The 288,358-nt window shown below is 37.1% G+C and overlaps 73 non-coding genes across 73 annotated transcripts; all 73 read left to right on the plus strand.

Annotated features, from left to right (window-relative positions):
* Positions 1–3,663: 3,663 nt before the first annotated feature.
* Positions 3,664–3,746, plus strand: TRNAL-UAG (transfer RNA leucine (anticodon UAG)). Its single transcript has one exon. It is a non-coding gene; the product is annotated as a tRNA-Leu (tRNA).
* Positions 3,747–5,648: 1,902 nt separating this feature from the next.
* On the plus strand, positions 5,649–5,731 carry TRNAL-UAG (transfer RNA leucine (anticodon UAG)). Its single transcript has one exon. It is a non-coding gene; the product is annotated as a tRNA-Leu (tRNA).
* Positions 5,732–6,565: 834 nt separating this feature from the next.
* TRNAF-GAA (transfer RNA phenylalanine (anticodon GAA)) lies at positions 6,566–6,638 on the plus strand. The gene has a single exon. It is a non-coding gene; the product is annotated as a tRNA-Phe (tRNA).
* Positions 6,639–7,633: 995 nt separating this feature from the next.
* Positions 7,634–7,716, plus strand: TRNAL-CAG (transfer RNA leucine (anticodon CAG)). Its single transcript has one exon. It is a non-coding gene; the product is annotated as a tRNA-Leu (tRNA).
* Positions 7,717–8,550: 834 nt separating this feature from the next.
* Positions 8,551–8,623, plus strand: TRNAF-GAA (transfer RNA phenylalanine (anticodon GAA)). The gene has a single exon. It is a non-coding gene; the product is annotated as a tRNA-Phe (tRNA).
* Positions 8,624–9,618: 995 nt separating this feature from the next.
* On the plus strand, positions 9,619–9,701 carry TRNAL-CAG (transfer RNA leucine (anticodon CAG)). The gene has a single exon. It is a non-coding gene; the product is annotated as a tRNA-Leu (tRNA).
* Positions 9,702–11,591: 1,890 nt separating this feature from the next.
* Positions 11,592–11,674, plus strand: TRNAL-CAG (transfer RNA leucine (anticodon CAG)). The gene has a single exon. It is a non-coding gene; the product is annotated as a tRNA-Leu (tRNA).
* A 7,985-nt stretch (positions 11,675–19,659) lies between these two features.
* TRNAL-CAG (transfer RNA leucine (anticodon CAG)) lies at positions 19,660–19,742 on the plus strand. The gene has a single exon. It is a non-coding gene; the product is annotated as a tRNA-Leu (tRNA).
* A 1,891-nt stretch (positions 19,743–21,633) lies between these two features.
* Positions 21,634–21,716, plus strand: TRNAL-CAG (transfer RNA leucine (anticodon CAG)). The gene has a single exon. It is a non-coding gene; the product is annotated as a tRNA-Leu (tRNA).
* Positions 21,717–23,619: 1,903 nt separating this feature from the next.
* Positions 23,620–23,702, plus strand: TRNAR-GCG (transfer RNA arginine (anticodon GCG)). Its single transcript is given in 2 exon segments — positions 23,620–23,663; positions 23,668–23,702. It is a non-coding gene; the product is annotated as a tRNA-Arg (tRNA).
* An 835-nt stretch (positions 23,703–24,537) lies between these two features.
* On the plus strand, positions 24,538–24,610 carry TRNAF-GAA (transfer RNA phenylalanine (anticodon GAA)). Its single transcript has one exon. It is a non-coding gene; the product is annotated as a tRNA-Phe (tRNA).
* A 4,615-nt stretch (positions 24,611–29,225) lies between these two features.
* Positions 29,226–29,308, plus strand: TRNAL-UAG (transfer RNA leucine (anticodon UAG)). Its single transcript has one exon. It is a non-coding gene; the product is annotated as a tRNA-Leu (tRNA).
* Positions 29,309–30,142: 834 nt separating this feature from the next.
* TRNAF-GAA (transfer RNA phenylalanine (anticodon GAA)) lies at positions 30,143–30,215 on the plus strand. Its single transcript has one exon. It is a non-coding gene; the product is annotated as a tRNA-Phe (tRNA).
* Positions 30,216–35,197: 4,982 nt separating this feature from the next.
* TRNAL-CAG (transfer RNA leucine (anticodon CAG)) lies at positions 35,198–35,280 on the plus strand. The gene has a single exon. It is a non-coding gene; the product is annotated as a tRNA-Leu (tRNA).
* A 1,922-nt stretch (positions 35,281–37,202) lies between these two features.
* Positions 37,203–37,285, plus strand: TRNAL-CAG (transfer RNA leucine (anticodon CAG)). Its single transcript has one exon. It is a non-coding gene; the product is annotated as a tRNA-Leu (tRNA).
* A 1,922-nt stretch (positions 37,286–39,207) lies between these two features.
* TRNAL-CAG (transfer RNA leucine (anticodon CAG)) lies at positions 39,208–39,290 on the plus strand. Its single transcript has one exon. It is a non-coding gene; the product is annotated as a tRNA-Leu (tRNA).
* A 1,891-nt stretch (positions 39,291–41,181) lies between these two features.
* TRNAL-CAG (transfer RNA leucine (anticodon CAG)) lies at positions 41,182–41,264 on the plus strand. The gene has a single exon. It is a non-coding gene; the product is annotated as a tRNA-Leu (tRNA).
* Positions 41,265–43,155: 1,891 nt separating this feature from the next.
* Positions 43,156–43,238, plus strand: TRNAL-CAG (transfer RNA leucine (anticodon CAG)). The gene has a single exon. It is a non-coding gene; the product is annotated as a tRNA-Leu (tRNA).
* Positions 43,239–66,474: 23,236 nt separating this feature from the next.
* TRNAF-GAA (transfer RNA phenylalanine (anticodon GAA)) lies at positions 66,475–66,547 on the plus strand. The gene has a single exon. It is a non-coding gene; the product is annotated as a tRNA-Phe (tRNA).
* Positions 66,548–67,542: 995 nt separating this feature from the next.
* On the plus strand, positions 67,543–67,625 carry TRNAL-CAG (transfer RNA leucine (anticodon CAG)). The gene has a single exon. It is a non-coding gene; the product is annotated as a tRNA-Leu (tRNA).
* A 1,931-nt stretch (positions 67,626–69,556) lies between these two features.
* Positions 69,557–69,639, plus strand: TRNAL-CAG (transfer RNA leucine (anticodon CAG)). Its single transcript has one exon. It is a non-coding gene; the product is annotated as a tRNA-Leu (tRNA).
* Positions 69,640–72,507: 2,868 nt separating this feature from the next.
* Positions 72,508–72,580, plus strand: TRNAF-GAA (transfer RNA phenylalanine (anticodon GAA)). Its single transcript has one exon. It is a non-coding gene; the product is annotated as a tRNA-Phe (tRNA).
* A 995-nt stretch (positions 72,581–73,575) lies between these two features.
* On the plus strand, positions 73,576–73,658 carry TRNAL-CAG (transfer RNA leucine (anticodon CAG)). Its single transcript has one exon. It is a non-coding gene; the product is annotated as a tRNA-Leu (tRNA).
* Positions 73,659–82,542: 8,884 nt separating this feature from the next.
* Positions 82,543–82,615, plus strand: TRNAF-GAA (transfer RNA phenylalanine (anticodon GAA)). Its single transcript has one exon. It is a non-coding gene; the product is annotated as a tRNA-Phe (tRNA).
* An 18,305-nt stretch (positions 82,616–100,920) lies between these two features.
* On the plus strand, positions 100,921–100,993 carry TRNAF-GAA (transfer RNA phenylalanine (anticodon GAA)). Its single transcript has one exon. It is a non-coding gene; the product is annotated as a tRNA-Phe (tRNA).
* Positions 100,994–102,943: 1,950 nt separating this feature from the next.
* TRNAF-GAA (transfer RNA phenylalanine (anticodon GAA)) lies at positions 102,944–103,016 on the plus strand. The gene has a single exon. It is a non-coding gene; the product is annotated as a tRNA-Phe (tRNA).
* Positions 103,017–104,011: 995 nt separating this feature from the next.
* On the plus strand, positions 104,012–104,094 carry TRNAL-CAG (transfer RNA leucine (anticodon CAG)). The gene has a single exon. It is a non-coding gene; the product is annotated as a tRNA-Leu (tRNA).
* An 867-nt stretch (positions 104,095–104,961) lies between these two features.
* Positions 104,962–105,034, plus strand: TRNAF-GAA (transfer RNA phenylalanine (anticodon GAA)). Its single transcript has one exon. It is a non-coding gene; the product is annotated as a tRNA-Phe (tRNA).
* A 1,945-nt stretch (positions 105,035–106,979) lies between these two features.
* On the plus strand, positions 106,980–107,052 carry TRNAF-GAA (transfer RNA phenylalanine (anticodon GAA)). The gene has a single exon. It is a non-coding gene; the product is annotated as a tRNA-Phe (tRNA).
* Positions 107,053–108,997: 1,945 nt separating this feature from the next.
* TRNAF-GAA (transfer RNA phenylalanine (anticodon GAA)) lies at positions 108,998–109,070 on the plus strand. Its single transcript has one exon. It is a non-coding gene; the product is annotated as a tRNA-Phe (tRNA).
* Positions 109,071–111,015: 1,945 nt separating this feature from the next.
* On the plus strand, positions 111,016–111,088 carry TRNAF-GAA (transfer RNA phenylalanine (anticodon GAA)). The gene has a single exon. It is a non-coding gene; the product is annotated as a tRNA-Phe (tRNA).
* A 995-nt stretch (positions 111,089–112,083) lies between these two features.
* Positions 112,084–112,166, plus strand: TRNAL-CAG (transfer RNA leucine (anticodon CAG)). Its single transcript has one exon. It is a non-coding gene; the product is annotated as a tRNA-Leu (tRNA).
* An 867-nt stretch (positions 112,167–113,033) lies between these two features.
* On the plus strand, positions 113,034–113,106 carry TRNAF-GAA (transfer RNA phenylalanine (anticodon GAA)). The gene has a single exon. It is a non-coding gene; the product is annotated as a tRNA-Phe (tRNA).
* Positions 113,107–115,051: 1,945 nt separating this feature from the next.
* Positions 115,052–115,124, plus strand: TRNAF-GAA (transfer RNA phenylalanine (anticodon GAA)). Its single transcript has one exon. It is a non-coding gene; the product is annotated as a tRNA-Phe (tRNA).
* A 4,042-nt stretch (positions 115,125–119,166) lies between these two features.
* On the plus strand, positions 119,167–119,239 carry TRNAF-GAA (transfer RNA phenylalanine (anticodon GAA)). Its single transcript has one exon. It is a non-coding gene; the product is annotated as a tRNA-Phe (tRNA).
* An 18,288-nt stretch (positions 119,240–137,527) lies between these two features.
* On the plus strand, positions 137,528–137,600 carry TRNAF-GAA (transfer RNA phenylalanine (anticodon GAA)). The gene has a single exon. It is a non-coding gene; the product is annotated as a tRNA-Phe (tRNA).
* A 1,945-nt stretch (positions 137,601–139,545) lies between these two features.
* Positions 139,546–139,618, plus strand: TRNAF-GAA (transfer RNA phenylalanine (anticodon GAA)). Its single transcript has one exon. It is a non-coding gene; the product is annotated as a tRNA-Phe (tRNA).
* Positions 139,619–142,619: 3,001 nt separating this feature from the next.
* Positions 142,620–142,702, plus strand: TRNAL-GAG (transfer RNA leucine (anticodon GAG)). The gene has a single exon. It is a non-coding gene; the product is annotated as a tRNA-Leu (tRNA).
* A 2,884-nt stretch (positions 142,703–145,586) lies between these two features.
* On the plus strand, positions 145,587–145,659 carry TRNAF-GAA (transfer RNA phenylalanine (anticodon GAA)). The gene has a single exon. It is a non-coding gene; the product is annotated as a tRNA-Phe (tRNA).
* Positions 145,660–146,654: 995 nt separating this feature from the next.
* On the plus strand, positions 146,655–146,737 carry TRNAL-CAG (transfer RNA leucine (anticodon CAG)). Its single transcript has one exon. It is a non-coding gene; the product is annotated as a tRNA-Leu (tRNA).
* Positions 146,738–147,604: 867 nt separating this feature from the next.
* On the plus strand, positions 147,605–147,677 carry TRNAF-GAA (transfer RNA phenylalanine (anticodon GAA)). Its single transcript has one exon. It is a non-coding gene; the product is annotated as a tRNA-Phe (tRNA).
* Positions 147,678–148,672: 995 nt separating this feature from the next.
* On the plus strand, positions 148,673–148,755 carry TRNAL-CAG (transfer RNA leucine (anticodon CAG)). Its single transcript has one exon. It is a non-coding gene; the product is annotated as a tRNA-Leu (tRNA).
* Positions 148,756–149,622: 867 nt separating this feature from the next.
* TRNAF-GAA (transfer RNA phenylalanine (anticodon GAA)) lies at positions 149,623–149,695 on the plus strand. The gene has a single exon. It is a non-coding gene; the product is annotated as a tRNA-Phe (tRNA).
* Positions 149,696–156,788: 7,093 nt separating this feature from the next.
* On the plus strand, positions 156,789–156,871 carry TRNAL-CAG (transfer RNA leucine (anticodon CAG)). Its single transcript has one exon. It is a non-coding gene; the product is annotated as a tRNA-Leu (tRNA).
* Positions 156,872–157,726: 855 nt separating this feature from the next.
* TRNAF-GAA (transfer RNA phenylalanine (anticodon GAA)) lies at positions 157,727–157,799 on the plus strand. Its single transcript has one exon. It is a non-coding gene; the product is annotated as a tRNA-Phe (tRNA).
* Positions 157,800–162,775: 4,976 nt separating this feature from the next.
* On the plus strand, positions 162,776–162,858 carry TRNAL-CAG (transfer RNA leucine (anticodon CAG)). The gene has a single exon. It is a non-coding gene; the product is annotated as a tRNA-Leu (tRNA).
* Positions 162,859–163,713: 855 nt separating this feature from the next.
* Positions 163,714–163,786, plus strand: TRNAF-GAA (transfer RNA phenylalanine (anticodon GAA)). The gene has a single exon. It is a non-coding gene; the product is annotated as a tRNA-Phe (tRNA).
* Positions 163,787–164,781: 995 nt separating this feature from the next.
* TRNAL-CAG (transfer RNA leucine (anticodon CAG)) lies at positions 164,782–164,864 on the plus strand. The gene has a single exon. It is a non-coding gene; the product is annotated as a tRNA-Leu (tRNA).
* A 5,036-nt stretch (positions 164,865–169,900) lies between these two features.
* On the plus strand, positions 169,901–169,973 carry TRNAF-GAA (transfer RNA phenylalanine (anticodon GAA)). Its single transcript has one exon. It is a non-coding gene; the product is annotated as a tRNA-Phe (tRNA).
* Positions 169,974–171,919: 1,946 nt separating this feature from the next.
* Positions 171,920–171,992, plus strand: TRNAF-GAA (transfer RNA phenylalanine (anticodon GAA)). Its single transcript has one exon. It is a non-coding gene; the product is annotated as a tRNA-Phe (tRNA).
* A 1,939-nt stretch (positions 171,993–173,931) lies between these two features.
* On the plus strand, positions 173,932–174,004 carry TRNAS-GGA (transfer RNA serine (anticodon GGA)). Its single transcript has one exon. It is a non-coding gene; the product is annotated as a tRNA-Ser (tRNA).
* A 3,000-nt stretch (positions 174,005–177,004) lies between these two features.
* Positions 177,005–177,087, plus strand: TRNAL-CAG (transfer RNA leucine (anticodon CAG)). Its single transcript has one exon. It is a non-coding gene; the product is annotated as a tRNA-Leu (tRNA).
* An 867-nt stretch (positions 177,088–177,954) lies between these two features.
* Positions 177,955–178,027, plus strand: TRNAF-GAA (transfer RNA phenylalanine (anticodon GAA)). Its single transcript has one exon. It is a non-coding gene; the product is annotated as a tRNA-Phe (tRNA).
* Positions 178,028–186,092: 8,065 nt separating this feature from the next.
* Positions 186,093–186,165, plus strand: TRNAF-GAA (transfer RNA phenylalanine (anticodon GAA)). The gene has a single exon. It is a non-coding gene; the product is annotated as a tRNA-Phe (tRNA).
* A 3,001-nt stretch (positions 186,166–189,166) lies between these two features.
* Positions 189,167–189,249, plus strand: TRNAL-CAG (transfer RNA leucine (anticodon CAG)). Its single transcript has one exon. It is a non-coding gene; the product is annotated as a tRNA-Leu (tRNA).
* An 866-nt stretch (positions 189,250–190,115) lies between these two features.
* On the plus strand, positions 190,116–190,188 carry TRNAF-GAA (transfer RNA phenylalanine (anticodon GAA)). The gene has a single exon. It is a non-coding gene; the product is annotated as a tRNA-Phe (tRNA).
* A 4,502-nt stretch (positions 190,189–194,690) lies between these two features.
* Positions 194,691–194,773, plus strand: TRNAL-CAG (transfer RNA leucine (anticodon CAG)). Its single transcript has one exon. It is a non-coding gene; the product is annotated as a tRNA-Leu (tRNA).
* Positions 194,774–195,639: 866 nt separating this feature from the next.
* Positions 195,640–195,712, plus strand: TRNAF-GAA (transfer RNA phenylalanine (anticodon GAA)). The gene has a single exon. It is a non-coding gene; the product is annotated as a tRNA-Phe (tRNA).
* Positions 195,713–198,811: 3,099 nt separating this feature from the next.
* On the plus strand, positions 198,812–198,894 carry TRNAL-CAG (transfer RNA leucine (anticodon CAG)). Its single transcript has one exon. It is a non-coding gene; the product is annotated as a tRNA-Leu (tRNA).
* An 866-nt stretch (positions 198,895–199,760) lies between these two features.
* Positions 199,761–199,833, plus strand: TRNAF-GAA (transfer RNA phenylalanine (anticodon GAA)). Its single transcript has one exon. It is a non-coding gene; the product is annotated as a tRNA-Phe (tRNA).
* A 3,099-nt stretch (positions 199,834–202,932) lies between these two features.
* On the plus strand, positions 202,933–203,015 carry TRNAL-CAG (transfer RNA leucine (anticodon CAG)). Its single transcript has one exon. It is a non-coding gene; the product is annotated as a tRNA-Leu (tRNA).
* A 1,923-nt stretch (positions 203,016–204,938) lies between these two features.
* On the plus strand, positions 204,939–205,021 carry TRNAL-CAG (transfer RNA leucine (anticodon CAG)). The gene has a single exon. It is a non-coding gene; the product is annotated as a tRNA-Leu (tRNA).
* An 866-nt stretch (positions 205,022–205,887) lies between these two features.
* Positions 205,888–205,960, plus strand: TRNAF-GAA (transfer RNA phenylalanine (anticodon GAA)). Its single transcript has one exon. It is a non-coding gene; the product is annotated as a tRNA-Phe (tRNA).
* Positions 205,961–209,059: 3,099 nt separating this feature from the next.
* On the plus strand, positions 209,060–209,142 carry TRNAL-CAG (transfer RNA leucine (anticodon CAG)). The gene has a single exon. It is a non-coding gene; the product is annotated as a tRNA-Leu (tRNA).
* A 2,850-nt stretch (positions 209,143–211,992) lies between these two features.
* Positions 211,993–212,065, plus strand: TRNAF-GAA (transfer RNA phenylalanine (anticodon GAA)). Its single transcript has one exon. It is a non-coding gene; the product is annotated as a tRNA-Phe (tRNA).
* Positions 212,066–216,106: 4,041 nt separating this feature from the next.
* TRNAF-GAA (transfer RNA phenylalanine (anticodon GAA)) lies at positions 216,107–216,179 on the plus strand. The gene has a single exon. It is a non-coding gene; the product is annotated as a tRNA-Phe (tRNA).
* An 8,031-nt stretch (positions 216,180–224,210) lies between these two features.
* Positions 224,211–224,283, plus strand: TRNAF-GAA (transfer RNA phenylalanine (anticodon GAA)). Its single transcript has one exon. It is a non-coding gene; the product is annotated as a tRNA-Phe (tRNA).
* A 7,839-nt stretch (positions 224,284–232,122) lies between these two features.
* Positions 232,123–232,195, plus strand: TRNAF-GAA (transfer RNA phenylalanine (anticodon GAA)). The gene has a single exon. It is a non-coding gene; the product is annotated as a tRNA-Phe (tRNA).
* An 8,175-nt stretch (positions 232,196–240,370) lies between these two features.
* Positions 240,371–240,443, plus strand: TRNAF-GAA (transfer RNA phenylalanine (anticodon GAA)). Its single transcript has one exon. It is a non-coding gene; the product is annotated as a tRNA-Phe (tRNA).
* Positions 240,444–247,676: 7,233 nt separating this feature from the next.
* Positions 247,677–247,759, plus strand: TRNAL-CAG (transfer RNA leucine (anticodon CAG)). Its single transcript has one exon. It is a non-coding gene; the product is annotated as a tRNA-Leu (tRNA).
* Positions 247,760–265,730: 17,971 nt separating this feature from the next.
* On the plus strand, positions 265,731–265,803 carry TRNAF-GAA (transfer RNA phenylalanine (anticodon GAA)). The gene has a single exon. It is a non-coding gene; the product is annotated as a tRNA-Phe (tRNA).
* A 923-nt stretch (positions 265,804–266,726) lies between these two features.
* TRNAF-GAA (transfer RNA phenylalanine (anticodon GAA)) lies at positions 266,727–266,799 on the plus strand. The gene has a single exon. It is a non-coding gene; the product is annotated as a tRNA-Phe (tRNA).
* Positions 266,800–278,723: 11,924 nt separating this feature from the next.
* Positions 278,724–278,796, plus strand: TRNAF-GAA (transfer RNA phenylalanine (anticodon GAA)). Its single transcript has one exon. It is a non-coding gene; the product is annotated as a tRNA-Phe (tRNA).
* The last annotated feature ends 9,562 nt before the right edge of the window (positions 278,797–288,358 follow it).

Below are 288,358 nucleotides of genomic sequence, written 5' to 3' on the forward strand. Positions count from 1 at the left end.
CCACTTCGTTTTACAATATATATGGATGACCTCTTCCCCTGACTGAAGACAGCCAAGCCAATACTGCTCTTCTACACATGCAACCTTTTTATAATTATTTCAAGACTTTCCAAGAAGGTAATCAGTGTGTTTTATATACTAAATTGCAATCACATTTTCACAGCTCTAGGACTGCCAGGCTATACCGAACTGTTTTGTCTGTTTGTCATGAAGAAGCCTGACCATGTAAATGGAGTCCTAACACAGCTTCACGGAGGAAGACAATGCCCTCCTGGCTTCTACTCTCCAAGACTTGACCAAGTGGCTCGTGGAGTCCCAACTTGCATGAGAACCGTGTTTGCAACCCACCTGTGCTGGACAAAGCTTCTGATATTTTTATGGGTCACCAGTTGAAGATCCTGGCCCAAAGCACCTGTCTGCAATGCCCTACTCTGCTCCCGGACGTCACCATCTCCAGATGTGCTGTCCATAATTCAGCTACTCTTCTACCTCTGCCAAAGGGGGAGGAAGATGGAGGATGAAAACCACATCTCTGACACATTAGTGGAAGAGGTAGTCGACTCTGAAATGGCTGAACGCGATTGTCTTGCTGTCATGAGGCAAGAGAACACCTGGAAGATCCTGACCTGATGCTCATTGTGGATAGACCAAGGTATGCAGACCAAGAAGGCCGTTCGCACACTGGTATAGCAGTAGCCACAGAAGTAACTTGCTGCCAGCAAAACCACTGCCTATATCCAAAAGGACTGCAGGCCTTGACAGAAGCATACGAGAGGTCCACTCAACATGAAGCTATCAAGATCAATCTGGAGAGAAAGAGACTTCATCACGGCTAACGGAACGCCGGTCAGACACCACAAAGCCATGCAAGAATTAATGGAGTCCTTGTTGATGCCAGGAAGAGTTGCGGTGGTAAAAGTAAAAGCACACACACTGGAGACACTTCAAGGGAAGCAGTGGGCAACAGGCTAGCTGAAGTAACAGCAAAAGAAGCAGCAGTAATACCGGTTGACACGGAAACAGAGGAAAAGGAATAACACTCCAGAAACAAGTATCCAAGGAAGAAAAGAAGAAATGGACCTAAGATGAAGTTATACAGGATGAAATACACCTAAGGATGAACAAGGAAAATTTAAGGCCTCGAACAAAACTTTACATACTTGATGCTATACAGGAAACAGGGGTCATAGCATAAGAGTTTAGTCTTTCCCTTGGGTCACATACACGCACAAGTATAATTGCCTATATGTAGACTAAGTTTAAAAACATGTGACTAAAATGCATTTTCGAGTCTTTTCATCCATCCCAGATCCTGAGGACATAGGAGCCCACCAGATCCTGCCCGGTGACTGAGTCCTCATCACCAAGAGGTTCAACAGACGTACCCTTGAACCTAGAGATGACAGCCTGTTCCAAGTCCTGTCAACTATCGCAGCAGTCCATGGGTCCTCGCTTCCCACTGCAAGGAGATGCCGGATCCAGAGTCCAGTAGCGGCTGCCACTCTTCATCCATCTGGCACTTATCCTTCTCCTAGCTCAAGGGGTAGTCAATCACCAAGGGGTAGTCACTCATGAGAAGGGCATACTGACTTTCTGGTATAATGTCTCCACCCCAAGAGTAACATATCAATTTGACTACTGTCTCACAATAAGAATGTCCAGGCCCCATGGCACAGTTTCATATCAGGTTTAATACACAATTCATCTGTGTCACTACTGCTGAAATAGGGGAAGGTTCAAACTGGGAGGATTAGTCTCTTGTTGGGTGGCACACTGGTGAAAGTGACTGGAGACATCAACCAGCCCAGGCCCTACAGCGAAGGGACAAATGGGGAATAAGCCTATTAAGTCGCATGACCCTGTCCAAAGCCCATTTTAAGGGTCAGAGTGGCCTTCCAGATTCAATACTCCCTGTCACTGCCACTCACTGCCCCAAGGAGGGATGCATAGTTCTGTACCTTACTATTGACAACCCTTCAGAGTATGAGCAAGGGTTATATGTACTAGGCTCAAGTACTAAACTTGGGAGGGAAAATGGTGACACAAAAGGTAAATTTTGGCTAAGAAGCATAGATACCAGTGGGGGCACACAGGGAGCACCTGACAAATTCAAAGTCGAGAACGAGACAATAGTTGTGTTTAAACCCACCATCCCCGCAAATAAGAATGCAAAGCGGATAAACTATTTATACAATAATCAACAACGGTTTATAAAATACACTGGGGATGCCATGAAGGCAATTATTGACCCATTAAGTTTGCAAAAGTTATTTTATGTCCTTTGATCATATTTTCTTTAATTCTATGCTGCATAGTGCCATGCCTTAAGAAAATGATGATGAAAACTATGGAAACCACAGTGATGACCATGCATGCCGATTTTGAAGATCCCCTGTATGAAAGATGTCCCAATGAAAACATGCAAGCACCACCTCCGGAATATGCCTGCTTGAAGCAAGCCAATGAGGGAAAGTCCAGGATCTGACTTCCTCCTGTGCAAAGTCCGTTAGGAGGGGGTCCATCTACTAGAGATGGGTCGTCTCGTATATACGGTGAAGATTAGTTAGTTAGGTTCCAGCAATGTTGAGATAGGTAGGCTGGGAGGACAGATCGATAGGTTCGACGAGATTAGGATTTTGATTTTGCATATCTCCAAAGGAGGGACTGTTAAGGGAAGAATATATGGCACATGAATATATACAAGAATCAAAACTGTATCACTATATGGACGCTTTGCTGGATATTGGGATCATGTTGCTTTAAGATACTTCTGATTTTCTTATATTTTCTTATATTTTCTTAGAGTTGTTTCTGTATGGTATCATTCACCTAAGCTTCACCAAATATTGAATAAACTGGGTGGACCAGGGTAAGCCAAGCTAGAAAACAATACTTGTGTATATAAGTATTGTTTAGCAATGTGGGAGCAGTAAACGGTAACCCAGAAGTGTACATAATGATTGTGTAGCGACCTGAGAAAAGCAAATAGTAACTGGAAATATGTCCATGATGTAACTGATGATGTAGCTCAAATTCTGTTATAAAAGCTGTACACGTTTGATTAAAGACAGAGAAGAATCATACTGACACGATACCCTCTTGTCTTGTGTATTCTTTCCTCGAGTATACGTATACCTTGTGCCAAAGCTACAATTCGGCCACAGACAATTAAGACGGGTCGCACCTTAGTGTGACAGAATAATCACTTGCAATGCTGGATGGTTCAGAGTGAAAACACCTATAGGCTGACAATAGTAATTGCAGGTGTTGATTAACTCATTGTGCAAAATAATTTCTAAAATGTGGTCACTTTGGGAGGTTTTCTGCTGTTTTAGTACTCTGCAAATTTCATCTGCAAGGTATTCCTGCAAAATCTGCATTGCAAAACCCAAATAGGGCTCTTCCTTTCAAAGCCCTGCTGTGTGGCCAAACAGTAGCTTCTGAAGAAATGTGGTGCATCACCGCATTTGTGAGAAATCTAACATTTCTAATATCCAAACAAAATAAATGGAGGTTTAAAAATTAATGCAGACGAAAAGTACGCATATAAAAAATGTTATTTATTGACTTTTTTGGGGTGGTGTGACAAGTTTTTAATCACAAGGAATGGTAACATTTCTGCTGACTAGCATGGAAGGAGTTAAGTTCCAATTGCATATCGAAGTCAAGATGGCAGAGTGGTCTAAGGCGCTGCGCTTAGGTTGCAGTTTCCCCTGGAGGCGTGGGTTCAAATCCCACTTCTGACATCAACATTTAATTTCAAGAAACTTTATCTTCATGTAATGTGGTTTTGAAAAATTTCCTGAGAGTCTTTGGAGTGAATCTGAATTTGTCCTCTCAAAAAAGAACTCTAGGAACATCAAACAGATTTTTGTGCATATGTCTGTTGTTCTTTTGGCACTAGAAAAATCCTTTGGACAGTCAATGAGGAGGGACTATTTCACCTCTTTGTGTTCTCTGTCCCTATTAGGGTAGGGAATCAACCTTCTACAGTGCTGTCATGAAATATATCTAGAAACGGATTTGCTGGTAAGTCTACTTTCATAGTTTTCACCTCATACATCAATAGACCATAACGATATTTAATAAACAAAAACTTAACAAGTAGGTAATCATAGTTTAAAAAATGTGAAATGCCCATGTCATTCTGACATGTTTCAGCACATTTTGGGACAAATGGTCTCACTTTTAACAATCAATAAAATATTTTCTCTAAATTTTTGTCTCTTTTTTGCTCCAATTGTTTGCATCTCATAAAAAATAAAACTTGATGTAACATTATGCATGCAAATTGTGTTTTATGTGCGACCATGACCTATTCTAGAAGCACAGGGTCAGAATTATACTGGTGCATGGAGACAAACTGAAAATGTAAAAATTCAATGGCAAAATTGCTGTCTTTTTCTACTCATTCACAAATAGTTAATGAATGTTATTAAATATGTACAGCAAAATGGAAGGCGTTTCAAATAGAAATCATGCTTCAAAAAACAGTCAAATGAAAAATTATAATATATCCCTCCAGGTGTGACACTTGACATTTGCAGAGTGTCAAACCGCCCAGAAAATGTATAGATATGGCCGAAATAGCTCAGTTGGGAGAGCGTTAGACTGAAGATCTAAAGGTCCCTAGTCCAATCCCGGGTTTCGGCAAAATGCTTTTTCTTCACCGTTTACATTTTAAGGAGATATTAAACAAAGCACATGGACTGATCATGATCAAAAGGCCTAAAAATCTTAACTATCTACAGAAAACAAAATGTTAAAAATTTGAGAAACGGTAACTTTTTCCTTTTGAACACATGAATGTTTTTTAGTAATTTTTCCTCTATTTTGTTTTATTTCAGATTGACTTAGCCGTAAGAGGATTAAAAGGTAACCTGATAGCTGAAACAGACAGCACTTATCAGACACTAGCTGAATGATTATAGTCAGCTTGTTTGACTTTGAAACACTGAGGCATTACTGAGACAAATGTCCTTAAAAAATATGCTGTGGACAAAGTCAAAAAGGCAAAAAACACAAGCTCCACACAGGTCCGTCATCTTTAATTTGAAATATAGGAGGTTTCTACTTTAATGGTGAGACAAAGCATCTACATATTTGACATTGCTCCAGTGAGTAGAGCCCACTTAAAAATGTATGGGTTGCTTGTCTCTGCAAGCAAAAGCTGGGCACTAAACTGGCATACTTGCAATGCTGGATGGTTCAGAGTGAAAACACCTATAGGCTGACAATAGTAATTGCAGGTGTTGATTAACTCATTGTGCAAAATAATTTCTAAAATGTGGTCACTTTGGGAGGTTTTCTGCTGTTTTGGTACTCTGCAAATTTCATCTGCAAGGTATTCCTGCAAAATCTGCATTGCAAAACCCAAATAGGGCTCTTCCTTTCAAAGCCCTGCTGTGTGGCCAAACAGTAGTTTCTGAAGAAATGTGGTGCATCACCGCATTTGTGAGAAATCTAACATTTCTAATATCCAAACAAAATAAATGGAGGTTTAAAAATTAATGCAGACGAAAAGTACGCATATAAAAAATGTTATTTATTGACTTTTTTGGGGTGGTGTGACAAGTTTTTAATCACAAGGAATGGTAACATTTCTGCTGACTAGCATGGAAGGAGTTAAGTTCCAATTGCATATCGAAGTCAAGATGGCAGAGTGGTCTAAGGCGCTGCGCTTAGGTTGCAGTTTCCCCTGGAGGCGTGGGTTCAAATCCCACTTCTGACATCAACATTTAATTTCAAGAAACTTTATCTTCATGTAATGTGGTTTTGAAAAATTTCCTGAGAGTCTTTGGAGTGAATCTGAATTTGTCCTCTCAAAAAAGAACTCTAGGAACATCAAACAGATTTTTGTGCATATGTCTGTTGTTCTTTTGGCACTAGAAAAATCCTTTGGACAGTCAATGAGGAGGGACTATTTCACCTCTTTGTGTTCTCTGTCCCTATTAGGGTAGGGAATCAACCTTCTACAGTGCTGTCATGAAATATATCTAGAAACGGATTTGCTGGTAAGTCTACTTTCATAGTTTTCACCTCATACATCAATAGACCATAACGATATTTAATAAACAAAAACTTAACAAGTAGGTAATCATAGTTTAAAAAATGTGAAATGCCCATGTCATTCTGACATGTTTCAGCACATTTTGGGACAAATGGTCTCACTTTTAACAATCAATAAAATATTTTCTCTAAATTTTTGTCTCTTTTTTGCTCCAATTGTTTGCATCTCATAAAAAATAAAACTTGATGTAACATTATGCATGCAAATTGTGTTTTATGTGCGACCATGACCTATTCTAGAAGCACAGGGTCAGAATTATACTGGTGCATGGAGACAAACTGAAAATGTAAAAATTCAATGGCAAAATTGCTGTCTTTTTCTACTCATTCACAAATAGTTAATGAATGTTATTAAATATGTACAGCAAAATGGAAGGCGTTTCAAATAGAAATCATGCTTCAAAAAACAGTCAAATGAAAAATTATAATATATCCCTCCAGGTGTGACACTTGACATTTGCAGAGTGTCAAACCCCCCAGAAAATGTATAGATATGGCCGAAATAGCTCAGTTGGGAGAGCGTTAGACTGAAGATCTAAAGGTCCCTGGTCCAATCCCGGGTTTCGGCAAAATGCTTTTTCTTCACCGTTTACATTTTAAGGAGATATTAAACAAAGCACATGGACTGATCATGATCAAAAGGCCTAAAAATCTTAACTATCTACAGAAAACAAAATGTTAAAAATTTGAGAAACGGTAACTTTTTCCTTTTGAACACATGAATGTTTTTTAGTAATTTTTCCTCTATTTTGTTTTATTTCAGATTGACTTAGCTGTAAGAGGATTAAAAGGTAACCTGATAGCTGAAACAGACAGCACTTATCAGACACTAGCTGAATGATTATAGTCAGCTTGTTTGACTTTGAAACACTGAGGCATTACTGAGACAAATGTCCTTAAAAAATATGCTGTGGACAAAGTCAAAAAGGCAAAAAACACAAGCTCCACACAGGTCCGTCATCTTTAATTTGAAATATAGGAGGTTTCTACTTTAATGGTGAGACAAAGCATCTACATATTTGACATTGCTCCAGTGAGTAGAGCCCACTTAAAAATGTATGGGTTGCTTGTCTCTGCAAGCAAAAGCTGGGCACTAAACTGGCATACTTGCAATGCTGGATGGTTCAGAGTGAAAACACCTATAGGCTGACAATAGTAATTGCAGGTGTTGATTAACTCATTGTGCAAAATAATTTCTAAAATGTGGTCACTTTGGGAGGTTTTCTGCTGTTTTGGTACTCTGCAAATTTCATCTGCAAGGTATTCCTGCAAAATCTGCATTGCAAAACCCAAATAGGGCTCTTCCTTTCAAAGCCCTGCTGTGTGGCCAAACAGTAGTTTCTGAAGAAATGTGGTGCATCACCGCATTTGTGAGAAATCTAACATTTCTAATATCCAAACAAAATAAATGGAGGTTTAAAAATTAATGCAGACGAAAAGTACGCATATAAAAAATGTTATTTATTGACTTTTTTGGGGTGGTGTGACAAGTTTTTAATCACAAGGAATGGTAACATTTCTGCTGACTAGCATGGAAGGAGTTAAGTTCCAATTGCATATCGAAGTCAGGATGGCCGAGCGGTCTAAGGCGCTGCGTTCAGGTCGCAGTCTCCCCTGGAGGCGTGGGTTCAAATCCCACTTCTGACATCAACATTTAATTTCAAGAAACTTTATCTTCATGTAATGTGGTTTTGAAAAATTTCCTGAGAGTCTTTGGAGTGAATCTGAATTTGTCCTCTCAAAAAAGAACTCTAGGAACATCAAACAGATTTTTGTGCATATGTCTGTTGTTCTTTTGGCACTAGAAAAATCCTTTGGACAGTCAATGAGGAGGGACTATTTCACCTCTTTGTGTTCTCTGTCCCTATTAGGGTAGGGAATCAACCTTCTACAGTGCTGTCATGAAATATATCTAGAAACGGATTTGCTGGTAAGTCTACTTTCATAGTTTTCACCTCATACATCAATAGACCATAACGATATTTAATAAACAAAAACTTAACAAGTAGGTAATCATAGTTTAAAAAATGTGAAATGCCCATGTCATTCTGACATGTTTCAGCACATTTTGGGACAAATGGTCTCACTTTTAACAATCAATAAAATATTTTCTCTAAATTTTTGTCTCTTTTTTGCTCCAATTGTTTGCATCTCATAAAAAATAAAACTTGATGTAACATTATGCATGCAAATTGTGTTTTATGTGCGACCATGACCTATTCTAGAAGCACAGGGTCAGAATTATACTGGTGCATGGAGACAAACTGAAAATGTAAAAATTCAATGGCAAAATTGCTGTCTTTTTCTACTCATTCACAAATAGTTAATGAATGTTATTAAATATGTACAGCAAAATGGAAGGCGTTTCAAATAGAAATCATGCTTCAAAAAACAGTCAAATGAAAAATTATAATATATCCCTCCAGGTGTGACACTTGACATTTGCAGAGTGTCAAACCCCCCAGAAAATGTATAGATATGGCCGAAATAGCTCAGTTGGGAGAGCGTTAGACTGAAGATCTAAAGGTCCCTGGTCCAATCCCGGGTTTCGGCAAAATGCTTTTTCTTCACCGTTTACATTTTAAGGAGATATTAAACAAAGCACATGGACTGATCATGATCAAAAGGCCTAAAAATCTTAACTATCTACAGAAAACAAAATGTTAAAAATTTGAGAAACGGTAACTTTTTCCTTTTGAACACATGAATGTTTTTTAGTAATTTTTCCTCTATTTTGTTTTATTTCAGATTGACTTAGCTGTAAGAGGATTAAAAGGTAACCTGATAGCTGAAACAGACAGCACTTATCAGACACTAGCTGAATGATTATAGTCAGCTTGTTTGACTTTGAAACACTGAGGCATTACTGAGACAAATGTCCTTAAAAAATATGCTGTGGACAAAGTCAAAAAGGCAAAAAACACAAGCTCCACACAGGTCCGTCATCTTTAATTTGAAATATAGGAGGTTTCTACTTTAATGGTGAGACAAAGCATCTACATATTTGACATTGCTCCAGTGAGTAGAGCCCACTTAAAAATGTATGGGTTGCTTGTCTCTGCAAGCAAAAGCTGGGCACTAAACTGGCATACTTGCAATGCTGGATGGTTCAGAGTGAAAACACCTATAGGCTGACAATAGTAATTGCAGGTGTTGATTAACTCATTGTGCAAAATAATTTCTAAAATGTGGTCACTTTGGGAGGTTTTCTGCTGTTTTGGTACTCTGCAAATTTCATCTGCAAGGTATTCCTGCAAAATCTGCATTGCAAAACCCAAATAGGGCTCTTCCTTTCAAAGCCCTGCTGTGTGGCCAAACAGTAGTTTCTGAAGAAATGTGGTGCATCACCGCATTTGTGAGAAATCTAACATTTCTAATATCCAAACAAAATAAATGGAGGTTTAAAAATTAATGCAGACGAAAAGTACGCATATAAAAAATGTTATTTATTGACTTTTTTGGGGTGGTGTGACAAGTTTTTAATCACAAGGAATGGTAACATTTCTGCTGACTAGCATGGAAGGAGTTAAGTTCCAATTGCATATCGAAGTCAGGATGGCCGAGCGGTCTAAGGCGCTGCGTTCAGGTCGCAGTCTCCCCTGGAGGCGTGGGTTCAAATCCCACTTCTGACATCAACATTTAATTTCAAGAAACTTTATCTTCATGTAATGTGGTTTTGAAAAATTTCCTGAGAGTCTTTGGAGTGAATCTGAATTTGTCCTCTCAAAAAAGAACTCTAGGAACATCAAACAGATTTTTGTGCATATGTCTGTTGTTCTTTTGGCACTAGAAAAATCCTTTGGACAGTCAATGAGAAGGGACTATTTCACCTCTTTGTGTTCTCTGTCCCTATTAGGGTAGGGAATCAACCTTCTACAGTGCTGTCATGAAATATATCTAGAAACGGATTTGCTGGTAAGTCTACTTTCATAGTTTTCACCTCATACATCAATAGACCATAACGATATTTAATAAACAAAAACTTAACAAGTAGGTAATCATAGTTTAAAAAATGTGAAATGCCCATGTCATTCTGACATGTTTCAGCACATTTTGGGACAAATGGTCTCACTTTTAACAATCAATAAAATATTTTCTCTAAATTTTTGTCTCTTTTTTGCTCCAATTGTTTGCATCTCATAAAAAATAAAACTTGATGTAACATTATGCATGCAAATTGTGTTTTATGTGCGACCATGACCTATTCTAGAAGCACAGGGTCAGAATTATACTGGTGCATGGAGACAAACTGAAAATGTAAAAATTCAATGGCAAAATTGCTGTCTTTTTCTACTCATTCACAAATAGTTAATGAATGTTATTAAATATGTACAGCAAAATGGAAGGCGTTTCAAATAGAAATCATGCTTCAAAAAACAGTCAAATGAAAAATTATAATATATCCCTCCAGGTGTGACACTTGACATTTGCAGAGTGTCAAACCCCCCAGAAAATGTATAGAAATGGCCGAAATAGCTCAGTTGGGAGAGCGTTAGACTGAAGATCTCAAGGTCCCGGGTTTCGGCAAAATGCTTTTTCTTCACCATTTACATTTTAAGGAGATATTAAACAAAGCACATGGACTGATCATGATCAAAAGGCCTAAAAATCTTAACTATCTACAGAAAACAAAATGTTAAAAATTTGAGAAACGGTAACTTTTTCCTTTTGAACACATGAATGTTTTTTAGTAATTTTTCCTCTATTTTGTTTTATTTCAGATTGACTTAGCTGTAAGAGGATTAAAAGGTAACCTGATAGCTGAAACAGACAGCACTTATCAGACACTAGCTGAATGATTATAGTCAGCTTGTTTGACTTTGAAACACTGAGGCATTACTGAGACAAATGTCCTTAAAAAATATGCTGTGGACAACGTCAAAAAGTCAAAAAACACAAGCTCCACACAGGTCCGTCATCTTTAATTTGAAATATAGGAGGTTTCTACTTTAATGGTGAGACAAAGCATCTACATATTTGACATTGCTCCAGTGAGTAGAGCCCACTTAAAAATGTATGGGTTGCTTGCCTCTGCAAGCAAAAGCTGGGCACTAAACTGGCATACTTGCAATGCTGGATGGTTCAGAGTGAAAACACCTATAGGCTGACAATAGTAATTGCAGGTGTTGATTAACTCATTGTGCAAAATAATTTCTAAAATGTGGTCACTTTGGGAGGTTTTCTGCTGTTTTGGTACTCTGCAAATTTCATCTGCAAGGTATTCCTGCAAAATCTGCATTGCAAAACCCAAATAGGGCTCTTCCTTTCAAAGCCCTGCTGTGTGGCCAAACAGTAGTTTCTGGAGAAATGTGGTGCATCACCGTATTTGTGAGAAATCTAACATTTCTAATATCCAAACAAAATAAATGGAGGTTTAAAAATTAATGCAGATGAAAAGTACGCATATAAAAAATGTTATTTATTGACTTTTTTGAGGTGGTGTGACAAGTTTGTAATCACAAGGAATGGTAACATTTCTGCTGACTAGCATGGAAGGAGTTAAGTTCCAATTTCATATCGAAGTCAGGATGGCCGAGCGGTCAAAGGCGCTGCGTTCAGGTCGCAGTCTCCCCTGGAGGCGTGGGTTCAAATCCCACTTCTGACATCAACATTTAATTTCAAGAAACTTTATCTTCATTTATTGATTAGATGAGGTCAAACAAAACTTAGTAATGTGGTTTTGAAAAATTTCCTGAGAGTCTTTGGAGTGAATCTGAATTTGTCCTCTCAAAAAAGAACTCTAGGAACATCAAACACATTTTTTGTGCATATGTCTGTTGTTCTTTTGGCACTAGAAAAATCCTTTGGACAGTCAATGAGGAGGGACTATTTCACCTCTTTGTGTTCTCTGTCCCTATTAGGGTAGGGAATCAACCTTCTACAGTGCTGTCATGAAATATATCTAGAAACGGATTTGCTGGTAAGTCTACTTTCATAGTTTTCACCTCATACATCAATAGACCATAACGATACTTAATAAACAAAAACTTAACAAGTAGGTAATCATAGTTTAAAAAATGTGAAATGCCCATGTCATTCTGACATGTTTCAGCACATTTTGGGACAAATGGTCTCACTTTTAACAATCAATAAAATATTTTCTCTAAATTTTTGTCTCTTTTTTGCTCCAATTGTTTGCATCTCATAAAAAATAAAACTTGATGTAACATTATGCATGCAAATTGTGTTTTATGTGCGACCATGACCTATTCTAGAAGCACAGGGTCAGAATTATACTGGTGCATGGAGACAAACTGAAAATGTAAAAATTCAATGGCAAAATTGCTGTCTTTTTCTACTCATTCACAAATAGTCAATGAATGTTATTAAATATGTACAGCAAAATGGAAGGCGTTTCAAATAGAAATCATGCTTCAAAAAACAGTCAAATGAAAAATTATAATATATCCCTCCAGGTGTGACACTTGACATTTGCAGAGTGTCAAACCCCCCAGAAAATGTATAGATATGGCAGAAATAGCTCAGTTGGGAGAGCGTTAGACTGAAGATCTAAAGGTCCCTAGTCCAATCCCGGGTTTCGGCAAAATGCTTTTTCTTCACCGTTTACATTTTAAGGAGATATTAAACAAAGCACATGGACTGATCATGATCAAAAGGCCTAAAAATCTTAACTATCTACAGAAAACAAAATGTTAAAAATTTGAGAAACGGTAACTTTTTCCTTTTGAACACATGAATGTTTTTTAGTAATTTTTCCTCTATTTTGTTTTATTTCAGATTGACTTAGCTGTAAGAGGATTAAAAGGTAACCTGATAGCTGAAACAGACAGCACTTATCAGACACTAGCTGAATGATTATAGTCAGCTTGTTTGACTTTGAAACACTGAGGCATTACTGAGACAAATGTCCTTAAAAAATATGCTGTGGACAAAGTCAAAAAGGCAAAAAACACAAGCTCCACACAGGTCCGTCATCTTTAATTTGAAATATAGGAGGTTTCTACTTTAATGGTGAGACAAAGCATCTACATATTTGACATTGCTCCAGTGAGTAGAGCCCACTTAAAAATGTATGGGTTGCTTGTCTCTGCAAGCAAAAGCTGGGCACTAAACTGGCATACTTGCAATGCTGGATGGTTCAGAGTGAAAACACCTATAGGCTGACAATAGTAATTGCAGGTGTTGATTAACTCATTGTGCAAAATAATTTCTAAAATGTGGTCACTTTGGGAGGTTTTCTGCTGTTTTGGTACTCTGCAAATTTCATCTGCAAGGTATTCCTGCAAAATCTGCATTGCAAAACCCAAATAGGGCTCTTCCTTTCAAAGCCCTGCTGTGTGGCCAAACAGTAGTTTCTGAAGAAATGTGGTGCATCACCGCATTTGTGAGAAATCTAACATTTCTAATATCCAAACAAAATAAATGGAGGTTTAAAAATTAATGCAGACGAAAAGTACGCATATAAAAAATGTTATTTATTGACTTTTTTGGGGTGGTGTGACAAGTTTGTAATCACAAGGAATGGTAACATTTCTGCTGACTAGCATGGAAGGAGTTAAGTTCCAATTGCATATCAAAGTCAGGATGGCCGAGCGGTCTAAGGCGCAGCGTTCAGGTCGCAGTCTCCCATGGAGGCGTGGGTTCTAATCCCACTTCTGACATCAACATTTAATTTCAAGAAACTTTATCTTCATTTATTGATTAGATGAGGTCAAACAAAACTTAGTAATGTGGTTTTGAAAAATTTCCTGAGAGTCTTTGGAGTGAATCTGAATTTGTCCTCTCAAAAAAGAACTCTAGGAACATCAAACACATTTTTTGTGCATATGTCTGTTGTTCTTTTGGCACTAGAAAAATCCTTTGGACAGTCAACGAGGAGGGACTATTTCACCTCTTTGTGTTCTCTGTCCCTATTAGGGTAGGGAATCAACCTTCTACAGTGCTGTCATGAAATATATCTAGAAACGGATTTGCTGGTAAGTCTACTTTCATAGTTTTCACCTCATACATCAATAGACCATAACGATACTTAATAAACAAAAACTTAACAAGTAGGTAATCATAGTTTAAAAAATGTGAAATGCCCATGTCATTCTGACATGTTTCAGCACATTTTGGGACAAATGGTCTCACTTTTAACAATCAATAAAATATTTTCTCTAAATTTTTGTCTCTTTTTTGCTCCAATTGTTTGCATCTCATAAAAAATAAAACTTGATGTAACATTATGCATGCAAATTGTGTTTTATGTGCGACCATGACCTATTCTAGAAGCACAGGGTCAGAATTATACTGGTGCATGGAGACAAACTGAAAATGTAAAAATTCAATGGCAAAATTGCTGTCTTTTTCTACTCATTCACAAATAGTCAATGAATGTTATTAAATATGTACAGCAAAATGGAAGGCGTTTCAAATAGAAATCATGCTTCAAAAAACAGTCAAATGAAAAATTATAATATATCCCTCCAGGTGTGACACTTGACATTTGCAGAGTGTCAAACCCCCCAGAAAATGTATAGATATGGCCGAAATAGCTCAGTTGGGAGAGCGTTAGACTGAAGATCTAAAGGTCCCTAGTCCAATCCCGGGTTTCGGCAAAATGCTTTTTCTTCACCGTTTACATTTTAAGGAGATATTAAACAAAGCACATGGACTGATCATGATCAAAAGGCCTAAAAATCTTAACTATCTACAGAAAACAAAATGTTAAAAATTTGAGAAACGGTAACTTTTTCCTTTTGAACACATGAATGTTTTTTAGTAATTTTTCCTCTATTTTGTTTTATTTCAGATTGACTTAGCTGTAAGAGGATTAAAAGGTAACCTGATAGCTGAAACAGACAGCACTTATCAGACACTAGCTGAATGATTATAGTCAGCTTGTTTGACTTTGAAACACTGAGGCATTACTGAGACAAATGTCCTTAAAAAATATGCTGTGGACAAAGTCAAAAAGGCAAAAAACACAAGCTCCACACAGGTCCGTCATCTTTAATTTGAAATATAGGAGGTTTCTACTTTAATGGTGAGACAAAGCATCTACATATTTGACATTGCTCCAGTGAGTAGAGCCCACTTAAAAATGTATGGGTTGCTTGCCTCTGCAAGCAAAAGCTGGGCACTAAACTGGCATACTTGCAATGCTGGATGGTTCAGAGTGAAAACACCTATAGGCTGACAATAGTAATTGCAGGTGTTGATTAACTCATTGTGCAAAATAATTTCTAAAATGTGGTCACTTTGGGAGGTTTTCTGCTGTTTTGGTACTCTGCAAATTTCATCTGCAAGGTATTCCTGCAAAATCTGCATTGCAAAACCCAAATAGGGCTCTTCCTTTCAAAGCCCTGCTGTGTGGCCAAACAGTAGTTTCTGAAGAAATGTGGTGCATCACCGTATTTGTGAGAAATCTAACATTTCTAATATCCAAACAAAATAAATGGAGGTTTAAAAATTAATGCAGACGAAAAGTACGCATATAAAAAATGTTATTTATTGACTTTTTTGGGGTGGTGTGACAAGTTTGTAATCACAAGGAATGGTAACATTTCTGCTGACTAGCATGGAAGGAGTTACGTTCCAATTGCATATCGAAGTCAGGATGGCCGAGCGGTCTAAAGCGCAGCGTTCAGGTCGCAGTCTCCCCTGGAGGCGTGGGTTCAAATCCCACTTCTGACATCAACATTTAATTTCAAGAAACTTTATCTTCATTTATTGATTAGATGAGGTCAAACAAAACTTAGTAATGTGGTTTTGAAAAATTTCCTGAGAGTCTTTGGAGTGAATCTGAATTTGTCCTCTCAAAAAAGAACTCTAGGAACATCAAACAGATTTTTTGTGCATATGTCTGTTGTTCTTTTGGCACTAGAAAAATCCTTTGGACAGTCAATGAGGAGGGACTATTTCACCTCTTTTTGTTCTCTGTCCCTATTAGGGTAGGGAATCAACCTTCTACAGTGCTGTCATGAAATATATCTAGAAACGGATTTGCTGGTAAGTCTACTTTCATAGTTTTCACCTCATACATCAATAGACCATAACGATACTTAATAAACAAAAACTTAACAAGTTGGTAATCATAGTTTAAAAAATGTGAAATGCCCATGTCATTCTGACATGTTTCAGCACATTTTGGGACAAATGGTCTCACTTTTAACAATCAATAAAATATTTTCTCTAAATTTTTGTCTCTTTTTTGCTCCAATTGTTTGCATCTCATAAAAAATAAAACTTGATGTAACATTATGCATGCAAATTGTGTTTTATGTGTGACCATGACCTATTCTAGAAGCACAGGGTCAGAATTATACTGTTGCATGGAGACAAACTGAAAATGTAAAAATTCAATGGCAAAATTGCTGTCTTTTTCTACTCATTCACAAATAGTAAATGAATGTTATTAAATATGTACAGCAAAATGGAAGGCGTTTCAAATAGAAATCATGCTTCAAAAAACAGTCAAATGAAAAATTATAATATATCCCTCCAGGTGTGACACTTGACATTTGCAGAGTGTCAAACCCCCCAGAAAACGTATAGATATGGCTGAAATAGCTCAGTTGGGAGAGCGTTAGACTGAAGATCTAAAGGTCCCTGGTCCAATCCCGGGTTTCGGCAAAATGCTTTTTCTTCACCGTTTACATTTTAAGGAGATATTAAACAAAGCACATGGACTGATCATGATCAAAAGGCCTAAAAATCTTAACTATCTACAGAAAACAAAATGTTAAAAATTTGAGAAACGGTAACTTTTTCCTTTTGAACACATGAATGTTTTTTAGTAATTTTTCCTCTATTTTGTTTTATTTCAGATTGACTTAGCTGTAAGAGGATTAAAAGGTAACCTGATAGCTGAAACAGACAGCACTTATCAGACACTAGCTGAATGATTATAGTCAGCTTGTTTGACTTTGAAACACTGAGGCATTACTGAGACAAATGTCCTTAAAAAATATGCTGTGGACAACGTCAAAAAGGCAAAAAACACAAGCTCCACACAGGTCCGTCATCTTTAATTTGAAATATAGGAGGTTTCTACTTTAATGGTGAGACAAAGCATCTATATATTTGACATTGCTCCAGTGAGTAGAGCCCACTTAAAAATGTATGGGTTGCTTGCCTCTGCAAGCAAAAGCTGGGCACTAAACTGGCATACTTGCAATGCTGGATGGTTCAGAGTGAAAACACCTATAGGCTGACAATAGTAATTGCAGGTGTTGATTAACTCATTGTGCAAAATAATTTCTAAAATGTGGTCACTTTGGGAGGTTTTCTGCTGTTTTGGTACTCTGCAAATTTCATCTGCAAGGTATTCCTGCAAAATCTGCATTGCAAAACCCAAATAGGGCTCTTCCTTTCAAAGCCCTGCTGTGTGGCCAAACAGTAGTTTCTGAAGAAATGTGGTGCATCACCGTATTTGTGAGAAATCTAACATTTCTAATATCCAAACAAAATAAATGGAGGTTTAAAAATTAATGCAGACGAAAAGTACGCATATAAAAAATGTTATTTATTGACTTTTTTGGGGTGGTGTGACAAGTTTGTAATCACAAGGAATGGTAACATTTCTGCTGACTAGCATGGAAGGAGTTACGTTCCAATTGCATATCGAAGTCAGGATGGCCGAGCGGTCTAAAGCGCAGCGTTCAGGTCGCAGTCTCCCCTGGAGGCGTGGGTTCAAATCCCACTTCTGACATCAACATTTAATTTCAAGAAACTTTATCTTCATTTATTGATTAGATGAGGTCAAACAAAACTTAGTAATGTGGTTTTGAAAAATTTCCTGAGAGTCTTTGGAGTGAATCTGAATTTGTCCTCTCAAAAAAGAACTCTAGGAACATCAAACAGATTTTTTGTGCATATGTCTGTTGTTCTTTTGGCACTAGAAAAATCCTTTGGACAGTCAATGAGGAGGGACTATTTCACCTCTTTTTGTTCTCTGTCCCTATTAGGGTAGGGAATCAACCTTCTACAGTGCTGTCATGAAATATATCTAGAAACGGATTTGCTGGTAAGTCTACTTTCATAGTTTTCACCTCATACATCAATAGACCATAACGATACTTAATAAACAAAAACTTAACAAGTTGGTAATCATAGTTTAAAAAATGTGAAATGCCCATGTCATTCTGACATGTTTCAGCACATTTTGGGACAAATGGTCTCACTTTTAACAATCAATAAAATATTTTCTCTAAATTTTTGTCTCTTTTTTGCTCCAATTGTTTGCATCTCATAAAAAATAAAACTTGATGTAACATTATGCATGCAAATTGTGTTTTATGTGTGACCATGACCTATTCTAGAAGCACAGGGTCAGAATTATACTGTTGCATGGAGACAAACTGAAAATGTAAAAATTCAATGGCAAAATTGCTGTCTTTTTCTACTCATTCACAAATAGTAAATGAATGTTATTAAATATGTACAGCAAAATGGAAGGCGTTTCAAATAGAAATCATGCTTCAAAAAACAGTCAAATGAAAAATTATAATATATCCCTCCAGGTGTGACACTTGACATTTGCAGAGTGTCAAACCCCCCAGAAAACGTATAGATATGGCTGAAATAGCTCAGTTGGGAGAGCGTTAGACTGAAGATCTAAAGGTCCCTGGTCCAATCCCGGGTTTCGGCAAAATGCTTTTTCTTCACCGTTTACATTTTAAGGAGATATTAAACAAAGCACATGGACTGATCATGATCAAAAGGCCTAAAAATCTTAACTATCTACAGAAAACAAAATGTTAAAAATTTGAGAAACGGTAACTTTTTCCTTTTGAACACATGAATGTTTTTTAGTAATTTTTCCTCTATTTTGTTTTATTTCAGATTGACTTAGCTGTAAGAGGATTAAAAGGTAACCTGATAGCTGAAACAGACAGCACTTATCAGACACTAGCTGAATGATTATAGTCAGCTTGTTTGACTTTGAAACACTGAGGCATTACTGAGACAAATGTCCTTAAAAAATATGCTGTGGACAACGTCAAAAAGGCAAAAAACACAAGCTCCACACAGGTCCGTCATCTTTAATTTGAAATATAGGAGGTTTCTACTTTAATGGTGAGACAAAGCATCTATATATTTGACATTGCTCCAGTGAGTAGAGCCCACTTAAAAATGTATGGGTTGCTTGCCTCTGCAAGCAAAAGCTGGGCACTAAACTGGCATACTTGCAATGCTGGATGGTTCAGAGTGAAAACACCTATAGGCTGACAATAGTAATTGCAGGTGTTGATTAACTCATTGTGCAAAATAATTTCTAAAATGTGGTCACTTTGGGAGGTTTTCTGCTGTTTTGGTACTCTGCAAATTTCATCTGCAAGGTATTCCTGCAAAATCTGCATTGCAAAACCCAAATAGGGATCTTCCTTTCAAAGCCCTGCTGTGTGGCCAAACAGTAGTTTCTGAAGAAATGTGGTGCATCACCGTATTTGTGAGAAATCTAACATTTCTAATATCCAAACAAAATAAATGGAGGTTTAAAAATTAATGCAGACGAAAAGTACGCATATAAAAAATGTTATTTATTGACTTTTTTGAGGTGGTGTGACAAGTTTGTAATCACAAGGAATGGTAACATTTCTGCTGACTAGCATGGAAGGAGTTAAGTTCCAATTGCATATCGAAGTCAGGATGGCCGAGCGGTCTAAGGCGCTGCGTTCAGGTCGCAGTCTCCCCTGGAGGCGTGGGTTCAAATCACACTTCTGACATCAACATTTAATTTCAAGTAACTTTATCTTCATGTAATGTGGTTTTGAAAAATTTCCTGAGAGTCTTTGGAGTGAATCTGAATTTGTCCTCTCAAAAAAGAACTCTAGGAACATCAAACAGATTTTTTGTGCATATGTCTGTTGTTCTTTTGGCACTAGAAAAATCCTTTGGACAGTCAATGAGGAGGGACTATTTCACCTCTTTGTGTTTTCTGTCCCTATTAGGGTAGGGAATCAACCTTCTACAGTGCTGTCATGAAATATATCTAGAAACGGATTTGCTGGTAAGTCTACTTTCATAGTTTTCACCTCATACATCAATAGACCATAACGATACTTAATAAACAAAAACTTAACAAGTTTGTAATCATAGTTTAAAAAATGTGAAATGCCCATGTCATTCTGACATGTTTCAGCACATTTTGGGACAAATGGTCTCACTTTTAACAATCAATAAAATATTTTCTCTAAATTTTTGTCTCTTTTTTGCTCCAATTGTTTGCATCTCATAAAAAATAAAACTTGATGTAACATTATGCATGCAAATTGTGTTTTATGTGCGACCATGACCTATTCTAGAAGCACAGGGTCAGAATTATACTGGTGCATGGAGACAAACTGAAAATGTAAAAATTCAATGGCAAAATTGCTGTCTTTTTCTACTCATTCACAAATAGTTAATGAATGTTATTAAATATGTACAGCAAAATGGAAGGCGTTTCAAATAGAAATCATGCTTCAAAAAACAGTCAAATGAAAAATTATAATATATCCCTCCAGGTGTGACACTTGACATTTGCAGAGTGTCAAACCCCCCAGAAAATGTATAGATATGGCCGAAATAGCTCAGTTGGGAGAGCGTTAGACTGAAGATCTAAAGGTCCCGGGTTTCGGCAAAATGCTTTTTCTTCACCATTTACATTTTAAGGAGATATTAAACAAAGCACATGGACTGATCATGATCAAAAGGCCTAAAAATCTTAACTATCTACAGAAAACAAAATGTTAAAAATTTGAGAAACGGTAACTTTTTCCTTTTGAACACATGAATGTTTTTTAGTAATTTTTCCTCTATTTTGTTTTATTTCAGATTGACTTAGCTGTAAGAGGATTAAAAGGTAACCTGATAGCTGAAACAGACAGCACTTATCAGACACTAGCTGAATGATTATAGTCAGCTTGTTTGACTTTGAAACACTGAGGCATTACTGAGACAAATGTCCTTAAAAAATATGCTGTGGACAAAGTCAAAAAGGCAAAAAACACAAGCTCCACACAGGTCCGTCATCTTTAATTTGAAATATAGGAGGTTTCTACTTTAATGGTGAGACATAGCATCTACATATTTGACATTGCTCCAGTGAGTAGAGCCCACTTAAAAATGTATGGGTTGCTTGCCTCTGCAAGCAAAAGCTGGGCACTAAACTGGCATACTTGCAATGCTGGATGGTTCAGAGTGAAAACACCTATAGGCTGACAATAGTAATTGCAGGTGTTGATTAACTCATTGTGCAAAATAATTTCTAAAATGTGGTCACTTTGGGAGGTTTTCTGCTATTTTGGTACTCTGCAAATTTCATCTGCAAGGTATTCCTGCAAAATCTGCATTGCAAAACCCAAATAGGGCTCTTCCTTTCAAAGCCCTGCTGTGTGGCCAAACAGTAGTTTCTGAAGAAATGTGGTGCATCACCGTATTTGTGAGAAATCTAACATTTCTAATATCCAAACAAAATAAATGGAGGTTTAAAAATTAATGCAGACGAAAAGTACGCATATAAAAAATGTTATTTATTGACTTTTTTGGGGTGGTGTGACAAGTTTGTAATCACAAGGAATGGTAACATTTCTGCTGACTAGCATGGAAGGAGTTAAGTTCCAATTTCATATCGAAGTCAGGATGGCCGAGCGGTCTAAGGCGCTGCGTTCAGGTCGCAGTCTCCCCTGGAGGCGTGGGTTCAAATCCCACTTCTGACATCAACATTTAATTTCAAGTAACTTTATCTTCATGTAATGTGGTTTTGAAAAATTTCCTGAGAGTCTTTGGAGTGAATCTGAATTTGTCCTCTCAAAAAAGAACTCTAGGAACATCAAACAGATTTTTTGTGCATATGTCTGTTGTTCTTTTGGCACTAGAAAAATCCTTTGGACAGTCAATGAGGAGGGACTATTTCACCTCTTTGTGTTCTCTGTCCCTATTAGGGTAGGGAATCAACCTTCTACAGTGCTGTCATGAAATATATCTAGAAACGGATTTGCTGGTAAGTCTACTTTCATAGTTTTCACCTCATACATCAATAGACCATAACGATACTTAATAAACAAAAACTTAACAAGTAGGTAATCATAGTTTAAAAAATGTGAAATGCCCATGTCATTCTGACATGTTTCAGCACATTTTGGGACAAATGGTCTCACTTTTAACAATCAATAAAATATTTTCTCTAAATTTTTGTTTCTTTTTTGCTCCAATTGTTTGCATCTCATAAAAAATAAAACTTGATGTAACATTATGCATGCAAATTGTGTTTTATGTGCGACCATGACCTATTCTAGAAGCACAGGGTCAGAATTATACTGGTGCATGGAGACAAACTGAAAATGTAAAAATTCAATGGCAAAATTGCTGTCTTTTTCTACTCATTCACAAATAGTCAATGAATGTTATTAAATATGTACAGCAAAATGGAAGGCGTTTCAAATAGAAAACATGCTTCAAAAAACAGTCAAATGAAAAATTATAATATATCCCTCCAGGTGTGACACTTGACATTTGCAGAGTGTCAAACCCCCCAGAAAACGTATAGATATGGCCGAAATAGCTCAGTTGGGAGAGCGTTAGACTGAAGATCTAAAGGTCCCTAGTCCAATCCCGGGTTTCGGCAAAATGCTTTTTCTTCACCGTTTACATTTTAAGGAGATATTAAACAAAGCACATGGACTGATCATGATCAAAAGGCCTAAAAATCTTAACTATCTACAGAAAACAAAATGTTAAAAATTTGAGAAACGGTAACTTTTTCCTTTTGAACACATGAATGTTTTTTAGTAATTTTTCCTCTATTTTGTTTTATTTCAGATTGACTTAGCTGTAAGAGGATTAAAAGGTAACCTGATAGCTGAAACAGACAGCACTTATCAGACACTAGCTGAATGATTATAGTCAGCTTGTTTGACTTTGAAACACTGAGGCATTACTGAGACAAATGTCCTTAAAAAATATGCTGTGGACAAAGTCAAAAAGGCAAAAAACACAAGCTCCACACAGGTCCGTCATCTTTAATTTGAAATATAGGAGGTTTCTACTTTAATGGTGAGACAAAGCATCTACATATTTGACATTGCTCCAGTGAGTAGAGCCCACTTAAAAATGTATGGGTTGCTTGTCTCTGCAAGCAAAAGCTGGGCACTAAACTGGCATACTTGCAATGCTGGATGGTTCAGAGTGAAAACACCTATAGGCTGACAATAGTAATTGCAGGTGTTGATTAACTCATTGTGCAAAATAATTTCTAAAATGTGGTCACTTTGGGAGGTTTTCTGCTGTTTTGGTACTCTGCAAATTTCATCTGCAAGGTATTCCTGCAAAATCTGCATTGCAAAACCCAAATAGGGCTCTTCCTTTCAAAGCCCTGCTGTGTGGCCAAACAGTAGTTTCTGAAGAAATGTGGTGCATCACCGCATTTGTGAGAAATCTAACATTTCTAATATCCAAACAAAATAAATGGAGGTTTAAAAATTAATGCAGACGAAAAGTACGCATATAAAAAATGTTATTTATTGACTTTTTTGGGGTGGTGTGACAAGTTTGTAATCACAAGGAATGGTAACATTTCTGCTGACTAGCATGGAAGGAGTTAAGTTCCAATTGCATATCAAAGTCAGGATGGCCGAGCGGTCTAAGGCGCAGCGTTCAGGTTGCGGTTTCCCCTGGAGGCGTGGGTTCAAATCCCACTTCTGACATCAACATTTAATTTCAAGAAACTTTATCTTCATGTAATGTGGTTTTGAAAAATTTCCTGAGAGTCTTTGGAGTGAATCTGAATTTGTCCTCTCAAAAAAGAACTCTAGGAACATCAAACAGATTTTTTGTGCATATGTCTGTTGTTCTTTTGGCACTAGAAAAATCCTTTGGACAGTCAATGAGGAGGGACTATTTCACCTCTTTGTGTTCTCTGTCCCTATTAGGGTAGGGAATCAACCTTCTACAGTGCTGTCATGAAATATATCTAGAAACGGATTTGCTGGTAAGTCTACTTTCATAGTTTTCACCTCATACATCAATAGACCATAACGATATTTAATAAACAAAAACTTAACAAGTAGGTAATCATAGTTTAAAAAATGTGAAATGCCCATGTCATTCTGACATGTTTCAGCACATTTTGGGACAAATGGTCTCACTTTTAACAATCAATAAAATATTTTCTCTAAATTTTTGTCTCTTTTTTGCTCCAATTGTTTGCATCTCATAAAAAATAAAACTTGATGTAACATTATGCATGCAAATTGTGTTTTATGTGCGACCATGACCTATTCTAGAAGCACAGGGTCAGAATTATACTGGTGCATGGAGACAAACTGAAAATGTAAAAATTCAATGGCAAAATTGCTGTCTTTTTCTACTCATTCACAAATAGTTAATGAATGTTATTAAATATGTACAGCAAAATGGAAGGCGTTTCAAATAGAAATCATGCTTCAAAAAACAGTCAAATGAAAAATTATAATATATCCCTCCAGGTGTGACACTTGACATTTGCAGAGTGTCAAACCCCCCAGAAAATGTATAGATATGGCCGAAATAGCTCAGTTGGGAGAGCGTTAGACTGAAGATCTAAAGGTCCCTGGTCCAATCCCGGGTTTCGGCAAAATGCTTTTTCTTCACCGTTTACATTTTAAGGAGATATTAAACAAAGCACATGGACTGATCATGATCAAAAGGCCTAAAAATCTTAACTATCTACAGAAAACAAAATGTTAAAAATTTGAGAAACGGTAACTTTTTCCTTTTGAACACATGAATGTTTTTTAGTAATTTTTCCTCTATTTTGTTTTATTTCAGATTGACTTAGCTGTAAGAGGATTAAAAGGTAACCTGATAGCTGAAACAGACAGCACTTATCAGACACTAGCTGAATGATTATAGTCAGCTTGTTTGACTTTGAAACACTGAGGCATTACTGAGACAAATGTCCTTAAAAAATATGCTGTGGACAAAGTCAAAAAGGCAAAAAACACAAGCTCCACACAGGTCCGTCATCTTTAATTTGAAATATAGGAGGTTTCTACTTTAATGGTGAGACAAAGCATCTACATATTTGACATTGCTCCAGTGAGTAGAGCCCACTTAAAAATGTATGGGTTGCTTGTCTCTGCAAGCAAAAGCTGGGCACTAAACTGGCATACTTGCAATGCTGGATGGTTCAGAGTGAAAACACCTATAGGCTGACAATAGTAATTGCAGGTGTTGATTAACTCATTGTGCAAAATAATTTCTAAAATGTGGTCACTTTGGGAGGTTTTCTGCTGTTTTGGTACTCTGCAAATTTCATCTGCAAGGTATTCCTGCAAAATCTGCATTGCAAAACCCAAATAGGGCTCTTCCTTTCAAAGCCCTGCTGTGTGGCCAAACAGTAGTTTCTGAAGAAATGTGGTGCATCACCGCATTTGTGAGAAATCTAACATTTCTAATATCCAAACAAAATAAATGGAGGTTTAAAAATTAATGCAGACGAAAAGTACGCATATAAAAAATGTTATTTATTGACTTTTTTGGGGTGGTGTGACAAGTTTTTAATCACAAGGAATGGTAACATTTCTGCTGACTAGCATGGAAGGAGTTAAGTTCCAATTGCATATCGAAGTCAAGATGGCAGAGTGGTCTAAGGCGCTGCGTTTAGGTTGCAGTTTCCCCTGGAGGCGTGAGTTCAAATCCCACTTCTGACATCAACATTTAATTTCAAGAAACTTTATCTTCATGTAATGTGGTTTTGAAAAATTTCCTGAGAGTCTTTGGAGTGAATCTGAATTTGTCCTCTCAAAAAAGAACTCTAGGAACATCAAACAGATTTTTTGTGCATATGTCTGTTGTTCTTTTGGCACTAGAAAAATCCTTTGGACAGTCAATGAGGAGGGACTATTTCACCTCTTTGTGTTCTCTGTCCCTATTAGGGTAGGGAATCAACCTTCTACAGTGCTGTCATGAAATATATCTAGAAACGGATTTGCTGGTAAGTCTACTTTCATAGTTTTCACCTCACACATCAATAGACCATAACGATATTTAATAAACAAAAACTTAACAAGTAGGTAATCATAGTTTAAAAAATGTGAAATGCCCATGTCATTCTGACATGTTTCAGCACATTTTGGGACAAATGGTCTCACTTTTAACAATCAATAAAATATTTTCTCTAAATTTTTGTCTCTTTTTTGCTCCAATTGTTTGCATCTCATAAAAAATAAAACTTGATGTAACATTATGCATGCGAATTGTGTTTTATGTGCGACCATGACCTATTCTAGAAGCACAGGGTCAGAATTATACTGGTGCATGGAGACAAACTGAAAATGTAAAAATTCAATGGCAAAATTGCTGTCTTTTTCTACTCATTCACAAATAGTTAATGAATGTTATTAAATATGTACAGCAAAATGGAAGGCGTTTCAAATAGAAATCATGCTTCAAAAAACAGTCAAATGAAAAATTATAATATATCCCTCCAGGTGTGACACTTGACATTTGCAGAGTGTCAAACCCCCGAGAAAATGTATAGATATGGCAGAAATAACTCAGTTGGGAGAGCGTTAGACTGAAGATCTAAAGGTCCCTGGTCCAATCCCGGGTTTCGGCAAAATCCTTTTTCTTCACCGTTTACATTTTAAGGAGATATTAAACAAAGCACATGGACTGATCATGATCAAAAGGCCTAAAAATCTTAACTATCTACAGAAAACAAAATGTTAAAAATTTGAGAAACGGTAACTTTTTCCTTTTGAACACATGAATGTTTTTTAGTAATTTTTCCTCTATTTTGTTTTATTTCAGATTGACTTAGCTGTAAGAGGATTAAAAGGTAACCTGATAGCTGAAACAGACAGCACTTATCAGACACTAGCTGAATGATTATAGTCAGCTTGTTTGACTTTGAAACACTGAGGCATTACTGAGACAAATGTCCTTAAAAAATATGCTGTGGACAAAGTCAAAAAGGCAAAAAACACAAGCTCCACACAGGTCCGTCATCTTTAATTTGAAATATAGGAGGTTTCTACTTTAATGGTGAGACAAAGTATCTACATATTTGACATTGCTCCAGTGAGTAGAGCCCACTTAAAAATGTATGGGTTGCTTGTCTCTGCAAGCAAAAGGTGGGCACTAAACTGGCATACTTGCAATGCTGGATGGTTCAGAGTGAAAACACCTATAGGCTGACAATAGTAATTGCAGGTGTTGATTAACTCATTGTGCAAAATAATTTCTAAAATGTGGTCACTTTGGGAGGTTTTCTGCTGTTTTGGTACTCTGCAAATTTCATCTGCAAGGTATTCCTGCAAAATCTGCATTGCAAAACCCAAATAGGGCTCTTCCTTTCAAAGCCCTGCTGTGTGGCCAAACAGTAGTTTCTGAAGAAATGTGGTGCATCACCGCATTTGTGAGAAATCTAACATTTCTAATATCCAAACAAAATAAATGGAGGTTTAAAAATTAATGCAGACGAAAAGTACGCATATAAAAAATGTTATTTATTGACTTTTTTGGGGTGGTGTGACAAGTTTTTAATCACAAGGAATGGTAACATTTCTGCTGACTAGCATGGAAGGAGTTAAGTTCGATATTTTTCCTCTATTTTGTTTTATTTCAGATTGACTTAGCTGTAAGAGGATTAAAAGGTAACCTGATAGCTGAAACAGACAGCACTTATCAGACACTAGCTGAATGATTATAGTCAACTTGTTTGACTTTGAAACACTGAGGCATTACTGAGACAAATGTCCTTAAAAAATATGCTGTGGACAAAGTCAAAAAGGCAAAAAACACAAGCTCCACACAGGTCCGTCATCTTTAATTTGAAATATAGGAGGTTTCTACTTTAATGGTGAGACAAAGCATCTACATATTTGACATTGCTCCAGTGAGTAGAGCCCACTTAAAAATGTATGGGTTGCTTGTCTCTGCAAGCAAAAGCTGGGCACTAAACTGGCATACTTGCAATGCTGGATGGTTCAGAGTGAAAACACCTATAGGCTGACAATAGTAATTGCAGGTGTTGATTAACTCATTGTGCAAAATAATTTCTAAAATGTGGTCACTTTGGGAGGTTTTCTGCTGTTTTGGTACTCTGCAAATTTCATCTGCAAGGTATTCCTGCAAAATCTGCATTGCAAAACCCAAATAGGGCTCTTCCTTTCAAAGCCCTGCTGTGTGGCCAAACAGTAGTTTCTGAAGAAATGTGGTGCATCACCGCATTTGTGAGAAATCTAACATTTCTAATATCCAAACAAAATAAATGGAGGTTTAAAAATTAATGCAGACGAAAAGTACGCATATAAAAAATGTTATTTATTGACTTTTTTGGGGTGGTGTGACAAGTTTTTAATCACAAGGAATGGTAACATTTCTGCTGACTAGCATGGAAGGAGTTAAGTTCGATATTTTTCCTCTATTTTGTTTTATTTCAGATTTACTTAGCTGTAAGAGGATTAAAAGGTAACCTGATAGCTGAAACAGACAGCACTTATCAGACACTAGCTGAATGATTATAGTCAGCTTGTTTGACTTTGAAACACTGAGGCATTACTGAGACAAATGTCCTTAAAAAATATGCTGTGGACAAAGTCAAAAAGGCAAAAAACACAAGCTCCACACAGGTCCGTCATCTTTAATTTGAAATATAGGAGGTTTCTACTTTAATGGTGAGACAAAGCATCTACATATTTGACATTGCTCCAGTGAGTAGAGCCCACTTAAAAATGTATGGGTTGCTTGTCTCTGCAAGCAAAAGCTGGGCACTAAACTGGCATACTTGCAATGCTGGATGGTTCAGAGTGAAAACACCTATAGGCTGACAATAGTAATTGCAGGTGTTGATTAACTCATTGTGCAAAATAATTTCTAAAATGTGGTCACTTTGGGAGGTTTTCTGCTGTTTTGGTACTCTGCAAATTTCATCTGCAAGGTATTCCTGCAAAATCTGCATTGCAAAACCCAAATAGGGCTCTTCCTTTCAAAGCCCTGCTGTGTGGCCAAACAGTAGTTTCTGAAGAAATGTGGTGCATCACCGCATTTGTGAGAAATCTAACATTTCTAATATCCAAACAAAATAAATGGAGGTTTAAAAATTAATGCAGACGAAAAGTACGCATATAAAAAATGTTATTTATTGACTTTTTTGGGGTGGTGTGACAAGTTTTTAATCACAAGGAATGGTAACATTTCTGCTGACTAGCATGGAAGGAGTTAAGTTCCACTTGCATATCGAAGTCAAGATGGCAGAGTGGTCTAAGGCGCTGCGTTTAGGTTGCAGTTTCCCCTGGAGGCGTGGGTTCAAATCCCACTTCTGACATCAACATTTAATTTCAAGAAACTTTATCTTCATGTAATGTGTTTTTGAAAAATTTCCTGAGAGTCTTTGGAGTGAATCTGAATTTGTCCTCTCAAAAAAGAACTCTAGGAACATCAAACAGATTTTTGTGCATATGTCTGTTGTTCTTTTGGCACTAGAAAAATCATTTGGACAGTCAATGAGGAGGGACTATTTCACCTCTTTGTGTTCTCTGTCCCTATTAGGGTAGGGAATCAACCTTCTACAGTGCTGTCATGAAATATATCTAGAAACGGATTTGCTGGTAAGTCTACTTTCATAGTTTTCACCTCATACATCAATAGACCATAACGATATTTAATAAACAAAAACTTAACAAGTAGGTAATCATAGTTTAAAAAATGTGAAATGCCCATGTCATTCTGACATGTTTCAGCACATTTTGGGACAAATGGTCTCACTTTTAACAATCAATAAAATATTTTCTCTAAATTTTTGTCTCTTTTTTGCTCCAATTGTTTGCATCTCATAAAAAATAAAACTTGATGTAACATTATGCATGCAAATTGTGTTTTATGTGCGACCATGACCTATTCTAGAAGCACAGGGTCAGAATTATACTGGTGCATGGAGACAAACTGAAAATGTAAAAATTCAATGGCAAAATTGCTGTCTTTTTCTACTCATTCACAAATAGTTAATGAATGTTATTAAATATGTACAGCAAAATGGAAGGCGTTTCAAATAGAAATCATGCTTCAAAAAACAGTCAAATGAAAAATTATAATATATCCCTCCAGGTGTGACACTTGACATTTGCAGAGTGTCAAACCCCCCAGAAACTGTATAGATATGGCCGAAATAGCTCAGTTGGGAGAGCGTTAGACTGAAGATCTAAAGGTCCCTGGTCCAATCCCGGGTTTCGGCAAAATCCTTTTTCTTCACCGTTTACATTTTAAGGAGATATTAAACAAAGCACATGGACTGATCATGATCAAAAGGCCTAAAAATCTTAACTATCTACAGAAAACAAAATGTTAAAAATTTGAGAAACGGTAACTTTTTCCTTTTGAACACATGAATGTTTTTTAGTAATTTTTCCTCTATTTTGTTTTATTTCAGATTTACTTAGCTGTAAGAGGATTAAAAGGTAACCTGATAGCTGAAACAGACAGCACTTATCAGACACTAGCTGAATGATTATAGTCAGCTTGTTTGACTTTGAAACACTGAGGCATTACTGAGACAAATGTCCTTAAAAAATATGCTGTGGACAAAGTCAAAAAGGCAAAAAACACAAGCTCCACACAGGTCCGTCATCTTTAATTTGAAATATAGGAGGTTTCTACTTTAATGGTGAGACAAAGCATCTACATATTTGACATTGCTCCAGTGAGTAGAGCCCACTTAAAAATGTATGGGTTGCTTGTCTCTGCAAGCAAAAGCTGGGCACTAAACTGGCATACTTGCAATGCTGGATGGTTCAGAGTGAAAACACCTATAGGCTGACAATAGTAATTGCAGGTGTTGATTAACTCATTGTGCAAAATAATTTCTAAAATGTGGTCACTTTGGGAGGTTTTCTGCTGTTTTGGTACTCTGCAAATTTCATCTGCAAGGTATTCCTGCAAAATCTGCATTGCAAAACCCAAATAGGGCTCTTCCTTTCAAAGCCCTGCTGTGTGGCCAAACAGTAGTTTCTGAAGAAATGTGGTGCATCACCGCATTTGTGAGAAATCTAACATTTCTAATATCCAAACAAAATAAATGGAGGTTTAAAAATTAATGCAGACGAAAAGTACGCATATAAAAAATGTTATTTATTGACTTTTTTGGGGTGGTGTGACAAGTTTTTAATCACAAGGAATGGTAACATTTCTGCTGACTAGCATGGAAGGAGTTAAGTTCCAATTGCATATCGAAGTCAAGATGGCAGAGTGGTCTAAGGCGCTGCGTTTAGGTTGCAGTTTCCCCTGGAGGCGTGGTTTCAAATCCCACTTCTGACATCAACATTTAATTTCAAGAAACTTTATCTTCATGTAATGTGGTTTTGAAAAATTTCCTGAGAGTCTTTGGAGTGAATCTGAATTTGTCCTCTCAAAAAAGAACTCTAGGAACATCAAACAGATTTTTTGTGCATATGTCTGTTGTTCTTTTGGCACTAGAAAAATCCTTTGGACAGTCAATGAGGAGGGACTATTTCACCTCTTTGTGTTCTCTGTCCCTATTAGGGTAGGGAATCAACCTTCTACAGTGCTGTCATGAAATATATCTAGAAACGGATTTGCTGGTAAGTCTACTTTCATAGTTTTCACCTCACACATCAATAGACCATAACGATATTTAATAAACAAAAACTTAACAAGTAGGTAATCATAGTTTAAAAAATGTGAAATGCCCATGTCATTCTGACATGTTTCAGCACATTTTGGGACAAATGGTCTCACTTTTAACAATCAATAAAATATTTTCTCTAAATTTTTGTCTCTTTTTTGCTCCAATTGTTTGCATCTCATAAAAAATAAAACTTGATGTAACATTATGCATGCAAATTGTGTTTTATGTGCGACCATGACCTATTCTAGAAGCACAGGGTCAGAATTATACTGGTGCATGGAGACAAACTGAAAATGTAAAAATTCAATGGCAAAATTGCTGTCTTTTTCTACTCATTCACAAATAGTTAATGAATGTTATTAAATATGTACAGCAAAATGGAAGGCGTTTCAAATAGAAATCATGCTTCAAAAAACAGTCAAATGAAAAATTATAATATATCCCTCCAGGTGTGACACTTGACATTTGCAGAGTGTCAAACCCCCCCAGAAAATGTATAGATATGGCCGAAATAGCTCAGTTGGGAGAGCGTTAGACTGAAGATCTAAAGGTCCCTAGTCCAATCCCGGGTTTCGGCAAAATGCTTTTTCTTCACCGTTTACATTTTAAGGAGATATTAAACAAAGCACATGGACTGATCATGATCAAAAGGCCTAAAAATCTTAACTATCTACAGAAAACAAAATGTTAAAAATTTGAGAAACGGTAACTTTTTCCTTTTGAACACATGAATGTTTTTTAGTAATTTTTCCTCTATTTTGTTTTATTTCAGATTGACTTAGCTGTAAGAGGATTAAAAGGTAACCTGATAGCTGAAACAGACAGCACTTATCAGACACTAGCTGAATGATTATAGTCAGCTTGTTTGACTTTGAAACACTGAGGCATTACTGAGACAAATGTCCTTAAAAAATAGCTGTGGACAAAGTCAAAAAGGCAAAAAACACAAGCTCCACACAGGTCCGTCATCTTTAATTTGAAATATAGGAGGTTTCTACTTTAATGGTGAGACAAAGCATCTACATATTTGACATTGCTCCAGTGAGTAGAGCCCACTTAAAAATGTATGGGTTGCTTGCCTCTGAAAGCAAAAGCTGGGCACTAAACTGGCATACTTGCAATGCTGGATGGTTCAGAGTGAAAACACCTATAGGCTGACAATAGTAATTGCAGGTGTTGATTAACTCATTGTGCAAAATAATTTCTAAAATGTGGTCACTTTGGGAGGTTTTCTGCTGTTTTGGTACTCTGCAAATTTCATCTGCAAGGTATTCCTGCAAAATCTGCATTGCAAAACCCAAATAGGGCTCTTCCTTTCAAAGCCCTGCTGTGTGGCCAAACAGTAGTTTCTGAAGAAATGTGGTGCATCACCGTATTTGTGAGAAATCTAACATTTCTAATATCCAAACAAAATAAATGGAGGTTTAAAAATTAATGCAGACGAAAAGTACGCATATAAAAAATGTTATTTATTGACTTTTTTGGGGTGGTGTGACAAGTTTGTAATCACAAGGAATGGTAACATTTCTGCTGACTAGCATGGAAGGAGTTAAGTTCCAATTGCATATCCAAGTCAGGATGGCCGAGCGGTCTAAGGCGCAGCGTTCAGGTCGCAGTCTCGCAGGCGTGGGTTCAAATCCCACTTCTGACATCAACATTTAATTTCAAGAAACTTTATCTTCATTTATTGATTAGATGAGGTCAAACAAAACTTAGTAATGTGGTTTTGAAAAATTTCCTGAGAGTCTTTGGAGTGAATCTGAATTTGTCCTCTCAAAAAACAACTCTAGGAACATCAAACAGATTTTTTGTGCATATGTCTGTTGTTCTTTTGGCACTAGAAAAATCCTTTGGACAGTCAATGAGGAGGGACTATTTCACCTCTTTGTGTTCTCTGTCCCTATTAGGGTAGGGAATCAACCTTCTACAGTGCTGTCATGAAATATATCTAGAAACGGATTTGCTGGTAAGTCTACTTTCATAGTTTTCACCTCATACATCAATAGACCATAACGATACTTAATAAACAAAAACTTAACAAGTAGGTAATCATAGTTTAAAAAATGTGAAATGCCCATGTCATTCTGACATGTTTCAGCACATTTTGGGACAAATGGTCTCACTTTTAACAATCAATAAAATATTTTCTCTAAATTTTTGTCTCTTTTTTGCTCCAATTGTTTGCATCTCATAAAAAATAAAACTTGATGTAACATTATGCATGCAAATTGTGTTTTATGTGCGACCATGACCTATTCTAGAAGCACAGGGTCAGAATTATACTGGTGCGTGGAGACAAACTGAAAATGTAAAAATTCAATGGCAAAATTGCTGTCTTTTTCTACTCATTCACAAATAGTTAATGAATGTTATTAAATATGTACAGCAAAATGGAAGGCGTTTCAAATAGAAATCATGCTTCAAAAAACAGTCAAATGAAAAATTATAATATATCCCTCCAGGTGTGACACTTGACATTTGCAGAGTGTCAAACCCCCCTGAAAATGTATAGATATGGCCGAAATAGCTCAGTTGGGAGAGCGTTAGACTGAAGATCTAAAGGTCCCTGGTTTCGGCAAAATGCTTTTTCTTCACCATTTACATTTTAAGGAGATATTAAACAAAGCACATGGACTGATCATGATCAAAAGGCCTAAAAATCTTAACTATCTACAGAAAACAAAATGTTAAAAATTTGAGAAACGGTAACTTTTTCCTTTTGAACACATGAATGTTTTTTAGTAATTTTTCCTCTATTTTGTTTTATTTCAGATTGACTTAGCTGTAAGAGGATTAAAAGGTAACCTGATAGCTGAAACAGACAGCACTTATCAGACACTAGCTGAATGATTATAGTCAGCTTGTTTGACTTTGAAACACTGAGGCATTACTGAGACAAATGTCCTTAAAAAATATGCTGTGGACAAAGTCAAAAAGGCAAAAAACACAAGCTCCACACAGGTCCGTCATCTTTAATTTGAAATATAGGAGGTTTCTACTTTAATGGTGAGACAAAGCATCTACATATTTGACATTGCTCCAGTGAGTAGAGCCCACTTAAAAATGTATGGGTTGCTTGCCTCTGCAAGCAAAAGCTGGGCACTAAACTGGCATACTTGCAATGCTGGATGGTTCAGAGTGAAAACACCTATAGGCTGACAATAGTAATTGCAGGTGTTGATTAACTCATTGTGCAAAATAATTTCTAAAATGTGGTCACTTTGGGAGGTTTTCTGCTGTTTTGGTACTCTGCAAATTTCATCTGCAAGGTATTCCTGCAAAATCTGCATTGCAAAACCCAAATAGGGCTCTTCCTTTCAAAGTCCTGCTGTGTGGCCAAACAGTAGTTTCTGAAGAAATGTGGTGCATCACCGTATTTGTGAGAAATCTAACATTTCTAATATCCAAACAAAATAAATGGAGGTTTAAAAATTAATGCAGACGAAAAATACGCATATAAAAAATGTTATTTATTGACTTTTTTGGGGTGGTGTGACAAGTTTGTAATCACAAGGAATGGTAACATTTCTGCTGACTAGCATGGAAGGAGTTAAGTTCTAATTGCATATCGAAGTCAGGATGGCCGAGCGGTCTAAGGCGCTGCGTTCAGGTCGCAGTCTCCCCTGGAGGCGTGGGTTCAAATCCCACTTCTGACATCAACATTTAATTTCAAGAAACTTTATCTTCATTTATTGATTAGATGAGGTCAAACAAAACTTAGTAATGTGGTTTTGAAAAATTTCCTGAGAGTCTTTGGAGTGAATCTGAATTTGTCCTCTCAAAAAACAACTCTAGGAACATCAAACAGATTTTTTGTGCATATGTCTGTTGTTCTTTTGGCACTAGAAAAATCCTTTGGACAGTCAATGAGGAGGGACTATTTCACCTCTTTGTGTTCTCTGTCCCTATTAGGGTAGGGAATCAACCTTCTACAGTGCTGTCATGAAATATATCTAGAAACGGATTTGCTGGTAAGTCTACTTTCATAGTTTTCACCTCATACATCAATAGACCATAACGATACTTAATAAACAAAAACTTAACAAGTAGGTAATCATAGTTTAAAAAATGTGAAATGCCCATGTCATTCTGACATGTTTCAGCACATTTTGGGACAAATGGTCTCACTTTTAACAATCAATAAAATATTTTCTCTAAATTTTTGTCTCTTTTTTGCTCCAATTGTTTGCATCTCATAAAAAATAAAACTTGATGTAACATTATGCATGCAAATTGTGTTTTATGTGCGACCATGACCTATTCTAGAAGCACAGGGTCAGAATTATACTGGTGCGTGGAGACAAACTGAAAATGTAAAAATTCAATGGCAAAATTGCTGTCTTTTTCTACTCATTCACAAATAGTTAATGAATGTTATTAAATATGTACAGCAAAATGGAAGGCGTTTCAAATAGAAATCATGCTTCAAAAAACAGTCAAATGAAAAATTATAATATATCCCTCCAGGTGTGACACTTGACATTTGCAGAGTGTCAAACCCCCCTGAAAATGTATAGATATGGCCGAAATAGCTCAGTTGGGAGAGCGTTAGACTGAAGATCTAAAGGTCCCTGGTTTCGGCAAAATGCTTTTTCTTCACCATTTACATTTTAAGGAGATATTAAACAAAGCACATGGACTGATCATGATCAAAAGGCCTAAAAATCTTAACTATCTACAGAAAACAAAATGTTAAAAATTTGAGAAACGGTAACTTTTTCCTTTTGAACACATGAATGTTTTTTAGTAATTTTTCCTCTATTTTGTTTTATTTCAGATTGACTTAGCTGTAAGAGGATTAAAAGGTAACCTGATAGCTGAAACAGACAGCACTTATCAGACACTAGCTGAATGATTATAGTCAGCTTGTTTGACTTTGAAACACTGAGGCATTACTGAGACAAATGTCCTTAAAAAATATGCTGTGGACAAAGTCAAAAAGGCAAAAAACACAAGCTCCACACAGGTCCGTCATCTTTAATTTGAAATATAGGAGGTTTCTACTTTAATGGTGAGACAAAGCATCTACATATTTGACATTGCTCCAGTGAGTAGAGCCCACTTAAAAATGTATGGGTTGCTTGCCTCTGCAAGCAAAAGCTGGGCACTAAACTGGCATACTTGCAATGCTGGATGGTTCAGAGTGAAAACACCTATAGGCTGACAATAGTAATTGCAGGTGTTGATTAACTCATTGTGCAAAATAATTTCTAAAATGTGGTCACTTTGGGAGGTTTTCTGCTGTTTTGGTACTCTGCAAATTTCATCTGCAAGGTATTCCTGCAAAATCTGCATTGCAAAACCCAAATAGGGCTCTTCCTTTCAAAGTCCTGCTGTGTGGCCAAACAGTAGTTTCTGAAGAAATGTGGTGCATCACCGTATTTGTGAGAAATCTAACATTTCTAATATCCAAACAAAATAAATGGAGGTTTAAAAATTAATGCAGACGAAAAATACGCATATAAAAAATGTTATTTATTGACTTTTTTGGGGTGGTGTGACAAGTTTGTAATCACAAGGAATGGTAACATTTCTGCTGACTAGCATGGAAGGAGTTAAGTTCTAATTGCATATCGAAGTCAGGATGGCCGAGCGGTCTAAGGCGCTGCGTTCAGGTCGCAGTCTCCCCTGGAGGCGTGGGTTCAAATCCCACTTCTGACATCAACATTTAATTTCAAGAAACTTTATCTTCATTTATTGATTAGATGAGGTCAAACAAAACTTAGTAATGTGGTTTTGAAAAATTTCCTGAGAGTCTTTGGAGTGAATCTGAATTTGTCCTCTCAAAAAACAACTCTAGGAACATCAAACAGATTTTTTGTGCATATGTCTGTTGTTCTTTTGGCACTAGAAAAATCCTTTGGACAGTCAATGAGGAGGGACTATTTCACCTCTTTGTGTTCTCTGTCCCTATTAGGGTAGGGAATCAACCTTCTACAGTGCTGTCATGAAATATATCTAGAAACGGATTTGCTGGTAAGTCTACTTTCATAGTTTTCACCTCATACATCAATAGACCATAACGATACTTAATAAACAAAAACTTAACAAGTAGGTAATCATAGTTTAAAAAATGTGAAATGCCCATGTCATTCTGACATGTTTCAGCACATTTTGGGACAAATGGTCTCACTTTTAACAATCAATAAAATATTTTCTCTAAATTTTTGTCTCTTTTTTGCTCCAATTGTTTGCATCTCATAAAAAATAAAACTTGATGTAACATTATGCATGCAAATTGTGTTTTATGTGCGACCATGACCTATTCTAGAAGCACAGGGTCAGAATTATACTGGTGCATGGAGACAAACTGAAAATGTAAAAATTCAATGGCAAAATTGCTGTCTTTTTCTACTCATTCACAAATAGTTAATGAATGTTATTAAATATGTACAGCAAAATGGAAGGCGTTTCAAATAGAAATCATGCTTCAAAAAACAGTCAAATGAAAAATTATAATATATCCCTCCAGGTGTGACACTTGACATTTGCAGAGTGTCAAACCCCCCTGAAAATGTATAGATATGGCCGAAATAGCTCAGTTGGGAGAGCGTTAGACTGAAGATCTAAAGGTCCCTGGTTTCGGCAAAATGCTTTTTCTTCACCATTTACATTTTAAGGAGATATTAAACAAAGCACATGGACTGATCATGATCAAAAGGCCTAAAAATCTTAACTATCTACAGAAAACAAAATGTTAAAAATTTGAGAAACGGTAACTTTTTCCTTTTGAACACATGAATGTTTTTTAGTAATTTTTCCTCTATTTTGTTTTATTTCAGATTGACTTAGCTGTAAGAGGATTAAAAGGTAACCTGATAGCTGAAACAGACAGCACTTATCAGACACTAGCTGAATGATTATAGTCAGCTTGTTTGACTTTGAAACACTGAGGCATTACTGAGACAAATGTCCTTAAAAAATATGCTGTGGACAAAGTCAAAAAGGCAAAAAACACAAGCTCCACACAGGTCCGTCATCTTTAATTTGAAATATAGGAGGTTTCTACTTTAATGGTGAGACAAAGCATCTACATATTTGACATTGCTCCAGTGAGTAGAGCCCACTTAAAAATGTATGGGTTGCTTGTCTCTGCAAGCAAAAGCTGGGCACTAAACTGGCATACTTGCAATGCTGGATGGTTCAGAGTGAAAACACCTATAGGCTGACAATAGTAATTGCAGGTGTTGATTAACTCATTGTGCAAAATAATTTCTAAAATGTGGTCACTTTGGGAGGTTTTCTGCTGTTTTGGTACTCTGCAAATTTCATCTGCAAGGTATTCCTGCAAAATCTGCATTGCAAAACCCAAATAGGGCTCTTCCTTTCAAAGCCCTGCTGTGTGGCCAAACAGTAGTTTCTGAAGAAATGTGGTGCATCACCGTATTTGTGAGAAATCTAACATTTCTAATATCCAAACAAAATAAATGGAGGTTTAAAAATTAATGCAGACGAAAAGTACGCATATAAAAAATGTTATTTATTGACTTTTTTGGGGTGGTGTGACAAGTTTGTAATCACAAGGAATGGTAACATTTCTGCTGACTAGCATGGAAGGAGTTAAGTTCTAATTGCATATCGAAGTCAGGATGGCCGAGCGGTCTAAGGCGCTGCGTTCAGGTCGCAGTCTCCCCTGGAGGCGTGGGTTCAAATCCCACTTGTGACATCAACATTTAATTTCAAGTAACTTTATCTTCATGTAATGTGGTTTTGAAAAATTTCCTGAGAGTCTTTGGAGTGAATCTGAATTTGTCCTCTCAAAAAAGAACTCTAGGAACATCAAACAGATTTTTTGTGCATATGTCTGTTGTTCTTTTGGCACTAGAAAAATCCTTTGGACAGTCAATGAGGAGGGACTATTTCACCTCTTTGTGTTCTCTGTCCCTATTAGGGTAGGGAATCAACCTTCTACAGTGCTGTCATGAAATATATCTAGAAACGGATTTGCTGGTAAGTCTACTTTCATAGTTTTCACCTCATACATCAATAGACCATAACGATACTTAATAAACAAAAACTTAACAAGTAGGTAATCATAGTTTAAAAAATGTGAAATGCCCATGTCATTCTGACATGTTTCAGCACATTTTGGGACAAATGGTCTCACTTTTAACAATCAATAAAATATTTTCTCTAAATTTTTGTCTCTTTTTTGCTCCAATTGTTTGCATCTCATAAAAAATAAAACTTGATGTAACATTATGCATGCAAATTGTGTTTTATGTGTGACCATGACCTATTCTAGAAGCACAGGGTCAGAATTATACTGGTGCATGGAGACAAACTGAAAATGTAAAAATTCAATGGCAAAATTGCTGTCTTTTTCTACTCATTCACAAATAGTTAATGAATGTTATTAAATATGTACAGCAAAATGGAAGGCGTTTCAAATAGAAATCATGCTTCAAAAAACAGTCAAATGAAAAATTATAATATATCCCTCCAGGTGTGACACTTGACATTTGCAGAGTGTCAAACCCCCCAGAAAATGTATAGATATGGCTGAAATAGCTCAGTTGGGAGAGCGTTAGACTGAAGATCTAAAGGTCCCGGGTTTCGGCAAAATGCTTTTTCTTCACCGTTTACATTTTAAGGAGATATTAAACAAAGCACATGGACTGATCATGATCAAAAGGCCTAAAAATCTTAACTATCTACAGAAAACAAAATGTTAAAAATTTGAGAAACGGTAACTTTTTCCTTTTGAACACATGAATGTTTTTTAGTAATTTTTCCTCTATTTTGTTTTATTTCAGATTGACTTAGCTGTAAGAGGATTAAAAGATAACCTGATAGCTGAAACAGACAGCACTTATCAGACACTAGCTGAATGATTATAGTCAGCTTGTTTGACTTTGAAACACTGAGGCATTACTGAGACAAATGTCCTTAAAAAATATGCTGTGGACAAAGTCAAAAAGGCAAAAAACACAAGCTCCACACAGGTCCGTCATCTTTAATTTGAAATATAGGAGGTTTCTACTTTAATGGTGAGACAAAGCATCTACATATTTGACATTGCTCCAGTGAGTAGAGCCCACTTAAAAATGTATGGGTTGCTTGTCTCTGCAAGCAAAAGCTGGGCACTAAACTGGCATACTTGCAATGCTGGATGGTTCAGAGTGAAAACACCTATAGGCTGACAATAGTAATTGCAGGTGTTGATTAACTCATTGTGCAAAATAATTTCTAAAATGTGGTCACTTTGGGAGGTTTTCTGCTGTTTTGGTACTCTGCAAATTTCATCTGCAAGGTATTCCTGCAAAATCTGCATTGCAAAACCCAAATAGGGCTCTTCCTTTCAAAGCCCTGCTGTGTGGCCAAACAGTAGTTTCTGAAGAAATGTGGTGCATCACCGTATTTGTGAGAAATCTAACATTTCTAATATCCAAACAAAATAAATGGAGGTTTAAAAATTAATGCAGACGAAAAGTACGCATATAAAAAATGTTATTTATTGACTTTTTTGGGGTGGTGTGACAAGTTTGTAATCACAAGGAATGGTAACATTTCTGCTGACTAGCATGGAAGGAGTTAAGTTCTAATTGCATATCGAAGTCAGGATGGCCGAGCGGTCTAAGGCGCTGCGTTCAGGTCGCAGTCTCCCCTGGAGGCGTGGGTTCAAATCCCACTTCTGACATCAACGTTTAATTTCAAGTAACTTTATCTTCATGTAATGTGGTTTTGAAAAATTTCCTGAGAGTCTTTGGAGTGAATCTGAATTTGTCCTCTCAAAAAAGAACTCTAGGAACATCAAACAGATTTTTTGTGCATATGTCTGTTGTTCTTTTGGCACTAGAAAAATCCTTTGGACAGTCAATGAGGAGGGACTATTTCACCTCTTTGTGTTCTCTGTCCCTATTAGGGTAGGGAATCAACCTTCTACAGTGCTGTCATGAAATATATCTAGAAACGGATTTGCTGGTAAGTCTACTTTCATAGTTTTCACCTCATACATCAATAGACCATAACGATACTTAATAAACAAAAACTTAACAAGTAGGTAATCATAGTTTAAAAAATGTGAAATGCCCATGTCATTCTGACATGTTTCAGCACATTTTGGGACAAATGGTCTCACTTTTAACAATCAATAAAATATTTTCTCTAAATTTTTGTCTCTTTTTTGCTCCAATTGTTTGCATCTCATAAAAAATAAAACTTGATGTAACATTATGCATGCAAATTGTGTTTTATGTGTGACCATGACCTATTCTAGAAGCACAGGGTCAGAATTATACTGGTGCATGGAGACAAACTGAAAATGTAAAAATTCAATGGCAAAATTGCTGTCTTTTTCTACTCATTCACAAATAGTTAATGAATGTTATTAAATATGTACAGCAAAATGGAAGGCGTTTCAAATAGAAATCATGCTTCAAAAAACAGTCAAATGAAAAATTATAATATATCCCTCCAGGTGTGACACTTGACATTTGCAGAGTGTCAAACCCCCCAGAAAATGTATAGATATGGCTGAAATAGCTCAGTTGGGAGAGCGTTAGACTGAAGATCTAAAGGTCCCGGGTTTCGGCAAAATGCTTTTTCTTCACCGTTTACATTTTAAGGAGATATTAAACAAAGCACATGGACTGATCATGATCAAAAGGCCTAAAAATCTTAACTATCTACAGAAAACAAAATGTTAAAAATTTGAGAAACGGTAACTTTTTCCTTTTGAACACATGAATGTTTTTTAGTAATTTTTCCTCTATTTTGTTTTATTTCAGATTGACTTAGCTGTAAGAGGATTAAAAGATAACCTGATAGCTGAAACAGACAGCACTTATCAGACACTAGCTGAATGATTATAGTCAGCTTGTTTGACTTTGAAACACTGAGGCATTACTGAGACAAATGTCCTTAAAAAATATGCTGTGGACAAAGTCAAAAAGGCAAAAAACACAAGCTCCACACAGGTCCGTCATCTTTAATTTGAAATATAGGAGGTTTCTACTTTAATGGTGAGACAAAGCATCTACATATTTGACATTGCTCCAGTGAGTAGAGCCCACTTAAAAATGTATGGGTTGCTTGTCTCTGCAAGCAAAAGCTGGGCACTAAACTGGCATACTTGCAATGCTGGATGGTTCAGAGTGAAAACACCTATAGGCTGACAATAGTAATTGCAGGTGTTGATTAACTCATTGTGCAAAATAATTTCTAAAATGTGGTCACTTTGGGAGGTTTTCTGCTGTTTTGGTACTCTGCAAATTTCATCTGCAAGGTATTCCTGCAAAATCTGCATTGCAAAACCCAAATAGGGCTCTTCCTTTCAAAGCCCTGCTGTGTGGCCAAACAGTAGTTTCTGAAGAAATGTGGTGCATCACCGTATTTGTGAGAAATCTAACATTTCTAATATCCAAACAAAATAAATGGAGGTTTAAAAATTAATGCAGACGAAAAGTACGCATATAAAAAATGTTATTTATTGACTTTTTTGGGGTGGTGTGACAAGTTTGTAATCACAAGGAATGGTAACATTTCTGCTGACTAGCATGGAAGGAGTTAAGTTCTAATTGCATATCGAAGTCAGGATGGCCGAGCGGTCTAAGGCGCTGCGTTCAGGTCGCAGTCTCCCCTGGAGGCGTGGGTTCAAATCCCACTTCTGACATCAACATTTAATTTCAAGAAAGTTTATCTTCATTTATTGATTAGATGAGGTCAAACAAAACTTAGTAATGTGGTTTTGAAAAATTTCCTGAGAGTCTTTGGAGTGAATCTGAATTTGTCCTCTCAAAAAAGAACTCTAGGAACATCAAACAGATTTTTTGTGCATATGTCTGTTGTTCTTTTGGCACTAGAAAAATCCTTTGGACAGTCAATGAGGAGGGACTATTTCACCTCTTTGTGTTCTCTGTCCCTATTAGGGTAGGGAATCAACCTTCTACAGTGCTGTCATGAAATATATCTAGAAACGGATTTGCTGGTAAGTCTACTTTCATAGTTTTCACCTCATACATCAATAGACCATAACGATACTTAATAAACAAAAACTTAACAAGTAGGTAATCATAGTTTAAAAAATGTGAAATGCCCATGTCATTCTGACATGTTTCAGCACATTTTGTGACAAATGGTCTCACTTTTAACAATCAATAAAATATTTTCTCTAAATTTTTGTCTCTTTTTTGCTCCAATTGTTTGCATCTCATAAAAAATAAAACTTGATGTAACATTATGCATGCAAATTGTGTTTTATGTGTGACCATGACCTATTCTAGAAGCACAGGGTCAGAATTATACTGGTGCATGGAGACAAACTGAAAATGTAAAAATTCAATGGCAAAATTGCTGTCTTTTTCTACTCATTCACAAATAGTTAATGAATGTTATTAAATATGTACAGCAAAATGGAAGGCGTTTCAAATAGAAATCATGCTTCAAAAAACAGTCAAATGAAAAATTATAATATATCCCTCCAGGTGTGACACTTGACATTTGCAGAGTGTCAAACCCCCCAGAAAATGTATAGATATGGCTGAAATAGCTCAGTTGGGAGAGCATTAGACTGAAGATCTAAAGGTCCCTGGTCCAATCCCGGGTTTCGGCAAAATGCTTTTTCTTCACCGTTTACATTTTAAGGAGATATTAAACAAAGCACATGGACTGATCATGATCAAAAGGCCTAAAAATCTTAACTATCTACAGAAAACAAAATGTTAAAAATTTGAGAAACGGTAACTTTTTCCTTTTGAACACATGAATGTTTTTTAGTAATTTTTCCTCTATTTTGTTTTATTTCAGATTGACTTAGCTGTAAGAGGATTAAAAGATAACCTGATAGCTGAAACAGACAGCACTTATCAGACACTAGCTGAATGATTATAGTCAGCTTGTTTGACTTTGAAACACTGAGGCATTACTGAGACAAATGTCCTTAAAAAATATGCTGTGGACAAAGTCAAAAAGGCAAAAAACACAAGCTCCACACAGGTCCGTCATCTTTAATTTGAAATATAGGAGGTTTCTACTTTAATGGTGAGACAAAGCATCTACATATTTGACATTGCTCCAGTGAGTAGAGCCCACTTAAAAATGTATGGGTTGCTTGTCTCTGCAAGCAAAAGCTGGGCACTAAACTGGCATACTTGCAATGCTGGATGGTTCAGAGTGAAAACACCTATAGGCTGACAATAGTAATTGCAGGTGTTGATTAACTCATTGTGCAAAATAATTTCTAAAATGTGGTCACTTTGGGAGGTTTTCTGCTGTTTTGGTACTCTGCAAATTTCATCTGCAAGGTATTCCTGCAAAATCTGCATTGCAAAACCCAAATAGGGCTCTTCCTTTCAAAGCCCTGCTGTGTGGCCAAACAGTAGTTTCTGAAGAAATGTGGTGCATCACCGTATTTGTGAGAAATCTAACATTTCTAATATCCAAACAAAATAAATGGAGGTTTAAAAATTAATGCAGACGAAAAGTACGCATATAAAAAATGTTATTTATTGACTTTTTTGGGGTGGTGTGACAAGTTTGTAATCACAAGGAATGGTAACATTTCTGCTGACTAGCATGGAAGGAGTTAAGTTCTAATTGCATATCGAAGTCAGGATGGCCGAGCGGTCTAAGGCGCTGCGTTCAGGTCGCAGTCTCCCCTGGAGGCGTGGGTTCAAATCCCACTTCTCACATTAACATTTAATTTCAAGTAACTTTATCTTCATGTAATGTGGTTTTGAAAAATTTCCTGAGAGTCTTTGGAGTGAATCTGAATTTGTCCTCTCAAAAAAGAACTCTAGGAACATCAAACAGATTTTTTGTGCATATGTCTGTTGTTCTTTTGGCACTAGAAAAATCCTTTGGACAGTCAATGAGGAGGGACTATTTCACCTCTTTGTGTTCTCTGTCCCTATTAGGGTAGGGAATCAACCTTCTACAGTGCTGTCATGAAATATATCTAGAAACGGATTTGCTGGTAAGTCTACTTTCATAGTTTTCACCTCATACATCAATAGACCATAACGATACTTAATAAACAAAAACTTAACAAGTTGGTAATCATAGTTTAAAAAATGTGAAATGCCCATGTCATTCTGACATGTTTCAGCACATTTTGGGACAAATGGTCTCACTTTTAACAATCAATAAAATATTTTCTCTAAATTTTTGTCTCTTTTTTGCTCCAATTGTTTGCATCTCATAAAAAATAAAACTTGATGCAACATTATGCATGCAAATTGTGTTTTATGTGCGACCATGACCTATTCTAGAAGCACAGGGTCAGAATTATACTGGTGCATGGAGACAAACTGAAAATGTAAAAATTCAATGGCAAAATTGCTGTCTTTTTCTACTCATTCACAAATAGTTAATGAATGTTATTAAATATGTACAGCAAAATGGAAGGCGTTTCAAATAGAAATCATGCTTCAAAAAACAGTCAAATGAAAAATTATAATATATCCCTCCAGGTGTGACACTTGATATTTGCAGAGTGTCAAACCCCCCAGAAAATGTATAGCTATGGCCGAAATAGCTCAGTTGGGAGAGCGTTAGACTGAATATCTAAAGGTCCCGTGTTTCGGCAAAATGCTTTTTCTTCACTATTTACATTTTAAGGAGATATTAAACAAAGCACATGGACTGATCATGATCAAAAGGCCTAAAAATCTTAACTATCTACAGAAAACAAAATGTTAAAAATTTGAGAAACGGTAACTTTTTCCTTTTGAACACATGAATGTTTTTTAGTAATTTTTCCTCTATTTTGTTTTATTTCAGATTGACTTAGCTGTAAGAGGATTAAAAGGTAACCTGATAGCTGAAACAGACAGCACTTATCAGACACTAGCTGAATGATTATAGTCAGCTTGTTTGACTTTGAAACACTGAGGCATTACTGAGACAAATGTCCTTAAAAAATATGCTGTGGACAAAGTCAAAAAGGCAAAAAACACAAGCTCCACACAGGTCCGTCATCTTTAATTTGAAATATAGGAGGTTTCTACTTTAATGGTGAGACAAAGCATCTACATATTTGACATTGCTCCAGTGAGTAGAGCCCACTTAAAAATGTATGGGTTGCTTGCCTCTGCAAGCAAAAGCTGGGCACTAAACTGGCATACTTGCAATGCTGGATGGTTCAGAGTGAAAACACCTATAGGCTGACAATAGTAATTGCAGGTGTTGATTAACTCATTGTGCAAAATAATTTCTAAAATGTGGTCACTTTGGGAGGTTTTCTGCTGTTTTGGTACTCTGCAAATTTCATCTGCAAGGTATTCCTGCAAAATCTGCATTGCAAAACCCAAATAGGGCTCTTCCTTTCAAAGCCCTGCTGTGTGGCCAAACAGTAGTTTCTGAAGAAATGTGGTGCATCACCGCATTTGTGAGAAATCTAACATTTCTAATATCCAAACAAAATAAATGGAGGTTTAAAAATTAATGCAGACGAAAAGTACGCATATAAAAAATGTTATTTATTGACTTTTTTTGGGGTGGTGTGAAAAGTTTTTAATCACAAGGAATGGTAACATTTCTGCTGACTAGCATGGAAGGAGTTAAGTTCCAATTGCATATCGAAGGACGATACCAGATGATCACAGCCGCAACAAAATCTCCCCCCAGGACGGACGTCTTTCCAGCGGGACGAGACTGCAGCTCGAGACCTGGTGAGAAAATATATCATCTTACCTAACCTTCTGTATTCACGTCCGGCTGGGAGGAGATAGTTGGCTGTCTTCTCTGAACCCTTAAACTGACCACGTTTGAAAGTCCTGAGCCTATGGACCCGGTCAGGTATATAATTCCTTAATTGTCTGTGTGTATTATCCGGTCTAACCAATTCGGAGGGTGTATCTAGAATCCATCTAGTATCTGATAAAAACTATTTCATACTGCACTAGGGCTACTAGAAGCATACAGAGCAGAGTGCAAAGGGGCTGTTTCCACTGAGTTATCACCCTGGTTCCGACCTTAGACGGTCGAAGAAGTTATATATATATATCAGATATATACATATAGGTGCTCACGTCCGGCCATACGCCCACGGTATAAACTGGGCCCGGTGACGTGAATGACACGGTATATACATTTTTAAGGAAAGAGGTGATTACTAATTTTTCCCCCTCTGCTGAAATATCAACCACCTATCTAGAAGTGATTACCACTATTTACTATACCTAAAGTGACAAAAAGCCCAGCCCTAGTTGCCTTGGTAACAAAAGAACAGTGAAAGGGATAAGGAATACATTCATAATAGTTTTTTTTTATGTTTGAAGTATTGATGCATTGTTGTGACACGCCTGTCCGCAGCTCTCATATTGAATATACTGCCATACTGGTTAGACTGCTATTTCAGCTGCATTTCCTGAATGCAAAGTGTTTAATAATCACGCTACATTATCTGTATTCAGTCCGGAGGATATAAAATATAAAATGTAATAAGTTGTTTTATAGTATACACACAGTAACCCTTCAAGCATATTTATAATTACGGTAATCTAAAAGTTTAATTGTCTGCCTTATCTGCTTTGCCTCTCTGCTTTGCTGTTTTGGTTGTTTGCATACGTGATTGTTACCTCAGCCAGCCTGAAAAGGAAAAAAATATAGATAGGGAGACGTACTGAGCAAATTCTCTGTCACTCTGGTTCCGGTCCTGCTCTCGGCTTGACCGATGATCGCAGAAGTCTGAACTGTGTCTCTCCCAGTGGGCAAGTGGGAGTAGGGGCTTGATTACTCTCAGTGATTTTCCAACCTCTAAGTGGTTGGTAACTTCTTGCGGGTTTCCCACCGGACATCATCTGGCTAAGATGATGGTGTTTTAGCTGCAGCATAGGTTCATAAGTTATATGGGTGGAAGGGTAATTTCAATTACCGTGTTGATGTGACTGAGTGATTGCTCTCTCCCTGAAAAGTATGGTTTGCCCAGGTGTAGATTTTTCACCTCTACAAATCAGGCTGGCATATGGATAGGTAAATTGCGAATTGTTTTGGTGTCAAGGATTCGCAGTATTTGATGTCAGTACCAGTTTTAAATTCATTGTCTTTTGTCTTTTGTAGTGTGTATAATTTGCAGGAGGCGTACTAGCATGTGGTTAAAATTTTTGAATGCATTCTATGTGTGTATACATATATATGTTGTGAAATTAGAGAATTGGATAAACTGGTTTTGTTCTGCATACTATAATTATAAGGTTAGTTGGTTCAGGTAGAAAGAGAATTACTTGAATGGTAATTGCTTGATTTGTACAGATATCTCTGTGAGATCCGAGGTCTATTGTTACTTTTTAGTTATTGTTTTACTAATGTCACTACATTTCTCTATGAGATGGTTTTCTTTGAAAGGTTTTAGAGCGAAAGTTTTGAGGAAACAGAAATTTTAACAATTTATAAGGTATTTTTATACTACGCAGTTTCTGGATACACAAGATTTGTGAAATACTCTGGTGTTAGTTGTTGGTTAATTCCCTATATTACTGTGTTCAAGATAGCTAGACATCACTATGTTCACTGAAGACCCCTTTACTCGGACATAAGGAGTACATACAGCTTTTACAGTCACATATCCAACTGTTCATAACCCCGTGAGAATTTGTTTCAAGACGCCCACATACATATGTTTTTCAGATATACTCAGAATTCAGATGATAGAATGGGTGGGAGCAGTCAGTCAATATCTATAAGACAGATATGACCCATAGTGGAGTGAGAAAGAAAATGTATGTTAAGAAACCCTCTGATCACGAGGGGAGGAGCATTAGATAAGAAGGGATAGAAGAATGTGTTAATGAGTGGAGAGCAGCGTCCCAGCCTCAGGTATTATGAGGTGTTACAGGACCCTGAAGCATTTTATAAGATGGCAGAGGAAGTTAGGAAAAAAGGCATGAGGAGAGGAATATAACAAGATTGCTGAATTTTGTGCAAAACAAATATTTACACAGGAAGATGTCAGTTGCAATATCTGCATTACATTCATTTATACATCTATATACATTCCCGATGACTGGACGTGTGCCAGCTGTCAAACGCAGAATGCAGAATATCGTGAGACTTGTTCTGACTGTCAGATGACCAACCCAAAGAGCCGTACCTTCTTTCCAACTATTTATATAGACGGCACGTCTTGTGCTACATCCTGTCCAGCATCCATTATAGTTTTATTAATTAATGTAATTTATGAAAAGAATAATGAAGAAAAAGATGAATATGACATGGAGGTATATAAGTAAACAGAACCGGAGGAGACAGGAAATAAATAGCTCAGACTGATAATCTACAGTATTTATCGTTATATGGTGAGGGGACATAATTATCATCATCATCTTTTAAGCCTCAAAGCTCATACTTTTATACACAATCTACTACATGCAAGGACTCCTGGAAATGCCAGGAGACAGATACCCTAGTAAACAGCTCGCCCCCCCCCACAAAAATACAGTAGAGAAACAACATCTCTCACCCAGACAGAGGTTGAGGATACTCCTCTCAAATTCCTGGTGGGTCCCGATGCAATCAGAAGATTGATCAGGGACATTGATCTACTTGCTGAAGAAGTATGTAGTCTTTTTTTTTTTTTTTTTTTTTTACAGGACACATCTGTAGATCATGTGGGCGTTGAACTAATGGCACTGATCCCAGACTCAATATTGGCAGGCTGAAAATCCAGTTTGTAAAGGTGGGGCCGAAGCCAGTAGCCCTGCTGCCAAGGAAATTGCAATATTCATCCTATTTCACCCTCCATTTCATAATTTGCAATTATTTCTATGAAGTTATGGATAATACATGACTTATGTGCTGTCAATGAAGTTATAGTACTGAACACATCTATGGTACCAAATCCACACACTATGTTTTTTTTTATCAATTCTATTTATTTTTCTATGGTTTACGGTGATTGACCTGGCCAATGCTTTCTTCAGTTTATTTCTACATGCTGCAAGCCAGTACCTGTTTGTTTTCACATGAGGGCCAGCAATATATTTGGACTATGATGCCTCAAGGGGCACAGTATAGCCTCTCTATGTTCACCCGAGCCATGACCACGGTCCTGGAGCCCTGGAAGAGGATACATCCCACAGCCACTTCGTTTTACAATATATATGGATGACCTCTTCCCCTGACTGAAGACAGCCAAGCCAATACTGCTCTTCTACACATGCAACCTTTTTATAATTATTTCAAGACTTTCCAAGAAGGTAATCAGTGTGTTTTATATACTAAATTGCAATCACATTTTCACAGCTCTAGGACTGCCAGGCTATACCGAACTGTTTTGTCTGTTTGTCATGAAGAAGCCTGACCATGTAAATGGAGTCCTAACACAGCTTCACGGAGGAAGACAATGCCCTCCTGGCTTCTACTCTCCAAGACTTGACCAAGTGGCTCGTGGAGTCCCAACTTGCATGAGAACCGTGTTTGCAACCCACCTGTGCTGGACAAAGCTTCTGATATTTTTATGGGTCACCAGTTGAAGATCCTGGCCCAAAGCACCTGTCTGCAATGCCCTACTCTGCTCCCGGACGTCACCATCTCCAGATGTGCTGTCCATAATTCAGCTACTCTTCTACCTCTGCCAAAGGGGGGAGGAAGATGGAGGATGAAAACCACATCTCTGACACATTAGTGGAAGAGGTAGTCGACTCTGAAATGGCTGAACGCGATTGTCTTGCTGTCATGAGGCAAGAGAACACCTGGAAGATCCTGACCTGATGCTCATTGTGGATAGACCAAGGTATGCAGACCAAGAAGGCCGTTCGCACACTGGTATAGCAGTAGCCACAGAAGTAACTTGCTGCCAGCAAAACCACTGCCTATATCCAAAAGGACTGCAGGCCTTGACAGAAGCATACGAGAGGTCCACTCAACATGAAGCTATCAAGATCAATCTGGAGAGAAAGAGACTTCATCACGGCTAACGGAACGCCGGTCAGACACCACAAAGCCATGCAAGAATTAATGGAGTCCTTGTTGATGCCAGGAAGAGTTGCGGTGGTAAAAGTAAAAGCACACACACTGGAGACACTTCAAGGGAAGCAGTGGGCAACAGGCTAGCTGAAGTAACAGCAAAAGAAGCAGCAGTAATACCGGTTGACACGGAAACAGAGGAAAAGGAATAACACTCCAGAAACAAGTATCCAAGGAAGAAAAGAAGAAATGGACCTAAGATGAAGTTATACAGGATGAAATACACCTAAGGATGAACAAGGAAAATTTAAGGCCTCGAACAAAACTTTACATACTTGATGCTATACAGGAAACAGGGGTCATAGCATAAGAGTTTAGTCTTTCCCTTGGGTCACATACACGCACAAGTATAATTGCCTATATGTAGACTAAGTTTAAAAACATGTGACTAAAATGCATTTTCGAGTCTTTTCATCCATCCCAGATCCTGAGGACATAGGAGCCCACCAGATCCTGCCCGGTGACTGAGTCCTCATCACCAAGAGGTTCAACAGACGTACCCTTGAACCTAGAGATGACAGCCTGTTCCAAGTCCTGTCAACTATCGCAGCAGTCCATGGGTCCTCGCTTCCCACTGCAAGGAGATGCCGGATCCAGAGTCCAGTAGCGGCTGCCACTCTTCATCCATCTGGCACTTATCCTTCTCCTAGCTCAAGGGGTAGTCAATCACCAAGGGGTAGTCACTCATGAGAAGGGCATACTGACTTTCTGGTATAATGTCTCCACCCCAAGAGTAACATATCAATTTGACTACTGTCTCACAATAAGAATGTCCAGGCCCCATGGCACAGTTTCATATCAGGTTTAATACACAATTCATCTGTGTCACTACTGCTGAAATAGGGGAAGGTTCAAACTGGGAGGATTAGTCTCTTGTTGGGTGGCACACTGGTGAAAGTGACTGGAGACATCAACCAGCCCAGGCCCTACAGCGAAGGGACAAATGGGGAATAAGCCTATTAAGTCGCATGACCCTGTCCAAAGCCCATTTTAAGGGTCAGAGTGGCCTTCCAGATTCAATACTCCCTGTCACTGCCACTCACTGCCCCAAGGAGGGATGCATAGTTCTGTACCTTACTATTGACAACCCTTCAGAGTATGAGCAAGGGTTATATGTACTAGGCTCAAGTACTAAACTTGGGAGGGAAAATGGTGACACAAAAGGTAAATTTTGGCTAAGAAGCATAGATACCAGTGGGGGCACACAGGGAGCACCTGACAAATTCAAAGTCGAGAACGAGACAATAGTTGTGTTTAAACCCACCATCCCCGCAAATAAGAATGCAAAGCGGATAAACTATTTATACAATAATCAACAACGGTTTATAAAATACACTGGGGATGCCATGAAGGCAATTATTGACCCATTAAGTTTGCAAAAGTTATTTTATGTCCTTTGATCATATTTTCTTTAATTCTATGCTGCATAGTGCCATGCCTTAAGAAAATGATGATGAAAACTATGGAAACCACAGTGATGACCATGCATGCCGATTTTGAAGATCCCCTGTATGAAAGATGTCCCAATGAAAACATGCAAGCACCACCTCCGGAATATGCCTGCTTGAAGCAAGCCAATGAGGGAAAGTCCAGGATCTGACTTCCTCCTGTGCAAAGTCCGTTAGGAGGGGGTCCATCTACTAGAGATGGGTCGTCTCGTATATACGGTGAAGATTAGTTAGTTAGGTTCCAGCAATGTTGAGATAGGTAGGCTGGGAGGACAGATCGATAGGTTCGACGAGATTAGGATTTTGATTTTGCATATCTCCAAAGGAGGGACTGTTAAGGGAAGAATATATGGCACATGAATATATACAAGAATCAAAACTGTATCACTATATGGACGCTTTGCTGGATATTGGGATCATGTTGCTTTAAGATACTTCTGATTTTCTTATATTTTCTTATATTTTCTTAGAGTTGTTTCTGTATGGTATCATTCACCTAAGCTTCACCAAATATTGAATAAACTGGGTGGACCAGGGTAAGCCAAGCTAGAAAACAATACTTGTGTATATAAGTATTGTTTAGCAATGTGGGAGCAGTAAACGGTAACCCAGAAGTGTACATAATGATTGTGTAGCGACCTGAGAAAAGCAAATAGTAACTGGAAATATGTCCATGATGTAACTGATGATGTAGCTCAAATTCTGTTATAAAAGCTGTACACGTTTGATTAAAGACAGAGAAGAATCATACTGACACGATACCCTCTTGTCTTGTGTATTCTTTCCTCGAGTATACGTATACCTTGTGCCAAAGCTACAATTCGGCCACAGACAATTAAGACGGGTCGCACCTTAGTGTGACAGAATCATCACTTGCAATGCTGGATGGTTCAGAGTGAAAACACCTATAGGCTGACAATAGTAATTGCAGGTGTTGATTAACTCATTGTGCAAAATAATTTCTAAAATGTGGTCACTTTGGGAGGTTTTCTGCTGTTTTGGTACTCTGCAAATTTCATCTGCAAGGTATTCCTGCAAAATCTGCATTGCAAAACCCAAATAGGGCTCTTCCTTTCAAAGCCCTGCTGTGTGGCCAAACAGTAGTTTCTGAAGAAATGTGGTGCATCACCGCATTTGTGAGAAATCTAACATTTCTAATATCCAAACAAAATAAATGGAGGTTTAAAAATTAATGCAGACGAAAAGTACGCATATAAAAAATGTTATTTATTGACTTTTTTGGGGTGGTGTGACAAGTTTTTAATCACAAGGAATGGTAACATTTCTGCTGACTAGCATGGAAGGAGTTAAGTTCCAATTGCATATTGAAGCGGTCTAAGGCGAGCGGTCTAATACCGAGCGGTCTAAGCCGCTGCGTTCAGGTCGCAGTCTCCCCTGGAGGCGTGGGTTCAAATCCCACTTCTGACATCAACATTTAATTTCAAGAAACTTTATCTTCATTTATTGATTAGATGAGGTCAAACAAAACTTAGTAATGTGGTTTTGAAAAATTTCCTGAGAGTCTTTGGAGTGAATCTGAATTTGTCCTCTCAAAAAAGAACTCTAGGAACATCAAACAGATTTTTTGTGCATATGTCTGTTGTTCTTTTGGCACTAGAAAAATCCTTTGGACAGTCAATGAGGAGGGACTATTTCACCTCTTTGTGTTCTCTGTCCCTATTAGGGTAGGGAATCAACCTTCTACAGTGCTGTCATGAAATATATCTAGAAACGGATTTGCTGGTAAGTCTACTTTCATAGTTTTCACCTCATACATCAATAGACCATAACGATACTTAATAAACAAAAACTTAACAAGTAGGTAATCATAGTTTAAAAAATGTGAAATGCCCATGTCATTCTGACATGTTTCAGCACATTTTGGGACAAATGGTCTCACTTTTAACAATCAATAAAATATTTTCTCTAAATTTTTGTCTCTTTTTTGCTCCAATTGTTTGCATCTCATAAAAAATAAAACTTAATGTAACATTATGCATGCAAATTGTGTTTTATGTGCGACCATGACCTATTCTAGAAGCACAGGGTCAGAATTATACTGGTGCATGGAGACAAACTGAAAATGTAAAAATTCAATGGCAAAATTGCTGTCTTTTTCTACTCATTCACAAATAGTTAATGAATGTTATTAAATATGTACAGCAAAATGGAAGGCGTTTCAAATAGAAATCATGCTTCAAAAAACAGTCAAATGAAAAATTATAATATATCCCTCCAGGTGTGACACTTGACATTTGCAGAGTGTCAAACCCCCCAGAAAATGTATAGATATGGCCGAAATAGCTCATTTGGGAGAGCGTTAGACTGAAGATCTAAAGGTCCCTGGTCCAATCCCGGGTTTCGGCAAAATGCTTTTTCTTCACCGTTTACATTTTAAGGAGATATTAAACAAAGCACATGGACTGATCATGATCAAAAGGCCTAAAAATCTTAACTATCTACAGAAAACAAAATGTTAAAAATTTGAGAAACGGTAACTTTTTCCTTTTGAACACATGAATGTTTTTTAGTAATTTTTCCTCTATTTTGTTTTATTTCAGATTGACTTAGCTGTAAGAGGATTAAAAGGTAACCTGATAGCTGAAACAGACAGCACTTATCAGACACTAGCTGAATGATTATAGTCAGCTTGTTTGACTTTGAAACACTGAGGCATTACTGAGACAAATGTCCTTAAAAAATATGCTGTGGACAAAGTCAAAAAGGCAAAAAACACAAGCTGAACACAGGTCCGTCATCTTTAATTTGAAATATAGGAGGTTTCTACTTTAATGGTGAGACAAAGCATCTACATATTTGACATTGCTCCAGTGAGTAGAGCCCACTTAAAAATGTATGGGTTGCTTGTCTCTGCAAGCAAAAGCTGGGCACTAAACTGGCATACTTGCAATGCTGGATGGTTCAGAGTGAAAACACCTATAGGCTGACAATAGTAATTGCAGGTGTTGATTAACTCATTGTGCAAAATAATTTCTAAAATGTGATCACTTTGGGAGGTTTTCTGCTGTTTTGGTACTCTGCAAATTTCATCTGCAAGGTATTCCTGCAAAATCTGCATTGCAAAACCCAAATAGGGCTCTTCCTTTCAAAGCCCTGCTGTGTGGCCAAACAGTAGTTTCTGAAGAAATGTGGTGCATCACCGCATTTGTGAGAAATCTAACATTTCTAATATCCAAACAAAATAAATGGAGGTTTAAAAATTAATGCAGACGAAAAGTACGCATATAAAAAATGTTATTTATTGACTTTTTTGGGGTGGTGTGAAAAGTTTTTAATCACAAGGAATGGTAACATTTCTGCTGACTAGCATGGAAGGAGTTAAGTTCCAATTGCATATCGAAGGACGATACCAGATGATCACAGCCGCAACAAAATCTCCCCCCAGGACGGACGTCTTTCCAGCGGGACGAGACTGCAGCTCGAGACCTGGTGAGAAAATATATCATCTTACCTAACCTTCTGTATTCACGTCCGGCTGGGAGGAGATAGTTGGCTGTCTTCTCTGAACCCTTAAACTGACCACGTTTGAAAGTCCTGAGCCTACGGACCCGGTCAGGTATATAATTCCTTAATTGTCTGTGTGTATTATCCGGTCTAACCAATTCGGAGGGTGTATCTAGAATCCATCTAGTATCTGATAAAAACTATTTCATACTGCACTAGGGCTACTAGAAGCATACAGAGCAGAGTGCAAAGGGGCTGTTTCCACTGAGTTATCACCCTGGTTCCGACCTTAGACGGTCGAAGAAGTTATATATATATATCAGATATATACATATAGGTGCTCACGTCCGGCCATACGCCCACGGTATAAACTGGGCCCGGTGACGTGAATGACACGGTATATACATTTTTAAGGAAAGAGGTGATTACTAATTTTTCCCCCTCTGCTGAAATATCAACCACCTATCTAGAAGTGATTACCACTATTTACTATACCTAAAGTGACAAAAAGCCCAGCCCTAGTTGCCTTGGTAACAAAAGAACAGTGAAAGGGATAAGGAATACATTCATAATAGTTTTTTTTTATGTTTGAAGTATTGATGCATTGTTGTGACACGCCTGTCCGCAGCTCTCATATTGAATATACTGCCATACTGGTTAGACTGCTATTTCAGCTGCATTTCCTGAATGCAAAGTGTTTAATAATCACGCTACATTATCTGTATTCAGTCCGGAGGATATAAAATATAAAATGTAATAAGTTGTTTTATAGTATACACACAGTAACCCTTCAAGCATATTTATAATTACGGTAATCTAAAAGTTTAATTGTCTGCCTTATCTGCTTTGCCTCTCTGCTTTGCTGTTTTGGTTGTTTGCATACGTGATTGTTACCTCAGCCAGCCTGAAAAGGAAAAAAATATAGATAGGGAGACGTACTGAGCAAATTCTCTGTCACTCTGGTTCCGGTCCTGCTCTCGGCTTGACCGATGATCGCAGAAGTCTGAACTGTGTCTCTCCCAGTGGGCAAGTGGGAGTAGGGGCTTGATTACTCTCAGTGATTTTCCAACCTCTAAGTGGTTGGTAACTTCTTGCGGGTTTCCCACCGGACATCATCTGGCTAAGATGATGGTGTTTTAGCTGCAGCATAGGTTCATAAGTTATATGGGTGGAAGGGTAATTTCAATTACCGTGTTGATGTGACTGAGTGATTGCTCTCTCCCTGAAAAGTATGGTTTGCCCAGGTGTAGATTTTTCACCTCTACAAATCAGGCTGGCATATGGATAGGTAAATTGCGAATTGTTTTGGTGTCAAGGATTCGCAGTATTTGATGTCAGTACCAGTTTTAAATTCATTGTCTTTTGTCTTTTGTAGTGTGTATAATTTGCAGGAGGCGTACTAGCATGTGGTTAAAATTTTTGAATGCATTCTATGTGTGTATACATATATATGTTGTGAAATTAGAGAATTGGATAAACTGGTTTTGTTCTGCATACTATAATTATAAGGTTAGTTGGTTCAGGTAGAAAGAGAATTACTTGAATGGTAATTGCTTGATTTGTACAGATATCTCTGTGAGATCCGAGGTCTATTGTTACTTTTTAGTTATTGTTTTACTAATGTCACTACATTTCTCTATGAGATGGTTTTCTTTGAAAGGTTTTAGAGCGAAAGTTTTGAGGAAACAGAAATTTTAACAATTTATAAGGTATTTTTATACTACGCAGTTTCTGGATACACAAGATTTGTGAAATACTCTGGTGTTAGTTGTTGGTTAATTCCCTATATTACTGTGTTCAAGATAGCTAGACATCACTATGTTCACTGAAGACCCCTTTACTCGGACATAAGGAGTACATACAGCTTTTACAGTCACATATCCAACTGTTCATAACCCCGTGAGAATTTGTTTCAAGATGCCCACATACATATGTTTTTCAGATATACTCAGAATTCAGATGATAGAATGGGTGGGAGCAGTCAGTCAATATCTATAAGACAGATATGACCCATAGTGGAGTGAGAAAGAAAATGTACGTTAAGAAACCCTCTGATCACGAGGGGAGGAGCATTAGATAAGAAGGGATAGAAGAATGTGTTAATGAGTGGAGAGCAGCGTCCCAGCCTCAGGTATTATGAGGTGTTACAGGACCCTGAAGCATTTTATAAGATGGCAGAGGAAGTTAGGAAAAAAGGCATGAGGAGAGGAATATAACAAGATTGCTGAATTTTGTGCAAAACAAATATTTACACAGGAAGATGTCAGTTGCAATATCTGCATTACATTCATTTATACATCTATATACATTCCCGATGACTGGACGTGTGCCAGCTGTCAAACGCAGAATGCAGAATATCGTGAGACTTGTTCTGACTGTCAGATGACCAACCCAAAGAGCCGTACCTTCTTTCCAACTATTTATATAGACGGCACGTCTTGTGCTACATCCTGTCCAGCATCCATTATAGTTTTATTAATTAATGTAATTTATGAAAAGAATAATGAAGAAAAAGATGAATATGACATGGAGGTATATAAGTAAACAGAACCGGAGGAGACAGGAAATAAATAGCTCAGACTGATAATCTACAGTATTTATCGTTATATGGTGAGGGGACATAATTATCATCATCATCTTTTAAGCCTCAAAGCTCATACTTTTATACACAATCTACTACATGCAAGGACTCCTGGAAATGCCAGGAGACAGATACCCTAGTAAACAGCTCGCCCCCCCCACAAAAATACAGTAGAGAAACAACATCTCTCACCCAGACAGAGGTTGAGGATACTCCTCTCAAATTCCTGGTGGGTCCCGATGCAATCAGAAGATTGATCAGGGACATTGATCTACTTGCTGAAGAAGTATGTAGTCTTTTTTTTTTTTTTTTTTTTTACAGGACACATCTGTAGATCATGTGGGCGTTGAACTAATGGCACTGATCCCAGACTCAATATTGGCAGGCTGAAAATCCAGTTTGTAAAGGTGGGGCCGAAGCCAGTAGCCCTGCTGCCAAGGAAATTGCAATATTCATCCTATTTCACCCTCCATTTCATAATTTGCAATTATTTCTATGAAGTTATGGATAATACATGACTTATGTGCTGTCAATGAAGTTATAGTACTGAACACATCTATGGTACCAAATCCACACACTATGTTTTTTTTTATCAATTCTATTTATTTTTCTATGGTTTACGGTGATTGACCTGGCCAATGCTTTCTTCAGTTTATTTCTACATGCTGCAAGCCAGTACCTGTTTGTTTTCACATGAGGGCCAGCAATATATTTGGATTATGATGCCTCAAGGGGCACAGTATAGCCTCTCTATGTTCACCCGAGCCATGACCACGGTCCTGGAGCCCTGGAAGAGGATACATCCCACAGCCACTTCGTTTTACAATATATATGGATGACCTCTTCCCCTGACTGAAGACAGCCAAGCCAATACTGCTCTTCTACACATGCAACCTTTTTATAATTATTTCAAGACTTTCCAAGAAGGTAATCAGTGTGTTTTATATACTAAATTGCAATCACATTTTCACAGCTCTAGGACTGCCAGGCTATACCGAACTGTTTTGTCTGTTTGTCATGAAGAAGCCTGACCATGTAAATGGAGTCCTAACACAGCTTCACGGAGGAAGACAATGCCCTCCTGGCTTCTACTCTCCAAGACTTGACCAAGTGGCTCGTGGAGTCCCAACTTGCATGAGAACCGTGTTTGCAACCCACCTGTGCTGGACAAAGCTTCTGATATTTTTATGGGTCACCAGTTGAAGATCCTGGCCCAAAGCACCTGTCTGCAATGCCCTACTCTGCTCCCGGACGTCACCATCTCCAGATGTGCTGTCCATAATTCAGCTACTCTTCTACCTCTGCCAAAGGGGGGAGGAAGATGGAGGATGAAAACCACATCTCTGACACATTAGTGGAAGAGGTAGTCGACTCTGAAATGGCTGAACGCGATTGTCTTGCTGTCATGAGGCAAGAGAACACCTGGAAGATCCTGACCTGATGCTCATTGTGGATAGACCAAGGTATGCAGACCAAGAAGGCCGTTCGCACACTGGTATAGCAGTAGCCACAGAAGTAACTTGCTGCCAGCAAAACCACTGCCTATATCCAAAAGGACTGCAGGCCTTGACAGAAGCATACGAGAGGTCCACTCAACATGAAGCTATCAAGATCAATCTGGAGAGAAAGAGACTTCATCACGGCTAACGGAACGCCGGTCAGACACCACAAAGCCATGCAAGAATTAATGGAGTCCTTGTTGATGCCAGGAAGAGTTGCGGTGGTAAAAGTAAAAGCACACACACTGGAGACACTTCAAGGGAAGCAGTGGGCAACAGGCTAGCTGAAGTAACAGCAAAAGAAGCAGCAGTAATACCGGTTGACACGGAAACAGAGGAAAAGGAATAACACTCCAGAAACAAGTATCCAAGGAAGAAAAGAAGAAATGGACCTAAGATGAAGTTATACAGGATGAAATACACCTAAGGATGAACAAGGAAAATTTAAGGCCTCGAACAAAACTTTACATACTTGATGCTATACAGGAAACAGGGGTCATAGCATAAGAGTTTAGTCTTTCCCTTGGGTCACATACACGCACAAGTATAATTGCCTATATGTAGACTAAGTTTAAAAACATGTGACTAAAATGCATTTTCGAGTCTTTTCATCCATCCCAGATCCTGAGGACATAGGAGCCCACCAGATCCTGCCCGGTGACTGAGTCCTCATCACCAAGAGGTTCAACAGACGTACCCTTGAACCTAGAGATGACAGCCTGTTCCAAGTCCTGTCAACTATCGCAGCAGTCCATGGGTCCTCGCTTCCCACTGCAAGGAGATGCCGGATCCAGAGTCCAGTAGCGGCTGCCACTCTTCATCCATCTGGCACTTATCCTTCTCCTAGCTCAAGGGGTAGTCAATCACCAAGGGGTAGTCACTCATGAGAAGGGCATACTGACTTTCTGGTATAATGTCTCCACCCCAAGAGTAACATATCAATTTGACTACTGTCTCACAATAAGAATGTCCAGGCCCCATGGCACAGTTTCATATCAGGTTTAATACACAATTCATCTGTGTCACTACTGCTGAAATAGGGGAAGGTTCGAACTGGGAGGATTAGTCTCTTGTTGGGTGGCACACTGGTGAAAGTGACTGGAGACATCAACCAGCCCAGGCCCTACAGCGAAGGGACAAATGGGGAATAAGCCTATTAAGTCGCATGACCCTGTCCAAAGCCCATTTTAAGGGTCAGAGTGGCCTTCCAGATTCAATACTCCCTGTCACTGCCACTCACTGCCCCAAGGAGGGATGCATAGTTCTGTACCTTACTATTGACAACCCTTCAGAGTATGAGCAAGGGTTATATGTACTAGGCTCAAGTACTAAACTTGGGAGGGAAAATGGTGACACAAAAGGTAAATTTTGGCTAAGAAGCATAGATACCAGTGGGGGCACACAGGGAGCACCTGACAAATTCAAAGTCGAGAACGAGACAATAGTTGTGTTTAAACCCACCATCCCCGCAAATAAGAATGCAAAGCGGATAAACTATTTATACAATAATCAACAACGGTTTATAAAATACACTGGGGATGCCATGAAGGCAATTATTGACCCATTAAGTTTGCAAAAGTTATTTTATGTCCTTTGATCATATTTTCTTTAATTCTATGCTGCATAGTGCCATGCCTTAAGAAAATGATGATGAAAACTATGGAAACCACAGTGATGACCATGCATGCCGATTTTGAAGATCCCCTGTATGAAAGATGTCCCAATGAAAACATGCAAGCACCACCTCCGGAATATGCCTGCTTGAAGCAAGCCAATGAGGGAAAGTCCAGGATCTGACTTCCTCCTGTGCAAAGTCCGTTAGGAGGGGGTCCATCTACTAGAGATGGGTCGTCTCGTATATACGGTGAAGATTAGTTAGTTAGGTTCCAGCAATGTTGAGATAGGTAGGCTGGGAGGACAGATCGATAGGTTCGACGAGATTAGGATTTTGATTTTGCATATCTCCAAAGGAGGGACTGTTAAGGGAAGAATATATGGCACATGAATATATACAAGAATCAAAACTGTATCACTATATGGACGCTTTGCTGGATATTGGGATCATGTTGCTTTAAGATACTTCTGATTTTCTTATATTTTCTTATATTTTCTTAGAGTTGTTTCTGTATGGTATCATTCACCTAAGCTTCACCAAATATTGAATAAACTGGGTGGACCAGGGTAAGCCAAGCTAGAAAACAATACTTGTGTATATAAGTATTGTTTAGCAATGTGGGAGCAGTAAACGGTAACCCAGAAGTGTACATAATGATTGTGTAGCGACCTGAGAAAAGCAAATAGTAACTGGAAATATGTCCATGATGTAACTGATGATGTAGCTCAAATTCTGTTATAAAAGCTGTACACGTTTGATTAAAGACAGAGAAGAATCATACTGACACGATACCCTCTTGTCTTGTGTATTCTTTCCTCGAGTATACGTATACCTTGTGCCAAAGCTACAATTCGGCCACAGACAATTAAGACGGGTCGCACCTTAGTGTGACAGAATCATCACTTGCAATGCTGGATGGTTCAGAGTGAAAACACCTATAGGCTGACAATAGTAATTGCAGGTGTTGATTAACTCATTGTGCAAAATAATTTCTAAAATGTGGTCACTTTGGGAGGTTTTCTGCTGTTTTGGTACTCTGCAAATTTCATCTGCAAGGTATTCCTGCAAAATCTGCATTGCAAAACCCAAATAGGGCTCTTCCTTTCAAAGCCCTGCTGTGTGGCCAAACAGTAGTTTCTGAAGAAATGTGGTGCATCACCGCATTTGTGAGAAATCTAACATTTCTAATATCCAAACAAAATAAATGGAGGTTTAAAAATTAATGCAGACGAAAAGTACGCATATAAAAAATGTTATTTATTGACTTTTTTGGGGTGGTGTGACAAGTTTTTAATCACAAGGAATGGTAACATTTCTGCTGACTAGCATGGAAGGAGTGAAGTTCCAATTGCATATCGAAGCGGTCTAAGGCAAGCGGTCTAAGGCGAGCGGTCTAATACCGAGCGGTCTAAGGTGCTGCGTTCAGGTCGCAGTCTCCCCTCGAGGCGTGGGTTCAAATCCCACTTATGACATTTAATTTCAAGAAACTTTATCTTCATTTATTGATTAGATGAGGTCAAACAAAACTTAGTAATGTGGTTTTGAAAAATTTCCTGAGAGTCTTTGGAGTGAATCTGAATTTGTCCTCTCAAAAAAGAACTCTAGGAACATCAAACAGATTTTTTGTGCATATGTCTGTTGTTCTTTTGGCACTAGAAAAATCCTTTGGACAGTCAATGAGGAGGGACTATTTCACCTCTTTGTGTTCTCTGTCCCTATTAGGGTAGGGAATCAACCTTCTACAGTGCTGTCATGAAATATATCTAGAAACGGATTTGCTGGTAAGTCTACTTTCATAGTTTTCACCTCATACATCAATAGACCATAACGATACTTAATAAACAAAAACTTAACAAGTAGGTAATCATAGTTTAAAAAATGTGAAATGCCCATGTCATTCTGACATGTTTCAGCACATTTTGGGACAAATGGTCTCACTTTTAACAATCAATAAAATATTTTCTCTAAATTTTTGTCTCTTTTTTGCTCCAATTGTTTGCATCTCATAAAAAATAAAACTTGATGTAACATTATGCATGCAAATTGTGTTTTATGTGCGACCATGACCTATTCTAGAAGCACAGGGTCAGAATTATACTGGTGCATGGAGACAAACTGAAAATGTAAAAATTCAATGGCAAAATTGCTGTCTTTTTCTACTCATTCACAAATAGTTAATGAATGTTATTAAATATGTACAGCAAAATGGAAGGCGTTTCAAATAGAAATCATGCTTCAAAAACAGTCAAATGAAAAATTATAATATATCCCTCCAGGTGTGACACTTGACATTTGCAGAGTGTCAAACCCCCCAGAAAATGTATAGATATGGCCGAAATAGCTCAGTTGGGAGAGCGTTAGACTGAAGATCTAAAGGTCCCGGGTTTCGGCAAAATGCTTTTTCTTCACCGTTTACATTTTAAGGAGATATTAAACAAAGCACATGGACTGATCATGATCAAAAGGCCTAAAAATCTTAACTATCTACAGAAAACAAAATGTTAAAAATTTGAGAAACGGTAACTTTTTCCTTTTGAACACATGAATGTTTTTTAGTAATTTTTCCTCTATTTTGTTTTATTTCAGATTGACTTAGCTGTAAGAGGATTAAAAGGTAACCTGTTAGCTGAAACAGACAGCACTTATCAGACACTAGCTGAATGATTATAGTCAGCTTGTTTGACTTTGAAACACTGAGGCATTACTGAGACAAATGTCCTTAAAAAATATGCTGTGGACAAAGTCAAAAAGGCAAAAAACACAAGCTCCACACAGGTCCGTCATCTTTAATTTGAAATATAGGAGGTTTCTACTTTAATGGTGAGACAAAGCATCTACATATTTGACATTGCTCCAGTGAGTAGAGCCCACTTAAAAATGTATGGGTTGCTTGTCTCTGCAAGCAAAAGCTGGGCACTAAACTGGCGTACTTGCAATGCTGGATGGTTCAGAGTGAAAACACCTATAGGCTGACAATAGTAATTGCAGGTGTTGATTAACTCATTGTGCAAAATAATTTCTAAAATGTGGTCACTTTGGGAGGTTTTCTGCTGTTTTGGTACTCTGCAAATTTCATCTGCAAGGTATTCCTGCAAAATCTGCATTGCAAAACCCAAATAGGGCTCTTCCTTTCAAAGCCCTGCTGTGTGGCCAAACAGTAGTTTCTGAAGAAATGTGGTGCATCACCGCATTTGTGAGAAATCTAACATTTCTAATATCCAAACAAAATAAATGGAGGTTTAAAAATTAATGCAGACGAAAAGTACGCATATAAAAAATGTTATTTATTGACTTTTTTGGGGTGGTGTGACAAGTTTTTAATCACAAGGGATGGTAACATTTCTGCTGACTAGCATGGAAGGAGTTAAGTTCCAATTGCATATCGAAGTCAGGTTGGCCGTGCGGTCTAAGGCGCTGCGTTCAGTTCGCAGTCTTCCCTGGAGGCGTGGGTTCAAATCCCACTTCTGACATCAACATTTAATTTCAAGAAACTTTATCTTCATTTATTGATTAGATGAGGTCAAACAAAACTTAGTAATGTGGTTTTGAAAAATTTCCTGAGAGTCTTTGGAGTGAATCTGAATTTGTCCTCTCAAAAAAGAACTCTAGGAACATCAAACAGGTTTTTTTGTGCATATGTCTGTTGTTCTTTTGGCACTAGAAAAAGCCTTTGGACAGTCAATGAGGAGGGACTATTTCACCTCTTTGTGTTCTCTGTCCCTATTAGGGTAGGGAATCAACCTTCTAAAGTGCTGTCATGAAATATATCTAGAAACGGATTTGCTGGTAAGTCTACTTTCATAGTTTTCACCTCATACATCAATAGACCATAACGATACTTAATTAACAAACACTTAACAAGTAGGTAATCATAGTTTAAAAAATGTGAAATGCCCATGTCCTTCTGACATGTTTCAGCACATTTTGGGACAAATGGTCTCACTTTTAACAATCAATAAAATATTTTCTCTAAATTTTTGTCTCTTTTTTGCTCCAATTGTTTGCATCTCATAAAAAATAAAACTTGATGTAACATTATGCATGCAAATTGTGTTTTATGTGCGACCATGACCTATTCTAGAAGCACAGGGTCAGAATTATACTGGTGCATGGAGACAAACTGAAAATGTAAAAATTCAATGGCAAAATTGCTGTCTTTTTCTACTCATTCACAAATAGTTAATGAATGTTATTAAATATGTACAGCAAAATGGAAGGCGTTTCAAATAGAAATCATGCTTCAAAAAACAGTCAAATGAAAAATTATAATATATCCCTCCAGGTGTGACACTTGACATTTGCAGAGTGTCAAACCCCCCAGAAAATGTATAGATATGGCCGAAATAGCTCAGTTGGGAGAGCGTTAGACTGAAGATCTAAAGGTCCCTGGTCCAATCCCGGGTTTCGGCAAAATGCTTTTTCTTCACCGTTTACATTTTAAGGAGTTATTAAACAAAGCACATGGACTGATCATGATCAAAAGGCCTAAAAATCTTAACTATCTACAGAAAACAAAATGTTAAAAATTTGAGAAACGGTAACTTTTTCCTTTTGAACACATGAATGTTTTTTAGTAATTTTTCCTCTATTTTGTTTTATTTCAGATTGACTTAGCTGTAAGAGGATTAAAAGGTAACCTGATAGCTGAAACAGACAGCACTTATCAGACACTAGCTGAATGATTATAGTCAGCTTGTTTGACTTTGAAACACTGAGGCATTACTGAGACAAATGTCCTTAAAAAATATGCTGTGGACAAAGTCAAAAAGGCAAAAAACACAAGCTCCACACAGGTCCATCATCTTTAATTTGAAATATAGGAGGTTTCTACTTTAATGGTGAGACAAAGCATCTACATATTTGACATTGCTCCAGTGAGTAGAGCCCACTTAAAAATGTATGGGTTGCTTGTCTCTGCAAGCAAAAGCTGGGCACTAAACTGGCATACTTGCAATGCTGGATGGTTCAGAGTGAAAACACCTATAGGCTGACAATAGTAATTGCAGGTGTTGATTAACTCATTGTGCAAAATAATTTCTAAAATGTGGTCACTTTGGGAGGTTTTCTGCTGTTTTGGTACTCTGCAAATTTCATCTGCAAGGTATTCCTGCAAAATCTGCATTGCAAAACCCAAATAGGGCTCTTCCTTTCAAAGCCCTGCTGTGTGGCCAAACAGTAGTTTCTGAAGAAATGTGGTGCATCACCGCATTTGTGAGAAATCTAACATTTCTAATATCCAAACAAAATAAATGGAGGTTTAAAAATTAATGCAGACGAAAAGTACGCATATAAAAAATGTTATTTATTGACTTTTTTGGGGTGGTGTGACAAGTTTTTAATCACAAGGGATGGTAACATTTCTGCTGACTAGCATGGAAGGAGTTAAGTTCCAATTGCATATCGAAGTCAGGATGGCCGAGCGGTCTAAGGCGCTGCGTTCAGTTCGCAGTCTTCCCTGGAGGCGTGGGTTCAAATCCCACTTCTGACATCAACATTTAATTTCAAGAAACTTTATCTTCATTGATTAGATGAGGTCAAACAAAACTTAGTAATGTGGTTTTGAAAAATTTCCTGAGAGTCTTTGGAGTGAATCTGAATTTGTCCTCTCAAAAAAGAACTCTAGGAACATCAAACAGGTTTTTTTGTGCATATGTCTGTTGTTCTTTTGGCACTAGAAAATGCCTTTGGACAGTCAATGAGGAGGGACTATTTCACCTCTTTGTGTTCTCTGTCCCTATTAGGGTAGGGAATCAACCTTCTAAAGTGCTGTCATGAAATATATCTAGAAACGGATTTGCTGGTAAGTCTACTTTCATAGTTTTCACCTCATACATCAATAGACCATAACGATACTTAATTAACAAAAACTTAACAAGTAGGTAATCATAGTTTAAAAAATGTGAAATGCCCATGTCCTTCTGACATGTTTCAGCACATTTTGGGACAAATGGTCTCACTTTTAACAATCAATAAAATATTTTCTCTAAATTTTTGTCTCTTTTTTGCTCCAATTGTTTGCATCTCATAAAAAATAAAACTTGATGTAACATTATGCATGCAAATTGTGTTTTATGTGCGACCATGACCTATTCTAGAAGCACAGGGTCAGAATTATACTGGTGCATGGAGACAAACTGAAAATGTAAAAATTCAATGGCAAAATTGCTGTCTTTTTCGACTCATTCACAAATAGTTAATGAATGTTATTAAATATGTACAGCAAAATGGAAGGCGTTTCAAATAGAAATCATGCTTCAAAAAACAGTCAAATGAAAAATTATAATATATCCCTCCAGGTGTGACACTTGACATTTGCAGAGTGTCAAACCCCCCAGAAAATGTATAGATATGGCTGAAATATCTCAGTTGGGAGAGCGTTAGACTGAAGATCTAAAGGTCCCTGGTCCAATCCCGGGTTTCGGCAAAATGCTTTTTCTTCACCGTTTACATTTTAAGGAGATATTAAACAAAGCACATGGACTGATCATGATCAAAAGGCCTAAAAATCTTAACTATCTACAGAAAACAAAATGTTAAAAATTTGAGAAACAGTAACTTTTTCCTTTTGAACACATGAATGTTTTTTAGTAATTTTTCCTCTATTTTGTTTTATTTCAGATTGACTTAGCTGTAAGAGGATTAAAAGGTAACCTGATAGCTGAAACAGACAGCACTTATCAGACACTAGCTGAATGATTATAGTCAGCTTGTTTGACTTTGAAACACTGAGGCATTACTGAGACAAATGTCCTTAAAAAATATGCTGTGGACAAAGTCAAAAAGGCAAAAAACACAAGCTCCACACAGGTCCGTCATCTTTAATTTGAAATATAGGAGGTTTCTACTTTAATGGTGAGACAAAGCATCTACATATTTGACATTGCTCCAGTGAGTAGAGCCCACTTAAAAATGTATGGGTTGCTTGTCTCTGCAAGCAAAAGCTGGGCACTAAACTGGCATACTTGCAATGCTGGATGGTTCAGAGTGAAAACACCTATAGGCTGACAATAGTAATTGCAGGTGTTGATTAACTCATTGTGCAAAATAATTTCTAAAATGTGGTCACTTTGGGAGGTTTTCTGCTGTTTTGGTACTCTGCAAATTTCATCTGCAAGGTATTCCTGCAAAATCTGCATTGCAAAACCCAAATAGGGCTCTTCCTTTCAAAGCCCTGCTGTGTGGCCAAACAGTAGTTTCTGAAGAAATGTGGTGCATCACCGCATTTGTGAGAAATCTAACATTTCTAATATCCAAACAAAATAAATGGAGGTTTAAAAATTAATGCAGACGAAAAGTACGCATATAAAAAATGTTATTTATTGACTTTTTTGGGGTGGTGTGACAAGTTTTTAATCACAAGGGATGGTAACATTTCTGCTGACTAGCATGGAAGGAGTTAAGTTCCAATTGCATATCGAAGTCAGGATGGCCGAGCGGTCTAAGGCGCTGCGTTCAGTTCGCAGTCTTCCCTGGAGGCGTGGGTTCAAATCCCACTTCTGACATCAACATTTAATTTCAAGAAACTTTATCTTCATTTATTGATTAGATGAGGTCAAACAAAACTTAGTAATGTGGTTTTGAAAAATTTCCTGAGAGTCTTTGGAGTGAATCTGAATTTGTCCTCTCAACATCAAACAGGTTTTTTTGTGCATATGTCTGTTGTTCTTTTGGCACTAGAAAATGCCTTTGGACAGTCAATGAGGAGGGACTATTTCACCTCTTTGTGTTCTCTGTCCCTATTAGGGTAGGGAATCAACCTTCTAAAGTGCTGTCATGAAATATATCTAGAAACGGATTTGCTGGTAAGTCTACTTTCATAGTTTTCACCTCATACATCAATAGACCATAACGATACTTAATTAACAAAAACTTAACAAGTAGGTAATCATAGTTTAAAAAATGTGAAATGCCCATGTCCTTCTGACATGTTTCAGCACATTTTGGGACAAATGGTCTCACTTTTAACAATCAATAAAATATTTTCTCTAAATTTTTGTCTCTTTTTTGCTCCAATTGTTTGCATCTCATAAAAAATAAAACTTGATGTAACATTATGCATGCAAATTGTGTTTTATGTGCGACCATGACCTATTCTAGAAGCACAGGGTCAGAATTATACTGGTGCATGGAGACAAACTGAAAATGTAAAAATTCAATGGCAAAATTGCTGTCTTTTTCGACTCATTCACAAATAGTTAATGAATGTTATTAAATATGTACAGCAAAATGGAAGGCGTTTCAAATAGAAATCATGCTTCAAAAAACAGTCAAATGAAAAATTATAATATATCCCTCCAGGTGTGACACTTGACATTTGCAGAGTGTCAAACCCCCCAGAAAATGTATAGATATGGCCGAAATATCTCAGTTGGGAGAGCGTTAGACTGAAGATCTAAAGGTCCCTGGTCCAATCCCGGGTTTCGGCAAAATGCTTTTTCTTCACCGTTTACATTTTAAGGAGATATTAAACAAAGCACATGGACTGATCATGATCAAAAGGCCTAAAAATCTTAACTATCTACAGAAAACAAAATGTTAAAAATTTGAGAAACAGTAACTTTTTCCTTTTGAACACATGAATGTTTTTTAGTAATTTTTCCTCTATTTTGTTTTATTTCAGATTGACTTAGCTGTAAGAGGATTAAAAGGTAACCTGATAGCTGAAACAGACAGCACTTATCAGACACTAGCTGAATGATTATAGTCAGCTTGTTTGACTTTGAAACACTGAGGCATTACTGAGACAAATGTCCTTAAAAAATATGCTGTGGACAAAGTCAAAAAGGCAAAAAACACAAGCTCCACACAGGTCCGTCATCTTTAATTTGAAATATAGGAGGTTTCTACTTTAATGGTGAGACAAAGCATCTACATATTTGACATTGCTCCAGTGAGTAGAGCCCACTTAAAAATGTATGGGTTGCTTGTCTCTGCAAGCAAAAGCTGGGCACTAAACTGGCATACTTGCAATGCTGGATGGTTCAGAGTGAAAACACCTATAGGCTGACAATAGTAATTGCAGGTGTTGATTAACTCATTGTGCAAAATAATTTCTAAAATGTGGTCACTTTGGGAGGTTTTCTGCTGTTTTGGTACTCTGCAAATTTCATCTGCAAGGTATTCCTGCAAAATCTGCATTGCAAAACCCAAATAGGGCTCTTCCTTTCAAAGCCCTGCTGTGTGGCCAAACAGTAGTTTCTGAAGAAATGTGGTGCATCACCGCATTTGTGAGAAATCTAACATTTCTAATATCCAAACAAAATAAATGGAGGTTTAAAAATTAATGCAGACGAAAAGTACGCATATAAAAAATGTTATTTATTGACTTTTTTGGGGTGGTGTGACAAGTTTTTAATCACAAGGAATGGTAACATTTCTGCTGACTAGCATGGAAGGAGTTAAGTTCCAATTGCATATCGAAGTCAGGTTGGCCGAGCGGTCTAAGGCGCTGCGTTCAGTTCGCAGTCTTCCCTGGAGGCGTGGGTTCAAATCCCACTTCTGACATCAACATTTAATTTCAAGAAACTTTATCTTCATTTATTGATTAGATGAGGTCAAACAAAACTTAGTAATGTGGTTTTGAAAAATTTCCTGAGAGTCTTTGGAGTGAATCTGAATTTGTCCTCTCAAAAAAGAACTCTAGGAACATCAAACAGGTTTTTTGTGCATATGTCTGTTGTTCTTTTGGCACTAGAAAAATCCTTTGGACAGTCAATGAGGAGGGACTATTTCACCTCTTTGTGTTCTCTGTCCCTATTAGGGTAGGGAATCAACCTTCTAAAGTGCTGTCATGAAATATATCTAGAAACGGATTTGCTGGTAAGTCTACTTTCATAGTTTTCACCTCATACATCAATAGACCATAACGATACTTAATTAACAAAAACTTAACAAGTAGGTAATCATAGTTTAAAAAATGTGAAATGCCCATGTCCTTCTGACATGTTTCAGCACATTTTGGGACAAATGGTCTCACTTTTAACAATCAATAAAATATTTTCTCTAAATTTTTGTCTCTTTTTTGCTCCAATTGTTTGCATCTCATAAAAAATAAAACTTGATGTAACATTATGCATGCAAATTGTGTTTTATGTGCGACCATGACCTATTCTAGAAGCACAGGGTCAGAATTATACTGGTGCATGGAGACAAACTGAAAATGTAAAAATTCAATGGCAAAATTGCTGTCTTTTTCTACTCATTCACAAATAGTTAATGAATGTTATTAAATATGTACAGCAAAATGGAAGGCGTTTCAAATAGAAATCATGCTTCAAAAAACAGTCAAATGAAAAATTATAATATATCCCTCCAGGTGTGACACTTGACATTTGCAGAGTGTCAACCCCCACAGAAAATGTATAGATATGGCCGAAATAGCTCAGTTGGGAGAGCGTTAGACTGAAGATCTAAAGGTCCCTGGTCCAATCCCGGGTTTCGGCAAAATGCTTTTTCTTCACCGTTTACATTTTAAGGAGATATTAAACAAAGCACATGGACTGATCATGATCAAAAGGCCTAAAAATCTTAACTATCTACAGAAAACAAAATGTTACAAATTTGAGAAACGGTAACTTTTTCCTTTTGAACACATGAATGTTTTTTAGTAATTTTTCCTCTATTTTGTTTTATTTCAGATTGACTTAGCTGTAAGAGGATTAAAAGGTAACCTGATAGCTGAAACAGACAGCACTTATCAGACACTAGCTGAATGATTATAGTCAGCTTGTTTGACTTTGAAACACTGAGGCATTACTGAGACAAATGTCCTTAAAAAATATGCTGTGGACAAAGTCAAAAAGGCAAAAAACACAAGCTCCACACAGGTCCGTCATCTTTAATTTGAAATATAGGAGGTTTCTACTTTAATGGTGAGACAAAGCATCTACATATTTGACATTGCTCCAGTGAGTAGAGCCCACTTAAAAATGTATGGGTTGCTTGTCTCTGCAAGCAAAAGCTGGGCACTAAACTGGCATACTTGCAATGCTGGATGGTTCAGAGTGAAAACACCTATAGGCTGACAATAGTAATTGCAGGTGTTGATTAACTCATTGTGCAAAATAATTTCTAAAATGTGGTCACTTTGGGAGGTTTTCTGCTGTTTTGGTACTCTGCAAATTTCATCTGCAAGGTATTCCTGCAAAATCTGCATTGCAAAACCCAAATAGGGCTCTTCCTTTCAAAGCCCTGCTGTGTGGCCAAACAGTAGTTTCTGAAGAAATGTGGTGCATCACCGCATTTGTGAGAAATCTAACATTTCTAATATCCAAACAAAATAAATGGAGGTTTAAAAATTAATGCAGACGAAAAGTACGCATATAAAAAATGTTATTTATTGACTTTTTTGGGGTGGTGTGACAAGTTTTTAATCACAAGGGATGGTAACATTTCTGCTGACTAGCATGGAAGGAGTTAAGTTCCAATTGCATATCGAAGTCAGGATGGCCGAGCGGTCTAAGGCGCTGCGTTCAGGTCGCAGTCTTCCCTGGAGGCGTGGGTTCAAATCCCACTTCTGACATCAACATTTAATTTCAAGAAACTTTATCTTCATTTATTGATTAGATGAGGTCAAACAAAACTTAGTAATGTGGTTTTGAAAAATTTCCTGAGAGTCTTTGGAGTGAATCTGAATTTGTCCTCTCAAAAAAGAACTCTAGGAACATCAAACAGGTTTTTTTGTGCATATGTCTGTTGTTCTTTTGGCACTAGAAAAATCCTTTGGACAGTCAATGAGGAGGGACTATTTCACCTCTTTGTGTTCTCTGTCCCTATTAGGGTAGGGAATCAACCTTCTACAGTGCTGTCATGAAATATATCTAGAAACGGATTTGCTGGTAAGTCTACTTTCATAGTTTTCACCTCATACATCAATAGACCATAACGATACTTAATTAACAAAAACTTAACAAGTAGGTAATCATAGTTTAAAAAATGTGAAATGCCCATGTCCTTCTGACATGTTTCAGCACATTTTGGGACAAATGGTCTCACTTTTAACAATCAATAAAATATTTTCTCTAAATTTTTGTCTCTTTTTTGCTCCAATTGTTTGCATCTCATAAAAAATAAAACTTGATGTAACATTATGCATGCAAATTGTGTTTTATGTGCGACCATGACCTATTCTAGAAGCACAGGGTCAGAATTATACTGGTGCATGGAGACAAACTGAAAATGTAAAAATTCAATGGCAAAATTGCTGTCTTTTTCTACTCATTCACAAATAGTTAATGAATGTTATTAAATATGTACAGCAAAATGGAAGGCGTTTCAAATAGAAATCATGCTTCAAAAAACAGTCAAATGAAAAATTATAATATATCCCTCCAGGTGTGACACTTGACATTTGCAGAGTGTCAACCCCCCCAGAAAATGTATAGATATGGCCGAAATAGCTCAGTTGGGAGAGCGTTAGACTGAAGATCTAAAGGTCCCTGGTCCAATCCCGGGTTTCGGTAAAATGCTTTTTCTTCACCGTTTACATTTTAAGGAGATATTAAACAAAGCACATGGACTGATCATGATCAAAAGGCCTAAAAATCTTAACTATCTACAGAAAACAAAATGTTAAAAATTTGAGAAACGGTAACTTTTTCCTTTTGAACACATGAATGTTTTTTAGTAATTTTTCCTCTATTTTGTTTTATTTCAGATTGACTTAGCTGTAAGAGGATTAAAAGGTAACCTGATAGCTGAAACAGACAGCACTTATCAGACACTAGCTGAATGATTATAGTCAGCTTGTTTGACTTTGAAACACTGAGGCATTACTGAGACAAATGTCCTTAAAAAATATGCTGTGGACAAAGTCAAAAAGGCAAAAAACACAAGCTCCACACAGGTCCGTCATCTTTAATTTGAAATATAGGAGGTTTCTACTTTAATGGTGAGACAAAGCATCTACATATTTGACATTGCTCCAGTGAGTAGAGCCCACTTAAAAATGTATGGGTTGCTTGTCTCTGCAAGCAAAAGCTGGGCACTAAACTGGCATACTTGCAATGCTGGATGGTTCAGAGTGAAAACACCTATAGGCTGACAATAGTAATTGCAGGTGTTGATTAACTCATTGTGCAAAATAATTTCTAAAATGTGGTCACTTTGGGAGGTTTTCTGCTGTTTTGGTACTCTGCAAATTTCATCTGCAAGGTATTCCTGCAAAATCTGCATTGCAAAACCCAAATAGGGCTCTTCCTTTCAAAGCCCTGCTGTGTGGCCAAACAGTAGTTTCTGAAGAAATGTGGTGCATCACTGCATTTGTGAGAAATCTAACATTTCTAATATCCAAACAAAATAAATGGAGGTTTAAAAATTAATGCAGACGAAAAGTACGCATATAAAAAATGTTATTTATTGACTTTTTTGGGGTGGTGTGACAAGTTTTTAATCACAAGGGATGGTAACATTTCTGCTGACTAGCATGGAAGGAGTTAAGTTCCAATTGCATATCGAAGTCAGGATGGCCGAGCGTTCTAAGGCCCTGTGTTCAGATCGCAGTCTTCCCTGGAGGCGTGGGTTTAAATCCCACTTCTGACATCAACATTTAATTTCAAGAAACTTTATCTTCATTTATTGATTAGATGAGGTCAAACAAAACTTAGTAATGTGGTTTTGAAAAATTTCCTGAGAGTCTTTGGAGTGAATCTGAATTTGTCCTCTCAAAAAAGAACTCTAGGAACATCAAACAGGTTTTTTTGTGCATATGTCTGTTGTTCTTTTGGCACTAGAAAAATCCTTTGGACAGTCAATGAGGAGGGACTATTTCACCTCTTTGTGTTCTCTGTCCCTATTAGGGTAGGGAATCAACCTTCTACAGTGCTGTCATGAAATATATCTAGAAACGGATTTGCTGGTAAGTCTACTTTCATAGTTTTCACCTCATACATCAATAGACCATAACGATACTTAATTAACAAAAACTTAACAAGTAGGTAATCATAGTTTAAAAAATGTGAAATGCCCATGTCCTTCTGACATGTTTCAGTATATTTTGGGACAAATGGTCTCACTTTTAACAATCAATAAAATATTTTCACTAAATTTTTGTCTCTTTTTTGCTCCAATTGTTTGCATCTCATAAAAAATAAAACTTGATGTAACATTATGCATGCAAATTGTGTTTAATGTGCGACCATGACCTATTCTAGAAGCACAGGGTCAGAATTATACTGGTGCATGGAGACAAACTGAAAATGTAAAAATTCAATGGCAAAATTGCTGTCTTTTTCTACTCATTCACAAATAGTTAATGAATGTTATTAAATATGTACAGCAAAATGGAAGGCGTTTCAAATAGAAATCATGCTTCAAAAAACAGTCAAATGAAAAATTATAATATATCCCTCCAGGTGTGACACTTGACATTTGCAGAGTGTCAAACCCCCCAGAAAATGTATAGATATGGCCGAAATAGCTCAGTTGGGAGAGCGTTAGACTGAATATCTAAAGGTCCCTGGTCCAATCCCGTGTTTCGGCAAAATGCTTTTTCTTCACCGTTTACATTTTAAGGAGATATTAAACAAAGCACATGGACTGATCATGATCAAAAGGCCTAAAAATCTTAACTATCTACAGAAAACAAAATGTTAAAAATTTGAGAAACGGTAACTTTTTCCTTTTGAACACATGAATGTTTTTTAGTAATTTTTCCTCTATTTTGTTTTATTTCAGATTGACTTAGCTGTAAGAGGATTAAAAGGTAACCTGATAGCTGAAACAGACAGCACTTATCAGACACTAGCTGAATGATTATAGTCAGCTTGTTTGACTTTGAAACACTGAGGCATTACTGAGACAAATGTCCTTAAAAAATATGCTGTGGACAAAGTCAAAAAGGCAAAAAACACAAGCTCCACACAGGTCCGTCATCTTTAATTTGAAATATAGGAGGTTTCTACTTTAATGGTGAGACAAAGCATCTACATATTTGACATTGCTCCAGTGAGTAGAGCCCACTTAAAAATGTATGGGTTGCTTGTCTCTGCAAGCAAAAGCTGGGCACTAAACTGGCATACTTGCAATGCTGGATGGTTCAGAGTGAAAACACCTATAGGCTGACAATAGTAATTGCAGGTGTTGATTAACTCATTGTGCAAAATAATTTCTAAAATGTGGTCACTTTGGGAGGTTTTCTGCTGTTTTGGTACTCTGCAAATTTCATCGGCAAGGTATTCCTGCAAAATCTGCATTGCAAAACCCAAATAGGGCTCTTCCTTTCAAAGCCCTGCTGTGTGGCCAAACAGTAGTTTCTGAAGAAATGTGGTGCATCACCGCATTTGTGAGAAATCTAACATTTCTAATATCCAAACAAAATAAATGGAGGTTTAAAAATTAATGCAGACGAAAAGTACGCATATAAAAAATGTTATTTATTGACTTTTTTGGGGTGGTGTGACAAGTTTTTAATCACAAGGGATGGTAACATTTCTGCTGACTAGCATGGAAGGAGTTAAGTTCCAATTGCATATCGAAGTCAGGATGGCCGAGCGGTCTAAGGCGCTGCGTTCAGGTCGCAGTCGTCCCTGGACTTCTGACATCAACATTTATTTTCAAGAAACTTTATCTTCATTTATTGATTAGATGAGGTCAAACAAAACTTAGTAATGTGGTTTTGAAAAATTTCCTGAGAGTCTTTGGAGTGAATCTGAATTTGTCCTCTCAAAAAAGAACTCTAGGAACATCAAACAGGTTTTTTTGTGCATATGTCTGTTGTTCTTTTGGCACTAGAAAAATCCTTTGGACAGTCAATGAGGAGGGACTATTTCACCTCTTTGTGTTCTCTGTCCCTATTAGGGTAGGGAATCAACCTTCTACAGTGCTGTCATGAAATATATCTAGAAACGGATTTGCTGGTAAGTCTACTTTCATAGTTTTCACCTCATACATCAATAGACCATAACGATACTTAATTAACAAAAACTTAACAAGTAGGTAATCATAGTTTAAAAAATGTGAAATGCCCATGTCCTTCTGACATGTTTCAGCACATTTTGGGACAAATGGTCTCACTTTTAACAATCAATAAAATATTTTCTCTAAATTTTTGTCTCTTTTTTGCTCCAATTGTTTGCATCTCATAAAAAATAAAACTTGATGTAACATTATGCATGCAAATTGTGTTTTATGTGCGACCATGACCTATTCTAGAAGCACAGGGTCAGAATTATACTGGTGCATGGAGACAAACTGAAAATGTAAAAATTCAATGGCAAAATTGCTGTCTTTTTCTACTCATTCACAAATAGTTAATGAATGTTATTAAATATGTACAGCAAAATGGAAGGCGTTTCAAATAGAAATCATGCTTCAAAAAACAGTCAAATGAAAATTTATAATATATCCCTCCAGGTGTGACACTTGACATTTGCAGAGTGTCAAACCCCCCAGAAAATGTATAGATATGGCCGAAATAGCTCAGTTGGGAGAGCGTTAGACTGAAGATCTAAAGATCCCGTGTTTCGGCAAAATGCTTTTTCTTCACCGTTTACATTTTAAGGAGATATTAAACAAAGCACATGGACTGATCATGATCAAAAGGCCTAAAAATCTTAACTATCTACAGAAAACAAAATGTTAAAAATTTGAGAAACGGTAACTTTTTCCTTTTGAACACATGAATGTTTTTTAGTAATTTTTCCTCTATTTTGTTTTATTTCAGATTGACTTAGCTGTAAGAGGATTAAAAGGTAACCTGATAGCTGAAACAGACAGCACTTATCAGACACTAGCTGAATGATTATAGTCAGCTTGTTTGACTTTGAAACACTGAGGCATTACTGAGACAAATGTCCTTAAAAAATATGCTGTGGACAAAGTCAAAAAGGCAAAAAACACAAGCTCCACACAGGTCCGTCATCTTTAATTTGAAATATAGGAGGTTTCTACTTTAATGGTGAGACAAAGCATCTACATATTTGATATTGCTCCAGTGAGTAGAGCCCACTTAAAAATGTATGGGTTGCTTGTCTCTGCAAGCAAAAGCTGGGCACTAAACTGGCATACTTGCAATGCTGGATGGTTCAGAGTGAAAACACCTATAGGCTGACAATAGTAATTGCAGGTGTTGATTAACTCATTGTGCAAAATTATTTCTAAAATGTGGTCACTTTGGGAGGTTTTCTGCTGTTTTGGTACTCTGCAAATTTCATCTGCAAGGTATTCCTGCAAAATCTGCATTGCAAAACCCAAATAGGGCTCTTCCTTTCAAAGCCCTGCTGTGTGGCCAAACAGTAGTTTCTGAAGAAATGTGGTGCATCACCGCATTTGTGAGAAATCTAACATTTCTAATATCCAAACAAAATAAATGGAGGTTTAAAAATTAATGCAGACGAAAAGTACGCATATAAAAAATGTTATTTATTGACTTTTTTGGGGTGGTGTGACAAGTTTTTAATCACAAGGAATGGTAACATTTCTGCTGACTAGCATGGAAGGAGTTAAGTTCCAATTGCATATCGAAGTCAGGATGGCCGAGCGGTCTAAGGCGCTGCGTGTCTCCGCTGGAGGAGTGGGTTCAAATCCCACTTCTGACATCAACTTTTAATTTCAAGGAACTTTATCTTCATTTATTGATTAGATGAGGTCAAACAAAACTTAGTAATGTGGTTTTGAAAAATTTCCTGAGAGTCTTTGGAGTGAATCTGAATTTGTCCTCTCAAAAAAGAACTCTAGGAACATCAAACAGATTTTTTGTGCATATGTCTGTTGTTCTTTTGGCACTAGAAAAATCCTTTGGACAGTCAATGAGGAGGGACTATTTTACCTCTTTGTGTTCTCTGTCCCTATTAGGTTAGGGAATCAACCTTCTACAGTGCTGTCATGAAATATATCTAGAAACGGATTTGCTGGTAAGTCTACTTTCATAGTTTTCACCTCATACATCAATAGACCATAACGATACTTAATAAACAAAAACTTAACAAGTAGGTAATCATAGTTTAAAAAATGTGAAATGCCCATGTCCTTCTGACATGTTTCAGCACATTTTGGGACAAATGGTCTCACTTTTAACAATCAATAAACCATTTTCTCTAAATTTTTGTCTCTTTTTTGCTCCAATTGTTTGCATCTCATAAAAAATAAAACTTGATGTAACATTATGCATGCAAATTGTGTTTTATGGCGACCATGACCTATTCTAGAAGCACAGGGTCAGAATTATACTGGTGCATGGAGACAAACTGAAAATGTAAAAATTCAATGGCAAAATTGCTGTCTTTTTCTACTCATTCACAAATAGTTAATGAATGTTATTAAATATGTACAGCAAAATGGAAGGCGTTTCAAATAGAAATCATGCTTCAAAAAACAGTCAAATGAAAAATTATAATATATCCCTCCAGGTGTGACACTTGACATTTGCAGAGTGTCAAACCCCCCAAAAAATGTATAGATATGGCCGAAATAGCTCAGTTGTGAGAGCGTTAGACTGAAGATCTAAAGGTCCCGGGTTTCGGCAAAATGCTTTTTCTTCACCGTTTACATTTTAAGGAGATATTAAACAAAGCACATGGACTGATCATGATCAAAAGGCCTAAAAATCTTAACTATCTACAGAAAACAAAATGTTAAAAATTTGAGAAACGGTAACTTTTTCCTTTTGAACACATGAATGTTTTTTAGTAATTTTTCCTCTATTTTGTTTTATTTCAGATTGACTTAGCTGTAAGAGGATTAAAAGGTAACCTGATAGCTGAAACAGACAGCACTTATCAGACACTAGCTGAATGATTATAGTCAGCTTGTTTGACTTTGAAACACTGAGGCATTACTGAGACAAATGTCCTTAAAAAATATGCTGTGGACAAAGTCAAAAAGGCAAAAAACACAAGCTCCACACAGGTCCGTCATCTTTAATTTGAAATATAGGAGGTTTCTACTTTAATGGTGAGACAAAGCATCTACATATTTGACATTGCTCCAGTGAGTAGAGCCCACTTAAAAATGTATGGGTTGCTTGCCTCTGCAAGCAAAAGCTGGGCACTAAACTGGCATACTTGCAATGCTGGATGGTTCAGAGTGAAAACACCTATAGGCTGACAATAGTAATTGCAGGTGTTGATTAACTCATTGTGCAAAATAATTTCTAAAATGTGGTCACTTTGGGAGGTTTTCTGCTGTTTTGGTACTCTGCAAATTTCATCTGCAAGGTATTCCTGCAAAATCTGCATTGCAAAACCCAAATAGGGCTCTTCCTTTCAAAGCCCTGCTGTGTGGCCAAACAGTAGTTTCTGAAGAAATGTGGTGCATCACCGCATTTGTGAGAAATCTAACATTTCTAATATCCAAACAATATAAATGGAGGTTTAAAAATTAATGCAGACGAAAAGTACGCATATAAAAAATGTTATTTATTGACTTTTTTGGGGTGGTGTGACAAGTTTTTAATCACAAGGAATGGTAACATTTCTGCTGACTAGCATGGAAGGAGTTAAGTTCCAATTGCATATCGAAGTCAGGATGGCCGAGCGGTCTAAGGCGCTGCGTTCAGGTCGCAGTCTTCCCTGGAGGCGTGGGTGCAAATCCCACTTCTGACATCAACATTTAATTTCAAGAAACTTTATCTTCATTTATTGATTAGATGAGGTCAAACAAAGCTTAGTAATGTGGTTTTGAAAAATTTCCAGAGAGTCTTTGGAGTGAATCTGAATTTGTCCTCTCAAAAAAGAACTCTAGGAACATCAAACAGGTTTTTTTGTGCATATGTCTGTTGTTCTTTTGGCACTAGAAAAATCCTTTGGACAGTCAATGAGGAGGGACTATTTCACCTCTTTGTGTTCTCTGTCCCTATTAGGGTAGGGAATCAACCTTCTAAAGTGCTGTCATGAAATATATCTAGAAACGGATTTGCTGGTAAGTCTACTTTCATAGTTTTCACCTCATACATCAATAGACCATAACGATACTTAATTAACAAAAACTTAACAAGTAGGTAATCATAGTTTAAAAAATGTGAAATGCCCATGTCCTTCTGACATGTTTCAGCACATTTTGGGACAAATGGTCTCACTTTTAACAATCAATAAAATATTTTCTCTAAATTTTTGTCTCTTTTTTGCTCCAATTGTTTGCATCTCATAAAAAATAAAACTTGATGTAACAGTATGCATGCAAATTGTGTTTTATGTGCGACCATGACCTATTCTAGAAGCACAGGGTCAGAATTATACTGGTGCATGGAGACAAACTGAAAATGTAAAAATTCAATGGCAAAATTGCTGTCTTTTTCTACTCATTCACAAATAGTTAATGAATGTTATTAAATATGTACAGCAAAATGGAAGGCGTTTCAAATAGAAATCATGCTTCAAAAAACAGTCAAATGAAAAATTATAATATATCCCTCCAGGTGTGACACTTGACATTTGCAGAGTGTCAAACCCCCCAGAAAATGTATAGATATGGCCGAAATAGCTCAGTTGGGAGAGCGTTAGACTGAAGATCTAAAGGTCCCTGGTCCAATCCCAGGTTTCGGCAAAATGCTTTTTCTTCACCGTTTACATTTTAAGGAGATATTAAACAAAGCACATGGACTGATCATGATCAAAAGGCCTAAAAATCTTAACTATCTACAGAAAACAAAATGTTAAAAATTTGAGAAACGGTAACTTTTTCCTTTTGAACACATGAATGTTTTTTAGTAATTTTTCCTCTATTTTGTTTTATTTCAGATTGACTTAGCTGTAAGAGGATTAAAAGGTAACCTGATAGCTGAAACAGACAGCACTTATCAGACACTAGCTGAATGATTATAGTCAGCTTGTTTGACTTTGAAACACTGAGGCATTACTGAGACAAATGTCCTTAAAAAATATGCTGTGGACAAAGTCAAAAAGGCAAAAAACACAAGCTCCACACAGGTCCGTCATCTTTAATTTGAAATATAGGAGGTTTCTACTTTAATGGTGAGACAAAGCATCTACATATTTGACATTGCTCCAGTGAGTAGAGCCCACTTAAAAATGTATGGGTTGCTTGCCTCTGCAAGCAAAAGCTGGGCACTAAACTGGCATACTTGCAATGCTGGATGGTTCAGAGTGAAAACACCTATAGGCTGACAATAGTAATTGCAGGTGTTGATTAACTCATTGTGCAAAATAATTTCTAAAATGTGGTCACTTTGGGAGGTTTTCTGCTGTTTTGGTACTCTGCAAATTTCATCTGCAAGGTATTCCTGCAAAATCTGCATTGCAAAACCCAAATAGGGCTCTTCCTTTCAAAGCCCTGCTGTGTGGCCAAACAGTAGTTTCTGAAGAAATGTGGTGCATCACCGCATTTGTGAGAAATCTAACATTTCTAATATCCAAACAAAATAAATGGAGGTTTAAAAATTAATGCAGACGAAAAGTACGCATATAAAAAATGTTATTTATTGACTTTTTTGGGGTGGTGTGAAAAGTTTTTAATCACAAGGAATGGTAACATTTCTGCTGACTAGCATGGAAGGAGTTAAGTTCCAATTGCATATCGAAGGACGATACCAGATGATCACAGCCGCAACAAAATCTCCCCCCAGGACGGACGTCTTTCCAGCGGGACGAGACTGCAGCTCGAGACCTGGTGAGAAAATATATCATCTTACCTAACCTTCTGTATTCACGTCCGGCTGGGAGGAGATAGTTGGCTGTCTTCTCTGAACCCTTAAACTGACCACGTTTGAAAGTCCTGAGCCTATGGACCCGGTCAGGTATATAATTCCTTAATTGTCTGTGTGTATTATCCGGTCTAACCAATTCGGAGGGTGTATCTAGAATCCATCTAGTATCTGATAAAAACTATTTCATACTGCACTAGGGCTACTAGAAGCATACAGAGCAGAGTGCAAAGGGGCTGTTTCCACTGAGTTATCACCCTGGTTCCGACCTTAGACGGTCGAAGAAGTTATATATATATATCAGATATATACATATAGGTGCTCACGTCCGGCCATACGCCCACGGTATAAACTGGGCCCGGTGACGTGAATGACACGGTATATACATTTTTAAGGAAAGAGGTGATTACTAATTTTTCCCCCTCTGCTGAAATATCAACCACCTATCTAGAAGTGATTACCACTATTTACTATACCTAAAGTGACAAAAAGCCCAGCCCTAGTTGCCTTGGTAACAAAAGAACAGTGAAAGGGATAAGGAATACATTCATAATAGTTTTTTTTTATGTTTGAAGTATTGATGCATTGTTGTGACACGCCTGTCCGCAGCTCTCATATTGAATATACTGCCATACTGGTTAGACTGCTATTTCAGCTGCATTTCCTGAATGCAAAGTGTTTAATAATCACGCTACATTATCTGTATTCAGTCCGGAGGATATAAAATATAAAATGTAATAAGTTGTTTTATAGTATACACACAGTAACCCTTCAAGCATATTTATAATTACGGTAATCTAAAAGTTTAATTGTCTGCCTTATCTGCTTTGCCTCTCTGCTTTGCTGTTTTGGTTGTTTGCATACGTGATTGTTACCTCAGCCAGCCTGAAAAGGAAAAAAATATAGATAGGGAGACGTACTGAGCAAATTCTCTGTCACTCTGGTTCCGGTCCTGCTCTCGGCTTGACCGATGATCGCAGAAGTCTGAACTGTGTCTCTCCCAGTGGGCAAGTGGGAGTAGGGGCTTGATTACTCTCAGTGATTTTCCAACCTCTAAGTGGTTGGTAACTTCTTGCGGGTTTCCCACCGGACATCATCTGGCTAAGATGATGGTGTTTTAGCTGCAGCATAGGTTCATAAGTTATATGGGTGGAAGGGTAATTTCAATTACCGTGTTGATGTGACTGAGTGATTGCTCTCTCCCTGAAAAGTATGGTTTGCCCAGGTGTAGATTTTTCACCTCTACAAATCAGGCTGGCATATGGATAGGTAAATTGCGAATTGTTTTGGTGTCAAGGATTCGCAGTATTTGATGTCAGTACCAGTTTTAAATTCATTGTCTTTTGTCTTTTGTAGTGTGTATAATTTGCAGGAGGCGTACTAGCATGTGGTTAAAATTTTTGAATGCATTCTATGTGTGTATACATATATATGTTGTGAAATTAGAGAATTGGATAAACTGGTTTTGTTCTGCATACTATAATTATAAGGTTAGTTGGTTCAGGTAGAAAGAGAATTACTTGAATGGTAATTGCTTGATTTGTACAGATATCTCTGTGAGATCCGAGGTCTATTGTTACTTTTTAGTTATTGTTTTACTAATGTCACTACATTTCTCTATGAGATGGTTTTCTTTGAAAGGTTTTAGAGCGAAAGTTTTGAGGAAACAGAAATTTTAACAATTTATAAGGTATTTTTATACTACGCAGTTTCTGGATACACAAGATTTGTGAAATACTCTGGTGTTAGTTGTTGGTTAATTCCCTATATTACTGTGTTCAAGATAGCTAGACATCACTATGTTCACTGAAGACCCCTTTACTCGGACATAAGGAGTACATACAGCTTTTACAGTCACATATCCAACTGTTCATAACCCCGTGAGAATTTGTTTCAAGACGCCCACATACATATGTTTTTCAGATATACTCAGAATTCAGATGATAGAATGGGTGGGAGCAGTCAGTCAATATCTATAAGACAGATATGACCCATAGTGGAGTGAGAAAGAAAATGTACGTTAAGAAACCCTCTGATCACGAGGGGAGGAGCATTAGATAAGAAGGGATAGAAGAATGTGTTAATGAGTGGAGAGCAGCGTCCCAGCCTCAGGTATTATGAGGTGTTACAGGACCCTGAAGCATTTTATAAGATGGCAGAGGAAGTTAGGAAAAAAGGCATGAGGAGAGGAATATAACAAGATTGCTGAATTTTGTGCAAAACAAATATTTACACAGGAAGATGTCAGTTGCAATATCTGCATTACATTCATTTATACATCTATATACATTCCCGATGACTGGACGTGTGCCAGCTGTCAAACGCAGAATGCAGAATATCGTGAGACTTGTTCTGACTGTCAGATGACCAACCCAAAGAGCCGTACCTTCTTTCCAACTATTTATATAGACGGCACGTCTTGTGCTACATCCTGTCCAGCATCCATTATAGTTTTATTAATTAATGTAATTTATGAAAAGAATAATGAAGAAAAAGATGAATATGACATGGAGGTATATAAGTAAACAGAACCGGAGGAGACAGGAAATAAATAGCTCAGACTGATAATCTACAGTATTTATCGTTATATGGTGAGGGGACATAATTATCATCATCATCTTTTAAGCCTCAAAGCTCATACTTTTATACACAATCTACTACATGCAAGGACTCCTGGAAATGCCAGGAGACAGATACCCTAGTAAACAGCTCGCCCCCCCCACAAAAATACAGTAGAGAAACAACATCTCTCACCCAGACAGAGGTTGAGGATACTCCTCTCAAATTCCTGGTGGGTCCCGATGCAATCAGAAGATTGATCAGGGACATTGATCTACTTGCTGAAGAAGTATGTAGTCTTTTTTTTTTTACAGGACACATCTGTAGATCATGTGGGCGTTGAACTAATGGCACTGATCCCAGACTCAATATTGGCAGGCTGAAAATCCAGTTTGTAAAGGTGGGGCCGAAGCCAGTAGCCCTGCTGCCAAGGAAATTGCAATATTCATCCTATTTCACCCTCCATTTCATAATTTGCAATTATTTCTATGAAGTTATGGATAATACATGACTTATGTGCTGTCAATGAAGTTATAGTACTGAACACATCTATGGTACCAAATCCACACACTATGTTTTTTTTTATCAATTCTATTTATTTTTCTATGGTTTACGGTGATTGACCTGGCCAATGCTTTCTTCAGTTTATTTCTACATGCTGCAAGCCAGTACCTGTTTGTTTTCACATGAGGGCCAGCAATATATTTGGACTATGATGCCTCAAGGGGCACAGTATAGCCTCTCTATGTTCACCCGAGCCATGACCACGGTCCTGGAGCCCTGGAAGAGGATACATCCCACAGCCACTTCGTTTTACAATATATATGGATGACCTCTTCCCCTGACTGAAGACAGCCAAGCCAATACTGCTCTTCTACACATGCAACCTTTTTATAATTATTTCAAGACTTTCCAAGAAGGTAATCAGTGTGTTTTATATACTAAATTGCAATCACATTTTCACAGCTCTAGGACTGCCAGGCTATACCGAACTGTTTTGTCTGTTTGTCATGAAGAAGCCTGACCATGTAAATGGAGTCCTAACACAGCTTCACGGAGGAAGACAATGCCCTCCTGGCTTCTACTCTCCAAGACTTGACCAAGTGGCTCGTGGAGTCCCAACTTGCATGAGAACCGTGTTTGCAACCCACCTGTGCTGGACAAAGCTTCTGATATTTTTATGGGTCACCAGTTGAAGATCCTGGCCCAAAGCACCTGTCTGCAATGCCCTACTCTGCTCCCGGACGTCACCATCTCCAGATGTGCTGTCCATAATTCAGCTACTCTTCTACCTCTGCCAAAGGGGGGAGGAAGATGGAGGATGAAAACCACATCTCTGACACATTAGTGGAAGAGGTAGTCGACTCTGAAATGGCTGAACGCGATTGTCTTGCTGTCATGAGGCAAGAGAACACCTGGAAGATCCTGACCTGATGCTCATTGTGGATAGACCAAGGTATGCAGACCAAGAAGGCCGTTCGCACACTGGTATAGCAGTAGCCACAGAAGTAACTTGCTGCCAGCAAAACCACTGCCTATATCCAAAAGGACTGCAGGCCTTGACAGAAGCATACGAGAGGTCCACTCAACATGAAGCTATCAAGATCAATCTGGAGAGAAAGAGACTTCATCACGGCTAACGGAACGCCGGTCAGACACCACAAAGCCATGCAAGAATTAATGGAGTCCTTGTTGATGCCAGGAAGAGTTGCGGTGGTAAAAGTAAAAGCACACACACTGGAGACACTTCAAGGGAAGCAGTGGGCAACAGGCTAGCTGAAGTAACAGCAAAAGAAGCAGCAGTAATACCGGTTGACACGGAAACAGAGGAAAAGGAATAACACTCCAGAAACAAGTATCCAAGGAAGAAAAGAAGAAATGGACCTAAGATGAAGTTATACAGGATGAAATACACCTAAGGATGAACAAGGAAAATTTAAGGCCTCGAACAAAACTTTACATACTTGATGCTATACAGGAAACAGGGGTCATAGCATAAGAGTTTAGTCTTTCCCTTGGGTCACATACACGCACAAGTATAATTGCCTATATGTAGACTAAGTTTAAAAACATGTGACTAAAATGCATTTTCGAGTCTTTTCATCCATCCCAGATCCTGAGGACATAGGAGCCCACCAGATCCTGCCCGGTGACTGAGTCCTCATCACCAAGAGGTTCAACAGACGTACCCTTGAACCTAGAGATGACAGCCTGTTCCAAGTCCTGTCAACTATCGCAGCAGTCCATGGGTCCTCGCTTCCCACTGCAAGGAGATGCCGGATCCAGAGTCCAGTAGCGGCTGCCACTCTTCATCCATCTGGCACTTATCCTTCTCCTAGCTCAAGGGGTAGTCAATCACCAAGGGGTAGTCACTCATGAGAAGGGCATACTGACTTTCTGGTATAATGTCTCCACCCCAAGAGTAACATATCAATTTGACTACTGTCTCACAATAAGAATGTCCAGGCCCCATGGCACAGTTTCATATCAGGTTTAATACACAATTCATCTGTGTCACTACTGCTGAAATAGGGGAAGGTTCAAACTGGGAGGATTAGTCTCTTGTTGGGTGGCACACTGGTGAAAGTGACTGGAGACATCAACCAGCCCAGGCCCTACAGCGAAGGGACAAATGGGGAATAAGCCTATTAAGTCGCATGACCCTGTCCAAAGCCCATTTTAAGGGTCAGAGTGGCCTTCCAGATTCAATACTCCCTGTCACTGCCACTCACTGCCCCAAGGAGGGATGCATAGTTCTGTACCTTACTATTGACAACCCTTCAGAGTATGAGCAAGGGTTATATGTACTAGGCTCAAGTACTAAACTTGGGAGGGAAAATGGTGACACAAAAGGTAAATTTTGGCTAAGAAGCATAGATACCAGTGGGGGCACACAGGGAGCACCTGACAAATTCAAAGTCGAGAACGAGACAATAGTTGTGTTTAAACCCACCATCCCCACAAATAAGAATGCAAAGCGGATAAACTATTTATACAATAATCAACAACGGTTTATAAAATACACTGGGGATGCCATGAAGGCAATTATTGACCCATTAAGTTTGCAAAAGTTATTTTATGTCCTTTGATCATATTTTCTTTAATTCTATGCTGCATAGTGCCATGCCTTAAGAAAATGATGATGAAAACTATGGAAACCACAGTGATGACCATGCATGCCGATTTTGAAGATCCCCTGTATGAAAGATGTCCCAATGAAAACATGCAAGCACCACCTCCGGAATATGCCTGCTTGAAGCAAGCCAATGAGGGAAAGTCCAGGATCTGACTTCCTCCTGTGCAAAGTCCGTTAGGAGGGGGTCCATCTACTAGAGATGGGTCGTCTCGTATATACGGTGAAGATTAGTTAGTTAGGTTCCAGCAATGTTGAGATAGGTAGGCTGGGAGGACAGATCGATAGGTTCGACGAGATTAGGATTTTGATTTTGCATATCTCCAAAGGAGGGACTGTTAAGGGAAGAATATATGGCACATGAATATATACAAGAATCAAAACTGTATCACTATATGGACGCTTTGCTGGATATTGGGATCATGTTGCTTTAAGATACTTCTGATTTTCTTATATTTTCTTATATTTTCTTAGAGTTGTTTCTGTATGGTATCATTCACCTAAGCTTCACCAAATATTGAATAAACTGGGTGGACCAGGGTAAGCCAAGCTAGAAAACAATACTTGTGTATATAAGTATTGTTTAGCAATGTGGGAGCAGTAAACGGTAACCCAGAAGTGTACATAATGATTGTGTAGCGACCTGAGAAAAGCAAATAGTAACTGGAAATATGTCCATGATGTAACTGATGATGTAGCTCAAATTCTGTTATAAAAGCTGTACACGTTTGATTAAAGACAGAGAAGAATCATACTGACACGATACCCTCTTGTCTTGTGTATTCTTTCCTCGAGTATACGTATACCTTGTGCCAAAGCTACAATTTGGCCACAGACAATTAAGACGGGTCGCACCTTAGTGTGACAGAATCATCACTTGCAATGCTGGATGGTTCAGAGTGAAAACACCTATAGGCTGACAATAGTAATTGCAGGTGTTGATTAACTCATTGTGCAAAATAATTTCTAAAATGTGGTCACTTTGGGAGGTTTTCTGCTGTTTTGGTACTCTGCAAATTTCATCTGCAAGGTATTCCTGCAAAATCTGCATTGCAAAACCCAAATAGGGCTCTTCCTTTCAAAGCCCTGCTGTGTGGCCAAACAGTAGTTTCTGAAGAAATGTGGTGCATCACCGCATTTGTGAGAAATCTAACATTTCTAATATCCAAACAAAATAAATGGAGGTTTAAAAATTAATGCAGACGAAAAGTACGCATATAAAAAATGTTATTTATTGACTTTTTTGGGGTGGTGTGAAAAGTTTTTAATCACAAGGAATGGTAACATTTCTGCTGACTAGCATGGAAGGAGTTAAGTTCCAATTGCATATTGAAGCGGTCTAAGGCGAGCGGTCTAATACCGAGCGGTCTAAGCCGCTGCGTTCAGGTCGCAGTCTCCCCTGGAGGCGTGGGTTCAAATCCCACTTCTGACATCAACATTTAATTTCAAGAAACTTTATCTTCATTTATTGATTAGATGAGGTCAAACAAAACTTAGTAATGTGGTTTTGAAAAATTTCCTGAGAGTCTTTGGAGTGAATCTGAATTTGTCCTCTCAAAAAAGAACTCTAGGAACATCAAACAGATTTTTTGTGCATATGTCTGTTGTTCTTTTGGCACTAGAAAAATCCTTTGGACAGTCAATGAGGAGGGACTATTTCACCTCTTTGTGTTCTCTGTCCCTATTAGGGTAGGGAATCAACCTTCTACAGTGCTGTCATGAAATATATCTAGAAACGGATTTGCTGGTAAGTCTACTTTCATAGTTTTCACCTCATACATCAATAGACCATAACGATACTTAATAAACAAAAACTTAACAAGTAGGTAATCATAGTTTAAAAAATGTGAAATGCCCATGTCCTTCTGACATGTTTCAGCACATTTTGGGACAAATGGTCTCACTTTTAACAATCAATAAAATATTTTCTCTAAATTTTTGTCTCTTTTTTGCTCCAATTGTTTGCATCTCATAAAAAATAAAACTTAATGTAACATTATGCATGCAAATTGTGTTTTATGTGCGACCATGACCTATTCTAGAAGCACAGGGTCAGAATTATACTGGTGCATGGAGACAAACTGAAAATGTAAAAATTCAATGGCAAAATTGCTGTCTTTTTCTACTCATTCACAAATAGTTAATGAATGTTATTAAATATGTACAGCAAAATGGAAGGCGTTTCAAATAGAAATCATGCTTCAAAAAACAGTCAAATGAAAAATTATAATATATCCCTCCAGGTGTGACACTTGACATTTGCAGAGTGTCAAACCCCCCAGAAAATGTATAGATATGGCCGAAATAGCTCATTTGGGAGAGCGTTAGACTGAAGATCTAAAGGTCCCTGGTCCAATCCCGGGTTTCGGCAAAATCCTTTTTCTTCACCGTTTACATTTTAAGGAGATATTAAACAAAGCACATGGACTGATCATGATCAAAAGGCCTAAAAATCTTAACTATCTACAGAAAACAAAATGTTAAAAATTTGAGAAACGGTAACTTTTTCCTTTTGAACACATGAATGTTTTTTAGTAATTTTTCCTCTATTTTGTTTTATTTCAGATTGACTTAGCTGTAAGAGGATTAAAAGGTAACCTGATAGCTGAAACAGACAGCACTTATCAGACACTAGCTGAATGATTATAGTCAGCTTGTTTGACTTTGAAACACTGAGGCATTACTGAGACAAATGTCCTTAAAAAATATGCTGTGGACAAAGTCAAAAAGGCAAAAAACACAAGCTGAACACAGGTCCGTCATCTTTAATTTGAAATATAGGAGGTTTCTACTTTAATGGTGAGACAAAGCATCTACATATTTGACATTGCTCCAGTGAGTAGAGCCCACTTAAAAATGTATGGGTTGCTTGTCTCTGCAAGCAAAAGCTGGGCACTAAACTGGCATACTTGCAATGCTGGATGGTTCAGAGTGAAAACACCTATAGGCTGACAATAGTAATTGCAGGTGTTGATTAACTCATTGTGCAAAATAATTTCTAAAATGTGATCACTTTGGGAGGTTTTCTGCTGTTTTGGTACTCTGCAAATTTCATCTGCAAGGTATTCCTGCAAAATCTGCATTGCAAAACCCAAATAGGGCTCTTCCTTTCAAAGCCCTGCTGTGTGGCCAAACAGTAGTTTCTGAAGAAATGTGGTGCATCACCGCATTTGTGAGAAATCTAACATTTCTAATATCCAAACAAAATAAATGGAGGTTTAAAAATTAATGCAGACGAAAAGTACGCATATAAAAAATGTTATTTATTGACTTTTTTGGGGTGGTGTGAAAAGTTTTTAATCACAAGGAATGGTAACATTTCTGCTGACTAGCATGGAAGGAGTTAAGTTCCAATTGCATATCGAAGGACGATACCAGATGATCACAGCCGCAACAAAATCTCCCCCCAGGACGGACGTCTTTCCAGCGGGACGAGACTGCAGCTCGAGACCTGGTGAGAAAATATATCATCTTACCTAACCTTCTGTATTCACGTCCGGCTGGGAGGAGATAGTTGGCTGTCTTCTCTGAACCCTTAAACTGACCACGTTTGAAAGTCCTGAGCCTACGGACCCGGTCAGGTATATAATTCCTTAATTGTCTGTGTGTATTATCCGGTCTAACCAATTCGGAGGGTGTATCTAGAATCCATCTAGTATCTGATAAAAACTATTTCATACTGCACTAGGGCTACTAGAAGCATACAGAGCAGAGTGCAAAGGGGCTGTTTCCACTGAGTTATCACCCTGGTTCCGACCTTAGACGGTCGAAGAAGTTATATATATATATCAGATATATACATATAGGTGCTCACGTCCGGCCATACGCCCACGGTATAAACTGGGCCCGGTGACGTGAATGACACGGTATATACATTTTTAAGGAAAGAGGTGATTACTAATTTTTCCCCCTCTGCTGAAATATCAACCACCTATCTAGAAGTGATTACCACTATTTACTATACCTAAAGTGACAAAAAGCCCAGCCCTAGTTGCCTTGGTAACAAAAGAACAGTGAAAGGGATAAGGAATACATTCATAATAGTTTTTTTTTATGTTTGAAGTATTGATGCATTGTTGTGACACGCCTGTCCGCAGCTCTCATATTGAATATACTGCCATACTGGTTAGACTGCTATTTCAGCTGCATTTCCTGAATGCAAAGTGTTTAATAATCACGCTACATTATCTGTATTCAGTCCGGAGGATATAAAATATAAAATGTAATAAGTTGTTTTATAGTATACACACAGTAACCCTTCAAGCATATTTATAATTACGGTAATCTAAAAGTTTAATTGTCTGCCTTATCTGCTTTGCCTCTCTGCTTTGCTGTTTTGGTTGTTTGCATACGTGATTGTTACCTCAGCCAGCCTGAAAAGGAAAAAAATATAGATAGGGAGACGTACTGAGCAAATTCTCTGTCACTCTGGTTCCGGTCCTGCTCTCGGCTTGACCGATGATCGCAGAAGTCTGAACTGTGTCTCTCCCAGTGGGCAAGTGGGAGTAGGGGCTTGATTACTCTCAGTGATTTTCCAACCTCTAAGTGGTTGGTAACTTCTTGCGGGTTTCCCACCGGACATCATCTGGCTAAGATGATGGTGTTTTAGCTGCAGCATAGGTTCATAAGTTATATGGGTGGAAGGGTAATTTCAATTACCGTGTTGATGTGACTGAGTGATTGCTCTCTCCCTGAAAAGTATGGTTTGCCCAGGTGTAGATTTTTCACCTCTACAAATCAGGCTGGCATATGGATAGGTAAATTGCGAATTGTTTTGGTGTCAAGGATTCGCAGTATTTGATGTCAGTACCAGTTTTAAATTCATTGTCTTTTGTCTTTTGTAGTGTGTATAATTTGCAGGAGGCGTACTAGCATGTGGTTAAAATTTTTGAATGCATTCTATGTGTGTATACATATATATGTTGTGAAATTAGAGAATTGGATAAACTGGTTTTGTTCTGCATACTATAATTATAAGGTTAGTTGGTTCAGGTAGAAAGAGAATTACTTGAATGGTAATTGCTTGATTTGTACAGATATCTCTGTGAGATCCGAGGTCTATTGTTACTTTTTAGTTATTGTTTTACTAATGTCACTACATTTCTCTATGAGATGGTTTTCTTTGAAAGGTTTTAGAGCGAAAGTTTTGAGGAAACAGAAATTTTAACAATTTATAAGGTATTTTTATACTACGCAGTTTCTGGATACACAAGATTTGTGAAATACTCTGGTGTTAGTTGTTGGTTAATTCCCTATATTACTGTGTTCAAGATAGCTAGACATCACTATGTTCACTGAAGACCCCTTTACTCGGACATAAGGAGTACATACAGCTTTTACAGTCACATATCCAACTGTTCATAACCCCGTGAGAATTTGTTTCAAGACGCCCACATACATATGTTTTTCAGATATACTCAGAATTCAGATGATAGAATGGGTGGGAGCAGTCAGTCAATATCTATAAGACAGATATGACCCATAGTGGAGTGAGAAAGAAAATGTACGTTAAGAAACCCTCTGATCACGAGGGGAGGAGCATTAGATAAGAAGGGATAGAAGAATGTGTTAATGAGTGGAGAGCAGCGTCCCAGCCTCAGGTATTATGAGGTGTTACAGGACCCTGAAGCATTTTATAAGATGGCAGAGGAAGTTAGGAAAAAAGGCATGAGGAGAGGAATATAACAAGATTGCTGAATTTTGTGCAAAACAAATATTTACACAGGAAGATGTCAGTTGCAATATCTGCATTACATTCATTTATACATCTATATACATTCCCGATGACTGGACGTGTGCCAGCTGTCAAACGCAGAATGCAGAATATCGTGAGACTTGTTCTGACTGTCAGATGACCAACCCAAAGAGCCGTACCTTCTTTCCAACTATTTATATAGACGGCACGTCTTGTGCTACATCCTGTCCAGCATCCATTATAGTTTTATTAATTAATGTAATTTATGAAAAGAATAATGAAGAAAAAGATGAATATGACATGGAGGTATATAAGTAAACAGAACCGGAGGAGACAGGAAATAAATAGCTCAGACTGATAATCTACAGTATTTATCGTTATATGGTGAGGGGACATAATTATCATCATCATCTTTTAAGCCTCAAAGCTCATACTTTTATACACAATCTACTACATGCAAGGACTCCTGGAAATGCCAGGAGACAGATACCCTAGTAAACAGCTCGCCCCCCCCCACAAAAATACAGTAGAGAAACAACATCTCTCACCCAGACAGAGGTTGAGGATACTCCTCTCAAATTCCTGGTGGGTCCCGATGCAATCAGAAGATTGATCAGGGACATTGATCTACTTGCTGAAGAAGTATGTAGTCTTTTTTTTTTTTTTTTTTTTTTACAGGACACATCTGTAGATCATGTGGGCGTTGAACTAATGGCACTGATCCCAGACTCAATATTGGCAGGCTGAAAATCCAGTTTGTAAAGGTGGGGCCGAAGCCAGTAGCCCTGCTGCCAAGGAAATTGCAATATTCATCCTATTTCACCCTCCATTTCATAATTTGCAATTATTTCTATGAAGTTATGGATAATACATGACTTATGTGCTGTCAATGAAGTTATAGTACTGAACACATCTATGGTACCAAATCCACACACTATGTTTTTTTTTATCAATTCTATTTATTTTTCTATGGTTTACGGTGATTGACCTGGCCAATGCTTTCTTCAGTTTATTTCTACATGCTGCAAGCCAGTACCTGTTTGTTTTCACATGAGGGCCAGCAATATATTTGGATTATGATGCCTCAAGGGGCACAGTATAGCCTCTCTATGTTCACCCGAGCCATGACCACGGTCCTGGAGCCCTGGAAGAGGATACATCCCACAGCCACTTCGTTTTACAATATATATGGATGACCTCTTCCCCTGACTGAAGACAGCCAAGCCAATACTGCTCTTCTACACATGCAACCTTTTTATAATTATTTCAAGACTTTCCAAGAAGGTAATCAGTGTGTTTTATATACTAAATTGCAATCACATTTTCACAGCTCTAGGACTGCCAGGCTATACCGAACTGTTTTGTCTGTTTGTCATGAAGAAGCCTGACCATGTAAATGGAGTCCTAACACAGCTTCACGGAGGAAGACAATGCCCTCCTGGCTTCTACTCTCCAAGACTTGACCAAGTGGCTCGTGGAGTCCCAACTTGCATGAGAACCGTGTTTGCAACCCACCTGTGCTGGACAAAGCTTCTGATATTTTTATGGGTCACCAGTTGAAGATCCTGGCCCAAAGCACCTGTCTGCAATGCCCTACTCTGCTCCCGGACGTCACCATCTCCAGATGTGCTGTCCATAATTCAGCTACTCTTCTACCTCTGCCAAAGGGGGGAGGAAGATGGAGGATGAAAACCACATCTCTGACACATTAGTGGAAGAGGTAGTCGACTCTGAAATGGCTGAACGCGATTGTCTTGCTGTCATGAGGCAAGAGAACACCTGGAAGATCCTGACCTGATGCTCATTGTGGATAGACCAAGGTATGCAGACCAAGAAGGCCGTTCGCACACTGGTATAGCAGTAGCCACAGAAGTAACTTGCTGCCAGCAAAACCACTGCCTATATCCAAAAGGACTGCAGGCCTTGACAGAAGCATACGAGAGGTCCACTCAACATGAAGCTATCAAGATCAATCTGGAGAGAAAGAGACTTCATCACGGCTAACGGAACGCCGGTCAGACACCACAAAGCCATGCAAGAATTAATGGAGTCCTTGTTGATGCCAGGAAGAGTTGCGGTGGTAAAAGTAAAAGCACACACACTGGAGACACTTCAAGGGAAGCAGTGGGCAACAGGCTAGCTGAAGTAACAGCAAAAGAAGCAGCAGTAATACCGGTTGACACGGAAACAGAGGAAAAGGAATAACACTCCAGAAACAAGTATCCAAGGAAGAAAAGAAGAAATGGACCTAAGATGAAGTTATACAGGATGAAATACACCTAAGGATGAACAAGGAAAATTTAAGGCCTCGAACAAAACTTTACATACTTGATGCTATACAGGAAACAGGGGTCATAGCATAAGAGTTTAGTCTTTCCCTTGGGTCACATACACGCACAAGTATAATTGCCTATATGTAGACTAAGTTTAAAAACGTGACTAAAATGCATTTTCGAGTCTTTTCATCCATCCCAGATCCTGAGGACATAGGAGCCCACCAGATCCTGCCCGGTGACTGAGTCCTCATCACCAAGAGGTTCAACAGACGTACCCTTGAACCTAGAGATGACAGCCTGTTCCAAGTCCTGTCAACTATCGCAGCAGTCCATGGGTCCTCGCTTCCCACTGCAAGGAGATGCCGGATCCAGAGTCCAGTAGCGGCTGCCACTCTTCATCCATCTGGCACTTATCCTTCTCCTAGCTCAAGGGGTAGTCAATCACCAAGGGGTAGTCACTCATGAGAAGGGCATACTGACTTTCTGGTATAATGTCTCCACCCCAAGAGTAACATATCAATTTGACTACTGTCTCACAATAAGAATGTCCAGGCCCCATGGCACAGTTTCATATCAGGTTTAATACACAATTCATCTGTGTCACTACTGCTGAAATAGGGGAAGGTTCAAACTGGGAGGATTAGTCTCTTGTTGGGTGGCACACTGGTGAAAGTGACTGGAGACATCAACCAGCCCAGGCCCTACAGCGAAGGGACAAATGGGGAATAAGCCTATTAAGTCGCATGACCCTGTCCAAAGCCCATTTTAAGGGTCAGAGTGGCCTTCCAGATTCAATACTCCCTGTCACTGCCACTCACTGCCCCAAGGAGGGATGCATAGTTCTGTACCTTACTATTGACAACCCTTCAGAGTATGAGCAAGGGTTATATGTACTAGGCTCAAGTACTAAACTTGGGAGGGAAAATGGTGACACAAAAGGTAAATTTTGGCTAAGAAGCATAGATACCAGTGGGGGCACACAGGGAGCACCTGACAAATTCAAAGTCGAGAACGAGACAATAGTTGTGTTTAAACCCACCATCCCCGCAAATAAGAATGCAAAGCGGATAAACTATTTATACAATAATCAACAACGGTTTATAAAATACACTGGGGATGCCATGAAGGCAATTATTGACCCATTAAGTTTGCAAAAGTTATTTTATGTCCTTTGATCATATTTTCTTTAATTCTATGCTGCATAGTGCCATGCCTTAAGAAAATGATGATGAAAACTATGGAAACCACAGTGATGACCATGCATGCCGATTTTGAAGATCCCCTGTATGAAAGATGTCCCAATGAAAACATGCAAGCACCACCTCCGGAATATGCCTGCTTGAAGCAAGCCAATGAGGGAAAGTCCAGGATCTGACTTCCTCCTGTGCAAAGTCCGTTAGGAGGGGGTCCATCTACTAGAGATGGGTCATCTCGTATATACGGTGAAGATTAGTTAGTTAGGTTCCAGCAATGTTGAGATAGGTAGGCTGGGAGGACAGATCGATAGGTTCGACGAGATTAGGATTTTGATTTTGCATATCTCCAAAGGAGGGACTGTTAAGGGAAGAATATATGGCACATGAATATATACAAGAATCAAAACTGTATCACTATATGGACGCTTTGCTGGATATTGGGATCATGTTGCTTTAAGATACTTCTGATTTTCTTATATTTTCTTATATTTTCTTAGAGTTGTTTCTGTATGGTATCATTCACCTAAGCTTCACCAAATATTGAATAAACTGGGTGGACCAGGGTAAGCCAAGCTAGAAAACAATACTTGTGTATATAAGTATTGTTTAGCAATGTGGGAGCAGTAAATGGTAACCCAGAAGTGTACATAATGATTGTGTAGCGACCTGAGAAAAGCAAATAGTAACTGGAAATATGTCCATGATGTAACTGATGATGTAGCTCAAATTCTGTTATAAAAGCTGTACACGTTTGATTAAAGACAGAGAAGAATCATACTGACACGATACCCTCTTGTCTTGTGTATTCTTTCCTCGAGTATACGTATACCTTGTGCCAAAGCTACAATTCGGCCACAGACAATTAAGACGGGTCGCACCTTAGTGTGACAGAATCATCACTTGCAATGCTGGATGGTTCAGAGTGAAAACACCTATAGGCTGACAATAGTAATTGCAGGTGTTGATTAACTCATTGTGCAAAATAATTTCTAAAATGTGGTCACTTTGGGAGGTTTTCTGCTGTTTTGGTACTCTGCAAATTTCATCTGCAAGGTATTCCTGCAAAATCTGCATTGCAAAACCCAAATAGGGCTCTTCCTTTCAAAGCCCTGCTGTGTGGCCAAACAGTAGTTTCTGAAGAAATGTGGTGCATCACCGCATTTGTGAGAAATCTAACATTTCTAATATCCAAACAAAATAAATGGAGGTTTAAAAATTAATGCAGACGAAAAGTACGCATATAAAAAATGTTATTTATTGACTTTTTTGGGGTGGTGTGACAAGTTTTTAATCACAAGGGATGGTAACATTTCTGCTGACTAGCATGGAAGGAGTTAAGTTCCAATTGCATATCGAAGCGGTCTAAGGCAAGCGGTCTAAGGCGAGCGGTCTAATACCGAGCGGTCTAAGGTGCTGCGTTCAGGTCGCAGTCTCCCCTCGAGGCGTGGGTTCAAATCCCACTTCTGACATTTAATTTCAAGAAACTTTATCTTCATTTATTGATTAGATGAGGTCAAACAAAACTTAGTAATGTGGTTTTGAAAAATTTCCTGAGAGTCTTTGGAGTGAATCTGAATTTGTCCTCTCAAAAAAGAACTCTAGGAACATCAAACAGATTTTTTGTGCATATGTCTGTTGTTCTTTTGGCACTAGAAAAATCCTTTGGACAGTCAATGAGGAGGGACTATTTCACCTCTTTGTGTTCTCTGTCCCTATTAGGGTAGGGAATCAACCTTCTACAGTGCTGTCATGAAATATATCTAGAAACGGATTTGCTGGTAAGTCTACTTTCATAGTTTTCACCTCATACATCAATAGACCATAACGATACTTAATTAACAAAAACTTAACAAGTAGGTAATCATAGTTTAAAAAATGTGAAATGCCCATGTCCTTCTGACATGTTTCAGCACATTTTGTTACAAATGGTCTCACTTTTAACAATCAATAAAATATTTTCTCTAAATTTTTGTCTCTTTTTTGCTCCAATTGTTTGCATCTCATAAAAAATAAAACTTGATGTAACATTATGCATGCAAATTGTGTTTTATGTGCGACCATGACCTATTCTAGAAGCACAGGGTCAGAATTATACTGGTGCATGGAGACAAACTGAAAATGTAAAAATTCAATGGCAAAATTGCTGTCTTTTTCTACTCATTCACAAATAGTCAATGAATGTTATTAAATATGTACAGCAAAATGGAAGGCGTTTCAAATAGAAATCATGCTTCAAAAAACAGTCAAATGAAAAATTATAATATATCCCTCCAGGTGTGACACTTGACATTTGCAGAGTGTCAAACCCCCCAGAAAATGTATAGATATGGCCGAAATAGCTCAGTTGGGAGAGCGTTAGACTGAAGATCTAAAGGTCCCTGGTCCAATCCCGGGTTTCGGCAAAATGCTTTTTCTTCACCGTTTACATTTTAAGGAGATATTAAACAAAGCACATGGACTGATCATGATCAAAAGGCCTAAAAATCTTAACTATCTACAGAAAACAAAATGTTAAAAATTTGAGAAACAGTAACTTTTTCCTTTTGAACACATGAATGTTTTTTAGTAATTTTTCCTCTATTTTGTTTTATTTCAGATTGACTTAGCTGTAAGAGGATTAAAAGGTAACCTGATAGCTGAAACAGACAGCACTTATCAGACACTAGCTGAATGATTATAGTCAGCTTGTTTGACTTTGAAACACTGAGGCATTACTGAGACAAATGTCCTTAAAAAATATGCTGTGGACAAAGTCAAAAAGGCAAAAAACACAAGCTCCACACAGGTCCGTCATCTTTAATTTGAAATATAGGAGGTTTCTACTTTAATGGTGAGACAAAGCATCTACATATTTGACATTGCTCCAGTGAGTAGAGCCCACTTAAAAATGTATGGGTTGCTTGTCTCTGCAAGCAAAAGCTGGGCACTAAACTGGCATACTTGCAATGCTGGATGGTTCAGAGTGAAAACACCTATAGGCTGACAATAGTAATTGCAGGTGTTGATTAACTCATTGTGCAAAATAATTTCTAAAATGTGGTCACTTTGGGAGGTTTTCTGCTGTTTTGGTACTCTGCAAATTTCATCTGCAAGGTATTCCTGCAAAATCTGCATTGCAAAACCCAAATAGGGCTCTTCCTTTCAAAGCCCTGCTGTGTGGCCAAACAGTAGTTTCTGAAGAAATGTGGTGCATCACCGCATTTGTGAGAAATCTAACATTTCTAATATCCAAACAAAATAAATGGAGGTTTAAAAATTAATGCAGACGAAAAGTACGCATATAAAAAATGTTATTTATTGACTTTTTTGGGGTGGTGTGACAAGTTTTTAATCACAAGGAATGGTAACATTTCTGCTGACTAGCATGGAAGGAGTTAAGTTCCAATTGCATATCGAAGTCAGGTTGGCCGAGCGGTCTAAGGCGCTGCGTTCAGTTCGCAGTCTTCCCTGGAGGCGTGGGTTCAAATCCCACTTCTGACATCAACATTTAATTTCAAGAAACTTTATCTTCATTTATTGATTAGATGAGGTCAAACAAAACTTAGTAATGTGGTTTTGAAAAATTTCCTGAGAGTCTTTGGAGTGAATCTGAATTTGTCCTCTCAAAAAAGAACTCTAGGAACATCAACATCAAACAGGTTTTTTGTGCATATGTCTGTTGTTCTTTTGGCACTAGAAAAATCCTTTGGACAGTCAATGAGGAGGGACTATTTCACCTCTTTGTGTTCTCTGTCCCTATTAGGGTAGGGAATCAACCTTCTAAAGTGCTGTCATGAAATATATCTAGAAACGGATTTGCTGGTAAGTCTACTTTCATAGTTTTCACCTCATACATCAATAGACCATAACGATACTTAATTAACAAAAACTTAACAAGTAGGTAATCATAGTTTAAAAAATGTGAAATGCCCATGTCCTTCTGACATGTTTCAGCACATTTTGGGACAAATGGTCTCACTTTTAACAATCAATAAAATATTTTCTCTAAATTTTTGTCTCTTTTTTGCTCCAATTGTTTGCATCTCATAAAAAATAAAACTTGATGTAACATTATGCATGCAAATTGTGTTTTATGTGCGACCATGACCTATTCTAGAAGCACAGGGTCAGAATTATACTGGTGCATGGAGACAAACTGAAAATGTAAAAATTCAATGGCAAAATTGCTGTCTTTTTCTACTCATTCACAAATAGTTAATGAATGTTATTAAATATGTACAGCAAAATGGAAGGCGTTTCAAATAGAAATCATGCTTCAAAAAACAGTCAAATGAAAAATTATAATATATCCCTCCAGGTGTGACACTTGACATTTGCAGAGTGTCAAACCCCCCAGAAAATGTATAGATATGGCCGAAATAGCTCAGTTGGGAGAGCGTTAGACTGAAGATCTAAAGGTCCCTGGTCCAATCCCAGGTTTCGGCAAAATGCTTTTTCTTCACCGTTTACATTTTAAGGAGATATTAAACAAAGCACATGGACTGATCATGATCAAAAGGCCTAAAAATCTTAACTATCTACAGAAAACAAAATGTTAAAAATTTGAGAAACGGTAACTTTTTCCTTTTGAACACATGAATGTTTTTTAGTAATTTTTCCTCTATTTTGTTTTATTTCAGATTGACTTAGCTGTAAGAGGATTAAAAGGTAACCTGATAGCTGAAACAGACAGCACTTATCAGACACTAGCTGAATGATTATAGTCAGCTTGTTTGACTTTGAAACACTGAGGCATTACTGAGACAAATGTCCTTAAAAAATATGCTGTGGACAAAGTCAAAAAGGCAAAAAACACAAGCTCCACACAGGTCCGTCATCTTTAATTTGAAATATAGGAGGTTTCTACTTTAATGGTGAGACAAAGCATCTACATATTTGACATTGCTCCAGTGAGTAGAGCCCACTTAAAAATGTATGGGTTGCTTGTCTCTGCAAGCAAAAGCTGGGCACTAAACTGGCATACTTGCAATGCTGGATGGTTCAGAGTGAAAACACCTATAGGCTGACAATAGTAATTGCAGGTGTTGATTAACTCATTGTGCAAAATAATTTCTAAAATGTGGTCACTTTGGGAGGTTTTCTGCTGTTTTGGTACTCTGCAAATTTCATCTGCAAGGTATTCCTGCAAAATCTGCATTGCAAAACCCAAATAGGGCTCTTCCTTTCAAAGCCCTGCTGTGTGGCCAAACAGTAGTTTCTGAAGAAATGTGGTGCATCACCGCATTTGTGAGAAATCTAACATTTCTAATATCCAAACAAAATAAATGGAGGTTTTAAAATTAATGCAGACGAAAAGTACGCATATAAAAAATGTTATTTATTGACTTTTTTGGGGTGGTGTGACAAGTTTTTAATCACAAGGGATGGTAACATTTCTGCTGACTAGCATGGAAGGAGTTAAGTTCCAATTGCATATCGAAGTCAGGATGGCTGAGTGGTCTAAGGCGCTGCGTTCAGGTCGCAGTCTTCCCTGGAGGCGTGGGTTCAAATCCCACTTCTGACATTAACATTTAATTTCAAGAAACTTTATCTTCATTTATTGATTAGATGAGGTCAAACAAAACTTAGTAATGTGGTTTTGAAAAATTTCCTGAGAGTCTTTGGAGTGAATCTGAATTTGTCCTCTCAAAAAAGAACTCTAGGAACATCAAACAGGTTTTTTTGTGCATATGTCTGTTGTTCTTTTGGCACTAGAAAAATCCTTTGGACAGTCAATGAGGAGGGACTATTTCTCCTCTTTGTGTTCTCTGTCCCTATTAGGGTAGGGAATCAACCTTCTACAGTGCTGTCATGAAATATATCTAGAAACGGATTTGCTGGTAAGTCTACTTTCATAGTTTTCACCTCATACATCAATAGACCATAACGATACTTAATTAACAAAAACTTTACAAGTAGGTAATCATAGTTTAAAAAATGTGAAATGCCCATGTCCTTCTGACATGTTTCAGCACATTTTGGGACAAATGGTCTCACTTTTAACAATCAATAAAATATTTTCTCTAAATTTTTGTCTCTTTTTTGCTCCAATTGTTTGCATCTCATAAAAAATAAAACTTGATGTAACATTATGCATGCAAATTGTGTTTTATGTGCGACCATGACCTATTCTAGAAGCACAGGGTCAGAATTATACTGGTGCATGGAGACAAACTGAAAATGTAAAAATTCAATGGCAAAATTGCTGTCTTTTTCTACTCATTCACAAATAGTTAATGAATGTTAATAAATATGTACAGCAAAATGGAAGGCGTTTCAAATAGAAATCATGCTTCAAAAAACAGTCAAATGAAAAATTATAATATATCCCTCCAGGTGTGACACTTGACATTTGCAGAGTGTCAAACCCCCCAGAAAATGTATAGATATGGCCGAAATAGCTCAGTTGGGAGAGCGTTAGACTGAAGATCTAAAGGTCCCTGGTCCAATCCCGGGTTTCGGCAAAATGCTTTTTCTTCACCGTTTATATTTTAAGGAGATATTAAACAAAGCACATGGACTGATCATGATCAAAAGGCCTAAAAATCTTAACTATCTACAGAAAACAAAATGTTAAAAATTTGAGAAACGGTAACTTTTTCCTTTTGAACACATGAATGTTTTTTAGTAATTTTTCCTCTATTTTGTTTTATTTCAGATTGACTTAGCTGTAAGAGGATTAAAAGGTAACCTGATAGCTGAAACAGACAGCACTTATCAGACACTAGCTGAATGATTATAGTCAGCTTGTTTGACTTTGAAACACTGAGGCATTACTGAGACAAATGTCCTTAAAAAATATGCTGTGGACAAAGTCAAAAAGGCAAAAAACACAAGCTCCACACAGGTCCGTCATCTTTAATTTGAAATATAGGAGGTTTCTACTTTAATGGTGAGACAAAGCATCTACATATTTGACATTGCTCCAGTGAGTAGAGCCCACTTAAAAATGTATGGGTTGCTTGTCTCTGCAAGCAAAAGCTGGGCACTAAACTGGCATACTTGCAATGCTGGATGGTTCAGAGTGAAAACACCTATAGGCTGACAATAGTAATTGCAGGTGTTGATTAACTCATTGTGCAAAATAATTTCTAAAATGTGGTCACTTTGGGAGGTTTTCTGCTGTTTTGGTACTCTGCAAATTTCATCTGCAAGGTATTCCTGCAAAATCTGCATTGCAAAACCCAAATAGGGCTCTTCCTTTCAAAGCCCTGCTGTGTGGCCAAACAGTAGTTTCTGAAGAAATGTGGTGCATCACCGCATTTGTGAGAAATCTAACATTTCTAATATCCAAACAAAATAAATGGAGGTTTAAAAATTAATGCAGACGAAAAGTACGCATATAAAAAATGTTATTTATTGACTTTTTTGGGGTGGTGTGACAAGTTTTTAATCACAAGGGATGGTAACATTTCTGCTGACTAGCATGGAAGGAGTTAAGTTCCAATTGCATATCGAAGTCAGGTTGGCCGAGCGGTCTAAGGCGCTGCGTTCAGTTCGCAGTCTTCCCTGGAGGCGTGGGTTCAAATCCCACTTCTGACATCAACATTTAATTTCAAGAAACTTTATCTTCATTTATTGATTAGATGAGGTCAAACAAAACTTAGTAATGTGGTTTTGAAAAATTTCCTGAGAGTCTTTGGAGTGAATCTGAATTTGTCCTCTCAAAAAAGAACTCTAGGAACATCAAACAGGTTTTTTTGTGCATATGTCTGTTGTTCTTTTGGCACTAGAAAAATCCTTTGGACAGTCAATGAGGAGGGACTATTTCTCCTCTTTGTGTTCTCTGTCCCTATTAGGGTAGGGAATCAACCTTCTACAGTGCTGTCATGAAATATATCTAGAAACGGATTTGCTGGTAAGTCTACTTTCATAGTTTTCACCTCATACATCAATAGACCATAACGATACTTAATTAACAAAAACTTTACAAGTAGGTAATCATAGTTTAAAAAATGTGAAATGCCCATGTCCTTCTGACATGTTTCAGCACATTTTGGGACAAATGGTCTCACTTTTAACAATCAATAAAATATTTTCTCTAAATTTTTGTCTCTTTTTTGCTCCAATTGTTTGCATCTCATAAAAAATAAAACTTGATGTAACATTATGCATGCAAATTGTGTTTTATGTGCGACCATGACCTATTCTAGAAGCACAGGGTCAGAATTATACTGGTGCATGGAGACAAACTGAAAATGTAAAAATTCAATGGCAAAATTGCTGTCTTTTTCTACTCATTCACAAATAGTTAATGAATGTTAATAAATATGTACAGCAAAATGGAAGGCGTTTCAAATAGAAATCATGCTTCAAAAAACAGTCAAATGAAAAATTATAATATATCCCTCCAGGTGTGACACTTGACATTTGCAGAGTGTCAAACCCCCCAGAAAATGTATAGATATGGCCGAAATAGCTCAGTTGGGAGAGCGTTAGACTGAAGATCTAAAGGTCCCTGGTCCAATCCCGGGTTTCGGCAAAATGCTTTTTCTTCACCGTTTACATTTTAAGGAGATATTAAACAAAGCACATGGACTGATCATGATCAAAAGGCCTAAAAATCTTAACTATCTACAGAAAACAAAATGTTAAAAATTTGAGAAACGGTAACTTTTTCCTTTTGAACACATGAATGTTTTTTAGTAATTTTTCCTCTATTTTGTTTTATTTCAGATTGACTTAGCTGTAAGAGGATTAAAAGGTAACCTGATAGCTGAAACAGACAGCACTTATCAGACACTAGCTGAATGATTATAGTCAGCTTGTTTGACTTTGAAACACTGAGGCATTACTGAGACAAATGTCCTTAAAAAATATGCTGTGGACAAAGTCAAAAAGGCAAAAAACACAAGCTCCACACAGGTCCGTCATCTTTAATTTGAAATATAGGAGGTTTCTACTTTAATGGTGAGACAAAGCATCTACATATTTGACATTGCTCCAGTGAGTAGAGCCCACTTAAAAATGTATGGGTTGCTTGTCTCTGCAAGCAAAAGCTGGGCACTAAACTGGCATACTTGCAATGCTGGATGGTTCAGAGTGAAAACACCTATAGGCTGACAATAGTAATTGCAGGTGTTGATTAACTCATTGTGCAAAATAATTTCTAAAATGTGGTCACTTTGGGAGGTTTTCTGCTGTTTTGGTACTCTGCAAATTTCATCTGCAAGGTATTCCTGCAAAATCTGCATTGCAAAACCCAAATAGGGCTCTTCCTTTCAAAGCCCTGCTGTGTGGCCAAACAGTAGTTTCTGAAGAAATGTGGTGCATCACCGCATTTGTGAGAAATCTAACATTTCTAATATCCAAACAAAATAAATGGAGGTTTAAAAATTAATGCAGACGAAAAGTACGCATATAAAAAATGTTATTTATTGACTTTTTTGGGGTGGTGTGACAAGTTTTTAATCACAAGGGATGGTAACATTTCTGCTGACTAGCATGGAAGGAGTTAAGTTCCAATTGAATATCGAAGTCAGGATGGCCGAGCGGTCTAAGGCGCTGCTTTCAGTTCGCAGTCTTCCCTGGAGGCGTGGGTTCAAATCCCACTTCTGACATCAACATTTAATTTCAAGAAACTTTATCTTCATTTATTGATTAGATGAGGTCAAACAAAACTTAGTAATGTGGTTTTGAAAAATTTCCTGAGAGTCTTTGGAGTGAATCTGAATTTGTCCTCTCAAAAAAGAACTCTAGGAACATCAAACAGGTTTTTTAGTGCATATGTCTGTTGTTCTTTTGGCACTAGAAAAATCCTTTGGACAGTCAATGAGGAGGGACTATTTCACCTCTTTGTGTTCTCTGTCCCTATTAGGGTAGGGAATCAACCTTCTAAAGTGCTGTCATGAAATATATCTAGAAACGGATTTGCTGGTAAGTCTACTTTCATAGTTTTCACCTCATACATCAATAGACCATAACGATACTTAATTAACAAAAACTTAACAAGTAGGTAATCATAGTTTAAAAAATGTGAAATGCCCATGTCCTTCTGACATGTTTCAGCACATTTTGGGACAAATGGTCTCACTTTTAACAATCAATAAAATATTTTCTCTAAATTTTTGTCTCTTTTTTGCTCCAATTGTTTGCATCTCATAAAAAATAAAACTTGATGTAACATTATGCATGCAAATTGTGTTTTATGTGCGACCATGACCTATTCTAGAAGCACAGGGTCAGAATTATACTGGTGCATGGAGACAAACTGAAAATGTAAAAATTCAATGGCAAAATTGCTGTCTTTTTCTACTCATTCACAAATAGTTAATGAATGTTATTAAATATGTACAGCAAAATGGAAGGCGTTTCAAATAGAAATCATGCTTCAAAAAACAGTCAAATGAAAAATTATAATATATCCCTCCAGGTGTGACACTTGACATTTGCAGAGTGTCAACCCCCCCAGAAAATGTATAGATATGGCCGAAATAGCTCAGTTGGGAGAGCGTTAGACTGAAGATCTAAAGGTCCCTGGTCCAATCCCGGGTTTCGGCAAAATGCTTTTTCTTCACCGTTTACATTTTAAGGAGATATTAAACAAAGCACATGGACTGATCATGATCAAAAGGCCTAAAAATCTTAACTATCTACAGAAAACAAAATGTTACAAATTTGAGAAACGGTAACTTTTTCCTTTTGAACACATGAATGTTTTTTAGTAATTTTTCCTCTATTTTGTTTTATTTCAGATTGACTTAGCTGTAAGAGGATTAAAAGGTAACCTGATAGCTGAAACAGACAGCACTTATCAGACACTAGCTGAATGATTATAGTCAGCTTGTTTGACTTTGAAACACTGAGGCATTACTGAGACAAATGTCCTTAAAAAATATGCTGTGGACAAAGTCAAAAAGGCAAAAAACACAAGCTCCACACAGGTCCGTCATCTTTAATTTGAAATATAGGAGGTTTCTACTTTAATGGTGAGACAAAGCATCTACATATTTGACATTGCTCCAGTGAGTAGAGCCCACTTAAAAATGTATGGGTTGCTTGTCTCTGCAAGCAAAAGCTGGGCACTAAACTGGCATACTTGCAATGCTGGATGGTTCAGAGTGAAAACACCTATAGGCTGACAATAGTAATTGCAGGTGTTGATTAACTCATTGTGCAAAATAATTTCTAAAATGTGGTCACTTTGGGAGGTTTTCTGCTGTTTTGGTACTCTGCAAATTTCATCTGCAAGGTATTCCTGCAAAATCTGCATTGCAAAACCCAAATAGGGCTCTTCCTTTCAAAGCCCTGCTGTGTGGCCAAACAGTAGTTTCTGAAGAAATGTGGTGCATCACCGCATTTGTGAGAAATCTAACATTTCTAATATCCAAACAAAATAAATGGAGGTTTAAAAATTAATGCAGACGAAAAGTACGCATATAAAAAATGTTATTTATTGACTTTTTTGGGGTGGTGTGACAAGTTTTTAATCACAAGGGATGGTAACATTTCTGCTGACTAGCATGGAAGGAGTTAAGTTCCAATTGCATATCGAAGTCAGGTTGGCCGAGCGGTCTAAGGCGCTGCGTTCAGTTCGCAGTCTTCCCTGGAGGCGTGGGTTCAAATCCCACTTCTGACATCAACATTTAATTTCAAGAAACTTTATCTTCATTTATTGATTAGATGAGGTCAAACAAAACTTAGTAATGTGGTTTTGAAAAATTTCCTGAGAGTCTTTGGAGTGAATCTGAATTTGTCCTCTCAAAAAAGAACTCTAGGAACATCAAACAGGTTTTTTTGTGCATATGTCTGTTGTTCTTTTGGCACTAGAAAAATCCTTTGGACAGTCAATGAGGAGGGACTATTTCTCCTCTTTGTGTTCTCTGTCCCTATTAGGGTAGGGAATCAACCTTCTACAGTGCTGTCATGAAATATATCTAGAAACGGATTTGCTGGTAAGTCTACTTTCATAGTTTTCACCTCATACATCAATAGACCATAACGATACTTAATTAACAAAAACTTTACAAGTAGGTAATCATAGTTTAAAAAATGTGAAATGCCCATGTCCTTCTGACATGTTTCAGCACATTTTGGGACAAATGGTCTCACTTTTAACAATCAATAAAATATTTTCTCTAAATTTTTGTCTCTTTTTTGCTCCAATTGTTTGCATCTCATAAAAAATAAAACTTGATGTAACATTATGCATGCAAATTGTGTTTTATGTGCGACCATGACCTATTCTAGAAGCACAGGGTCAGAATTATACTGGTGCATGGAGACAAACTGAAAATGTAAAAATTCAATGGCAAAATTGCTGTCTTTTTCTACTCATTCACAAATAGTTAATGAATGTTAATAAATATGTACAGCAAAATGGAAGGCGTTTCAAATAGAAATCATGCTTCAAAAAACAGTCAAATGAAAAATTATAATATATCCCTCCAGGTGTGACACTTGACATTTGCAGAGTGTCAAACCCCCCAGAAAATGTATAGATATGGCCGAAATAGCTCAGTTGGGAGAGCGTTAGACTGAAGATCTAAAGGTCCCTGGTCCAATCCCGGGTTTCGGCAAAATGCTTTTTCTTCACCGTTTACATTTTAAGGAGATATTAAACAAAGCACATGGACTGATCATGATCAAAAGGCCTAAAAATCTTAACTATCTACAGAAAACAAAATGTTAAAAATTTGAGAAACGGTAACTTTTTCCTTTTGAACACATGAATGTTTTTTAGTAATTTTTCCTCTATTTTGTTTTATTTCAGATTGACTTAGCTGTAAGAGGATTAAAAGGTAACCTGATAGCTGAAACAGACAGCACTTATCAGACACTAGCTGAATGATTATAGTCAGCTTGTTTGACTTTGAAACACTGAGGCATTACTGAGACAAATGTCCTTAAAAAATATGCTGTGGACAAAGTCAAAAAGGCAAAAAACACAAGCTCCACACAGGTCCGTCATCTTTAATTTGAAATATAGGAGGTTTCTACTTTAATGGTGAGACAAAGCATCTACATATTTGACATTGCTCCAGTGAGTAGAGCCCACTTAAAAATGTATGGGTTGCTTGTCTCTGCAAGCAAAAGCTGGGCACTAAACTGGCATACTTGCAATGCTGGATGGTTCAGAGTGAAAACACCTATAGGCTGACAATAGTAATTGCAGGTGTTGATTAACTCATTGTGCAAAATAATTTCTAAAATGTGGTCACTTTGGGAGGTTTTCTGCTGTTTTGGTACTCTGCAAATTTCATCTGCAAGGTATTCCTGCAAAATCTGCATTGCAAAACCCAAATAGGGCTCTTCCTTTCAAAGCCCTGCTGTGTGGCCAAACAGTAGTTTCTGAAGAAATGTGGTGCATCACCGCATTTGTGAGAAATCTAACATTTCTAATATCCAAACAAAATAAATGGAGGTTTAAAAATTAATGCAGACGAAAAGTACGCATATAAAAAATGTTATTTATTGACTTTTTTGGGGTGGTGTGACAAGTTTTTAATCACAAGGGATGGTAACATTTCTGCTGACTAGCATGGAAGGAGTTAAGTTCCAATTGAATATCGAAGTCAGGATGGCCGAGCGGTCTAAGGCGCTGCGTTCAGTTCGCAGTCTTCCCTGGAGGCGTGGGTTCAAATCCCACTTCTGACATCAACATTTAATTTCAAGAAACTTTATCTTCATTTATTGATTAGATGAGGTCAAACAAAACTTAGTAATGTGGTTTTGAAAAATTTCCTGAGAGTCTTTGGAGTGAATCTGAATTTGTCCTCTCAAAAAAGAACTCTAGGAACATCAAACAGGTTTTTTAGTGCATATGTCTGTTGTTCTTTTGGCACTAGAAAAATCCTTTGGACAGTCAATGAGGAGGGACTATTTCACCTCTTTGTGTTCTCTGTCCCTATTAGGGTAGGGAATCAACCTTCTAAAGTGCTGTCATGAAATATATCTAGAAACGGATTTGCTGGTAAGTCTACTTTCATAGTTTTCACCTCATACATCAATAGACCATAACGATACTTAATTAACAAAAACTTAACAAGTAGGTAATCATAGTTTAAAAAATGTGAAATGCCCATGTCCTTCTGACATGTTTCAGCACATTTTGGGACAAATGGTCTCACTTTTAACAATCAATAAAATATTTTCTCTAAATTTTTGTCTCTTTTTTGCTCCAATTGTTTGCATCTCATAAAAAATAAAACTTGATGTAACATTATGCATGCAAATTGTGTTTTATGTGCGACCATGACCTATTCTAGAAGCACAGGGTCAGAATTATACTGGTGCATGGAGACAAACTGAAAATGTAAAAATTCAATGGCAAAATTGCTGTCTTTTTCTACTCATTCACAAATAGTTAATGAATGTTATTAAATATGTACAGCAAAATGGAAGGCGTTTCAAATAGAAATCATGCTTCAAAAAACAGTCAAATGAAAAATTATAATATATCCCTCCAGGTGTGACACTTGACATTTGCAGAGTGTCAACCCCCCCAGAAAATGTATAGATATGGCCGAAATAGCTCAGTTGGGAGAGCGTTAGACTGAAGATCTAAAGGTCCCTGGTCCAATCCCGGGTTTCGGCAAAATGCTTTTTCTTCACCGTTTACATTTTAAGGAGATATTAAACAAAGCACATGGACTGATCATGATCAAAAGGCCTAAAAATCTTAACTATCTACAGAAAACAAAATGTTACAAATTTGAGAAACGGTAACTTTTTCCTTTTGAACACATGAATGTTTTTTAGTAATTTTTCCTCTATTTTGTTTTATTTCAGATTGACTTAGCTGTAAGAGGATTAAAAGGTAACCTGATAGCTGAAACAGACAGCACTTATCAGACACTAGCTGAATGATTATAGTCAGCTTGTTTGACTTTGAAACACTGAGGCATTACTGAGACAAATGTCCTTAAAAAATATGCTGTGGACAAAGTCAAAAAGGCAAAAAACACAAGCTCCACACAGGTCCGTCATCTTTAATTTGAAATATAGGAGGTTTCTACTTTAATGGTGAGACAAAGCATCTACATATTTGACATTGCTCCAGTGAGTAGAGCCCACTTAAAAATGTATGGGTTGCTTGTCTCTGCAAGCAAAAGCTGGGCACTAAACTGGCATACTTGCAATGCTGGATGGTTCAGAGTGAAAACACCTATAGGCTGACAATAGTAATTGCAGGTGTTGATTAACTCATTGTGCAAAATAATTTCTAAAATGTGGTCACTTTGGGAGGTTTTCTGCTGTTTTGGTACTCTGCAAATTTCATCTGCAAGGTATTCCTGCAAAATCTGCATTGCAAAACCCAAATAGGGCTCTTCCTTTCAAAGCCCTGCTGTGTGGCCAAACAGTAGTTTCTGAAGAAATGTGGTGCATCACCGCATTTGTGAGAAATCTAACATTTCTAATATCCAAACAAAATAAATGGAGGTTTAAAAATTAATGCAGACGAAAAGTACGCATATAAAAAATGTTATTTATTGACTTTTTTGGGGTGGTGTGACAAGTTTTTAATCACAAGGGATGGTAACATTTCTGCTGACTAGCATGGAAGGAGTTAAGTTCCAATTGCATATCGAAGTCAGGATGGCCGAGCGGTCTAAGGCGCTGCGTTCAGTTCGCAGTCTTCCCTGGAGGCGTGGATTCAAATCCCACTTCTGACATCAACATTTAATTTCAAGAAACTTTATCTTCATTTATTGATTAGATGAGGTCAAACAAAACTTAGTAATGTGGTTTTGAAAAATTTCCTGAGAGTCTTTGGAGTGAATCTGAATTTGTCCTCTCAAAAAAGAACTCTAGGAACATCAAACAGGTTTTTTTGTGCATATGTCTGTTGTTCTTTTGGCACTAGAAAAATCCTTTGGACAGTCAATGAGGAGGGACTATTTCACCTCTTTGTGTTCTCTGTCCCTATTAGGGTAGGGAATCAACCTTCTACAGTGCTGTCATGAAATATATCTAGAAACGGATTTGCTGGTAAGTCTACTTTCATAGTTTTCACCTCATACATCAATAGACCATAACGATACTTAATTAACAAAAACTTAACAAGTAGGTAATCATAGTTTAAAAAATGTGAAATGCCCATGTCCTTCTGACTTGTTTCAGCACATTTTGGGACAAATGGTCTCACTTTTAACAATCAATAAAATATTTTCTCTAAATTTTTGTCTCTTTTTTGCTCCAATTGTTTGCATCTCATAAAAAATAAAACTTGATGTAACATTATGCATGCAAATTGTGTTTTATGTGCGACCATGACCTATTCTAGAAGCACAGGGTCAGAATTATACTGGTGCATGGAGACAAACTGAAAATGTAAAAATTCAATGGCAAAATTGCTGTCTTTTTCTACTCATTCACAAATAGTTAATGAATGTTATTAAATATGTACAGCAAAATGGAAGGCGTTTCAAATAGAAATCATGCTTCAAAAAACAGTCAAATGAAAAATTATAATATATCCCTCCAGGTGTGACACTTGACATTTGCAGAGTGTCAACCCCCCCAGAAAATGTATAGATATGGCCGAAATAGCTCAGTTGGGAGAGCGTTAGACTGAAGATCTAAAGGTCCCTGGTCCAATCCCGGGTTTCGGCAAAATGCTTTTTCTTCACCGTTTACATTTTAAGGAGATATTAAACAAAGCACATGGACTGATCATGATCAAAAGGCCTAAAAATCTTAACTATCTACAGAAAACAAAATGTTAAAAATTTGAGAAACGGTAACTTTTTCCTTTTGAACACATGAATGTTTTTTAGTAATTTTTCCTCTATTTTGTTTTATTTCAGATTGACTTAGCTGTAAGAGGATTAAAAGGTAACCTGATAGCTGAAACAGACAGCACTTATCAGACACTAGCTGAATGATTATAGTCAGCTTGTTTGACTTTGAAACACTGAGGCATTACTGAGACAAATGTCCTTAAAAAATATGCTGTGGACAAAGTCAAAAAGGCAAAAAACACAAGCTCCACACAGGTCCGTCATCTTTAATTTGAAATATAGGAGGTTTCTACTTTAATGGTGAGACAAAGCATCTACATATTTGACATTGCTCCAGTGAGTAGAGCCCACTTAAAAATGTATGGGTTGCTTGTCTCTGCAAGCAAAAGCTGGGCACTAAACTGGCATACTTGCAATGCTGGATGGTTCAGAGTGAAAACACCTATAGGCTGACAATAGTAATTGCAGGTGTTGATTAACTCATTGTGCAAAATAATTTCTAAAATGTGGTCACTTTTGGAGGTTTTCTGCTGTTTTGGTACTCTGCAAATTTCATCTGCAAGGTATTCCTGCAAAATCTGCATTGCAAAACCCAAATAGGGCTCTTCCTTTCAAAGCCCTGCTGTGTGGCCAAACAGTAGTTTCTGAAGAAATGTGGTGCATCACTGCATTTGTGAGAAATCTAACATTTCTAATATCCAAACAAAATAAATGGAGGTTTAAAAATTAATGCAGACGAAAAGTACGCATATAAAAAATGTTATTTATTGACTTTTTTGGGGTGGTGTGACAAGTTTTTAATCACAAGGGATGGTAACATTTCTGCTGACTAGCATGGAAGGAGTTAAGTTCCAATTGCATATCGAAGTCAGGATGGCCGAGCGGTCTAAGGCGCTGCGTTCAGGTGGCAGTCTCTGTTAAAAATTTGAGAAACGGTAACTTTTTCCTTTTGAACACATGAATGTTTTTTAGTAATTTTTCCTCTATTTTGTCGCAGTCGCAGGTCACAGTCTTCCCTGGAGGCGTGGGTTCAAATCCCACTTCTGACATCAACATTTAATTTCAAGAAACTTTATCTTCATTTATTGATTAGATGAGGTCAAACAAAACTTAGTAATGTGGTTTTGAAAAATTTCCTGAGAGTCTTTGGAGTGAATCTGAATTTGTCCTCTCAAAAAAGAACTCTAGGAACATCAAACAGGTTTTTTTGTGCATATGTCTGTTGTTCTTTTGGCACTAGAAAAATCCTTTGGACAGTCAATGAGGAGGGACTATTTCACCTCTTTGTGTTCTCTGTCCCTATTAGGGTAGGGAATCAACCTTCTACAGTGCTGTCATGAAATATATCTAGAAACGGATTTGCTGGTAAGTCTACTTTCATAGTTTTCACCTCATACATCAATAGACCATAACGATACTTAATTAACAAAAACTTAACAAGTAGGTAATCATAGTTTAAAAAATGTGAAATGCCCATGTCATTCTGACATGTTTCAGCACATTTTGGGACAAATGGTCTCACTTTTAACAATCAATAAAATATTTTCTCTAAATTTTTGTCTCTTTTTTGCTCCAATTGTTTGCATCTCATAAAAAATAAAACTTGATGTAACATTATGCATGCAAATTGTGTTTTATGTGCGACCATGACCTATTCTAGAAGCACAGGGTCAGAATTATACTGGTGCATGGAGACAAACTGAAAATGTAAAAATTCAATGGCAAAATTGCTGTCTTTTTCTACTCATTCACAAATAGTTAATGAATGTTATTAAATATGTACAGCAAAATGGAAGGCGTTTCAAATAGAAATCATGCTTCAAAAAACAGTCAAATGAAAAATTATAATATATCCCTCCAGGTGTGACACTTGACATTTGCAGAGTGTCAAACCCCCCAGAAAATGTATAGATATGGCCGAAATAGCTCAGTTGGGAGAGCGTTAGACTGAATATCTAAAGGTCCCTGGTCCAATCCCGTGTTTCAGCAAAATGCTTTTTCTTCACCGTTTACATTTTAAGGAGATATTAAACAAAGCACATGGACTGATCATGATCAAAAGGCCTAAAAATCTTAACTATCTACAGAAAACAAAATGTTAAAAATTTGAGAAACGGTAACTTTTTCCTTTTGAACACATGAATGTTTTTTAGTAATTTTTCCTCTATTTTGTTTTATTTCAGATTGACTTAGCTGTAAGAGGATTAAAAGGTAACCTGATAGCTGAAACAGACAGCACTTATCAGACACTAGCTGAATGATTATAGTCAGCTTGTTTGACTTTGAAACACTGAGGCATTACTGAGACAAATGTCCTTAAAAAATATGCTGTGGACAAAGTCAAAAAGGCAAAAAACACAAGCTCCACACAGGTCCGTCATCTTTAATTTGAAATATAGGAGGTTTCTACTTTAATGGTGAGACAAAGCATCTACATATTTGACATTGCTCCAGTGAGTAGAGCCCACTTAAAAATGTATGGGTTGCTTGTCTCTGCAAGCAAAAGCTGGGCACTAAACTGGCATACTTGCAATGCTGGATGGTTCAGAGTGAAAACACCTATAGGCTGACAATAGTAATTGCAGGTGTTGATTAACTCATTGTGCAAAATAATTTCTAAAATGTGGTCACTTTGGGAGGTTTTCTGCTGTTTTGGTACTCTGCAAATTTCATCTGCAAGGTATTCCTGCAAAATCTGCATTGCAAAACCCAAATAGGGCTCTTCCTTTCAAAGCCCTGCTGTGTGGCCAAACAGTAGTTTCTGAAGAAATGTGGTGCATCACCGCATTTGTGAGAAATCTAACATTTCTAATATCCAAACAAAATAAATGGAGGTTTAAAAATTAATGCAGACGAAAAGTACGCATATAAAAAATGTTATTTATTGACTTTTTTGGGGTGGTGTGACAAGTTTTTAATCACAAGGGATGGTAACATTTCTGCTGACTAGCATGGAAGGAGTTAAGTTCCAATTGCATATCGAAGTCAGGATGGCCGAGCGGTCTAAGGCGCTGCGTTCAGGTCGCAGTCGTCCCTGGACTTCTGACATCAACATTTATTTTCAAGAAACTTTATCTTCATTTATTGATTAGATGAGGTCAAACAAAACTTAGTAATGTGGTTTTGAAAAATTTCCTGAGAGTCTTTGGAGTGAATCTGAATTTGTCCTCTCAAAAAAGAACTCTAGGAACATCAAACAGATTTTTTGTGCATATGTCTGTTGTTCTTTTGGCACTAGAAAAATCCTTTGGACAGTCAATGAGGAGGGACTATTTCACCTCTTTGTGTTCTCTGTCCCTATTAGGGTAGGGAATCAACCTTCTACAGTGCTGTCATGAAATATATCTAGAAACGGATTTGCTGGTAAGTCTACTTTCATAGTTTTCACCTCATACATCAATAGACCATAACGATACTTAATTAACAAAAACTTAACAAGTAGGTAATCATAGTTTAAAAAATGTGAAATGCCCATGTCCTTCTGACATGTTTCAGCACATTTTGGGACAAATGGTCTCACTTTTAACAATCAATAAAATATTTTCTCTAAATTTTTGTCTCTTTTTTGCTCCAATTGTTTGCATCTCATAAAAAATAAAACTTGATGTAACATTATGCATGCAAATTGTGTTTTATGTGCGACCATGACCTATTCTAGAAGCACAGGGTCAGAATTATACTGGTGCATGGAGACAAACTGAAAATGTAAAAATTCAATGGCAAAATTGCTGTCTTTTTCTACTCATTCACAAATAGTTAATGAATGTTATTAAATATGTACAGCAAAATGGAAGGCGTTTCAAATAGAAATCATGCTTCAAAAAACAGTCAAATGAAAAATTATAATATATCCCTCCAGGTGTGACACTTGACATTTGCAGAGTGTCAAACCCCCCAGAAAATGTATAGATATGGCCGAAATAGCTCAGTTGGGAGAGCGTTAGACTGAAGATCTAAAGGTCCCTGGTCCAATCCCAGGTTTCGGCAAAATGCTTTTTCTTCACCGTTTACATTTTAAGGAGATATTAAACAAAGCACATGGACTGATCATGATCAAAAGGCCTAAAAATCTTAACTATCTACAGAAAACAAAATGTTAAAAATTTGAGAAACGGTAACTTTTTCCTTTTGAACACATGAATGTTTTTTAGTAATTTTTCCTCTATTTTGTTTTATTTCAGATTGACTTAGCTGTAAGAGGATTAAAAGGTAACCTGATAGCTGAAACAGACAGCACTTATCAGACACTAGCTGAATGATTATAGTCAGCTTGTTTGACTTTGAAACACTGAGGCATTACTGAGACAAATGTCCTTAAAAAATATGCTGTGGACAAAGTCAAAAAGGCAAAAAACACAAGCTCCACACAGGTCCGTCATCTTTAATTTGAAATATAGGAGGTTTCTACTTTAATGGTGAGACAAAGCATCTACATATTTGACATTGCTCCAGTGAGTAGAGCCCACTTAAAAATGTATGGGTTGCTTGCCTCTGCAAGCAAAAGCTGGGCACTAAACTGGCATACTTGCAATGCTGGATGGTTCAGAGTGAAAACACCTATAGGCTGACAATAGTAATTGCAGGTGTTGATTAACTCATTGTGCAAAATAATTTCTAAAATGTGGTCACTTTGGGAGGTTTTCTGCTGTTTTGGTACTCTGCAAATTTCATCTGCAAGGTATTCCTGCAAAATCTGCATTGCAAAACCCAAATAGGGCTCTTCCTTTCAAAGCCCTGCTGTGTGGCCAAACAGTAGTTTCTGAAGAAATGTGGTGCATCACCGCATTTGTGAGAAATCTAACATTTCTAATATCCAAACAAAATAAATGGAGGTTTAAAAATTAATGCAGACGAAAAGTACGCATATAAAAAATGTTATTTATTGACTTTTTTGGGGTGGTGTGAAAAGTTTTTAATCACAAGGAATGGTAACATTTCTGCTGACTAGCATGGAAGGAGTTAAGTTCCAATTGCATATCGAAGGACGATACCAGATGATCACAGCCGCAACAAAATCTCCCCCCAGGACGGACGTCTTTCCAGCGGGACGAGACTGCAGCTCGAGACCTGGTGAGAAAATATATCATCTTACCTAACCTTCTGTATTCACGTCCGGCTGGGAGGAGATAGTTGGCTGTCTTCTCTGAACCCTTAAACTGACCACGTTTGAAAGTCCTGAGCCTATGGACCCGGTCAGGTATATAATTCCTTAATTGTCTGTGTGTATTATCCGGTCTAACCAATTCGGAGGGTGTATCTAGAATCCATCTAGTATCTGATAAAAACTATTTCATACTGCACTAGGGCTACTAGAAGCATACAGAGCAGAGTGCAAAGGGGCTGTTTCCACTGAGTTATCACCCTGGTTCCGACCTTAGACGGTCGAAGAAGTTATATATATATATCAGATATATACATATAGGTGCTCACGTCCGGCCATACGCCCACGGTATAAACTGGGCCCGGTGACGTGAATGACACGGTATATACATTTTTAAGGAAAGAGGTGATTACTAATTTTTCCCCCTCTGCTGAAATATCAACCACCTATCTAGAAGTGATTACCACTATTTACTATACCTAAAGTGACAAAAAGCCCAGCCCTAGTTGCCTTGGTAACAAAAGAACAGTGAAAGGGATAAGGAATACATTCATAATAGTTTTTTTTTATGTTTGAAGTATTGATGCATTGTTGTGACACGCCTGTCCGCAGCTCTCATATTGAATATACTGCCATACTGGTTAGACTGCTATTTCAGCTGCATTTCCTGAATGCAAAGTGTTTAATAATCACGCTACATTATCTGTATTCAGTCCGGAGGATATAAAATATAAAATGTAATAAGTTGTTTTATAGTATACACACAGTAACCCTTCAAGCATATTTATAATTACGGTAATCTAAAAGTTTAATTGTCTGCCTTATCTGCTTTGCCTCTCTGCTTTGCTGTTTTGGTTGTTTGCATACGTGATTGTTACCTCAGCCAGCCTGAAAAGGAAAAAAATATAGATAGGGAGACGTACTGAGCAAATTCTCTGTCACTCTGGTTCCGGTCCTGCTCTCGGCTTGACCGATGATCGCAGAAGTCTGAACTGTGTCTCTCCCAGTGGGCAAGTGGGAGTAGGGGCTTGATTACTCTCAGTGATTTTCCAACCTCTAAGTGGTTGGTAACTTCTTGCGGGTTTCCCACCGGACATCATCTGGCTAAGATGATGGTGTTTTAGCTGCAGCATAGGTTCATAAGTTATATGGGTGGAAGGGTAATTTCAATTACCGTGTTGATGTGACTGAGTGATTGCTCTCTCCCTGAAAAGTATGGTTTGCCCAGGTGTAGATTTTTCACCTCTACAAATCAGGCTGGCATATGGATAGGTAAATTGCGAATTGTTTTGGTGTCAAGGATTCGCAGTATTTGATGTCAGTACCAGTTTTAAATTCATTGTCTTTTGTCTTTTGTAGTGTGTATAATTTGCAGGAGGCGTACTAGCATGTGGTTAAAATTTTTGAATGCATTCTATGTGTGTATACATATATATGTTGTGAAATTAGAGAATTGGATAAACTGGTTTTGTTCTGCATACTATAATTATAAGGTTAGTTGGTTCAGGTAGAAAGAGAATTACTTGAATGGTAATTGCTTGATTTGTACAGATATCTCTGTGAGATCCGAGGTCTATTGTTACTTTTTAGTTATTGTTTTACTAATGTCACTACATTTCTCTATGAGATGGTTTTCTTTGAAAGGTTTTAGAGCGAAAGTTTTGAGGAAACAGAAATTTTAACAATTTATAAGGTATTTTTATACTACGCAGTTTCTGGATACACAAGATTTGTGAAATACTCTGGTGTTAGTTGTTGGTTAATTCCCTATATTACTGTGTTCAAGATAGCTAGACATCACTATGTTCACTGAAGACCCCTTTACTCGGACATAAGGAGTACATACAGCTTTTACAGTCACATATCCAACTGTTCATAACCCCGTGAGAATTTGTTTCAAGACACCCACATACATATGTTTTTCAGATATACTCAGAATTCAGATGATAGAATGGGTGGGAGCAGTCAGTCAATATCTATAAGACAGATATGACCCATAGTGGAGTGAGAAAGAAAATGTACGTTAAGAAACCCTCTGATCACGAGGGGAGGAGCATTAGATAAGAAGGGATAGAAGAATGTGTTAATGAGTGGAGAGCAGCGTCCCAGCCTCAGGTATTATGAGGTGTTACAGGACCCTGAAGCATTTTATAAGATGGCAGAGGAAGTTAGGAAAAAAGGCATGAGGAGAGGAATATAACAAGATTGCTGAATTTTGTGCAAAACAAATATTTACACAGGAAGATGTCAGTTGCAATATCTGCATTACATTCATTTATACATCTATATACATTCCCGATGACTGGACGTGTGCCAGCTGTCAAACGCAGAATGCAGAATATCGTGAGACTTGTTCTGACTGTCAGATGACCAACCCAAAGAGCCGTACCTTCTTTCCAACTATTTATATAGACGGCACGTCTTGTGCTACATCCTGTCCAGCATCCATTATAGTTTTATTAATTAATGTAATTTATGAAAAGAATAATGAAGAAAAAGATGAATATGACATGGAGGTATATAAGTAAACAGAACCGGAGGAGACAGGAAATAAATAGCTCAGACTGATAATCTACAGTATTTATCGTTATATGGTGAGGGGACATAATTATCATCATCATCTTTTAAGCCTCAAAGCTCATACTTTTATACACAATCTACTACATGCAAGGACTCCTGGAAATGCCAGGAGACAGATACCCTAGTAAACAGCTCGCCCCCCCCCACAAAAATACAGTAGAGAAACAACATCTCTCACCCAGACAGAGGTTGAGGATACTCCTCTCAAATTCCTGGTGGGTCCCGATGCAATCAGAAGATTGATCAGGGACATTGATCTACTTGCTGAAGAAGTATGTAGTCTTTTTTTTTTTTTTTTTTTTTTACAGGACACATCTGTAGATCATGTGGGCGTTGAACTAATGGCACTGATCCCAGACTCAATATTGGCAGGCTGAAAATCCAGTTTGTAAAGGTGGGGCCGAAGCCAGTAGCCCTGCTGCCAAGGAAATTGCAATATTCATCCTATTTCACCCTCCATTTCATAATTTGCAATTATTTCTATGAAGTTATGGATAATACATGACTTATGTGCTGTCAATGAAGTTATAGTACTGAACACATCTATGGTACCAAATCCACACACTATGTTTTTTTTTATCAATTCTATTTATTTTTCTATGGTTTACGGTGATTGACCTGGCCAATGCTTTCTTCAGTTTATTTCTACATGCTGCAAGCCAGTACCTGTTTGTTTTCACATGAGGGCCAGCAATATATTTGGACTATGATGCCTCAAGGGGCACAGTATAGCCTCTCTATGTTCACCCGAGCCATGACCACGGTCCTGGAGCCCTGGAAGAGGATACATCCCACAGCCACTTCGTTTTACAATATATATGGATGACCTCTTCCCCTGACTGAAGACAGCCAAGCCAATACTGCTCTTCTACACATGCAACCTTTTTATAATTATTTCAAGACTTTCCAAGAAGGTAATCAGTGTGTTTTATATACTAAATTGCAATCACATTTTCACAGCTCTAGGACTGCCAGGCTATACCGAACTGTTTTGTCTGTTTTTCATGAAGAAGCCTGACCATGTAAATGGAGTCCTAACACAGCTTCACGGAGGAAGACAATGCCCTCCTGGCTTCTACTCTCCAAGACTTGACCAAGTGGCTCGTGGAGTCCCAACTTGCATGAGAACCGTGTTTGCAACCCACCTGTGCTGGACAAAGCTTCTGATATTTTTATGGGTCACCAGTTGAAGATCCTGGCCCAAAGCACCTGTCTGCAATGCCCTACTCTGCTCCCGGACGTCACCATCTCCAGATGTGCTGTCCATAATTCAGCTACTCTTCTACCTCTGCCAAAGGGGGGAGGAAGATGGAGGATGAAAACCACATCTCTGACACATTAGTGGAAGAGGTAGTCGACTCTGAAATGGCTGAACGCGATTGTCTTGCTGTCATGAGGCAAGAGAACACCTGGAAGATCCTGACCTGATGCTCATTGTGGATAGACCAAGGTATGCAGACCAAGAAGGCCGTTCGCACACTGGTATAGCAGTAGCCACAGAAGTAACTTGCTGCCAGCAAAACCACTGCCTATATCCAAAAGGACTGCAGGCCTTGACAGAAGCATACGAGAGGTCCACTCAACATGAAGCTATCAAGATCAATCTGGAGAGAAAGAGACTTCATCACGGCTAACGGAACGCCGGTCAGACACCACAAAGCCATGCAAGAATTAATGGAGTCCTTGTTGATGCCAGGAAGAGTTGCGGTGGTAAAAGTAAAAGCACACACACTGGAGACACTTCAAGGGAAGCAGTGGGCAACAGGCTAGCTGAAGTAACAGCAAAAGAAGCAGCAGTAATACCGGTTGACACGGAAACAGAGGAAAAGGAATAACACTCCAGAAACAAGTATCCAAGGAAGAAAAGAAGAAATGGACCTAAGATGAAGTTATACAGGATGAAATACACCTAAGGATGAACAAGGAAAATTTAAGGCCTCGAACAAAACTTTACATACTTGATGCTATACAGGAAACAGGGGTCATAGCATAAGAGTTTAGTCTTTCCCTTGGGTCACATACACGCACAAGTATAATTGCCTATATGTAGACTAAGTTTAAAAACATGTGACTAAAATGCATTTTCGAGTCTTTTCATCCATCCCAGATCCTGAGGACATAGGAGCCCACCAGATCCTGCCCGGTGACTGAGTCCTCATCACCAAGAGGTTCAACAGACGTACCCTTGAACCTAGAGATGACAGCCTGTTCCAAGTCCTGTCAACTATCGCAGCAGTCCATGGGTCCTCGCTTCCCACTGCAAGGAGATGCCGGATCCAGAGTCCAGTAGCGGCTGCCACTCTTCATCCATCTGGCACTTATCCTTCTCCTAGCTCAAGGGGTAGTCAATCACCAAGGGGTAGTCACTCATGAGAAGGGCATACTGACTTTCTGGTATAATGTCTCCACCCCAAGAGTAACATATCAATTTGACTACTGTCTCACAATAAGAATGTCCAGGCCCCATGGCACAGTTTCATATCAGGTTTAATACACAATTCATCTGTGTCACTACTGCTGAAATAGGGGAAGGTTCAAACTGGGAGGATTAGTCTCTTGTTGGGTGGCACACTGGTGAAAGTGACTGGAGACATCAACCAGCCCAGGCCCTACAGCGAAGGGACAAATGGGGAATAAGCCTATTAAGTCGCATGACCCTGTCCAAAGCCCATTTTAAGGGTCAGAGTGGCCTTCCAGATTCAATACTCCCTGTCACTGCCACTCACTGCCCCAAGGAGGGATGCATAGTTCTGTACCTTACTATTGACAACCCTTCAGAGTATGAGCAAGGGTTATATGTACTAGGCTCAAGTACTAAACTTGGGAGGGAAAATGGTGACACAAAAGGTAAATTTTGGCTAAGAAGCATAGATACCAGTGGGGGCACACAGGGAGCACCTGACAAATTCAAAGTCGAGAACGAGACAATAGTTGTGTTTAAACCCACCATCCCCGCAAATAAGAATGCAAAGCGGATAAACTATTTATACAATAATCAACAACGGTTTATAAAATACACTGGGGATGCCATGAAGGCAATTATTGACCCATTAAGTTTGCAAAAGTTATTTTATGTCCTTTGATCATATTTTCTTTAATTCTATGCTGCATAGTGCCATGCCTTAAGAAAATGATGATGAAAACTATGGAAACCACAGTGATGACCATGCATGCCGATTTTGAAGATCCCCTGTATGAAAGATGTCCCAATGAAAACATGCAAGCACCACCTCCGGAATATGCCTGCTTGAAGCAAGCCAATGAGGGAAAGTCCAGGATCTGACTTCCTCCTGTGCAAAGTCCGTTAGGAGGGGGTCCATCTACTAGAGATGGGTCGTCTCGTATATACGGTGAAGATTAGTTAGTTAGGTTCCAGCAATGTTGAGATAGGTAGGCTGGGAGGACAGATCGATAGGTTCGACGAGATTAGGATTTTGATTTTGCATATCTCCAAAGGAGGGACTGTTAAGGGAAGAATATATGGCACATGAATATATACAAGAATCAAAACTGTATCACTATATGGACGCTTTGCTGGATATTGGGATCATGTTGCTTTAAGATACTTCTGATTTTCTTATATTTTCTTATATTTTCTTAGAGTTGTTTCTGTATGGTATCATTCACCTAAGCTTCACCAAATATTGAATAAACTGGGTGGACCAGGGTAAGCCAAGCTAGAAAACAATACTTGTGTATATAAGTATTGTTTAGCAATGTGGGAGCAGTAAACGGTAACCCAGAAGTGTACATAATGATTGTGTAGCGACCTGAGAAAAGCAAATAGTAACTGGAAATATGTCCATGATGTAACTGATGATGTAGCTCAAATTCTGTTATAAAAGCTGTACACGTTTGATTAAAGACAGAGAAGAATCATACTGACACGATACCCTCTTGTCTTGTGTATTCTTTCCTCGAGTATACGTATACCTTGTGCCAAAGCTACAATTCGGCCACAGACAATTAAGACGGGTCGCACCTTAGTGTGACAGAATCATCACTTGCAATGCTGGATGGTTCAGAGTGAAAACACCTATAGGCTGACAATAGTAATTGCAGGTGTTGATTAACTCATTGTGCAAAATAATTTCTAAAATGTGGTCACTTTGGGAGGTTTTCTGCTGTTTTGGTACTCTGCAAATTTCATCTGCAAGGTATTCCTGCAAAATCTGCATTGCAAAACCCAAATAGGGCTCTTCCTTTCAAAGCCCTGCTGTGTGGCCAAACAGTAGTTTCTGAAGAAATGTGGTGCATCACCGCATTTGTGAGAAATCTAACATTTCTAATATCCAAACAAAATAAATGGAGGTTTAAAAATTAATGCAGACGAAAAGTACGCATATAAAAAATGTTATTTATTGACTTTTTTGGGGTGGTGTGAAAAGTTTTTAATCACAAGGAATGGTAACATTTCTGCTGACTAGCATGGAAGGAGTTAAGTTCCAATTGCATATTGAAGCGGTCTAAGGCGAGCGGTCTAATACCGAGCGGTCTAAGCCGCTGCGTTCAGGTCGCAGTCTCCCCTGGAGGCGTGGGTTCAAATCCCACTTCTGACATCAACATTTAATTTCAAGAAACTTTATCTTCATTTATTGATTAGATGAGGTCAAACAAAACTTAGTAATGTGGTTTTGAAAAATTTCCTGAGAGTCTTTGGAGTGAATCTGAATTTGTCCTCTCAAAAAAGAACTCTAGGAACATCAAACAGATTTTTTGTGCATATGTCTGTTGTTCTTTTGGCACTAGAAAAATCCTTTGGACAGTCAATGAGGAGGGACTATTTCACCTCTTTGTGTTCTCTGTCCCTATTAGGGTAGGGAATCAACCTTCTACAGTGCTGTCATGAAATATATCTAGAAACGGATTTGCTGGTAAGTCTACTTTCATAGTTTTCACCTCATACATCAATAGACCATAACGATACTTAATAAACAAAAACTTAACAAGTAGGTAATCATAGTTTAAAAAATGTGAAATGCCCATGTCATTCTGACATGTTTCAGCACATTTTGGGACAAATGGTCTCACTTTTAACAATCAATAAAATATTTTCTCTAAATTTTTGTCTCTTTTTTGCTCCAATTGTTTGCATCTCATAAAAAATAAAACTTAATGTAACATTATGCATGCAAATTGTGTTTTATGTGCGACCATGACCTATTCTAGAAGCACAGGGTCAGAATTATACTGGTGCATGGAGACAAACTGAAAATGTAAAAATTCAATGGCAAAATTGCTGTCTTTTTCTACTCATTCACAAATAGTTAATGAATGTTATTAAATATGTACAGCAAAATGGAAGGCGTTTCAAATAGAAATCATGCTTCAAAAAACAGTCAAATGAAAAATTATAATATATCCCTCCAGGTGTGACACTTGACATTTGCAGAGTGTCAAACCCCCCAGAAAATGTATAGATATGGCCGAAATAGCTCATTTGGGAGAGCGTTAGACTGAAGATCTAAAGGTCCCTGGTCCAATCCCGGGTTTCGGCAAAATGCTTTTTCTTCACCGTTTACATTTTAAGGAGATATTAAACAAAGCACATGGACTGATCATGATCAAAAGGCCTAAAAATCTTAACTATCTACAGAAAACAAAATGTTAAAAATTTGAGAAACGGTAACTTTTTCCTTTTGAACACATGAATGTTTTTTAGTAATTTTTCCTCTATTTTGTTTTATTTCAGATTGACTTAGCTGTAAGAGGATTAAAAGGTAACCTGATAGCTGAAACAGACAGCACTTATCAGACACTAGCTGAATGATTATAGTCAGCTTGTTTGACTTTGAAACACTGAGGCATTACTGAGACAAATGTCCTTAAAAAATATGCTGTGGACAAAGTCAAAAAGGCAAAAAACACAAGCTGAACACAGGTCCGTCATCTTTAATTTGAAATATAGGAGGTTTCTACTTTAATGGTGAGACAAAGCATCTACATATTTGACATTGCTCCAGTGAGTAGAGCCCACTTAAAAATGTATGGGTTGCTTGTCTCTGCAAGCAAAAGCTGGGCACTAAACTGGCATACTTGCAATGCTGGATGGTTCAGAGTGAAAACACCTATAGGCTGACAATATTAATTGCAGGTGTTGATTAACTCATTGTGCAAAATAATTTCTAAAATGTGATCACTTTGGGAGGTTTTCTGCTGTTTTGGTACTCTGCAAATTTCATCTGCAAGGTATTCCTGCAAAATCTGCATTGCAAAACCCAAATAGGGCTCTTCCTTTCAAAGCCCTGCTGTGTGGCCAAACAGTAGTTTCTGAAGAAATGTGGTGCATCACCGCATTTGTGAGAAATCTAACATTTCTAATATCCAAACAAAATAAATGGAGGTTTAAAAATTAATGCAGACGAAAAGTACGCATATAAAAAATGTTATTTATTGACTTTTTTGGGGTGGTGTGAAAAGTTTTTAATCACAAGGAATGGTAACATTTCTGCTGACTAGCATGGAAGGAGTTAAGTTCCAATTGCATATCGAAGGACGATACCAGATGATCACAGCCGCAACAAAATCTCCCCCCAGGACGGACGTCTTTCCAGCGGGACGAGACTGCAGCTCGAGACCTGGTGAGAAAATATATCATCTTACCTAACCTTCTGTATTCACGTCCGGCTGGGAGGAGATAGTTGGCTGTCTTCTCTGAACCCTTAAACTGACCACGTTTGAAAGTCCTGAGCCTACGGACCCGGTCAGGTATATAATTCCTTAATTGTCTGTGTGTATTATCCGGTCTAACCAATTCGGAGGGTGTATCTAGAATCCATCTAGTATCTGATAAAAACTATTTCATACTGCACTAGGGCTACTAGAAGCATACAGAGCAGAGTGCAAAGGGGCTGTTTCCACTGAGTTATCACCCTGGTTCCGACCTTAGACGGTCGAAGAAGTTATATATATATATCAGATATATACATATAGGTGCTCACGTCCGGCCATACGCCCACGGTATAAACTGGGCCCGGTGACGTGAATGACACGGTATATACATTTTTAAGGAAAGAGGTGATTACTAATTTTTCCCCCTCTGCTGAAATATCAACCACCTATCTAGAAGTGATTACCACTATTTACTATACCTAAAGTGACAAAAAGCCCAGCCCTAGTTGCCTTGGTAACAAAAGAACAGTGAAAGGGATAAGGAATACATTCATAATAGTTTTTTTTTATGTTTGAAGTATTGATGCATTGTTGTGACACGCCTGTCCGCAGCTCTCATATTGAATATACTGCCATACTGGTTAGACTGCTATTTCAGCTGCATTTCCTGAATGCAAAGTGTTTAATAATCACGCTACATTATCTGTATTCAGTCCGGAGGATATAAAATATAAAATGTAATAAGTTGTTTTATAGTATACACACAGTAACCCTTCAAGCATATTTATAATTACGGTAATCTAAAAGTTTAATTGTCTGCCTTATCTGCTTTGCCTCTCTGCTTTGCTGTTTTGGTTGTTTGCATACGTGATTGTTACCTCAGCCAGCCTGAAAAGGAAAAAAATATAGATAGGGAGACGTACTGAGCAAATTCTCTGTCACTCTGGTTCCGGTCCTGCTCTCGGCTTGACCGATGATCGCAGAAGTCTGAACTGTGTCTCTCCCAGTGGGCAAGTGGGAGTAGGGGCTTGATTACTCTCAGTGATTTTCCAACCTCTAAGTGGTTGGTAACTTCTTGCGGGTTTCCCACCAGACATCATCTGGCTAAGATGATGGTGTTTTAGCTGCAGCATAGGTTCATAAGTTATATGTGTGGAAGGGTAATTTCAATTACCGTGTTGATGTGACTGAGTGATTGCTCTCTCCCTGAAAAGTATGGTTTGCCCAGGTGTAGATTTTTCACCTCTACAAATCAGGCTGGCATATGGATAGGTAAATTGCGAATTGTTTTGGTGTCAAGGATTCGCAGTATTTGATGTCAGTACCAGTTTTAAATTCATTGTCTTTTGTCTTTTGTAGTGTGTATAATTTGCAGGAGGCGTACTAGCATGTGGTTAAAATTTTTGAATGCATTCTATGTGTGTATACATATATATGTTGTGAAATTAGAGAATTGGATAAACTGGTTTTGTTCTGCATACTATAATTATAAGGTTAGTTGGTTCAGGTAGAAAGAGAATTACTTGAATGGTAATTGCTTGATTTGTACAGATATCTCTGTGAGATCCGAGGTCTATTGTTACTTTTTAGTTATTGTTTTACTAATGTCACTACATTTCTCTATGAGATGGTTTTCTTTGAAAGGTTTTAGAGCGAAAGTTTTGAGGAAACAGAAATTTTAACAATTTATAAGGTATTTTTATACTACGCAGTTTCTGGATACACAAGATTTGTGAAATACTCTGGTGTTAGTTGTTGGTTAATTCCCTATATTACTGTGTTCAAGATAGCTAGACATCACTATGTTCACTGAAGACCCCTTTACTCGGACATAAGGAGTACATACAGCTTTTACAGTCACATATCCAACTGTTCATAACCCCGTGAGAATTTGTTTCAAGACGCCCACATACATATGTTTTTCAGATATACTCAGAATTCAGATGATAGAATGGGTGGGAGCAGTCAGTCAATATCTATAAGACAGATATGACCCATAGTGGAGTGAGAAAGAAAATGTACGTTAAGAAACCCTCTGATCACGAGGGGAGGAGCATTAGATAAGAAGGGATAGAAGAATGTGTTAATGAGTGGAGAGCAGCGTCCCAGCCTCAGGTATTATGAGGTGTTACAGGACCCTGAAGCATTTTATAAGATGGCAGAGGAAGTTAGGAAAAAAGGCATGAGGAGAGGAATATAACAAGATTGCTGAATTTTGTGCAAAACAAATATTTACACAGGAAGATGTCAGTTGCAATATCTGCATTACATTCATTTATACATCTATATACATTCCCGATGACTGGACGTGTGCCAGCTGTCAAACGCAGAATGCAGAATATCGTGAGACTTGTTCTGACTGTCAGATGACCAACCCAAAGAGCCGTACCTTCTTTCCAACTATTTATATAGACGGCACGTCTTGTGCTACATCCTGTCCAGCATCCATTATAGTTTTATTAATTAATGTAATTTATGAAAAGAATAATGAAGAAAAAGATGAATATGACATGGAGGTATATAAGTAAACAGAACCGGAGGAGACAGGAAATAAATAGCTCAGACTGATAATCTACAGTATTTATCGTTATATGGTGAGGGGACATAATTATCATCATCATCTTTTAAGCCTCAAAGCTCATACTTTTATACACAATCTACTACATGCAAGGACTCCTGGAAATGCCAGGAGACAGATACCCTAGTAAACAGCTCGCCCCCCCCCACAAAAATACAGTAGAGAAACAACATCTCTCACCCAGACAGAGGTTGAGGATACTCCTCTCAAATTCCTGGTGGGTCCCGATGCAATCAGAAGATTGATCAGGGACATTGATCTACTTGCTGAAGAAGTATGTAGTCTTTTTTTTTTTTTTTTTTTTTACAGGACACATCTGTAGATCATGTGGGCGTTGAACTAATGGCACTGATCCCAGACTCAATATTGGCAGGCTGAAAATCCAGTTTGTAAAGGTGGGGCCGAAGCCAGTAGCCCTGCTGCCAAGGAAATTGCAATATTCATCCTATTTCACCCTCCATTTCATAATTTGCAATTATTTCTATGAAGTTATGGATAATACATGACTTATGTGCTGTCAATGAAGTTATAGTACTGAACACATCTATGGTACCAAATCCACACACTATGTTTTTTTTTATCAATTCTATTTATTTTTCTATGGTTTACGGTGATTGACCTGGCCAATGCTTTCTTCAGTTTATTTCTACATGCTGCAAGCCAGTACCTGTTTGTTTTCACATGAGGGCCAGCAATATATTTGGATTATGATGCCTCAAGGGGCACAGTATAGCCTCTCTATGTTCACCCGAGCCATGACCACGGTCCTGGAGCCCTGGAAGAGGATACATCCCACAGCCACTTCGTTTTACAATATATATGGATGACCTCTTCCCCTGACTGAAGACAGCCAAGCCAATACTGCTCTTCTACACATGCAACCTTTTTATAATTATTTCAAGACTTTCCAAGAAGGTAATCAGTGTGTTTTATATACTAAATTGCAATCACATTTTCACAGCTCTAGGACTGCCAGGCTATACCGAACTGTTTTGTCTGTTTGTCATGAAGAAGCCTGACCATGTAAATGGAGTCCTAACACAGCTTCACGGAGGAAGACAATGCCCTCCTGGCTTCTACTCTCCAAGACTTGACCAAGTGGCTCGTGGAGTCCCAACTTGCATGAGAACCGTGTTTGCAACCCACCTGTGCTGGACAAAGCTTCTGATATTTTTATGGGTCACCAGTTGAAGATCCTGGCCCAAAGCACCTGTCTGCAATGCCCTACTCTGCTCCCGGACGTCACCATCTCCAGATGTGCTGTCCATAATTCAGCTACTCTTCTACCTCTGCCAAAGGGGGGAGGAAGATGGAGGATGAAAACCACATCTCTGACACATTAGTGGAAGAGGTAGTCGACTCTGAAATGGCTGAACGCGATTGTCTTGCTGTCATGAGGCAAGAGAACACCTGGAAGATCCTGACCTGATGCTCATTGTGGATAGACCAAGGTATGCAGACCAAGAAGGCCGTTCGCACACTGGTATAGCAGTAGCCACAGAAGTAACTTGCGGCCAGCAAAACCACTGCCTATATCCAAAAGGACTGCAGGCCTTGACAGAAGCATACGAGAGGTCCACTCAACATGAAGCTATCAAGATCAATCTGGAGAGAAAGAGACTTCATCACGGCTAACGGAACGCCGGTCAGACACCACAAAGCCATGCAAGAATTAATGGAGTCCTTGTTGATGCCAGGAAGAGTTGCGGTGGTAAAAGTAAAAGCACACACACTGGAGACACTTCAAGGGAAGCAGTGGGCAACAGGCTAGCTGAAGTAACAGCAAAAGAAGCAGCAGTAATACCGGTTGACACGGAAACAGAGGAAAAGGAATAACACTCCAGAAACAAGTATCCAAGGAAGAAAAGAAGAAATGGACCTAAGATGAAGTTATACAGGATGAAATACACCTAAGGATGAACAAGGAAAATTTAAGGCCTCGAACAAAACTTTACATACTTGATGCTATACAGGAAACAGGGGTCATAGCATAAGAGTTTAGTCTTTCCCTTGGGTCACATACACGCACAAGTATAATTGCCTATATGTAGACTAAGTTTAAAAACATGTGACTAAAATGCATTTTCGAGTCTTTTCATCCATCCCAGATCCTGAGGACATAGGAGCCCACCAGATCCTGCCCGGTGACTGAGTCCTCATCACCAAGAGGTTCAACAGACGTACCCTTGAACCTAGAGATGACAGCCTGTTCCAAGTCCTGTCAACTATCGCAGCAGTCCATGGGTCCTCGCTTCCCACTGCAAGGAGATGCCGGATCCAGAGTCCAGTAGCGGCTGCCACTCTTCATCCATCTGGCACTTATCCTTCTCCTAGCTCAAGGGGTAGTCAATCACCAAGGGGTAGTCACTCATGAGAAGGGCATACTGACTTTCTGGTATAATGTCTCCACCCCAAGAGTAACATATCAATTTGACTACTGTCTCACAATAAGAATGTCCAGGCCCCATGGCACAGTTTCATATCAGGTTTAATACACAATTCATCTGTGTCACTACTGCTGAAATAGGGGAAGGTTCAAACTGGGAGGATTAGTCTCTTGTTGGGTGGCACACTGGTGAAAGTGACTGGAGACATCAACCAGCCCAGGCCCTACAGCGAAGGGACAAATGGGGAATAAGCCTATTAAGTCGCATGACCCTGTCCAAAGCCCATTTTAAGGGTCAGAGTGGCCTTCCAGATTCAATACTCCCTGTCACTGCCACTCACTGCCCCAAGGAGGGATGCATAGTTCTGTACCTTACTATTGACAACCCTTCAGAGTATGAGCAAGGGTTATATGTACTAGGCTCAAGTACTAAACTTGGGAGGGAAAATGGTGACACAAAAGGTAAATTTTGGCTAAGAAGCATAGATACCAGTGGGGGCACACAGGGAGCACCTGACAAATTCAAAGTCGAGAACGAGACAATAGTTGTGTTTAAACCCACCATCCCCGCAAATAAGAATGCAAAGCGGATAAACTATTTATACAATAATCAACAACGGTTTATAAAATACACTGGGGATGCCATGAAGGCAATTATTGACCCATTAAGTTTGCAAAAGTTATTTTATGTCCTTTGATCATATTTTCTTTAATTCTATGCTGCATAGTGCCATGCCTTAAGAAAATGATGATGAAAACTATGGAAACCACAGTGATGACCATGCATGCCGATTTTGAAGATCCCCTGTATGAAAGATGTCCCAATGAAAACATGCAAGCACCACCTCCGGAATATGCCTGCTTGAAGCAAGCCAATGAGGGAAAGTCCAGGATCTGACTTCCTCCTGTGCAAAGTCCGTTAGGAGGGGGTCCATCTACTAGAGATGGGTCGTCTCGTATATACGGTGAAGATTAGTTAGTTAGGTTCCAGCAATGTTGAGATAGGTAGGCTGGGAGGACAGATCGATAGGTTCGACGAGATTAGGATTTTGATTTTGCATATCTCCAAAGGAGGGACTGTTAAGGGAAGAATATATGGCACATGAATATATACAAGAATCAAAACTGTATCACTATATGGACGCTTTGCTGGATATTGGGATCATGTTGCTTTAAGATACTTCTGATTTTCTTATATTTTCTTATATTTTCTTAGAGTTGTTTCTGTATGGTATCATTCACCTAAGCTTCACCAAATATTGAATAAACTGGGTGGACCAGGGTAAGCCAAGCTAGAAAACAATACTTGTGTATATAAGTATTGTTTAGCAATGTGGGAGCAGTAAACGGTAACCCAGAAGTGTACATAATGATTGTGTAGCGACCTGAGAAAAGCAAATAGTAACTGGAAATATGTCCATGATGTAACTGATGATGTAGCTCAAATTCTGTTATAAAAGCTGTACACGTTTGATTAAAGACAGAGAAGAATCATACTGACACGATACCCTCTTGTCTTGTGTATTCTTTCCTCGAGTATACGTATACCTTGTGCCAAAGCTACAATTCGGCCACAGACAATTAAGACGGGTCGCACCTTAGTGTGACAGAATCATCACTTGCAATGCTGGATGGTTCAGAGTGAAAACACCTATAGGCTGACAATAGTAATTGCAGGTGTTGATTAACTCATTGTGCAAAATAATTTCTAAAATGTGGTCACTTTGGGAGGTTTTCTGCTGTTTTGGTACTCTGCAAATTTCATCTGCAAGGTATTCCTGCAAAATCTGCATTGCAAAACCCAAATAGGGCTCTTCCTTTCAAAGCCCTGCTGTGTGGCCAAACAGTAGTTTCTGAAGAAATGTGGTGCATCACCGCATTTGTGAGAAATCTAACATTTCTAATATCCAAACAAAATAAATGGAGGTTTAAAAATTAATGCAGACGAAAAGTACGCATATAAAAAATGTTATTTATTGACTTTTTTGGGGTGGTGTGACAAGTTTTTAATCACAAGGAATGGTAACATTTCTGCTGACTAGCATGGAAGGAGTTAAGTTCCAATTGCATATCGAAGCGGTCTAAGGCGAGCGGTCTAAGGTGCTGCGTTCAGGTCGCAGTCTCCCCTCGAGGCGTGGGTTCAAATCCCACTTCTGACATTTAATTTCAAGAAACTTTATCTTCATTTATTGATTAGATGAGGTCAAACAAAACTTAGTAATGTGGTTTTGAAAAATTTCCTGAGAGTCTTTGGAGTGAATCTGAATTTGTCCTCTCAAAAAAGAACTCTAGGAACATCAAACAGATTTTTTGTGCATATGTCTGTTGTTCTTTTGGCACTAGAAAAATCCTTTGGACAGTCAATGAGGAGGGACTATTTCACCTCTTTGTGTTCTCTGTCCCTATTAGGGTAGGGAATCAACCTTCTACAGTGCTGTCATGAAATATATCTAGAAACGGATTTGCTGGTAAGTCTACTTTCATAGTTTTCACCTCATACATCAATAGACCATAACGATACTTAATAAACAAAAACTTAACAAGTAGGTAATCATAGTTTAAAAAATGTGAAATGCCCATGTCATTCTAACATGTTTCAGCACATTTTGGGACAAATGGTCTCACTTTTAACAATCAATAAAATATTTTCTCTAAATTTTTGTCTCTTTTTTGCTCCAATTGTTTGCATCTCATAAAAAATAAAACTTGATGTAACATTATGCATGCAAATTGTGTTTTATGTGCGACCATGACCTATTCTAGAAGCACAGGGTCAGAATTATACTGGTGCATGGAGACAAACTGAAAATGTAAAAATTCAATGGCAAAATTGCTGTCTTTTTCTACTCATTCACAAATAGTTAATGAATGTTATTAAATATGTACAGCAAAATGGAAGGCGTTTCAAATAGAAATCATGCTTCAAAAACAGTCAAATGAAAAATTATAATATATCCCTCCAGGTGTGACACTTGACATTTGCAGAGTGTCAAACCCCCCAGAAAATGTATAGATATGGCCGAAATAGCTCAGTTGGGAGAGCGTTAGACTGAAGATCTAAAGGTCCCTGGTCCAATCCCGGGTTTCGGCAAAATGCTTTTTCTTCACCGTTTACATTTTAAGGAGATATTAAACAAAGCACATGGACTGATCATGATCAAAAGGCCTAAAAATCTTAACTATCTACAGAAAACAAAATGTTAAAAATTTGAGAAACGGTAACTTTTTCCTTTTGAACACATGAATGTTTTTTAGTAATTTTTCCTCTATTTTGTTTTATTTCAGATTGACTTAGCTGTAAGAGGATTAAAAGGTAACCTGATAGCTGAAACAGACAGCACTTATCAGACACTAGCTGAATGATTATAGTCAGCTTGTTTGACTTTGAAACACTGAGGCATTACTGAGACAAATGTCCTTAAAAAATATGCTGTGGACAAAGTCAAAAAGGCAAAAAACACAAGCTCCACACAGGTCCGTCATCTTTAATTTGAAATATAGGAGGTTTCTACTTTAATGGTGAGACAAAGCATCTACATATTTGACATTGCTCCAGTGAGTAGAGCCCACTTAAAAATGTATGGGTTGCTTGTCTCTGCAAGCAAAAGCTGGGCACTAAACTGGCGTACTTGCAATGCTGGATGGTTCAGAGTGAAAACACCTATAGGCTGACAATAGTAATTGCAGGTGTTGATTAACTCATTGTGCAAAATAATTTCTAAAATGTGGTCACTTTGGGAGGTTTTCTGCTGTTTTGGTACTCTGCAAATTTCATCTGCAAGGTATTCCTGCAAAATCTGCATTGCAAAACCCAAATAGGGCTCTTCCTTTCAAAGCCCTGCTGTGTGGCCAAACAGTAGTTTCTGAAGAAATGTGGTGCATCACCGCATTTGTGAGAAATCTAACATTTCTAATATCCAAACAAAATAAATGGAGGTTTAAAAATTAATGCAGACGAAAAGTACGCATATAAAAAATGTTATTTATTGACTTTTTTGGGGTGGTGTGACAAGTTTTTAATCACAAGGGATGGTAACATTTCTGCTGACTAGCATGGAAGGAGTTAAGTTCCAATTGCATATCGAAGTCAGGTTGGCCGAGCGGTCTAAGGCGCTGCGTTCAGTTCGCAGTCTTCCCTGGAGGCGTGGGTTCAAATCCCACTTCTGACATCAACATTTAATTTCAAGAAACTTTATCTTCATTTATTGATTAGATGAGGTCAAACAAAACTTAGTAATGTGGTTTTGAAAAATTTCCTGAGAGTCTTTGGAGTGAATCTGAATTTGTCCTCTCAAAAAAGAACTCTAGGAACATCAAACAGGTTTTTTTGTGCATATGTCTGTTGTTCTTTTGGCACTAGAAAAAGCCTTTGGACAGTCAATGAGGAGGGACTATTTCACCTCTTTGTGTTCTCTGTCCCTATTAGGGTAGGGAATCAACCTTCTAAAGTGCTGTCATGAAATATATCTAGAAACGGATTTGCTGGTAAGTCTACTTTCATAGTTTTCACCTCATACATCAATAGACCATAACGATACTTAATTAACAAAAACTTAACAAGTAGGTAATCATAGTTTAAAAAATGTGAAATGCCCATGTCCTTCTGACATGTTTCAGCACATTTTGGGACAAATGGTCTCACTTTTAACAATCAATAAAATATTTTCTCTAAATTTTTGTCTCTTTTTTGCTCCAATTGTTTGCATCTCATAAAAAATAAAACTTGATGTAACATTATGCATGCAAATTGTGTTTTATGTGCGACCATGACCTATTCTAGAAGCACAGGGTCAGAATTATACTGGTGCATGGAGACAAACTGAAAATGTAAAAATTCAATGGCAAAATTGCTGTCTTTTTCTACTCATTCACAAATAGTTAATGAATGTTATTAAATATGTACAGCAAAATGGAAGGCGTTTCAAATAGAAATCATGCTTCAAAAAACAGTCAAATGAAAAATTATAATATATCCCTCCAGGTGTGACACTTGACATTTGCAGAGTGTCAAACCCCCCAGAAAATGTATAGATATGGCCGAAATAGCTTAGTTGGGAGAGCGTTAGACTGAAGATCTAAAGGTCCCTGGTCCAATCCCGGGTTTCGGCAAAATGCTTTTTCTTCACCGCTTACATTTTAAGGAGTTATTAAACAAAGCACATGGACTGATCATGATCAAAAGGCCTAAAAATCTTAACTATCTACAGAAAACAAAATGTTAAAAATTTGAGAAACGGTAACTTTTTCCTTTTGAACACATGAATGTTTTTTAGTAATTTTTCCTCTATTTTGTTTTATTTCAGATTGACTTAGCTGTAAGAGGATTAAAAGGTAACCTGATAGCTGAAACAGACAGCACTTATCAGACACTAGCTGAATGATTATAGTCAGCTTGTTTGACTTTGAAACACTGAGGCATTACTGAGACAAATGTCCTTAAAAAATATGCTGTGGACAAAGTCAAAAAGGCAAAAAACACAAGCTCCACACAGGTCCATCATCTTTAATTTGAAATATAGGAGGTTTCTACTTTAATGGTGAGACAAAGCATCTACATATTTGACATTGCTCCAGTGAGTAGAGCCCACTTAAAAATGTATGGGTTGCTTGTCTCTGCAAGCAAAAGCTGGGCACTAAACTGGCATACTTGCAATGCTGGATGGTTCAGAGTGAAAACACCTATAGGCTGACAATAGTAATTGCAGGTGTTGATTAACTCATTGTGCAAAATAATTTCTAAAATGTGGTCACTTTGGGAGGTTTTCTGCTGTTTTGGTACTCTGCAAATTTCATCTGCAAGGTATTCCTGCAAAATCTGCATTGCAAAACCCAAATAGGGCTCTTCCTTTCAAAGCCCTGCTGTGTGGCCAAACAGTAGTTTCTGAAGAAATGTGGTGCATCACCGCATTTGTGAGAAATCTAACATTTCTAATATCCAAACAAAATAAATGGAGGTTTAAAAATTAATGCAGACGAAAAGTACGCATATAAAAAATGTTATTTATTGACTTTTTTGGGGTGGTGTGACAAGTTTTTAATCACAAGGGATGGTAACATTTCTGCTGACTAGCATGGAAGGAGTTAAGTTCCAATTGCATATCGAAGTCAGGTTGGCCGAGCGGTCTAAGGCGCTGCGTTCAGTTCGCAGTCTTCCCTGGAGGCGTGGGTTCAAATCCCACTTCTGACATCAACATTTAATTTCAAGAAACTTTATCTTCATTTATTGATTAGATGAGGTCAAACAAAACTTAGTAATGTGGTTTTGAAAAAGTTCCTGAGAGTCTTTGGAGTGAATCTGAATTTGTCCTCTCAAAAAAGAACTCTAGGAACATCAAACAGGTTTTTTTGTGCATATGTCTGTTGTTCTTTTGGCACTAGAAAAAGCCTTTGGACAGTCTATGAGGAGGGACTATTTCACCTCTTTGTGTTCTCTGTCCCTATTAGGGTAGGGAATCAACCTTCTAAAGTGCTGTCATGAAATATATCTAGAAACGGATTTGCTGGTAAGTCTACTTTCATAGTTTTCACCTCATACATCAATAGACCATAACGATGCTTAATTAACAAAAACTTAACAAGTAGGTAATCATAGTTTAAAAAATGTGAAATGCCCATGTCCTTCTGACATGTTTCAGCACATTTTGGGACAAATGGTCTCACTTTTAACAATCAATAAAATATTTTCTCTAAATTTTTGTCTCTTTTTTGCTCCAATTGTTTGCATCTCATAAAAAATAAAACTTGATGTAACATTATGCATGCAAATTGTGTTTTATGTGCGACCATGACCTATTCTAGAAGCACAGGGTCAGAATTATACTGGTGCATGGAGACAAACTGAAAATGTAAAAATTCAATGGCAAAATTGCTGTCTTTTTCTACTCATTCACAAATAGTTAATGAATGTTATTAAATATGTACAGCAAAATGGAAGGCGTTTCAAATAGAAATCATGCTTCAAAAAACAGTCAAATGAAAAATTATAATATATCCCTCCAGGTGTGACACTTGACATTTGCAGAGTGTCAAACCCCCCAGAAAATGTATAGATATGGCAGAAATAGCTCAGTTGGGAGAGCGTTAGACTGAAGATCTAAAGGTCCCGGGTTTCGGCAAAATGCTTTTTCTTCACCGTTTACATTTTAAGGAGATATTAAACAAAGCACATGGACTGATCATGATCAAAAGGCCTAAAAATCTTAACTATCTACAGAAAACAAAATGTTAAAAATTTGAGAAACGGTAACTTTTTCCTTTTGAACACATGAATGTTTTTTAGTAATTTTTCCTCTATTTTGTTTTATTTCAGATTGACTTAGCTGTAAGAGGATTAAAAGGTAACCTGATAGCTGAAAAAGACAGCACTTATCAGACACTAGCTGAATGATTATAGTCAGCTTGTTTGACTTTGAAACACTGAGGCATTACTGAGACAAATGTCCTTAAAAAATATGCTGTGGACAAAGTCAAAAAGGCAAAAAACACAAGCTCCACACAGGTCCATCATCTTTAATTTGAAATATAGGAGGTTTCTACTTTAATGGTGAGACAAAGCATCTACATATTTGACATTGCTCCAGTGAGTAGAGCCCACTTAAAAATGTATGGGTTGCTTGTCTCTGCAAGCAAAAGCTGGGCACTAAACTGGCATACTTGCAATGCTGGATGGTTCAGAGTGAAAACACCTATAGGCTGACAATAGTAATTGCAGGTGTTGATTAACTCATTGTGCAAAATAATTTCTAAAATGTGGTCACTTTGGGAGGTTTTCTGCTGTTTTGGTACTCTGCAAATTTCATCTGCAAGGTATTCCTGCAAAATCTGCATTGCAAAACCCAAATAGGGCTCTTCCTTTCAAAGCCCTGCTGTGTGGCCAAACAGTAGTTTCTGAAGAAATGTGGTGCATCACCGCATTTGTGAGAAATCTAACATTTCTAATATCCAAACAAAATAAATGGAGGTTTAAAAATTAATGCAGACGAAAAGTACGCATATAAAAAATGTTATTTATTGCCTTATTTGGGGTGGTGTGACAAGTTTTTAATCACAAGGGATGGTAACATTTCTGCTGACTAGCATGGAAGGAGTTAAGTTCCAATTGCATATCGAAGTCAGGATGGCCGAGCGGTCTAAGGCGCTGCGTTGAGTTCGCAGTCTTCCCTGGAGGCGTGGGTTCAAATCCCACTTCTGACATCAACATTTAATTTCAAGAAACTTTATCTTCATTTATTGATTAGATGAGGTCAAACAAAACTTAGTAATGTGGTTTTGAAAAATTTCCTGAGAGTCTTTGGAGTGAATCTGAATTTGTCCTCTCAAAAAAGAACTCTAGGAACATCAAACAGGTTTTTTTGTGCATATGTCTGTTGTTCTTTTGGCACTAGAAAAAGCCTTTGGACAGTCAATGAGGAGGGACTATTTCACCTCTTTGTGTTCTCTGTCCCTATTAGGGTAGGGAATCAACCTTCTAAAGTGCTGTCATGAAATATATCTAGAAACGGATTTGCTGGTAAGTCTACTTTCATAGTTTTCACCTCATACATCAATAGACCATAACGATACTTAATTAACAAAAACTTAACAAGTAGGTAATCATAGTTTAAAAAATGTGAAATGCCCATGTCCTTCTGACATGTTTCAGCACATTTTGGGACAAATGGTCTCACTTTTAACAATCAATAAAATATTTTCTCTAAATTTTTGTCTCTTTTTTGCTCCAATTGTTTGCATCTCATAAAAAATAAAACTTGATGTAACATTATGCATGCAAATTGTGTTTTATGTGCGACCATGACCTATTCTAGAAGCACAGGGTCAGAATTATACTGGTGCATGGAGACAAACTGAAAATGTAAAAATTCAATGGCAAAATTGCTGTCTTTTTCTACTCATTCACAAATAGTTAATGAATGTTATTAAATATGTACAGCAAAATGGAAGGCGTTTCAAATAGAAATCATGCTTCAAAAAACAGTCAAATGAAAAATTATAATATATCCCTCCAGGTGTGACACTTGACATTTGCAGAGTGTCAAACCCCCCAGAAAATGTATAGATATGGCCGAAATATCTCAGTTGGGAGAGCGTTAGACTGAAGATCTAAAGGTCCCTGGTCCAATCCCGGGTTTCGGCAAAATGCTTTTTCTTCACCGTTTACATTTTAAGGAGATATTAAACAAAGCACATGGACTGATCATGATCAAAAGGCCTAAAAATCTTAACTATCTACAGAAAACAAAATGTTAAAAATTTGAGAAACAGTAACTTTTTCCTTTTGAACACATGAATGTTTTTTAGTAATTTTTCCTCTATTTTGTTTTATTTCAGATTGACTTAGCTGTAAGAGGATTAAAAGGTAACCTGATAGCTGAAACAGACAGCACTTATCAGACACTAGCTGAATGATTATAGTCAGCTTGTTTGACTTTGAAACACTGAGGCATTACTGAGACAAATGTCCTTAAAAAATATGCTGTGGACAAAGTCAAAAAGGCAAAAAACACAAGCTCCACACAGGTCCGTCATCTTTAATTTGAAATATAGGAGGTTTCTACTTTAATGGTGAGACAAAGCATCTACATATTTGACATTGCTCCAGTGAGTAGAGCCCACTTAAAAATGTATGGGTTGCTTGTCTCTGCAAGCAAAAGCTGGGCACTAAACTGGCATACTTGCAATGCTGGATGGTTCAGAGTGAAAACACCTATAGGCTGACAATAGTAATTGCAGGTGTTGATTAACTCATTGTGCAAAATAATTTCTAAAATGTGGTCACTTTGGGAGGTTTTCTGCTGTTTTGGTACTCTGCAAATTTCATCTGCAAGGTATTCCTGCAAAATCTGCATTGCAAAACCCAAATAGGGCTCTTCCTTTCAAAGCCCTGCTGTGTGGCCAAACAGTAGTTTCTGAAGAAATGTGGTGCATCACCGCATTTGTGAGAAATCTAACATTTCTAATATCCAAACAAAATAAATGGAGGTTTAAAAATTAATGCAGACGAAAAGTACGCATATAAAAAATGTTATTTATTGACTTTTTTGGGGTGGTGTGACAAGTTTTTAATCACAAGGAATGGTAACATTTCTGCTGACTAGCATGGAAGGAGTTAAGTTCCAATTGCATATCGAAGTCAGGTTGGCCGAGCGGTCTAAGGCGCTGCGTTCAGTTCGCAGTCTTCCCTGGAGGCGTGGGTTCAAATCCCACTTCTGACATCAACATTTAATTTCAAGAAACTTTATCTTCATTTATTGATTAGATGAGGTCAAACAAAACTTAGTAATGTGCTTTTGAAAAATTTCCTGAGAGTCTTTGGAGTGAATCTGAATTTGTCCTCTCAAAAAAGAACTCTAGGAACATCAAACAGGTTTTTTGTGCATATGTCTGTTGTTCTTTTGGCACTAGAAAAATCCTTTGGACAGTCAATGAGGAGGGACTATTTCACCTCTTTGTGTTCTCTGTCCCTATTAGGGTAGGGAATCAACCTTCTAAAGTGCTGTCATGAAATATATCTAGAAACGGATTTGCTGGTAAGTCTACTTTCATAGTTTTCACCTCATACATCAATAGACCATAACGATACTTAATTAACAAAAACTTAACAAGTAGGTAATCATAGTTTAAAAAATGTGAAATGCCCATGTCCTTCTGACATGTTTCAGCACATTTTGGGACAAATGGTCTCACTTTTAACAATCAATAAAATATTTTCTCTAAATTTTTGTCTCTTTTTTGCTCCAATTGTTTGCATCTCATAAAAAATAAAACTTGATGTAACATTATGCATGCAAATTGTGTTTTATGTGCGACCATGACCTATTCTAGAAGCACAGGGTCAGAATTATACTGGTGCATGGAGACAAACTGAAAATGTAAAAATTCAATGGCAAAATTGCTGTCTTTTTCTACTCATTCACAAATAGTTAATGAATGTTATTAAATATGTACAGCAAAATGGAAGGCGTTTCAAATAGAAATCATGCTTCAAAAAACAGTCAAATGAAAAATTATAATATATCCATCCAGGTGTGACACTTGACATTTGCAGAGTGTCAAACCCCCCAGAAAATGTATAGATATGGCCGAAATAGCTCAGTTGGGAGAGCGTTAGACTGAAGATCTAAAGGTCCCTGGTCCAATCCCGGGTTTCGGCAAAATGCTTTTTCTTCACCGTTTACATTTTAAGGAGATATTAAACAAAGCACATGGACTGATCATGATCAAAAGGCCTAAAAATCTTATCTATCTACAGAAAACAAAATGTTAAAAATTTGAGAAACGGTAACTTTTTCCTTTTGAACACATGAATGTTTTTTAGTAATTTTTCCTCTATTTTGTTTTATTTCAGATTGACTTAGCTGTAAGAGGATTAAAAGGTAACCTGATAGCTGAAACAGACAGCACTTATCAGACACTAGCTGAATGATTATAGTCAGCTTGTTTGACTTTGAAACACTGAGGCATTACTGAGACAAATGTCCTTAAAAAATATGCTGTGGACAAAGTCAAAAAGGCAAAAAACACAAGCTCCACACAGGTCCGTCATCTTTAATTTGAAATATAGGAGGTTTCTACTTTAATGGTGAGACAAAGCATCTACATATTTGACATTGCTCCAGTGAGTAGAGCCCACTTAAAAATGTATGGGTTGCTTGTCTCTGCAAGCAAAAGCTGGGCACTAAACTGGCATACTTGCAATGCTGGATGGTTCAGAGTGAAAACACCTATAGGCTGACAATAGTAATTGCAGGTGTTGATTAACTCATTGTGCAAAATAATTTCTAAAATGTGGTCACTTTGGGAGGTTTTCTGCTGTTTTGGTACTCTGCAAATTTCATCTGCAAGGTATTCCTGCAAAATCTGCATTGCAAAACCCAAATAGGGCTCTTCCTTTCAAAGCCCTGCTGTGTGGCCAAACAGTAGTTTCTGAAGAAATGTGGTGCATCACCGCATTTGTGAGAAATCTAACATTTCTAATATCCAAACAAAATAAATGGAGGTTTAAAAATTAATGCAGACGAAAAGTACGCATATAAAAAATGTTATTTATTGACTTTTTTGGGGTGGTGTGACAAGTTTTTAATCACAAGGGATGGTAACATTTCTGCTGACTAGCATGGAAGGAGTTAAGTTCCAATTGCATATCGAAGTCAGGATGGCCGAGCGGTCTAAGGCGCTGCGTTCAGGTCGCAGTCTTCCCTGGAGGCGTGGGTTCAAATCCCACTTCTGACATCAACATTTAATTTCAAGAAACTTTATCTTCATTTATTGATTAGATGAGGTCAAACAAAACTTAGTAATGTGGTTTTGAAAAATTTCCTGAGAGTCTTTGGAGTGAATCTGAATTTGTCCTCTCAAAAAAGAACTCTAGGAACATCAAACAGGTTTTTTTGTGCATATGTCTGTTGTTCTTTTGGCACTAGAAAAATCCTTTGGACAGTCAATGAGGAGGGACTATTTCACCTCTTTGTGTTCTCTGTCCCTATTAGGGTAGGGAATCAACCTTCTACAGTGCTGTCATGAAATATATCTAGAAACGGATTTGCTGGTAAGTCTACTTTCATAGTTTTCACCTCATACATCAATAGACCATAACGATACTTAATTAACAAAAACTTAACAAGTAGGTAATCATAGTTTAAAAAATGTGAAATGCCCATGTCCTTCTGACATGTTTCAGCACATTTTGGGACAAATGGTCTCACTTTTAACAATCAATAAAATATTTTCTCTAAATTTTTGTCTCTTTTTTGCTCCAATTGTTTGCATCTCATAAAAAATAAAACTTGATGTAACATTATGCATGCAAATTGTGTTTTATGTGCGACCATGACCTATTCTAGAAGCACAGGGTCAGAATTATACTGGTGCATGGAGACAAACTGAAAATGTAAAAATTCAATGGCAAAATTGCTGTCTTTTTCTACTCATTCACAAATAGTTAATGAATGTTATTAAATATGTACAGCAAAATGGAAGGCGTTTCAAATAGAAATCATGCTTCAAAAAACAGTCAAATGAAAAATTATAATATATCCCTCCAGGTGTGACACTTGACATTTGCAGAGTGTCAACCCCCCCAGAAAATGTATAGATATGGCCGAAATAGCTCAGTTGGGAGAGCGTTAGACTGAAGATCTAAAGGTCCCTGGTCCAATCCCGGGTTTCGGCAAAATGCTTTTTCTTCACCGTTTACATTTTAAGGAGATATTAAACAAAGCACATGGACTGATCATGATCAAAAGGCCTAAAAATCTTAACTATCTACAGAAAACAAAATGTTAAAAATTTGAGAAACGGTAACTTTTTCCTTTTGAACACATGAATGTTTTTTAGTAATTTTTCCTCTATTTTGTTTTATTTCAGATTGACTTAGCTGTAAGAGGATTAAAAGGTAACCTGATAGCTGAAACAGACAGCACTTATCAGACACTAGCTGAATGATTATAGTCAGCTTGTTTGACTTTGAAACACTGAGGCATTACTGAGACAAATGTCCTTAAAAAATATGCTGTGGACAAAGTCAAAAAGGCAAAAAACACAAGCTCCACACAGGTCCGTCATCTTTAATTTGAAATATAGGAGGTTTCTACTTTAATGGTGAGACAAAGCATCTACATATTTGACATTGCTCCAGTGAGTAGAGCCCACTTAAAAATGTATGGGTTGCTTGTCTCTGCAAGCAAAAGCTGGGCACTAAACTGGCATACTTGCAATGCTGGATGGTTCAGAGTGAAAACACCTATAGGCTGACAATAGTAATTGCAGGTGTTGATTAACTCATTGTGCAAAATAATTTCTAAAATGTGGTCACTTTTGGAGGTTTTCTGCTGTTTTGGTACTCTGCAAATTTCATCTGCAAGGTATTCCTGCAAAATCTGCATTGCAAAACCCAAATAGGGCTCTTCCTTTCAAAGCCCTGCTGTGTGGCCAAACAGTAGTTTCTGAAGAAATGTGGTGCATCACTGCATTTGTGAGAAATCTAACATTTCTAATATCCAAACAAAATAAATGGAGGTTTAAAAATTAATGCAGACGAAAAGTACGCATATAAAAAATGTTATTTATTGACTTTTTTGGGGTGGTGTGACAAGTTTTTAATCACAAGGGATGGTAACATTTCTGCTGACTAGCATGGAAGGAGTTAAGTTCCAATTGCATATCGAAGTCAGGATGGCCGAGCGGTCTAAGGCGCTGTGTTCAGGTCGCAGTCTTCCCTGGAGGCGTGGGTTTAAATCCCACTTCTGACATCAACATTTAATTTCAAGAAACTTTATCTTCATTTATTGATTAGATGAGGTCAAACAAAACTTAGTAATGTGGTTTTGAAAAATTTCCTGAGAGTCTTTGGAGTGAATCTGAATTTGTCCTCTCAAAAAAGAACTCTAGGAACATCAAACAGGTTTTTTTGTGCATATGTCTGTTGTTCTTTTGGCACTAGAAAAATCCTTTGGACAGTCAATGAGGAGGGACTATTTCACCTCTTTGTGTTCTCTGTCCCTATTAGGGTAGGGAATCAACCTTCTACAGTGCTGTCATGAAATATATCTAGAAACGGATTTGCTGGTAAGTCTACTTTCATAGTTTTCACCTCATACATCAATAGACCATAACGATACTTAATTAACAAAAACTTAACAAGTAGGTAATCATAGTTTAAAAAATGTGAAATGCCCATGTCCTTCTGACATGTTTCAGCACATTTTGGGACAAATGGTCTCACTTTTAACAATCAATAAAATATTTTCACTAAATTTTTGTCTCTTTTTTGCTCCAATTGTTTGCATCTCATAAAAAATAAAACTTGATGTAACATTATGCATGCAAATTGTGTTTAATGTGCGACCATGACCTATTCTAGAAGCACAGGGTCAGAATTATACTGGTGCATGGAGACAAACTGAAAATGTAAAAATTCAATGGCAAAATTGCTGTCTTTTTCTACTCATTCACAAATAGTTAATGAATGTTATTAAATATGTACAGCAAAATGGAAGGCATTTCAAATAGAAATCATGCTTCAAAAAACAGTCAAATGAAAAATTATAATATATCCCTCCAGGTGTGACACTTGACATTTGCAGAGTGTCAAACCCCCCAGAAAATGTATAGATATGGCCGAAATAGCTCAGTTGGGAGAGCGTTAGACTGAAGATCTAAAGGTCCCTGGTCCAATCCCGGGTTTCGGCAAAATGCTTTTTCTTCACCGTTTACATTTTAAGGAGATATTAAACAAAGCACATGGACTGATCATGATCAAAAGGCCTAAAAATCTTAACTATCTACAGAAAACAAAATGTTAAAAATTTGAAAAACGGTAACTTTTTCCTTTTGAACACATGAATGTTTTTTAGTAATTTTTCCTCTATTTTGTTTTATTTCAGATTGACTTAGCTGTAAGAGGATTAAAAGGTAACCTGATAGCTGAAACAGACAGCACTTATCAGACACTAGCTGAATGATTATAGTCAGCTTGTTTGACTTTGAAACACTGAGGCATTACTGAGACAAATGTCCTTAAAAAATATGCTATGGACAAAGTCAAAAAGGCAAAAAACACAAGCTCCACACAGGTCCGTCATCTTTAATTTGAAATATAGGAGGTTTCTACTTTAATGGTGAGACAAAGCATCTACATATTTGACATTGCTCCAGTGAGTAGAGCCCACTTAAAAATGTATGGGTTGCTTGTCTCTGCAAGCAAAAGCTGGGCACTAAACTGGCATACTTGCAATGCTGGATGGTTCAGAGTGAAAACACCTATAGGCTGACAATAGTAATTGCAGGTGTTGATTAACTCATTGTGCAAAATAATTTCTAAAATGTGGTCACTTTGGGAGGTTTTCTGCTGTTTTGGTACTCTGCAAATTTCATCGGCAAGGTATTCCTGCAAAATCTGCATTGCAAAACCCAAATAGGGCTCTTCCTTTCAAAGCCCTGCTGTGTGGCCAAACAGTAGTTTCTGAAGAAATGTGGTGCATCACCGCATTTGTGAGAAATCTAACATTTCTAATATCCAAACAAAATAAATGGAGGTTTAAAAATTAATGCAGACGAAAAGTACGCATATAAAAAATGTTATTTATTGACTTTTTTGGGGTGGTGTGACAAGTTTTTAATCACAAGGGATGGTAACATTTCTGCTGACTAGCATGGAAGGAGTTAAGTTCCAATTGCATATCGAAGTCAGGATGGCCGAGCGGTCTAAGGCGCTGCGTTCAGGTGGCAGTCTCTGTTAAAAATTTGAGAAACGGTAACTTTTTCCTTTTGAACACATGAATGTTTTTTAGTAATTTTTCCTCTATTTTGTCGCAGTCGCAGGTCACAGTCTTCCCTGGAGGCGTGGGTTCAAATCCCACTTCTGACATCAACATTTAATTTCAAGAAACTTTATCTTCATTTATTGATTAGATGAGGTCAAACAAAACTTAGTAATGTGGTTTTGAAAAATTTCCTGAGAGTCTTTGGAGTGAATCTGAATTTGTCCTCTCAAAAAAGAACTCTAGGAACATCAAACAGGTTTTTTTGTGCATATGTCTGTTGTTCTTTTGGCACTAGAAAAATCCTTTGGACAGTCAATGAGGAGGGACTATTTCACCTCTTTGTGTTCTCTGTCCCTATTAGGGTAGGGAATCAACCTTCTACAGTGCTGTCATGAAATATATCTAGAAACGGATTTGCTGGTAAGTCTACTTTCATAGTTTTCACCTCATACATCAATAGACCATAACGATACTTAATTAACAAAAACTTAACAAGTAGGTAATCATAGTTTAAAAAATGTGAAATGCCCATGTCATTCTGACATGTTTCAGCACATTTTGGGACAAATGGTCTCACTTTTAACAATCAATAAAATATTTTCTCTAAATTTTTGTCTCTTTTTTGCTCCAATTGTTTGCATCTCATAAAAAATAAAACTTGATGTAACATTATGCATGCAAATTGTGTTTTATGTGCGACCATGACCTATTCTAGAAGCACAGGGTCAGAATTATACTGGTGCATGGAGACAAACTGAAAATGTAAAAATTCAATGGCAAAATTGCTGTCTTTTTCTACTCATTCACAAATAGTTAATGAATGTTATTAAATATGTACAGCAAAATGGAAGGCGTTTCAAATAGAAATCATGCTTCAAAAAACAGTCAAATGAAAAATTATAATATATCCCTCCAGGTGTGACACTTGACATTTGCAGAGTGTCAAACCCCCCAGAAAATGTATAGATATGGCCGAAATAGCTCAGTTGGGAGAGCGTTAGACTGAATATCTAAAGGTCCCTGGTCCAATCCCGTGTTTCGGCAAAATGCTTTTTCTTCACCGTTTACATTTTAAGGAGATATTAAACAAAGCACATGGACTGATCATGATCAAAAGGCCTAAAAATCTTAACTATCTACAGAAAACAAAATGTTAAAAATTTGAGAAACGGTAACTTTTTCCTTTTGAACACATGAATGTTTTTTAGTAATTTTTCCTCTATTTTGTTTTATTTCAGATTGACTTAGCTGTAAGAGGATTAAAAGGTAACCTGATAGCTGAAACAGACAGCACTTATCAGACACTAGCTGAATGATTATAGTCAGCTTGTTTGACTTTGAAACACTGAGGCATTACTGAGACAAATGTCCTTAAAAAATATGCTGTGGACAAAGTCAAAAAGGCAAAAAACACAAGCTCCACACAGGTCCGTCATCTTTAATTTGAAATATAGGAGGTTTCTACTTTAATGGTGAGACAAAGCATCTACATATTTGACATTGCTCCAGTGAGTAGAGCCCACTTAAAAATGTATGGGTTGCTTGTCTCTGCAAGCAAAAGCTGGGCACTAAACTGGCATACTTGCAATGCTGGATGGTTCAGAGTGAAAACACCTATAGGCTGACAATAGTAATTGCAGGTGTTGATTAACTCATTGTGCAAAATAATTTCTAAAATGTGGTCACTTTGGGAGGTTTTCTGCTGTTTTGGTACTCTGCAAATTTCATCTGCAAGGTATTCCTGCAAAATCTGCATTGCAAAACCCAAATAGGGCTCTTCCTTTCAAAGCCCTGCTGTGTGGCCAAACAGTAGTTTCTGAAGAAATGTGGTGCATCACCGCATTTGTGAGAAATCTAACATTTCTAATATCCAAACAAAATAAATGGAGGTTTAAAAATTAATGCAGACGAAAAGTACGCATATAAAAAATGTTATTTATTGACTTTTTTGGGGTGGTGTGACAAGTTTTTAATCACAAGGGATGGTAACATTTCTGCTGACTAGCATGGAAGGAGTTAAGTTCCAATTGCATATCGAAGTCAGGATGGCCGAGCGGTCTAAGGCGCTGCGTTCAGGTCGCAGTCGTCCCTGGACTTCTGACATCAACATTTATTTTCATGAAACTTTATCTTCATTTATTGATTAGATGAGGTCAAACAAAACTTAGTAATGTGGTTTTGAAAAATTTCCTGAGAGTCTTTGGAGTGAATCTGAATTTGTCCTCTCAAAAAAGAACTCTAGGAACATCAAACAGGTTTTTTTGTGCATATGTCTGTTGTTCTTTTGGCACTAGAAAAATCCTTTGGACAGTCAATGAGGAGGGACTATTTCACCTCTTTGTGTTCTCTGTCCCTATTAGGGTAGGGAATCAACCTTCTACAGTGCTGTCATGAAATATATCTAGAAACGGATTTGCTGGTAAGTCTACTTTCATAGTTTTCACCTCATACATCAATAGACCATAACGATACTTAATTAACAAAAACTTAACAAGTAGGTAATCATAGTTTAAAAAATGTGAAATGCCCATGTCCTTCTGACATGTTTCAGCACATTTTGGGACAAATGGTCTCACTTTTAACAATCAATAAAATATTTTCTCTAAATTTTTGTCTCTTTTTTGCTCCAATTGTTTGCATCTCATAAAAAATAAAACTTGATGTAACATTATGCATGCAAATTGTGTTTTATGTGCGACCATGACCTATTCTAGAAGCACAGGGTCAGAATTATACTGGTGCATGGAGACAAACTGAAAATGTAAAAATTCAATGGCAAAATTGCTGTCTTTTTCTACTCATTCACAAATAGTTAATGAATGTTATTAAATATGTACAGCAAAATGGAAGGCGTTTCAAATAGAAATCATGCTTCAAAAAACAGTCAAATGAAAAATTATAATATATCCCTCCAGGTGTGACACTTGACATTTGTAGAGTGTCAAACCCCCCAGAAAATGTATAGATATGGCCGAAATAGCTCAGTTGGGAGAGCGTTAGACTGAAGATCTAAAGATCCCGTGTTTCGGCAAAATGCTTTTTCTTCACCGTTTACATTTTAAGGAGATATTAAACAAAGCACATGGACTGATCATGATCAAAAGGCCTAAAAATCTTAACTATCTACAGAAAACAAAATGTTAAAAATTTGAGAAACGGTAACTTTTTCCTTTTGAACACATGAATGTTTTTTAGTAATTTTTCCTCTATTTTGTTTTATTTCAGATTGACTTAGCTGTAAGAGGATTAAAAGGTAACCTGATAGCTGAAACAGACAGCACTTATCAGACACTAGCTGAATGATTATAGTCAGCTTGTTTGACTTTGAAACACTGAGGCATTACTGAGACAAATGTCCTTAAAAAATATGCTGTGGACAAAGTCAAAAAGGCAAAAAACACAAGCTCCACACAGGTCCGTCATCTTTAATTTGAAATATAGGAGGTTTCTACTTTAATGGTGAGACAAAGCATCTACATATTTGATATTGCTCCAGTGAGTAGAGCCCACTTAAAAATGTATGGGTTGCTTGTCTCTGCAAGCAAAAGCTGGGCACTAAACTGGCATACTTGCAATGCTGGATGGTTCAGAGTGAAAACACCTATAGGCTGACAATAGTAATTGCAGGTGTTGATTAACTCATTGTGCAAAATTATTTCTAAAATGTGGTCACTTTGGGAGGTTTTCTGCTGTTTTGGTACTCTGCAAATTTCATCTGCAAGGTATTCCTGCAAAATCTGCATTGCAAAACCCAAATAGGGCTCTTCCTTTCAAAGCCCTGCTGTGTGGCCAAACAGAAGTTTCTGAAGAAATGTGGTGCATCACCGCATTTGTGAGAAATCTAACATTTCTAATATCCAAACAAAATAAATGGAGGTTTAAAAATTAATGCAGACGAAAAGTACGCATATAAAAAATGTTATTTATTGACTTTTTTGGGGTGGTGTGACAAGTTTTTAATCACAAGGAATGGTAACATTTCTGCTGACTAGCATGGAAGGAGTTAAGTTCCAATTGCATATCGAAGTCAGGATGGCCGAGCGGTCTAAGGCGCTGCGTGTCTCCGCTGGAGGAGTGGGTTCAAATCCCACTTCTGACATCAACATTTAATTTCAAGGAACTTTATCTTCATTTATTGATTAGATGAGGTCAAACAAAACTTAGTAATGTGGTTTTGAAAAATTTCCTGAGAGTCTTTGGAGTGAATCTGAATTTGTCCTCTCAAAAAAGAACTCTAGGAACATCAAACAGATTTTTTGTGCATATGTCTGTTGTTCTTTTGGCACTAGAAAAATCCTTTGGACAGTCAATGAGGAGGGACTATTTTACCTCTTTGTGTTCTCTGTCCCTATTAGGTTAGGGAATCAACCTTCTACAGTGCTGTCATGAAATATATCTAGAAACGGATTTGCTGGTAAGTCTACTTTCATAGTTTTCACCTCATACATCAATAGACCATAACGATACTTAATAAACAAAAACTTAACAAGTAGGTAATCATAGTTTAAAAAATGTGAAATGCCCATGTCCTTCTGACATGTTTCAGCACATTTTGGGACAAATGGTCTCACTTTTAACAATCAATAAAATATTTTCTCTAAATTTTTGTCTCTTTTTTGCTCCAATTGTTTGCATCTCATAAAAAATAAAACTTGATGTAACATTATGCATGCAAATTGTGTTTTATGGCGACCATGACCTATTCTAGAAGCACAGGGTCAGAATTATACTGGTGCATGGAGACAAACTGAAAATGTAAAAATTCAATGGCAAAATTGCTGTCTTTTTCTACTCATTCACAAATAGTTAATGAATGTTATTAAATATGTACAGCAAAATGGAAGGCGTTTCAAATAGAAATCATGCTTCAAAAAACAGTCAAATGAAAAATTATAATATATCCCTCCAGGTGTGACACTTGACATTTGCAGAGTGTCAAACCCCCCAAAAAATGTATAGATATGGCCGAAATAGCTCAGTTGGGAGAGCGTTAGACTGAAGATCTAAAGGTCCCGGGTTTCGGCAAAATGCTTTTTCTTCACCGTTTACATTTTAAGGAGATATTAAACAAAGCACATGGACTGATCATGATCAAAAGGCCTAAAAATCTTAACTATCTACAGAAAACAAAATGTTAAAAATTTGAGAAACGGTAACTTTTTCCTTTTGAACACATGAATGTTTTTTAGTAATTTTTCCTCTATTTTGTTTTATTTCAGATTGACTTAGCTGTAAGAGGATTAAAAGGTAACCTGATAGCTGAAACAGACAGCACTTATCAGACACTAGCTGAATGATTATAGTCAGCTTGTTTGACTTTGAAACACTGAGGCATTACTGAGACAAATGTCCTTAAAAAATATGCTGTGGACAAAGTCAAAAAGGCAAAAAACACAAGCTCCACACAGGTCCGTCATCTTTAATTTGAAATATAGGAGGTTTCTACTTTAATGGTGAGACAAAGCATCTACATATTTGACATTGCTCCAGTGAGTAGAGCCCACTTAAAAATGTATGGGTTGCTTGTCTCTGCAAGCAAAAGCTGGGCACTAAACTGGCATACTTGCAATGCTGGATGGTTCAGAGTGAAAACACCTATAGGCTGACAATAGTAATTGCAGGTGTTGATTAACTCATTGTGCAAAATAATTTCTAAAATGTGGTCACTTTGGGAGGTTTTCTGCTGTTTTGGTACTCTGCAAATTTCATCTGCAAGGTATTCCTGCAAAATCTGCATTGCAAAACCCAAATAGGGCTCTTCCTTTCAAAGCCCTGCTGTGTGGCCAAACAGTAGCTTCTGAAGAAATGTGGTGCATCACCGCATTTGTGAGAAATCTAACATTTCTAATATCCAAACAAAATAAATGGAGGTTTAAAAATTAATGCAGACGAAAAGTACGCATATAAAAAATGTTATTTATTGACTTTTTTGGGGTGGTGTGACAAGTTTTTAATCACAAGGGATGGTAACATTTCTGCTGACTAGCATGGAAGGAGTTAAGTTCCAATTGCATATCGAAGTCAGGATGGCCGAGCGGTCTAAGGCGCTGCTTTCAGGTTGCAGTCTTCCCTGGAGGCGTGGGTTCAAATCCCACTTCTGACATCAACATTTAATTTCAAAAAACTTTATCTTCATTTATTGATTAGATGAGGTCAAACAAAACTTAGTAATGTGGTTTTGAAAAATTTCCTGAGAGTCTTTGGAGTGAATCTGAATTTGTCCTCTCAAAAAAGAACTCTAGGAACATCAAACAGGTTTTTTTGTGCATATGTCTGTTGTTCTTTTGGCACTAGAAAAATCCTTTGGACAGTCAATGAGGAACTCTTTGTGTTCTCTGTCCCTATTAGGGTAGGGAATCAACCTTCTACAGTGCTGTCATGATATATATCTAGAAACGGATTTGCTGGTAAGTCTACTTTCATAGTTTTCACCTCATACATCAATAGACCATAACGATACTTAATTAACAAAAACTTAACAAGTAGGTAATCATAGTTTAAAAAATGTGAAATGCCCATGTCCTTCTGACATGTTTCAGCACATTTTGGGACAAATGGTCTCACTTTTAACAATCAATAAAATATTTTCTCTAAATTTTTGTCTCTTTTTTGCTCCAATTGTTTGCATCTCATAAAAAATAAAACTTGATGTAACATTATGCATGCAAATTGTGTTTTATGTGCGACCATGACCTATTCTAGAAGCACAGGGTCAGAATTATACTGGTGCATGGAGACAAACTGAAAATGTAAAAATTCAATGGCAAAATTGCTGTCTTTTTCTACTCATTCACAAATAGTTAATGAATGTTATTAAATATGTACAGCAAAATGGAAGGCGTTTCAAATAGAAATCATGCTTCAAAAAACAGTCAAATGAAAAATTATAATATATCCCTCCAGGTGTGACACTTGACATTTGCAGAGTGTCAAACCCCCCAGAAAATGTATAAATATGGCCGAAATAGCTCAGTTGGGAGAGCGTTAGACTGAAGATCTAAAGGTCCCTGGTCCAATCCCGGGTTTCGGCAAAATGCTTTTTCTTCACCGTTTACATTTTAAGGAGATATTAAACAAAGCACATGGACTGATCATGATCAAAAGGCCTAAAAATCTTAACTATCTACAGAAAACAAAATGTAAAAAATTTGAGAAACGGTAACTTTTTCCTTTTGAACACATGAATGTTTTTTAGTAATTTTTCCTCTATTTTGTTTTATTTCAGATTGACTTAGCTGTAAGAGGATTAAAAGGTAACCTGATAGCTGAAACAGACAGCACTTATCAGACACTAGCTGAATGATTATAGTCAGCTTGTTTGACTTTGAAACACTGAGGCATTACTGAGACAAATGTCCTTAAAAAATATGCTGTGGACAAAGTCAAAAAGGCAAAAAACACAAGCTCCACACAGGTCCGTCATCTTTAATTTGAAATATAGGAGGTTTCTACTTTAATGGTGAGACAAAGCATCTACATATTTGACATTGCTCCAGTGAGTAGAGCCCACTTAAAAATGTATGGGTTGCTTGTCTCTGCAAGCAAAAGCTGGGCACTAAACTGGCATACTTGCAATGCTGGATGGTTCAGAGTGAAAACACCTATAGGCTGACAATAGTAATTGCAGGTGTTGATTAACTCATTGTGCAAAATAATTTCTAAAATGTGGTCACTTTGGGAGGTTTTCTGCTGTTTTGGTACTCTGCAAATTTCATCTGCAAGGTATTCCTGCAAAATCTGCATTGCAAAACCCAAATAGGGCTCTTCCTTTCAAAGCCCTGCTGTGTGGCCAAACAGTAGTTTCTGAAGAAATGTGGTGCATCACCGCATTTGTGAGAAATCTAACATTTCTAATATCCAAACAAAATAAATGGAGGTTTAAAAATTAATGCAGACGAAAAGTACGCATATAAAAAATGTTATTTATTGACTTTTTTGGGGTGGTGTGACAAGTTTTTAATCACAAGGGATGGTAACATTTCTGCTGACTAGCATGGAAGGAGTTAAGTTCCAATTGCATATCGAAGTCAGGATGGCCGAGCGGTCTAAGGCGCTGCGTTCAGGTCGCAGTCGTCCCTGGACTTCTGACATCAACATTTATTTTCAAGAAACTTTATCTTCATTTATTGATTAGATGAGGTCAAACAAAACTTAGTAATGTGGTTTTGAAAAATTTCCTGAGAGTCTTTGGAGTGAATCTGAATTTGTCCTCTCAAAAAAGAACTCTAGGAACATCAAACAGGTTTTTTTGTGCATATGTCTGTTGTTCTTTTGGCACTAGAAAAATCCTTTGGACAGTCAATGAGGAGGGACTATTTCACCTCTTTGTGTTCTCTGTCCCTATTAGGGTAGGGAATCAACCTTCTACAGTGCTGTCATGAAATATATCTAGAAACGGATTTGCTGGTAAGTCTACTTTCATAGTTTTCACCTCATACATCAATAGACCATAACGATACTTAATTAACAAAAACTTAACAAGTAGGTAATCATAGTTTAAAAAATGTGAAATGCCCATGTCCTTCTGACATGTTTCAGCACATTTTGGGACAAATGGTCTCACTTTTAACAATCAATAAAATATTTTCTCTAAATTTTTGTCTCTTTTTTGCTCCAATTGTTTGCATCTCATAAAAAATAAAACTTGATGTAACATTATGCATGCAAATTGTGTTTTATGTGCGACCATGACCTATTCTAGAAGCACAGGGTCAGAATTATACTGGTGCATGGAGACAAACTGAAAATGTAAAAATTCAATGGCAAAATTGCTGTCTTTTTCTACTCATTCACAAATAGTTAATGAATGTTATTAAATATGTACAGCAAAATGGAAGGCGTTTCAAATAGAAATCATGCTTCAAAAAACAGTCAAATGAAAAATTATAATATATCCCTCCAGGTGTGACACTTGACATTTGTAGAGTGTCAAACCCCCCAGAAAATGTATAGATATGGCCGAAATAGCTCAGTTGGGAGAGCGTTAGACTGAAGATCTAAAGATCCCGTGTTTCGGCAAAATGCTTTTTCTTCACCGTTTACATTTTAAGGAGATATTAAACAAAGCACATGGACTGATCATGATCAAAAGGCCTAAAAATCTTAACTATCTACAGAAAACAAAATGTTAAAAATTTGAGAAACGGTAACTTTTTCCTTTTGAACACATGAATGTTTTTTAGTAATTTTTCCTCTATTTTGTTTTATTTCAGATTGACTTAGCTGTAAGAGGATTAAAAGGTAACCTGATAGCTGAAACAGACAGCACTTATCAGACACTAGCTGAATGATTATAGTCAGCTTGTTTGACTTTGAAACACTGAGGCATTACTGAGACAAATGTCCTTAAAAAATATGCTGTGGACAAAGTCAAAAAGGCAAAAAACACAAGCTCCACACAGGTCCGTCATCTTTAATTTGAAATATAGGAGGTTTCTACTTTAATGGTGAGACAAAGCATCTACATATTTGATATTGCTCCAGTGAGTAGAGCCCACTTAAAAATGTATGGGTTGCTTGTCTCTGCAAGCAAAAGCTGGGCACTAAACTGGCATACTTGCAATGCTGGATGGTTCAGAGTGAAAACACCTATAGGCTGACAATAGTAATTGCAGGTGTTGATTAACTCATTGTGCAAAATTATTTCTAAAATGTGGTCACTTTGGGAGGTTTTCTGCTGTTTTGGTACTCTGCAAATTTCATCTGCAAGGTATTCCTGCAAAATCTGCATTGCAAAACCCAAATAGGGCTCTTCCTTTCAAAGCCCTGCTGTGTGGCCAAACAGAAGTTTCTGAAGAAATGTGGTGCATCACCGCATTTGTGAGAAATCTAACATTTCTAATATCCAAACAAAATAAATGGAGGTTTAAAAATTAATGCAGACGAAAAGTACGCATATAAAAAATGTTATTTATTGACTTTTTTGGGGTGGTGTGACAAGTTTTTAATCACAAGGAATGGTAACATTTCTGCTGACTAGCATGGAAGGAGTTAAGTTCCAATTGCATATCGAAGTCAGGATGGCCGAGCGGTCTAAGGCGCTGCGTGTCTCCGCTGGAGGAGTGGGTTCAAATCCCACTTCTGACATCAACATTTAATTTCAAGGAACTTTATCTTCATTTATTGATTAGATGAGGTCAAACAAAACTTAGTAATGTGGTTTTGAAAAATTTCCTGAGAGTCTTTGGAGTGAATCTGAATTTGTCCTCTCAAAAAAGAACTCTAGGAACATCAAACAGATTTTTTGTGCATATGTCTGTTGTTCTTTTGGCACTAGAAAAATCCTTTGGACAGTCAATGAGGAGGGACTATTTTACCTCTTTGTGTTCTCTGTCCCTATTAGGTTAGGGAATCAACCTTCTACAGTGCTGTCATGAAATATATCTAGAAACGGATTTGCTGGTAAGTCTACTTTCATAGTTTTCACCTCATACATCAATAGACCATAACGATACTTAATAAACAAAAACTTAACAAGTAGGTAATCATAGTTTAAAAAATGTGAAATGCCCATGTCCTTCTGACATGTTTCAGCACATTTTGGGACAAATGGTCTCACTTTTAACAATCAATAAAATATTTTCTCTAAATTTTTGTCTCTTTTTTGCTCCAATTGTTTGCATCTCATAAAAAATAAAACTTGATGTAACATTATGCATGCAAATTGTGTTTTATGGCGACCATGACCTATTCTAGAAGCACAGGGTCAGAATTATACTGGTGCATGGAGACAAACTGAAAATGTAAAAATTCAATGGCAAAATTGCTGTCTTTTTCTACTCATTCACAAATAGTTAATGAATGTTATTAAATATGTACAGCAAAATGGAAGGCGTTTCAAATAGAAATCATGCTTCAAAAAACAGTCAAATGAAAAATTATAATATATCCCTCCAGGTGTGACACTTGACATTTGCAGAGTGTCAAACCCCCCAAAAAATGTATAGATATGGCCGAAATAGCTCAGTTGGGAGAGCGTTAGACTGAAGATCTAAAGGTCCCGGGTTTCGGCAAAATGCTTTTTCTTCACCGTTTACATTTTAAGGAGATATTAAACAAAGCACATGGACTGATCATGATCAAAAGGCCTAAAAATCTTAACTATCTACAGAAAACAAAATGTTAAAAATTTGAGAAACGGTAACTTTTTCCTTTTGAACACATGAATGTTTTTTAGTAATTTTTCCTCTATTTTGTTTTATTTCAGATTGACTTAGCTGTAAGAGGATTAAAAGGTAACCTGATAGCTGAAACAGACAGCACTTATCAGACACTAGCTGAATGATTATAGTCAGCTTGTTTGACTTTGAAACACTGAGGCATTACTGAGACAAATGTCCTTAAAAAATATGCTGTGGACAAAGTCAAAAAGGCAAAAAACACAAGCTCCACACAGGTCCGTCATCTTTAATTTGAAATATAGGAGGTTTCTACTTTAATGGTGAGACAAAGCATCTACATATTTGACATTGCTCCAGTGAGTAGAGCCCACTTAAAAATGTATGGGTTGCTTGTCTCTGCAAGCAAAAGCTGGGCACTAAACTGGCATACTTGCAATGCTGGATGGTTCAGAGTGAAAACACCTATAGGCTGACAATAGTAATTGCAGGTGTTGATTAACTCATTGTGCAAAATAATTTCTAAAATGTGGTCACTTTGGGAGGTTTTCTGCTGTTTTGGTACTCTGCAAATTTCATCTGCAAGGTATTCCTGCAAAATCTGCATTGCAAAACCCAAATAGGGCTCTTCCTTTCAAAGCCCTGCTGTGTGGCCAAACAGTAGCTTCTGAAGAAATGTGGTGCATCACCGCATTTGTGAGAAATCTAACATTTCTAATATCCAAACAAAATAAATGGAGGTTTAAAAATTAATGCAGACGAAAAGTACGCATATAAAAAATGTTATTTATTGACTTTTTTGGGGTGGTGTGACAAGTTTTTAATCACAAGGGATGGTAACATTTCTGCTGACTAGCATGGAAGGAGTTAAGTTCCAATTGCATATCGAAGTCAGGATGGCCGAGCGGTCTAAGGCGCTGCTTTCAGGTTGCAGTCTTCCCTGGAGGCGTGGGTTCAAATCCCACTTCTGACATCAACATTTAATTTCAAAAAACTTTATCTTCATTTATTGATTAGATGAGGTCAAACAAAACTTAGTAATGTGGTTTTGAAAAATTTCCTGAGAGTCTTTGGAGTGAATCTGAATTTGTCCTCTCAAAAAAGAACTCTAGGAACATCAAACAGGTTTTTTTGTGCATATGTCTGTTGTTCTTTTGGCACTAGAAAAATCCTTTGGACAGTCAATGAGGAACTCTTTGTGTTCTCTGTCCCTATTAGGGTAGGGAATCAACCTTCTACAGTGCTGTCATGATATATATCTAGAAACGGATTTGCTGGTAAGTCTACTTTCATAGTTTTCACCTCATACATCAATAGACCATAACGATACTTAATTAACAAAAACTTAACAAGTAGGTAATCATAGTTTAAAAAATGTGAAATGCCCATGTCCTTCTGACATGTTTCAGCACATTTTGGGACAAATGGTCTCACTTTTAACAATCAATAAAATATTTTCTCTAAATTTTTGTCTCTTTTTTGCTCCAATTGTTTGCATCTCATAAAAAATAAAACTTGATGTAACATTATGCATGCAAATTGTGTTTTATGTGCGACCATGACCTATTCTAGAAGCACAGGGTCAGAATTATACTGGTGCATGGAGACAAACTGAAAATGTAAAAATTCAATGGCAAAATTGCTGTCTTTTTCTACTCATTCACAAATAGTTAATGAATGTTATTAAATATGTACAGCAAAATGGAAGGCGTTTCAAATAGAAATCATGCTTCAAAAAACAGTCAAATGAAAAATTATAATATATCCCTCCAGGTGTGACACTTGACATTTGCAGAGTGTCAAACCCCCCAGAAAATGTATAAATATGGCCGAAATAGCTCAGTTGGGAGAGCGTTAGACTGAAGATCTAAAGGTCCCTGGTCCAATCCCGGGTTTCGGCAAAATGCTTTTTCTTCACCGTTTACATTTTAAGGAGATATTAAACAAAGCACATGGACTGATCATGATCAAAAGGCCTAAAAATCTTAACTATCTACAGAAAACAAAATGTAAAAAATTTGAGAAACGGTAACTTTTTCCTTTTGAACACATGAATGTTTTTTAGTAATTTTTCCTCTATTTTGTTTTATTTCAGATTGACTTAGCTGTAAGAGGATTAAAAGGTAACCTGATAGCTGAAACAGACAGCACTTATCAGACACTAGCTGAATGATTATAGTCAGCTTGTTTGACTTTGAAACACTGAGGCATTACTGAGACAAATGTCCTTAAAAAATATGCTGTGGACAAAGTCAAAAAGGCAAAAAACACAAGCTCCACACAGGTCCGTCATCTTTAATTTGAAATATAGGAGGTTTCTACTTTAATGGTGAGACAAAGCATCTACATATTTGACATTGCTCCAGTGAGTAGAGCCCACTTAAAAATGTATGGGTTGCTTGTCTCTGCAAGCAAAAGCTGGGCACTAAACTGGCATACTTGCAATGCTGGATGGTTCAGAGTGAAAACACCTATAGGCTGACAATAGTAATTGCAGGTGTTGATTAACTCATTGTGCAAAATAATTTCTAAAATGTGGTCACTTTGGGAGGTTTTCTGCTGTTTTGGTACTCTGCAAATTTCATCTGCAAGGTATTCCTGCAAAATCTGCATTGCAAAACCCAAATAGGGCTCTTCCTTTCAAAGCCCTGCTGTGTGGCCAAACAGTAGCTTCTGAAGAAATGTGGTGCATCACCGCATTTGTGAGAAATCTAACATTTCTAATATCCAAACAAAATAAATGGAGGTTTAAAAATTAATGCAGACGAAAAGTACGCATATAAAAAATGTTATTTATTGACTTTTTTGGGGTGGTGTGACAAGTTTTTAATCACAAGGGATGGTAACATTTCTGCTGACTAGCATGGAAGGAGTTAAGTTCCAATTGCATATCGAAGTCAGGATGGCCGAGCGGTCTAAGGCGCTGCTTTCAGGTTGCAGTCTTCCCTGGAGGCGTGGGTTCAAATCCCACTTCTGACATCAACATTTAATTTCAAAAAACTTTATCTTCATTTATTGATTAGATGAGGTCAAACAAAACTTAGTAATGTGGTTTTGAAAAATTTCCTGAGAGTCTTTGGAGTGAATCTGAATTTGTCCTCTCAAAAAAGAACTCTAGGAACATCAAACAGGTTTTTTTGTGCATATGTCTGTTGTTCTTTTGGCACTAGAAAAATCCTTTGGACAGTCAATGAGGAGGGACTATTTCACCTCTTTGTGTTCTCTGTCCCTATTAGGGTAGGGAATCAACCTTCTACAGTGCTGTCATGATATATATCTAGAAACGGATTTGCTGGTAAGTCTACTTTCATAGTTTTCACCTCATACATCAATAGACCATAACGATACTTAATTAACAAAAACTTAACAAGTAGGTAATCATAGTTTAAAAAATGTGAAATGCCCATGTCCTTCTGACATGTTTCAGCACATTTTGGGACAAATGGTCTCACTTTTCACAATCAATAAAATATTTTCTCTAAATTTTTGTCCCTTTTTTGCTCCAATTGTTTGCATCTCATAAAAAATAAAACTTGATGTAACATTATGCATGCAAATTGTGTTTTATGTGCGACCATGACCTATTCTAGAAGCACAGGGTCAGAATTATACTGGTGCATGGAGACAAACTGAAAATGTAAAAATTCAATGGCAAAATTGCTGTCTTTTTCTACTCATTCACAAATAGTTAATGAATGTTATTAAATATGTACAGCAAAATGGAAGGCGTTTCAAATAGAAATCATGCTTCAAAAAACAGTCAAATGAAAAATTATAATATATCCCTCCAGGTGTGACACTTGACATTTGCAGAGTGTCAAACCCCCCAGAAAATGTATAGATATGGCCGAAATAGCTCAGTTGGGAGAGCGTTAGACTGAAGATCTAAAGGTCCCTGGTCCAATCCCGTGTTTCAGCAAAATGCTTTTTCTTCACCGTTTACATTTTAAGGAGATATTAAACAAAGCACATGGACTGATCATGATCAAAAGGCCTAAAAATCTTAACTATCTACAGAAAACAAAATGTTAAAAATTTGAGAAACGGTAACTTTTTCCTTTTGAACACATGAATGTTTTTTAGTAATTTTTCCTCTATTTTGTTTTATTTCAGATTGACTTAGCTGTAAGAGGATTAAAAGGTAACCTGATAGCTGAAACAGACAGCACGTATCAGACACTAGCTGAATGATTATAGTCAGCTTGTTTGACTTTGAAACACTGAGGCATTACTGAGACAAATGTCCTTAAAAAATATGCTGTGGACAAAGTCAAAAAGGCAAAAAACACAAGCTCCACACAGGTCCGTCATCTTTAATTTGAAATATAGGAGGTTTCTACTTTAATGGTGAGACAAAGCATCTACATATTTGACATTGCTCCAGTGAGTAGAGCCCACTTAAAAATGTATGGGTTGCTTGTCTCTGCAAGCAAAAGCTGGGCACTAAACTGGCATACTTGCAATGCTGGATGGTTCAGAGTGAAAACACCTATAGGCTGACAATAGTAATTGCAGGTGTTGATTAACTCATTGTGCAAAATAATTTCTAAAATGTGGTCACTTTGGGAGGTTTTCTGCTGTTTTGGTACTCTGCAAATTTCATCTGCAAGGTATTCCTGCAAAATCTGCATTGCAAAACCCAAATAGGGCTCTTCCTTTCAAAGCCCTGCTGTGTGGCCAAACAGTAGTTTCTGAAGAAATGTGGTGCATCACCGCATTTGTGAGAAATCTAACATTTCTAATATCCAAACAAAATAAATGGAGGTTTAAAAATTAATGCAGACGAAAAGTACGCATATAAAAAATGTTATTTATTGACTTTTTTGGGGTGGTGTGACAAGTTTTTAATCACAAGGGATGGTAACATTTCTGCTGACTAGCATGGAAGGAGTTAAGTTCCAATTGCATATCGAAGTCAGGATGGCCGAGCGGTCTAAGGCGCTGCGTTCAGGTCGCAGTCTTTCCTGGAGGCGTGGGTGCAAATCCCACTTCTGACATCAACATTTAATTTCAAGAAACTTTATCTTCATTTATTGATTAGATGAGGTCAAACAAAACTTAGTAATGTGGTTTTGAAAAATTTCCTGAGAGTCTTTGGAGTGAATCTGAATTTGTCCTCTCAAAAAAGAACTCTAGGAACATCAAACAGGTTTTTTTGTGCATATGTCTGTTGTTCTTTTGGTGAGGTCAAACAAAACTTAGTAATGTGGTTTTGAAAAATTTCCTGAGAGTCTTTGGAGTGAATCTGAATTTGTCCTCTCAAAAAAGAACTCTAGGAACATCAAACAGGTTTTTTTGTGCATATGTCTGTTGTTCTTTTGGCACTAGAAAAATCCTTTGGACAGTCAATGAGGAGGGACTATTTCACCTCTTTGTGTTCTCTGTCCCTATTAGGGTAGGGAATCAACCTTCTACAGTGCTGTCATGAAATATATCTAGAAACGGATTTGCTGGTAAGTCTACTTTCATAGTTTTCACCTCATACATCAATAGACCATAACGATACTTAATTAACAAAAACTTAACAAGTAGGTAATCATAGTTTAAAAAATGTGAAATGCCCATGTCCTTCTGACATGTTTCAGCACATTTTGGGACAAATGGTCTCACTTTTCACAATCAATAAAATATTTTCTCTAAATTTTTGTCTCTTTTTTGCTCCAATTGTTTGCATCTCATAAAAAATAAAACTTGATGTAACATTATGCATGCAAATTGTGTTTTATGTGCGACCATGACCTATTCTAGAAGCACAGGGTCAGAATTATACTGGTGCATGGAGACAAACTGAAAATGTAAAAATTCAATGGCAAAATTGCTGTCTTTTTCTACTCATTCACAAATAGTTAATGAATGTTATTAAATATGTACAGCAAAATGGAAGGCGTTTCAAATAGAAATCATGCTTCAAAAAACAGTCAAATGAAAAATTATAATATATCCCTCCAGGTGTGACACTTGACATTTGCAGAGTGTCAAACCCCCCAGAAAATGTATAGATATGGCCGAAATAGATCAGTTGGGAGAGCGTTAGACTGAAGATCTAAAGGTCCCTGGTCCAATCCCAGGTTTCGGCAAAATGCTTTTTCTTCACCGTTTACATTTTAAGGAGATATTAAACAAAGCACATGGACTGATCATGATCAAAAGGCCTAAAAATCTTAACTATCTACAGAAAACAAAATGTTAAAAATTTGAGAAACGGTAACTTTTTCCTTTTGAACACATGAATGTTTTTTAGTAATTTTTCCTCTATTTTGTTTTATTTCAGATTGACTTAGCTGTAAGAGGATTAAAAGGTAACCTGATAGCTGAAACAGACAGCACTTATCAGACACTAGCTGAATGATTATAGTCAGCTTGTTTGACTTTGAAACACTGAGGCATTACTGAGACAAATGTCCTTAAAAAATATGCTGTGGACAAAGTCAAAAAGGTAAAAAACACAAGCTCCACACAGGTCCGTCATCTTTAATTTGAAATATAGGAGGTTTCTACTTTAATGGTGAGACAAAGCATCTACATATTTGACATTGCTCCAGTGAGTAGAGCCCACTTAAAAATGTATGGGTTGCTTGTCTCTGCAAGCAAAAGCTGGGCACTAAACTTGGCATAATTGCAATGCTGGATGGTTCAGAGTGAAAACACCTATAGGCTGACAATAGTAATTGCAGGTGTTGATTAACTCATTGTGCAAAATAATTTCTAAAATGTGGTCACTTTGGGAGGTTTTCTGCTGTTTTGGTACTCTGCAAATTTCATCTGCAAGGTATTCCTGCAAAATCTGCATTGCAAAACCCAAATAGGGCTCTTCCTTTCAAAGCCCTGCTGTGTGGCCAAACAGTAGTTTCTGAAGAAATGTGGTGCATCACCGCATTTGTGAGAAATCTAACATTTCTAATATCCAAACAAAATAAATGGAGGTTTAAAAATTAATGCAGACGAAAAGTACGCATATAAAAAATGTTATTTATTGACTTTTTTGGGGTGGTGTGACAAGTTTTTAATCACAAGGGATGGTAACATTTCTGCTGACTAGCATGGAAGGAGTTAAGTTCCAATTGCATATCGAAGTCAGGATGGCCGAGCGGTCTAAGGCGCTGCGTTCAGTCTTCCCTGGAGGCGTGGGTTCAAATCCCACTTCTGACATCAACATTTAATTTCAAGAAACTTTATCTTCATTTATTGATTAGATGAGGTCAAACAAAACTTAGTAATGTGGTTTTGAAAAATTTCCTGAGAGTCTTTGGAGTGAATCTGAATTTGTCCTCTCAAAAAAGAACTCTAGGAACTTCAAACAGATTTTTTGTGCATATGTCTGTTGTTCTTTTGGCACTAGAAAAATCCTTTGGACAGTCAATGAGGAGGGACTATTTCACCTCTTTGTGTTCTCTGTCCCTATTAGGGTAGGGAATCAACCTTCTACAGTGCTGTCATGAAATATATCTAGAAACGGATTTGCTGGTAAGTCTACTTTCATAGTTTTCACCTCATACATCAATAGACCATAACGATACTTAATTAACAAAAACTTAACAAGTAGGTAATCATAGTTTAAAAAATGTGAAATGCCCATGTCCTTCTGACATGTTTCAGCACATTTTGGGACAAATGGTCTCACTTTTAACAATCAATAAAATATTTTCTCTAAATTTTTGTCTCTTTTTTGCTCCAATTGTTTGCATCTCATAAAAAATAAAACTTGATGTAACATTATGCATGCAAATTGTGTTTTATGTGCGACCATGACCTATTCTAGAAGCACAGGGTCAGAATTATACTGGTGCATGGAGACAAACTGAAAATGTAAAAATTCAATGGCAAAATTGCTGTCTTTTTCTACTCATTCACAAATAGTTAATGAATGTTATTAAATATGTACAGCAAAATGGAAGGCGTTTCAAATAGAAATCATGCTTCAAAAAACAGTCAAATGAAAAATTATAATATATCCCTCCAGGTGTGACACTTGACATTTGCAGAGTGTCAAACCCCCCAGAAAATGTATAGATATGGCCGAAATAGCTCAGTTGGGAGAGCGTTAGACTGAAGATCTAAAGGTCCCTGGTCCAATCCCAGGTTTCGGCAAAATGCTTTTTCTTCACCGTTTACATTTTAAGGAGATATTAAACAAAGCACATGGACTGATCATGATCAAAAGGCCTAAAAATCTTAACTATCTACAGAAAACAAAATGTTAAAAATTTGAGAAACGGTAACTTTTTCCTTTTGAACACATGAATGTTTTTTAGTAATTTTTCCTCTATTTTGTTTTATTTCAGATTGACTTAGCTGTAAGAGGATTAAAAGGTAACCTGATAGCTGAAACAGACAGCACTTATCAGACACTAGCTGAATGATTATAGTCAGCTTGTTTGACTTTGAAACACTGAGGCATTACTGAGACAAATGTCCTTAAAAAATATGCTGTGGACAAAGTCAAAAAGGTAAAAAACACAAGCTCCACACAGGTCCGTCATCTTTAATTTGAAATATAGGAGGTTTCTACTTTAATGGTGAGACAAAGCATCTACATATTTGACATTGCTCCAGTGAGTAGAGCCCACTTAAAAATGTATGGGTTGCTTGTCTCTGCAAGCAAAAGCTGGGCACTAAACTTGGCATACTTGCAATGCTGGATGGTTCAGAGTGAAAACACCTATAGGCTGACAATAGTAATTGCAGGTGTTGATTAACTCATTGTGCAAAATAATTTCTAAAATGTGGTCACTTTGGGAGGTTTTCTGCTGTTTTGGTACTCTGCAAATTTCATCTGCAAGGTATTCCTGCAAAATCTGCATTGCAAAACCCAAATAGGGCTCTTCCTTTCAAAGCCCTGCTGTGTGGCCAAACAGTAGTTTCTGAAGAAATGTGGTGCATCACCGCATTTGTGAGAAATCTAACATTTCTAATATCCAAACAAAATAAATGGAGGTTTAAAAATTAATGCAGACGAAAAGTACGCATATAAAAAATGTTATTTATTGACTTTTTTGGGGTGGTGTGACAAGTTTTTAATCACAAGGGATGGTAACATTTCTGCTGACTAGCATGGAAGGAGTTAAGTTCCAATTGCATATCGAAGTCAGGATGGCCGAGCGGTCTAAGGCGCTGCGTTCAGGTCGCAGTCTTCCCTGGAGGCGTGGGTGCAAATCCCACTTCTGACATCAACATTTAATTTCAAGAAACTTTATCTTCATTTATTGATTAGATGAGGTCAAACAAAACTTAGTAATGTGGTTTTGAAAAATTTCCTGAGAGTCTTTGGAGTGAATCTGAATTTGTCCTCTCAAAAAAGAACTCTAGGAACATCAAACAGGTTTTTTTGTGCATATGTCTGTTGTTCTTTTGGCACTAGAAAAATCCTTTGGACAGTCAATGAGGAGGGACTATTTCACCTCTTTGTGTTCTCTGTCCCTATTAGGGTAGGGAATCAACCTTCTAAAGTGCTGTCATGAAATATATCTAGAAACGGATTTGCTGGTAAGTCTACTTTCATAGTTTTCACCTCATACATCAATAGACCATAACGATACTTAATTAACAAAAACTTAACAAGTAGGTAATCATAGTTTAAAAAATGTGAAATGCCCATGTCCTTCTGACATGTTTCAGCACATTTTGGGACAAATGGTCTCACTTTTCACAATCAATAAAATATTTTCTCTAAATTTTTGTCTCTTTTTTGCTCCAATTGTTTGCATCTCATAAAAAATAAAACTTGATGTAACATTATGCATGCAAATTGTGTTTTATGTGCGACCATGACCTATTCTAGAAGCACAGGGTCAGAATTATACTGGTGCATGGAGACAAACTGAAAATGTAAAAATTCAATGGCAAAATTGCTGTCTTTTTCTACTCATTCACAAATAGTTAATGAATGTTATTAAATATGTACAGCAAAATGGAAGGCGTTTCAAATAGAAATCATGCTTCAAAAAACAGTCAAATGAAAAATTATAATATATCCCTCCAGGTGTGACACTTGACATTTGCAGAGTGTCAAACCCCCCAGAAAATGTATAGATATGGCCGAAATAGCTCAGTTGGGAGAGCGTTAGACTGAAGATCTAAAGGTCCCTGGTCCAATCCCGGGTTTCGGCAAAATGCTTTTTCTTCACCGTTTACATTTTAAGGAGATATTAAACAAAGCACATGGACTGATCATGATCAAAAGGCCTAAAAATCTTAACTATCTACAGAAAACAAAATGTTAAAAATTTGAGAAACGGTAACTTTTTCCTTTTGAACACATGAATGTTTTTTAGTAATTTTTCCTCTATTTTGTTTTATTTCAGATTGACTTAGCTGTAAGAGGATTAAAAGGTAACCTGATAGCTGAAACAGACAGCACTTATCAGACACTAGCTGAATGATTATAGTCAGCTTGTTTGACTTTGAAACACTGAGGCATTACTGAGACAAATGTCCTTAAAAAATATGCTGTGGACAAAGTCAAAAAGGCAAAAAACACAAGCTCCACACAGGTCCGTCATCTTTAATTTGAAATATAGGAGGTTTCTACTTTAATGGTGAGACAAAGCATCTACATATTTGACATTGCTCCAGTGAGTAGAGCCCACTTAAAAATGTATGGGTTGCTTGTCTCTGCAAGCAAAAGCTGGGCACTAAACTTGGCATACTTGCAATGCTGGATGGTTCAGAGTGAAAACACCTATAGGCTGACAATAGTAATTGCAGGTGTTGATTAACTCATTGTGCAAAATAATTTCTAAAATGTGGTCACTTTGGGAGGTTTTCTGCTGTTTTGGTACTCTGCAAATTTCATCTGCAAGGTATTCCTGCAAAATCTGCATTGCAAAACCCAAATAGGGCTCTTCCTTTCAAAGCCCTGCTGTGTGGCCAAACAGTAGTTTCTGAAGAAATGTGGTGCATCACCGCATTTGTGAGAAATCTAACATTTCTAATATCCAAACAAAATAAATGGAGGTTTAAAAATTAATGCAGACGAAAAGTACGCATATAAAAAATGTTATTTATTGACTTTTTTGGGGTGGTGTGACAAGTTTTTAATCACAAGGGATGGTAACATTTCTGCTGACTAGCATGGAAGGAGTTAAGTTCCAATTGCATATCGAAGTCAGGATGGCCGAGCGGTCTAAGGCGCTGCGTTCAGTCTTCCCTGGAGGCGTGGGTTCAAATCCCACTTCTGACATCAACATTTAATTTCAAGAAACTTTATCTTCATTTATTGATTAGATGAGGTCAAACAAAACTTAGTAATGTGGTTTTGAAAAATTTCCTGAGAGTCTTTGGAGTGAATCTGAATTTGTCCTCTCAAAAAAGAACTCTAGGAACATCAAACAGGTTTTTTTGTGCATATGTCTGTTGTTCTTTTGGCACTAGAAAAATCCTTTGGACAGTCAATGAGGAGGGACTATTTCACCTCTTTGTGTTCTCTGTCCCTATTAGGGTAGGGAATCAACCTTCTAAAGTGCTGTCATGAAATATATCTAGAAACGGATTTGCTGGTAAGTCTACTTTCATAGTTTTCACCTCATACATCAATAGACCATAACGATACTTAATTAACAAAAACTTAACAAGTAGGTAATCATAGTTTAAAAAATGTGAAATGCCCATGTCCTTCTGACATGTTTCAGCACATTTTGGGACAAATGGTCTCACTTTTAACAATCAATAAAATATTTTCTCTAAATTTTTGTCTCTTTTTTGCTCCAATTGTTTGCATCTCATAAAAAATAAAACTTGATGTAACATTATGCATGCAAATTGTGTTTTATGTGCGACCATGACCTATTCTAGAAGCACAGGGTCAGAATTATACTGGTGCATGGAGACAAACTGAAAATGTAAAAATTCAATGGCAAAATTGCTGTCTTTTTCTACTCATTCACAAATAGTTAATGAATGTTATTAAATATGTACAGCAAAATGGAAGGCGTTTCAAATAGAAATCATGCTTCAAAAAACAGTCAAATGAAAAATTATAATATATCCCTCCAGGTGTGACACTTGACATTTGCAGAGTGTCAAACCCCCCAGAAAATGTATAGATATGGCCGAAATAGCTCAGTTGGGAGAGCGTTAGACTGGAGATCTAAAGGTCCCTGGTCCAATCCCGGGTTTCGGCAAAATGCTTTTTCTTCACCGTTTACATTTTAAGGAGATATTAAACAAAGCACATGGACTGATCATGATCAAAAGGCCTAAAAATCTTAACTATCTACAGAAAACAAAATGTTAAAAATTTGAGAAACGGTAACTTTTTCCTTTTGAACACATGAATGTTTTTTAGTAATTTTTCCTCTATTTTGTTTTATTTCAGATTGACTTAGCTGTAAGAGGATTAAAAGGTAACCTGATAGCTGAAACAGACAGCACTTATCAGACACTAGCTGAATGATTATAGTCAGCTTGTTTGACTTTGAAACACTGAGGCATTACTGAGACAAATGTCCTTAAAAAATATGCTGTGGACAAAGTCAAAAAGGCAAAAAACACAAGCTCCACACAGGTCCGTCATCTTTAATTTGAAATATAGGAGGTTTCTACTTTAATGGTGAGACAAAGCATCTACATATTTGACATTGCTCCAGTGAGTAGAGCCCACTTAAAAATGTATGGGTTGCTTGTCTCTGCAAGCAAAAGCTGGGCACTAAACTGGCATACTTGCAATGCTGGATGGTTCAGAGTGAAAACACCTATAGGCTGACAATAGTAATTGCAGGTGTTGATTAACTCATTGTGCAAAATAATTTCTAAAATGTGGTCACTTTGGGAGGTTTTCTGCTGTTTTGGTACTCTGCAAATTTCATCTGCAAGGTATTCCTGCAAAATCTGCATTGCAAAACCCAAATAGGGCTCTTCCTTTCAAAGCCCTGCTGTGTGGCCAAACAGTAGTTTCTGAAGAAATGTGGTGCATCACCGCATTTGTGAGAAATCTAACATTTCTAATATCCAAACAAAATAAATGGAGGTTTAAAAATTAATGCAGACGAAAAGTACGCATATAAAAAATGTTATTTATTGACTTTTTTGGGGTGGTGTGACAAGTTTTTAATCACAAGGGATGGTAACATTTCTGCTGACTAGCATGGAAGGAGTTAAGTTCCAATTGCATATCGAAGTCAGGATGGCCGAGCGGTCTAAGGTTGCAGTCTTCCCTGGAGGCGTGGGTTCAAATCCCACTTCTGACATCAACATTTAATTTCAAAAAACTTTATCTTCATTTATTGATTAGATGAGGTCAAACAAAACTTAGTAATGTGGTTTTGAAAAATTTCCTGAGAGTCTTTGGAGTGAATCTGAATTTGTCCTCTCAAAAAAGAACTCTAGGAACATCAAACAGGTTTTTTTGTGCATATGTCTGTTGTTCTTTTGGCACTAGAAAAATCCTTTGGACAGTCAATGAGGAGGGACTATTTCACCTCTTTGTGTTCTCTGTCCCTATTAGGGTAGGGAATCAACCTTCTACAGTGCTGTCATGAAATATATCTAGAAACGGATTTGCTGGTAAGTCTACTTTCATAGTTTTCACCTCATACATCAATAGACCATAACGATACTTAATTAACAAAAACTTAACAAGTAGGTAATCATAGTTTAAAAAATGTGAAATGCCCATGTCCTTCTGACATGTTTCAGCACATTTTGGGACAAATGGTCTCACTTTTCACAATCAATAAAATATTTTCTCTAAATTTTTGTCTCTTTTTTGCTCCAATTGTTTGCATCTCATAAAAAATAAAACTTGATGTAACATTATGCATGCAAATTGTGTTTTATGTGCGACCATGACCTATTCTAGAAGCACAGGGTCAGAATTATACTGGTGCATGGAGACAAACTGAAAATGTAAAAATTCAATGGCAAAATTGCTGTCTTTTTCTACTCATTCACAAATAGTTAATGAATGTTATTAAATATGTACAGCAAAATGGAAGGCGTTTCAAATAGAAATCATGCTTCAAAAAACAGTCAAATGAAAAATTATAATATATCCCTCCAGGTGTGACACTTGACATTTGCAGAGTGTCAAACCCCCCAGAAAATGTATAGATGTGGCCGAAATAGCTCAGTTGGGAGAGCGTTAGACTGAAGATCTAAAGGTCCCTGGTCCAATCCCGGGTTTCAGCAAAATGCTTTTTCTTCACCGTTTACATTTTAAGGAGATATTAAACAAAGCACATGGACTGATCATGATCAAAAGGCCTAAAAATCTTAACTATCTACAGAAAACAAAATGTTAAAAATTTGAGAAACGGTAACTTTTTCCTTTTGAACACATGAATGTTTTTTAGTAATTTTTCCTCTATTTTGTTTTATTTCAGATTGACTTAGCTGTAAGAGGATTAAAAGGTAACCTGATAGCTGAAACAGACAGCACTTATCAGACACTAGCTGAATGATTATAGTCAGCTTGTTTGACTTTGAAACACTGAGGCATTACTGAGACAAATGTCCTTAAAAAATATGCTGTGGACAAAGTCAAAAAGGCAAAAAACACAAGCTCCACACAGGTCCGTCATCTTTAATTTGAAATATAGGAGGTTTCTACTTTAATGGTGAGACAAAGCATCTACATATTTGACATTGCTCCAGTGAGTAGAGCCCACTTAAAAATGTATGGGTTGCTTGTCTCTGCAAGCAAAAGCTGGGCACTAAACTGGCATACTTGCAATGCTGGATGGTTCAGAGTGAAAACACCTATAGGCTGACAATAGTAATTGCAGGTGTTGATTAACTCATTGTGCAAAATAATTTCTAAAATGTGGTCACTTTGGGAGGTTTTCTGCTGTTTTGGTACTCTGCAAATTTCATCTGCAAGGTATTCCTGCAAAATCTGCATTGCAAAACCCAAATAGGGCTCTTCCTTTCAAAGCCCTGCTGTGTGGCCAAACAGTAGTTTCTGAAGAAATGTGGTGCATCACCGCATTTGTGAGAAATCTAACATTTCTAATATCCAAACAAAATAAATGGAGGTTTAAAAATTAATGCAGACGAAAAGTACGCATATAAAAAATGTTATTTATTGACTTTTTTGGGGTGGTGTGACAAGTTTTTAATCACAAGGAATGGTAACATTTCTGCTGACTAGCATGGAAGGAGTTAAGTTCCAATTGCATATCGAAGTCAGGATGGCCGAGCGGTCTAAGGCGCTGCGTTCAGGTTGCAGTCTTCCCTGGAGGCGTGGGTTCAAATCCCACTTCTGACATCAACATTTAATTTCAAAAAACTTTATCTTCATTTATTGATTAGATGAGGTCAAACAAAACTTAGTAATGTGGTTTTGAAAAATTTCCTGAGAGTCTTTGGAGTGAATCTGAATTTGTCCTCTCAAAAAAGAACTCTAGGAACATCAAACAGGTTTTTTTGTGCATATGTCTGTTGTTCTTTTGGCACTAGAAAAATCCTTTGGACAGTCAATGAGGAGGGACTATTTCACCTCTTTGTGTTCTCTGTCCCTATTAGGGTAGGGAATCAACCTTCTACAGTGCTGTCATGAAATATATCTAGAAACGGATTTGCTGGTAAGTCTACTTTCATAGTTTTCACCTCATACATCAATAGACCATAACGATACTTAATTAACAAAAACTTAACAAGTAGGTAATCATAGTTTAAAAAATGTGAAATGCCCATGTCCTTCTGACATGTTTCAGCACATTTTGGGACAAATGGTCTCACTTTTCACAATCAATAAAATATTTTCTCTAAATTTTTGTCTCTTTTTTGCTCCAATTGTTTGCATCTCATAAAAAATAAAACTTGATGTAACATTATGCATGCAAATTGTGTTTTATGTGCGACCATGACCTATTCTAGAAGCACAGGGTCAGAATTATACTGGTGCATGGAGACAAACTGAAAATGTAAAAATTCAATGGCAAAATTGCTGTCTTTTTCTACTCATTCACAAATAGTTAATGAATGTTATTAAATATGTACAGCAAAATGGAAGGCGTTTCAAATAGAAATCATGCTTCAAAAAACAGTCAAATGAAAAATTATAATATATCCCTCCAGGTGTGACACTTGACATTTGCAGAGTGTCAAACCCCCCAGAAAATGTATAGATATGGCCGAAATAGCTCAGTTGGGAGAGCGTTAGACTGAAGATCTAAAGGTCCCTGGTCCAATCCCGGGTTTCGGCAAAATGCTTTTTCTTCACCGTTTACATTTTAAGGAGATATTAAACAAAGCACATGGACTGATCATGATCAAAAGGCCTAAAAATTTTAACTATCTACAGAAAACAAAATGTTAAAAATTTGAGAAACAGTAACTTTTTCCTTTTGAACACATGAATGTTTTTTAGTAATTTTTCCTCTATTTTGTTTTATTTCAGATTGACTTAGCTGTAAGAGGATTAAAAGGTAACCTGATAGCTGAAACAGACAGCACTTATCAGACACTAGCTGAATGATTATAGTCAGCTTGTTTGACTTTGAAACACTGAGGCATTACTGAGACAAATGTCCTTAAAAAATATGCTGTGGACAAAGTCAAAAAGGCAAAAAACACAAGCTCCACACAGGTCCGTCATCTTTAATTTGAAATATAGGAGGTTTCTACTTTAATGGTGAGACAAAGCATCTACATATTTGACATTGCTCCAGTGAGTAGAGCCCACTTAAAAATGTATGGGTTGCTTGTCTCTGCAAGCAAAAGCTGGGCACTAAACTGGCATACTTGCAATGCTGGATGGTTCAGAGTGAAAACACCTATAGGCTGACAATAGTAATTGCAGGTGTTGATTAACTCATTGTGCAAAATAATTTCTAAAATGTGGTCACTTTGGGAGGTTTTCTGCTGTTTTGGTACTCTGCAAATTTCATCTGCAAGGTATTCCTGCAAAATCTGCATTGCAAAACCCAAATAGGGCTCTTCCTTTCAAAGCCCTGCTGTGTGGCCAAACAGTAGTTTCTGAAGAAATGTGGTGCATCACCGCATTTGTGAGAAATCTAACATTTCTAATATCCAAACAAAATAAATGGAGGTTTAAAAATTAATGCAGACGAAAAGTACGCATATAAAAAATGTTATTTATTGACTTTTTTGGGGTGGTGTGACAAGTTTTTAATCACAAGGGATGGTAACATTTCTGCTGACTAGCATGGAAGGAGTTAAGTTCCAATTGCATATCGAAGTCAGGATGGCCGAGCGGTCTAAGGCGCTGCGTTCAGGTCGCAGTCGTCCCTGGACTTCTGACATCAACATTTATTTTCAAGAAACTTTATCTTCATTTATTGATTAGATGAGGTCAAACAAAACTTAGTAATGTGGTTTTGAAAAATTTCCTGAGAGTCTTTGGAGTGAATCTGAATTTGTCCTCTCAAAAAAGAACTCTAGGAACATCAAACAGGTTTTTTTGTGCATATGTCTGTTGTTCTTTTGGCACTAGAAAAATCCTTTGGACAGTCAATGAGGAGGGACTATTTCACCTCTTTGTGTTCTCTGTCCCTATTAGGGTAGGGAATCAACCTTCTAAAGTGCTGTCATGAAATATATCTAGAAACGGATTTGCTGGTAAGTCTACTTTCATAGTTTTCACCTCATACATCAATAGACCATAACGATACTTAATTAACAAAAACTTAACAAGTAGGTAATCATAGTTTAAAAAATGTGAAATGCCCATGTCCTTCTGACATGTTTCAGCACATTTTGGGACAAATGGTCTCACTTTTAACAATCAATAAAATATTTTCTCTAAATTTTTGTCTCTTTTTTGCTCCAATTGTTTGCATCTCATAAAAAATAAAACTTGATGTAACATTATGCATGCAAATTGTGTTTTATGTGCGACCATGACCTATTCTAGAAGCACAGGGTCAGAATTATACTGGTGCATGGAGACAAACTGAAAATGTAAAAATTCAATGGCAAAATTGCTGTCTTTTTCTACTCATTCACAAATAGTTAATGAATGTTATTAAATATGTACAGCAAAATGGAAGGCGTTTCAAATAGAAATCATGCTTCAAAAAACAGTCAAATGAAAAATTATAATATATCCCTCCAGGTGTGACACTTGACATTTGCAGAGTGTCAAACCCCCCAGAAAATGTATAGATATGGCCGAAATAGCTCAGTTGGGAGAGCGTTAGACTGAAGATCTAAAGGTCCCTGGTCCAATCCCGGGTTTCAGCAAATTGCTTTTTCTTCACCGTTTACATTTTAAGGAGATATTAAACAAAGCACATGGACTGATCATGATCTAAAGGCCTAAAAATCTTAACTATCTACAGAAAACAAAATGTTAAAAATTTGAGAAACGGTAACATTTTCCTTTTGAACACATGAATGTTTTTTAGTAATTTTTCCTCTCTTTTGTTTTATTTCAGATTGACTTAGCTGTAAGAGGATTAAAAGGTAACCTGATAGCTGAAACAGACAGCACTTATCAGACACTAGCTGAATGATTATAGTCAGCTTGTTTGACTTTGAAACACTGAGGCATTACTGAGACAAATGTCCTTAAAAAATATGCTGTGGACAAAGTCAAAAAGGCAAAAAACACAAGCTCCACACAGGTCCGTCATCTTTAATTTGAAATATAGGAGGTTTCTACTTTAATGGTGAGACAAAGCATCTACATATTTGACATTGCTCCAGTGAGTAGAGCCCACTTAAAAATGTATGGGTTGCTTGTCTCTGCAAGCAAAAGCTGGGCACTAAACTGGCATACTTGCAATGCTGGATGGTTCAGAGTGAAAACACCTATAGGCTGACAATAGTAATTACAGGTGTTGATTAACTCATTGTGCAAAATAATTTCTAAAATGTGGTCACTTTGGGAGGTTTTCTGCTGTTTTGGTACTCTGCAAATTTCATCTGCAAGGTATTCCTGCAAAATCTGCATTGCAAAACCCAAATAGGGCTCTTCCTTTCAAAGCCCTGCTGTGTGGCCAAACAGTAGTTTCTGAAGAAATGTGGTGCATCACCGCATTTGTGAGAAATCTAACATTTCTAATATCCAAACAAAATAAATGGAGGTTTAAAAATTAATGCAGACGAAAAGTACGCATATAAAAAATGTTATTTATTGACTTTTTTGGGGTGGTGTGACAAGTTTTTAATCACAAGGGATGGTAACATTTCTGCTGACTAGCATGGAAGGAGTTAAGTTCCAATTGCATATCGAAGTCAGGATGGCCGAGCGGTCTAAGGCGCTGTGTTCAGGTCGCAGTCTTCCCTGGAGGCGTGGGTTCAAATCCCACTTCAGACATCAACATTTAATTTCAAGAAACTTTATCTTCATTTATTGATTAGATGAGGTCAAACAAAACTTAGTAATGTGGTTTTGAAAAATTTCCTGAGAGTCTTTGGAGTGAATCTGAATTTGTCCTCTCAAAAAAGAACTCTAGGAACATCAAACAGGTTTTTTTGTGCATATGTCTGTTGTTCTTTTGGCACTAGAAAAATCCTTTGGACAGTCAATGAGGAGGGACTATTTCACCTCTTTGTGTTCTCTGTCCCTATTAGGGTAGGGAATCAACCTTCTACAGTGCTGTCATGAAATATATCTAGAAACGGATTTGCTGGTAAGTCTACTTTCATAGTTTTCACCTCATACATCAATAGACCATAACGATACTTAATTAACAAAAACTTAACAAGTAGGTAATCATAGTTTAAAAAATGTGAAATGCCCATGTCCTTCTGACATGTTTCAGCACATTTTGGGACAAATGGTCTCACTTTTAACAATCAATAAAATATTTTCTCTAAATTTTTGTCTCTTTTTTGCTCCAATTGTTTGCATCTCATAAAAAATAAAACTTGATGTAACATTATGCATGCAAATTGTGTTTTATGTGCGACCATGACCTATTCTAGAAGCACAGGGTCAGAATTATACTGGTGCATGGAGACAAACTGAAAATGTAAAAATTCAATGGCAAAATTGCTGTCTTTTTCTACTCATTCACAAATAGTTAATAAATGTTATTAAATATGTACAGCAAAATGGAAGGCGTTTCAAATAGAAATCATGCTTCAAAAAACAGTCAAATGAAAAATTATAATATATCCCTCCAGGTGTGACACTTGACATTTGCAGAGTGTCAAACCCCCCAGAAAATGTATAGATATGGCCGAAATAGCTCAGTTGGGAGAGCGTTAGACTGAAGATCTAAAGGTCCCGGGTTTCGGCAAAATTCTTTTTCTTCACCGTTTACATTTTAAGGAAATATTAAACAAAGCACATGGACTGATCATGATCAAAAGGCCTAAAAATCTTAACTATCTACAGAAAACAAAATGTTAAAAATTTGAGAAACGGTAACTTTTTCCTTTTGAACACATGAATGTTTTTTAGTAATTTTTCCTCTATTTTGTTTTATTTCAGATTGACTTAGCTGTAAGAGGATTAAAAGGTAACCTGATAGCTGAAACAGACAGCACTTATCAGACACTAGCTGAATGATTATAGTCAGCTTGTTTGACTTTGAAACACTGAGGCATTACTGAGACAAATGTCCTTAAAAAATATGCTGTGGACAAAGTCAAAAAGGCAAAAAACACAAGCTCCACACAGGTCCGTCATCTTTAATTTGAAATATAGGAGGTTTCTACTTTAATGGTGAGACAAAGCATCTACATATTTGACATTGCTCCAGTGAGTAGAGCCCACTTAAAAATGTATGGGTTGCTTGTCTCTGCAAGCAAAAGCTGGGCACTAAACTGGCATACTTGCAATGCTGGATGGTTCAGAGTGAAAACACCTATAGGCTGACAATAGTAATTGCAGGTGTTGATTAACTCATTGTGCAAAATAATTTCTAAAATGTGGTCACTTTGGGAGGTTTTCTGCTGTTTTGGTACTCTGCAAATTTCATCTGCAAGGTATTCCTGCAAAATCTGCATTGCAAAACCCAAATAGGGCTCTTCCTTTCAAAGCCCTGCTGTGTGGCCAAACAGTAGTTTCTGAAGAAATGTGGTGCATCACCGCATTTGTGAGAAATCTAACATTTCTAATATCCAAACAAAATAAATGGAGGTTTAAAAATTAATGCAGACGAAAAGTACGCATATAAAAAATGTTATTTATTGACTTTTTTGGGGTGGTGTGACAAGTTTTTAATCACAAGGGATGGTAACATTTCTGCTGACTAGCATGGAAGGAGTTAAGTTCCAATTGCATATCGAAGTCAGGATGGCCGAGCGGTCTAAGGTGCTGCGTTCAGGTCGCAGTCTACCCTGGAGGCGTGGGTTCAAATCCCACTTCTGACATCAACATTTAATTTCAAGAAACTTTATCTTCATTTATTGATTAGATGAGGTCAAACAAAACTTAGTAATGTGGTTTTGAAAAATTTCCTGAGAGTCTTTGGAGTGAATCTGAATTTGTCCTCTCAAAAAAGAACTCTAGGAACTTCAAACAGATTTTTTGTGCATATGTCTGTTGTTCTTTTGGCACTAGAAAAATCCTTTGGACAGTCAATGAGGAGGGACTATTTCACCTCTTTGTGTTCTCTGTCCCTATTAGGGTAGGGAATCAACCTTCTACAGTGCTGTCATGAAATATATCTAGAAACAGATTTGCTGGTAAGTCTACTTTCATAGTTTTCACCTCATACATCAATAGACCATAACGATACTTAATAAACAAAAACTTAACAAGTAGGTAATCATAGTTTAAAAAATGTGAAATGCCCATGTCCTTCTGACATGTTTCAGCACATTTTGGGACAAATGGTCTCACTTTTAACAATCAATAAAATATTTTCTCTAAATTTTTGTCTCTTTTTTGCTCCAATTGTTTGCATCTCATAAAAAATAAAACTTGATGTAACATTATGCATGCAAATTGTGTTTTATGTGCGACCATGACCTATTCTAGAAGCACAGGGTCAGAATTATACTGGTGCATGGAGACAAACTGAAAATGTAAAAATTCAATGGCAAAATTGCTGTCTTTTTCTACTCATTCACAAATAGTTAATGAATGTTATTAAATATGTACAGCAAAATGGAAGGCGTTTCAAATAGAAATCATGCTTCAAAAAACAGTCAAATGAAAAATTATAATATATCCCTCCAGGTGTGACACTTGACATTTGCAGAGTGTCAAACCCCCCAGAAAATGTATAGATATGGCCGAAATAGCTCAGTTTGGAGAGCGTTAGACTGAAGATCTAAAGGTCCCTGGTCCAATCCCGGGTTTCGGCAAAATGCTTTTTCTTCACCGTTTACATTTTAAGGAGATATTAAACAAAGCACATGGACTGATCATGATCAAAAGGCCTAAAAATTTTAACTATCTACAGAAAACAAAATGTTAAAAATTTGAGAAACAGTAACTTTTTCCTTTTGAACACATGAATGTTTTTTAGTAATTTTTCCTCTATTTTGTTTTATTTCAGATTGACTTAGCTGTAAGAGGATTAAAAGGTAACCTGATAGCTGAAACAGACAGCACTTATCAGACACTAGCTGAATGATTATAGTCATCTTGTTTGACTTTGAAACACTGAGGCATTACTGAGACAAATGTCCTTAAAAAATATGCTGTGGACAAAGTCAAAAAGGCAAAAAACACAAGCTCCACACAGGTCCGTCATCTTTAATTTGAAATATAGGAGGTTTCTACTTTAATGGTGAGACAAAGCATCTACATATTTGACATTGCTCCAGTGAGTAGAGCCCACTTAAAAATGTATGGGTTGCTTGTCTCTGCAAGCAAAAGCTGGGCACTAAACTGGCATACTTGCAATGCTGGATGGTTCAGAGTGAAAACACCTATAGGCTGACAATAGTAATTGCAGGTGTTGATTAACTCATTGTGCAAAATAATTTCTAAAATGTGGTCACTTTGGGAGGTTTTCTGCTGTTTTGGTACTCTGCAAATTTCATCTGCAAGGTATTCCTGCAAAATCTGCATTGCAAAACCCAAATAGGGCTCTTCCTTTCAAAGCCCTGCTGTGTGGCCAAACAGTAGTTTCTGAAGAAATGTGGTGCATCACCGCATTTGTGAGAAATCTAACATTTCTAATATCCAAACAAAATAAATGGAGGTTTAAAAATTTATGCAGACGAAAAGTACGCATATAAAAAATGTTATTTATTGACTTTTTTGGGGTGGTGTGACAAGTTTTTAATCACAAGGAATGGTAACATTTCTGCTGACTAGCATGGAAGGAGTTAAGTTCCAATTGCATATCGAAGTCAGGATGGCCAAGTGGTCTAAGGCGCTGCGTTCAGGTGGCAGTCTCTGTTAAAAATTTGAGAAACGGTAACTTTTTCCTTTTGAACATATGAATGTTTTTTAGTAATTTTTCCTCTATTTTGTCGCAGTCGCAGGTCGCAGTCTCCCCTGGAGGCGTGGGTTCAAATCCCACTTCTGACATCAACATTTAATTTCAAGAAACTTTATCTTCATTTATTGATTAGATGAGGTCAAACAAAACTTAGTAATGTGGTTTTGAAAAATTTCCTGAGAGTCTTTGGAGTGAATCTGAATTTGTCCTCTCAAAAAAGAACTCTAGGAACATCAAACAGATTTTTTGTGCATATGTCTGTTGTTCTTTTGGCACTAGAAAAATCCTTTGGACAGTCAATGAGGAGGGACTATTTCACCTCTTTGTGTTCTCTGTCCCTATTAGGGTAGGGAATCAACCTTCTACAGTGCTGTCATGAAATATATCTAGAAACGGATTTGCTGGTAAGTCTACTTTCATAGTTTTCACCTCATACATCAATAGACCATAACGATACTTAATTAACAAAAACTTAACAAGTAGGTAATCATAGTTTAAAAAATGTGAAATGCCCATGTCCTTCTGACATGTTTCAGCACATTTTGGGACAAATGGTCTCACTTTTAACAATCAATAAAATATTTTCTCTAAATTTTTGTCTCTTTTTTGCTCCAATTGTTTGCATCTCATAAAAAATAAAACTTGATGTAACATTATGCATGCAAATTGTGTTTTATGTGCGACCATGACCTATTCTAGAAGCACAGGGTCAGAATTATACTGGTGCATGGAGACAAACTGAAAATGTAAAAATTCAATGGCAAAATTGCTGTCTTTTTCTACTCATTCACAAATAGTTAATGAATGTTATTAAATATGTACAGCAAAATGGAAGGCGTTTCAAATAGAAATCATGCTTCAAAAAACAGTCAAATGAAAAATTATAATATATCCCTCCAGGTGTGACACTTGACATTTGCAGAGTGTCAAACCCCCCAGAAAATGTATAGATATGGCCGAAATAGCTCAGTTGGGAGAGCGTTAGACTGAAGATCTAAAGGTCCCTGGTCCAATCCCGGGTTTCGGCAAAATGCTTTTTCTTCACCGTTTACATTTTAAGGAGATATTAAACAAAGCACATGGACTGATCATGATCAAAAGGCCTAAAAATCTTAACTATCTACAGAAAACAAAATGTTAAAAATTTGAGAAACGGTAACTTTTTCCTTTTGAACACATGAATGTTTTTTAGTAATTTTTCCTCTATTTTGTTTTATTTCAGATTGACTTAGCTGTAAGAGGATTAAAAGGTAACCTGATAGCTGAAACAGACAGCACTTATCAGACACTAGCTGAATGATTATAGTCAGCTTGTTTGACTTTGAAACACTGAGGCATTACTGAGACAAATGTCCTTAAAAAATATGCTGTGGACAAAGTCAAAAAGGCAAAAAACACAAGCTCCACACAGGTCCGTCATCTTTAATTTGAAATATAGGAGGTTTCTATTTTAATGGTGAGACAAAGCATCTACAAATTTGGCATTGCTCCAGTGAGTAGAGCCCACTTAAAAATGTATGGGTTGCTTGTCTCTGCAAGCAAAAGCTGGGCACTAAACTGGCATACTTGCAATGCTGGATGGTTCAGAGTGAAAACACCTATAGGCTGACAATAGTAATTGCAGGTGTTGATTAACTCATTGTGCAAAATAATTTCTAAAATGTGGTCACTTTGGGAGGTTTTCTGCTGTTTTGGTACTCTGCAAATTTCATCTGCAAGGTATTCCTGCAAAATCTGCATTGCAAAACCCAAATAGGGCTCTTCCTTTCAAAGCCCTGCTGTGTGGCCAAACAGTAGTTTCTGAAGAAATGTGGTGCATCACCGCATTTGTGAGAAATCTAACATTTCTAATATCCAAACAAAATAAATGGAGGTTTAAAAATTAATGCAGACGAAAAGTACGCATATAAAAAATGTTATTTATTGACTTTTTTGGGGTGGTGTGACAAGTTTTTAATCACAAGGGATGGTAACATTTCTGCTGACTAGCATGGAAGGAGTTAAGTTCCAATTGCATATCGAAGTCAGGATGGCCGAGCGGTCTAAGGCGCTGTGTTCAGGTCGCAGTCTTCCCTGGAGGCGTGGGTTCAAATCCCACTTCAGACATCAACATTTAATTTCAAGAAACTTTATCTTCATTTATTGATTAGATGAGGTCAAACAAAACTTAGTAATGTGGTTTTGAAAAATTTCCTGAGAGTCTTTGGAGTGAATCTGAATTTGTCCTCTCAAAAAAGAACTCTAGGAACATCAAACAGGTTTTTTTGTGCATATGTCTGTTGTTCTTTTGGCACTAGAAAAATCCTTTGGACAGTCAATGAGGAGGGACTATTTCACCTCTTTGTGTTCTCTGTCCCTATTAGGGTAGGGAATCAACCTTCTACAGTGCTGTCATGAAATATATCTAGAAACGGATTTGCTGGTAAGTCTACTTTCATAGTTTTCACCTCATACATCAATAGACCATAACGATACTTAATTAACAAAAACTTAACAAGTAGGTAATCATAGTTTAAAAAATGTGAAATGCCCATGTCCTTCTGACATGTTTCAGCACATTTTGGGACAAATGGTCTCACTTTTAACAATCAATAAAATATTTTCTCTAAATTTTTGTCTCTTTTTTGCTCCAATTGTTTGCATCTCATAAAAAATAAAACTTGATGTAACATTATGCATGCAAATTGTGTTTTATGTGCGACCATGACCTATTCTAGAAGCACAGGGTCAGAATTATACTGGTGCATGGAGACAAACTGAAAATGTAAAAATTCAATGGCAAAATTGCTGTCTTTTTCTACTCATTCACAAATAGTTAATGAATGTTATTAAATATGTACAGCAAAATGGAAGGCGTTTCAAATAGAAATCATGCTTCAAAAAACAGTCAAATGAAAAATTATAATATATCCCTCCAGGTGTGACACTTGACATTTGCAGAGTGTCAAACCCCCCAGAAAATGTATAGATATGGCCGAAATAGCTCAGTTGGGAGAGCGTTAGACTGAAGATCTAAAGGTCCCGGGTTTCGGCAAAATTCTTTTTCTTCACCGTTTACATTTTAAGGAGATATTAAACAAAGCACATGGACTGATCATGATCAAAAGGCCTAAAAATCTTAACTATCTACAGAAAACAAAATGTTAAAAATTTGAGAAACGGTAACTTTTTCCTTTTGAACACATGAATGTTTTTTAGTAATTTTTCCTCTATTTTGTTTTATTTCAGATTGACTTAGCTGTAAGAGGATTAAAAGGTAACCTGATAGCTGAAACAGACAGCACTTATCAGACACTAGCTGAATGATTATAGTCAGCTTGTTTGACTTTGAAACACTGAGGCATTACTGAGACAAATGTCCTTAAAAAATATGCTGTGGACAAAGTCAAAAAGGCAAAAAACACAAGCTCCACACAGGTCCGTCATCTTTAATTTGAAATATAGGAGGTTTCTACTTTAATGGTGAGACAAAGCATCTACATATTTGACATTGCTCCAGTGAGTAGAGCCCACTTAAAAATGTATGGGTTGCTTGTCTCTGCAAGCAAAAGCTGGGCACTAAACTGGCATACTTGCAATGCTGGATGGTTCAGAGTGAAAACACCTATAGGCTGACAATAGTAATTGCAGGTGTTGATTAACTCATTGTGCAAAATAATTTCTAAAATGTGGTCACTTTGGGAGGTTTTCTGCTGTTTTGGTACTCTGCAAATTTCATCTGCAAGGTATTCCTGCAAAATCTGCATTGCAAAACCCAAATAGGGCTCTTCCTTTCAAAGCCCTGCTGTGTGGCCAAACAGTAGTTTCTGAAGAAATGTGGTGCATCACCGCATTTGTGAGAAATCTAACATTTCTAATATCCAAACAAAATAAATGGAGGTTTAAAAATTAATGCAGACGAAAAGTACGCATATAAAAAATGTTATTTATTGACTTTTTTGGGGTGGTGTGACAAGTTTTTAATCACAAGGGATGGTAACATTTCTGCTGACTAGCATGGAAGGAGTTAAGTTCCAATTGCATATCGAAGTCAGGATGGCCGAGCGGTCTAAGGCGCTGCGTTCAGGTCGCAGTCTCCCCTGGAGGCGTGGGTTCAAATCCCACTTCTGACATCAACATTTAATTTCAAGAAACTTTATCTTCATTTATTGATTAGATGAGGTCAAACAAAACTTAGTAATGTGGTTTTGAAAAATTTCCTGAGAGTCTTTGGAGTGAATCTGAATTTGTCCTCTCAAAAAAGAACTCTAGGAACTTCAAACAGATTTTTTGTGCATATGTCTGTTGTTCTTTTGGCACTAGAAAAATCCTTTGGACAGTCAATGAGGAGGGACTATTTCACCTCTTTGTGTTCTCTGTCCCTATTAGGGTAGGGAATCAACCTTCTACAGTGCTGTCATGAAATATATCTAGAAACAGATTTGCTGGTAAGTCTACTTTCATAGTTTTCACCTCATACATCAATAGACCATAACGATACTTAATAAACAAAAACTTAACAAGTAGGTAATCATAGTTTAAAAAATGTGAAATGCCCATGTCCTTCTGACATGTTTCAGCACATTTTGGGACAAATGGTCTCACTTTTAACAATCAATAAAATATTTTCTCTAAATTTTTGTCTCTTTTTTGCTCCAATTGTTTGCATCTCATAAAAAATAAAACTTGATGTAACATTATGCATGCAAATTGTGTTTTATGTGCGACCATGACCTATTCTAGAAGCACAGGGTCAGAATTATACTGGTGCATGGAGACAAACTGAAAATGTAAAAATTCAATGGCAAAATTGCTGTCTTTTTCTACTCATTCACATATAGTTAATGAATGTTATTAAATATGTACAGCAAAATGGAAGGCGTTTCAAATAGAAATCATGCTTCAAAAAACAGTCAAATGAAAAATTATAATATATCCCTCCAGGTGTGACACTTGACATTTGCAGAGTGTCAAACCCCCCAGAAAATGTATAGATATGGCCGAAATAGCTCAGTTGGGAGAGCGTTAGACTGAAGATCTAAAGGTCCCTGGTCCAATCCCGGGTTTCGGCAAAATGCTTTTTCTTCACCGTTTACATTTTAAGGAGATATTAAACAAAGCACATGGACTGATCATGATCAAAAGGCCTAAAAATTTTAACTATCTACAGAATACAAAATGTTAAAAATTTGAGAAACGGTAACTTTTTCCTTTTGAACACATGAATGTTTTTTAGTAATTTTTCCTCTATTTTGTTTTATTTCAGATTGACTTAGCTGTAAGAGGATTAAAAGGTAACCTGATAGCTGAAACAGACAGCACTTATCAGACACTAGCTGAATGATTATAGTCATCTTGTTTGACTTTGAAACACTGAGGCATTACTGAGACAAATGTCCTTAAAAAATATGCTGTGGACAAAGTCAAAAAGGCAAAAAACACAAGCTCCACACAGGTCCGTCATCTTTAATTTGAAATATAGGAGGTTTCTACTTTAATGGTGAGACAAAGCATCTACATATTTGACATTGCTCCAGTGAGTAGAGCCCACTTAAAAATGTATGGGTTGCTTGTCTCTGCAAGCAAAAGCTGGGCACTAAACTGGCATACTTGCAATGCTGGATGGTTCAGAGTGAAAACACCTATAGGCTGACAATAGTAATTGCAGGTGTTGATTAACTCATTGTGCAAAATAATTTCTAAAATGTGGTCACTTTGGGAGGTTTTCTGCTGTTTTGGTACTCTGCAAATTTCATCTGCAAGGTATTCCTGCAAAATCTGCATTGCAAAACCCAAATAGGGCTCTTCCTTTCAAAGCCCTGCTGTGTGGCCAAACAGTAGTTTCTGAAGAAATGTGGTGCATCACCGCATTTGTGAGAAATCTAACATTTCTAATATCCAAACAAAATAAATGGAGGTTTAAAAATTTATGCAGACGAAAAGTACGCATATAAAAAATGTTATTTATTGACTTTTTTGGGGTGGTGTGACAAGTTTTTAATCACAAGGAATGGTAACATTTCTGCTGACTAGCATGGAAGGAGTTAAGTTCCAATTGCATATCGAAGTCAGGATGGCCAAGTGGTCTAAGGCGCTGCGTTCAGGTGGCAGTCTCTGTTAAAAATTTGAGAAACGGTAACTTTTTCCTTTTGAACATATGAATGTTTTTTAGTAATTTTTCCTCTATTTTGTCGCAGTCGCAGGTCGCAGTCTCCCCTGGAGGCGTGGGTTCAAATCCCACTTCTGACATCAACATTTAATTTCAAGAAACTTTATCTTCATTTATTGATTAGATGAGGTCAAACAAAACTTAGTAATGTGGTTTTGAAAAATTTCCTGAGAGTCTTTGGAGTGAATCTGAATTTGTCCTCTCAAAAAAGAACTCTAGGAACATCAAACAGATTTTTTGTGCATATGTCTGTTGTTCTTTTGGCACTAGAAAAATCCTTTGGACAGTCAATGAGGAGGGACTATTTCACCTCTTTGTGTTCTCTGTCCCTATTAGGGTAGGGAATCAACCTTCTACAGTGCTGTCATGAAATATATCTAGAAACGGATTTGCTGGTTTCGGCAAAATGCTTTTTCTTCACCGTTTACATTTTAAGGAGATATTAAACAAAGCACATGGACTGATCATGATCAAAAGGCCTAAAAATCTTAACTATCTACAGAAAACAAAATGTTAAAAATTTGAGAAACGGTAACTTTTTCCTTTTGAACACATGAATGTTTTTTAGTAATTTTTCCTCTATTTTGTTTTATTTCAGATTGACTTAGCTGTAAGAGGATTAAAAGGTAACCTGATAGCTGAAACAGACAGCACTTATCAGACACTAGCTGAATGATTATAGTCAGCTTGTTTGACTTTGAAACACTGAGGCATTACTGAGACAAATGTCCTTAAAAAATATGCTGTGGACAAAGTCAAAAAGGCAAAAAACACAAGCTCCACACATGTCCGTCATCTTTAATTTGAAATATAGGAGGTTTCTATTTTAATGGTGAGACAAAGCATCTACATATTTGGCATTGCTCCAGTGAGTAGAGCCCACTTAAAAATGTATGGGTTGCTTGTCTCTGCAAGCAAAAGCTGGGCACTAAACTGGCATACTTGCAATGCTGGATGGTTCAGAGTGAAAACACCTATAGGCTGACAATAGTAATTGCAGGTGTTGATTAACTCATTGTGCAAAATAATTTCTAAAATGTGGTCACTTTGGGAGGTTTTCTGCTGTTTTGGTACTCTGCAAATTTCATCTGCAAGGTATTCCTGCAAAATCTGCATTGCAAAACCCAAATAGGGCTCTTCCTTTCAAAGCCCTGCTGTGTGGCCAAACAGTAGTTTCTGAAGAAATGTGGTGCATCACCGCATTTGTGAGAAATCTAACATTTCTAATATCCAAACAAAATAAATGGAGGTTTAAAAATTAATGCAGACGAAAAGTACGCATATAAAAAATGTTATTTATTGACTTTTTTGGGGTGGTGTGACAAGTTTTTAATCACAAGGGATGGTAACATTTCTGCTGACTAGCATGGAAGGAGTTAAGTTCCAATTGCATATCGAAGTCAGGATGGCCGAGCGGTCTAAGGCGCTGTGTTCAGGTCGCAGTCTTCCCTGGAGGCGTGGGTTCAAATCCCACTTCAGACATCAACATTTAATTTCAAGAAACTTTATCTTCATTTATTGATTAGATGAGGTCAAACAAAACTTAGTAATGTGGTTTTGAAAAATTTCCTGAGAGTCTTTGGAGTGAATCTGAATTTGTCCTCTCAAAAAAGAACTCTAGGAACATCAAACAGGTTTTTTTGTGCATATGTCTGTTGTTCTTTTGGCACTAGAAAAATCCTTTGGACAGTCAATGAGGAGGGACTATTTCACCTCTTTGTGTTCTCTGTCCCTATTAGGGTAGGGAATCAACCTTCTACAGTGCTGTCATGAAATATATCTAGAAACGGATTTGCTGGTAAGTCTACTTTCATAGTTTTCACCTCATACATCAATAGACCATAACGATACTTAATTAACAAAAACTTAACAAGTAGGTAATCATAGTTTAAAAAATGTGAAATGCCCATGTCCTTCTGACATGTTTCAGCACATTTTGGGACAAATGGTCTCACTTTTAACAATCAATAAAATATTTTCTCTAAATTTTTGTCTCTTTTTTGCTCCAATTGTTTGCATCTCATAAAAAATAAAACTTGATGTAACATTATGCATGCAAATTGTGTTTTATGTGCGACCATGACCTATTCTAGAAGCACAGGGTCAGAATTATACTGGTGCATGGAGACAAACTGAAAATGTAAAAATTCAATGGCAAAATTGCTGTCTTTTTCTACTCATTCACAAATAGTTAATGAATGTTATTAAATATGTACAGCAAAATGGAAGGCGTTTCAAATAGAAATCATGCTTCAAAAAACAGTCAAATGAAAAATTATAATATATCCCTCCAGGTGTGACACTTGACATTTGCAGAGTGTCAAACCCCCCAGAAAATGTATAGATATGGCCGAAATCGCTCAGTTGGGAGAGCGTTAGACTGAAGATCTAAAGGTCCCGGGTTTCGGCAAAATTCTTTTTCTTCACCGTTTACATTTTAAGGAGATATTAAACAAAGCACATGGACTGATCATGATCAAAAGGCCTAAAAATCTTAACTATCTACAGAAAACAAAATGTTAAAAATTTGAGAAACGGTAACTTTTTCCTTTTGAACACATGAATGTTTTTTAGTAATTTTTCCTCTATTTTGTTTTATTTCAGATTGACTTAGCTGTAAGAGGATTAAAAGGTAACCTGATAGCTGAAACAGACAGCACTTATCAGACACTAGCTGAATGATTATAGTCAGCTTGTTTGACTTTGAAACACTGAGGCATTACTGAGACAAATGTCCTTAAAAAATATGCTGTGGACAAAGTCAAAAAGGCAAAAAACACAAGCTCCACACAGGTCCGTCATCTTTAATTTGAAATATAGGAGGTTTCTACTTTAATGGTGAGACAAAGCATCTACATATTTGACATTGCTCCAGTGAGTAGAGCCCACTTAAAAATGTATGGGTTGCTTGTCTCTGCAAGCAAAAGCTGGGCACTAAACTGGCATACTTGCAATGCTGGATGGTTCAGAGTGAAAACACCTATAGGCTGACAATAGTAATTGCAGGTGTTGATTAACTCATTGTGCAAAATAATTTCTAAAATGTGGTCACTTTGGGAGGTTTTCTGCTGTTTTGGTACTCTGCAAATTTCATCTGCAAGGTATTCCTGCAAAATCTGCATTGCAAAACCCAAATAGGGCTCTTCCTTTCAAAGCCCTGCTGTGTGGCCAAACAGTAGTTTCTGAAGAAATGTGGTGCATCACCGCATTTGTGAGAAATCTAACATTTCTAATATCCAAACAAAATAAATGGAGGTTTAAAAATTAATGCAGACGAAAAGTACGCATATAAAAAATGTTATTTATTGACTTTTTTGGGGTGGTGTGACAAGTTTTTAATCACAAGGGATGGTAACATTTCTGCTGACTAGCATGGAAGGAGTTAAGTTCCAATTGCATATCGAAGTCAGGATGGCCGAGCGGTCTAAGGCGCTGCGTTCAGGTCGCAGTCTCCCCTGGAGGCGTGGGTTCAAATCCCACTTCTGACATCAACATTTAATTTCAAGAAACTTTATCTTCATTTATTGATTAGATGAGGTCAAACAAAACTTAGTAATGTGGTTTTGAAAAATTTCCTGAGAGTCTTTGGAGTGAATCTGAATTTGTCCTCTCAAAAAAGAACTCTAGGAACTTCAAACAGATTTTTTGTGCATATGTCTGTTGTTCTTTTGGCACTAGAAAAATCCTTTGGACAGTCAATGAGGAGGGACTATTTCACCTCTTTGTGTTCTCTGTCCCTATTAGGGTAGGGAATCAACCTTCTACAGTGCTGTCATGAAATATATCTAGAAACAGATTTGCTGGTAAGTCTACTTTCATAGTTTTCACCTCATACATCAATAGACCATAACGATACTTAATAAACAAAAACTTAACAAGTAGGTAATCATAGTTTAAAAAATGTGAAATGCCCATGTCCTTCTGACATGTTTCAGCACATTTTGGGACAAATGGTCTCACTTTTAACAATCAATAAAATATTTTCTCTAAATTTTTGTCTCTTTTTTGCTCCAATTGTTTGCATCTCATAAAAAATAAAACTTGATGTAACATTATGCATGCAAATTGTGTTTTATGTGCGACCATGACCTATTCTAGAAGCACAGGGTCAGAATTATACTGGTGCATGGAGACAAACTGAAAATGTAAAAATTCAATGGCAAAATTGCTGTCTTTTTCTACTCATTCACATATAGTTAATGAATGTTATTAAATATGTACAGCAAAATGGAAGGCGTTTCAAATAGAAATCATGCTTCAAAAAACAGTCAAATGAAAAATTATAATATATCCCTCCAGGTGTGACACTTGACATTTGCAGAGTGTCAAACCCCCCAGAAAATGTATAGATATGGCCGAAATAGCTCAGTTGGGAGAGCGTTAGACTGAAGATCTAAAGGTCCCTGGTCCAATCCCGGGTTTCGGCAAAATGCTTTTTCTTCACCGTTTACATTTTAAGGAGATATTAAACAAAGCACATGGACTGATCATGATCAAAAGGCCTAAAAATTTTAACTATCTACAGAATACAAAATGTTAAAAATTTGAGAAACGGTAACTTTTTCCTTTTGAACACATGAATGTTTTTTAGTAATTTTTCCTCTATTTTGTTTTATTTCAGATTGACTTAGCTGTAAGAGGATTAAAAGGTAACCTGATAGCTGAAACAGACAGCACTTATCAGACACTAGCTGAATGATTATAGTCATCTTGTTTGACTTTGAAACACTGAGGCATTACTGAGACAAATGTCCTTAAAAAATATGCTGTGGACAAAGTCAAAAAGGCAAAAAACACAAGCTCCACACAGGTCCGTCATCTTTAATTTGAAATATAGGAGGTTTCTACTTTAATGGTGAGACAAAGCATCTACATATTTGACATTGCTCCAGTGAGTAGAGCCCACTTAAAAATGTATGGGTTGCTTGTCTCTGCAAGCAAAAGCTGGGCACTAAACTGGCATACTTGCAATGCTGGATGGTTCAGAGTGAAAACACCTATAGGCTGACAATAGTAATTGCAGGTGTTGATTAACTCATTGTGCAAAATAATTTCTAAAATGTGGTCACTTTGGGAGGTTTTCTGCTGTTTTGGTACTCTGCAAATTTCATCTGCAAGGTATTCCTGCAAAATCTGCATTGCAAAACCCAAATAGGGCTCTTCCTTTCAAAGCCCTGCTGTGTGGCCAAACAGTAGTTTCTGAAGAAATGTGGTGCATCACCGCATTTGTGAGAAATCTAACATTTCTAATATCCAAACAAAATAAATGGAGGTTTAAAAATTTATGCAGACGAAAAGTACGCATATAAAAAATGTTATTTATTGACTTTTTTGGGGTGGTGTGACAAGTTTTTAATCACAAGGAATGGTAACATTTCTGCTGACTAGCATGGAAGGAGTTAAGTTCCAATTGCATATCGAAGTCAGGATGGCCAAGTGGTCTAAGGCGCTGCGTTCAGGTGGCAGTCTCTGTTAAAAATTTGAGAAACGGTAACTTTTTCCTTTTGAACACATGAATGTTTTTTAGTAATTTTTCCTCTATTTTGTCGCAGTCGCAGGTCGCAGTCTCCCCTGGAGGCGTGGGTTCAAATCCCACTTCTGACATCAACATTTAATTTCAAGAAACTTTATCTTCATTTTTTGATTAGATGAGGTCAAACAAAACTTAGTAATGTGGTTTTGCAAAATTTCCTGAGAGTCTTTGGAGTGAATCTGAATTTGTCCTCTCAAAAAAGAACTCTAGGAACATCAAACAGATTTTTTGTGCATATGTCTGTTGTTCTTTTGGCACTAGAAAAATCCTTTGGACAGTCAATGAGGAGGGACTATTTCACCTCTTTGTGTTCTCTGTCCCTATTAGGGTAGGGAATCAACCTTCTACAGTGCTGTCATGAAATATATCTAGAAACGGATTTGCTGGTAAGTCTACTTTCATAGTTTTCACCTCATACATCAATAGACCATAACGATACTTAATTAACAAAAACTTAACAAGTAGGTAATCATAGTTTAAAAAATGTGAAATGCCCATGTCCTTCTGACATGTTTCAGCACATTTTGGGACAAATGGTCTCACTTTTAACAATCAATAAAATATTTTCTCTAAATTTTTGTCTCTTTTTTGCTCCAATTGTTTGCATCTCATAAAAAATAAAACTTGATGTAACATTATGCATGCAAATTGTGTTTTATGTGCGACCATGACCTATTCTAGAAGCACAGGGTCAGAATTATACTGGTGCATGGAGACAAACTGAAAATGTAAAAATTCAATGGCAAAATTGCTGTCTTTTTCTACTCATTCACAAATAGTTAATGAATGTTATTAAATATGTACAGCAAAATGGAAGGCGTTTCAAATAGAAATCATGCTTCAAAAAACAGTCAAATGAAAAATTATAATATATCCCTCCAGGTGTGACACTTGACATTTGCAGAGTGTCAAACCCCCCAGAAAATGTATAGATATGGCCGAAATCGCTCAGTTGGGAGAGCGTTAGACTGAAGATCTAAAGGTCCCGGGTTTCGGCAAAATTCTTTTTCTTCACCGTTTACATTTTAAGGAGATATTAAACAAAGCACATGGACTGATCATGATCAAAAGGCCTAAAAATCTTAACTATCTACAGAAAACAAAATGTTAAAAATTTGAGAAACGGTAACTTTTTCCTTTTGAACACATGAATGTTTTTTAGTAATTTTTCCTCTATTTTGTTTTATTTCAGATTGACTTAGCTGTAAGAGGATTAAAAGGTAACCTGATAGCTGAAACAGACAGCACTTATCAGACACTAGCTGAATGATTATAGTCAGCTTGTTTGACTTTGAAACACTGAGGCATTACTGAGACAAATGTCCTTAAAAAATATGCTGTGGACAAAGTCAAAAAGGCAAAAAACACAAGCTCCACACAGGTCCGTCATCTTTAATTTGAAATATAGGAGGTTTCTACTTTAATGGTGAGACAAAGCATCTACATATTTGACATTGCTCCAGTGAGTAGAGCCCACTTAAAAATGTATGGGTTGCTTGTCTCTGCAAGCAAAAGCTGGGCACTAAACTGGCATACTTGCAATGCTGGATGGTTCAGAGTGAAAACACCTATAGGCTGACAATAGTAATTGCAGGTGTTGATTAACTCATTGTGCAAAATAATTTCTAAAATGTGGTCACTTTGGGAGGTTTTCTGCTGTTTTGGTACTCTGCAAATTTCATCTGCAAGGTATTCCTGCAAAATCTGCATTGCAAAACCCAAATAGGGCTCTTCCTTTCAAAGCCCTGCTGTGTGGCCAAACAGTAGTTTCTGAAGAAATGTGGTGCATCACCGCATTTGTGAGAAATCTAACATTTCTAATATCCAAACAAAATAAATGGAGGTTTAAAAATTAATGCAGACGAAAAGTACGCATATAAAAAATGTTATTTATTGACTTTTTTGGGGTGGTGTGACAAGTTTTTAATCACAAGGGATGGTAACATTTCTGCTGACTAGCATGGAAGGAGTTAAGTTCCAATTGCATATCGAAGTCAGGATGGCCGAGCGGTCTAAGGCGCTGCGTTCAGGTCGCAGTCTCCCCTGGAGGCGTGGGTTCAAATCCCACTTCTGACATCAACATTTAATTTCAAGAAACTTTATCTTCATTTATTGATTAGATGAGGTCAAACAAAACTTAGTAATGTGGTTTTGAAAAATTTCCTGAGAGTCTTTGGAGTGAATCTGAATTTGTCCTCTCAAAAAAGAACTCTAGGAACTTCAAACAGATTTTTTGTGCATATGTCTGTTGTTCTTTTGGCACTAGAAAAATCCTTTGGACAGTCAATGAGGAGGGACTATTTCACCTCTTTGTGTTCTCTGTCCCTATTAGGGTAGGGAATCAACCTTCTACAGTGCTGTCATGAAATATATCTAGAAACAGATTTGCTGGTAAGTCTACTTTCATAGTTTTCACCTCATACATCAATAGACCATAACGATACTTAATAAACAAAAACTTAACAAGTAGGTAATCATAGTTTAAAAAATGTGAAATGCCCATGTCCTTCTGACATGTTTCAGCACATTTTGGGACAAATGGTCTCACTTTTAACAATCAATAAAATATTTTCTCTAAATTTTTGTCTCTTTTTTGCTCCAATTGTTTGCATCTCATAAAAAATAAAACTTGATGTAACATTATGCATGCAAATTGTGTTTTATGTGCGACCATGACCTATTCTAGAAGCACAGGGTCAGAATTATACTGGTGCATGGAGACAAACTGAAAATGTAAAAATTCAATGGCAAAATTGCTGTCTTTTTCTACTCATTCACATATAGTTAATGAATGTTATTAAATATGTACAGCAAAATGGAAGGCGTTTCAAATAGAAATCATGCTTCAAAAAACAGTCAAATGAAAAATTATAATATATCCCTCCAGGTGTGACACTTGACATTTGCAGAGTGTCAAACCCCCCAGAAAATGTATAGATATGGCCGAAATAGCTCAGTTGGGAGAGCGTTAGACTGAAGATCTAAAGGTCCCTGGTCCAATCCCGGGTTTCGGCAAAATGCTTTTTCTTCACCGTTTACATTTTAAGGAGATATTAAACAAAGCACATGGACTGATCATGATCAAAAGGCCTAAAAATTTTAACTATCTACAGAATACAAAATGTTAAAAATTTGAGAAACGGTAACTTTTTCCTTTTGAACACATGAATGTTTTTTAGTAATTTTTCCTCTATTTTGTTTTATTTCAGATTGACTTAGCTGTAAGAGGATTAAAAGGTAACCTGATAGCTGAAACAGACAGCACTTATCAGACACTAGCTGAATGATTATAGTCATCTTGTTTGACTTTGAAACACTGAGGCATTACTGAGACAAATGTCCTTAAAAAATATGCTGTGGACAAAGTCAAAAAGGCAAAAAACACAAGCTCCACACAGGTCCGTCATCTTTAATTTGAAATATAGGAGGTTTCTACTTTAATGGTGAGACAAAGCATCTACATATTTGACATTGCTCCAGTGAGTAGAGCCCACTTAAAAATGTATGGGTTGCTTGTCTCTGCAAGCAAAAGCTGGGCACTAAACTGGCATACTTGCAATGCTGGATGGTTCAGAGTGAAAACACCTATAGGCTGACAATAGTAATTGCAGGTGTTGATTAACTCATTGTGCAAAATAATTTCTAAAATGTGGTCACTTTGGGAGGTTTTCTGCTGTTTTGGTACTCTGCAAATTTCATCTGCAAGGTATTCCTGCAAAATCTGCATTGCAAAACCCAAATAGGGCTCTTCCTTTCAAAGCCCTGCTGTGTGGCCAAACAGTAGTTTCTGAAGAAATGTGGTGCATCACCGCATTTGTGAGAAATCTAACATTTCTAATATCCAAACAAAATAAATGGAGGTTTAAAAATTTATGCAGACGAAAAGTACGCATATAAAAAATGTTATTTATTGACTTTTTTGGGGTGGTGTGACAAGTTTTTAATCACAAGGAATGGTAACATTTCTGCTGACTAGCATGGAAGGAGTTAAGTTCCAATTGCATATCGAAGTCAGGATGGCCAAGTGGTCTAAGGCGCTGCGTTCAGGTGGCAGTCTCTGTTAAAAATTTGAGAAACGGTAACTTTTTCCTTTTGAACACATGAATGTTTTTTAGTAATTTTTCCTCTATTTTGTCGCAGTCGCAGGTCGCAGTCTCCCCTGGAGGCGTGGGTTCAAATCCCACTTCTGACATCAACATTTAATTTCAAGAAACTTTATCTTCATTTTTTGATTAGATGAGGTCAAACAAAACTTAGTAATGTGGTTTTGCAAAATTTCCTGAGAGTCTTTGGAGTGAATCTGAATTTGTCCTCTCAAAAAAGAACTCTAGGAACATCAAACAGATTTTTTGTGCATATGTCTGTTGTTCTTTTGGCACTAGAAAAATCCTTTGGACAGTCAATGAGGAGGGACTATTTCACCTCTTTGTGTTCTCTGTCCCTATTAGGGTAGGGAATCAACCTTCTACAGTGCTGTCATGAAATATATCTAGAAACGGATTTGCTGGTAAGTCTACTTTCATAGTTTTCACCTCATACATCAATAGACCATAACGATACTTAATTAACAAAAACTTAACAAGTAGGTAATCATAGTTTAAAAAATGTGAAATGCCCATGTCCTTCTGACATGTTTCAGCACATTTTGGGACAAATGGTCTCACTTTTAACAATCAATAAAATATTTTCTCTAAATTTTTGTCTCTTTTTTGCTCCAATTGTTTGCATCTCATAAAAAATAAAACTTGATGTAACATTATGCATGCAAATTGTGTTTTATGTGCGACCATGACCTATTCTAGAAGCACAGGGTCAGAATTATACTGGTGCATGGAGACAAACTGAAAATGTAAAAATTCAATGGCAAAATTGCTGTCTTTTTCTACTCATTCACAAATAGTTAATGAATGTTATTAAATATGTACAGCAAAATGGAAGGCGTTTCAAATAGAAATCATGCTTCAAAAAACAGTCAAATGAAAAATTATAATATATCCCTCCAGGTGTGACACTTGACATTTGCAGAGTGTCAAACCCCCCAGACAATGTATAGATATGGCTGAAATAGCTCAGTTGGGAGAGCGTTAGACTGAAGATCTAAAGGTCCCGGGTTTCGGCAAAATGCTTTTTCTTCACCGTTTACATTTTAAGGAGATATTAAACAAAGCACATGGACTGATCATGATCAAAAGGCCTAAAAATCTTAACTATCTACAGAAAACAAAATGTTAAAAATTTGAGAAACGGTAACTTTTTCCTTTTGAACACATGAATGTTTTTTAGTAATTTTTCCTCTATTTTGTTTTATTTCAGATTGACTTAGCTGTAAGAGGATTAAAAGGTAACCTGATAGCTGAAACAGACAGCACTTATCAGACACTAGCTGAATGATTATAGTCAGCTTGTTTGACTTTGAAACACTGAGGCATTACTGAGACAAATGTCCTTAAAAAATATGCTGTGGACAATGTCAAAAAGGCAAAAAACACAAGCTCCACACAGGTCCGTCATCTTTAATTTGAAATATAGGAGGTTTCTACTTTAATGGTGAGACAAAGCATCTACATATTTGACATTGCTCCAGTGAGTAGAGCCCACTTAAAAATGTATGGGTTGCTTGTCTCTGCAAGCAAAAGCTGGGCACTAAACTGGCATACTTGCAATGCTGGATGGTTCAGAGTGAAAACACCTATAGGCTGACAATAGTAATTGCAGGTGTTGATTAACTCATTGTGCAAAATAATTTCTAAAATGTGGTCACTTTGGGAGGTTTTCTGCTGTTTTGGTACTCTGCAAATTTCATCTGCAAGGTATTCCTGCAAAATCTGCATTGCAAAACCCAAATAGGGCTCTTCCTTTCAAAGCCCTGCTGTGTGGCCAAACAGTAGTTTCTGAAGAAATGTGGTGCATCACCGCATTTGTGAGAAATCTAACATTTCTAATATCCAAACAAAATAAATGGAGGTTTAAAAATTAATGCAGACGAAAAGTACGCATATAAAAAATGTTATTTATTGACTTTTTTGGGGTGGTGTGACAAGTTTTTAATCACAAGGGATGGTAACATTTCTGCTGACTAGCATGGAAGGAGTTAAGTTCCAATTGCATATCGAAGTCAGGATGGCCGAGCGGTCTAAGGCGCTGCGTTCAGGTCGCAGTCTCCCCTGGAGGCGTGGGTTCAAATCCCACTTCTGACATCAACATTTAATTTCAAGAAACTTTATCTTCATTTATTGATTAGATGAGGTCAAACAAAACTTAGTAATGTGGTTTTGAAAAATTTCCTGAGAGTCTTTGGAGTGAATCTGAATTTGTCCTCTCAAAAAAGAACTCTAGGAACATCAAACAGGTTTTTTTGTGCATATGTCTGTTGTTCTTTTGGCACTAGAAAAATCCTTTGGACAGTCAATGAGGAGGGACTATTTCACCTCTTTGTGTTCTCTGTCCCTATTAGGGTAGGGAATCAACCTTCTACAGTGCTGTCATGAAATATATCTAGAAACGGATTTGCTGGTAAGTCTACTTTCATAGTTTTCACCTCATACATCAATAGACCATAACGATACTTAATTAACAAAAACTTAACAAGTAGGTAATCATAGTTTAAAAAATGTGAAATGCCCATGTCCTTCTGACATGTTTCAGCACATTTTGGGACAAATGGTCTCACTTTTAACAATCAATAAAATATTTTCTCTAAATTTTTGTCTCTTTTTTGCTCCAATTGTTTGCATCTCATAAAAAATAAAACTTGATGTAACATTATGCATGCAAATTGTGTTTTATGTGCGACCATGACCTATTCTAGAAGCACAGGGTCAGAATTATACTGGTGCATGGAGACAAACTGAAAATGTAAAAATTCAATGGCAAAATTGCTGTCTTTTTCTACTCATTCACAAATAGTTAATGAATGTTATTAAATATGTACAGCAAAATGGAAGGCGTTTCAAATAGAAATCATGCTTCAAAAAACAGTCAAATGAAAAATTATAATATATCCCTCCAGGTGTGACACTTGACATTTGCAGAGTGTCAAACCCCCCAGAAAATGTATAGATATGGCCGAAATAGCTCAGTTGGGAGAGCGTTAGACTGAAGATCTAAAGGTCCCGGGTTTCGGCAAAATTCTTTTTCTTCACCGTTTACATTTTAAGGAGATATTAAACAAAGCACATGGACTGATCATGATCAAAAGGCCTAAAAATCTTAACTATCTACAGAAAACAAAATGTTAAAAATTTGAGAAACGGTAACTTTTTCCTTTTGAACACATGAATGTTTTTTAGTAATTTTTCCTCTATTTTGTTTTATTTCAGATTGACTTAGCTGTAAGAGGATTAAAAGGTAACCTGATAGCTGAAACAGACAGCACTTATCAGACACTAGCTGAATGATTATAGTCAGCTTGTTTGACTTTGAAACACTGAGGCATTACTGAGACAAATGTCCTTAAAAAATATGCTGTGGACAAAGTCAAAAAGGCAAAAAACACAAGCTCCACACAGGTCCGTCATCTTTAATTTGAAATATAGGAGGTTTCTACTTTAATGGTGAGACAAAGCATCTACATATTTGACATTGCTCCAGTGAGTAGAGCCCACTTAAAAATGTATGGGTTGCTTGTCTCTGCAAGCAAAAGCTGGGCACTAAACTGGCATACTTGCAATGCTGGATGGTTCAGAGTGAAAACACCTATAGGCTGACAATAGTAATTGCAGGTGTTGATTAACTCATTGTGCAAAATAATTTCTAAAATGTGGTCACTTTGGGAGGTTTTCTGCTGTTTTGGTACTCTGCAAATTTCATCTGCAAGGTATTCCTGCAAAATCTGCATTGCAAAACCCAAATAGGGCTCTTCCTTTCAAAGCCCTGCTGTGTGGCCAAACAGTAGTTTCTGAAGAAATGTGGTGCATCACCGCATTTGTGAGAAATCTAACATTTCTAATATCCAAACAAAATAAATGGAGGTTTAAAAATTAATGCAGACGAAAAGTACGCATATAAAAAATGTTATTTATTGACTTTTTTGGGGTGGTGTGACAAGTTTTTAATCACAAGGGATGGTAACATTTCTGCTGACTAGCATGGAAGGAGTTAAGTTCCAATTGCATATCGAAGTCAGGATGGCCGAGCGGTCTAAGGCGCTGCGTTCAGGTCGCAGTCTCCCCTGGAGGCGTGGGTTCAAATCCCACTTCTGACATCAACATTTAATTTCAAGAAACTTTATCTTCATTTATTGATTAGATGAGGTCAAACAAAACTTAGTAATGTGGTTTTGAAAAATTTCCTGAGAGTCTTTGGAGTGAATCTGAATTTGTCCTCTCAAAAAAGAACTCTAGGAACTTCAAACAGATTTTTTGTGCATATGTCTGTTGTTCTTTTGGCACTAGAAAAATCCTTTGGACAGTCAATGAGGAGGGACTATTTCACCTCTTTGTGTTCTCTGTCCCTATTAGGGTAGGGAATCAACCTTCTACAGTGCTGTCATGAAATATATCTAGAAACAGATTTGCTGGTAAGTCTACTTTCATAGTTTTCACCTCATACATCAATAGACCATAACGATACTTAATAAACAAAAACTTAACAAGTAGGTAATCATAGTTTAAAAAATGTGAAATGCCCATGTCCTTCTGACATGTTTCAGCACATTTTGGGACAAATGGTCTCACTTTTAACAATCAATAAAATATTTTCTCTAAATTTTTGTCTCTTTTTTGCTCCAATTGTTTGCATCTCATAAAAAATAAAACTTGATGTAACATTATGCATGCAAATTGTGTTTTATGTGCGACCATGACCTATTCTAGAAGCACAGGGTCAGAATTATACTGGTGCATGGAGACAAACTGAAAATGTAAAAATTCAATGGCAAAATTGCTGTCTTTTTCTACTCATTCACATATAGTTAATGAATGTTATTAAATATGTACAGCAAAATGGAAGGCGTTTCAAATAGAAATCATGCTTCAAAAAACAGTCAAATGAAAAATTATAATATATCCCTCCAGGTGTGACACTTGACATTTGCAGAGTGTCAAACCCCCCAGAAAATGTATAGATATGGCCGAAATAGCTCAGTTGGGAGAGCGTTAGACTGAAGATCTAAAGGTCCCTGGTCCAATCCCGGGTTTCGGCAAAATGCTTTTTCTTCACCGTTTACATTTTAAGGAGATATTAAACAAAGCACATGGACTGATCATGATCAAAAGGCCTAAAAATTTTAACTATCTACAGAATACAAAATGTTAAAAATTTGAGAAACGGTAACTTTTTCCTTTTGAACACATGAATGTTTTTTAGTAATTTTTCCTCTATTTTGTTTTATTTCAGATTGACTTAGCTGTAAGAGGATTAAAAGGTAACCTGATAGCTGAAACAGACAGCACTTATCAGACACTAGCTGAATGATTATAGTCATCTTGTTTGACTTTGAAACACTGAGGCATTACTGAGACAAATGTCCTTAAAAAATATGCTGTGGACAAAGTCAAAAAGGCAAAAAACACAAGCTCCACACAGGTCCGTCATCTTTAATTTGAAATATAGGAGGTTTCTACTTTAATGGTGAGACAAAGCATCTACATATTTGACATTGCTCCAGTGAGTAGAGCCCACTTAAAAATGTATGGGTTGCTTGTCTCTGCAAGCAAAAGCTGGGCACTAAACTGGCATACTTGCAATGCTGGATGGTTCAGAGTGAAAACACCTATAGGCTGACAATAGTAATTGCAGGTGTTGATTAACTCATTGTGCAAAATAATTTCTAAAATGTGGTCACTTTGGGAGGTTTTCTGCTGTTTTGGTACTCTGCAAATTTCATCTGCAAGGTATTCCTGCAAAATCTGCATTGCAAAACCCAAATAGGGCTCTTCCTTTCAAAGCCCTGCTGTGTGGCCAAACAGTAGTTTCTGAAGAAATGTGGTGCATCACCGCATTTGTGAGAAATCTAACATTTCTAATATCCAAACAAAATAAATGGAGGTTTAAAAATTTATGCAGACGAAAAGTACGCATATAAAAAATGTTATTTATTGACTTTTTTGGGGTGGTGTGACAAGTTTTTAATCACAAGGAATGGTAACATTTCTGCTGACTAGCATGGAAGGAGTTAAGTTCCAATTGCATATCGAAGTCAGGATGGCCAAGTGGTCTAAGGCGCTGCGTTCAGGTGGCAGTCTCTGTTAAAAATTTGAGAAACGGTAACTTTTTCCTTTTGAACACATGAATGTTTTTTAGTAATTTTTCCTCTATTTTGTCGCAGTCGCAGGTCGCAGTCTCCCCTGGAGGCGTGGGTTCAAATCCCACTTCTGACATCAACATTTAATTTCAAGAAACTTTATCTTCATTTTTTGATTAGATGAGGTCAAACAAAACTTAGTAATGTGGTTTTGCAAAATTTCCTGAGAGTCTTTGGAGTGAATCTGAATTTGTCCTCTCAAAAAAGAACTCTAGGAACATCAAACAGATTTTTTGTGCATATGTCTGTTGTTCTTTTGGCACTAGAAAAATCCTTTGGACAGTCAATGAGGAGGGACTATTTCACCTCTTTGTGTTCTCTGTCCCTATTAGGGTAGGGAATCAACCTTCTACAGTGCTGTCATGAAATATATCTAGAAACGGATTTGCTGGTAAGTCTACTTTCATAGTTTTCACCTCATACATCAATAGACCATAACGATACTTAATTAACAAAAACTTAACAAGTAGGTAATCATAGTTTAAAAAATGTGAAATGCCCATGTCCTTCTGACATGTTTCAGCACATTTTGGGACAAATGGTCTCACTTTTAACAATCAATAAAATATTTTCTCTAAATTTTTGTCTCTTTTTTGCTCCAATTGTTTGCATCTCATAAAAAATAAAACTTGATGTAACATTATGCATGCAAATTGTGTTTTATGTGCGACCATGACCTATTCTAGAAGCACAGGGTCAGAATTATACTGGTGCATGGAGACAAACTGAAAATGTAAAAATTCAATGGCAAAATTGCTGTCTTTTTCTACTCATTCACAAATAGTTAATGAATGTTATTAAATATGTACAGCAAAATGGAAGGCGTTTCAAATAGAAATCATGCTTCAAAAAACAGTCAAATGAAAAATTATAATATATCCCTCCAGGTGTGACACTTGACATTTGCAGAGTGTCAAACCCCCCAGACAATGTATAGATATGGCTGAAATAGCTCAGTTGGGAGAGCGTTAGACTGAAGATCTAAAGGTCCCGGGTTTCGGCAAAATGCTTTTTCTTCACCGTTTACATTTTAAGGAGATATTAAACAAAGCACATGGACTGATCATGATCAAAAGGCCTAAAAATCTTAACTATCTACAGAAAACAAAATGTTAAAAATTTGAGAAACGGTAACTTTTTCCTTTTGAACACATGAATGTTTTTTAGTAATTTTTCCTCTATTTTGTTTTATTTCAGATTGACTTAGCTGTAAGAGGATTAAAAGGTAACCTGATAGCTGAAACAGACAGCACTTATCAGACACTAGCTGAATGATTATAGTCAGCTTGTTTGACTTTGAAACACTGAGGCATTACTGAGACAAATGTCCTTAAAAAATATGCTGTGGACAATGTCAAAAAGGCAAAAAACACAAGCTCCACACAGGTCCGTCATCTTTAATTTGAAATATAGGAGGTTTCTACTTTAATGGTGAGACAAAGCATCTACATATTTGACATTGCTCCAGTGAGTAGAGCCCACTTAAAAATGTATGGGTTGCTTGTCTCTGCAAGCAAAAGCTGGGCACTAAACTGGCATACTTGCAATGCTGGATGGTTCAGAGTGAAAACACCTATAGGCTGACAATAGTAATTGCAGGTGTTGATTAACTCATTGTGCAAAATAATTTCTAAAATGTGGTCACTTTGGGAGGTTTTCTGCTGTTTTGGTACTCTGCAAATTTCATCTGCAAGGTATTCCTGCAAAATCTGCATTGCAAAACCCAAATAGGGCTCTTCCTTTCAAAGCCCTGCTGTGTGGCCAAACAGTAGTTTCTGAAGAAATGTGGTGCATCACCGCATTTGTGAGAAATCTAACATTTCTAATATCCAAACAAAATAAATGGAGGTTTAAAAATTAATGCAGACGAAAAGTACGCATATAAAAAATGTTATTTATTGACTTTTTTGGGGTGGTGTGACAAGTTTTTAATCACAAGGGATGGTAACATTTCTGCTGACTAGCATGGAAGGAGTTAAGTTCCAATTGCATATCGAAGTCAGGATGGCCGAGCGGTCTAAGGCGCTGCGTTCAGGTCGCAGTCTCCCCTGGAGGCGTGGGTTCAAATCCCACTTCTGACATCAACATTTAATTTCAAGAAACTTTATCTTCATTTATTGATTAGATGAGGTCAAACAAAACTTAGTAATGTGGTTTTGAAAAATTTCCTGAGAGTCTTTGGAGTGAATCTGAATTTGTCCTCTCAAAAAAGAACTCTAGGAACTTCAAACAGATTTTTTGTGCATATGTCTGTTGTTCTTTTGGCACTAGAAAAATCCTTTGGACAGTCAATGAGGAGGGACTATTTCACCTCTTTGTGTTCTCTGTCCCTATTAGGGTAGGGAATCAACCTTCTACAGTGCTGTCATGAAATATATCTAGAAACAGATTTGCTGGTAAGTCTACTTTCATAGTTTTCACCTCATACATCAATAGACCATAACGATACTTAATAAACAAAAACTTAACAAGTAGGTAATCATAGTTTAAAAAATGTGAAATGCCCATGTCCTTCTGACATGTTTCAGCACATTTTGGGACAAATGGTCTCACTTTTAACAATCAATAAAATATTTTCTCTAAATTTTTGTCTCTTTTTTGCTCCAATTGTTTGCATCTCATAAAAAATAAAACTTGATGTAACTTTATGCATGCAAATTGTGTTTTATGTGCGACCATGACCTATTCTAGAAGCACAGGGTCAGAATTATACTGGTGCATGGAGACAAACTGAAAATGTAAAAATTCAATGGCAAAATTGCTGTCTTTTTCTACTCATTCACAAATAGTTAATGAATGTTATTAAATATGTACAGCAAAATGGAAGGCGTTTCAAATAGAAATCATGCTTCAAAAAACAGTCAAATGAAAAATTATAATATATCCCTCCAGGTGTGACACTTGACATTTGCAGAGTGTCAAACCCCCCAGAAAATGTATAGATATGGCCGAAATAGCTCAGTTGGGAGAGCGTTAGACTGAAGATCTAAAGGTCCCGGGTTTCAGCAAAATTCTTTTTCTTCACCGTTTACATTTTAAGGAGATATTAAACAAAGCACATGGACTGATCATGATCAAAAGGCCTAAAAATCTTAACTATCTACAGAAAACAAAATGTTAAAAATTTGAGAAACGGTAACTTTTTCCTTTTGAACACATGAATGTTTTTTAGTAATTTTTCCTCTATTTTGTTTTATTTCAGATTGACTTAGCTGTAAGAGGATTAAAAGGTAACCTGATAGCTGAAACAGACAGCACTTATCAGACACTAGCTGAATGATTATAGTCAGCTTGTTTGACTTTGAAACACTGAGGCATTACTGAGACAAATGTCCTTAAAAAATATGCTGTGGACAAAGTCAAAAAGGCAAAAAACACAAGCTCCACACAGGTCCGTCATCTTTAATTTGAAATATAGGAGGTTTCTACTTTAATGGTGAGACAAAGCATCTACATATTTGACATTGCTCCAGTGAGTAGAGCCCACTTAAAAATGTATGGGTTGCTTGTCTCTGCAAGCAAAAGCTGGGCACTAAACTGGCATACTTGCAATGCTGGATGGTTCAGAGTGAAAACACCTATAGGCTGACAATAGTAATTGCAGGTGTTGATTAACTCATTGTGCAAAATAATTTCTAAAATGTGGTCACTTTGGGAGGTTTTCTGCTGTTTTGGTACTCTGCAAATTTCATCTGCAAGGTATTCCTGCAAAATCTGCATTGCAAAACCCAAATAGGGCTCTTCCTTTCAAAGCCCTGCTGTGTGGCCAAACAGTAGTTTCTGAAGAAATGTGGTGCATCACCGCATTTGTGAGAAATCTAACATTTCTAATATCCAAACAAAATAAATGGAGGTTTAAAAATTAATGCAGACGAAAAGTACGCATATAAAAAATGTTATTTATTGACTTTTTTGGGGTGGTGTGACAAGTTTTTAATCACAAGGGATGGTAACATTTCTGCTGACTAGCATGGAAGGAGTTAAGTTCCAATTGCATATCCAAGTCAGGATGGCCGAGCGGTCTAAGGCGCTGCGTTCAGGTCGCAGTCTCCCCTGGAGGTGACATCAACATTTAATTTCAAGAAACTTTATCTTCATTTATTGATTAGATGAGGTCAAACAAAACTTAGTAATGTGGTTTTGAAAAATTTCCTGAGAGTCTTTGGAGTGAATCTGAATTTGTCCTCTCAAAAAAGAACTCTAGGAACTTCAAACAGATTTTTTGTGCATATGTCTGTTGTTCTTTTGGCACTAGAAAAATCCTTTGGACAGTCAATGAGGAGGGACTATTTCACCTCTTTGTGTTCTCTGTCCCTATTAGGGTAGGGAATCAACCTTCTACAGTGCTGTCATGAAATATATCTAGAAACAGATTTGCTGGTAAGTCTACTTTCATAGTTTTCACCTCATACATCAATAGACCATAACGATACTTAATAAACAAAAACTTAACAAGTAGGTAATCATAGTTTAAAAAATGTGAAATGCCCATGTCCTTCTGACATGTTTCAGCACATTTTGGGACAAATGGTCTCACTTTTAACAATCAATAAAATATTTTCTCTAAATTTTTGTCTCTTTTTTGCTCCAATTGTTTGCATCTCATAAAAAATAAAACTTGATGTAACATTATGCATGCAAATTGTGTTTTATGTGCGACCATGACCTATTCTAGAAGCACAGGGTCAGAATTATACTGGTGCATGGAGACAAACTGAAAATGTAAAAATTCAATGGCAAAATTGCTGTCTTTTTCTACTCATTCACATATAGTTAATGAATGTTATTAAATATGTACAGCAAAATGGAAGGCGTTTCAAATAGAAATCATGCTTCAAAAAACAGTCAAATGAAAAATTATAATATATCCCTCCAGGTGTGACACTTGACATTTGCAGAGTGTCAAACCCCCCAGAAAATGTATAGATATGGCCGAAATAGCTCAGTTGGGAGAGCGTTAGACTGAAGATCTAAAGGTCCCTGGTCCAATCCCGGGTTTCGGCAAAATGCTTTTTCTTCACCGTTTACATTTTAAGGAGATATTAAACAAAGCACATGGACTGATCATGATCAAAAGGCCTAAAAATTTTAACTATCTACAGAATACAAAATGTTAAAAATTTGAGAAACGGTAACTTTTTCCTTTTGAACACATGAATGTTTTTTAGTAATTTTTCCTCTATTTTGTTTTATTTCAGATTGACTTAGCTGTAAGAGGATTAAAAGGTAACCTGATAGCTGAAACAGACAGCACTTATCAGACACTAGCTGAATGATTATAGTCATCTTGTTTGACTTTGAAACACTGAGGCATTACTGAGACAAATGTCCTTAAAAAATATGCTGTGGACAAAGTCAAAAAGGCAAAAAACACAAGCTCCACACAGGTCCGTCATCTTTAATTTGAAATATAGGAGGTTTCTACTTTAATGGTGAGACAAAGCATCTACATATTTGACATTGCTCCAGTGAGTAGAGCCCACTTAAAAATGTATGGGTTGCTTGTCTCTGCAAGCAAAAGCTGGGCACTAAACTGGCATACTTGCAATGCTGGATGGTTCAGAGTGAAAACACCTATAGGCTGACAATAGTAATTGCAGGTGTTGATTAACTCATTGTGCAAAATAATTTCTAAAATGTGGTCACTTTGGGAGGTTTTCTGCTGTTTTGGTACTCTGCAAATTTCATCTGCAAGGTATTCCTGCAAAATCTGCATTGCAAAACCCAAATAGGGCTCTTCCTTTCAAAGCCCTGCTGTGTGGCCAAACAGTAGTTTCTGAAGAAATGTGGTGCATCACCGCATTTGTGAGAAATCTAACATTTCTAATATCCAAACAAAATAAATGGAGGTTTAAAAATTTATGCAGACGAAAAGTACGCATATAAAAAATGTTATTTATTGACTTTTTTGGGGTGGTGTGACAAGTTTTTAATCACAAGGAATGGTAACATTTCTGCTGACTAGCATGGAAGGAGTTAAGTTCCAATTGCATATCGAAGTCAGGATGGCCAAGTGGTCTAAGGCGCTGCGTTCAGGTGGCAGTCTCTGTTAAAAATTTGAGAAACGGTAACTTTTTCCTTTTGAACACATGAATGTTTTTTAGTAATTTTTCCTCTATTTTGTCGCAGTCGCAGGTCGCAGTCTCCCCTGGAGGCGTGGGTTCAAATCCCACTTCTGACATCAACATTTAATTTCAAGAAACTTTATCTTCATTTTTTGATTAGATGAGGTCAAACAAAACTTAGTAATGTGGTTTTGCAAAATTTCCTGAGAGTCTTTGGAGTGAATCTGAATTTGTCCTCTCAAAAAAGAACTCTAGGAACATCAAACAGATTTTTTGTGCATATGTCTGTTGTTCTTTTGGCACTAGAAAAATCCTTTGGACAGTCAATGAGGAGGGACTATTTCACCTCTTTGTGTTCTCTGTCCCTATTAGGGTAGGGAATCAACCTTCTACAGTGCTGTCATGAAATATATCTAGAAACGGATTTGCTGGTAAGTCTACTTTCATAGTTTTCACCTCATACATCAATAGACCATAACGATACTTAATTAACAAAAACTTAACAAGTAGGTAATCATAGTTTAAAAAATGTGAAATGCCCATGTCCTTCTGACATGTTTCAGCACATTTTGGGACAAATGGTCTCACTTTTAACAATCAATAAAATATTTTCTCTAAATTTTTGTCTCTTTTTTGCTCCAATTGTTTGCATCTCATAAAAAATAAAACTTGATGTAACATTATGCATGCAAATTGTGTTTTATGTGCGACCATGACCTATTCTAGAAGCACAGGGTCAGAATTATACTGGTGCATGGAGACAAACTGAAAATGTAAAAATTCAATGGCAAAATTGCTGTCTTTTTCTACTCATTCACAAATAGTTAATGAATGTTATTAAATATGTACAGCAAAATGGAAGGCGTTTCAAATAGAAATCATGCTTCAAAAAACAGTCAAATGAAAAATTATAATATATCCCTCCAGGTGTGACACTTGACATTTGCAGAGTGTCAAACCCCCCAGACAACGTATAGATATGGCTGAAATAGCTCAGTTGGGAGAGCGTTAGACTCAAGATCTAAAGGTCCCGGGTTTCGGCAAAATGCTTTTTCTTCACCGTTTACATTTTAAGGAGATATTAAACAAAGCACATGGACTGATCATGATCAAAAGGCCTAAAAATCTTAACTATCTACAGAAAACAAAATGTTAAAAATTTGAGAAACGGTAACTTTTTCCTTTTGAACACATGAATGTTTTTTAGTAATTTTTCCTCTATTTTGTTTTATTTCAGATTGACTTAGCTGTAAGAGGATTAAAAGGTAACCTGATAGCTGAAACAGACAGCACTTATCAGACACTAGCTGAATGATTATAGTCAGCTTGTTTGACTTTGAAACACTGAGGCATTACTGAGACAAATGTCCTTAAAAAATATGCTGTGGACAAAGTCAAAAAGGCAAAAAACACAAGCTCCACACAGATCCGTCATCTTTAATTTGAAATATAGGAGGTTTCTACTTTAATGGTGAGACAAAGCATCTACATATTTGACATTGCTCCAGTGAGTAGAGCCCACTTAAAAATGTATGGGTTGCTTGTCTCTGGAAGCAAAAGCTGGACACTAAACTGGCATACTTGCAATGCTGGATGGTTCAGAGTGAAAACACCTATAGGCTGACAATAGTAATTGCAGGTGTTGATTAACTCATTGTGCAAAATAATTTCTAAAATGTGGTCACTTTGGGAGGTTTTCTGCTGTTTTGGTACTCTGCAAATTTCATCTGCAAGGTATTCCTGCAAAATCTGCATTGCAAAACCCAAATAGGGCTCTTCCTTTCAAAGCCCTGCTGTGTGGCCAAACAGTAGTTTCTGAAGAAATGTGGTGCATCACCGCATTTGTGAGAAATCTAACATTTCTAATATCCAAACAAAATAAATGGAGGTTTAAAAATTAATGCAGACGAAGAAAAGTACGCATATAAAAAATGTTATTTATTGACTTTTTTGGGGTGGTGTGACAAGTTTTTAATCACAAGGAATGGTAACATTTCTGCTGACTAGCATGGAAGGAGTTAAGTTCCAATTGCATATCGAAGTCAGGATGGCCGAGCGGTCTAAGGCGCTGCGTGTCTCCCCTGGAGGCGTGGGTTCAAATCCCACTTCTGACATCAACATTTAATTTCAAGAAACTTTATCTTCATTTATTGATTAGATGAGGTCAAACAAAACTTAGTAATGTGGTTTTGAAAAATTTCCTGAGAGTCTTTGGAGTGAATCTGAATTTGTCCTCTCAAAAAAGAACTCTAGGAACATCAAACAGATTTTTTGTGCATATGTCTGTTGTTCTTTTGGCACTAGAAAAATCCTTTGGACAGTCAATGAGGAGGGACTATTTTACCTCTTTGTGTTCTCTGTCCCTATTAGGTTAGGGAATCAACCTTCTACAGTGCTGTCATGAAATATATCTAGAAACGGATTTGCTGGTAAGTCTACTTTCATAGTTTTCACATCATACATCAATAGACCATAACGATACTTAATAAACAAAAACTTAACAAGTAGGTAATCATAGTTTAAAAAATGTGAAATGCCCATGTCCTTCTGACATGTTTCAGCACATTTTGGGACAAATGGTCTCACTTTTAACAATCAATAAAATATTTTCTCTAAATTTTTGTCTCTTTTTTGCTCCAATTGTTTGCATCTCATAAAAAATAAAACTTGATGTAACATTATGCATGCAAATTGTGTTTTATGTGCGACCATGACCTATTCTAGAAGCACAGGGTCAGAATTATACTGGTGCATGGAGACAAACTGAAAATGTAAAAATTCAATGGCAAAATTGCTGTCTTTTTCTACTCATTCACATATAGTTAATGAATGTTATTAAATATGTACAGCAAAATGGAAGGCGTTTCAAATAGAAATCATGCTTCAAAAAACAGTCAAATGAAAAATTATAATATATCCCTCCAGGTGTGACACTTGACATTTGCAGAGTGTCAAACCCCCCAGAAAATGTATAGATATGGCCGAAATAGCTCAGTTGGGAGAGCGTTAGACTGAAGATCTAAAGGTCCCTGGTCCAATCCCGGGTTTCGGCAAAATGCTTTTTCTTCACCGTTTACATTTTAAGGAGATATTAAACAAAGCACATGGACTGATCATGATCAAAAGGCCTAAAAATTTTAACTATCTACAGAATACAAAATGTTAAAAATTTGAGAAACGGTAACTTTTTCCTTTTGAACACATGAATGTTTTTTAGTAATTTTTCCTCTATTTTGTTTTATTTCAGATTGACTTAGCTGTAAGAGGATTAAAAGGTAACCTGATAGCTGAAACAGACAGCACTTATCAGACACTAGCTGAATGATTATAGTCATCTTGTTTGACTTTGAAACACTGAGGCATTACTGAGACAAATGTCCTTAAAAAATATGCTGTGGACAAAGTCAAAAAGGCAAAAAACACAAGCTCCACACAGGTCCGTCATCTTTAATTTGAAATATAGGAGGTTTCTACTTTAATGGTGAGACAAAGCATCTACATATTTGACATTGCTCCAGTGAGTAGAGCCCACTTAAAAATGTATGGGTTGCTTGTCTCTGCAAGCAAAAGCTGGGCACTAAACTGGCATACTTGCAATGCTGGATGGTTCAGAGTGAAAACACCTATAGGCTGACAATAGTAATTGCAGGTGTTGATTAACTCATTGTGCAAAATAATTTCTAAAATGTGGTCACTTTGGGAGGTTTTCTGCTGTTTTGGTACTCTGCAAATTTCATCTGCAAGGTATTCCTGCGAAATCTGCATTGCAAAACCCAAATAGGGCTCTTCCTTTCAAAGCCCTGCTGTGTGGCCAAACAGTAGTTTCTGAAGAAATGTGGTGCATCACCGCATTTGTGAGAAATCTAACATTTCTAATATCCAAACAAAATAAATGGAGGTTTAAAAATTTATGCAGACGAAAAGTACGCATATAAAAAATGTTATTTATTGACTTTTTTGGGGTGGTGTGACAAGTTTTTAATCACAAGGAATGGTAACATTTCTGCTGACTAGCATGGAAGGAGTTAAGTTCCAATTGCATATCGAAGTCAGGATGGCCAAGTGGTCTAAGGCGCTGCGTTCAGGTGGCAGTCTCTGTTAAAAATTTGAGAAACGGTAACTTTTTCCTTTTGAACACATGAATGTTTTTTAGTAATTTTTCCTCTATTTTGTCGCAGTCGCAGGTCGCAGTCTCCCCTGGAGGCGTGGGTTCAAATCCCACTTCTGACATCAACATTTAATTTCAAGAAACTTTATCTTCATTTTTTGATTAGATGAGGTCAAACAAAACTTAGTAATGTGGTTTTGAAAAATTTCCTGAGAGTCTTTGGAGTGAATCTGAATTTGTCCTCTCAAAAAAGAACTCTAGGAACATCAAACAGATTTTTTGTGCATATGTCTGTTGTTCTTTTGGCACTAGAAAAATCCTTTGGACAGTCAATGAGGAGGGACTATTTCACCTCTTTGTGTTCTCTGTCCCTATTAGGGTAGGGAATCAACCTTCTACAGTGCTGTCATGAAATATATCTAGAAACGGATTTGCTGGTAAGTCTACTTTCATAGTTTTCACCTCATACATCAATAGACCATAACGATACTTAATTAACAAAAACTTAACAAGTAGGTAATCATAGTTTAAAAAATGTGAAATGCCCATGTCCTTCTGACATGTTTCAGCACATTTTGGGACAAATGGTCTCACTTTTAACAATCAATAAAATATTTTCTCTAAATTTTTGTCTCTTTTTTGCTCCAATTGTTTGCATCTCATAAAAAATAAAACTTGATGTAACATTATGCATGCAAATTGTGTTTTATGTGCGACCATGACCTATTCTAGAAGCACAGGGTCAGAATTATACTGGTGCATGGAGACAAACTGAAAATGTAAAAATTCAATGGCAAAATTGCTGTCTTTTTCTACTCATTCACAAATAGTTAATGAATGTTATTAAATATGTACAGCAAAATGGAAGGCGTTTCAAATAGAAATCATGCTTCAAAAAACAGTCAAATGAAAAATTATAATATATCCCTCCAGGTGTGACACTTGACATTTGCAGAGTGTCAAACCCCCCCAGACAATGTATAGATATGGCTGAAATAGCTCAGTTGGGAGAGCGTTAGACTGAAGATCTAAAGGTCCCGGGTTTCGGCAAAATGCTTTTTCTTCACCGTTTACATTTTAAGGAGATATTAAACAAAGCACATGGACTGATCATGATCAAAAGGCCTAAAAATCTTAACTATCTACAGAAAACAAAATGTTAAAAATTTGAGAAACGGTAACTTTTTCCTTTTGAACACATGAATGTTTTTTAGTAATTTTTCCTCTATTTTGTTTTATTTCAGATTGACTTAGCTGTAAGAGGATTAAAAGGTAACCTGATAGCTGAAACAGACAGCACTTATCAGACACTAGCTGAATGATTATAGTCAGCTTGTTTGACTTTGAAACACTGAGGCATTACTGAGACAAATGTCCTTAAAAAATATGCTGTGGACAAAGTCAAAAAGGCAAAAAACACAAGCTCCACACAGATCCGTCATCTTTAATTTGAAATATAGGAGGTTTCTACTTTAATGGTGAGACAAAGCATCTACATATTTGACATTGCTCCAGTGAGTAGAGCCCACTTAAAAATGTATGGGTTGCTTGTCTCTGGAAGCAAAAGCTGGACACTAAACTGGCATACTTGCAATGCTGGATGGTTCAGAGTGAAAACACCTATAGGCTGACAATAGTAATTGCAGGTGTTGATTAACTCATTGTGCAAAATAATTTCTAAAATGTGGTCACTTTGGGAGGTTTTCTGCTGTTTTGGTACTCTGCAAATTTCATCTGCAAGGTATTCCTGCAAAATCTGCATTGCAAAACCCAAATAGGGGTCTTCCTTTCAAAGCCCTGCTGTGTGGCCAAACAGTAGTTTCTGAAGAAATGTGGTGCATCACCGCATTTGTGAGAAATCTAACATTTCTAATATCCAAACAAAATAAATGGAGGTTTAAAAATTAATGCAGACGAAGAAAAGTACGCATATAAAAAATGTTATTTATTGACTTTTTTGGGGTGGTGTGACAAGTTTTTAATCACAAGGAATGGTAACATTTCTGCTGACTAGCATGGAAGGAGTTAAGTTCCAATTGCATATCGAAGTCAGGATGGCCGAGCGGTCTAAGGCGCTGCGTGTCTCCTCTGGAGGAGTGGGTTCAAATCCCACTTCTGACATCAACATTTAATTTCAAGAAACTTTATCTTCATTTATTGATTAGATGAGGTCAAACAAAACTTAGTAATGTGGTTTTGAAAAATTTCCTGAGAGTCTTTGGAGTGAATCTGAATTTGTCCTCTCAAAAAAGAACTCTAGGAACATCAAACAGATTTTTTGTGCATATGTCTGTTGTTCTTTTGGCACTAGAAAAATCCTTTGGACAGTCAATGAGGAGGGACTATTTTACCTCTTTGTGTTCTCTGTCCCTATTAGGTTAGGGAATCAACCTTCTACAGTGCTGTCATGAAATATATCTAGAAACGGATTTGCTGGTAAGTCTACTTTCATAGTTTTCACATCATACATCAATAGACCATAACGATACTTAATAAACAAAAACTTAACAAGTAGGTAATCATAGTTTAAAAAATGTGAAATGCCCATGTCCTTCTGACATGTTTCAGCACATTTTGGGACAAATGGTCTCACTTTTAACATTAACAATCAATAAAATATTTTCTCTAAATTTTTGTCTCTTTTTTGCTCCAATTGTTTGCATCTCATAAAAAATAAAACTTGATGTAACATTATGCATGCAAATTGTGTTTTATGTGCGACCATGACCTATTCTAGAAGCACAGGGTCAGAATTATACTGGTGCATGGAGACAAACTGAAAATGTAAAAATTCAATAGCAAAATTGCTGTCTTTTTCTACTCAATCACAAATAGTTAATGAATGTTATTAAATATGTACAGCAAAATGGAAGGCGTTTCAAATAGAAATCATGCTTCAAAAAACAGTCAAATGAAAAATTATAATATATCCCTCCAGGTGTGACACTTGACATTTGCAGAGTGTCAAACCCCCCAGACAATGTATAGATATGGCTGAAATATCTCAGTTGGGAGAGCGTTAGACTGAAGATCTAAAGGTCCCGGGTTTCGGCAAAATGCTTTTTCTTCACCGTTTACATTTTAAGGAGATATTAAACAAAGCACATGGACTGATCATGATCAAAAGGCCTAAAAATCTTAACTATCTACAGAAAACAAAATGTTAAAAATTTGAGAAACGGTAACTTTTTCCTTTTGAACACATGAATGTTTTTTAGTAATTTTTCCTCTATTTTGTTTTATTTCAGATTGACTTAGCTGTAAGAGGATTAAAAGGTAACCTGATAGCTGAAACAGACAGCACTTATCAGACACTAGCTGAATGATTATAGTCATCTTGTTTGACTTTGAAACACTGAGGCATTACTGAGACAAATGTCCTTAAAAAATATGCTGTGGACAAAGTCAAAAAGGCAAAAAACACAAGCTCCACACAGATCCGTCATCTTTAATTTGAAATATAGGAGGTTTCTACTTTAATGGTGAGACAAAGCATCTACATATTTGACATTGCTCCAGTGAGTAGAGCCCACTTAAAAATGTATGGGTTGCTTGTCTCTGGAAGCAAAAGCTGGACACTAAACTGGCATACTTGCAATGCTGGATGGTTCAGAGTGAAAACACCTATAGGCTGACAATAGTAATTGCAGGTGTTGATTAACTCATTGTGCAAAATAATTTCTAAAATGTGATCACTTTGGGAGGTTTTCTGCTGTTTTGGTACTCTGCAAATTTCATCTGCAAGGTATTCCTGCAAAATCTGCATTGCAAAACCCAAATAGGGCTCTTCCTTTCAAAGCCCTGCTGTGTGGCCAAACAGTAGTTTCTGAAGAAATGTGGTGCATCACCGCATTTGTGAGAAATCTAACATTTCTAATATCCAAACAAAATAAATGGAGGTTTAAAAATTAATGCAGACGAAGAAAAGTACGCATATAAAAAATGTTATTTATTGACTTTTTTGGGGTGGTGTGACAAGTTTTTAATCACAAGGAATGGTAACATTTCTGCTGTCTAGCATGGAAGGAGTTAAGTTCCTATTGCACATTAAAGTCAGGATGGCCGAGCGGTCTAAGGCGCTGCGTTCAGTTTGCAGTTTCCCCTGGAGGCGTGGGTTCAAATCCCACTTCTGACATCAACATTTAATTTCAAGAAACTTTATCTTCATTTATTGATGAGATGAGGTCAAACAAAACTTAGTAATGTGGTTTTGAAAAATTTCCTGAGAGTCTTTGGAGTGAATCTGAATTTGTCCTCTCAAAAAAGAACATCAAACAGATTTTTTGTGCATATGTCTGTTGTTCTTTTGGCACTAGAAAAATCCTTTGGACAGTCAATGAGGAGGGACTATTTCACCTCTTTGTGTTCTCTGTCCCTATTAGGGTAGGGAATCAACCTTCTACAGTGCTGTCATGAAATATATCTAGAAACGGATTTGCTGGTAAGTCTACTTTCAAAGTTTTCACCTCATACATCAATAGACCATAACGATACTTAATAAACAAAAACTTAACAAGTAGGTAATCATAGTTTAAAAAATGTGAAATGCCCATGTCCTTCTGACATGTTTCAGCACATTTTGGGACAAATGGTCTCACTTTTAACATTAACAATCAATAAAATATTTTCTCTAAATTTTTGTCTCCTTTTTGCTCCAATTGTTTGCATCTCATAAAAAATAAAACTTGATGTAACATTATGCATGCAAATTGTGTTTTATGTGCGACCATGACCTATTCTAGAAGCACAGGGTCAGAATTATACTGGTGCATGGAGACAAACTGAAAATGTAAAAATTCAATGGCAAAATTGCTGTCTTTTTCTACTCATTCACAAATAGTTAATGAATGTTATTAAATATGTACAGCAAAATGGAAGGCGTTTCAAATAGAAATCATGCTTCAAAAAACAGTCAAATGAAAAATTATAACATATCCCTCCAGGTGTGACACTTGACATTTGCAGAGTGTCAAACCCCCCAGAAAATGTATAGATATGGCTGAAATAGCTCAGTTGGGAGAGCGTTAGACTGAAGATCTAAAGGTCCCTGGTCCAATCCCGGGTTTCGGCAAAATGCTTTTTCTTCACCGTTTACATTTTAAGGAGATATTAAACAAAGCACATGGACAGATCATGATCAAAAGGCCTAAAAATCTTAACTATCTACAGAAAACAAAATGTTAAACATTTGAGAAACGGTAACTGTTTCCTTTTGAACACATGAATATTTTTTAGTAATTTTTCCTCTATTTTGTTTTATTTCAGATTGACTTAGCTGTAAGAGGATTAAAAGGTAACCTGATAGCTGAAACAGACAGCACTTATCAGACACTAGCTGAATGATTATAGTCAGCTTGTTTGACTATGAAACACTGAGGCATTACTGAGACAAATGTCCTTAAAAAATATGCTGTGGACAAAGTCAAAAAGGCAAAAAACACAAGCTCCACACAGGTCCGTCATCTTTAATTTGAAATATAGGAGGTTTCTACTTTAATGGTGAGACAAAGCATCTACATATTTGACATTGCTCCAGTGAGTAGAGCCCACTTAAAAATGTATGGGTTGCTTGTCTCTGCAAGCAAAAGCTGGGCACTAAACTGGCATACTTGCAATGCTGGATGGTTCAGAGTGAAAACACCTATAGGCTGACAATAGTAATTGCAGGTGTTGATTAACTCATTGTGCAAAATAATTTCTAAAATGTGGTCACTTTGGGAGGTTTTCTGCTGTTTTGGTACTCTGCAAATTTCATCTGCAAGGTATTCCTGCAAAATCTGCATTGCAAAACCCAAATAGGGCTCTTCCTTTCAAAGCCCTGCTGTGTGGCCAAACAGTAGTTTCTGAAGAAATGTGGTGCATCACCGCATTTGTGAGAAATCTAACATTTCTAATATCCAAACAAAATAAATGGAGGTTTAAAAATTAATGCAGACGAAAAGTACGCATATAAAAAATGTTATTTATTGACTTTTTTGGGGTGGTGTGACAAGTTTTTAATCACAAGGAATGGTAACATTTCTGCTGACTAGCATGGAAGGAGTTAAGTTCCAATTGCATATCAAAGTCAGGATGGCCGAGCGGTCTAAATCCCACTTCTGACATCAACATTTAATTTCAAGAAACTTTATCTTCATTTATTGATTAGATGAGGTCAAACAAAACTTAGTAATGTGGTTTTGAAAAATTTCCTGAGAGTCTTTGGAGTGAATCTGAATTTGTCCTCTCAAAAAAGAACTCTAGGAACATCAAACAGATTTTTTGTGCATATGTCTGTTGTTCTTTTGGCACTAGAAAAATCCTTTGGACAGTCATTGAGGAGGGACTATTTCACCTCTTTGTGTTCTCTGTCCCTATTAGGGTAGGGAATCAACCTTCTACAGTGCTGTCATGAAATATATCTAGAAACGGATTTGCTGGTAAGTCTACTTTCATAGTTTTCACCTCATACATCAATAGACCATAACGATACTTAATAAACAAAAACTTAACAAGTAGGTAATCATAGTTTAAAAAATGTGAAATGCCCATGTCCTTCTGACATGTTTCAGCACATTTTGGGACAAATGGTCTCACTTTTAACATTAACAATCAATAAAATATTTTCTCTAAATTTTTGTCTCCTTTTTGCTCCAATTGTTTGCATCTCATAAAAAATAAAACTTGATGTAACATTATGCATGCAAATTGTGTTTTATGTGCGACCATGACCTATTCTAGAAGCACAGGGTCAGAATTATACTGGTGCATGGAGACAAACTGAAAATGTAAAAATTCAATGGCAAAATTGCTGTCTTTTTCTACTCATTCACAAATAGTTAATGAATGTTATTAAATATGTACAGCAAAATGGAAGGCGTTTCAAATAGAAATCATGCTTCAAAAAACAGTCAAATGAAAAATTATAACATATCCCTCCAGGTGTGACACTTGACATTTGCAGAGTGTCAAACCCCCCAGAAAATGTATAGATATGGCCGAAATAGCTCAGTTGGGAGAGCGTTAGACTGAAGATCTAAAGGTCCCTGGTCCAATCCCGGGTTTCGGCAAAATGCTTTTTCTTCACCGTTTACATTTTAAGGAGATATTAAACAAAGCACATGGACAGATCATGATCAAAAGGCCTAAAAATCTTAACTATCTACAGAAAAGAAAATGTTAAACATTTGAGAAACGGTAACTGTTTCCTTTTGAACACATGAATATTTTTTAGTAATTTTTCCTCTATTTTGTTTTATTTCAGATTGACTTAGCTGTAAGAGGATTAAAAGGTAACCTGATAGCTGAAACAGACAGCACTTATCAGACACTAGCTGAATGATTATAGTCAGCTTGTTTGACTATGAAACACTGAGGCATTACTGAGACAAATGTCCTTAAAAAATATGCTGTGGACAAAGTCAAAAAGGCAAAAAACACAAGCTCCACACAGGTCCGTCATCTTTAATTTGAAATATAGGAGGTTTCTACTTTAATGGTGAGACAAAGCATCTACATATTTGACATTGCTCCAGTGAGTAGAGCCCACTTAAAAATGTATGGGTTGCTTGTCTCTGCAAGCAAAAGCTGGGCACTAAACTGGCATTCTTGCAATGCTGGATGGTTCAGAGTGAAAACACCTATAGGCTGACAATAGTAATTGCAGGTGTTGATTAACTCATTGTGCAAAATAATTTCTAAAATGTGGTCACTTTGGGAGGTTTTCTGCTGTTTTGGTACTCTGCAAATTTCATCTGCAAGGTATTCCTGCAAAATCTGCATTGCAAAACCCAAATAGGGCTCTTCCTTTCAAAGCCCTGCTGTGTGGCCAAACAGTAGTTTCTGAAGAAATGTGGTGCATCACCGCATTTGTGAGAAATCTAACATTTCTAATATCCAAACAAAATAAATGGAGGTTTAAAAATTAATGCAGACGAAAAGTACGCATATAAAAAATGTTATTTATTGACTTTTTTGGGTTGGTGTGACAAGTTTTTAATCACAAGGAATGGTAACATTTCTGCTGACTAGCATGGAAGGAGTTAAGTTCCAATTGCATATCAAAGTCAGGATGGCCGAGCGGTCTAAATCCCACTTCTGACATCAACATTTAATTTCAAGAAACTTTATCTTCATTTATTGATTAGATGAGGTCAAACAAAACTTAGTAATGTGGTTTTGAAAAATTTCCTGAGAGTCTTTGGAGTGAATCTGAATTTGTCCTCTCAAAAAAGAACTCTAGGAACATCAAACAGATTTTTTGTGCATATGTCTGTTGTTCTTTTGGCACTAGAAAAATCCTTTGGACAGTCATTGAGGAGGGACTATTTCACCTCTTTGTGTTCTCTGTCCCTATTAGGGTAGGGAATCAACCTTCTACAGTGCTGTCATGAAATATATCTAGAAACAGATTTGCTGGTAAGTCTACTTTCATAGTTTTCACCTCATACATCAATAGACCATAACGATACTTAATAAACAAAAACTTAACAAGTAGGTAATCATAGTTTAAAAAATGTGAAATGCCCATGTCCTTCTGACATGTTTCAGCACATTTTGGGACAAATGGTCTCACTTTTAACATTAACAATCAATAAAATATTTTCTCTAAATTTTTGTCTCCTTTTTGCTCCAATTGTTTGCATCTCATAAAAAATAAAACTTGATGTAACATTATGCATGCAAATTGTGTTTTATGTGCGACCATGACCTATTCTAGAAGCACAGGGTCAGAATTATACTGGTGCATGGAGACAAACTGAAAATGTAAAAATTCAATGGCAAAATTGCTGTCTTTTTCTACTCATTCACAAATAGTTAATGAATGTTATTAAATATGTACAGCAAAATGGAAGGCGTTTCAAATAGAAATCATGCTTCAAAAAACAGTCAAATGAAAAATTATAACATATCCCTCCAGGTGTGACACTTGACATTTGCAGAGTGTCAAACCCCCCAGAAAATGTATAGATATGGCCGAAATAGCTCAGTTGGGAGAGCGTTAGACTGAAGATCTAAAGGTCCCTGGTCCAATCCCGGGTTTCAGCAAAATGCTTTTTCTTCACCGTTTACATTTTAAGGAGATATTAAACAAAGCACATGGACAGATCATGATCAAAAGGCCTAAAAATCTTAACTATCTACAGAAAACAAAATGTTAAACATTTGAGAAACGGTAACTGTTTCCTTTTGAACACATGAATATTTTTTAGTAATTTTTCCTCTATTTTGTTTTATTTCAGATTGACTTAGCTGTAAGAGGATTAAAAGGTAACCTGATAGCTGAAACAGACAGCACTTATCAGACACTAGCTGAATGATTATAGTCAGCTTGTTTGACTATGAAACACTGAGGCATTACTGAGACAAATGTCCTTAAAAAATATGCTGTGGACAAAGTCAAAAAGGCAAAAAACACAAGCTCCACACAGGTCCGTCATCTTTAATTTGAAATATAGGAGGTTTCTACTTTAATGGTGAGACAAAGCATCTACATATTTGACATTGCTCCAGTGAGTAGAGCCCACTTAAAAATGTATGGGTTGCTTGTCTCTGCAAGCAAAAGCTGGGCACTAAACTGGCATACTTGCAATGCTGGATGGTTCAGAGTGAAAACATCTATAGGCTGACAATAGTAATTGCAGGTGTTGATTAACTCATTGTGCAAAATAATTTCTAAAATGTGGTCACTTTGGGAGGTTTTCTGCTGTTTTGGTACTCTGCAAATTTCATCTGCAAGGTATTCCTGCAAAATCTGCATTGCAAAACCCAAATAGGGCTCTTCCTTTCAAAGCCCTGCTGTGTGGCCAAACAGTAGTTTCTGAAGAAATGTGGTGCATCACCGCATTTGTGAGAAATCTAACATTTCTAATATCCAAACAAAATAAATGGAGGTTTAAAAATTAATGCAGACGAAAAGTACGCATATAAAAAATGTTATTTATTGACTTTTTTGGGGTGGTGTGACAAGTTTTTAATCACAAGGAATGGTAACATTTCTGCTGACTAGCATGGAAGGAGTTAAGTTCCAATTGCATATCAAAGTCAGGATGGCCGAGCGGTCTAAATCCCACTTCTGACATCAACATTTAATTTCAAGAAACTTTATCTTCATTTATTGATTAGATGAGGTCAAACAAAACTTAGTAATGTGGTTTTGAAAAATTTCCTGAGAGTCTTTGGAGTGAATCTGAATTTGTCCTCTCAAAAAAGAACTCTAGGAACATCAAACAGATTTTTTGTGCATATGTCTGTTGTTCTTTTGGCACTAGAAAAATCCTTTGGACAGTCATTGAGGAGGGACTATTTCACCTCTTTGTGTTCTCTGTCCCTATTAGGGTAGGGAATCAACCTTCTACAGTGCTGTCATGAAATATATCTAGAAACGGATTTGCTGGTAAGTCTACTTTCATAGTTTTCACCTCATACATCAATAGACCATAACGATACTTAATAAACAAAAACTTAACAAGTAGGTAATCATAGTTTAAAAAATGTGAAATGCCCATGTCCTTCTGACATGTTTCAGCACATTTTGGGACAAATGGTCTCACTTTTAACATTAACAATCAATAAAATATTTTCTCTAAATTTTTGTCTCCTTTTTGCTCCAATTGTTTGCATCTCATAAAAAATAAAACTTGATGTAACATTATGCATGCAAATTGTGTTTTATGTGCGACCATGACCTATTCTAGAAGCACAGGGTCAGAATTATACTGGTGCATGGCGACAAACTGAAAATGTAAAAATTCAATGGCAAAATTGCTGTCTTTTTCTACTCATCCACAAATAGTTAATGAATGTTATTAAATATGTACAGCAAAATGGAAGGCGTTTCAAATAGAAATCATGCTTCAAAAAACAGTCAAATGAAAAATTATAACATATCCCTCCAGGTGTGACACTTGACATTTGCAGAGTGTCAAACCCCCCAGAAAATGTATAGATATGGCTGAAATAGCTCAGTTGGGAGAGTGTTAGACTGAAGATCTAAAGGTCCCTGGTCCAATCCCGGGTTTCGGCAAAATGCTTTTTCTTCACCGTTTACATTTTAAGGAGATATTAAACAAAGCACATGGACAGATCATGATCAAAAGGCCTAAAAATCTTAACTATCTACAGAAAAGAAAATGTTAAACATTTGAGAAACGGTAACTGTTTCCTTTTGAACACATGAATATTTTTTAGTAATTTTTCCTCTATTTTGTTTTATTTCAGATTGACTTAGCTGTAAGAGGATTAAAAGGTAACCTGATAGCTGAAACAGACAGCACTTATCAGACACTAGCTGAATGATTATAGTCAGCTTGTTTGACTATGAAACACTGAGGCATTACTGAGACAAATGTCCTTAAAAAATATGCTGTGGACAAAGTCAAAAAGGCAAAAAACACAAGCTCCACACAGGTCCGTCATCTTTAATTTGAAATATAGGAGGTTTCTACTTTAATGGTGAGACAAAGCATCTACATATTTGACATTGCTCCAGTGAGTAGAGCCCACTTAAAAATGTATGGGTTGCTTGTCTCTGCAAGCAAAAGCTGGGCACTAAACTGGCATTCTTGCAATGCTGGATGGTTCAGAGTGAAAACACCTATAGGCTGACAATAGTAATTGCAGGTGTTGATTAACTCATTGTGCAAAATAATTTCTAAAATGTGGTCACTTTGGGAGGTTTTCTGCTGTTTTGGTACTCTGCAAATTTCATCTGCAAGGTATTCCTGCAAAATCTGCATTGCAAAACCCAAATAGGGCTCTTCCTTTCAAAGCCCTGCTGTGTGGCCAAACAGTAGTTTCTGAAGAAATGTGGTGCATCACCGCATTTGTGAGAAATCTAACATTTCTAATATCCAAACAAAATAAATGGAGGTTTAAAAATTAATGCAGACGAAAAGTACGCATATAAAAAATGTTATTTATTGACTTTTTTGGGTTGGTGTGACAAGTTTTTAATCACAAGGAATGGTAACATTTCTGCTGACTAGCATGGAAGGAGTTAAGTTCCAATTGCATATCAAAGTCAGGATGGCCGAGCGGTCTAAATCCCACTTCTGACATCAACATTTAATTTCAAGAAACTTTATCTTCATTTATTGATTAGATGAGGTCAAACAAAACTTAGTAATGTGGTTTTGAAAAATTTCCTGAGAGTCTTTGGAGTGAATCTGAATTTGTCCTCTCAAAAAAGAACTCTAGGAACATCAAACAGATTTTTTGTGCATATGTCTGTTGTTCTTTTGGCACTAGAAAAATCCTTTGGACAGTCATTGAGGAGGGACTATTTCACCTCTTTGTGTTCTCTGTCCCTATTAGGGTAGGGAATCAACCTTCTACAGTGCTGTCATGAAATATATCTAGAAACAGATTTGCTGGTAAGTCTACTTTCATAGTTTTCACCTCATACATCAATAGACCATAACGATACTTAATAAACAAAAACTTAACAAGTAGGTAATCATAGTTTAAAAAATGTGAAATGCCCATGTCCTTCTGACATGTTTCAGCACATTTTGGGACAAATGGTCTCACTTTTAACATTAACAATCAATAAAATATTTTCTCTAAATTTTTGTCTCCTTTTTGCTCCAATTGTTTGCATCTCATAAAAAATAAAACTTGATGTAACATTATGCATGCAAATTGTGTTTTATGTGCGACCATGACCTATTCTAGAAGCACAGGGTCAGAATTATACTGGTGCATGGAGACAAACTGAAAATGTAAAAATTCAATGGCAAAATTGCTGTCTTTTTCTACTCATTCACAAATAGTTAATGAATGTTATTAAATATGTACAGCAAAATGGAAGGCGTTTCAAATAGAAATCATGCTTCAAAAAACAGTCAAATGAAAAATTATAACATATCCCTCCAGGTGTGACACTTGACATTTGCAGAGTGTCAAACCCCCCAGAAAATGTATAGATATGGCCGAAATAGCTCAGTTGGGAGAGCGTTAGACTGAAGATCTAAAGGTCCCTGGTCCAATCCCGGGTTTCAGCAAAATGCTTTTTCTTCACCGTTTACATTTTAAGGAGATATTAAACAAAGCACATGGACAGATCATGATCAAAAGGCCTAAAAATCTTAACTATCTACAGAAAACAAAATGTTAAACATTTGAGAAACGGTAACTGTTTCCTTTTGAACACATGAATATTTTTTAGTAATTTTTCCTCTATTTTGTTTTATTTCAGATTGACTTAGCTGTAAGAGGATTAAAAGGTAACCTGATAGCTGAAACAGACAGCACTTATCAGACACTAGCTGAATGATTATAGTCAGCTTGTTTGACTATGAAACACTGAGGCATTACTGAGACAAATGTCCTTAAAAAATATGCTGTGGACAAAGTCAAAAAGGCAAAAAACACAAGCTCCACACAGGTCCGTCATCTTTAATTTGAAATATAGGAGGTTTCTACTTTAATGGTGAGACAAAGCATCTACATATTTGACATTGCTCCAGTGAGTAGAGCCCACTTAAAAATGTATGGGTTGCTTGTCTCTGCAAGCAAAAGCTGGGCACTAAACTGGCATACTTGCAATGCTGGATGGTTCAGAGTGAAAACATCTATAGGCTGACAATAGTAATTGCAGGTGTTGATTAACTCATTGTGCAAAATAATTTCTAAAATGTGGTCACTTTGGGAGGTTTTCTGCTGTTTTGGTACTCTGCAAATTTCATCTGCAAGGTATTCCTGCAAAATCTGCATTGCAAAACCCAAATAGGGCTCTTCCTTTCAAAGCCCTGCTGTGTGGCCAAACAGTAGTTTCTGAAGAAATGTGGTGCATCACCGCATTTGTGAGAAATCTAACATTTCTAATATCCAAACAAAATAAATGGAGGTTTAAAAATTAATGCAGACGAAAAGTACGCATATAAAAAATGTTATTTATTGACTTTTTTGGGGTGGTGTGACAAGTTTTTAATCACAAGGAATGGTAACATTTCTGCTGACTAGCATGGAAGGAGTTAAGTTCCAATTGCATATCAAAGTCAGGATGGCCGAGCGGTCTAAATCCCACTTCTGACATCAACATTTAATTTCAAGAAACTTTATCTTCATTTATTGATTAGATGAGGTCAAACAAAACTTAGTAATGTGGTTTTGAAAAATTTCCTGAGAGTCTTTGGAGTGAATCTGAATTTGTCCTCTCAAAAAAGAACTCTAGGAACATCAAACAGATTTTTTGTGCATATGTCTGTTGTTCTTTTGGCACTAGAAAAATCCTTTGGACAGTCATTGAGGAGGGACTATTTCACCTCTTTGTGTTCTCTGTCCCTATTAGGGTAGGGAATCAACCTTCTACAGTGCTGTCATGAAATATATCTAGAAACGGATTTGCTGGTAAGTCTACTTTCATAGTTTTCACCTCATACATCAATAGACCATAACGATACTTAATAAACAAAAACTTAACAAGTAGGTAATCATAGTTTAAAAAATGTGAAATGCCCATGTCCTTCTGACATGTTTCAGCACATTTTGGGACAAATGGTCTCACTTTTAACATTAACAATCAATAAAATATTTTCTCTAAATTTTTGTCTCCTTTTTGCTCCAATTGTTTGCATCTCATAAAAAATAAAACTTGATGTAACATTATGCATGCAAATTGTGTTTTATGTGCGACCATGACCTATTCTAGAAGCACAGGGTCAGAATTATACTGGTGCATGGAGACAAACTGAAAATGTAAAAATTCAATGGCAAAATTGCTGTCTTTTTCTACTCATTCACAAATAGTTAATGAATGTTATTAAATATGTACAGCAAAATGGAAGGCGTTTCAAATAGAAATCATGCTTCAAAAAACAGTCAAATGAAAAATTATAACATATCCCTCCAGGTGTGACACTTGACATTTGCAGAGTGTCAAACCCCCCAGAAAATGTATAGATATGGCCGAAATAGCTCAGTTGGGAGAGCGTTAGACTGAAGATCTAAAGGTCCCTGGTCCAATCCCGGGTTTCGGCAAAATGCTTTTTCTTCACCGTTTACATTTTAAGGAGATATTAAACAAAGCACATGGACAGATCATGATCAAAAGGCCTAAAAATCTTAACTATCTACAGAAAAGAAAATGTTAAACATTTGAGAAACGGTAACTGTTTCCTTTTGAACACATGAATATTTTTTAGTAATTTTTCCTCTATTTTGTTTTATTTCAGATTGACTTAGCTGTAAGAGGATTAAAAGGTAACCTGATAGCTGAAACAGACAGCACTTATCAGACACTAGCTGAATGATTATAGTCAGCTTGTTTGACTTTGAAACACTGAGGCATTACTGAGACAAATGTCCTTAAAAAATATGCTGTGGACAAAGTCAAAAAGGCAAAAAACACAAGCTCCACACAGGTCCGTCATCTTTAATTTGAAATATAGGAGGTTTCTACTTTAATGGTGAGACAAAGCATCTACATATTTGACATTGCTCCAGTGAGTAGAGCCCACTTAAAAATGTATGGGTTGCTTGTCTCTGCAAGCAAAAGCTGGGCACTAAACTGGCATACTTGCAATGCTGGATGGTTCAGAGTGAAAACACCTATAGGCTGACAATAGTAATTGCAGGTGTTGATTAACTCATTGTGCAAAATAATTTCTAAAATGTGATCACTTTGGGAGGTTTTCTGCTGTTTTGGTACTCTGCAAATTTCATCTGCAAGGTATTCCTGCAAAATCTGCATTGCAAAACCCAAATAGGGCTCTTCCTTTCAAAGCCCTGCTGTGTGGCCAAACAGTAGTTTCTGAAGAAATGTGGTGCATCACCGCATTTGTGAGAAATCTAACATTTCTAATATCCAAACAAAATAAATGGAGGTTTAAAAATTAATGCAGACGAAAAGTACGCATATAAAAAATGTTATTTATTGACTTTTTTGGGGTGGTGTGACAAGTTTTTAATCACAAGGAATGGTAACATTTCTGCTGACTAGCATGGAAGGAGTTAAGTTCCAATTGCATATCGAAGGTAGGAAGGCCGAGCGGTCTAAGGCGCTGCGTTCAGGTCGCAGTCTCCCCTGGAGGCGTGGGTTCAAATCCCACTTCTGACATCAACATTTAATTTCAAGATACTTTATCTTCGTTTATTGATTAGATGAGGTCAAACAAAACTTAGTAATGTGGTTTTGAAAAATTTCCTGAGAGTCTTTGGAGTGAATCTGAATTTGTCCTCTCAAAAAAGAACATCAAACAGATTTTTTGTGCATATGTCTGTTGTTCTTTTGGCACTAGAAAAATACTTTGGACAGTCAATGAGGAGGGACTATTTCTCCTCTTTGTGTTCTCTGTCCCTATTAGGGTAGGGAATCAACCTTCTACAGTGCTGTCATGAAATATATCTAGAAACGGATTTGCTGGTAAGTCTACTTTCATAGTTTTCACCTCATACATCAATAGACCATAACGATACTTAATAAACAAAAACTTAACAAGTAGGTAATCATAGTTTAAAAAATGTGAAATGCCCATGTCATTCTGACATGTTTCAGCACATTTTGGGACAAATGGTCTCACTTTTAACAATCAATAAAATATTTTCTCTAAATTTTTGTCTCTTTTTTGCTCCAATTGTTTGCATCTCATAAAAAATAAAACTTGATGTAACATTATGCATGCAAATTGTGTTTTATGTGCAACCATGACCTATTCTAGAAGCACAGGGTCAGAATTATACTTGTGCATGGAGACAAACTGAAAATGTAAAAATTCAATGGCAAAATTGCTGTCTTTTTCTACTCATTCACAAATAGTTAATGAATGTTATTAAATATGTACAGCAAAATGGAAGGCGTTTCAAATAGAAATCATGCTTCAAAAAACAGTCAAATGAAAAATTATAATATATCCCTCCAGGTGTGACACTTGACATTTGCAGAGTGTCAAACCCCCCAGAAAATGTATAGATATGGCCGAAATAGCTCATTTGGGAGAGCGTTAGACAGAAGATCTAAAGGTCCCTGGTCCAATCCCGGGTTTCGGCAAAATGCTTTTTCTTCACCGTTTACATTTTAAGGAGATATTAAACAAAGCACATGGACTGATCATGATCAAAAGGCCTAAAAATCTTAACTATCTACAGAAAACAAAATGTTAAAAATTTGAGAAACTGTAACTTTTTCCTTTTGAACACATGAATGTTTTTTAGTAATTTTTCCTCTATTTTGTTTTATTTCAGATTGACTTAGCTGTAAGAGGATTAAAAGGTAACCTGATAGCTGAAACAGACAGCACTTATCAGACACTAGCTGAATGATTATAGTCAGCTTGTTTGACTTTGAAACACTGAGGCATTACTGAGACAAATGTCCTTAAAAAATATGCTGTGGACAAAGTCAAAAAGGCAAAAAACACAAGCTCCACACAGGTCCGTCATCTTTAATTTGAAATATAGGAGGTTTCTACTTTAATGGTGAGACAAAGCATCTACATATTTGACATTGCTCCAGTGAGTAGAGCCCACTTAAAAATGTATGGGTTGCTTGTCTCTGCAAGCAAAAGCTGGGCACTAAACTGGCATACTTGCAATGCTGGATGGTTCAGAGTGAAAACACCTATAGGCTGACAATAGTAATTGCAGGTGTTGATTAACTCATTGTGCAAAATAATTTCTAAAATGTGGTCACTTTGGGAGGTTTTCTGCTGTTTTGGTACTCTGCAAATTTCATCTGCAAGGTATTCCTGCAAAATCTGCATTGCAAAACCCAAATAGGGCTCTTCCTTTCAAAGCCCTGCTGTGTGGCCAAACAGTAGTTTCTGAAGAAATGTGGTGCATCACCGCATTTGTGAGAAATCTAACATTTCTAATATCCAAACAAAATAAATGGAGGTTTAAAAATTAATGCAGACGAAAAGTACGCATATAAAAAATGTTATTTATTGACTTTTTTGGGGTGGTGTGACAAGTTTTTAATCACAAGGAATGGTAACATTTCTGCTGACTAGCATGGAAGGAGTTAAGTTCCAATTGCATATCGAAGTCAGGATGGCCGAGCGGTCTAAGGCGCTGCGTTCAGGTGGCAGTCTCTGTTAAAAATTTGAGAAACGGTAACTTTTTCCTTTTGAACACATGAATGTTTTTTAGTAATTTTTCCTCTATTTTGTCGCAGTCGCAGGTCGCAGTCTCCCCTGGAGGCGTGGGTTCAAATCCCACTTCTGACATCAACATTTAATTTCAAGAAACTTTATCTTCATTTATTGATTAGATGAGGTCAAACAAAACTTAGTAATGTGGTTTTGAAAAATTTCCTGAGAGTCTTTGGAGTGAATCTGAATTTGTCCTCTCAAAAAAGAACTCTAGGAACATCAAACAGATTTTTTGTGCATATGTCTGTTGTTCTTTTGGCACTAGAAAAATCCTTTGGACAGTCAATGAGGAGGGACTATTTCACCTCTTTGTGTTCTCTGTCCCTATTAGGGTAGGGAATCAACCTTCTACAGTGCTGTCATGAAATATATCTAGAAACGGATTTGCTGGTAAGTCTACTTTCATAGTTTTCACCTCATACATCAATAGACCATAACGATACTTAATTAACAAAAACTTAACAAGTAGGTAATCATAGTTTAAAAAATGTGAAATGCCCATGTCCTTCTGACATGTTTCAGCACATTTTGGGACAAATGGTCTCACTTTTAACAATCAATAAAATATTTTCTCTAAATTTTTGTCTCTTTTTTGCTCCAATTGTTTGCAGCTCATAAAAAATAAAACTTGATGTAACATTATGCATGCAAATTGTGTTTTATGTGCGACCATGACCTATTCTAGAAGCACAGGGTCAGAATTATACTGGTGCATGGAGACAAACTGAAAATGTAAAAATTCAATGGCAAAATTGCTGTCTTTTTCTACTCATTCACAAATAGTTAATGAATGTTATTTAATATGTACAGCAAAATGGAAGGCGTTTCAAATAGAAATCATGCTTCAAAAAACAGTCAAATTAAAAATTATAATATATCCCTCCAGGTGTGACACTTGACATTTGCAGAGTGTCAAACCCCCCAGAAAATGTATACATATGGCCGAAATAGCTCAGTTGGGAGAGTGTTAGACTGAAGATCTAAAGGTCCCTGGTCCAATCCCGGGTTTCAGCAAAATGCTTTTTCTTCACCGTTTACATTTTAAGGAGATATTAAACAAAGCACATGGACTGATCATGATCTAAAGGCCTAAAAATCTTAACTATCTACAGAAAACAAAATGTTAAAAATTTGAGAAACGGTAACTTTTTCCTTTTGAACACATGAATGTTTTTTAGTAATTTTTCCTCTATTTTGTTTTATTTCAGATTGACTTAGCTGTAAGAGGATTAAAAGGTAACCTGATAGCTGAAACAGACAGCACTTATCAGACACTAGCTGAATGATTATAGTCAGCTTGTTTGACTTTGAAACACTGAGGCATTACTGAGACAAATGTCCTTAAAAAATATGCTGTGGACAAAGTCAAAAAGGCAAAAAACACAAGCTCCACACAGGTCCGTCATCTTTAATTTGAAATATAGGAGGTTTCTACTTTAATGGTGAGACAAAGCATCTACATATTTGACATTGCTCCAGTGAGTAGAGCCCACTTAAAAATGTATGGGTTGCTTGTCTCTGCAAGCAAAAGCTGGGCACTAAACTGGCATACTTGCAATGCTGGATGGTTCAGAGTGAAAACACCTATAGGCTGACAATAGTAATTGCAGGTGTTGATTAACTCATTGTGCAAAATAATTTCTAAAATGTGATCACTTTGGGAGGTTTTCTGCTGTTTTGGTACTCTGCAAATTTCATCTGCAAGGTATTCCTGCAAAATCTGCATTGCAAAACCCAAATAGGGCTCTTCCTTTCAAAGCCCTGCTGTGTGGCCAAACAGTAGTTTCTGAAGAAATGTGGTGCATCACCGCATTTGTGAGAAATCTAACATTTCTAATACCCAAACAAAATAAATGGAGGTTTAAAAATTAATGCAGACGAAAAGTACGCATATAAAAAATGTTATTTATTGACTTTTTTGGGGTGGTGTGACAAGTTTTTAATCACAAGGAATGGTAACATTTCTGCTGACTAGCATGGAAGGAGTTAAGTTCCAATTGCATATCGAAGGTAGGAAGGCCGAGCGGTCTAAGGCGCTGCGTTCAGGTCGCAGTCTCCCCTGGAGGCGTGGGTTCAAATCCCACTTCTGACATCAACATTTAATTTCAAGATACTTTATCTTCGTTTATTGATTAGATGAGGTCAAACAAAACTTAGTAATGTGGTTTTGAAAAATTTCCTGAGAGTCTTTGGAGTGAATCTGAATTTGTCCTCTCAAAAAAGAACATCAAACAGATTTTTTGTGCATATGTCTGTTGTTCTTTTGGCACTAGAAAAATCCTTTGGACAGTCAATGAGGAGGGACTATTTCACCTCTTTGTGTTCTCTGTCCCTATTAGGGTAGGGAATCAACCTTCTACAGTGCTGTCATGAAATATATCTAGAAACGGATTTGCTGGTAAGTCTACTTTCATAGTTTTCACCTCATACATCAATAGACCATAACGATACTTAATAAACAAAAACTTAACAAGTAGGTAATCATAGTTTAAAAAATGTGAAATGCCCATGTCATTCTGACATGTTTCAGCACATTTTGGGACAAATGGTCTCACTTTTAACAATCAATAAAATATTTTCTCTAAATTTTTGTCTCTTTTTTGCTCCAATTGTTTGCATCTCATAAAAAATAAAACTTGATGTAACATTATGCATGCAAATTGTGTTTTATGTGCAACCATGACCTATTCTAGAAGCACAGGGTCAGAATTATACTTGTGCATGGAGACAAACTGAAAATGTAAAAATTCAATGGCAAAATTGCTGTCTTTTTCTACTCATTCACAAATAGTTAATGAATGTTATTAAATATGTACAGCAAAATGGAAGGCTTTTCAAATAGAAATCATGCTTCAAAAAACAGTCAAATGAAAAATTATAATATATCCCTCCAGGTGTGACACTTGACATTTGCAGAGTGTCAAACCCCCCAGAAAATGTATAGATATGGCCGAAATAGCTCATTTGGGAGAGCGTTAGACAGAAGATCTAAAGGTCCCTGGTCCAATCCCGGGTTTCGGCAAAATGCTTTTTCTTCACCGTTTACATTTTAAGGAGATATTAAACAAAGCACATGGACTGATCATGATCAAAAGGCCTAAAAATCTTAACTATCTACCGAAAACAAAATGTTAAAAATTTGAGAAACGGTAACTTTTTCCTTTTGAACACATGAATGTTTTTTAGTAATTTTTCCTCTATTTTGTTTTATTTCAGATTGACTTAGCTGTAAGAGGATTAAAAGGTAACCTGATAGCTGAAACAGACAGCACTTATCAGACACTAGCTGAATGATTATAGTCAGCTTGTTTGACTTTGAAACACTGAGGCATTACTGAGACAAATGTCCTTAAAAAATATGCTGTGGACAAAGTCAAAAAGGCAAAAAACACAAGCTCCACACAGGTCCGTCATCTTTAATTTGAAATATAGGAGGTTTCTACTTTAATGGTGAGACAAAGCATCTACATATTTGACATTGCTCCAGTGAGTAGAGCCCACTTAAAAATGTATGGGTTGCTTGTCTCTGCAAGCAAAAGCTGGGCACTAAACTGGCATACTTGCAATGCTGGATGGTTCAGAGTGAAAACACCTATAGGCTGACAATAGTAATTGCAGGTGTTGATTAACTCATTGTGCAAAATAATTTCTAAAATGTGGTCACTTTGGGAGGTTTTCTGCTGTTTTGGTACTCTGCAAATTTCATCTGCAAGGTATTCCTGCAAAATCTGCATTGCAAAACCCAAATAGGGCTCTTCCTTTCAAAGCCCTGCTGTGTGGCCAAACAGTAGTTTCTGAAGAAATGTGGTGCATCACCGCATTTGTGAGAAATCTAACATTTCTAATATCCAAACAAAATAAATGGAGGTTTAAAAATTAATGCAGACGAAAAGTACGCATATAAAAAATGTTATTTATTGACTTTTTTGGGGTGGTGTGACAAGTTTTTAATCACAAGGGATGGTAACATTTCTGCTGACTAGCATGGAAGGAGTTAAGTTCCAATTGCATATCGAAGTCAGGATGGCCGAGCGGTCTAAGGCGCTGCGTTCAGGTGGCAGTCTCTGTTAAAAATTTGAGAAACGGTAACTTTTTCCTTTTGAACACATGAATGTTTTTTAGTAATTTTTCCTCTATTTTGTCGCAGTCGCAGGTCGCAGTCTCCCCTGGAGGCGTGGGTTCAAATCCCACTTCTGACATCAACATTTAATTTCAAGAAACTTTATCTTCATTTATTGATTAGATGAGGTCAAACAAAACTTAGTAATGTGGTTTTGAAAAATTTCCTGAGAGTCTTTGGAGTGAATCTGAATTTGTCCTCTCAAAAAAGAACTCTAGGAACTTCAAACAGATTTTTTGTGCATATGTCTGTTGTTCTTTTGGCACTAGAAAAATCCTTTGGACAGTCAATGAGGAGGGACTATTTCACCTCTTTGTGTTCTCTGTCCCTATTAGGGTAGGGAATCAACCTTCTACAGTGCTGTCATGAAATATATCTAGAAACAGATTTGCTGGTAAGTCTACTTTCATAGTTTTCACCTCATACATCAATAGACCATAACGATACTTAATAAACAAAAACTTAACAAGTAGGTAATCATAGTTTAAAAAATGTGAAATGCCCATGTCCTTCTGACATGTTTCAGCACATTTTGGGACAAATGGTCTCACTTTTAACAATCAATAAAATATTTTCTCTAAATTTTTGTCTCTTTTTTGCTCCAATTGTTTGCAGCTCATAAAAAATAAAACTTGATGTAACATTATGCATGCAAATTGTGTTTTATGTGCGACCATGACCTATTCTAGAAGCACAGGGTCAGAATTATACTGGTGCATGGAGACAAACTGAAAATGTAAAAATTCAATGGCAAAATTGCTGTCTTTTTCTACTCATTCACAAATAGTTAATGAATGTTATTAAATATGTACAGCAAAATGGAAGGCGTTTCAAATAGAAATCATGCTTCAAAAAACAGTCAAATGAAAAATTATAATATATCCCTCCAGGTGTGACACTTGACATTTGCAGAGTGTCAAACCCCCCAGAAAATGTATAGATATGGCCGAAATAGCTCAGTTGGGAGAGCGTTAGACTGAAGATCTAAAGGTCCCTGGTCCAATCCCGGGTTTCGGCAAAATGCTTTTTCTTCACCGTTTACATTTTAAGGAGATATTAAACAAAGCACATGGACTGATCATGATCAAAAGGCCTAAAAATTTTAACTATCTACAGAAAACAAAATGTTAAAAATTTGAGAAACGGTAACTTTTTCCTTTTGAACACATGAATGTTTTTTAGTAATTTTTCCTCTATTTTGTTTTATTTCAGATTGACTTAGCTGTAAGAGGATTAAAAGGTAACCTGATAGCTGAAACAGACAGCACTTATCAGACACTAGCTGAATGATTATAGTCAGCTTGTTTGACTTTGAAACACTGAGGCATTACTGAGACAAATGTCCTTAAAAAATATGCTGTGGACAAAGTCAAAAAGGCAAAAAACACAAGCTCCACACAGGTCCGTCATCTTTAATTTGAAATATAGGAGGTTTCTACTTTAATGGTGAGACAAAGCATCTACATATTTGACATTGCTCCAGTGAGTAGAGCCCACTTAAAAATGTATGGGTTGCTTGTCTCTGCAAGCAAAAGCTGGGCACTAAACTGGCATACTTGCAATGCTGGATGGTTCAGAGTGAAAACACCTATAGGCTGACAATAGTAATTGCAGGTGTTGATTAACTCATTGTGCAAAATAATTTCTAAAATGTGGTCACTTTGGGAGGTTTTCTGCTGTTTTGGTACTCTGCAAATTTCATCTGCAAGGTATTCCTGCAAAATCTGCATTGCAAAACCCAAATAGGGCTCTTCCTTTCAAAGCCCTGCTGTGTGGCCAAACAGTAGTTTCTGAAGAAATGTGGTGCATCACCGCATTTGTGAGAAATCTAACATTTCTAATATCCAAACAAAATAAATGGAGGTTTAAAAATTTATGCAGACGAAAAGTACGCATATAAAAAATGTTATTTATTGACTTTTTTGGGGTGGTGTGACAAGTTTTTAATCACAAGGAATGGTAACATTTCTGCTGACTAGCATGGAAGGAGTTAAGTTCCAATTGCATATCGAAGTCAGGATGGCCAAGTGGTCTAAGGCGCTGCGTTCAGGTGGCAGTCTCTGTTAAAAATTTGAGAAACGGTAACTTTTTCCTTTTGAACACATGAATGTTTTTTAGTAATTTTTCCTCTATTTTGTCGCAGTCGCAGGTCGCAGTCTCCCCTGGAGGCGTGGGTTCAAATCCCACTTCTGACATCAACATTTAATTTCAAGAAACTTTATCTTCATTTATTGATTAGATGAGGTCAAACAAAACTTAGTAATGTGGTTTTGAAAAATTTCCTGAGAGTCTTTGGAGTGAATCTGAATTTGTCCTCTCAAAAAAGAACTCTAGGAACATCAAACAGATTTTTTGTGCATATGTCTGTTGTTCTTTTGGCACTAGAAAAATCCTTTGGACAGTCAATGAGGAGGGACTATTTCACCTCTTTGTGTTCTCTGTCCCTATTAGGGTAGGGAATCAACCTTCTACAGTGCTGTCATGAAATATATCTAGAAACGGATTTGCTGGTAAGTCTACTTTCATAGTTTTCACCTCATACATCAATAGACCATAACGATACTTAATAAACAAAAACTTAACAAGTAGGTAATCATAGTTTAAAAAATGTGAAATGCCCATGTCATTCTGACATGTTTCAGCACATTTTGGGACAAATGGTCTCACTTTTAACAATCAATAAAATATTTTCTCTAAATTTTTGTCTCTTTTTTGCTCCAATTGTTTGCATCTCATAAAAAATAAAACTTGATGTAACATTATGCATGCAAATTGTGTTTTATGTGCAACCATGACCTATTCTAGAAGCACAGGGTCAGAATTATACTTGTGCATGGAGACAAACTGAAAATGTAAAAATTCAATGGCAAAATTGCTGTCTTTTTCTACTCATTCACAAATAGTTAATGAATGTTATTAAATATGTACAGCAAAATGGAAGGCGTTTCAAATAGAAATCATGCTTCAAAAAACAGTCAAATGAAAAATTATAATATATCCCTCCAGGTGTGACACTTGACATTTGCAGAGTGTCAAACCCCCCAGAAAATGTATAGATATGGCTGAAATAGCTCATTTGGGAGAGCGTTAGACAGAAGATCTAAAGGTCCCTGGTCCAATCCCAGGTTTCGGCAAAATGCTTTTTCTTCACCGTTTACATTTTAAGGAGATATTAAACAAAGCACATGGACTGATCATGATCTAAAGGCCTAAAAATCTTAACTATCTACAGAAAACAAAATGTTAAAAATTTGAGAAACGGTAACTTTTTCCTTTTGAACACATGAATGTTTTTTAGTAATTTTTCCTCTCTTTTGTTTTATTTCAGATTGACTTAGCTGTAAGAGGATTAAAAGGTAACCTGATAGCTGAAACAGACAGCACTTATCAGACACTAGCTGAATGATTATAGTCAGCTTGTTTGACTTTGAAACACTGAGGCATTACTGAGACAAATGTCCTTAAAAAATATGCTGTGGACAAAGTCAAAAAGGCAAAAAACACAAGCTCCACACAGGTCCGTCATCTTTAATTTGAAATATAGGAGGTTTCTACTTTAATGGTGAGACAAAGCATCTACATATTTGACATTGCTCCAGTGAGTAGAGCCCACTTAAAAATGTATGGGTTGCTTGTCTCTGCAAGCAAAAGCTGGGCACTAAACTGGCATACTTGCAATGCTGGATGGTTCAGAGTGAAAACACCTATAGGCTGACAATAGTAATTGCAGGTGTTGATTAACTCATTGTGCAAAATAATTTCTAAAATGTGGTCACTTTGGGAGGTTTTCTGCTGTTTTGGTACTCTGCAAATTTCATCTGCAAGGTATTCCTGCAAAATCTGCATTGCAAAACCCAAATAGGGCTCTTCCTTTCAAAGCCCTGCTGTGTGGCCAAACAGTAGTTTCTGAAGAAATGTGGTGCATCACCGCATTTGTGAGAAATCTAACATTTCTAATATCCAAACAAAATAAATGGAGGTTTAAAAATTAATGCAGACGAAAAGTACGCATATAAAAAATGTTATTTATTGACTTTTTTGGGGTGGTGTGACAAGTTTTTAATCACAAGGGATGGTAACATTTCTGCTGACTAGCATGGAAGGAGTTAAGTTCCAATTGCATGTCGAAGTCAGGATGGCCGAGCGGTCTAAGGAGCTGCGTTCAGGTCGCAGTCTTCCCTGGAGGCGTGGGTTCAAATCCCACTTCTGACATCAACATTTAATTTCAAGAAACTTTATCTTCATTTATTGATTAGATGAGGTCAAACAAAACTTAGTAATGTGGTTTTGAAAAATTTCCTGAGAGTCTTTGGAGTGAATCTGAATTTGTCCTCTCAAAAAAGAACTCTAGGAACATCAAACAGGTTTTTTTGTGCATATGTCTGTTGTTCTTTTGGCACTAGAAAAATCCTTTGGACAGTCAATGAGGAGGGACTATTTCACCTCTTTGTGTTCTCTGTCCCTATTAGGGTAGGGAATCAACCTTCTACAGTGCTGTCATGAAATATATCTAGAAACGGATTTGCTGGTAAGTCTACTTTCATAGTTTTCACCTCATACATCAATAGACCATAACGATACTTAATTAACAAAAACTTAACAAGTAGGTAATCATAGTTTAAAAAATGTGAAATGCCCATGTCCTTCTGACATGTTTCAGCACATTTTGGGACAAATGGTCTCACTTTTAACAATCAATAAAATATTTTCTCTAAATTTTTGTCTCTTTTTTGCTCCAATTGTTTGCAGCTCATAAAAAATAAAACTTGATGTAACATTATGCATGCAAATTGTGTTTTATGTGCGACCATGACCTATTCTAGAAGCACAGGGTCAGAATTATACTGGTGCATGGAGACAAACTGAAAATGTAAAAATTCAATGGCAAAATTGCTGTCTTTTTCTACTCATTCACAAATAGTTAATGAATGTTATTAAATATGTACAGCAAAATGGAAGGCGTTTCAAATAGAAATCATGCTTCAAAAAACAGTCAAATGAAAAATTATAATATATCCCTCCAGGTGTGACACTTGACATTTGCAGAGTGTCAAACCCCCCAGAAAATGTATAGATATGGCCGAAATAGCTCAGTTGGGAGAGCGTTAGACTGAAGATCTAAAGGTCCCGGGTTTCGGCAAAATGCTTTTTCTTCACCGTTTACATTTTAAGGAGATATTAAACAAAGCACATGGACTGATCATGATCAAAAGGCCTAAAAATCTTAACTATCTACAGAAAACAAAATGTTAAAAATTTGAGAAACGGTAACTTTTTCCTTTTGAACACATGAATGTTTTTTAGTAATTTTTCCTCTATTTTGTTTTATTTCAGATTGACTTAGCTGTAAGAGGATTAAAAGGTAACCTGATAGCTGAAACAGACAGCACTTATCAGACACTAGCTGAATGATTATAGTCAGCTTGTTTGACTTTGAAACACTGAGGCATTACTGAGACAAATGTCCTTAAAAAATATGCTGTGGACAAAGTCAAAAAGGCAAAAAACACAAGCTCCACACAGGTCCGTCATCTTTAATTTGAAATATAGGAGGTTTCTACTTTAATGGTGAGACAAAGCATCTACATATTTGACATTGCTCCAGTGAGTAGAGCCCACTTAAAAATGTATGGGTTGCTTGTCTCTGCAAGCAAAAGCTGGGCACTAAACTGGCATACTTGCAATGCTGGATGGTTCAGAGTGAAAACACCTATAGGCTGACAATAGTAATTGCAGGTGTTGATTAACTCATTGTGCAAAATAATTTCTAAAATGTGGTCACTTTGGGAGGTTTTCTGCTGTTTTGGTACTCTGCAAATTTCATCTGCAAGGTATTCCTGCAAAATCTGCATTGCAAAACCCAAATAGGGCTCTTCCTTTCAAAGCCCTGCTGTGTGGCCAAACAGTAGTTTCTGAAGAAATGTGGTGCATCACCGCATTTGTGAGAAATCTAACATTTCTAATATCCAAACAAAATAAATGGAGGTTTAAAAATTAATGCAGACGAAAAGTACGCATATAAAAAATGTTATTTATTGACTTTTTTGGGGTGGTGTGACAAGTTTTTAATCACAAGGGATGGTAACATTTCTGCTGACTAGCATGGAAGGAGTTAAGTTCCAATTGCATATCGAAGTCAGGATGGCCGAGCGGTCTAAGGCGCTGCGTTCAGGTGGCAGTCTCTGTTAAAAATTTGAGAAACGGTAACTTTTTCCTTTTGAACACATGAATGTTTTTTAGTAATTTTTCCTCTATTTTGTCGCAGTCGCAGGTCGCAGTCTCCCCTGGAGGCGTGGGTTCAAATCCCACTTCTGACATCAACATTTAATTTCAAGAAACTTTATCTTCATTTATTGATTAGATGAGGTCAAACAAAACTTAGAAATGTGGTTTTGAAAAATTTCCTGAGAGTCTTTGGAGTGAATCTGAATTTGTCCTCTCAAAAAAGAACTCTAGGAACTTCAAACAGATTTTTTGTGCATATGTCTGTTGTTCTTTTGGCACTAGAAAAATCCTTTGGACAGTCAATGAGGAGGGACTATTTCACCTCTTTGTGTTCTCTGTCCCTATTAGGGTAGGGAATCAACCTTCTACAGTGCTGTCATGAAATATATCTAGAAACAGATTTGCTGGTAAGTCTACTTTCATAGTTTTCACCTCATACATCAATAGACCATAACGATACTTAATAAACAAAAACTTAACAAGTAGGTAATCATAGTTTAAAAAATGTGAAATGCCCATGTCCTTCTGACATGTTTCAGCACATTTTGGGACAAATGGTCTCACTTTTAACAATCAATAAAATATTTTCTCTAAATTTTTGTCTCTTTTTTGCTCCAATTGTTTGCATCTCATAAAAAATAAAACTTGATGTAACATTATGCATGCAAATTGTGTTTTATGTGCAACCATGACCTATTCTAGAAGCACAGGGTCAGAATTATACTTGTGCATGGAGACAAACTGAAAATGTAAAAATTCAATGGCAAAATTGCTGTCTTTTTCTACTCATTCACAAATAGTTAATGAATGTTATTAAATATGTACAGCAAAATGGAAGGCGTTTCAAATAGAAATCATGCTTCAAAAAACAGTCAAATGAAAAATTATAATATATCCCTCCAGGTGTGACACTTGACATTTGCAGAGTGTCAAACCCCCCAGAAAATGTATAGATATGGCTGAAATAGCTCATTTGGGAGAGCGTTAGACAGAAGATCTAAAGGTCCCTGGTCCAATCCCAGGTTTCGGCAAAATGCTTTTTCTTCACCGTTTACATTTTAAGGAGATATTAAACAAAGCACATGGACTGATCATGATCTAAAGGCCTAAAAATCTTAACTATCTACAGAAAACAAAATGTTAAAAATTTGAGAAACGGTAACTTTTTCCTTTTGAACACATGAATGTTTTTTAGTAATTTTTCCTCTCTTTTGTTTTATTTCAGATTGACTTAGCTGTAAGAGGATTAAAAGGTAACCTGATAGCTGAAACAGACAGCACTTATCAGACACTAGCTGAATGATTATAGTCAGCTTGTTTGACTTTGAAACACTGAGGCATTACTGAGACAAATGTCCTTAAAAAATATGCTGTGGACAAAGTCAAAAAGGCAAAAAACACAAGCTCCACACAGGTCCGTCATCTTTAATTTGAAATATAGGAGGTTTCTACTTTAATGGTGAGACAAAGCATCTACATATTTGACATTGCTCCAGTGAGTAGAGCCCACTTAAAAATGTATGGGTTGCTTGTCTCTGCAAGCAAAAGCTGGGCACTAAACTGGCATACTTGCAATGCTGGATGGTTCAGAGTGAAAACACCTATAGGCTGACAATAGTAATTGCAGGTGTTGATTAACTCATTGTGCAAAATAATTTCTAAAATGTGGTCACTTTGGGAGGTTTTCTGCTGTTTTGGTACTCTGCAAATTTCATCTGCAAGGTATTCCTGCAAAATCTGCATTGCAAAACCCAAATAGGGCTCTTCCTTTCAAAGCCCTGCTGTGTGGCCAAACAGTAGTTTCTGAAGAAATGTGGTGCATCACCGCATTTGTGAGAAATCTAACATTTCTAATATCCAAACAAAATAAATGGAGGTTTAAAAATTAATGCAGACGAAAAGTACGCATATAAAAAATGTTATTTATTGACTTTTTTGGGGTGGTGTGACAAGTTTTTAATCACAAGGGATGGTAACATTTGTGCTGACTAGCATGGAAGGAGTTAAGTTCCAATTGCATGTCGAAGTCAGGATGGCCGAGCGGTCTAAGGCGCTGCGTTCAGGTCGCAGTCTTCCCTGGAGGCGTGGGTTCAAATCCCACTTCTGACATCAACATTTAATTTCAAGAAACTTTATCTTCATTTATTGATTAGATGAGGTCAAACAAAACTTAGTAATGTGGTTTTGAAAAATTTCCTGAGAGTCTTTGGAGTGAATCTGAATTTGTCCTCTCAAAAAAGAACTCTAGGAACATCAAACAGGTTTTTTTGTGCATATGTCTGTTGTTCTTTTGGCACTAGAAAAATCCTTTGGACAGTCAATGAGGAGGGACTATTTCACCTCTTTGTGTTCTCTGTCCCTATTAGGGTAGGGAATCAACCTTCTACAGTGCTGTCATGAAATATATCTAGAAACGGATTTGCTGGTAAGTCTACTTTCATAGTTTTCACCTCATACATCAATAGACCATAACGATACTTAATTAACAAAAACTTAACAAGTAGGTAATCATAGTTTAAAAAATGTGAAATGCCCATGTCCTTCTGACATGTTTCAGCACATTTTGGGACAAATGGTCTCACTTTTAACAATCAATAAAATATTTTCTCTAAATTTTTGTCTCTTTTTTGCTCCAATTGTTGGCAGCTCATAAAAAATAAAACTTGATGTAACATTATGCATGCAAATTGTGTTTTATGTGCGACCATGATATATTCTAGAAGCACAGGGTCAGAATTATACTGGTGCATGGAGACAAACTGAAAATGTAAAAATTCAATGGCAAAATTGCTGTCTTTTTCTACTCATTCACAAATAGTTAATGAATGTTATTAAATATGTACAGCAAAATGGAAGGCGTTTCAAATAGAAATCATGCTTCAAAAAACAGTCAAATGAAAAATTATAATATATCCCTCCAGGTGTGACACTTGACATTTGCAGAGTGTCAAACCCCCCAGAAAATGTATAGATATGGCCGAAATAGCTCAGTTGGGAGAGCGTTAGACTGAAGATCTAAAGGTCCCTGGTCCAATCACGGGTTTCGGCAAAATGCTTTTTCTTCACCGTTTACATTTTAAGGAGATATTAAACAAAGCACATGGACTGATCATGATCAAAAGGCCTAAAAATCTTAACTATCTACAGAAAACAAAATGTTAAAAATTTGAGAAACGGTAACTTTTTCCTTTTGAACACATGAATGTTTTTTAGTAATTTTTCCTCTATTTTGTTTTATTTCAAATTGACTTAGCTGTAAGAGGATTAAAAGGTAACCTGATAGCTGAAACAGACAGCACTTATCAGACACTAGCTGAATGATTATAGTCAGCTTGTTTGACTTTGAAACACTGAGGCATTACTGAGACAAATGTCCTTAAAAAATATGCTGTGGACAAAGTCAAAAAGGCAAAAAACACAAGCTCCACACAGGTCCGTCATCTTTAATTTGAAATATAGGAGGTTTCTACTTTAATGGTGAGACAAAGCATCTACATATTTGACATTGCTCCAGTGAGTAGAGCCCACTTAAAAATGTATGGGTTGCTTGTCTCTGCAAGCAAAAGCTGGGCACTAAACTGGCATACTTGCAATGCTGGATGGTTCAGAGTGAAAACACCTATAGGCTGACAATAGTAATTGCAGGTGTTGATTAACTCATTGTGCAAAATAATTTCTAAAATGTGGTCACTTTGGGAGGTTTTCTGCTGTTTTGGTACTCTGCAAATTTCATCTGCAAGGTATTCCTGCAAAATCTGCATTGCAAAACCCAAATAGGGCTCTTCCTTTCAAAGCCCTGCTGTGTGGCCAAACAGTAGTTTCTGAAGAAATGTGGTGCATCACCGCATTTGTGAGAAATCTAACATTTCTAATATCCAAACAAAATAAATGGAGGTTTAAAAATTAATGCAGACGAAAAGTACGCATATAAAAAATGTTATTTATTGACTTTTTTGGGGTGGTGTGACAAGTTTTTAATCACAAGGGATGGTAACATTTCTGCTGACTAGCATGGAAGGAGTTAAGTTCCAATTGCATATCGAAGTCAGGATGGCCGAGCGGTCTAAGGCGCTGCGTTCAGGTGGCAGTCTCTGTTAAAAATTTGAGAAACGGTAACTTTTTCCTTTTGAACACATGAATGTTTTTTAGTAATTTTTCCTCTATTTTGTCGCAGTCGCAGGTCGCAGTCTCCCCTGGAGGCGTGGGTTCAAATCCCACTTCTGACATCAACATTTAATTTCAAGAAACTTTATCTTCATTTATTGATTAGATGAGGTCAAACAAAACTTAGTAATGTGGTTTTGAAAAATTTCCTGAGAGTCTTTGGAGTGAATCTGAATTTGTCCTCTCAAAAAAGAACTCTAGGAACATCAAACAGATTTTTTGTGCATATGTCTGCTGTTCTTTTGGCACTAGAAAAATCCTTTGGACAGTCAATGAGGAGGGACTATTTCACCTCTTTGTGTTCTCTGTCCCTATTAGGGTAGGGAATCAACCTTCTACAGTGCTGTCATGAAATATATCTAGAAACGGATTTGCTGGTAAGTCTACTTTCATAGTTTTCACCTCATACATCAATAGACCATAACGATACTTAATTAACAAAAACTTAACAAGTAGGTAATCATAGTTTAAAAAATGTGAAATGCCCATGTCCTTCTGACATGTTTCAGCACATTTTGGGACAAATGGTCTCACTTTTAACAATCAATAAAATATTTTCTCTAAATTTTTGTCTCTTTTTTGCTCCAATTGTTTGCAGCTCATAAAAAATAAAACTTGATGTAACATTATGCATGCAAATTGTGTTTTATGTGCGACCATGACCTATTCTAGAAGCACAGGGTCAGAATTATACTGGTGCATGGAGACAAACTGAAAATGTAAAAATTCAATGGCAAAATTGCTGTCTTTTTCTACTCATTCACAAATAGTTAATGAATGTTATTAAATATGTACAGCAAAATGGAAGGCGTTTCAAATAGAAATCATGCTTCAAAAAACAGTCAAATTAAAAATTATAATATATCCCTCCAGGTGTGACACTTGACATTTGCAGAGTGTCAAACCCCCCAGAAAATGTATAGATATGGCAGAAATAGCTCAGTTGGGAGAGAGTTAGACTGAAGATCTAAAGATCCCGGGTTTCAGCAAAATGCTTTTTCTTCACCGTTTACATTTTAAGGAGATATTAAACAAAGCACATGGACTGATCATGATCTAAAGGCCTAAAAATCTTAACTATCTACAGAAAACAAAATGTTAAAAATTTGAGAAACGGTAACTTTTTCCTTTTGAACACATGAATGTTTTTTAGTAATTTTTCCTCTATTTTGTTTTATTTCAGATTGACTTAGCTGTAAGAGGATTAAAAGGTAACCTGATAGCTGAAACAGACAGCACTTATCAGACACTAGCTGAATGATTATAGTCAGCTTGTTTGACTTTGAAACACTGAGGCATTACTGAGACAAATGTCCTTAAAAAATATGCTGTGGACAAAGTCAAAAAGGCAAAAAACACAAGCTCCACACAGGTCCGTCATCTTTAATTTGAAATATAGGAGGTTTCTACTTTAATGGTGAGACAAAGCATCTACATATTTGACATTGCTCCAGTGAGTAGAGCCCACTTAAAAATGTATGGGTTGCTTGTCTCTGCAAGCAAAAGCTGGGCACTAAACTGGCATACTTGCAATGCTGGATGGTTCAGAGTGAAAACACCTATAGGCTGACAATAGTAATTGCAGGTGTTGATTAACTCATTGTGCAAAATAATTTCTAAAATGTGGTCACTTTGGGAGGTTTTCTGCTTGTTTGGTACTCTGCAAATTTCATCTGCAAGGTATTCCTGCAAAATCTGCATTGCAAAACCCAAATAGGGCTCTTCCTTTCAAAGCCCTGCTGTGTGGCCAAACAGTAGTTTCTGAAGAAATGTGGTGCATCACCGCATTTGTGAGAAATCTAACATTTCTAATATCCAAACAAAATAAATGGAGGTTTAAAAATTAATGCAGACGAAAAGTACGCATATAAAAAATGTTATTTATTGACTTTTTTGGGGTGGTGTGACAAGTTTTTAATCACAAGGAATGGTAACATTTCTGCTGACTAGCATGGAAAGAGTTAAGTTCCAATTGCATATCGAAGGTAGGATGGCTGAGCGGTCTAAGGCGCTGCGTTCAGGTCGCACTCTACCCTGGAGGCGTGGGTTCAAATCCCACTTCTGACATCAACATTTAATTTCAAGATACTTTATCTTCGTTTATTGATTAGATGAGGTCAAACAAAACTTAGTAATGTGGTTTTGAAAAATTTCCTGAGAGTCTTTGGAGTGAATCTGAATTTGTCCTCTCATAAAAGAACTCTAGGAACATCAAACAGATTTTTTGTGCATATGTCTGTTGTTCTTTTGGCACTAGAAAAATCCTTTGGACAGTAAATGAGGAGGGACTATTTCACCTCTTTGTGTTCTCTGTCCCTATTAGGGTAGGGAATCAACCTTCTACAGTGCTGTCATGAAATATATCTAGAAACGGATTTGCTGGTAAGTCTACTTTCATAGTTTTCACCTCATACATCAATAGACCATAACGATACTTAATAAACAAAAACTTAACAAGTAGGTAATCATAGTTTAAAAAATGTGAAATGCCCATGTCATTCTGACATGTTTCAGCACATTTTGGGACAAATGGTCTCACTTTTAACAATCAATAAAATATTTTCTCTAAATTTTTGTCAAACCCCCCAGAAAATGTATAGATATGGCCGAAATAGCTCAGTTGGGAGAGCGTTAGACTGAAGATCTAAAGGTCCCGGGTTTCGGCAAAATGCTTTTTCTTCACCGTTTACATTTTAAGGAGATATTAAACAAAGCACATGGACTGATCATGATCAAAAGGCCTAAAAATCTTAACTATCTACAGAAAACAAAATGTTAAAAATTTGAGAAACGGTAACTTTTTCCTTTTGAACACATGAATGTTTTTTAGTAATTTTTCCTCTATTTTGTTTTATTTCAGATTGACTTAGCTGTAAGAGGATTAAAAGGTAACCTGATAGCTGAAACAGACAGCACTTATCAGACACTAGCTGAATGATTATAGTCAGCTTGTTTGACTTTGAAACACTGAGGCATTACTGAGACAAATGTCCTTAAAAAATATGCTGTGGACAAAGTCAAAAAGGCAAAAAACACAAGCTCCACACAGGTCCGTCATCTTTAATTTGAAATATAGGAGGTTTCTACTTTAATGGTGAGACAAAGCATCTACATATTTGACATTGCTCCAGTGAGTAGAGCCCACTTAAAAATGTATGGGTTGCTTGTCTCTGCAAGCAAAAGCTGGGCACTAAACTGGCATACTTGCAATGCTGGATGGTTCAGAGTGAAAACACCTATAGGCTGACAATAGTAATTGCAGGTGTTGATTAACTCATTGTGCAAAATAATTTCTAAAATGTGGTCACTTTGGGAGGTTTTCTGCTTGTTTGGTACTCTGCAAATTTCATCTGCAAGGTATTCCTGCAAAATCTGCATTGCAAAACCCAAATAGGGCTCTTCCTTTCAAAGCCCTGCTGTGTGGCCAAACAGTAGTTTCTGAAGAAATGTGGTGCATCACCGCATTTGTGAGAAATCTAACATTTCTAATATCCAAACAAAATAAATGGAGGTTTAAAAATTAATGCAGACGAAAAGTACGCATATAAAAAATGTTATTTATTGACTTTTTTGGGGTGGTGTGACAAGTTTTTAATCACAAGGAATGGTAACATTTCTGCTGACTAGCATGGAAAGAGTTAAGTTCCAATTGCATATCGAAGGTAGGATGGCTGAGCGGTCTAAGGCGCTGCGTTCAGGTCGCACTCTACCCTGGAGGCGTGGGTTCAAATCCCACTTCTGACATCAACATTTAATTTCAAGATACTTTATCTTCGTTTATTGATTAGATGAGGTCAAACAAAACTTAGTAATGTGGTTTTGAAAAATTTCCTGAGAGTCTTTGGAGTGAATCTGAATTTGTCCTCTCATAAAAGAACTCTAGGAACATCAAACAGATTTTTTGTGCATATGTCTGTTGTTCTTTTGGCACTAGAAAAATCCTTTGGACAGTAAATGAGGAGGGACTATTTCACCTCTTTGTGTTCTCTGTCCCTATTAGGGTAGGGAATCAACCTTCTACAGTGCTGTCATGAAATATATCTAGAAACGGATTTGCTGGTAAGTCTACTTTCATAGTTTTCACCTCATACATCAATAGACCATAACGATACTTAATAAACAAAAACTTAACAAGTAGGTAATCATAGTTTAAAAAATGTGAAATGCCCATGTCATTCTGACATGTTTCAGCACATTTTGGGACAAATGGTCTCACTTTTAACAATCAATAAAATATTTTCTCTAAATTTTTGTCAAACCCCCCAGAAAATGTATAGATATGGCCGAAATAGCTCAGTTGGGAGAGCGTTAGACTGAAGATCTAAAGGTCCCGGGTTTCGGCAAAATGCTTTTTCTTCACCGTTTACATTTTAAGGAGATATTAAACAAAGCACATGGACTGATCATGATCAAAAGGCCTAAAAATCTTAACTATCTACAGAAAACAAAATGTTAAAAATTTGAGAAACGGTAACTTTTTCCTTTTGAACACATTAATGTTTTTTAGTAATTTTTCCTCTATTTTGTTTTATTTCAGATTGACTTAGCTGTAAGAGGATTAAAAGGTAACCTGATAGCTGAAACAGACAGCACTTATCAGACACTAGCTGAATGATTATAGTCAGCTTGTTTGACTTTGAAACACTGAGGCATTACTGAGACAAATGTCCTTAAAAAATATGCTGTGGACAAAGTCAAAAAGGCAAAAAACACAAGCTCCACACAGGTCCGTCATCTTTAATTTGAAATATAGGAGGTTTCTACTTTAATGGTGAGACAAAGCATCTACATATTTGACATTGCTCCAGTGAGTAGAGCCCACTTAAAAATGTATGGGTTGCTTGTCTCTGCAAGCAAAAGCTGGGCACTAAACTGGCATACTTGCAATGCTGGATGGTTCAGAGTGAAAACACCTATAGGCTGACAATAGTAATTGCAGGTGTTGATTAACTCATTGGGCAAAATAATTTCTAAAATGTGGTCACTTTGGGAGGTTTTCTGCTGTTTTGGTACTCTGCAAATTTCATCTGCAAGGTATTCCTGCAAAATCTGCATTGCAAAACCCAAATAGGGCTCTTCCTTTCAAAGCCCTGCTGTGTGGCCAAACAGTAGTTTCTGAAGAAATGTGGTGCATCACTGCATTTGTGAGAAATATAACATTTCTAATATCCAAACAAAATAAATGGAGGTTTAAAAATTAATGCAGACGAAAAGTACGCATATAAAAAATGTTATTTATTGACTTTTTTGGGGTGGTGTGACAAGTTTTTAATCACAAGGAATGGTAACATTTCTGCTGACTAGCATGGAAGGAGTTAAGTTCCAATTGCATATCCAAGTCAGGATGGCCGAGCGGTCTAAGGCGCTGCGTTCAGGTCGCAGTCTCCCCTGGAGGTGACATCAACATTTAATTTCAAGAAACTTTATCTTCATTTATTGATTAGATGAGGTCAAACAAAACTTAGTAATGTGGTTTTGAAAAATTTCCTGAGAGTCTTTGGAGTGAATCTGAATTTGTCCTCTCAAAAAAGAACTCTAGGAACATCAAACAGATTTTTTGTGCATATGTCTGTTGTTCTTTTGGCACTAGAAAAATCCTTTGGACAGTCAATGAGGAGGGACTATTTCACCTCTTTGTGTTCTCTGTCCCTATTAGGGTAGGGAATCAACCTTCTACAGTGCTGTCATGAAATATATCTAGAAACGGATTTGCTGGTAAGTCTACTTTCATAGTTTTCACCTCATACATCAATAGACCATAACGATACTTAATAAACAAAAACGTAACAAGTAGCTAATCATAGTTTAAAAAATGTGAAATGCCCATGTCATTCTGACATGTTTCAGCACATTTTGGGACAAATGGTCTCACTTTTAACATTAACAATCAATAAAATATTTTCTCTAAATTTTTGTCTCTTTTTTGCTCCAATTGTTTGCAGCTCATAAAAAATAAAACTTGATGTAACATTATGCATGCAAATTGTGTTTTATGTGCGACCATGACCTATTCTAGAAGCAGGGGGTCAGAATTATACTGGTGCATGGAGACAAACTGAAAATGTAAAAATTCAATGGCAAAATTGCTGTCTTTTTCTACTCATTCACAAATAGTTAATGAATGTTATTAAATATGTGCAGCAAAATGGAAGGCGTTTCAAATAGAAATCATGCTTCAAAAAACAGTCAAATGAAAAATTATAATATATCCCTCCAGGTGTGACACTTGACATTTGCAGAGTGTCAAACCCACCAGAAAATGTATAGATATGGCCGAAATAGCTCAGTTGGGAGAGCGTTAGACTGAAGATCTAAAGATCCCGGGTTTCTGCAAAATGCTTTTTCTTCACCGTTTACATTTTAAGGAGATATTAAACAAAGCACATGGACTGATCATGATCAAAAGGCCTAAAAATCTTAACTATCTACAGAAAACAAAATGTTAAAAATTTGAGAAACGGTAACTTTTTCCTTTTGAACACATGAATGTTTTTTAGTAATTTTTCCTCTATTTTGTTTTATTTCAGATTGACTTAGCTGTAAGAGGATTAAAAGGTAACCTGATAGCTGAAACAGTCAGCACTTATCAGACACTAGCTGAATGATTATAGTCAGCTTGTTTGACTTTGAAACACTGAGGCATTACTGAGACAAATGTCCTTAAAAAATATGCTGTGGACAAAGTCAAAAAGGCAAAAAACACAAGCTCCACACAGGTCCGTCATCTTTAATTTGAAATATAGGAGGTTTCTACTTTAATGGTGAGACAAAGCATCTACATATTTGACATTGCTCCAGTGAGTAGTGTAACGCTAGGGGTACCTAAGATAGAGAGTGGACCCTCTGGATCGCGGATCCGGAGCCCCAGGGTCGAGCACGCCAGGTGAAGACCGACCCCTATACAGGGATCGTTTGGGGCAGGACCACAGAGGACGGAGGCGCGACAGCCGGAACCAAATGGGACGGCTCCACGGACAGAAGGAGAGGGAAGGTAATGGTACGTGGGAGGACCTAGACGGGCAGAAGGAGGAGGACGGCATCGGAGATGGGAGACAGTGCACAGGCAGGCTGGGAGGGAAGGACGCAGGAGACAGAGAGCGACAGGGAGTGTCAGGCGGAACGCGGAAAGCTACAGTAGAACTGTAGAGGCCAGAGAGTGCAGGAAAACTACACGATCGTCAGGCGTCCTCCTAACTGCGAGGACGCCTGAAGTACAGCAGCCCCCGGATGCTCGTCACCCAAACCCGCCCCTCGGCGCCGCCCATCGCAGGGGAGACCAGGCCCGCCCCTCAGCGCCGCCCATCATGGGAGAGAGAGGAAAGACGGCGGCGAGCGCGAACCAGGGGGCGGGAAGGAGGAGCCGAGGAGAAGAGGAACTGACGGCGGGCACGTGACCGAGCGGGAGCGCGCAGGTGAGGGGATGCCGCAGCGGCCGCCGCAGCGAAAGGGGCATCGGCGGGCTTAACCACCGATGTCACAGTACCTCCCCCCTTACGGCTTCCCTTAGCGAGATTGGCCAAAAACTTTTTTAGAATGCGAGGGGCGTTGATATTCTCCCGGGACTCCCAGGACCTCTCCTCGGGACCAAAACCCACCCAATCGATAAGAAAAAGGGTCTTACCCCGGGCTTTTTTCATAGCCAAGATGTCCTTGACCTCGAAGACGTTATCAGAGATGGCAGGAGGAGGAATGATGGAAACCGGTTGGAACCGGTTCAGGACTACGGGTTTCAGGAGCGAGACATGGAAGGCGTTGGGCACCCGGAGCGAAGCAGGCAACCTTAGTTTGTAAGCCACGGCATTAATACGTCCAATCACCTCAAACGGTCCAATGTACCGAGGACTCAGCTTGTAAGAGGGAACTCTCAGACGGATATGTCGAGTTGAAAGCCAGACCTTGTCACCAGGATGGTACGGGGGTACGTCCTTCCGTCTCTTGTCTGCATGCTTCTTGATTCGGTCGTTGGCACTTTTGAGCGCATCCCGGGTCTCTCTCCAAATCTGCGAGAATTTTTTAGCAAGAGAATCAGCTGCGGGTACCTCGGTAGAGGTAGAAAAAGGCAATGGAATATTTGGGTTCTGACCGGTTACCACAAAAAAAGGTGACCTGGTGGTAGATTCACTGGGATGATTATTGTGTGAGAATTCAGCCCAAGGTAAGAGCGCCACCCAGTCGTCTTGATGAGCGTTGGTAAAGTGACGTAGGAAGGTGGTTAACCCCTGATTAATTCGTTCCACTTGCCCGTTGGTCTGAGGATGATATGCGGAGGAAAAGTCGAGAGATGTACCCATAAGCCGGCAAAGTGCCCTCCAGAAGCGGGAGGTGAACTGGACCCCCCGATCCGACAGAATCCGCTGAGGAAGACCATGCAGCCTGAAGACCTGGTGGATGAAGATCTCAGCCAACTTTGGGGCGGACGGTAGTCCCGATAAGGGAATAAAATGGGCCATCTTAGAAAAGCGATCTGCCACGACTAAGATGGTGGTACATCCGGCCGAGCGGGGCAAATCGGTCACAAAGTCCATGGCGATCTGTTGCCAGGGGGCTTCAGGAACTGGCAACGGATGAAGAAGACCGGCGGGCAAGGTCCTAGCCACCTTGTTCTGGGCACAGATTGTGCAAGAGGCCACGTAGTCCATCACATCCTGGCGAAGCGTGGGCCACCAATAATACCGGGAAAGCAGTAAGAGAGTCTTCTTGGTCCCCACGTGTCCAGCAATTTTGGAGGAATGTCCCCAGCACAACACCTCTATACGTTTGCCTGGAGGGACGAAGGTCTTACCGGGCGGAGGGGTAGCAAAATTCACAGGAGCCACGGTGATCATCCTGGAAGGCTCGATGATACAGGATGGGATTTCGTCCCTCTCTGAAGACTGCAACGACCTGGAAAGGGCATCGGCCTTGATGTTCCTATTACCCGGTCGGAAGTGAAGTTGGAAGTCAAAGCGGGAAAAAAACAAGGCCCACCTGGCTTGTCGGGCATTGAGCCTTTGGGCGGATTGCAGATAGGCCAGGTTTTTGTGGTCTGTGAGGATGGTAAAGGGATGTACAGCTCCCTCGAGTAAATACCGCCATTCAGTTAAGGCCATCTTAATGGCCAGTAATTCACGGTCTCCAATGGAGTAGTTGCACTCCGCCGGTGAAAAGATTTTAGAGAAAAAACCGCATGGAACCAGCCGTCCGGACGAAGCCTGCTGGGACAAGACCGCCCCAGCTCCAGTGGAGGAGGCATCCACTTCCAGGACAAAGGGTCTGCTGGCCACAGGCCGATGCAAAATGGGTGCTGAGGCAAAAGAACGTTTCAGAGTTTGGAAAGCTTCCTCCGCTTCAGGGGACCAGCTGTTGGTCTTCGTTCCTTTACGGGTCAGGTTCGTGATGGGTTTGGTAACCGTGGAAAAGTGAGGCACAAACTGGCGGTAATAGTTTGCGAACCCAAGAAACCGCTGGATGGCCTTAATCCCCACAGGACGAGGCCACTTGAGAACCGCATCGAGTTTTTCGGGATCCATGCTTAGACCGGAGTCGGAAACGACATATCCCAAGAAGGGTAGTGACGACTGCTCAAAAAGGCATTTCTCGATCTTGGCGTAGAGTTGGTTCTCTCGGAGACGATGCAAGACCAAGCGTACACTCCTGCGATGAGAAGGCAGATCGGGGGAGAAAACGAGGATGTCGTCCAGGTAGATGACAACACAAGAATAGAGTAGATCCCGGAATACCTCATTGATAAATTCTTGGAACACAGCGGGGGCATTGCAAAGGCCAAATGGCATGACTAGATATTCATAATGCCCGTCACGAGTATTGAAGGCCGTTTTCCACTCGTCCCCAGCACGGATACGGACCAAATTGTAGGCTCCCCGCAGGTCTAACTTCGTGAAGATCCGGGCTCCTCTCAACCGGTCAAAAAGCTCCGGAATCAGCGGAAGAGGGTAACGATTCTTGATGGTGATTTTGTTCAGGCCCCGGTAATCAATGCAAGGCCGCAGTGATCCATCTTTCTTCCGGACGAAGAAAAAACCTGCGCCTGCAGGAGAGGAAGACTTTCGGATAAACCCCTTGGAGAGGTTTTCGTGGATGTATTCCGTCATGGCAGTGGTCTCGGCTGGAGAGAGAGGGTATGTTCTACCTCTGGGAGGAATCGCTCCAGGCATCAGGTCGATGGGGCAGTCATAAGACCGGTGCGGTGGCAGGGAATCCGCCTCTCTTTTGCAGAAAACATCAGCATAAGCGTGATATGGCACAGGAAGACCAGGGAGGTCTGTAGGCTTGCGCTGAGGCTGGGGACGAACCAGGTTACGTAAACAGCTTGCATGGCAGGCGTGCCCCCAGCGCAGGATCTCTCCGGAGCGCCAATCGATAACAGGCTCATGCCGCCTGAGCCAAGGTAGCCCCAAAAGAATGGCGTGGGACAACTGAGGCAAGACATAAAAGGCAATCCTTTCAGAGTGGAGGGCGCCAACTTGCAGGTTTACTTCAGTGGTTACCGAGGTGACGAGCCCAGGAAGAGGTTTGCCGTCAACGGAGGTGATTGCTCGAGGATTACTTAGGACGACCACGGGAATCTGGAGCCTGTCCACCTCCTCCTGGTGGATGAAGTTGCCTGCCGCGCCCGAGTCCACATACGCCTCCACAGAGCTACGCCCCCGTCCTGAAATAAGCAGAGCTGAAACAGTAAGTGGTAGAGAGGGGGTAGAATCACCTAGGGGGCCCTCTCCTACCTGGCCTAGGCGGATGCGTTTCCCGGTCTCTCAGGACAAGTGCGTATGAAGTGGTTGGCCCCTCCACAATAGAGACAGAGTCCCTTGGACATTCTCTCCCTACGCCGTTGTTCAGACAACTTGATACGATCAACTTGCATGGGCTCAGGAGCGGTGTTACTAGGAGGGGCAACGGTGCGCGGAATAGGAGCTTGGTATAACCTAAAGGACCTCTTCTCCCTAGCCGACTCTCGGGCGCGCTCCTGAAAACGCAGATCAATACGAGTAGCCAAGGAGATGAGATCCTCCAGGGTGGTAGGGAGGTCACGCCCTGCCAACTCGTCTTTGATTTTACCAGAAAGTCCTCTCCAAAACGCACCAACCAGGGCTTCATTATTCCACCCCAGCTCCGAGGACAAGGTCCGAAAACGGATGGCGTATTGCCCTACCGTAAGGGACCCCTGGCAGAGGTTAAAAAGGGCCTCAGTGGAGGAAGCAAGGCGTCCAGGTTCATCGAAAACCTTGCGAAATGTCTCCAAAAAACACTGGATGTTGGTCACCACCGGGTCATCCCTCTCCCATAATGGATTCACCCAAGCCAACGCCTCCCCCTCAAGGTGGGAGATTATAAAGGCCACTTTAGCACGGTCCGTAGGATACTGTTGGGGCGAAAGATCAAAGTGCAACCTGCACTGATTTAAAAATCCCCTACACAATTTTGGGTCCCCACAGTACCTGGGTGGTTTACCGAGACGGGGAGGGGGAGTAGAGACGGTGTCCCGGGCTAGGGTGGAAGCGGCCGTAGAGGACTGCAAAGAAAGCAGCCTATCATCCACGGAGGCCATATACCCCAAAATGTGAGACTGAGCATCGCGCTGTTGTGCGAGCTCCTGCTGGAGACTGACTAATAGGGGTGCGTGTGCTGGGTCTGCGGTCTGAAGAGCGGAGAGCCGGGTGTCCATGGACTTCATGAATGACATGATACGGTTCTGATTTTCTCTAAGGAAGAGCAGTTCCTTTTGAGTGGCAGCCGCGGCACCGGCGGGGTCCATGGCCTGACGATACTGTAACGCTAGGGGTACCTAAGATAGAGAGTGGACCCTCTGGATCGCGGATCCGGAGCCCCAGGGTCGAGCACGCCAGGTGAAGACCGACCCCTATACAGGGATCGTTTGGGGCAGGACCACAGAGGACGGAGGCGCGACAGCCGGAACCAAGAGGGACGGCTCCACGGACAGAAGGAGAGGGAAGGCAATGGTACGTGGGAGGACCTAGACGGGCAGAAGGAGGAGGACGGCACCGGAGATGGGAGACAGTGCACAGGCAGGCTGGGAGGGAAGGACGCAGGAGACAGAGAGCGACAGGGAGTGTCAGGCGGAACGCGGAAAGCTACAGTAGAACTGTAGAGGCCAGAGAGTGCAGGAAAACTACACGATCGTCAGGCGTCCTCCTAACTGCGAGGACGCCTGAAGTACAGCAGCCCCCGGATGCTCGTCACCCAAACCCGCCCCTCGGCGCCGCCCATCGCAGGGGAGACCAGGCCCGCCCCTCAGCTCCGCCCATCATGGGAGAGAGAGGAAAGACGGCGGCGAGCGCGAACCAGGGGGCGGGAAGGAGGAGCCGAGGAGAAGAGGAACTGACGGCGGGCACGTGACCGAGCGGGAGCGCGCAGGTGAGGGGATGCCGCAGCGGCCGCCGCAGCGAAAGGGGCATCGGCGGGCTTAACCGCCGATGTCACAAGTAGAGCCCACTTAAAAATGTATGGGTTGCTTGTCTCTGCAAGCAAAAGCTGGGCACTAAACTGGCATACTTGCAATGCTGGATGGTTCAGAGTGAAAACACCTATAGGCTGACAATAGTAATTGCAGGTGTTGATTAACTCATTGTGCAAAATAATTTCTAAAATGTGGTCACTTTGGGAGGTTTTCTGCTGTTTTGGTACTCTGCAAATTTCATCTGCAAGGTATTCCTGCAAAATCTGCATTGCAAAACCCAAATAGGGCTCTTCCTTTCAAAGCCCTTCTGTGTGGCCAAACAGTAGTTTCTTAAGAAATGTGGTGCATCACCGCATTTGTGAGAAATCTAACATTTCTAATATCCAAACAAAATAAATGGAGGTTTAAAAATTAATGCAGACGAAAAGTACGCATATAAAAAATGTTATTTGTTGACTTTTTTGGGGTGGTGTGACAAGTTTTTAATCACAAGGAATGGTAACATTTCTGCTGACTAGCATGGAAGGAGTTAAGTTCCAATTGCATGTTGAAGTCAGGATGGCGGAGCAGTCTAAGGCGCTGCGTACAGGTCGCAGTCTCCCCTGGAGACGTGGGTTCAAATCCCACTTCTGACATCAATATTTAATTTCAACAAACTTTATCTTCATTTATTGATTAGATGAGGTCAAACAAAACTTAGTAATGTGGTTTTGAAAAATTTACTGAGAGTCTTTGGAGTGAATCTGAATTTGTCCTCTCAAAAAAGAACTCTAGGAACATCAAACAGATTTTTTGTGCATATGTCTGTTGTTCTTTTGGCACTAGAAAAATCCTTTGGACAGTCAATGAGGAGGGACTATTTCACCTCTTTGTGTTCTCTGTCCCTATTAGGGTAGGGAATCAACCTTCTACAGTGCTGTCATGAAATATATCTAGAAACGGATTTGCTGGTAAGTCTACTTTCATATTTTTCACCTCATACATCAATAGACCATAACGATACTTAATAAACAAAAACGTAACAAGTAGCTAATCATAGTTTAAAAAATGTGAAATGCCCATGTCATTCTGACATGTTTCAGCACATTTTGGGACAAATGGTCTCACTTTTAACATTAACAATCAATATAATATTTTCTCTAAATTTTTGTCTCTTTTTTGCTCCAATTGTTTGCATCTCATAAAAAATAAAACTTGATGTAACATTATGCATGCAAATTGTGTTTTATGTGCGACCATGACCTATTCTAGAAGCACAGGGTCAGAATTATACTGGTGCATGGAGACAAACTGAAAATGTAAAAATTCAATGGCAAAATTGCTGTCTTTTTCTACTCATTCACAAATAGTTAATGAATGTTATTAAATATGTGCAGCAAAATGGAAGGCGTTTCAAATAGAAATCATGCTTCAAAAAACAGTCAAATGAAAAATTATAATATATCCCTCCACGTGTGACACTTGACATTTGCAGAGTGTCAAACCCACCAGAAAATGTATAGATATGGCCGAAATAGCTCAGTTGTGAGAGCGTTAGACTGAAGATCTAAAGGTCCCGGGTTTCGGCAAAATGCTTTTTCTTCACCGTTTACATTTTAAGGAGATATTAAACAAAGCACATGGACTGATCATGATCAAAAGGCCTAAAAATCTTAACTATCTACAGAAAACAAAATGTTAAAAATTTGAGAAACGGTAACTTTTTCCTTTTGAACACATGAATGTTTTTTAGTAATTTTTCCTCTATTTTGTTTTATTTCAGATTGACTTAGCTGTAAGAGGATTAAAAGGTAACCTGATAGCTGAAACAGTCAGCACTTATCAGACACTAGCTGAATGATTATAGTCAGCTTGTTTGACTTTGAAACACTGAGGCATTACTGAGACAAATGTCCTTAAAAAATATGCTGTGGACAAAGTCAAAAAGGTAAAAAACACAAGCTCCACAAAGGTCCGTCATCTTTAATTTGAAATATAGGAGGTTTCTACTTTAATGGTGAGACAAAGCATCTACATATTTGACATTGCTCCAGTGAGTAGAGCCCACTTAAAAATGTATGGGTTGCTTGTCTCTGCAAGCAAAAGCTGGGCACTAAACTGGCATACTTGCAATGCTGGATGGTTCAGAGTGAAAACACCTATAGGCTGACAATAGTAATTGCAGGTGTTGATTAACTCATTGTGCAAAATAATTTCTAAAATGTGGTCACTTTGGGAGGTTTTCTGCTGTTTTGGTACTCTGCAAATTTCATCTGCAAGGTATTCCTGCAAAATCTGCATTGCAAAACCCAAATAGGGCTCTTCCTTTCAAAGCCCTGCTGTGTGGCCAAACAGTAGTTTCTGAAGAAATGTGGCGCATCACCGCATTTGTGAGAAATCTAACATTTCTAATATCCAAACAAAATAAATGGAGGTTTAAAAATTAATGCAGACGAAAAGTACGCATATAAAAAATGTTATTTATTGACTTTTTTGGGGTGGTGTGACAAGTTTTTAATCACAAGAAATGGTAACATTTCTGCTGACTAGCATGGAAGGAGTTAAGTTCCAATTGCATATCGAAGTCAGGATGGCCGAGCGGTCTAAGGCGCTGCGTTCAGGTCGCAGACTCCCACTTCTCCCACTTCTGACATCAACATTTAATTTCAAGAAACTATCTTCATTTATTGATTAGATGAGGTCAAACAAAACTTAGTAATGTGGTTTTGAAAAATTTCCTGAGAGTCTTTGGAGTGAATCTGAATTTGTCCTCTCAAAATAGAACTCTAGGAACATCAAACAGATTTTTTGTGCATATGTCTGTTGTTCTTTTGGCACTAGAAAAATCCTTTGGACAGTCAATGAGGAGGGACTATTTCACCTCTTTGTGTTCTCTGTCCCTATTAGGGTAGGGAATCAACCTTCTACAGTGCTGTCATGAAATATATCTAGAAACGGATTTGCTGGTAAGTCTACTTTCATAGTTTTCACCTCATACATCAATAGACCATAACGATACTTAATAAACAAAAACTTAACAAGTAGTTAATCATAGTTTAAAAAATGTGAAATGCCCATGTCATTCTGACATGTTTCAGCACATTTTGGGACAAATGGTCTCACTTTTAACATTAACAATCAATAAAATATTTTCTCTAAATTTTTGTCTCTATTTTGCTCCAATTGTTTGCATCTCATAAAAATAAATCTTGATGTAACATTATGCATGCAAATTGTGTTTTATGTGCGACCATGACCTATTCTAGAAGCACAGGGTCAGAATTATACTGGTGCATGGAGACAAACTGAAAATGTAAAAATTCAATGGCAAAATTGCTGTCTTTTTCTACTCATTCACAAATAGTTAATGAATGTTATTAAATATGTACAGCAAAATGGAAGGCGTTTCAAATAGAAATCATGCTTCAAAAAACAGTCAAATGAAAAATTATAATATATCCCTCCAGGTGTGACACTTGACATTTGCAGAGTGTCAAACCCCCCAGAAAATGTATAGATATGGCCGAAATAGCTCAGTTGGGAGAGCGTTAGACTGAAGATCTAAAGGTCCCTGGTCCAATCCCGGGTTTTGGCAAAATGCTTTTTCTTCACCGTTTACAAGTGGTTCAAATCCCACCTCTGACATCAACTTTTAATTTCAAGAAACTTTTTTCTTCATTTATTGATTAGATGAGGTCAAACAAAACTTAGTAATGTGGTTTTGAAAAATTTCCTGAGAGTCTTTGGAGTGAATCTGAATTTGTCCTCTCAAAAAAGAACTCTAGGAACATCAAACAGATTTTTTGTGCATATGTCTGTTGTTCTTTTGGCACTAGAAAAATCCTTTGGACAGTCAATGAGGAGGGACTATTTCACCTCTTTGTGTTCTCTGTCCCTATTAGGGTAGGGAATCAACCTTCTACAGTGCTGTCATGAAATATATCTAGAAACGGATTTGCTGGTAAGTCTACTTTCATAGTTTTCACCTCATACATCAATAGACCATAACGATACTTAATAAACAAAAACGTAACAAGTAGCTAATCATAGTTTAAAAAATGTGAAATGCCCATGTCATTCTGACATGTTTCAGCACATTTTGGGACAAATGGTCTCACTTTTAACATTAACAATCAATAAAATATTTTCTCTTAATTTTTGTCTCTTTTTTGCTCCAATTGTTTGCATCTCATAAAAAATAAAACTTGATGTAACATTATGCATGCAAATTGTGTTTTATGTGCGACCATGACCTATTCTAGAAGCAGGGGGTCAGAATTATACTGGTGCATGGAGACAAACTGAAAATGTAAAAATTCAATGGCAAAATTGCTGTCTTTTTCTACTCATTCACAAATAGTTAATGAATGTTATTAAATATGTGCAGCAAAATGGAAGGCGTTTCAAATAGAAATCATGCTTCAAAAAACAGTCAAATGAAAAATTATAATATATCCCTCCAGGTGTGACACTTGACATTTGCAGAGTGTCAAACCCACCAGAAAATGTATAGATATGGCCGAAATAGCTCAGTTGGGAGAGCGTTAGACTGAAGATCTAAAGGTCCTTGGTCCAATCCCGGGTTTCGGCAAAATGCTTTTTCTTCACCGTTTACATTTTAAGGAGATATTAAACAAAGCACATGGACTGATCATGATCAAAAGGCCTAAAAATCTTAACTATCTACAGAAAACAAAATGTTAAAAATTTGAGAAACGGTAACTTTTTCCTTTTGAACACATGAATGTTTTTTAGTAATTTTTCCTCTATTTTGTTTTATTTCAGATTGACTTAGCTGTAAGAGGATTAAAAGGTAACCTGATAGCTGAAACAGACAGCACTTATCAGACACTAGCTGAATGATTATAGTCAGCTTGTTTGACTTTGAAACACTGAGGCATTACTGAGACAAATGTCCTTAAAAAAATATGCTGTGGACAAAGTCAAAAAGGCAAAAAACACAAGCTCCACGCAGGACCGTCATCTTTAATTTGAAATATAGGAGGTTTCTACTTTAATGGTGAGACAAAGCATCTACATATTTGACATTGCTCCAGTGAGTAGAGCCCACTTAAAACTGTATGGGTTGCTTGTCTCTGCAAGCAAAAGCTGGGCACTAAACTGGCATACTTGCAATGCTGGATGGTTCAGAGTGAAAACACCTATAGGCTGACAATAGTAATTGCAGGTGTTGATTAACTCATTGTGCAAAATAATTTCTAAAATGTGGTCACTTTGGGAGGTTTTCTGCTGTTTTGGTACTCTGCAAATTTCATCTGCAAGGTATTCCTGCAAAATCTGCATTGCAAAACCCAAATAGGGCTCTTCCTTTCAAAGCCCTGCTGTGTGGCCAAACAGTAGTTTCTGAAGAAATGTGGTGCATCACCGCATTTGTGAGAAATCTAACATTTCTAATATCAAAACAAAATAAATGGAGGTTTAAAAATTAATGCAGACGAAAAGTACGCATATAAAAAATGTTGTTTATTAACTTTTTTAGGGTGGTGTGACAAGTTTTTAATCACAAGAAATGATAACATTTCTGCTGACTACCATGGAAGTAGTTAAGTTCCATTTGCATATCGAAGTCAGGATGGCCGAGCGGTCTAAGGCGCTGCCTTCAGGTCGCAGTCTTCCCTTGAGGTGTGGGCTCAAATCCCACTTCTGACATCAACATTTAATTTCAAGAAACTTTATCTTCATTTATTGATTAGATGAGGTCAAACAAAACTTAGTAATGTGGTTTTGAAAAATTTCCTGAGAGTCTTTGGAGTGAATCTGAATTTGTCCTCTCAAAAAAGAACTCTAGGAACATCAAACAGATTTTTTGTGCATATGTCTGTTGTTCTTTTGGCACTAGAAAAATCCTTTGGACAGTCAATGAGGAGGGACTATTTCACCTCTTTGTGTTCTCTGTCCCTATTAGGGTAGGGAATCAACCTTCTACAGTGCTGTCATGAAATATATCTAGAAACGGATTTGCTGGTAAGTCTACTTTCATAGTTTTCACCTCATACATCAATAGACCATAACGATACTTAATAAACAAAAATTTAACAAGTAGGTAATCATAGTTTAAAAAATGTGAAATGCCCATGTCATTCTGACATGTTTCAGCACATTTTGGGACAAATGGTCTCACTTTTAACATTAACAATCAATATAATATTTTCTCTAAATTTTTGTCTCTTTTTTGCTCCAATTGTTTGCATCTCATAAAAAATAAAACTTGATGTAACATTATGCATGCAAATTGTGTTTTATGTGCGACCATGACCTATTCTAGAAGCACAGGGTCAGAATTATATTGGTGCATGGAGACAAACTGAAAATGTAAAAATTCAATGGCAAAATTGCTGTCTTTTTCTACTCATTCACAAATAGTTAATGAATGTTATTAAATATGTACAGCAAAATGGAAGGCGTTTCAAATAGAAATCATGCTTCAAAAAACAGTCAAATGAAAAATTATAATATATCCCTCCAGGTGTGACACTTGACATTTGCAGAGTGTCAAACCCCCCAGAAAATGTATAGATATGGCCGAAATAGCTCAGTTGGGAGAGCGTTAGACTGAATATCTAAAGGTCCCGGGTTTCGGCAAAATGCTTTTTCTTCACCGTTTACATTTTAAGGAGATATTAAACAAAGCACATGGACTGATCATGATCAAAAGGCCTAAAAATCTTAACTATCTACAGAAAACAAAATGTTAAAAATTTGAGAAACGGTAACTTTTTCCTTTTGAACACATGAATGTTTTTTAGTAATTTTTCCTCTATTTTGTTTTATTTCAGATTGACTTAGCTGTAAGAGGATTAAAAGGTAACCTGATAGCTGAAACAGACAGCACTTATTAGACACTAGCTGAATGATTATAGTCAGCTTGTTTGACTTTGAAACACTGAGGCATTACTGAGACAAATGTCCTTAAAAAATATGCTGTGGACAAAGTCAAAAAGGCAAAAAACACAAGCTCCACACAGGTCCGTCATCTTTAATTTGAAATAAAGGAGGTTTCTACTTTAATGGTGAGACAAAGCATCTACATATTTGACATTGCTCCAGTGAGTAGAGCCCACTTAAAAATGTATGGGTTGCTTGTCTCTGCAAGCAAAAGCTGGGCACTAAACTGGCATACTTGCAATGCTGGATGGTTCAGAGTGAAAACACCTATAGGCTGACAATAGTAATTGCAGGTGTTGATTAACTCATTGGGCAAAATAATTTCTAAAATGTGGTCACTTTGGGAGGTTTTCTGCTGTTTTGGTACTCTGCAAATTTCATCTGCAAGGTATTCCTGCAAAATCTGCATTGCAAAACCCAAATAGGGCTCTTCCTTTCAAAGCCCTGCTGTGTGGCCAAACAGTAGTTTCTGAAGAAATGTGGTGCATCACTGCATTTGTGAGAAATATAACATTTCTAATATCCAAACAAAATAAATGGAGGTTTAAAAATTAATGCAGACGAAAAGTACGCATATAAAAAATGTTATTTATTGACTTTTTTGGGGTGGTGTGACAAGTTTTTAATCACAAGGAATGGTAACATTTCTGCTGACTAGCATGGAAGGAGTTAAGTTCCAATTGCATATCCAAGTCAGGATGGCCGAGCGGTCTAAGGCGCTGCGTTCAGGTCGCAGTCTCCCCTGGAGGTGACATCAACATTTAATTTCAAGAAACTTTATCTTCATTTATTGATTAGATGAGGTCAAACAAAACTTAGTAATGTGGTTTTGAAAAATTTCCTGAGAGTCTTTGGAGTGAATCTGAATTTGTCCTCTCAAAAAAGAACTCTAGGAACATCAAACAGATTTTTTGTGCATATGTCTGTTGTTCTTTTGGCACTAGAAAAATCCTTTGGACAGTCAATGAGGAGGGACTATTTCACCTCTTTGTGTTCTCTGTCCCTATTAGGGTAGGGAATCAACCTTCTACAGTGCTGTCATGAAATATATCTAGAAACGGATTTGCTGGTAAGTCTACTTTCATCGTTTTCACCTCATACATCAATAGACCATAACGATACTTAATAAACAAAAATTTAACAAGTAGGTAATCATAGTTTAAAAAATGTGAAATGCCCATGTCATTCTGACATGTTTCAGCACATTTTGGGACAAATGGTCTCACTTTTAACATTAACAATCAATATAATATTTTCTCTAAATTTTTGTCTCTTTTTTGCTCCAATTGTTTGCATCTCATAAAAAATAAAACTTGATGTAACATTATGCATGCAAATTGTGTTTTATGTGCGACCATGACCTATTCTAGAAGCACAGGGTCAGAATTATACTGGTGCATGGAGACAAACTGAAAATGTAAAAATTCAATGGCAAAATTGCTGTCTTTTTCTACTCATTCACAAATAGTTAATGAATGTTATTAAATATGTACAGCAAAATGCAAGGCGTTTCAAATAGAAATCATGCTTCAAAAAACAGTCAAATGAAAAATTATAATATATCCCTCCAGGTGTGACACTTGACATTTGCTGAGTGTCAAACCCCCCAGAAAATGTATAGATATGGCCGAAATAGCTCAGTTGGGAGAGCGTTAGACTGAAGATCTAAAGGTCCCTGGTCCAATCCAGGGTTTTGGCAAAATGCTTTTTCTTCACCGTTTACAAGTGGTTCAAATCCCACCTCTGACATCAACTTTTAATTTCAAGAAACTTTTTTCTTCATTTATTGATTAGATGAGGTCAAACAAAACTTAGTAATGTGGTTTTGAAAAATTTCCTGAGAGTCTTTGGAGTGAATCTGAATTTGTCCTCTCAAAAAAGAACTCTAGGAACATCAAACAGATTTTTTGTGCATATGTCTGTTGTTCTTTTGGCACTAGAAAAATCCTTTGGACAGTCAATGAGGAGGGACTATTTCACCTCTTTGTGTTCTCTGTCCCTATTAGGGTAGGGAATCAACCTTCTACAGTGCTGTCATGAAATATATCTAGAAACGGATTTGCTGGTAAGTCTACTTTCATAGTTTTCACCTCATACATCAATAGACCATAACGATACTTAATAAACAAAAACGTAACAAGTAGCTAATCATAGTTTAAAAAATGGAAATGCCCATGTCATTCTGACATGTTTCAGCACATTTTGGGACAAATGGTCTCACTTTTAACATTAACAATCAATATAATATTTTCTCTAAATTTTTGTCTCTTTTTTGCTCCAATTGTTTGCATCTCATAAAAAATAAAACTTGATGTAACATTATGCATGCAAATTGTGTTTTATGTGCGACCATGACCTATTCTAGAAGCACAGGGTCAGAATTATACTGGTGCATGGAGACAAACTGAAAATGTAAAAATTCAATGGCAAAATTGCTGTCTTTTTCTACTCATTCACAAATAGTTAATGAATGTTATTAAATATGTACAGCAAAATGGAAGGCGTTTCAAATAGAAATCATGCTTCAAAAAACAGTCAAATGAAAAATTATAATATATCCCTCCAGGTGTGACACTTGACATTTGCAGAGTGTCAAACCCCCCAGAAAATGTATAGATATGGCCGAAATAGCTCAGTTGGGAGAGCGTTAGACTGAATATCTAAAGGTCCCGGGTTTCGGCAAAATGCTTTTTCTTCACCGTTTACATTTTAAGGAGATATTAAACAAAGCACATGGACTGATCATGATCAAAAGGCCTAAAAATCTTAACTATCTACAGAAAACAAAATGTTAAAAATTTGAGAAACGGTAACTTTTTCCTTTTGAACACATGAATGTTTTTTAGTAATTTTTCCTCTATTTTGTTTTATTTCAGATTGACTTAGCTGTAAGAGGATTAAAAGGTAACCTGATAGCTGAAACAGACAGCACTTATTAGACACTAGCTGAATGATTATAGTCAGCTTGTTTGACTTTGAAACACTGAGGCATTACTGAGACAAATGTCCTTAAAAAATATGCTGTGGACAAAGTCAAAAAGGCAAAAAACACAAGCTCCACACAGGTCCGTCATCTTTAATTTGAAATATAGGAGGTTTCTACTTTAATGGTGAGACAAAGCATCTACATATTTGACATTGCTCCAGTGAGTAGAGCCCACTTAAAAATGTATGGGTTGCTTGTCTCTGCAAGCAAAAGCTGGGCACTAAACTGGCATACTTGCAATGCTGGATGGTTCAGAGTGAAAACACCTATAGGCTGACAATAGTAATTGCAGGTGTTGATTAACTCATTGGGCAAAATAATTTCTAAAATGTGGTCACTTTGGGAGGTTTTCTGCTGTTTTGGTACTCTGCAAATTTCATCTGCAAGGTATTCCTGCAAAATCTGCATTGCAAAACCCAAATAGGGCTCTTCCTTTCAAAGCCCTGCTGTGTGGCCAAACAGTAGTTTCTGAAGAAATGTGGTGCATCACTGCATTTGTGAGAAATATAACATTTCTAATATCCAAACAAAATAAATGGAGGTTTAAAAATTAATGCAGACGAAAAGTACGCATATAAAAAATGTTATTTATTGACTTTTTTGGGGTGGTGTGACAAGTTTTTAATCACAAGGAATGGTAACATTTCTGCTGACTAGCATGGAAGGAGTTAAGTTCCAATTGCATATCCAAGTCAGGATGGCCGAGCGGTCTAAGGCGCTGCGTTCAGGTCGCAGTCTCCCCTGGAGGTGACATCAACATTTAATTTCAAGAAACTTTATCTTCATTTATTGATTAGATGAGGTCAAACAAAACTTAGTAATGTGGTTTTGAAAAATTTCCTGAGAGTCTTTGGAGTGAATCTGAATTTGTCCTCTCAAAAAAGAACTCTAGGAACATCAAACAGATTTTTTGTGCATATGTCTGTTGTTCTTTTGGCACTAGAAAAATCCTTTGGACAGTCAATGAGGAGGGACTATTTCACCTCTTTGTGTTCTCTGTCCCTATTAGGGTAGGGAATCAACCTTCTACAGTGCTGTCATGAAATATATCTAGAAACGGATTTGCTGGTAAGTCTACTTTCATAGTTTTCACCTCATACATCAATAGACCATAACGATACTTAATAAACAAAAATTTAACAAGTAGGTAATCATAGTTTAAAAAATGTGAAATGCCCATGTCATTCTGACATGTTTCAGCACATTTTGGGACAAATGGTCTCACTTTTAACATTAACAATCAATATAATATTTTCTCTAAATTTTTGTCTCTTTTTTGCTCCAATTGTTTGCATCTCATAAAAAATAAAACTTGATGTAACATTATGCATGCAAATTGTGTTTTATGTGCGACCATGACCTATTCTAGAAGCACAGGGTCAGAATTATACTGGTGCATGGAGACAAACTGAAAATGTAAAAATTCAATGGCAAAATTGCTGTCTTTTTCTACTCATTCACAAATAGTTAATGAATGTTATTAAATATGTACAGCAAAATGGAAGGCGTTTCAAATAGAAATCATGCTTCAAAAAACAGTCAAATGAAAAATTATAATATATCCCTCCAGGTGTGACACTTGACATTTGCAGAGTGTCAAACCCCCCAGAAAATGTATAGATATGGCCGAAATAGCTCAGTTGGGAGAGCGTTAGACTGAACATCTAAAGGTCCCTGGTCCAATCCCGGGTTTTGGCAAAATGCTTTTTCTTCACCGTTTACAAGTGGTTCAAATCCCACCTCTGACATCGACTTTTAATTTCAAGAAACTTTTTTCTTCATTTATTGATTAGATGAGGTCAAACAAAACTTAGTAATGTGGTTTTGAAAAATTTCCTGAGAGTCTTTGGAGTGAATCTGAATTTGTCCTCTCAAAAAAGAACTCTAGGAACATCAAACAGATTTTTTGTGCATATGTCTGTTGTTCTTTTGGCACTAGAAAAATCCTTTGGACAGTCAATGAGGAGGGACTATTTCACCTCTTTGTGTTCTCTGTCCCTATTAGGGTAGGGAATCGACCTTCTACAGTGCTGTCATGAAATATATCTAGAAACGGATTTGCTGGTAAGTCTACTTTCATAGTTTTCACCTCATACATCAATAGACCATAACGATACTTAATAAACAAAAACGTAACAAGTAGCTAACCATAGTTTAAAAAATGTGAAATGCCCATGTCATTCTGACATGTTTCAGCACATTTTGGGACAAATGGTCTCACTTTTAACATTAACAATCAATATAATATTTTCTCTAAATTTTTGTCTCTTTTTTGCTCCAATTGTTTGCATCTCATAAAAAATAAAACTTGATGTAACATTATGCATGCAAATTGTGTTTTATGTGCGACCATGACCTATTCTAGAAGCACAGGGTCAGAATTATACTGGTGCATGGAGACAAACTGAAAATGTAAAAATTCAATGGCAAAATTGCTGTCTTTTTCTACTCATTCACAAATAGTTAATGAATGTTATTAAATATGTACAGCAAAATGGAAGGCGTTTCAAATAGAAATCATGCTTCAAAAAACAGTCAAATGAAAAATTATAATATATCCCTCCAGGTGTGACACTTGACATTTGCAGAGTGTCAAACCCCCCAGAAAATGTATAGATATGGCCGAAATAGCTCAGTTGGGAGAGCGTTAGACTGAATATCTAAAGGTCCCGGGTTTCGGCAAAATGCTTTTTCTTCACCGTTTACATTTTAAGGAGATATTAAACAAAGCACATGGACTGATCATGATCAAAAGGCCTAAAAATCTTAACTATCTACAGAAAACAAAATGTTAAAAATTTGAGAAACGGTAACTTTTTCCTTTTGAACACATGAATGTTTTTTAGTAATTTTTCCTCTATTTTGTTTTATTTCAGATTGACTTAGCTGTAAGAGGATTAAAAGGTAACCTGATAGCTGAAACAGACAGCACTTATCAGACACTAGCTGAATGATTATAGTCAGCTTGTTTGACTTTGAAACACTGAGGCATTACTGAGACAAATGTCCTTAAAAAAATATGCTGTGGACAAAGTCAAAAAGGCAAAAAACACAAGCTCCACGCAGGACCGTCATCTTTAATTTGAAATATAGGAGGTTTCTACTTTAATGGTGAGACAAAGCATCTACATATTTGACATTGCTCCAGTGAGTAGAGCCCACTTAAAACTGTATGGGTTGCTTGTCTCTGCAAGCAAAAGCTGGGCACTAAACTGGCATACTTGCAATGCTGGATGGTTCAGAGTGAAAACACCTATAGGCTGACAATAGTAATTGCAGGTGTTGATTAACTCATTGTGCAAAATAATTTCTAAAATGTGGTCACTTTGGGAGGTTTTCTGCTGTTTTGGTACTCTGCAAATTTCATCTGCAAGGTATTCCTGCAAAATCTGCATTGCAAAACCCAAATAGGGCTCTTCCTTTCAAAGCCCTGCTGTGTGGCCAAACAGTAGTTTCTGAAGAAATGTGGTGCATCACCGCATTTGTGAGAAATCTAACATTTCTAATATCAAAACAAAATAAATGGAGGTTTAAAAATTAATGCAGACGAAAAGTACGCATATAAAAAATGTTGTTTATTAACTTTTTTAGGGTGGTGTGACAAGTTTTTAATCACAAGAAATGATAACATTTCTGCTGACTACCATGGAAGTAGTTAAGTTCCATTTGCATATCGAAGTCAGGATGGCCGAGCGGTCTAACGCGCTGCCTTTAAGTCGCAGTCTTCCCTTGAGGTGTGGGCTCAAATCCCACTTCTGACATCAACATTTAATTTCAAGAAACTTTATCTTCATTTATTGATTAGATGAGGTCAAACAAAACTTAGTAATGTGGTTTTGAAAAATTTCCTGAGAGTCTTTGGAGTGAATCTGAATTTGTCCTCTCAAAAAAGAACTCTAGGAACATCAAACAGATTTTTTGTGCATATGTCTGTTGTTCTTTTGGCACTAGAAAAATCCTTTGGACAGTCAATGAGGAGGGACTATTTCACCTCTTTGTGTTCTCTGTCCCTATTAGGGTAGGGAATCAACCTTCTACAGTGCTGTCATGAAATATATCTAGAAACGGATTTGCTGGTAAGTCTACTTTCATAGTTTTCACCTCATACATCAATAGACCATAACGATACTTAATAAACAAAAATTTAACAAGTAGGTAATCATAGTTTAAAAAATGTGAAATGCCCATGTCATTCTGACATGTTTCAGCACATTTTGGGACAAATGGTCTCACTTTTAACATTAACAATCAATATAATATTTTCTCTAAATTTTTGTCTCTTTTTTGCTCCAATTGTTTGCATCTCATAAAAAATAAAACTTGATGTAACATTATGCATGCAAATTGTGTTTTATGTGCGACCATGACCTATTCTAGAAGCACAGGGTCAGAATTATACTGGTGCATGGAGACAAACTGAAAATGTAAAAATTCAATGGCAAAATTGCTGTCTTTTTCTACTCATTCACAAATAGTTAATGAATGTTATTAAATATGTACAGCAAAATGGAAGGCGTTTCAAATAGAAATCATGCTTCAAAAAACAGTCAAATGAAAAATTATAATATATCCCTCCAGGTGTGACACTTGACATTTGCAGAGTGTCAAACCCCCCAGAAAATGTATAGATATGGCCGAAATAGCTCAGTTGGGAGAGCGTTAGACTGAATATCTAAAGGTCCCGGGTTTCGGCAAAATGCTTTTTCTTCACCGTTTACATTTTAAGGAGATATTAAACAAAGCACATGGACTGATCATGATCAAAAGGCCTAAAAATCTTAACTATCTACAGAAAACAAAATGTTAAAAATTTGAGAAACGGTAACTTTTTCCTTTTGAACACATGAATGTTTTTTAGTAATTTTTCCTCTATTTTGTTTTATTTCAGATTGACTTAGCTGTAAGAGGATTAAAAGGTAACCTGATAGCTGAAACAGACAGCACTTATTAGACACTAGCTGAATGATTATAGTCAGCTTGTTTGACTTTGAAACACTGAGGCATTACTGAGACAAATGTCCTTAAAAAATATGCTGTGGACAAAGTCAAAAAGGCAAAAAACACAAGCTCCACACAGGTCCGTCATCTTTAATTTGAAATATAGGAGGTTTCTACTTTAATGGTGAGACAAAGCATCTACATATTTGACATTGCTCCAGTGAGTAGAGCCCACTTAAAAATGTATGGGTTGCTTGTCTCTGCAAGCAAAAGCTGGGCACTAAACTGGCATACTTGCAATGCTGGATGGTTCAGAGTGAAAACACCTATAGGCTGACAATAGTAATTGCAGGTGTTGATTAACTCATTGGGCAAAATAATTTCTAAAATGTGGTCACTTTGGGAGGTTTTCTGCTGTTTTGGTACTCTGCAAATTTCATCTGCAAGGTATTCCTGCAAAATCTGCATTGCAAAACCCAAATAGGGCTCTTCCTTTCAAAGCCCTGCTGTGTGGCCAAACAGTAGTTTCTGAAGAAATGTGGTGCATCACTGCATTTGTGAGAAATATAACATTTCTAATATCCAAACAAAATAAATGGAGGTTTAAAAATTAATGCAGACGAAAAGTACGCATATAAAAAATGTTATTTATTGACTTTTTTGGGGTGGTGTGACAAGTTTTTAATCACAAGGAATGGTAACATTTCTGCTGACTAGCATGGAAGGAGTTAAGTTCCAATTGCATATCCAAGTCAGGATGGCCGAGCGGTCTAAGGCGCTGCGTTCAGGTCGCAGTCTCCCCTGGAGGTGACATCAACATTTAATTTCAAGAAACTTTATCTTCATTTATTGATTAGATGAGGTCAAACAAAACTTAGTAATGTGGTTTTGAAAAATTTCCTGAGAGTCTTTGGAGTGAATCTGAATTTGTCCTCTCAAAAAAGAACTCTAGGAACATCAAACAGATTTTTTGTGCATATGTCTGTTGTTCTTTTGGCACTAGAAAAATCCTTTGGACAGTCAATGAGGAGGGACTATTTCACCTCTTTGTGTTCTCTGTCCCTATTAGGGTAGGGAATCAACCTTCTACAGTGCTGTCATGAAATATATCTAGAAACGGATTTGCTGGTAAGTCTACTTTCATAGTTTTCACCTCATACATCAATAGACCATAACGATACTTAATAAACAAAAATTTAACAAGTAGGTAATCATAGTTTAAAAAATGTGAAATGCCCATGTCATTCTGACATGTTTCAGCACATTTTGGGACAAATGGTCTCACTTTTAACATTAACAATCAATATAATATTTTCTCTAAATTTTTGTCTCTTTTTTGCTCCAATTGTTTGCATCTCATAAAAAATAAAACTTGATGTAACATTATGCATGCAAATTGTGTTTTATGTGCGACCATGACCTATTCTAGAAGCACAGGGTCAGAATTATACTGGTGCATGGAGACAAACTGAAAATGTAAAAATTCAATGGCAAAATTGCTGTCTTTTTCTACTCATTCACAAATAGTTAATGAATGTTATTAAATATGTACAGCAAAATGGAAGGCGTTTCAAATAGAAATCATGCTTCAAAAAACAGTCAAATGAAAAATTATAATATATCCCTCCAGGTGTGACACTTGACATTTGCAGAGTGTCAAACCCCTCAGAAAATGTATAGATATGGCCGAAATAGCTCAGTTGGGAGAGCGTTAGACTGAAGATCTAAAGGTCCCTGGTCCAATCCCGGGTTTTGGCAAAATGCTTTTTCTTCACCGTTTACAAGTGGTTCAAATCCCACCTCTGACATCAACTTTTAATTTCAAGAAACTTTTTTCTTCATTTATTGATTAGATGAGGTCAAACAAAACTTAGTAATGTGGTTTTGAAAAATTTCCTGAGAGTCTTTGGAGTGAATCTGAATTTGTCCTCTCAAAAAAGAACTCTAGGAACATCAAACAGATTTTTTGTGCATATGTCTGTTGTTCTTTTGGCACTAGAAAAATCCTTTGGACAGTCAATGAGGAGGGACTATTTCACCTCTTTGTGTTCTCTGTCCCTATTAGGGTAGGGAATCAACCTTCTACAGTGCTGTCATGAAATATATCTAGAAACGGATTTGCTGGTAAGTCTACTTTCATAGTTTTCACCTCATACATCAATAGACCATAACGATACTTAATAAACAAAAACGTAACAAGTAGCTAATCATAGTTTAAAAAATGTGAAATGCCCATGTCATTCTGACATGTTTCAGCACATTTTGGGACAAATGGTCTCACTTTTAACATTAACAATCAATAAAATATTTTCTCTAAATTTTTGTCTCTTTTTTGCTCCAATTGTTTGCATCTCATAAAAAATAAAACTTGATGTAACATTATGCATGCAAATTGTGTTTTATGTGCGACCATGACCTATTCTAGAAGCAGGGGGTCAGAATTATACTGGTGCATGGAGACAAACTGAAAATGTAAAAATTCAATGGCAAAATTGCTGTCTTTTTCTACTCATTCACAAATAGTTAATGAATGTTATTAAATATGTGCAGCAAAATGGAAGGCGTTTCAAATAGAAATCATGCTTCAAAAAACAGTCAAATGAAAAATTATAATATATCCCTCCAGGTGTGACACTTGACATTTGCAGAGTGTCAAACCCACCAGAAAATGTATAGATATGGCCGAAATAGCTCAGTTGGGAGAGCATTAGACTGAAGATCTAAAGGTCCCGGGTTTCGGCAAAATGCTTTTTCTTCACCGTTTACATTTTAAGGAGATATTAAACAAAGCACATGGACTGATCATGATCAAAAGGCCTAAAAATCTTAACTATCTACAGAAAACAAAATGTTAAAAATTTGAGAAACGGTAACTTTTTCCTTTTGAACACATGAATGTTTTTTAGTAATTTTTCCTCTATTTTGTTTTATTTCAGATTGACTTAGCTGTAAGAGGATTAAAAGGTAACCTGATAGCTGAAACAGACAGCACTTATCAGACACTAGCTGAATGATTATAGTCAGCTTGTTTGACTTTGAAACACTGAGGCATTACTGAGACAAATGTCCTTAAAAAATATGCTGTGGACAAAGTCAAAAAGGCAAAAAACACAAGCTCCACACAGGTCCGTCATCTTTAATTTGAAATATAGGAGGTTTCTACTTTAATGGTGAGACAAAGCATCTACATATTTGACATTGCTCCAGTGAGTAGAGCCCACTTAAAAATGTATGGGTTGCTTGTCTCTGCAAGCAAAAGCTGGGCACTAAACTGGCATACTTGCAATGCTGGATGGTTCAGAGTGAAAACACCTATAGGCTGACAATAGTAATTGCAGGTGTTGATTAACTCATTGGGCAAAATAATTTCTAAAATGTGGTCACTTTGGGAGGTTTTCTGCTGTTTTGGTACTCTGCAAATTTCATCTGCAAGGTATTCCTGCAAAATCTGCATTGCAAAACCCAAATAGGGCTCTTCCTTTCAAAGCCCTGCTGTGTGGCCAAACAGTAGTTTCTGAAGAAATGTGGTGCATCACTGCATTTGTGAGAAATATAACATTTCTAATATCCAAACAAAATAAATGGAGGTTTAAAAATTAATGCAGACGAAAAGTACGCATATAAAAAATGTTATTTATTGACTTTTTTGGGGTGGTGTGACAAGTTTTTAATCACAAGGAATGGTAACATTTCTGCTGACTAGCATGGAAGGAGTTAAGTTCCAATTGCATATCCAAGTCAGGATGGCCGAGCGGTCTAAGGCGCTGCGTTCAGGTCGCAGTCTCCCCTGGAGGTGACATCAACATTTAATTTCAAGAAACTTTATCTTCATTTATTGATTAGATGAGGTCAAACAAAACTTAGTAATGTGGTTTTGAAAAATTTCCTGAGAGTCTTTGGAGTGAATCTGAATTTGTCCTCTCAAAAAAGAACTCTAGGAACATCAAACAGATTTTTTGTGCATATGTCTGTTGTTCTTTTGGCACTAGAAAAATCCTTTGGACAGTCAATGAGGAGGGACTATTTCACCTCTTTGTGTTCTCTGTCCCTATTAGGGTAGGGAATCAACCTTCTACAGTGCTGTCATGAAATATATCTAGAAACGGATTTGCTGGTAAGTCTACTTTCATAGTTTTCACCTCATACATCAATAGACCATAACGATACTTAATAAACAAAAATTTAACAAGTAGGTAATCATAGTTTAAAAAATGTGAAATGCCCATGTCATTCTGACATGTTTCAGCACATTTTGGGACAAATGGTCTCACTTTTAACATTAACAATCAATATAATATTTTCTCTAAATTTTTGTCTCTTTTTTGCTCCAATTGTTTGCATCTCATAAAAAATAAAACTTGATGTAACATTATGCATGCAAATTGTGTTTTATGTGCGACCATGACCTATTCTAGAAGCACAGGGTCAGAATTATACTGGTGCATGGAGACAAACTGAAAATGTAAAAATTAAATGGCAAAATTGCTGTCTTTTTCTACTCATTCACAAATAGTTAATGAATGTTATTAAATATGTACAGCAAAATGGAAGGCGTTTCAAATAGAAATCATGCTTCAAAAAACAGTCAAATGAAAAATTATAATATATCCCTCCAGGTGTGACACTTGACATTTGCAGAGTGTCAAACCCCCCAGAAAATGTATAGATAAGCCGAAATAGCTCAGTTGGGAGAGCGTTAGACTGAATATCTAAAGGTCCCTGGTCCAATCCCGGGTTTCGGCAAAATGCTTTTTCTTCACCGTTTACATTTTAAGGAGATATTAAACAAAGCACATGGAATGATCATGATCAAAAGGCCTAAAAATCTTAACTATCTACAGAAAACAAAATGTTAAAAATTTGAGAAACGGTAACTTTTTCCTTTTGAACACATGAATGTTTTTTAGTAATTTTTCCTCTATTTTGTTTTATTTCAGATTGACTTAGCTGTAAGAGGATTAAAAGGTAACCTGATAGCTGAAACAGACAGCACTTATCAGACACTAGCTGAATGATTATAGTCAGCTTGTTTGACTTTGAAACACTGAGGCATTACTGAGACAAATGTCCTTAAAAAATATGCTGTGGACAAAGTCAAAAAGGCAAAAAACACAAGCTCCACACAGGTCCGTCATCTTTAATTTGAAATATAGGAGGTTTCTACTTTAATGGTGAGACAAAGCATCTACATATTTGACATTGCTCCAGTGAGTAGAGCCCACTTAAAAATGTATGGGTTGCTTGTCTCTGCAAGCAAAAGCTGGGCACTAAACTGGCATACTTGCAATGCTGGATGGTTCAGAGTGAAAACACCTATAGGCTGACAATAGTAATTGCAGGTGTTGATTAACTCATTGTGCAAAATAATTTCTAAAATGTGGTCACTTTGGGAGGTTTTCTGCTGTTTTGGTACTCTGCAAATTTCATCTGCAAGGTATTCCTGCAAAATCTGCATTGCAAAACCCAAATAGGGCTCTTCCTTTCAAAGCCCTGCTGTGTGGCCAAACAGTAGTTTCTGAAGAAATGTGGTGCATCACTGCATTTGTGAGAAATCTAACATTTCTAATATCCAAACAAAATAAATGGAGGTTTAAAAATTAATGCAGACGAAAAGTACGCATATAAAAAATGTTATTTATTGACTTTTTTGGGGTGGTGTGACAAGTTTTTAATCACAAGGAATGGTAACATTTCTGCTGACTAGCATGGAAGGAGTTAAGTTCCAAATGCATATCCAAGTCAGGATGGCCGAGCGGTCTAAGGCGCTGCGTTCAGGTCGCAGTCTCCCCTGGAGGTGTGGGTTCAAATCCAACTTCTGACATCAACATTTAATTTCAAGAAACTTTATCTTCATTTATTGATTAGATGAGGTCAAACAAAACTTAGTAATGTGGTTTTGAAAAATTTCCTGAGAGTCTTTGGAGTGAATCTGAATTTGTCCTCTCAAAAAAGAACTCTAGGAACATCAAACAGATTTTTTGTGCATATGTCTTTTGGCACTGGAAAAATCCTTTGGACAGTCAATGAGGAGGGACTATTTCACCTCTTTGTGTTCTCTGTCCCTATTAGGGTAGGGAATCAACCTTCTACAGTGCTGTCATGAAATATATCTAGAAACGGATTTGCTGGTAAGTCTACTTTCATAGTTTTCACCTCATACATCAATAGACCATAACGATACTTAATTAACAAAAACTTAACAAGTAGGTAATCATAGTTTAAAAAATGTGAAATGCCCATGTCCTTCTGACATGTTTCATCACATTTTGGGACAAATGGTCTCACTTTTAACAATCAATAAAATATTTTCTCTAAATTTTTGTCTCTTTTTTGCTCCAATTGTTTGCATCTCATAAAAAATAAAACTTGATGTAACATTATGCATGCAAATTGTGTTTTATGTGCGACCATGACCTATTCTAGAAGCACAGGGTCAGAATTATACTGGTGCATGGAGACAAACTGAAAATGTAAAAATTCAATGGCAAAATTGCTGTCTTTTTCTACTCATTCACAAATAGTTAATGAATGTTATTAAATATGTACAACAAAATGGAAGGCGTTTCAAATAGAAATCATGCTTCAAAAAACAGTCAAATGAAAAATTATAATATATCCCTCCAGGTGTGACACTTGACATTTGCAGAGTGTCAAACCCCCCAGAAAATGTATAGATATGGCTGAAATAGCTCAGTTGGGAGAGCGTTAGACTGAAGATCTAAAGGTCCCGGGTTTCGGCAAAATGCTTTTTCTTCACCGTTTACATTTTAAGGAGATATTAAACAAAGCACATGGACTGATCATGATCAAAAGGCCTAAAAATCTTAACTATCTACAGAAAACAAAATGTTAAAAATTTGAGAAACGGTAACTTTTTCCTTTTGAACACATGAATGTTTTTTAGTAATTTTTCCTCTATTTTGTTTTATTTCAGATTGACTTAGCTGTAAGAGGATTAAAAGGTAACCTGATAGCTGAAACAGACAGCACTTATCAGACACTAGCTGAATGATTATAGTCAGCTTGTTTGACTTTGAAACACTGAGGCATTACTGAGACAAATGTCCTTAAAAAATATGCTGTGGACAAAGTCAAAAAGGCAAAAAACACAAGCTCCACACAGGTCCGTCATCTTTAATTTGAAATATAGGAGGTTTCTACTTTAATGGTGAGACAAAGCATCTACATATTTGACATTGCTCCAGTGAGTAGAGCCCACTTAAAAATGTATGGGTTGCTTGTCTCTGCAAGCAAAAGCTGGGCACTAAACTGGCATACTTGCAATGCTGGATGGTTCAGAGTGAAAACACCTATAGGCTGACAATAGTAATTGCAGGTGTTGATTAACTCATTGTGCAAAATAATTTCTAAAATGTGGTCACTTTGGGAGGTTTTCTGCTGTTTTGGTACTCTGCAAATTTCATCTGCAAGGTATTCCTGCAAAATCTGCATTGCAAAACCCAAATAGGGCTCTTCCTTTCAAAGCCCTGCTGTGTGGCCAAACAGTAGTTTCTGAAGAAATGTGGTGCATCACCGCATTTGTGAGAAATCTAACATTTCTAATATCCAAACAAAATAAATGGAGGTTTAAAAATTAATGCAGACGAAAAGTACGCATATAAAAAATGTTATTTATTGACTTTTTTGGGGTGGTGTGACAAGTTTTTAATCACAAGGAATGGTAACATTTCTGCTGACTAGCATGGAAGGAGTTAAGTTCCAATTGCATATCGAAGTCAGGATGGCTGAGCGGTCTAAGGTGCTGCGTTCAGGTCGCAGTCTCGCCTGAAGATGTGGGTTCAAATCCCACTTCTGACATCAACATTTAATTTCAAGAAACTTTTTTCTTCATTTATTGATTAGATGAGGTCAAACAAAACTTAGTAATGTGGTTTTGAAAAATTTCCTGAGAGTCTTTGGAGTGAATCTGAATTTGTCCTCTCAAAAAAGAACTCTAGGAACATCAAACAGATTTTTTGCGCATATGTCTGTTGTTCTTTTAGCACTAGAAAAATCCTTTGGACAGTCAATGAGGAGGGACTATTTCACCTCTTTGTGTTCTCTGTCCCTATTAGGGTAGGGAATCAACCTTCTACAGTGCTGTCATGAAATATATCTAGAAACGGATTTGCTGGTAAGTCTACTTTCATAGTTTTCACCTCATACATCAATAGACCATAACGATACTTAATAAACAAAAACTTAACAAGTAGGTAATCATAGTTTAAAAAATGTGAAATGCCCATGTCATTCTGACATGTTTCAGCACATTTTGGGACAAATGGTCTCACTTTTAACATTAACAATCAATAAAATATTTTCTCTAAATTTTTGTCACTTTTTTGCTCCAATTGTTTGCATCTCATAAAAAATAAAACTTGATGTAACATTATGCATGCAAATTGTGTTTTATGTGCGACCATGACCTATTCTAGAAGCACAGGGTCAGAGTTATACTGGTGCATGGAGACAAACTGAAAATGTAAAAATTCAATGGCAAAATTGCTGTCTTTTTCTACTCATTCACAAATAGTTAATGTATGTTATTAAATATGTACAGCAAAATGGAAGGCGTTTCAAATAGAAATCATGCTTCAAAAAACAGTCAAATGAAAAATTATGATATATCCCTCCAGGTGTGACACTTGACATTTGCAGAGTGTCAAACCCCCCAGAAAATGTATAGATATGGCCGAAATAGATCAGTTGGGAGAGCGTTAGACTGAAGATCTAAAGGTCCCTGGTCCAATCCCGGGTTTTGGCAAAATGCTTTTTCTTCACCGTTTACATTTTAAGGAGATATTAACCAAAGCACATGGACTGATCATGATCAAAAGGCCTAAAAATCTTAACTATCTACAGAAAACAAAATGTTAAAAATATGAGAAACGGTAACTTTTTCCTTTTGAACACATGAATGTTTTTTAGTAATTTTTCCTCTATTTTGTTTTATTTCAGATTGACTTAGCTGTAAGAGGATTAAAAGGTAACCTGATAGCTGAAACAGACAGCACTTATCAGACACTAGCTGAATGATTATAGTCAGCTTGTTTGACTTTGAAACACTGAGGCATTACTGAGACAAATGTCCTTAAAAAATATGCTGTGGACAAAGTCAAAAAGGCAAAAAACACAAGCTCCACACAGGTCCGTCATCTTTAATTTGAAATATAGGAGGTTTCTACTTTAATGGTGAGACAAAGCATCTACATATTTGACATTGCTCCAGTGAGTAGAGCCCACTTAAAAATGTATGGGTTGCTTGTCTCTGCAAGCAAAAGCTGGGCACTAAACTGGCATACTTGCAATGCTGGATGGTTCAGAGTGAAAACACCTATAGGCTGACAATAGTAATTGCAGGTGTTGATTAACTCATTGTGCAAAATAATTTCTAAAATGTGGTCACTTTGGGAGGTTTTCCGCTGTTTTGGTACTCTGCAAATTTCATCTGCAAGGTATTCCTGCAAAATCTGCATTGCAAAACCCAAATAGGGCTCTTCCTTTCAAATCCCTGCTGTGTGGCCAAACAGTAGTTTCTGAAGAAATGTGGTGCATCACCGCATTTGTGAGAAATCTAACATTTCTAATATCCAAACAAAATAAATGGAGGTTTAAAAATTAATGCAGATGAAAAGTACGCATATAAAAAATGTTATTTATTGACTTTTTGGGGTGGTGTGACAAGTTTTTAATCACAAGGAATGGTAACATTTCTGCTGACTAGCATGGAAGGAGTTAAGTTCCAATTGCACATCATAGTCAGGATGGCCGAGCGGTCTAAGGCGCTGCATTCAGGTGGAGTTGTGTGTTCAAATCCCACTTCTGACATCAACATTTAATTTCAAGAAACTTTATCTTCATTTATTGATTAGATGAGGTCAAACAAAACTTAGTAATGTGGTTTTGAAAAATTTCCTGAGAGTCTTTGGAGTGAATCTGAATTTGTCCTCTCAAAAAAGAACTCTAGGAACATCAAACAGATTTTTTGTGCATATGTCTGTTGTTCTTTTGGCACTAGAAAAATCCTTTGGACAGTCAATGAGGAGGGACTATTTCACCTCTTTGTGTTCTCTGTCCCTATTAGGGTAGGGAATCAACCTTCTACAGTGCTGTCATGAAATATATCTAGAAACGGATTTGCTGGTAAGTCTACTTTCATAGTTTTCACCTCATACATCAATAGACCATAACGATACTTAATAAACAAAAACGTAACAAGTAGCTAATCATAGTTTAAAAAATGTGAAATGCCCATGTCATTCTGACATGTTTCAGCACATTTTGGGACAAATCGTCTCACTTTTAACATTAACAATCAATAAAATATTTTCTCTAAATTTTTGTCTCTTTTTTGCTCCAATTGTTTGCATCTCATAAAAAATAAAACTTGATGTAACATTATGCATGCAAATTGTGTTTTATGTGCGACCATGACCTATTCTAGAAGCACGGGGTCAGAATTATACTGGTGCATGGAGACAAACTGAAAATGTAAAAATTCAATGGCAAAATTGCTGTCTTTTTCTACTCATTCACAAATAGTTAATGAATGTTATTAAATATGTGCAGCAAAATGGAAGGCGTTTCAAATAGAAATCATGCTTCAAAAAACAGTCAAATGAAAAATTATAATATATCCCTCCAGGTGTGACACTTGACATTTGCAGAGTGTCAAACCCACCAGAAAATGTATAGATATGGCCGAAATAGCTCAGTTGTGAGAGCGTTAGACTGAAGATCTAAAGGTCCCTGGTCCAATCCCGGGTTTCGGCAAAATGCTTTTTCTTCACCGTTTACATTTTAAGGAGATATTAAACAAAGCACATGGATTGATCATGATCAAAAGGCCTAAAAATCTTAACTATCTACAGAAAACAAAATGTTAAAAATTTGAGAAACGGTAACTTTTTCCTTTTGAACACATGAATGTTTTTTAGTAATTTTTCCTCTATTTTGTTTTATTTCAGATTGACTTAGCTGTAAGAGGATTAAAAGGTAACCTGATAGCTGAAACAGACAGCACTTATCAGACACTAGCTGAATGATTATAGTCAGCTTGTTTGACTTTGAAACACTGAGGCATTACTGAGACAAATGTCCTTAAAAAATATGCTGTGGACAAAGTCAAAAAGGCAAAAAACACAAGCTCCACACAGGTCCGTCATCTTTAATTTGAAATATAGGAGGTTTCTACTTTAATGGTGAGACAAAGCATCTACATATTTGACATTGCTCCAGTGAGTAGAGCCCACTTAAAAATGTATGTGTTGCTTGCCTCTGCAAGCAAAAGCTGGGCACTAAACTGGCATACTTGCAATGC

Source organism: Dendrobates tinctorius, unplaced genomic scaffold (genome assembly GCF_039654945.1).
Source record: "Dendrobates tinctorius isolate UK_male_01 unplaced genomic scaffold, ASM3965494v1 ptg000300l, whole genome shotgun sequence".
Lineage (NCBI taxonomy): Eukaryota > Metazoa > Chordata > Amphibia > Anura > Dendrobatidae > Dendrobates > Dendrobates tinctorius.